This window comes from Pseudophryne corroboree, chromosome 7 (assembly GCF_028390025.1).
Source record: "Pseudophryne corroboree isolate aPseCor3 chromosome 7, aPseCor3.hap2, whole genome shotgun sequence".
NCBI classification, from domain to species: Eukaryota; Metazoa; Chordata; class Amphibia; order Anura; family Myobatrachidae; genus Pseudophryne; species Pseudophryne corroboree.
In genome coordinates this window covers 424,280,466-424,568,823 of record NC_086450.1, presented here as the reverse complement: position 1 = coordinate 424,568,823, position 288,358 = coordinate 424,280,466, and the positions used below count along the sequence as shown (strand labels likewise).

The following is a 288,358-nucleotide window of genomic DNA, read 5'->3' as shown; positions in this document are numbered from 1 at the left end:
CAGAAAACAATAAAACTAAGAAAACTCCTAGGAGCTCCCCTAGCTGTGACCGGCTCCTCCGGGCACATTTTCTAAACTGAGTCTGGTAGGAGGGGCATAGAGGGAGGAGCCGGCCCACACTATTAAACTCTTAAAGTGCTCATGGCTCCTAGTGGACCCGTCTATACCCCATGGTACTAAATCAGAGGTTCTCAAACTCGGTCCTCGGGGGCACACACAGTGCATGTTTTGCAGGTCTCCTCACAGAATCGCAAGTGAAATAATTAGCTCCACCGGTGGACCTTTTAAAATGTGTCAGTGAGTAATTAATACACCTGTGCACCTGCTGGGTTACCAGCAAAACATGCACTGTGTGTGCCCCAGAGGACCGAGTTTGAGAACCTCTGTACTAAATGGAACCCCAGCATCCTCTAGGTACTACGTAAGAGAAATACAGTTACCCTCCCCCTCCCCTCACCCCCAGTGTAATATACAGACGCCCTTCCCCTCCTCACCCCCAGTGTAATATAGTCACCCTCCCCTCACCCATTGTTTAATATAGTCACTCTCCTCCTGCCCGCACCCACAGTATAACACCCAAAGTATAATATACGGTCACCCCCCCTCACCCACAGTATAATATAGTCACTTCCTCCCTCACCCACAGTATAATTTAGTCACTCCCCCCATCCCTCACCTACGGGGTAATATACAGGCACTCTCTCCTTCCCTCACCCACTGTGTATTAGTCACTCTCCCCTCCCCTCACCCAGTGTAATATACAGTCACTCTGCCCCTCCCATCACCCACGGTGTAATATAGTCACTCTCCCCCTCACCCACAGTATAATATACAGTCACTCTCACTCTCCCGCAGTGTAATATACATTCACTTTTCCTCACCCAGAGTATAATATAGTCACTCTTCCTCCTCCCCTCACCCACAGTATAATATAGGCGCCTTCCACCTCCCTCACCCACAGTGTAATATACAGTCACCCTCCGCCTCCCCTCACCCGCAATGTAATATACAGTCGCCCTACCCACGGTATAATATACAGTCTCTCCCGCTTCCCCACCCACAGTGTAATATAGTCACCCTCACCCGCAGTGTAATATAGTCACCTTCCCCCTTGCCTCAGCCATAGTGTAATAGTAAGATTTTACTTACCGGTAAATATATTTCTCGTAGTCCGTAGTGGATGCTGGGGACTCCGTAAGGACCATAGGGGGGGGAGGGTAGACGGGCTCCGCAGGAGACAGGGCTCTCTAAGAAAGAATTAGGAGTACTGGTGTGCACTGGCTCCTCCCTCTATGTCCCTCCTCCAGACCTCAGTTAAGGAAACTGTGCCCGGAAGAGCTGACAGTACAAGGAAAGGATTTTGGAATCCAGGGTAAGACTCATACCAGCCACACCAATCACACCGTATAACTCGTGATAAACTTACCCAGTTAACAGTATGAACAACAACATAGCATCAGACAAACCTGATGCAACCATAACATAACCCTAATGTAAGCAATAACTTTATACAAGTATTGCAGAAGAAGTCCGCACTTGGGACGGGCGCCCAGCATCCACTACGGACTACGAGAAATAGATTTACCGGTAAGTAAAATCTTATTTTCTCTAACGTCCTAGTGGATGCTGGGGACTCCGTAAGGACCATGGGGATTATACCAAAGCTCCCAAATGGGCGGGAGAGTGCGGATGACTCTGCAGCACCGAATGAGCAAACACAAGGTCCTCCTCAGCCAGGGTATCAAACTTGTAGAACTTTGCAAAGGTGTTTGAACCCGACCAAGTAGCTGCTCGGCAAAGCTGTAATGCCGAGACCCCTCGGGCAGCCGCCCAAGAAGAACCCACCTTCCTAGTGGAATGGGCCTTTACTGATTTTGGATGCGGCAATCCAGCCGCAGAATGAGCCTGCTGAATCGTGTTACAGATCCAGCGAGCAATAGTTTGCTTTGAAGCAGGAGCACCCAGCTTGTTGGATGCATACAGGATAAACAGCGAGTCAGTTTTCCTGACTCCAGCCGTTCTGGCTACATAAATCTTCAAAGCCCTGACTACATCTAGTAACTTGGAATCCTACAAGTCACGAGTAGCCGCAGGCACCACAATAGGTTGGTTCAAATGAAAGGATGACACCACCTTCGGCAGAAATTGCGGACGAGTCCGTAATTCTGCCCTGTCCATATGGAAAACCAGATAGGGGCTTTTACATGACAAAGCCGCCAATTCTGACACACGCCTAACCGAAGCTAAGGCCAATAGCATGACCACTTTCCACATGAGATATTTTAACTCCACGGTCTTAAGTGGCTCAAACCAGTGAGATTTCAGGAAACTCAACACCACGTTAAGATCCCAAGGTGCCACTGGTGGCACAAAAGGAGGCTGAATATGCAGCACTCCCTTTACAAACGACTGAACTTCAGGAAGAGAAGCCAGTTCCTTTTGAAAGAAAATCGATAGGGCCGAAATCTGGACCTTAATTTTAAGCCCATAGACACTCCCGCCTGTAGGAAGTGAAGGAAACGGCCCAACTGGAATTCCTCTGTAGGGGCCTTCCTGGCCTCACACCAAGCAACATATTTTCGCCATATACGGTGATAATGTTTTGCTGTCACGTTCTTCCTAGCCTTTATCAGCGTAGGAATAACCTCATCCGGAATGCCTTTCTCCGCTAGGATCCGGCGTTCAACCACCATGCCGTCAAACGCAGCCGCGGTAAGTCTTGGAACAGACAGGGCCCCTGTTGCAACAGATCCTGTCTGAGAGGCAGAGGCCATGGGTCCTCTGTGAGCATTTCTTGCAGTTCCGGGTACCAAGTCCTTCTTGGCCAATCCGGAACAATGAGTATTGTTCTCACTCCTCTTTTTCTTACGATTCTCAACACCTTGGGTATGAGAGGAAGAGGAGGAAACACATAGACCGACTGGAACACCCACGGTGTTACTAGCGCATCCACAGCTATCGCCTGAGGGTCTCTTGACCTGGCGCAATACTTTTGTAGCTTTTTGTTGAGGCGGGATGCCATCATGTCCACCTGTGGCAGTTCCCATCGATTTGTAATCTGTGTGAAGACTTCCTGATGAAGTCCCCACTCTCCCGGGTGGAGGTCGTGCCTGCTGAGGAAGTCTGCTTCCCAGTTGTCCACTCCCGGAATGAACACTGCTGACAGTGTTTGCACGTGATTCTCCGCCCAACGAAGAATCCTGGTGGCTTCTGCCATCGCCACCCTGCTTCTTGTGCCGCCCTGGCGGTTTACATGAGCCACTGCGGTGATGTTGTCTGATTGAATCAGCACCGGTTGGTTGCGAAGTAGAGGCTCCGCTTGACTCAGGGCGTTGTATATGGCCCTTAGTTCCAGGATATTGATGTGCAGACAAGCCTCCTGACTTGACCACAGCCCTTGGAAGTTTCTTCCCTGAGTGACTGCCCCCCACCCTCGGAGGCTTGCATCCGTGGTCACCAGGACCCAGTCCTGTATGCCGAACCTGCGGCCCTCGAGAAGGTGAGCACTCTGCAGCCACCACAGAAGAGACACCCTGGCCCTGAGGGATAGGGTGACCCGCCGATGCATCTGAAGATGCGATCCGGACCACTTGTCCAACAGATCCCACTGAAAGTTCCTCGCATGGAACCTGCCAAAGGGAATGGCTTCGTATGACGCCACCATCTTTCCCAGGACTCGCGTGCATTGATGCACCGACACCTGTTTTGGTTTTAAGAGGTCTCTGACCAGAGGCACGAGCTCCTGGGCCTTCTCCTCCGGGAGAAACACCTTCTTCTGCTCTGTGTCCAGAATCATGCCCAGGAAGAGCAGTCTCGTCGTAGGAATCAGCTGCGACTTTGGAATATTCAGAATCCAGCCGTGCTGTTGTAACACCTCCCGAGAGTGTGCTACGCTGATCAGCAACTGCTCTCTGGACTTCGCCTTTATGAGGAGATCGTCCAAGTATGGGATAATTGTGACTCCTTGCTTTCACAGGAGCACCATCATTTCCGCCATTACCTTGGTAAATATTCTCTGTGCCGTGGACAGACCAAACGGCAACGTCTGGAATTGGTAATGACAGTCCTGTACCACAAGTCTGAGGTACTCCTGATGAGGTGGATAAATGGGGACATGCAGGTAAGCATCCTTTATGTCCAGAGACACCATAAAATCCCCCTCTTCCAGGCTTGCGATGACCGCTCTCAGCGATTCCATCTTGAACTTGAACCTTTTCAGGTAAATGTTCAGGGATTTTAAATTCAATATGGGTCTGACCGAACCGTCCGGCTTCGGTACCACAAACATTGTGGAATAGTAACCCCGTCCCTATTGAAGGAGGGGAACCTTTACCACCACCTGCTGGAGATATAATTTGTGAATTGCCGCTAACACTACTTCCCTTTCTATGGGGGAAGCTGGCAGGGCCGATTTGAGGTAACGGTGAGGGGGCATCACTTCGAATTCCAGCTTGTATCCCTGAGACACAATCTGTATAGCCCAGGGATCCACCTGTGAGCAAACCCACTGGTGGCTGAAATTTCGGAGACGCGCCCCCACCGCTCCTGGCTCCACCTGTGGAGCCCCAGCGTCATGCGGTGGATTTTGTGGAAGCCGGGGAGGACTTCTGTTCCTGGGAACTAGCTGTATTGTGCAGCTTCTTTCCTCTACCCCTGCCTCTGGCAAGAAAAGACGCACCTCGGACTTTCTTGCCTCTGTGCGATCGAAAGGACTGCATTTGGTAATACGGTGCTTTCTTAGGTTGTGAGGGAATATATGGCAAAAAATTTGACTTCCCAGCCGTAGCTGTGGAAACTAGGTCCGAGAGACCGTCCCCAAACAATTCCTCACCCTTATAAGGTAAAACCTCCATGTGCTTTTTTGAGTCGGCATCACCTGTCCATTGCCAAGTCCACAGGACCCTTCTGGCAGAAATTGACATTGCATTTATTCTAGAGCCCAGTAGGCAAATGTCTCTCTGGGCATCCCTCATATATAGGACAGCGTCTTTTATATGCCCCAGGGTCAGTAATATAGTATCCTTGTCCAAGGTATCAAGTTCCTCAGACAGAGTATCTGTTCATGCTGCTACAGCACTATACATCCAGGCCGACCCAATTGCCGGCCTCAGTAAGGCACCTGAATGTGTATAAACGGACTTCAGGATACCTTCCTGCTTCCTATCCGCAGGATCTTTTAGGGAGGCCGTATCCTGTGACGGCAGGGCCACCTTCTTAGATAAGCATGTCAAAGCTTTGTCTACCCTAGGGGAGGATTCCCAGCGTAACCTATCCGTTGGCGGGAAAGGATACGCCATAAGTAACCGTTTGGAAATCTGCACTTTCCTATCAGGAGAATCCCAAGCTTTTTCACATAACTCATTTAACTCATGTGAAGGGGGAAAAGTCACTTCTTGCCTTTTTTCCCAAAACATATAAACCCTCTTGTCAGGGACCGGGTTTACCTCTGAAATGTGCAATACATCCTTCATTGCTATAATCATGTAGCGGATGGCTTTAGCCATTTTAGGCTGCAACTTTGCATCATCGCCATCGACACTGGAGTCAGAATCCGTGTCGATATCTGTGTCAACAATCTGGGATAGTGGGCGCTTCTGGGACCCTGACGGCCTCTGCGCTGTAGGATCAGGCATGGGTTGAGACCCTGACTGTCCCAAGGCTTCAGCTTTATCCAACCTTTTATGCAAGGAGTTTACATTATCATTTAACACCTTCCACATATCCATCCAATCCGGTGTCGGCGGCGACCCCACATTCATCTGCACCTGCTCTGCTCCCACATAGCCTTCCTCGTCAAACATGTCGACACAATCGTACCGACACACCACAAACACAGGGGATGCTCTATTTGAGGACAGAACCCCCACAAGGCCCTTTGGAGAGACAGAGAGAGAGTATGCCAGCACACACCCCAGCGCTATATAACCCAGGAATTACACAGTAACTTAGTGTTTACCCAGTAGCTGCTGTATTTTTGATTTTGCGCTAAATTTATGTGCCCCCCCTCTCTTTTTACCCTCTTTCTACCGTGATTCTGCAGGGGAGAGCCTGGGGAGCTTCCTCTCAGCGGAGCTGTGGAGAGAAAATGGCGCTGGTGAGTGCAGAGGAAGATGCCCCGCCCCCTCAGCGGCGGGCTTCTGTCCCGCGATTTTGTGTAAAATAATGGCGGGGGCTCATGCATATATACAGTGCCCAGCTGTATATATGCTCTATTTTGCCAGGAGGTACTCAATTGCTGCCCAGGGCACCCCCCCCTGCGCCCTGCACCCTACAGTGACCGGAGTGTGCGGGTTTAATGTGGGAGCAATGGCGCACAGCTGCAGTGCTGTGCGTTACCTCATATGAAGACAGGAGTCTTCTGCCGCCGATTTTGAAGTCTTCTTGCTTCTCTCGCCGGCTTCTGTCTTCTGGCTCTGCGAGGGGTACGGCGGCGCGGCTCCGGGATCGGACGACCAACGGTGAGTTCCTGTGTTCGATCCCTCTGGAGCTAATGGTGTCCGGTAGCCTAAGAAGCACAACCTATCCGCAGTTAGTAGGTTTGCTTCTCTCCCCTCAGTCCCACGTAGCAGAAAGTCTGTTGCCAGCAGATCTCTCTGAAAATAAAAAATAAGAATTTACTTACCGATAATTCTATTTCTCATAGTCCGTAGTGGATGCTGGGAACTCCGTAAGGACCATGGGGAATAGCGGCTCCGCAGGAGACTGGGCACAAAAGTAAAAGCTTTAGGACTAGCTGGTGTGCACTGGCTCCTCCCCCTATGACCCTCCTCCAAGCCTCAGTTAGGATACTGTGCCCGGACGAGCGTACATAATAAGGAAGGATCTTGAATCCCGGGTAAGACTCATACCAGCCACACCAATCACACCGTACAACTTGTGATCTGAACCCAGTTAACAGCATGATAAACGTAGGAGCCTCTGAAAAGATGGCTCACAACAATAAACAACCCGATTTTTGTAACAATAACTATATACAAGTATTGCAGACAATCCGCACTTGGGATGGGCGCCCAGCATCCACTACGGACTATGAGAAATAGAATTATCGGTAAGTAAATTCTTATTTTCTCTGACGTCCTAGTGGATGCTGGGAACTCCGTAAGGACCATGGGGATTATACCAAAGCTCCCAAACGGGCGGGAGAGTGCGGATGACTCTGCAGCACCGAATGAGAGAACTCCAGGTCCTCCTCAGCCAGGGTATCGAATTTGTAAAATTTAGCAAACGTGTTTGCCCCTGACCAAGTAGCTGCTCGGCAAAGTTGTAAAGCCGAGACCCCTCGGGCAGCCGCCCAAGATGAGCCCACTTTCCTTGTGGAATGGGCTTTTACAGATTTTGGCTGTGGCAGGCCTGCCACAGAATGTGCAAGCTGAATTGTACTACAAATCCAACGAGCAATCGTCTGCTTAGAAGCAGGAGCACCCAGCTTGTTGGGTGCATACAGGATAAACAGCGAGTCAGATTTTCTGACTCCAGCCGTCCTGGAAACAAATATTTTCAGGGCCCTGACTACGTCCAGCAACTTGGAGTCCTCCAAGTCCCTAGTAGCCGCAGGTACCACAATAGGCTGGTTCATGTGAAACGCTGAAACCACCTTTGGGAGAAATTGAGGGCGAGTCCTCAGTTCTGCCCTGTCTGAATGAAAAATTAGGTAAGGGCTTTTATATGATAAAGCCGCCAATTCTGAGACACGCCTGGCTGAAGCCAGGGCTAACAGCATGACCATTTTCCATGTGAGATATTTCAATTCCACAGTGGTGAGTGGTTCAAACCAATGTGATTTTAGGAGACTCAACACTACATTGAGATCCCAAGGTGCCACTGGAGGCACAAAAGGAGGCTGTATATGCAGTACCCCTTTGACAAACGTCTGAACTTCAGGCACTGAAGCCAGTTATTTTTGGAAGAAGATTGACAGGGCCGAAATTTGAACCTTAATGGACCCTAATTTTAGGCCCATAGATAGTCCTGTTTGCAGGAAATGCAAGAAACGACCCAGTTGAAATTCCTCTGTAGGGGCCTTCTTGGCCTCACACCACGCAACATATTTCCGCCAAATGCGGTGATAATGTTTTGCGGTTACATCCTTTCTGGCCTTGACCAGGGTAGGGATGACTTCATCTGGAATGCCTTTTTCCTTCAGGATCCGGCGTTCAACCTCCATGCCGTCAAACGCAGCCGCGGTAAGTCTTGGAACAGACAAGGTCCCTGCTGGAGCAGGTCCTTTCTGAGAGGTAGAGGCCACGGGTCCTCCGTGAGCATCTCTTGAAGTTCCGGGTACCAAGTCCTTCTTGGCCAATCCGGAGCCACGAGTATAGTTCTTACTCCTCTCCTTCTTATGATTCTCAGTACTTTGGGTATGAGAGGCAGAGGAGGGAACACATACACTGACTGGTACACCCACGGTGTTACCAGAGCGTCCACCGCTATTGCCTGAGGGTCCCTTGACCTGGCGCAATATCTGTCTAGTTTCTTGTTGAGACGAGACGCCATCATGTCCACCTTTGGTTTTTCCCAACGGTTTACAATCACGTGGAAGACTTCTGGGTGAAGTCCCCACTCCCCCGGGTGGAGGTCGTGTCTGCTGAGGAAGTCTGCTTCCCAGTTGTCCACTCCCGGAATGAACACCGCTGACAGTGCTGTCACATGATTTTCCGCCCAGCGAAGAATTCTTGCAGCTTCTGCCATTGCCCTCCTGCTTCTTGTGCCGCCCTGTCTGTTTACGTGGGCGACTGCCGTGATGTTGTCCGATTGAATCAAAACCGACTGACCCTGAAGCAGAGGCCTTGCTTGACTTAGGGCATTGTAAATTGCCCTTAGTTCCAGGATATTTATGTGAAGAGACGTTTCCATGCTTGACCACAAGCCCTGGAAATTTCTTCCCTGTGTGACTGCTCCCCAGCCTCTCAGGCTGGCATCCGTGGTCACCAGAATCCAGTCCTGAATGCCGAATCTGCGGCCCTCTAGAAGATGAGCACTCTGCAACCACCACAGGAGAGACACCCTTGTCCTTGGAGATAGGGTTATCCGCTGATGCATCTGAAGATGCGATCCGGACCATTTGTCCAGCAGATCCCACTGAAACGTTCTTGCATGGAATCTTCCGAATGGAATCGCTTCAGAAGAAGCCACCATCTTTCCCAGGACCCTTGTGCATTGATGCACTGACACTTGTCCTGGTTTCAGGAGGTTCCTGACTAGCTCGGATAACTCCCTGGCCTTCTCCTCTGGGAGAAACACCTTTTTCTGGACTGTGTCCAGAATCATCCCTAGGAACAGTAGAAGTGTTGTTGGAATCAGCTGCGATTTTGGAATATTTAGAATCCACCCGTGCTGACGTAGCACCACCTGAGATAGTGCTACTCCGACCTCTAACTGTTCCCTGGACCTTGCCCTTATCAGGAGATCGTCCAAGTAAGGGATAATTAAGACGCCGTTTCTTCGAAGAAGAATCATCATTTCGGCCATTACCTTGGTAAAGACCCGTGGTGCCGTGGACAATCCAAACGGCAGCGTCTGAAACTGATAATGACAGTTCTGTACCACAAACCTGAGGTACCCTTGGTGAGAAGGGTAGATTGGGACATGGAGATAAGCATCTTTGATGTCCAGAGACACCATATAGTCCCCTTCTTCCAGGTTCGCTATCACTGCTCTGAGTGATTCCATCTTGAATTTGAACCTTTTTATGTAAGTGTTCAATGATTTCAGATTTAAAATCGGTCTCACCGAGCCGTCCGGCTTCGGTACCACAAACAGCGTGGAATAATACCTTTTTCCCTGCTGTAGGAGGGGTACCTTGATTATCACCTGCTGGGAATATAGCTTGTGAATAGCTTCCAAAACTGCCTCCCTGTCGGAGGGAGACGTTGGTAGAGCAGACTTCAGGAACCGGCGAGGGGGAGACGTCTCGAATTCCAATTTGTACCCCTGTGATACTACCTGCAGGATCCAGGGGTCCACTTGCGAGTGAGCCCACTGCGCGTTGAAATTTTTGAGACGGGCCCCCACCGTGCCTGAGTCCGCTTGTAAAGCCCCAGCGTCATGCTGAAGACTTGGCAGAAGCGGGGGAGGGCTTCTGATCCTGGGAAGAGGCTGCTTGCTGCAGTCTTTTTCCCCTTCCTCTGCCCCGGGGCAGAAATGAGTGGCCTTTTGCCCGCTTGCCCTTATGGGAACGAAAGGACTGAGTTTGAAAAGACGGTGTCTTTTTCTGCTGAGAGGTGACCTGGGGTAAAAAGGTGGATTTTCCAGCCGTCGCCGTGGCCACCAGGTCTGATAGACCGACCCCAAATAACTCCTCCCCTTTATACGGCAAAACTTCCATATGCCGTTTTGAATCCGCATCACCTGACCACTGTCGTGTCCATAAACTTCTTCTGGCAGAAATGGACAACGCACTTACTCTTGATGCCAGGGTGCAAATATCCCTCTGTGCATCTCGCATATATAGTAATGCATCCTTTAAATGCTCTATAGTCAACAATATACTGTCCCTATCCAGGGTATCAATATTTTCAGTCAGGGAATCCGACCAAGCCACTCCAGCGCTGCACATCCAGGCTGAGGCGATTGCTGGTCGTAGTATAACACCAGTATGTGTGTATATACCTTTTAGGATATTTTCCAGCTTTCTATCAGCTGGTTCTTTGAGGGCGGCCGTATCAGGAGACGGTAACGCCACTTGTTTTGATAAGCGTGTGAGCGCCTTATCTACCCTAGGGGGTGTTTCCCAACGCGCCCTAACCTCTGGCGGGAAAGGGTATAATGCCAATAATTTATTAGAAATCAGCAGTTTTTTATCGGGGGAAACCCACGCTTTGTCACACACCTCATTTAATTCATCTGATTCAGGAAAAACTATGGGTAGTTTTTTCACACCCCACATAATACCCTTTTTTGTGGTACTTGTAGTATCAGAAATGTTCAAAGCCTCCTTCATTGCCGTGATCATGTAACGTGTGGCCCTACTGGACATTACGTTTGTCTCGTCACCGTCGACACTGGAGTCAGTATCCGTGTCTGGGTCTGTGTCGACCATCTGAGGTAACGGGCGCTTTAGAGCCCCTGACGGTGTTTGAGACGCCTGGACAGGCACTAACTGATTTGCCGGCTGTCTCATGTCGTCAACAGTTTTTTGCAAAGTGCTGACACTGTCACGTAATTCCTTCCATACGACCATCCAGTCAGGTGTCGACTCCCTAGGGGGTGACATCACTATTACAGGCAATTGCTCCGCCTCCACATCATTTTCCTCCTCATACATGTCGACACAATCGTACCGACACACAGCACACACACAGGGAATGGTCTGATAGAGGACAGGACCCCACGAGCCCTTTGGGGAGACAGAGGGAGAGTTTGCCAGCACACACCAGAGCGCTATATATATGCAGGGATAACCTTATATAAGTGTTTCTCCCTTCTATAGCTGCTGTATATGTATTTTCTGCCAATTAGAGCCCCCCCTCTCTTGTTTTACCCTGATTCTGTAGCAGGACTGCAGGGGAGAGTCAGGGAGCCGTCCTTCCAGCGGAGCTGTGAGGGAAAATGGCGCTTGTGTGCTGAGGAGATAGGCTCCGCCCCCTTTTCGGCTGCCTTTTCTCCCGCTTTTTTTAGGAAAACTGGCAGGGGTTAAATGCATCCATATAGCCCAGGAGCTATATGTGATGCATTTCTTTAGCCATATAAGGTTTAAAACATGTTTTATTGCGTCTCAGGGCGCTCCCCCCCAGCGCCCTGCACCCTCAGTGACCGGAGTGTGAAGTGTGCTGAGAGCAATGGCGCACAGCTGCAGTGCTGTGCGCTACCTTATTGAAGACAGGAACGTCTTCTGCCGCCGATTTTTCCGGACCTCTTCGCTCTTCTGGCTCTGTAAGGGGGCCGGCGGCGCGGCTCCGGGACCCATCCAGGCTGAACCTGTGATCGTCCCTCTGGAGCTAATGTCCAGTAGCCAAGAAGCCCAATCCACTCTGCATTCAAGTGAGTTCGCTTCTTCTCCCCTTAGTCCCACGATGCAGTGAGCCTGTTGCCAGCAGGTCTCACTGAAAATAAAAAAACCTATTTAAAACTTTTACTCTAAGCAGCTCTGGAGAGCTACCTAGCATGCACCCTTCTCGGCCGGGCACAAAAATCTAACTGAGGCTTGGAGGAGGGTCATAGGGGGAGGAGCCAGTGCACACCAGCTAGTCTTAAAGCTTTTACTTTTGTGCCCAGTCTCCTGCGGAGCCGCTATTCCCCATGGTCCTTACGGAGTTCCCAGCATCCACTAGGACGTCAGAGAAAATCCTAATAAAATACTTTCTTATTAGCAAGCTCAGGAGAGCTCACTAAAGTGCACCCAGCTCTGTCCGGGCACAGATTCTAATCTGAGGTCTGGAGGAGGGGCATAGAGGGAGGAGTTAGTGCACACCAGTAGTCCTAATTCTTTCTTAGAGTGTCCTGTCTCCTGCGGAGCCTGTCTACCATACCCCCATCCCCCCCCATGGTCCTTACGGAGTCCCCAGCATCCACTAGGACGTTAGAGAAATACAGTTACTCCCCCCCTCCCCTCACCCACAGTGTAATATACGGATGCCCTTCCCCTCCTCTCCCCCAGTGTAATATAGTCACCCTCCCCTCACACATTGTAGTAAATCTCCCCCTGTCCGCACCTACAGTATAACACCCAAAGTATAATATACAGTCACCCCCCACACAGTGTTATATACAGTCACTCTCCCCACCCTCAGCCAGTGTAATATCCAGTCACCCCCCTCCTCCCTCACCCACAGTGTAATATAGTCACTCTCCTCCCCTCAGGACACAGTTCCCGCCATTTCACGCCTTTTCCCTTCAGGCTCTCGCTCCTGTCATGGTCCCCGCGGTGCACTGGAAGCTGTGCGGCCTGGCCGCCATAGCCGTCACGCTGAGCCTGGAGGGGCTGTTCCTGTTCCTGAGACGGAGGCGGCCGCTGCGGGAGGTGCTGTTCTTCCCGGCCCCGGTCACCTGCACGGAGCAGCTGCTGAGCCCCGGGATGCGCTGCCCCTGCCCACTGTCCCACACCGACAGCGCCCTGGCCCGCCTCATGAGGCGGCTCCTGGGGGCTCGGCGCACCCTGGAGCTCTGTGTCTTCACTTTCTCCTGCCCCCCTCTGGCCCGGGCCGTGCTGCTGCTCCACCGCCGGGGTGTCCGCGTCCGAGTCATCACCGACAGCGACTACATGGCTGCAGCCGGCTCCCAGATCGGGGCCCTGCGTCAGGCCGGTGAGGAGTCCGTGTGCGGGCTGGTAGCTGAGGGGTATCAGGGTACGGATATGAACCAAGAGTATAGGAGGGATTGATCTGGAGGGGGGTGATGCTGCATACCTCCCAACATGACCCTCTTCAGGAGGGACACAGTGCTCTTAATTTATGATTACCATCACCTGTGCTGAAATACCTTTCTTATCCATTTACCTGTTCAAAACAGGTGATGGCAATCATAAATTAAGGAAAAGTCTAGAAGCAGAGCATTGTGTCCCTCCTGGAGTGGGTCATGTTGGGAGGTATGATGCTGGCATTTGAGGTGAAGGGGTGTAGGAGGCTCTGGGTTGGGACTTGTTAGAGGAGTGTGGTCTGAGGGAGGAGATGGTTAAGGGGAGTGTGACCTGGACAGGAGAGTTGGTTGAAGGGGGTGACCTGGACGGGGGAGTTGGTTGAGGCGTGGGGTTGACCTGGACGAGGGAGTTGGTTGAGGGGGGATGGGGTGTATGACCTGGACGGGGGAGTTGGTTTGTTTAAGAGGTGTACAGCCCAGTTTGTTCTTGGGTTGGAAGCATTGGTTTGACATTGATAGGACTCTATGGCTCTGGAGTTGAAGGGGTGGTCATGGTGTCTGGGATGAGTTGGTGGTTCAGAGGGTAAGGAACAAAATCTAGTGTGGAAGTCGTTGAGTTGGTTTGGGGTGTCTGAAGCTGCCGGGCCTGTTTATGGGTTGGTGCTGATTTTAGGGGGTCCTGGGGGATGGGGGGTAGGAGACTGGGGGATGGGTCTAGTATTGGGCTCTTCAGAAGCTCTTCTTGAGTTACTGGCTGGTGTGGCATCGTGGGGAGTCAGCATGTCTGCAGCTGAGTTGGAGGGTCCACTGGATCTGGAACTGAGTTTGTGGTCATCAACATCTGAATCAAGTATCAGATGTAGGGTTTGTCCGGAGCTGAGTTTAAGTGGTTATTGTGCTGAGTTGGGGTGGTTGGATGGTTAAGATGGAGAGTAGTATTTACTACTAAAACTCAGTATGGGAGGAAGGGGAGATGTGGTATAGTGTCGCAGTCCAGTATTTCTCATACGTCCTAGAGGATGCTGGGGACACTTCAAGAACCATGGGGTATAGACGGGATCCGCAGGAGACATGGGCACTTTAAGACTTTGAAAGGGGTGTGAACTGGCTCCTCCCTCTGTGCCCCTCCTCCAGACTTCAATTTAGAATCTGTGCCCAAGCAGACTGGATGCACACTGAGGAGCTCTACTGAGTTTCTCGGAAAAAGACTCTGTTAGGTTTTTTATGTTCAGGGAGCACTGCTGGCAACAGTCTCCCTGCATCGTAGGACTTGGAGAGAAGTCAGACCTACTTCTAGTGAGTTTAAAGGCTCTGCTTCTTGGCTACAGGACACCATTAGCTCCTGAGGGTTTGGAACACTAGGTACGCCTAGGGGTTCACTCCCAGTGCCCGCCGTCACCCCCCTTGCAGAGCCAGAAGTCAGAAGACAGGTGAGTAGAAGAAGAAAAGAAGATTTCAGTGACGGCTTCTGAGGTACCGCACAGCGATCGCGCTGCGCACCATGCTCCCACACACAGCGGCACTGTAGGGTGCAGGGGGGGCGCCCTGGGCAGCATAAAAATCCTCTGTATAGGCTGGCAAAGTCATATTGGTGTGCCTTGGCACTAAATTTGTACCCCCGCCAGCGGTGTTATTTTAAAAAAAGAGGGCTGAAGCGCGCCGTGCAGGGGGCGGGGCTTAGCCCTCACAGCTTTCCTCTGCGCCATTTGCTCTCCGGAGCTGCAGAGATGCTGGTCCTTCCTCACCACTGCTATTGACAAGTAACAGGGTGCAAAGCGAGGGGGGGCACGGCAAGTTTGGTGCATAATTAAGTGTTTAAAAAGCGCTGCAGGGTCTGAGGCATTATATAGTAAAGTTTCAGAACCGGCGCTGGGTTGTGAGCTGGCAAACTCCCTCTGTGTTTCTCTGACAGGCTTTACTGTGGGTCTGTCCCCCTTTTGGCCCAGTGTGTCTGTGGGTGTCGGTACAGGTGTGACGGCATGTCTGAGGCAGAGTGCTTTTCCCAGGAGGAGACTGTGTTAGGGGCAGAAACGGCTGTGGGAGTGACCCTGTCGGCACCGCCGACTCCTGACTTGGTAAATGTGTTGAATGCTTTGAATGCTAATGTGGCTCTTATTAATAAGAGATTAGATAAATCTGAGTATCAGAACCAGGTATGGAAAAAGTCTGTGAAAGATGTGTTATCACAGGTCCAGACCCCCTCGGGGTCACATAAACGTTCGTTTGCTCAGTTAGCAGACACAGATACCGACACGGACACTGACTCCAATGTCGACTATAGTGATACCAGATTAGACCAAAAATTGGCAAAGAGCATTCAGTAGTTGATTGTGGCAATAAAAGACGTGTTGCATATATCCGAGGACCCTGCTGTTCCTGATACTAGGGTCTGTATGTACAAGGGAAAGAAACCTGAGGTAACGTTTACTCCCTGTCATGAACTGAATACCCTCTTTGAGAAAATGTGGGAAAATCTTGACAAAAAGTTTCTGATTCCCAAAAGGATTCAGGTGGCATATCCGTTCCCATCTGGGGATAGAGAAAAGTGGGAGTCATCCCCAATTGTGGACAAGGCTCTATCACGGTTTTCTAAAAAGGTGGCTTTACCGTCTCCTGACACGGCAGCCCTTATGGATCCTGCGGATCGTAGACCGGAAAATGCGTTAAAATCCATTTACGTCACCACAGGTACACTGCTCAGACCAACCATCGCATCTGCGTGGGTGAGTAGTGCTATCGAAAAGTGGGCAGAGAACTTGTCATCTGATATAGATACCCTAGATAGGGATAGCATCCTGTTAACTCTGGGTTATATCAAGGACGCTGCGGCCTACCTAAAGGAGGCGGCGAGAGATATAGGCAGTTTGGGATCAAAAGCCAATGCCATGGCGATTTCAGCTAGGAGGGCATTGTGGATTCATCAATGGAATGCTGATGCTGACTCTAAGAAAGCTATGGAGTCTCTCCCATATAAAGGTAGTTTCTTGTTTGGTGAGGGTCTCACTGATTTGGTATCTACGGCTACCACGGGTAAGTCGTCATTTTTGCCTTATGTTCCTCCACAACAAAAGAAAGCTCACCACTTTCAGGTGCAGTCCTTTCGGCCAAATAAATACAAAAAAGGCCGAGGTTATTCCTTCCTTCCTAATAGGGGAAGAGGAAATGGTAAAAGATCTGCGGCCGTGGCAGGTTCCCAGGAGCAGAAGTCCTCCCCGGCTTCTGCCAAATCCACCGCATGACGCTGGGGCTCCTCTGCAGGAGTCCGCACCGGTGGGGGCACGTCTTAAGCTCTTCAGTCAATTCTGGGCTCGTTCGGCCCTGGACCCATGGGTTTTAGAAATAGTGTCCAAGGGGTACAAACTGGAGTTTCAAGACGTTCCCCCTCACCGATTTTTCAAATCGTCCTTACCAGCTTCTCTTCTGGACAGGAAGGTTGTATGCGGTGCAATACAAAATTTGTGTCTAAATCAAGTCATTATCAGGGTTTCCCCGTCACAACAGGGAGAAGGTTTCTATTCAAGCCTGTTTGTGGTCCCGAAACCGGATGGCTCGGTCAGACCAATTCTGAACCTAAAGTCCCTCAATCTTTACCTAAGAAAATTCAAATTCAAGATGGAATCTCTCCGAGCAGTGTTCTCCAGTCTGGAGGAAGGGGATTTCATGGTGTCGGTCGACATAAAGGATGCCTACTTACAGGTCCCCATATATCCTCCGCATCAGGTTTACCTGAGGTTTGCTTTTCAGGATTGTCATTACCAATTTCAGACGTTGCCGTTTGGTCTGTCCACGGCTCCGAGGATTTTCACCAAGGTAATGGCGGAAATGATGGTTCTCCTTCGAAAACAAGGATTCACAATTATCCCTTGCTTGGACGATCTCCTGATAAAGGCGAGATCCAAAGACAAGCTGGAGCAGGACATTGCGCTCTCCCTGACAGTTCTGCAGCAACAGGGTTGGCTCCTAAACTTGCCGAAGTCACAGTTGAATCCGATGAAACGGCTGTCGTTTTTGGGAATGATTCTGGACACGGAATTACAGAGAGTTTTTCTTCCAGAAGGGAAGGCTCTGGAAATTCAGAGTTTGGTCAAACAAATTCTCAAACCAGCGAGAGTATAAATCCATCAATGCACTCGATTGCTGGGGAAGATGGTGGCGGCCTACGAGGCCATTCAATTTGGCAGATTCCATGCCAGAGTGTTTCAGTGGGACCTATTGGACAAGTGGTCCGGATCCCATCTGCACATACACCGGAAAATAATCCTGTCTTCCAAGACCAGAATCTCACTCCTGTGGTGGCTGCACAGCTCTCACCTCCCAGAGTGACGCAGGTTCGGGATCCAGGACTGGAACCTAGTAACCACAGATCCGAGGCTGGGGAGCAGTCACACAGGGGGAAACCTTCCAGGGAAAATGGTCAAGCCACAAAGTTTGTTTACACATAAACGTTCTGGGGTTAAGGGCCATTTACAACGGCCTTCTTCAAGCGGAACGTCTTCTTTGCAACCTGCCCGTCCTAAAACAGTCGGACAACATAACAGCAGTAGCGCACATAAACCGCCAGGGCAGCAATGGCAGAGGCCGCAAAAAATCTCCGCTGGGCGGGAAGACATACAAGCGCTCTGTCAGCAATCTTCATTCCAGGATAAAGACAACTGGGAAGCAGACTTCCTCAGCAGACCCGATCTCCATCCAGGAGAGTGGGGTCTTCATCAAGAGGTCTTCACAGTAGGGGACAAGTCTTTGGGGAATTCCTCAAATAGACATGAAGGCGTCTCGCCTCAACAAGAAACTTTCAGAGATATTGTTCCAGGTCGAGGGACCCTCAAGCAATAGCAGTGGACGCACTGGTGACACCATGGGTGTTTCAGTCAGTGTACGTGTTCCCTCCGCTTCCACTTATTCCAAAGGTGCTAAAGATCATAAGAACAAAGGTTCAGGCGATCCTCATTGTTCCGGACTGGCCAAGGAGGGCTTGGTATCCAGATCTTCAGGAATTACTCATAAGAGATCCCTGGCCTCTTCCTCTAAGAGAGGATCTGTTACAGCAGAGGCCGTGCGTATATCACGACTTACCGCGGCTACGTTTGGCGGTTGAACGCCGGATCCTAGCCCGAAAGGGTGTTCCCAGTGAAGTAATTCCCACACTTCTTCAGGCTAGAAAAGGAGTAACGTCTAAACATTATCACCGTATTTGGAGAAAATGTGTCTTGGTGTGAATCCAAGAAGGCTCCTACGGAAGAATTTCAGCTAGGCCGTTTCCTCCATTTCCTGCAAGCAGGTGTGGATACGGGCCTAAAGTTAGGCTCGATTAAAGTACAAATTTCGGCCTTATCGGTCTTCATTCAAAAACAATTGGCCTCCCTTCCAGAAGTTCAGACTTTCGTGAAAGGAGTTTTGCACATCCAACCTCCATTTGTGCCCCCAGTGGCACCATGGGATCTTACTGTGGTGTTGCATTTCCTTCAGTCACATTGGTTTGAACCTTTACAGAAGGTAGAGTTGAAATTGCTCACTTGGAAAGTGGTCATGCTATTGGCCTTAGCATCTGCAAGGCGGGTGTCTGAGTTAGCGGCTTTGTCTCACGAGTCCTTATTTAATCTTCCATGATAGAGCGGAGTTAAGGACTCGTCAACAATTTCTGCCGAAGGTGGTTTCATCGTTCCACATGAACCAGCCTATTGTGGTACCGGTGGCTACTGACGCCTTCGCAAAGTCAAAATCTCTGGATGTTGTCAGGGCCTTAAAGATTTATGTCGCCAGAACGACTCAACTTAGGAAAACGGAAGCTCTGTTTGTCCTGTATGCTGCCAACAAGATTGGGACGCCTGCTTCCAAGCAGACTATAGTGCGCTGGATCTGTAATACGATTCAGCATGCTCATTCTACGGCTGGATTGCCGTTACCGAAATCAGTGAAGGCCCACTCTACCAGAAAGGTGGGCTCATCCTGGGCGGCTGCCCGAGGGGTCTCGGCATTACAACTCTGCCGAGCAACTACTTGGTCGGGTTCAAACACTTTTGCAAAATTCTACAAGTTTGATACCCTGGCTGATGAGGACCTCATGTTTGGTCAATCGGTGCTGCAGAGTCATCGGCGAACTCCCGCCCGTTCTAGAGCTTTGGTATAACCCGATGGTTCTTGAAGTGTCCCCAGCATCCTCTAGGACGTATGAGAAAATAGGATTTTAATACCTACCGGTACATCCTTTTCTCTTAGTTTGTAGAGGATGCTGGGCGCTCATCCCTGTGCGGACTCTATCTGCAGTTGTTAGTTATGTTTTCACATGGGTTGTGTTACGTTATGGTCAGCCTGTTGCTGACGTTGTTCATGCCGTTGACTGGAGTTTTCTGTTAAATGCCATGCTGGACGGCGTGTTTGAGGTGTGAGCTGGTATATGTCCCACCTTAGTTAACAATAAATCCTTTCCTCGAAATGTCCATCTCCCTGGGCACAGTTCCTATAACTGGAGTCTGGAGGAGGGGCATAGAGGGAGGAGCCAGTTCACACTCCTTTCAAAGTCTTAAAGTGCCCATGTCTGCTGCAGATCCCGTCTATACCCCATGGTTCTTGAAGTGTCCCCAGCATCCTCTACGGACTAAGAAAAGGATTTACCGGTAGGTATTAAAATCCTATTTTTAAGGGGGGTATGGACATCCAGGTAGTCATATAATCTAGGATAACTGAGGAGGAATATGCAGTCTCCAACCACTGGATGTGTATCCTTGGTACATCTTAGGGAGCTTTACTTGTGCCTGTGGTATGTTTGTCTTGAACTATAGTTTCAGGTTGGTGAATGCACCTTAACTAGAATTGCCAGTACTGCACATGCAAGCGCTTAGACGGCATCCTCTGCAGAACATTAAGACATGCTGCGTCAGTGTCTGCTCAGCATTCACTCTAAAAACTTGTGTGCGTGGTCATCACTTTCTTCAAAGACCCTTGTTGGTTAATCTGCTTCCAGCTCTTACCAAGCACTCCACAAGTGCAAGTAAAGAGCCCATGTGTATTTGCCCTTCTGTGAATGAATGAGCATTCCTTTTCTTACCAGGTATTGAGGTTCGTCACAGTCAAGCCTCTGGATTCATGCATCACAAGTTTGTGGTACTAGACAAGGAGCTTGTCATCACCGGCTCCATGAACTGGACAATGCAGGCCATCCAGACAAACAGAGAGAACCTTCTCATCACAGATGATAGTGTGTGCGTGAGGGCGTACTCGGGGGAGTTTGAGCATCTCTGGGAAGAGTATGATCCCGCTACCTATGAGTTCTTTCCAGAGAAAGACTAGAAGTAAACCTCCGATCTCCCCGTGCCTTGCTTATGCTACAGGGACCTGTACAGAGAACAAGGAACCTGATTGTAAAACAGTTTTCTTTGTTAGTTGGTTTCTGTTACCTTCAAACAGGCGCACACAAAGGAGATACCAGCACAATACATTGTATCTCAGACCACGCATCTGTAATAGACCATTTGATCTATTTTTATATGTTAATCTGATATTTATTTATCTTTGATTATAAGAATTACATGTTGTATTTTAGGGTAAAGCCAGTGTTTTATTGACAGCAGTCTCCACGTGCTCCTTTCTGATTCCGTTTCTCATCAGGATTAGGGGCGGAATGGATGGGGCGGAAAGAACTGGATGGTTGCACCTCAAACACATTGGAATATGCATCTTCAAAAACAAAGGCCACCCATTACATTTTGGGCTAATTGAATCCACCCCTATGTCTTAAACTGTAATCTTTGGGGGGGGGGGAGTGAGAAATGGGTGAGACAGGAGTATTATTTATTATTATCCTTTATTTATATGGCGCTACAAGAACTCCGCAGCGCCCAATTACAGAGTACATATGCACATAATCAAAACAGGAAAACAGTGACTTACAGTTAAAGACCATATAGGACAAGTACAGGGTAACTAAGCATAACTACACCAGTAAATGACAGAAGTTCCAAGGTTGCCAAAAAACTGCGGGATTTGGGCAGTTGAGGATTATTAAAGTAAGAAAAGGATAAGCACATGAGGGAAGAGGGTCCTACTGGTGAGAGCTTACATTCTAAGGGGAGGTGTAGACAGACAGGGGTGACACAGATGGGGTACATAGAGAGCGTGAAACAGAGGGTTAGGATGAGATTTGGCTGGATTTGGTAAAGAAGTAGGTCTTAAGAGCCCGTTTGAAGTTTTGTGGAGAGTCTGAGGGGGAGAGGTAAAGAATTCCAGAGAAAATGAGCAGCACGTGAAAAATCTTGGAGATAGGAGTGGGAGGAAGTAATCAGACAACAGGAGAGTTGGTGTGCATTAGCAGAGCGAAGAGGTATTGATTTGTTATTGACTACATCAGTTCTATGTTTTGATAGTCACTGACAATACCCCATCCCCTGGTGGCTGGCCAATGTAAACATTTCAGTGATTGGATACTGCAATTCCTTTAGGCATCGACGACCAGTATCTGTTTTATGATGGGCTTAGAGCGTGCTGATTGCTAATTCAACCATTGGATGAGAGACCCTGAAAAATGGCCTGGCTAGACATCTTATATTGCTGAAATGTGAAGATGTTTACAATATATAAAAACAAAAGGTTATTGCTGGATTGATAGGTCTTAATTTAAAAGCAAACAAACCAGTTCTCTGTTTTATATGACAATTACCAGACAAGACAAAAATATTAAGTCAAGTAGTATGTCTTAATTGCTGGTGAGAATAGGGTTTATTGTCCTGTGTGTAGATTGCAGTGTGCATTCAACTTAGCCAACTGTGGGTTTTCCATTGTTTGGTAGTTAACCTCATTGGTATGAAACCATCGCTGGGTGTACCATCGATTATTGCACCCACTGATGGTTATCATTGCTCTATTACTCACGAGGCCAATTAGAGTTGGGGGTGGGGCAATGCTCAGTGTCCCAGCAGCAGGGAGCAAAAAAAACCAAACATTGCAGGGCTATGTTCCATCGAGGGCAAAACCCTCATCCTTCGGTGGATGGCCATATGTGCTAAGACAGGACAGTAGATATACTGACATTTATCAAAATTATTTTTACTAAAATAATGTGAAAAAGGGCCTTTTCACATTATTTAATATCACCAGCATTTACTTACAGGCAATTGGAGAATTCCAGAATCCTCCTCCAAGCCCTTAAATTAACATTTTTTTGTAACCAGATCGCATATCCTGTACTTGTAATGAGAAATGCGATCTGCCTGAATTTACTGGAATTTTACTTTTAAATACCTGAGAGAGCCATGTGATAATAACTATCTTTAGATAGCATTATCCAGGCTTCCCACCAATTCCACTACCTCTGCACAATCTTCGCTGGCAGTGAAGGCTGAGCTCAGATCTGGTCCCTTTTTTTTTTTTTTTTTGTAACTATTCTTCTAAAGTTGATCGCATAACAGTTGTAAGAAATAATAGGATTTTAATTACCTACCGGTAAATCCTTTTCTCGTAGTCCGTAGAGGATGCTGTGGTCCACATTAGTACCATGGGGGGTATAGATGGGTCCACTAGGAGCCACTGGCACTTTAAGAGTTTGAGAGTGTGGGCTGGCTCCTCCCTCTATGCCCCTCCTACCAGACTCAGTATAGGAACTGTGCCCGAGGAGACAGACAACTTCGAGAGAAGGATTTTACAGATAGTGGCGAGATTCACACCAGCTCACACATACAAGGGAAACCAAGCTAACCAGATTGAAAATTCAGCAACGGCTGAACAAGAATACTTAAAGTAACAAACACTACTTACCAAGAACCAAGCAGTACTGAACTAAGTAACCACTGCAGGATCACGAAGCACTGGCCAGCATCCTCTACGGACTACGAGAAAAGGATTTACCGGTAGGTAACTATTTTCTCTAACGTCCTAGTGGATGCTGGGACTCCGTCAGGACCATGGGGAATAGCGGGCTCCGCAGGAGACAGGGCACATCTAAAAAAGCTTTTAGGTCACATGGTGCGTACTGGCTCCTCCCCCCATGACCCTCCTCCAAGCCTCAGTTAGGTTTTTGTGCCCGTCCGAGAGGGTGCAATCTAGGTGGCTCTCCTAAAGAGCTGTTTAGAAAAGTTTTTTTTTAGGTTTCAATCTCAGTGATTCCTGCTGGCAACAGGATCACTGCATCGAGGGACTTAGGGGAGAGATTTCCAACTCACCTGCGTGCAGGATGGATTGGAGTCTTAGGCTACTGGACACTTAGCTCCAGAGGGAGTCGGAACACAGGTCAGCCTGGGGTTCGTCCCGGAGCCGCGCCGCCGATCCCCCTTACAGACGCTGAAGAGACGGCAGAACGGAGGTCCGGAAAGCAGGCGGCAGAAGACTCCTCAGTCTTCTTGAAGGTAGCGCACAGCACGGCAGCTGTGCGCCATTGTTGTCACACGGCTCACTGACTCAGTCACGGAGGGTGCAGGGCGCTGCTGGGGGCGCCCTGGGCAGCAATATAATTACCTTTAGTGGCAAAATAAATCATCACATATAGCCATTAAGGCTATATGTATGTATTTTAACCCAGGCCAGTTTCTTAAAAACCGGGGAAAAGCCCGCCGAAAAAGGGGCGGAGCTTATTCTCCTCAGCACTCAGCGCCATTTTCCTGCTCAGCTCCGCTGGTGAGGAAGGCTCCCAGGTCTCTCCCCTGCACTGCACTACAGAAACAGGGTAACAAAGAGAAGGGGGGCATAAATTGGCGATATTTATATATTAAGAGCGCATATATAGTAAACAACACCTTCTAGGGTTGTTTATATACATTTATAGCGCTTTTGGTGTGTGCTGGCAAACTCTCCCTCTGTCTCCCCAAAGGGCTAGGGGGTCCTGTCTTCGATTAGAGCATTCCCTGTGTGGCTGCTGTGTGTCGGTACGTGTGTGTCGACATGTATGAGGACGATGTTGGTGTGGAGGCAGAGCAATTGCCGATGATGGTAATGTCACCCCCTAGGGAGTCGACACCGGAATGGATGGCTTTAGTTATGGAATTACGTGATAATGTCAGCACATTACAAAAGTCAGTTGACGAAATAAGACGCCCGGCAAACCAGTTAGTACCGGTTCAGGCGTCTCAGACACCGTCAGGGGCTGTAAAACGTCCTTTACCTCAGTCAGTCGACACGGGTACCGACACAGATGAATCTAGTGTCGACGGTGAAGAAACAAACGTATTTTCCAATAGGGCCACACGTTATATGATCACGGCAATGAAGGAGGCTTTGCAGATCTCTGATACTGCTGGTACCTCAAAAAGGGGTATTATGTGGGGGGTGAAAAAACTACCTGTATTTTTTCCAGAATCAGAGGAATTGAATGACGTGTGTGATGAAGCGTGGGTTAACCCCGATAGAAAACTGCTAATTTCCAAGAAGTTATTGGCATTATACCCTTTCCCACCAGAGGTTAGGGCGCGCTGGGAAACACCCCCTAGGGTGGATAAGGCGCTCACACGTTTATCAAAGCAAGTGGCGTTGCCGTCTCCTGATACGGCCGCCCTCAAGGATCCAGCAGATAGGAGGCTGGAAACTACACTGAAGAGTATATACACACATACTGGTGTTATACTGCGACCGGCAATAGCCTCAGCCTGGATGTGCAGTGCTGGGGTAGTGTGGTTGGATTCTCTGACTGAAAATATTGATACCCTGGATAGGGACAGTATTTTATTGACTCTAGAGCAATTAAAGGATGCTTTCCTTTATATGCGAGATGCTCAGAGGGATGTTTGTACTCTAGCATCAAGAGTAAGCGCGATGTCCATATCTGCCAGAAGAAGTTTATGGACGCGACAGTGGTCAGGTGATGCGGATTCCAAGAGGCATATGGAAGTATTGCCATATAAAGGAGAGGAATTGTTTGGGGTCGGTCTTTCGGACCTGGTGGCCACGGCAACTGCCGGCAAATCCACTTTTTTACCTCAGACCCCCTCCCAACAGAAAAAGACACCGTCTTTTCAGCCGCAGTCCTTTCGCTCCTATAAAAAGCGACCAAAAGGACAGTCTTATCTGCCGCGAGGCAGAGGAAAGGGTAAGAAAGGGCAGCAAGCAGCCCCTGCCCAGGAACAGAAGCCCGCCCCGGCTTCTACAAAGCCATCAGCATGACGCTGGGGCTTTACAAGCGGACTCAGGAACGGTGGGGGGTCGACTCAAGATTTTCAGCAATCAATGGGTTCACTCACAAGTGGACCCGTGGGTCCTGCAGATAGTATCTCAGGGTTACATGCTGGAGTCCGAAAGGTCTCCCCCTCGCCGGTTCCTAAAGTCTGCTTTACCAACGTCTCCCTCAGAAAGGACGTCGGTTTTGGAAGCCATTCACAAGCTGTATTCTCAGCAGGTGATAGTCAAGGTACCCCTCCTACAACAGGGAAAGGGGTATTATTCCACACTATTTGTGGTACCGAAACCGGACGGTTCGGTAAGGCCTATTCTAAATCTGAAATCCTTGAACCTGTACATAAAGAAATTCAAGTTCAAGATGGAGTCACTCAGAGCAGTGATAGCGAATCTGGAAGAAGGAGACTTCATGGTGTCCTTGGACATAAAAGATGCTTATCTACATGTCCCGATTTACCCCTCACACCAAGGGTATCTCAGGTTCGTGATACAAGACTGTCATTATCAGTTTCAAACGCTGCCGTTTGGGTTGTCCACGGCCCCTCGGGTCTTTACCAAGGTAATGACCGAAATGATGGTTCTTCTACGAAGAAAAGGCGTATTAATTATCCCTTACTTGGACGATCTCCTGATAAGGGCAAAGTCCAGAGAACAGCTGGAAGTCGGTGTAGCGCTAACACAAGTAGTGCTTCAGCAACACGGGTGGATTCTAAATCTTCCAAAATCTCAATTGACCCCGACAACACATCTGCTGTTCCTGGGCATGATTCTGGACACGGTTCAGAAAAAGGTATTTCTCCCGGAAGAGAAAGCAAGGGAGTTATCCGAACTTGTCAAGAACCTCCTAAAACCAGGAACTGTGTCAGTACATCAATGCACAAGAGTCCTGGGAAAGATGGTGGCTTCGTACGAAGCGATTCCATTCGGCAGATTCCATGCACGAACATTTCAGTGGGATCTGCTGGACAAATGGTCCGGATCGCATCTGCACATGCATCAGCGGATAACACTGTCACCGAGAACAAGGTTGTCTCTCCTGTGGTGGTTGCAGACTGCCCATCTGTTAGAGGGCCGCAGATTCGGCATACAGGACTGGGTCCTGGTGACTACGGATGCCAGCCTACGAGGTTGGGGAGCAGTCACAAAGGGAAGAAACTTCCAGGGCGTGTGGTCAAACCTGGAGACGTCTCTTCACATAAATATACTGGAGCTAAGAGCGATCTACAATGCTCTAAGCCTGGCAAAATCGCTGCTTCAGGGTCAGCCGGTGTTGATCCAGTCCGACAACATCACGGCAGTCGCCCACGTAAACCGACAAGGCGGCACGAGAAGCAGGAGTGCAATGGCAGAAGCTGCAAGGATTCTGCGCTGGGCGGAGAATCATGTCGTAGCACTGTCAGCAGTGTTCATCCCGGGAGTGGACAACTGGGAAGCAGATTTCCTCAGCAGACACGACCTTCACCCGGGAGAGTGGGGACTTCATCCAGAAGTTTTCCACATGATTGTGAACCGTTGGGAAAAACCAAAGGTGGACATGATGGCGTCTCGCCTCAACAAAAAATTGGACAGGTATTGCGCCAGGTCAAGAGACCCTCAGGCAATAGCTGTGGACGCTCTGGTAACACCGTGGGTGTACCAGTCAGTGTATGTGTTCCCTCCTCTGCCTCTCATACCAAAGGTACTGAGAATTATACGGAAAAGAGGAGTAAGAACAATACTGGTAGCTCCGGACTGGCCAAGAAGAACTTGGTATCCGGAACTTCAAGAGATGCTCACGGAGGATCCGTGGCCTCTACCTCTAAGAAGGGATCTGCTTCAGCAGGGACCTTGTATGTTCCAAGACTTACCGCGGCTGCGTTTGACGGCATGGCGGTTGAACGCCGGATTCTAAAAGAGAAGGGCATTCCTGAGGAAGTTATTCCTACTTTAATTAAAGCCAGGAAAGAAGTGACCGCACAACATTATCACCGCATTTGGAGAAAATATGTTGCGTGGTGTGAGGCCAAGAAGGCTCCAACGGAAGAATTTCAATTGGGTCGATTCTTACATTTCCTGCAAGCAGGATTGTCTATGGGCCTCAAATTGGGGTCCATTAAAGTTCAAATTTTGGCCTTATCAATTTTCTTCCAGAAGGAATTGGCGTCAGTGCCTGAAGTACAAACTTTTGTCAAAGGTGTACTACATATACAACCCCCAATAGTGCCTCCAGTGGCACCGTGGGATTTGAACGTGGTTCTAAATTTTCTCAAATCTCATTGGTTTGAGCCTTTAAAGTCGGTAGATTTAAAATACCTTACATGGAAGGTAACCATGCTGTTGGCCCTGGCTTCAGCCAGGAGAGTTTCGGAGTTGGCAGCTTTGTCATACAAAAGCCCATATCTGATATTCCATTCGGACAGGGCAGAATTGAGGACACGTCCTCAATTTCTCCCTAAGGTGGTTTCGGCATTTCACTTGAACCAGCCTATTGTGGTGCCTGCGGCTACTAGCGACTTGGAGGACTCCAAGTTACTGGACGTTGTCAGAGCATTAAAAATATATATTTCAAGGACAGCTGGAGTCAGAAAATCTGACTCGTTGTTTACATTGTATGCACCCAACAAGTTGGGTGCTCCTGCGTCTAAACAGACGATTGCACGTTGGATATGTAGTACAATCCAACTTGCACATTCTGTGGCAGGCCTGCCACAGCCTAAATCTGTAAAGGCCCATTCCACAAGGAAAGTGGGCTCATCCTGGGCGGCTGCCCGAGGAGTCTCGGCATTACAACTTTGCCGAGCAGCTACGTGGTCAGGGGAGAACACGTTTGTAAAATTTTACAAATTTGATACTCTGGCTAAAGAGGACCTGGAGTTCTCTCATTCGGTGCTGCAGAGTCATCCGCACTCTCCCGCCCGTTTGGGAGCTTTGGTATAATCCCCATGGTCCTGACGGAGTCCCAGCATCCACTAGGACGTTAGAGAAAATAAGAATTTACTTACCGATAATTCTATTTCTCATAGTCCGTAGTGGATGCTGGGCGCCCATCCCAAGTGCGGATTGTCTGCAATGCTTGTACATAGTTATTGTTACAAAAATCGGGTTATTACTGTTGTTGTGAGCCATCTGTTCAGAGGCTACTTCGTTTGTGTTATCATACTGTTAACTGGGTTCAGATCACAAGTTGTACGGTGTGATTGGTGTGGCTGGTATGAGTCTTACCCGGGATTCAAGATCCTTCCTTATTGTGTACGCTCGTCCGGGCACAGTACCTAACTGAGGCTTGGAGGAGGGTCATGGGGGGAGGAGCCAGTACGCACCATGTGACCTAAAAGCTTTTTTAGATGTGCCCTGTCTCCTGCGGAGCCCGCTATTCCCCATGGTCCTGACGGAGTCCCAGCATCCACTACGGACTATGAGAAATAGAATTATCGGTAAGTAAATTCTTATTTTCTCTTACATCCTAGAGGATGCTGGGGTCCACATTAGTACCATAGGGATGTACCAGAGCTCCCAAAATGGGAGGGAGAGCGCGGAGGCTCCTGCAGAACTGATTGACCAAACTTCAGGTACAAGTATCGAACTTGTAGAACTTAGCAAACGTGTTCGACCCAGACCAAGTAGCCGCTCGGCAAAGCTGTAAAGCCGAGACACCCCGGGCAGCCGTCCAGGAAGAACCCACCTTAGGAGTAGAGTGGGCCTTTACCGATGTAGGACACGGCAATCCTGCTGTAGAATATGCATGCTGGACAGTGAACCTGATCCAGCGAGAGATAGTCTGCTTAGAAGCAGGACCCCCAAGTTTCTTGGGATCATACAGGACAAACAAAGAGTCCGATTTTCTGTGACTAGCAGTCTTCATATAGATTTTCAGAGCCCTTACAACATCCAAGGACTTTTACGAAATTGAGTCAGTAGCAACTGGCACCACTATAGGTTGGTTGATATGAAATGCCGACACAACCTTCGGAAGGAACTGCTGACGTGTCCGGAGCTCAGCTCTATCTTCATGGAAGATCAAGTAGGGGCTCTTACAAGACAAAGCCCCTAACTCCGACACACATCTAGCAGAAGCTAAGGCCAACAAAGTGACAGCCTTCCACGTGAGAAACTTGACCTCAACCTCCGGGAGAGGTTCGAACCAATCCGATTGGAGGAACTGTAACACCATGTTAAGATCCCAGGGCACCGTAGGTGGCACAAAGGGAGGCTGGATGTGCAGAACCCCTTTCAAAAAAGTCTGAACCTCAGGGAGGGAAGCCAACTGTTTCTGGAAGAAAATGGATAGGGACAAAATCTGGACATTTACGGATCCCAACCGCAGGCCCATATCCACACCTGCTTGCAGGAAGAGGAGAAACCGTCCCAGTTGAAACTCCACCGTAGGAAACTTCTTGGACTCACACCAAGATACATACTTTTTCCAAATGCGATGGTCATGTTTAGACTATCAGGGTAGGAATAACCTTGTTCGGAATGCCCTTCCGAGCTAAGATTTGGCGTTCAACCTCCATGCCGTCAAACGTAGCCACGGTAAGTCTTGATAAGCGAACAGCTTATCAAGACTTACCGAGTCCCCTTCAAGAGGAAGGGGACTCGGCTCTTCCTACAGTAGATCCGCGTACCAAGCCCTTCTTGGCCAGTCCGGAGCAATGAGGATTGCATGAACTCCTGTTCTTATGAGCTTTAAAATTCTTGGAATTACTGGAGGAAACATGTACACCAACTGGAACAGCCACGGATTTACCAGGGCGTCCACTACCTGCTGGTCTCTTGACCTGGAACATTACCTCCGAAGTTTTTTGTTGTTGAGGCGGGAGGCCATCATGTCTATTTGAGGAACCCCCCAAAGATTTGTCACCTCTGTGAACACCTCTGGGTGGAGGCCCCACTCTCCAGGATGGAGCTCGTGTCTGATGAGGAAATCCGCTTCCCAGTTGTCCACTCCCAGAATGAAGATTGCTGACAGCGCCACCGCGTGCTTTTCCGCCCAGAGGATGATTTTTGTTACCTCTGACGTTGCAGCTCTGCTCTTCGTTCTGCCTTGTCGGTTTATGTAGGCCACTGTCGTCACATTATCTGACTGAACCTGAATGGCCTCATCTTTCAGAAGATGCGCCGCTTGCAGAAGACCATTGTACATGGCTCTTAGTACCAATGTTTATTGGAAGACCGGATTCCAAGCTTGACCACCTTCCTTGGAAGGTTTCCCCTTGAGTGACTGCGCCCCAGCCGCAGAGACTTGCATCAGTGGTTAGAAGGATCCAGTCCTGAATCCCGAACCTGCGGCCCTCCAGAAGGTGAGGCATTTGTAGCCACCAGAGGAGTGAAATCCTTGCTTTCGGTGACAGACGTATCCTCAGGTGCATATGTAGATGAGAACCCGACCACTTGTCTAGGAGATCCAATTGGAAGGATCAAGCATGAAACCTTCCAAACTGCAGAGCCTTTTAAGATGCAACCATCTTCCCCAGAATACGAATGCACTGATGAATCGATACCCGGGCTGGCTCAGGACATCCCGGACCATGGATTGTATGACCAACGCTTTCTCCACCGGTAGAAACACCCTCTGCGCTTCCATGTCGAGGATCATACCCAGGAAAGACAATCTCCTTTTCGGCTCCAAATGTGACTTTGGAAGGTTCAGGATCCAACCATGGACCCTGAGCAGATGAGTCGTGAGAGCAATGGACTGCAACAGCTTCTCCCTGGACGACGCCTTTATCAGCAGATTGTCCAGGTATGGAATTATGTTCACTCCCTGTCTGCGGAGAACCATCATCTCTGCTATCACCTTGGTGAACACCCTCGGTGCCGTGGAGAGACCGAATGGCAGTGCCTGAAACTGGTAGACTGTCTAACAGTGCAAATCTGAGATGAGCCTGGTGTGGAGGCCAAATTGGAATGTGGAGATACGCATCCTTGATATCTAAGGATACCAGAAACTCCCCCTCCTCTAGACCTGAGATCACCGCTCTCAGAAACTCCATTTTGAATTTGAACTCCCTTAGCTAAGGGTTCAACGATTTCAAGTTCAAAATTGGTCTGACCAAACCATCCAGTTTTGGTACCACAAAATGGTTTAAATAGTAACCCACATTGTGCATATGAGGTGGAACTGGGACAATGACCTCTGACCAGTTCTGTCTGTCAGTAAAGCTTGCAAGCCTGAATTTGAAGAATCGGTGAGGTGGGGTTTCTTGAAACTCCAGCCTGTACACCTGGCACACAATATTCTGTACCCAGGGATCCAGGCCGGACAACACCCAGACGTGGCTGAAACGTCTGAGTCTCTCCCCCACCAGCCCGTCCTCCAGGCTGCGTAGTCCACAGTCATGCTGAGGATTTTGAGGTACCAGAAGCAGGCTTCTGGACCTGGGAGCCTGTGGGTGCAGGCTTTTTGGATTTTGCCCGCCCACCTCTAAAGAAGGTGGTAGGAGGCTTGGACTTTTTTGTCTTAGCGGTCCGAAAGGACTGCGATGCCGATGAAGAAAAAGGTTTCTTCGTAGAAGGCGCAGCTGAGGGAAGAAAAGGTGACTTACCCGTGGTTGTCGTGGAAATCCACGCATCCAATGCTTCCCCAAATAGAGCCAGACCTGTGTAGGGTAGGTTCTCCATACTTCTGCTGGATTCCGCGTCTGCAGACCATTGGCGTAGCCAGAGTCCCCTGCGAGCTGAGACAGACATGGAAGATATCCTTTGAATATGAAAGATAAAACATAAACAGTGCTAATAATAAACCAAGCAATTTTTATATATAGCTAGTATTAAACAATGACATATAAATTGTAAAACAACAAATAGCACATATGGGGGTATTTTTTAAAAGCATTTTAGAGACTGAATAGTCAATGTCCCATGCACTGGTGATGGATCTATCACAGTATATTTCGGCTTCTTTCTAAAGAGTTCAATGTCAAGGGCTATTACCAGCTGTTGAGTTCCAGACGTCGGGTCCTATGGCAGTGGCTCCTTGGTGATGTTTAGGATTCCATGCACTATTAATTAGGGTCCCAAGTATGCTGCTGGTACTCCGTATGATCACAGCTTTGCGGTTCTGTAGCAATGGCTCCACGTTCGCAACAGGACTCCATGCACTGATGGTGTAACTTACAGTCCGCAGAAAATGGAAATAATAGCTCTTTACGATGGCCGAAAGTGAAATGTCCATCAACTCCAAAGTGCTCCTTGCAAGTGGGACAAGTGATCTGTTTGCAGTTTCAGTAAACACCTGACGCGTTTTGCAGCTCCAGGCTGCTTTATCAAAGGAAGATATCCTTGCGGTCAGTGTACCCAAGTCCTTCATGGATTCCACCATGAATCCTGCATGTTACGTAAAAATAATTAAATGTCACTTCTATACAGTGAATTCAAATCCTCTACTAATGTGCCTGACCACTTTACTATAGCTTTAGAGATGCATGCGCAGGCAATAGTAGGCCTCAACGCCACCCCTGAAGCAGTGTATATGGATTTGAGCGTAGTGTCAATCTTACGATCTGCCGGTTCTTTTAACGTCCGGAAACAGACGCGTCAACTATGGGTGGGTTTTCCCACTTTTTGCTATCTTCCTCAGGGAAGGGAAAAGCAACCAGAACCCTTTTTGGGATCTGGAATTTTTTCTCCGGGTTTTCCCAGGATTTTTCAAATAAAGCGTTTAATTCTTTAGATGCAGGGAAGGTTAGCGAGGCTTTCTTATTGTCTGTGAAGTAAGCCTCCTCAACCTGCTCAGGTGTTGTCAGTAATATTCAACACATCTCTAATGGCCTCAAGCATAAGCTGCACCCCTTTTGCAAGGGATGCTGCCACCCTCAGCACATCCCCGTCAACGTCTGCCGTGTCAGTGTCGGTATCCGTGTCATCTTGCATAATCTGAGCAAGTGCACATTTCTGTGGGTATATGCTAGGGGATTTGGAAGGAATAGGGACAGAACCTGACCAAACTGCCATAGATTTCTTTAAAACCTGAGTTTCAGTCTCAGTATGAGCTACCCTAGTAGAGATCTGAGAGATCATGGCCCTCATTCCGAGTTGTTCGCTCACTAGCTACTTTTAGCAGAAATGCAAACACAAAGCTGCCACCCTCTGGGAGTGTATCTTAGCATAGCAGATCTGCTAACGAAAGATTAGCAATTCTGCTATTAAGTATGTCCTTGTAGTTTCTGAGTAGCTCCAGACCTACTCCTAGATTGCGATCACCTCAGTCCGTTTAGTTCCTGGTTTGACGTCACAAACACGCCCAGCGTCTGGCCAGTCACTCCCCCGTTTCTCCAGCCACTCCTGCGTTTTCTGCTGGCACGCCTGCATTTTTTAGCATACTCCCAGAAAACGCTCAGTTACCACCCAGAAACACCCACTTCCTGTCAATCATTCTCCGATCAACAGAGCGACTGAAAAGCTTGTTCGCCCGTGAGTAAAATAGCATAGTTTTGTGTAAAATTACTTAGTGCGTGCGCCCTACGGTGCATGCGCAGAACTGCCGGATTTGCAATTCTGCTAAAAATAGCAGCGAGCGCACAACTCGGTATGACCACCAATATCCTTTATAGAGGTTAACCACTCAGGCTCATTAATAGGGATCTGAGATAAGACATTACATTCCTGTGCACATGGAATGGATTCCTCCTGAGAGGAAATGTCCTCTGCAGCATAAGACACAGAGTCCCTAGACATGGCTATGTGAGACAACAAACACACACACACACACGGAAATGTCAGACACAGTTTCCCCCCCAAGTATGCCACAGAGATTGGAGCCAACCCCCACACAGTGCTTTCCTAGGTAGATACAATACCACTACCTGGCGTTTACTGTGTACCTTAATAGACTACACAGTATTTATACAGCCTCCCCCCCCCCCCCTCCCCTTCTACAACCCCCTGGTACCGCACAGGATAGTTGGAGTTGCTTAGAGGGACAGCCCTCCCTGTCAGCGTCTCTGTAGAGGATCTGCAGGCAGGGAAATGGCGCTGAACGCTGCTTGGTCTGCTCTGAGAAGCTCCGCTCCTTAACATGGCGCTGCTTCCCGCTCTTCAGTTTTTTATACTGGCCTGAGGATTGTTGCTGGCAGTGTAAACAAGGTCCCTGACAGGCTTGCGACCAGTGTAGGGTATAGGCGCTGGCTCAGGGCGCCCCTCACAGCGCTGCACTGTGTACTGCTGAGCCTCCGGAGCGCAGTTAATACTGTTGCCACCATCCTCACACCGGCTCCCCGCTTGCCAGGGGGGCCGGTGACTCACTCGCCACAGGAATCTTCTGGCTGTGTAATGGGGTGGCGGCATGCTGCGGGAGTGAGCGGTCGCCTGGGGCGGCTAACGAGCATCACCCTCGGGAGCTCAGTGTCCTGTCAGCGGAGATAGTGGCTCAGACCCCTTAGGGTGGACACTACTCCCCCCCTTAGTCCCATGAAGCAGGGAGGCTGTTGCCAGCAGCCTCCCTGTGCCTAAATAACTCTTAGAATTAAAATTAAACTAAAGAAGCTCTAGGAGCCCCCCTAGCTGTGACCGGCTTCTCCGGGCACATTTTCTACACTGAGTCTGGTAGGAGGGGCATAGAGGGAGGAGCCAGCCCACACTCAAACTCTTAAAGTGCCAGTGGCTCCTAGTGGTCCTGTTTATACCCACCATGGTACTAATGTGGACCCCAGCATCCTCTACGGACTACGAGAAAAGGATTTACCGGTAGGGAGGGAATTCAATTATCCCCAAAAGGAGAATCCAAATCCCTGGGAAGTGCAGTGGTTTCACGGCCATGATCATGAAAACACATGGATCTGGGAACTTATCCCCCCTCAGTATTATTAAATGTGAATATTTTGTTCTTTTACAGCTTGAGATGGTTAACTGATAAACTTATACGCTCACCTGTGGGCCTATACTGATCAGGAGACATCTTGGCAGTGTAGCCCGATTTATGGTTTCAGCTACTGCTGTTTGGTAGAGCATTGGTGTACCTGCACAGAGATGAACACTCCAGCAGGACTTCCAGCGGTCTCCTTCCATCACGGTCTGTTATGAATGTGCCATGAGCAAGTCCTTGTAAGACAATTGTCAGATAAACCCTTGAAGTAACACTGGCATTATGTAAGGCTGGGTCTGAAAGGGAGACTGTGGAGCTGCTGTAATGATCTTTTCGTGTGTCCAACCAAAGCATAGTGGTGTCGTTCATTGCTCATGTGCCAGATACTAACGTAGAAACAAAATCAGTGGAGGCCAATGAGCTGGACAGCCCTGCTGTAGTTGAAGCCGTTAATAAAATTAAAGAAAAGACTAATTAAAACTGACCCCTAATCTTATGTAATAAAAGGCTAACTGCTCCTCACCTCTGTTATTTGCACCGGTGACCACTGGAGGCCGCCACACAGACCAAATGAAAGTGATCATGCAGGGATATGTTAAAGTCTGCTGCTAATTACGTAAAAACACTGATCTGACTGATTCACACTTGCTGAATATGGAGAGAGGGTGCTGGAGAGAGAGAGTGGGGGGTAGGGGTAGGTTTTTGGTGTGCCTGTTTATAACAACCTTTCATATTCAAAATTGACTGGATTTTCTCTCCTTTTGTTTTATTCCCACTTACGGTTACATTAATCTTACGATGCTCCACACCTCTGTGGTGCCACCAGAAGCCACTGGAGGGACAAGGACACACACCATATACAGCCCGTATATACACACTGAACCCTCATACCCCTCCATATAGTACCCCCTATATACAAGGCACAGCCCTCTGCCATATCCTGCATACTCTGCACCCCCTCCGCCATATACTGTGCTGCAACCCCAGGTTGCTTGCTATCCTAGGATTTGGCAGCAAGTAGCAACAGTAACCAGGAAATGGATGAAGAGACCACCAGACGGTCCCGCAGCACCAGGGACACTTGTGGCTACTTACCGGCGGGCGGAGAGGGTGAATCAGTCCAGCAGGAAGGGGTGAGATCTTGTGTGGGGTGAGCAGTGCATTGACTGGGAGGAGGGGTTGGTGCTGGGGCTGCAGATAATGTGAGTGAGGAGGCAGATAATTGGCTCAACTGCCCTATATATACTGCGTGCCGCTGGAGGGGCGGGGTCTTGTGCTCACCCATACCAAGCCATGCTCAGTCCCCACCGGCCAGCTGCTGGTGGCCTCTACCCCTAGCTGTGCGGGTCTGGTGCGCTTACATGGCAGTACTGGTGTATATTGTGCAGCATCATTATAGCCTGCCCATTACAAATACACAGTATGTATATAATAAAATATAAAAGGCTAACATTACACCGTCGGCATGACAGAGCCCTGACTCCCAGCAGCAGGACTTCCAGAAACGCGGCAGCTCCTGTGTGAGTAGCGATCATCTCCCTCCCTATAATCCGGACCTGTTGGCCGTCATATTGAGGGGCTTTTAACTAGTAACTAAATAAAGTGGGATGAGCCAACCATGCACCATGCATTTAAATGACAAGAAAGTGGATACTTGGGTGGGGTGGTATTCAGTATGCCGACTGCTGGGATCCCGACACCCAGCATACCGACAACTATTCTTCCTCTTGGGGGTCCACGACCCCCCTGGAGGGAGAATAAATAGCGTTTGTGCTCGCCCAGTGGTCAGGATCCTGGCGCCGCTATGCTGGCCACCAGCATACCATACTACACCCACTTGGATTAAAATTTTCATTTTCTGCAGCGGGGTACACGGTGTTCCACAGGGAAAACAACGGGATCTTGATCCAGAGGCACCATCAGGCAAAGCTTTGACTGTTCCAGGATGCATTGGGGCCTCCTATATAACCCCACCTCCAGTCACTGAGAGCCCAGTTTCGAGTGGTGCCTGCAGGCAGCAGGTCACCTAACAGGCGGGCTGCACTGGGCAGGCTTAAAAAAGCTTAGAAGACTTCAAGGACCGCAGCACTGTTATGTCAGGGTGACAGTCAGTGCTGTGTCTCAGTCACGTCCCAAGCAGCATAACATACTCCCGCGGCTCAGATCCCGGGTATTTGCATCGGAGACACTCCGGCTTAGGCACACGGTCGCAGACGCTCTCCTGGTTCGCGTGGCTGCTACGAAGGGAGGAGGTAAGAGCGTCCCCCAGGTGGGACCCGCCCCCAAATCGCGTTCCTGCTTGCAGTCTAAGGAGACGGACTGCGATGCTAACGTGGACACTGTCACTGAGCAGGGACCCCACTATATCCGCCAGAGCGTAGGTGTACAGGTCTGGTATACTAGCACCCCTATTGGTAAGGCTCCATAGTACTGGCGGTGAGGTCCAGCACAGGCAAGTCGGCGCTTACCTGTAGCCCCGGCCCAGGGTGCCATCTCCTCGCGGATTTTCCACCCTGGAGCTGCCTCACACTTCCCTTAGTTCCTGACAGAGACGCTGGGCGACATCTGAGCATAGCTGCTGCTGGGATTGCAGGGCAAGGTCTCCCCTGTAAAGCCGCCTCTACACAACTCTGAGACTTTACAGACACTTGAGTATTCTACAGGTCTTCTTACAGACAGCGCTAGATAAGAGTGTACCTACTCCTGACTATATTGTACGAGTATTCTGATATAGACCTCCGGTCTAGGACCACAATGTTTGTTTGTATATATATATATATATATATATATATATAATTAGTCCAGTGCAGTTTTATTGTGCTTATAATAATCTCTCCATTGCCTGTGACTGTGTGTGCCTGTATGGTTTCACTCTCATGTGTATCCCATCTAAGGTAGCTATCACTATTTCTCTAACGTCCTAGTGGATGCTGGGGACTCCGTCAGGACCATGGGGATTAGCGGCTCCGCAGGAGACAGGGCACAAAAAGTAAGCTTTTAGGATCACATGGTGTGTACTGGCTCCTCCCCCTATGACCCTCCTCCAAGCCTCAGTTAGGTTTTTGTGCCCGTCCGAGCAGGGTGCAATCTAGGTGGCTCTCTTAAAGAGTTGCTTAGAAAAAGTTTTTAGGTTCTTTATTTTCAGTGAGTCCTGCTGGCAACAGGCTCACTGCTACGAGGGACTTAGGGGAGAGAAGTGAACTCACCTGCGTGCAGGATGGATTGGCTTCTTAGGCTACTGGACACCATTAGCTCCAGAGGGAGTCGGAACACAGGTCTCGCCCTGGGGTTCGTCCCGGAGCCGCGCCGCCGACCCCCCTTGCAGATGCTGAAGATTGAAGAGGTCCGGAACCAGGCGGCAGAAGACTTTCAGTCTTCATCAGGTAGCGCACAGCACTGCAGCTGTGCGCCATTGTTGTCAGCACACTTCACACAGCGGTCACGGAGGGTGCAGGGCGCGGGGGGGGGGGGCGCCCTGGGCGGCAATGTATAATACCTGTATGGCGAAAAATACATCACATATAGCCCTTGAGGCTATATGGATGTATTTAACCCCTGCCAGATATCACAAACTCCGGAGAAGAAGCCCGCCGAAAAGGGGGCGGGGCCTATTCTCCTCAGCACACAGCGCCATTTTCCCTCACAGAAATGCTGGTGGGAAGGCTCCCATGCTCTCCCCTGCACTGCACTACAGAAACAGGGTTAAAACAGAGAGGGGGGGCACTGATTTGGCGATATGAATATATATTAAATGCTATAAGGGAGGAACACTTATATAAAGGTTGTCCCTGTATAATTATAGCGTTTTGGTGTGTGCTGGCAAACTCTCCCTCTGTCTCCCCAAAGGGCTAGTGGATCCTGTCCTCTATCAGAGCATTCCCTATGTGTGTGCTGTATGTCGGTACGTGTGTGTCGACATGTATGAGGAAAATGTTGGTGAGGAGGCGGAGCAAATTGCCTGTAATGGTGATGTCACTCTCTAGGGAGTCGACACCGGAATGGATGGCTTATTTATGGAATTACGTGATAATGTCAACACGCTGCAAGCCGGTTGACGACATGAGACGGCCGGCGATCAAATTAGTACCTGTCCAGGCGTCTCAAACACCGTCAGGGGCTGTAAAACGCCCATTTACCTCAGTCGGTCGACACAGACCCAGACACGGACACTGATTTCAGTGTCGACGGTGAAGAAACAAACGTATTTTCCTTTAGGGCCACACGTTAAGGGCAATGAAGGAGGTGTTACATATTTCTGATACTACAAGTACCACAAAAAAGGGTATTATGTGGGGTGTGAAAAAACTACCTGTAGTTTTTCCTGAATCAGATAAATTAAATGAAGTGTGTGATGATGCGTGGGTTTCCCCCGATAGAAAATTATTGGCGGTATACCCTTTCCCGCCAGAAGTTAGGGCGCGTTGGGAAACACCCCTTAGGGTGGATAAGGCGCTCACATGCTTATCAGAACAAGTGGCGGTACCATCTACAGATAGGGCCGTACTTAAGGAGCCAGCTGTTAGGAGGCTGGAAAATATCCTAAAAAGTATACACACACATGCTGGTGTTATACTGCGACCAGCGATCGCCTCAGCCTGGATGTGCAGAGCTGAGGTGGCTTGGTCGGATTCCCTGACTAAAAATATTGATACCCTTGACAGGGACAGTATTTTATTGACTATAGAGCATTTAAAGGATGCATTTCTATATATGCGAGATGCGCAGAGGGATATTTGCACTCTGGCATCAAGAGTAAATGCGATGTCCATATCTGCAAGAAGATGTTTATGGACACGACAGTGGTCAGGTGATGCAGATTCCAAACGGCACAAAGATGTATTGCCGTATAAAGGGGAGGAGTTATTTGGGGTCGGTCCATGGGACCTGGTGGCCACGGCAACTGCTGGAAAATCCACCGTTTTTTACCCTAAGTCACATCTCTGCAGAAAAAGACACCGTCTTTTCAGCCTCAGTCCTTTCGTCCCTATAAGAGTCATATCTGCCCAGGGATAGAGGAAAGGGAAGAAGACTGCAGCAGGCAGCCCATTCCCAGGAACAGAAGCCCTCCACCGCTTCTACCAAGTTCTCAGCATGACGCTAGGACCGTACAGGACCCCTGGATCCTACAAGTAGTATCCAAGGGGTACAGATTGGAATGTCGAGACGTTTCCCCCTCGCAGGTTCCTGTAGTCTGCTGTACCAATGTCTCCCTCCGACAGGGAGGCAGTATTGAAAACAATTCACAAGCTGTATTCCCAGCAGGTGATAATAAAATTACCCCTCCTACAACAGGGAAAGGGGTATTATTCCACACTATATTGTGGTACTGAAGCCAGAAGGCTAGGTGAGACCTATTCTAAATCTGAAATATTTGAACACTTACAAAGGTTCAAATCCAGATGGAGTCACTCAGAGCAGTGATAGCGAACCGGGAAGAAGGGGACTATATGGTGTCCCGGGACATCAGGGATGCTTACCTCCATGTCCCAAAATTTGCCTTTCTCACCAAGGGTATCTCAGGTTCGTGGTACAGAACTGTCACTATCAGTTTCAGACGATGCCGTTGGATTGTCCAAGGCATCCCGGGTCCTTACCAAGGTAATGACCGAAATGAGGATTCGTCTTCAAAGAAAATGGACGACCTCCTGATAAGAACAAGGTCCAGAGAACAGTTGGAGGTCGGAGTAGCACTATCTCAAGTAGTTCTACGACAACACGGGTGGATTCTAAATATTCCAAAACCGCAATTGTTCCGACGACACGTCTGCTGGTCCTAGGGATGATTCTGGACACAGTCCAGAAAAAGGTGTTTCTCCCAGAGGAGAAAGCCAGGGAGTTATCCGAGCTAATCGGGATCCTCCTAAAACCAGGAAAAGTGTCAGTGCATCATTGCACAAGAGTCCTGGTAAAAATGGTGGCTTATTACGAAGCGATTCCATTCGGCAGATTTCACGCAAGAACTTTTCAGTGGGATCTGCTGGACAAATGGTCCGGATCGCATCTTCAGATGCATCAGCGGATAACCCTATATCAAAGGACAAGGGTGTCTCTCCTGTGGTGATTACAGAGTGCTCATCTTCTAGAGGGCCGTAGATTCGGCATTCAGGATTGGATGCTGGTGACCACGGAGGCCAGCCTGAGAGGCTGGGGAGCAGTCACACAGGGAAAAAATTTCCAGGGAGTGTGATCAAGTCTGGAGAATTCTCTCCACATAAATATACTGGAGCTAAGAGCAAATTTATAATGCTCTAAACTTAGCAAGACCTCTGCTTCAAGGTCAGCCGGTATTGATCCAGTGGGATAACATCACGGCAGTCGCCCACGTAAACAGAAAGGGCGGCACAAGAAGCAGGAGGGCAGTGGCAAAACTGCAAGGATTTTTCGCTAGGCGGAAAATCATGTGATAGCACTGTCAGCAGTGTTCATTCCGGGAGTGGACGACTGGGAAGCAGACTTCCTCAGCAGGCACGACCTCCACCCGGGAGAGTGGGAACTTCATAGGGAAGTTTTCCGCATGATTGTGAACCGTTGGGAAAGACCAAAGGTGGACATGATGGCGTCCCGCCCGAACAAAAAACGGGACAGGTATTGCGCCAGGTCACGAGACCTTCAGGCGATAGCTGTGGCTGTCCTGGTAACACCGTGGGTGTAACAGTCGGTGTATGTGTTCCCTCCTCTGCTTCTCATAACCAAGGTATTGAGAATTATAAGACGTAGAGGAGTAAGAACTATACTCGTGGCTCCGGATTGGCCAAGAGGGACTTGGTACCCGGAACTTCAAGAGATGCTCATAGAGGACTAATGGCCTCAGGAGCTAAGAAGGGACTTGCTTCAGCAAGTACCATGTCTGTTCCAAGACTTACCGCGGCTGCGTTTGACGGCATGGCGGTTGAACGCCGGATTCTAAGGGAAAAGGCATTCCGGAAGAGGTCATACCTACCCTGGTCAAAGCCAGGAAGGAGGTGACCGCACAACGTTATCACCACATGTGGTGAAAATATGTTGCGTGGGTGAGGCCAGGAAGGCCCCACGAAGAAATTTCAACTAGGTCGATTTCTGCACTTCCTGAAAACAGGAGTGTCTATGAGCCTCAAATTGGGGTCCATTAAGGTTCAAGTTTCGGCCCTGTAGATTTTCTTCCAGAAAGAATTGGCTTCAGTTCCTGAAGTCCAGACATTTGTCAAGGGAGTATTGCATATACAGCCCCTTTTGTGCCTCCAGTGGCACCGTGGGATCTCAAAGTAGTGTTGGGATTCCTCAAATCCTATTGGTTTGAACCGCTCAAATCTGTGGATTTGAAATATCTCACATGGAAAGTGACCATGCTGTTGGCCCTGGCCTCGGCCAGGCGATTGTCAAAATTGGCGGCTTTGTCTTACAAAAGCCCTTATTTGATTTTCCATTCGGACGGGGCAGAACTGGGACTCGTCCCCAGTTTCTTCCTAAGGTGGTGTCAGCGTTTCACCTGAAACAACCTATTGTGGTGCCTGCGGCTACTAGGGACTTGGAGGACTCCAAAGTTGCTAGACGTTGTCAGGGCCCTGAAAATATATATATATATATTATATATATATATAATTCCAGGACGGCTGGAGTCAGAAAGTCTGACTTGCTGTTTATATTGTATGCACCCAAAAAGCTGGGTGCTCCTGCTTCTAAGCAGACTATTGCTCGTTGGATTTGTAGTACAATTCAACTGGCACATTCTGTGGCAGGCCTGCCACAGCCAAAATCTGTAAATGCCCATTCCACAAGGAATGTGGGCTCATCTTGGGCGGCTGCCCGAGGGGTCTCGGCTTTACAACTTTGCCGAGCAGCTACGTGGTCAGGCGGGAACACGTTTGTAAAATTCTACAAATTTGATACCCTGGCTGAGGAGGACCTGGAGTTCTCTCATTCGGTGCTGCAGAGTCATCCGCACTCTCCCGCCCGTTTGGGAGCTTTGGTATAATCCCCATGGTCCTGACGGAGTCCCCAGCATCCACTAGGACGTTAGAGAAAATAAGATTTTACTTACCGATAAATCTATTTCTCATAGTCCGTAGTGGATGCTGGGCGCCCATCCCAAGTGCGGATTGTCTGCATTACTTGTACATAATTATTGTTACAAAAATCGGGTTATTATTGTTGTGGGCCATCTTTTCAGAGGCTCCTTCGTTGTTATCATACTGTTAACTGGGTTCAAATCACAGGTTGTACGGTGTGATTGGTGTGGCTGGTATGAGTCTTACCCGGGATTCAAGATCCTTCCTTATTGTGTACGCTCGTCCGGGCACAGTACCTAACTGAGGCTTGGAGGAGGGTCATAGGGGGAGGAGCCAGTACACACCATGTGATCCTAAAAGCTTACTTTTTGTGCCCTGTCTCCTGCGGAGCCGCTAATCCCCATGGTCCTGACGGAGTCCCCAGCATCCACTACGGACTATGAGAAATAGATTTATCGGTAAGTAAAATCTTATTATTCTGCACCCGAGGGGACTAGGTGCGTCAGGGTCCTATAATATAGTGTACACAGAACTGTGTTACAGTTACGTAAACCGGGATTTCGTTCACAAGTTTGTGTACTCTTACGCTGGTTGTGTACTCTGGCTTCATCATACTAATAGACATTGTGATAAAGCAACAATCAGGCTAACAATAAGGGCAGTTAAACTCTGGAGGATCCTGTAAATTGCAAGGTATGCTCCAGAGGTTTACCTGAGGGGGAAGTGTTGTGTGATGGTCTGTGTTCTAAATGTCATACACCTCCCAGTCAGGCTGCAGCTCCTGTAACTACGATGGAGCCACCCTGGGCTATGTTCACTACCCTCCTGGGGATTCTGGTGAACCATTTAGCCCCCCAAAAGGACGACATGAAAATGGTCGAGATAAAAAAGGTAGACACCATGATTTTTGCAGTTTGTGTGGATAGTTTTGTCATCTGGGACCCCCAATTGTAGAAAGACATACGCTCGCCACACTTCGGGCTCGGTGGCTCGCCACAAGGTTTATAACCAACTCTATGCCGACATGGATAGAGAAGGTATGAAATAGTCCAAAAACATGTTAAATTTAAAAACAAAACAAAACATTTGTCTATCTTTTATATGTCGACCATTTTCACATCGACCTTTTGTACTGTCGACCTTTTTCATGTCGACCTAATGTATGTCTAACATATGGTGACTATCTATTGCCTGTCTAACTAGACACTATCAACCAGATACGGCCCTGGCGGCTGCTATTAAGCAGATCCTACAAATCACTGAGGATCAGGATTCCACTACAGTGGCCAAGAAAACTGATATGTTTAAACAATAGATGGTTAAAACTGTATTACCCCATTCTGATCATCTTGTGGACACCAGGAGGGAACCCTGGTCTACCCCAGGTAAGAAATTCCAGCTCCCTAAACGGGCTTTGGATCGATATCCTCTCTCTGCAGAGTTGGATTCTCACGTCACCTGTCTCGTGGTGTCGTCTACTCTGCCTGTCACCACTCACCTCCCTGAAGGAACCGACAGATAAGCGTGTGGAGGGATGCCTGAAATTGAGGCGTGAGTTCAGGTGTTAGATGAGCTGCCAGAGGGTATTTCCGACAATGCCAGACAATACCTGTCTCCAGGGCCGGTTCTTGCCCTTGTGGCGCCCCGGGCAAAAGATAGGGGCGTGGCTTAATACGAGTGCGTGGTCAGTCACGCCCCCATTTGTAGCGCCGCTGAAAGGAAAAAAAAAAAAAATTATACTATACGCCGCTCCTGATTCCAGATCTGCAGACCTCCGCCAGCGCCGCTCTTCTCCTCGGATCTATGACGTCTCTCCCATAGCACAGCATAGGCACTAGAGGTCAATTATGACCCCTAGCGTCTGTGCCACAATGCTGTGCGGTGCGCGATGACGTCACCGCACAGCAAAGGTCCTCTCCATGAAGGGAAACTAGACGCTTAGCGTCTGATTCCCTTCACAGCGGGAGGACCAGAGCCATGAAGGGAAACTAGACGCGTAGCGTCTGGTTCCCTTCTCACAGCAGGGGGGGGGGGGGGGCACACTGCACAGTGGCGGATCTTGCCATGGTGCGGCGCCCTCCGGATGGCGGCGGCGCCCCGGGCAAAAGTCCTGCAAGATCCGCTGCTGCCTGTCTTACACCTGCACCGCAGCCTATTACATTCAGAAGGTGTCCTCTGAGGTGGGGGGTGCTGGCAGCCAAAGCATCATCCACATCTGTCCTGGCTCGCCACATACTGTCCTGGCTCATCACACACATACTTAACAGGTCGTAGATTTGGACTCCAAGAAAACCTTGGATGTACTCCTCGTCACTGGGGATAATTTATTTGGAGAGGACCTGAATAAAATAGTAATAGTGTCTGAAGTAGTAGCTGCTAAGACTGCTTATCTTCCTACTAATCCTTCTACACAGAAGGCGAAGACTACCGCTTTTCGTTCCTTTCGACCTCAAAAGGAAAGCCAAGGGTCAGTCTTACCCCAGACAATCTCGTGCTCCCAAGACAAAAACAGTCCTGGGCAGCCCATCAGCCTGCTTCGAAACAAGCTAAGCCTGCTGCATGACGGGGCGGGCCTCCCCGCGGGGGACCCCAGGGTGGGAGGCCGACTTCTACAGTTCACCCAGGTCTGGTTAAAGACCACTTCAGATGCTTGGGTAGTGGAAGTTATCTCTCATGGGTACGCTGTCTCCTGCAATACGGTACTCCCTTCGGATCCGTTGAAGGCGCAGGCTCTACAAACGGTGGTAGGCTCCCTCCTGAGTACAGGAGTGGTTGTGCCGTTACCTCAGTCCCAGCGTGGCAGAGGCTATTATTCGACCCTGTTTCTGATGCAGAAACCCAATGGGTCTTTTCGGCCTATACTCAACCTCAAGTGACTGAACAAATTTGTGAAGGTAGCCAAGTTTTGTATGGAAACATTGTGCTCTATTGTGCTGGCAATGGAACCCGGAGATTACATGGTATCTCTGGATATACAAGATGCTTATCTGCATATTCCTATTGCCATATCGCATCAGCAGTTCCTGCGGTTTGCTATTGGCGACAGTCACTACCAATTCCAGGCTCTACCATTTGGACTAGCCACGGCTCCTCACCAAGGTTATGGCCGTGATGAAGGCGCATCTCTATCGCCAGGGAGTCAGAATCCTGCCGAACTTGGACGACCTGCTGATTCTAGCGAGTTCCCACGATGTCCTCCTCAGTCATCTACAATTGATGGTGAGTTGCTTACAAGCACACGGATGGCCGATCAATTGGAAGAAGTCCTCGCTGGTCCCAGGTCAGAGCATGGTGCACTTAGGGGCGCTTCTACACACACACAGAGACTGTTCCTGTCTCCAGACAAGGTCCTGAAAATCCAGGACATAAGACACTTCATCAGTCACCCCAGAGTGTCTACTCACTCGGCGATGCAAGTACTTGCCCTAATGGTGTCGACGTTCGACATGGTTCATTCCCACCCTCTGCAATGATTAATTCTTACCAAGTGGGACGGCCAGCCTCATCAGATCAGATCCCAAATGATCTTGTTTACTCCGGAGGTTCGTTTGTCGCTGACCTGGTGGCTCCAGGACCAGCAATTGAGCAGGGGCCGTTCCTTCTGGATTCCCGACTGGATCCTGATGACGGATGCCAGTCTGAGGGGATGGGGAGCGCTGTTGAAGCAACACTCTTTTCAGGGTCGGTGGACCAAGGAAGAATCACTCCTTCCAATAAACATCCTAGAGCTGAGGACAGTGTTCAATGCATTATCACTTGCCCTGCTTCTGGTACAGAACAGAACGGTTCAAGTGCGGTCAGATAACGCCACGACAGTGACATACATAAACCATCAAGGCGGCACTCGAAGCCGCATGGCTATGAAGGAAGTGTCAAAAATCCTTTGTTGGGCAGAACGCCATCTGCCAAGTGTATCAGCAGTGTTCATTCCGCGTGTCCTGAACTGGGAAGCAAGACTACCTCAGTCGCCAGGACGTGCACGCCGGAGAGTAGAGTCTTCATCCGGAAGTCTTTCAACTCCTAGTGGACAGGTGGGGTCTACCGGACGTAGACGTCATGGCGTCTCGACACAATCACAAGGTTCTGGTCTTCGGATCAAGGACAAGGGATCCTCAAGCAGCGTTCGTGGACGCAGTAGCAATTCCATGGAACTTTCGGCTGCCTTATGTGTTCCCTCCAATGTCACTCCTGCCCAGGGTTCTACGGAAGTTCAAACAGGAAGGAGGAATGCTGCTTCTAGTTGCTCCAGCGTGGCCCAGAAGGCGTTGGTTCTCAGACCTGCAGGGCCTATCGATGGGGCATCCACTTCTACTTCCTCAACGACCAGAACTCCTTGTGCAGGGCCCTTGTCTCTACCCAGACCTGGTCAGACTGGCTTTGACGGCGTGGCTCTTGAAGCATCACTCCTGAGAGCCAAAGGCTTTTCAGAGGCGGTTATCCAAACGATGTTGAAAGCCCGCAAACCAGCCTCTGCCCAGATTTATTACAGGGTTTGGAATTCTTACTTCACCTGGTGTGCTGAGAATTATGTCCATGAATTCAGAACTTCCAGAATACTGGCTTTTCTGCAGAGGCCTGGATTTAGGTCTTCGTCTGGCCTCCCTCAAGGTTCACATATCGGACTTGTCGGTTTGGTTTCAGAGAAAAATTGCCTCTATACCTGATGGTCAGACGTTCATTCAGGGTGTTATTCGGATTCAGCCTTCCTATGTCCCTCCTGTGGCTCCATGGGATTTGTCTGTTGTGCTGCATGCTCTGCAAGAGTCTCCATTTGAACCTCTTGAATCGGTGGACCTTAAATGGCTCACAGCCAAGGTCCTGTTCTTGCTGGCTATTGCCTCTGCAAGATGGGTGTCGGACTTAGGTGCTTTGTCCTGTCATCCACCCTTTCTCAAATTCCACCGGGATCGGGCAGTTATACGAACTCGCCCAGGTTATTTGCCTATGGTGGTGTCATCTTTTTTTTTCACCTTAACCAAGAGATTGTGGTTCCGGCCTTTGTCTCTTCGGATTTGTCTCCCAAAGAGCGTTCTTTGGATGTGGTTAGGGCTCTCCGTATCTATGTGGAGAGGACTGCCTCTGTCAGGTCAGATGCCCTTTTTGGGCTGTTCGGTTTTCACAAACGTGGCTGACCTGCGAATTAGCAAACCTTGGCCAGATGGATTAGAATTGTGATTGCACAAGCTTATTCGCACGCTGGACTCCCAGCTCCTGCTGCAGTTAAAGCCCATTCTACTCGGTCTGTTGGACCTTCTTGGGCGGCCTGCTGTGGCGCGTCCCCAGAACAATTGTGCAAGGCGGCTACGTGGTCCTCAGTGAACACGTTAATTAGGTTCTAATGCCTTTGATAATAGGATTTTGGTACTTACCAGGTAAATCCTTTTCTTTGAATCCATAGGGGGCACTGGAGTACTCTTGGGATATGGACGGGCTTCCGTAGGAACAGCACTGAATATTTAAATTTAGAACACTTCACCCCTCCATATCCCCGAGTACCTCGGTGTTTTTTACTGAGCCGAACAGGAACTATAGAGAGGTTTGGAGTATTACATATAACATAACGGACAATAACGAAGTTAACACATAACGTTACTGACAACTAAACAGTTGACATCCTAACCAGCACTTGATAATTTGAACCAGTCGGTGAGAGTGTGTTACCATAAGATCCTCAGAACTCACCACAACTAGGTAAAACTGCTCTGGGTGGGCGTCCAGTGCCCCCTATGGATTCAAAGAAAAGGATTTACCTGGGAAGTACCAAAATCCTATTTTCTTTATCATCCACTAGGGGTCACTGGAGTACTCTTGGGACGTACCAAAGCTTCCCCCGTGGGCGGGAGAGCTGTTTGGCACCTGTAACACTAGGCGGCCAAAGCTAGATGCTGATGCCGCAAACGTATCAAACTTGTAAAAGCACACAAACGTGTGCACTGAAGACCATGTAGCCGCACGGCAAAGCTGCGTCGTAGAAGCTCCCCGACCAGCTGCCCATGAAGTTCCCACAGAACGTGTGGAATGAGCGGTTACTGATGTAGGCGGTTGTAACCTAGCATGAAGGTAAGCCTGACGTATGGTCAGTTTTATCCATCTGGATAAGGTTTGTTTAGACGCTGGCCAACCCATCTTGGCAGCACCATAGAGAACAAACAACGTATCCGTCTTACGAACTGACAACGTTCGGGATACATAAACGCGTAATGCGCGTACCACATCCAGAGTTCCAGAATGTGCCGTCAACACAGGAACTACTATTGGTTGATTGATGTGAAAAGATGACACTACCTTTGGTAAAAAAGCGGGATTCGTCCGAAGTTCCGCTCTGTCATCATGAAACACCAGATACGGTGACTTGCATGACAAGGCACCCAAATCCGAAACACGCCTTGCCGAAGCTAAGGCTAGAAGAAAAATTGTTTTCCAAGTGAGAAACTTTATATCCACTTGCTGTAAGGGTTCAAAATATGAAGACTGTAAGAACTCTAAAACCAGATTCAAGTCCCATGGCGCTGTAGGTGGAATGAATGGAGGCTGTACTCTGAGGACACCTTGGAGAAAAGTGCGTATAGACGGCAATAGAGCCAATCGTCTTTGAAAGTAAATTGACAAAGCAGATACCTGCACCTTTAGTGTAGATAAACGCAGTCCTCCATCTAACCCTGTTTGTAGAAACAACAAAAGGCGGGATAACTTGAAAGATGATGTCGGAAACTTCCGAGCTTCACACCAACCTATATAGGCACGCCATATTCTGTAATAATGAGCTGCCGTAACCGGCTTCCTAGCTCGTAACATGGTTGTTATAACCGAATCTGGAATGCCCTCTCTTCTTAAGAGGGCGGTCTCAACAGCCACCCCGTCAAACGCAGCCGCGCTAAATCGGGGTAAAGGAACGGACCCTGTTGTAACAGGTCTGGACGTAGTGGGAGCGGCCAAGGATCGTCTGCGAGTAGTCCTCGGAGATCCGAGAACCAAGCTCTCCGAGGCCAATGAGGCGCCACTAGTATGACTGTGACAGACTCTCTTTTGATCCGTTTTAGCACCAAAGGGAGCAACGGAAACGGTGGAAACAGATACACAAGACTGTACGGCCACGCGACAGTGAGAGCGTCCACCGCTACTGCCTTTGGATCTCTTGTTCTGGACACATACTGGAACGTTTGGTGATTGTGTCGAGACGCCATCAGGTCCACCTGAGGATAACCCCATCGCTGAACCAACATGTGAAACACTTCTGGATTTAATGCCCATTTGCCTGGATGAAAATCCCGACGACTGAGATAATCCGCTTCCCAGTTGTCCACTCCCGGAATGAACACGGCCGACAATATCACCTGGTGGCATTCCGCCCAATTGAGGATTCGAGCTACTTCCCGCATTGCCATGCGGCTTCTCGTTCCTCCTTGTTTGTTGATGTATGCGACCGCCGTCGCATTGTCTGACTGCACTTGGACAGGCTGAGAGCGAAGCATGTGCACTGCTTGTCGTAGCGCATTGTAAATTGCGCGGAGTTCCAGGACATTTATAGACAGCAATTTTTCGTGATCCGCCCAGAGACCCTGGAGCTGACAATTTTGAATTACCGCTCCCCAACCTCTGAGACTGGCGTCCGTAGTTAGAATTATCCAATTCCAGCCTCCGAACCGTCTTCCTGCGGTTAAATTGTGTTCCTTGAGCCACCAGAGCAGAGATACTCTTGCCCTTGGCGACAACCTCACTCTGTGGTGAATCTGCAGATGCGAGCCCGACCACTGGGCGAGCACATTCAGTTGAAATGGACGCGAGTGAAATCTTCCGAACTGAAGCGCTTCGAAAGCTGCCACCATTGTGCCTAAGAGGCGAATGCACAAGTGTACCGACACTGTGCGTGGCTTGAGCACTAATTGTACTAGATGGCGTAGAATTTGTACTTTCTGCTGTGGTAGGTAAATTCTTTGATTGACCGTATCGAGAATCATACCTAGGAATTGAAGGCGTTGAGACGGAATTAGATGTGATTTCTTGAAGTTGACAATCCAACCGTGGTGAACCAGTACATCGTATGTTAGCAGCGCATGTTGGAGAAGTATCTGTTGAGACGGAGCTTTGATGAGCTTTGATAGCTGAGATGAGCTATCATCACAGACATCACTTTGGTCTGTCATCAGCGCCTCGGGTATTCACCAAACGGTAGAGCCTGAAACTGGTAATGGTTCTGGCGTATTGCAAACCGTAAGAATTTCTGATGAGGCTGCCAAATTGGAATGTGTAAGTACGCATCCTTGAGATCTAGCGCAATCATAAATTCCTTTGGCTCTAAACCCGCAATCACCGAACGCAGAGACTCCATTTTGAATCTGTAGTAAGTTACGTACTGATTGAGACCCTTTAAGTTCAATATTGGTCTGACTGAGCCATCCGGCTTCGGTACCACAAACAGACTTGAATAATAACCCTGACCCTGTTGGTGTACAGGGACCGGAATCAAAACTGCCGAATCCAGTAGGGACTGAATGGCAATTTGCAGAACCGTCCTCTTGTCGTCCGACAGAGGCAATCCTGTCTTGAAAAACCGCAGAGGCGGAAGACAGTCGAACTCTATTTTGTAACCTTTCAACACTATACCTCTATACCTCGTTTGACCTCTGCCTCCGCATGATAAGCACGCAGCCAGAGTGCTCTTCGTGCCGTAACTAGCGACGATGAAATACGAGAAGTGAGCTGACAGACGTCAGTAGACGCTGTACAGAGATACTCTACAGCCTCAATCATTTGATTTACAAGAAGTATCAGGTTTTCGTCATGTAAAGCAGATTTGAGTTCTGTAAGCCATATTATGAGCGCCTTAAGTGACCCAAATGCCAACCAATCCAGGTCTCAGCATCACACCTGCTGCTACATACATGGATTTTAGCATAGTTTCTATCTTGCGATCTGAAGGATCTTTAAGCGTAGTAGCTGCTGGCACTGGTATGGTTAATTTCTTGGTAAGCTTTGACACTGAAGAATCAACTATTGGTGGATTCTCCCATGTACATGTTACCGAGTCTGGAAACGGGTAACTAGACTTAAATCTGCGAGGTATAGAAAACAGTTTATCTGGATTCTGTCGTGTTTCTACTAACATCTGATTAAGAGATTCCGACACAGGAAAACTTATTGGAGTTTTTTGTCGTTTAGTAAATACGACCTGATCATTTGTGAGAGGCTCCTCAGTTTCAGTAAACTTCAAAGACTGACGTACCGCTCTGATGAGATCATCAATGCCGGAACTGTTAAAATCCTCGCCATCTGACTCCACTTCGCCCTCCTCACCCTCATCTTGTTCCGTGAGATCTGGCATGGAATCGTCAGAATGCAACATAGCAGAAACTGGAAAATCATAAGACATATGAAATTTATCCCGTTTACCCAAAATGGATTTGGACCTTACGCAAGGCTGAGACGCCTCCGGTAGTTCTGGCGGTCTCACCCTAGACTCAGATCTTGCCGTTTCCCGCTCCTGACGAGCGGCGGTCAATTCTGATTGTAACCTATCTAGTACATTTACTAACATACCCCACGGAGGGTCCGGTGAGGACATTGGTTGTAAAACTGGAGCCGAAATGGTATTCTGAACCGAATCCACAAAACATACTGTACATGTGGTAGATCCATCCGGTAACACACTGCTACAGACTTTGCAATTATGCTTTTTAGTTTTTGCTGGTGCCTTACTCTTTATGGCGACAGACAATACAATACACAAAAAACAGACACTTGCACGACTCAGTAAAATAGTAGCAAGGTGTCTCTGTATATATATCTGGCCGAGTGCAGTACACGTGGCCAGTACTATGAAATGTGATCCCAAATTCCCACTAACACCCCTGCGCCTCCGGTGGAGTAGAGATGTAGTACTGGAACGTTCTGGAATCACAGCAGGAAGACACAGGAAGCATGGTTACAATGGCTGCCATGCTTATACATATAATCACAGTGCAGTTTCATACTGATATTATTAACAGCCTCCCTGCCAGTATAAACATCATTATATATCTATATAAATGTGCTCTATACTACCAACAGCCTGTTGCTGCTGTCCCTTCTCCCCCACCCTTCGCATCTGCTCCATAACGTGCAGTGCGGGCCGGGCAGCGGGCACCCCGGGATCCTGGGAGCGCGTGTCAGCGCTATGATTACCGGGCAGCAGCGGATCAAGCGGCGGCCGGAGCAGCGGGAGAAGCGGCGGGCGGACCAGACTTTAGAGACGCGGGTAGCAGTTGGTTGTAAGAAGCGCCGGAGCAGCGTTATGAGACCCGGCGGCCGGCGCAGCGGGCGGACCCGACTTCAGAGACGCGGTTAGCAGTTGTTGTAAGACAGCGGGCGGCTATGTTACCCGGCGTCCGGTGTTACCCGGCGGCCGGAGCAGCCGCGGCCGCCGCTGTCATGCCGGAAAGAAACCAGCGCCTTCCCCACACCTTCGGGGCGGCAGTGGAAGCTGACCGCCCCGTTCTCCCCCCTCACATACCTGCACTTCTGTGATGAGGCTCCGACGGGGCTTCTTAGTAAGCGCCGGCCAGCCTGCAGGATGTGTGCGTGTGGCTGTGAGGGAGCTCTTTCAGAGAGGCCCGACACGCCCCTGCTGCTATCAGCAGCTGCACTATCCCTGACCCTGCCTTTTGGAAGGGGGAAAGGGATGTATAAAATAGAGAAATATAAAAATAAAATTCAAAATAATTGTAACTCTTAGCCACCGAGCTGTTACTACTTCGAGCACAGAAAAAACACTGAGGTACTCGGGGATATGGAGGGGTGGCGTGTTCTAAATTTAAATATTCAGTGCTGTTCCTACGGAAGCCTGTCCATATCCCAAGAGTACTCCAGTGACCCCTAGTGGATGATAAAGAAACTTCCTTTGGACGCCGAGTTCTATTACCCGCTAGGGCGCGTCCCCTCCCTTAAGGAACTGCTTTAGGACATCCCCGATGTTTTCCCTGTGGAACACAGTGTACCCCGCTGCAGAAAAGGAAAGTTATGGTAGACTTACCATGGTTAACTCTTTCTGCGAGGTACACTGGGTTCCACAGGACGTCCACCCTGACGTACCTAGCTTCTTTGGGTTGTATGGCATTAGCCGCTGGTACCTTCTCCTGTCTTGAGATTGTGGTTATATGTGACTAACATCTGCCTTCTCTTTTACCTGCTCCTGCATTGGACTGGTCAACGAAACTGAGCTCTCAGTGCCTGGAGGCGGGGTTATAGAGGAGGCCCCAATGTATCCGGAGACAGTCAAAGCTTTGCCTGATGGTGCTTCTGGATCAAGATCCCGCTCTACACCCCAATGTTTTCCCTGTGGAACCCAGTGTACTTCGCAGAAAGAGAGTTAACCATTGTAAGGCTACCATAACAGGGATGTACCCTTACTTTCCCATGGAAGTGTGGATTAGGGGTTTACTGACACCTGCAAAGATGAAGGGCAGGACGTTAACAGATTTAGACCATACCTGATGACCACATGTAGGGGCGCCATTGTGTTCCGTGGCTCATGTTTGTGACACAGCTACTCACATACTGTTTCCCATACAAGCTGGCTGTAGATTCTCATACTGTAGAGCAGGGATAAGGAACCCTCCAGCTATTGTTGTACTACACATACCAGCATGCTTTGCTACAGTTTTGCTATTTGGCCATGCTGAAACTGTTGCAGGGCATGCTAGGATGTGTAATTAAACAGCTGGAGGGCTGAAGGTTCCCCATCCCTGCTATAGAGCATAGGTCTTCAACCTGCGGCCCTCCAGCTGTTGTGGAACTACATATCCCAGCATGCCCTGCCACAATTTTGCTATTAAGGCATCTTAAAACTGAGGCAGAGTATGGTGGGATTTGTAGTTCTGCAGCAGCTGGAGGGACACAGGTTGAAGACTCATGCTATAGAGTAAGTTCTCTTGGATTTAGTACCCTTATGCTGGATAGTGTGGGTAAGATGATGATGCTTACTCTTTGCCTTGCTGAGTATGCTGGCACTTGTAGTTCAGATGCACTACAGATCACTGAAGTCTGTTCCAGGCCATGTTTTAGGGTTGGAGCATAAATAGAATATTTTGTCTAGCACTGTAGGTGTCCTTACACTGTGTGTATTTGGGCCTGACTGATGCAATAATTGGCGCTCAGATCAGACAGATAACTAGCTAATTGGTCTGTCCATCTGACAGTGAGAGTTCTATCTCACACTATGGCCAGCATAAACCAGGGCACCCATATATCCTGCCTAGGTGGCTTTAGATATACCTGTTGCCCAGGCAGTGACTGCCGCCAAACTGAGATAAACCAGTAATCAGCTCGCTGAATGCATTTCTTACCCTACAGGGGTCAGAGAGAGGCAGAAAGCCTGAGGTTTACTTCAGCTCTACCTACGGTCCTAGAATATAAGTGCAGACTCACACTGAGGCCCAATGCTTTTCCCTATCAGATACCCCTGCTGTATGATGCTGTTAGTCTGTAGTAGGAGTAGGTCTGTGGTAATGTGTGACCCACTATTCACTACAACCGCCACAAGCCTTATGCAGATTCCTGGACTCTCAGGATTTGTTGGCAGTAGCTGCCTCCAGTGGGGAAAGAATAAATCATTGTATTTGTGAATAGAAGGCACTGAGCTTAATTCAGCGATGGACACGGATCACGCGCGGCTGCGATTTCTCAACGGATTCTCAAGTGCGACATACACATGCCAGTGTAAGCATGCCCCTTGTGTACTTCCATGCAATGGTTGGGTGATATCTTCTCTGTAATGCTATATTTAAACTTGGGCCTCATTCATAGTTGAAAGCAAACCCATTAGTTTGCATATAACTCCGATGGTGGGAGAAATGCGCATGTGCAGAATGGGTCCTGTATCGTTGCACGCAGTGCCCCCTAAGCCGCAGTCTGATTGATGGGCTGCGGTGCTGGGAAGCATTCCCAAAAATGGGAACGTCCTCCACAGCGCCTGCGTCTTCTGACACAGATTTACTAACCCCGGAAGTCTGACAGCCCGACAACCATCAGCAGATGGCTGATGTTCATGCATGTGATCCGATGCTGCATCCTCCGACACAACATGCAGGAGGCATCTATTTACACACGACGCCTGCTGCGCCAGTTCCATATTTTAGCACAGTAGCTGCGTCTGTGCTACTGCAGCAATCTCTGAATCAGAATAGGCAACAGACTAATGTAACATTGGGGGTCATTCAGACCCGATTGCTGCTGTGTGTTTTGCACAGCAGCGATCAGGTCTGTACTGCGCCGGCGCCACAGTGCACCAGCGCATGCCAGACAGCAGACGGCTGTCTCAGCCCTGCGATCGCCTCTGCCTGATTGACAGTCAGAGGCGGCTGCTGGGTGGGCCGGCGGCGTTTGGCCGCCGTTCTAGGGGTGTGGTCCGGCCAACGCAGGCGTGCCCGGACCGTGCAGGGGGGGGCGGCCCGTGACGTCACACGCAGCCGCTGCGACCCTCACAGCGACGAGTAGCTCCCCCAGTGCGCAGGAGCTGCGTTGGTAGGGAGCTACTCTTCCAGTACAAAAGCATCGCCGCTGTGCGATGCTTTTGCACTTGTGCGACAGGGTAGGGCCTGACATGCGGGGCGGACTAGCCCAGTGCTGGGCGTCCCCACACATGTCGGTGTGACTTATCGGGTCTGAATTAGGCCCATTGTCTTTTACAGGGGCTAGTCTTCATTACTCATAGTTCTGCTAAAGAGGGTCTCTTTCCCATAACGCTAACATGACCCCTTCCACCAGGTGCAATATACTTTTCCCTTGAATTATGTTAAATGATGTAGTAAAATGTTAGTAGCACGGAACACTGTAGAAATAAAGCATGTTGTACTGGGTGGAAGGACTGCTCTGGCCAAACCATGCAAATATCTGCACACACCACTAATTTCAGGGATATTACTGCACATCCTTTCCCCGCAGGCATCCAAATACTAGAACCACCAAATGAAAATCTTTAGCGAGATCTGGATTGTTTGCTTTTCCTGTATCTATTTGTTATTGGTCCTCCTAGATAGGAAGGGCTGAGGAGTGGGCTCCGCCATACTGGAGCCTGCACTGGTTTATACTTGAGTTGCCCACAGCATTTCCATACTTCACTGTCAGTGTATGCAGCACTGCGCCCACTCAGCCTGACAGCAAAACTGATGAAGCATTTATTTCCCATTTATTCATTCAGCATCCACAGCCATCAAGAGTCCAGGGAACAGCATATAAAGGGTGGTGCAAAAATAGTTTATTACGATATAGTTTATGTAAAGTTAAGTAATTATATTTACAAAATAAAAATGATCAGCTACATCCACAGGAACCTAGCGAGTTGCACGCATCAGGCGGGAGGAAATAACGTGACCGTAGTGAGTTGCAAAGAACAGGCAAATCATAAAGGACTTATGTATCACCACGAGGAGGAGAAAACGAAAGCGGAAAGCATTCATATATGTGATACGGAGAGACAAGAACATCAATAAGCCATAAACCCTGCAGCCTGGATGGAACTGCACCACCCAGCACTGAAGGGCTTAGTGCACCATGTGAGGCAGCAAGGGGGTCATAAAAATAATGATAAAAAGAAAAGGAAAAAACGTTATTCAAGAATGACAAAGCGATGAACATCCAGACAAGATTTACATCTCTCGGGTATCCCTGTCTTTTCTGGAGTATTTCTTGCATATTTTACTGGGCTGTCCAGTGAGAGCCCCCTAAGGGAAGCATGTGGTGTTGCCGAGGCAGATGGCATGAGTAACGAGGGTTTGGGAAAACTATGGCAAGACTACAAGTCCAAACACCCCCTGCCAAAGCTTGGCCTGGCATGCTTAGACTTGTAGTTGTCCACGGCTTACCTACCACTGGTCTAAGTGCTACAAATGTCGTTGACTGTTGGTGCTGGAGACTTCACATCCATCACGGGCCCTTCTGCGGGGCCAACTTCACTATTAGTTCTAGAACCACAACTATACTGTGTTTGTTGATAAAATATTTGGTAAGGGTAAAAAAAAAAAAACTTGAGTGAAGTTTAACATAAATTGTGAATACACCAAACAGATAACTGGGGTCTGTTTCTTAAACCTTCCTCGTGCCTCCGTCCTTACAGACCCTGGTCAGGATTATGTAGTGTGAATTCCACAATTAGCTAGGCCAGTTTTAAAAACACTGGCTGGACATGTTCTAGGGTGGAACTGTGCCCAGGGATCACGGCGGCACCTGCACCCCTTGTCGCCCAGAGCCCTCTGGAATGCAGAGCTTGCGCAGCAGAGTTTAAACAGTCATAAAACCGAAAGCTGGATTATGTTACAGAAAAAAGTGCATTATTTACATATTACACAACATATCTCAAAACGAATGCAATGAGCTGCAGAACCCACAGGCGACAGAGGACTCTTAATTTCGGCAGCTTTGGACTGGTCCCCACTGAAAAGAGGCAAAGGGTTACTGCGGATAGGAGCTGGGAAAGGGCTCAGTCAGGGAATGCTGAATACTGGTCAGAGGCAGGCTGTACAAGCCTCTACAATGTATATTTATATATATTACACAGGGACAGAAAAATGCAGGACTCGCCTATCCGTGAGATCCTAAAATTATAGGAAACTTACAGGGACAATTAACGCCAAATGTTACACTCAAGCCACAAGTTTTAAAGAAGGAAAAAAAAAATTAAACATCTGGGTTTAGAGAACAAGATTAAAAACACAAGTCGGACACAAAACTCACTATTCTCGGGAATTAAGAAATATGTACAAAGTGTGTTCTGAATACTATACAGGTTTTAAATGATCTGGCGTTTAAAACAGAGGATTTGGGCCGGACCTACACGTGCACTTGACGCTACCTTTGCTGGGGTTCCACAGTGCACCCTCGGCTGGAGAAGAATGTGAACCACAAACACACAAAAAAATAAAAAATTCTAAAACACATTACAATCATATACACACACTAACATGTGACAGAACTTAAACCCACTCTCACTCACTCCCAAAAAAAAAATAATTCAAACATTGCACAAATATGTGTGTGTAAACTACGTACATAGAGAGAGAAGCAATCCTTAAAGGTCATGGTTTCGCTGTGAAATTTCCTCAGCATGTACTAAGACTTGTGAATCATCTCACTGTACTGAGAAGCAGAGCAGTGCGATCTAAACAATGCACCAGTTTTATATGAAACGCACAATTCCTCTCCCATTGGTCGTTCCAGCTGTAATCTAACACAATCACTTATGCTCAACAGGCCAGTCACTCAGGATATGCCTCAACATACCACAGATGTGTCAGGCACACCTGTGATAGGCACAATGCGGCCTGTTACCTGACCACGGAGACCTGGAACGGCATAATGGGGCAGATGTATTAACCTGGAGAAGACATAAGGAAGTGATAAACCAGTGATCAGTGCAAGGTGATAAATGCTCCAGCCAATCAGCTCCAATATGTAAATTAACAGTTAGGAACTGATTGGCTGGTGTGTTTATCATCTTGTACTGATCACTGGTTTATCACTTCCTTATGCCTTCTCTAGGTTAATACATCTGCCTCAATGTTCTGTGACGCTCACTAAATACGTTGCCTTAGCTTTCCAAGGTGTTTATTTCCACAGCAGTAGGACACAACGCTTCTCATCTGGGATGGACCAATGGAATAACTGACTGATTATAGAAATACATGACAGAATGGCAACTTTTACTAAACACAACAACTTTTCTTTAAACTGCTTTTTTGCAGGGGGGCCACGTACAAACCAATAGTGTTTAAGTCATACAAAATGGGAAAATGCAAATCTCTGCAAAAAATAATCTTTCACGTCAACGAACAGTCTGGGAAACGGTCAACAGTTCTTAACAAAGTCATGCTCTGTAATAATGAACATCATCCAGATCACTATACGCACTTACGTAACACATTTGGTTTTATAAAACTGCTCAATTAAAAATAAGATCTGCTGCAGTATAAGGGATGAAGGTACTATGGATTGCTGTAAAAGCCCGCAAATAAACACTAAACAGCCGCGATTCCGCAGGGAAGTTATTTGTATGATACTAGGCATATCGTGGTGTACCTGAACCAGATAGCCAATGAATAAGGTCAAATAAATGTCTTAAAAAGGTAAAAGTCATGTGAAGATGGGAAAACGTTTGTTTGTACACACCCTCATTCAACTTTTACTTAAACATGCATTTCAGTACTGTCTCTATAGCATCAGAGGGGTGGACATTATCCTTCGATATGTCAGAGAGCTTCCTCCGGGCTCACTCGGTACCAGTTGCAGAGCACAGCGATGCAAAGTACCATCTAATGATTGGAATACAGGCCTAAAAGGAGGAGAAAGGAAGGGACAGCAACATTTTAGTGCAAACTGCAGGTGGCCGCATGCAAGCCAATAAATGGGAGTCTACTACAAAGTTCCGAAGAATGGAGGCCCGGCGGCACAGTAAGCAAGTAACCCTGCAATTAAATGACCGTTTATCTAAGTTACAGCAGAGCCAGCAGTTTTTTCCCTTTGACTGAACCAATATTAAAGTTTGTGACATCACTGAGGCGTCCTTCATCTCACTATACGGCAACTTCCGCTCTGCTTAGGAACGGAACCAATGTAAGGGAATAGGGATGCTCTCTAAGCTTGTTTTTTTCTATTATCTTTTCAATGTTCTTAGACTTTGGCTGTCTCTATGTAAGGTAAAGAGAGGGGGATCCATTAAAGGGGACCGATGGGACTAAACCTAATGCAAGCTCTATTACCCAGACAGGCTTATATAGTTTTCCCCAGATTGACCTGCAGTGTTATTTAAATATCTCTTCCCGTCAGCCATCTCCTTTCTGTCACCGCACCCATCAGCGGACATACTGTAACCAGACTTCACGTGACTGTTACACACAAGCAACATGCAATTACCCTACATTAGCACAAGCCGTACCTGCTCCTCAGACACTCCACGGGCTGAAAGACCCGGAATTCCCTTCATACGGAGGACAGTGAACCCATAGAGTGCCGGAGGAGACCATCGTACTGTCTTAGGATGCTGTAGAGACCAGGACGAAATGCATGACATTAGATCCTTTAAGTTGTCTCTCAGCCCTCAAACAAGTTCGCCACCAAAAACGAAATACTTAAAACGTTCGGAAAACAAACGTCAGCCATGCACGACACATACATAACAAAAAACACAACTTACTTTTCCGTTACAAGTCATTGTTGGACACCAGAAGCAGGTCCATGACATCACGACAACATAACACAACCAGCAGCATATCACTTGCCAAGTCTTTCCAAGAGTACCACCTAGTGGCACATGTCGGAACTTTACGAACTGTACTTAACGCTTACCTAGATACACTGTCTTCTCACACTGACCACTTATCTAACTACCAGAGGCTTATACACAGTGGAAGCTGCCATCACTAGAAAAAGGGGACACTTTTTGGTTTGTTAATGAAATGGATAGGCTGCATCCTCATGAATGATGCCTCAGTTTTGTCACTGGTTCCTTGTGTATGGATAGGCTGCATACACAAGGAATATTGGTTCAGTCCACAAAATGGCTGCCAGCACTGAATAGAGGGAAGTGCATTTCATGACAGAAAAAAGTGGAATAACCTCAAAGGCAGAAAATTGTCCCCCAAATCACTAGTCACTTCCACATAGCATGATGCACGTAATGGGGTTCCCTGTGAGAATCACTTTCTGAACCCCACATAAAAAGGTTTTTATTTCCTTTTTCGGGAGAACCAGACCCCTGAGTGGCCAGGAAGGAGTGCCCCACAGATCTCATCCATACATATTGCTAAATTGACAGTTATGGTAATTTCCAAATTTTGTTTCACTTTACATTGGCAGCATCATAAATCCTAAAATGGGTCATTAGAGACTGCTGGGATAAAAAAATAAAAAAAATAAAGTCTTGTTTGACAACAAACACCTCCTGTACAGCCAGTCAGGATCATTAGCACTGAAGTGCTTTGAGACTGTCTCCAATTAGCAGTGAGGGGGCCATTCTGCATTCATCAACATGCAGCCTGTAAATTCAGCAGAAACCGGTGACGTTCCTGAGGCCTCAACGGTGTCACCAGTCCCTTAGGGAATTAATAGGCTGCATACTAAGGCAGCTGACAAAATGGCTGCCGTCACTGTGTAAAGGTGACAACTCTCCTTTAAACTAAAACAAAAAGGTACAGGCTGAGGAGTAGACCACAACTACAGCGTCAGAGTTAAGATTGTCCTCAAATCTGAGTATTTTATGAGGATTCCACAGCGAAACTAAGGAGCCCAACAAGGCAGCCTAACAACCGCATAAGTTATACAATGGTAAATAAAGAAGATCGCCTAGGGAGCATACCCTTTATTTTGTGTGTAAGATATACATACATATATATATATATATATATATATACACACACACACACGCGTGTATATATATATATATATATATATATATATATATACACACACACACACTTGTCCCAAATAAATATATATATATATATATATATATATATATATATATACACACACACACATACACTTATTGGAGACTTCTTGACTCTCTCTACTTTCACATACTTTGCACACACACGCTCAAACACACACATATATAAATAACTGCACACATTAGCAGAGATCGAGGGACTCCTAAACGCCCATCACTTGTGGTATTTACTACCCACGCAGGCAGTCCTGTCACATTCGCTTGTCTGTGGTTCATTTCTTCTCCGGTGGCCTGTAGACAGCGCCGTGCTGACCTGTCCACCACGCACTGGAGTCAGCATACGGCCTAGGGTCCAACATTTCCACACCTGATAGCTTATTGGTCGGCAGCGGTGCCTTAATACTGACAATTGTGAATGAGAGTTAAAGCTCTGACAAGATGGAGGAGGCGAGTAAATGTGCCCTTTCCTCGAGTGAGGGGGGAGGGAGAGAGAATGAGCTGGAAAGGTATCCACAGGAATGAACCATTTCAACACCTGAATGGTCTGCCACATGACATGCAGAGAGCTGCAGGTCAGAGTCCCCTGATGCCGAAGGGGTCGGGGCGGCGGTGCACCTCTGCTCCACGTTCTAGGGACACACAGCAGAAATTGTGAGACGTTAGTGTTTCTTATAGTCCTGGGATTCAAAGATTTTGAGGCGCTCCTGGACTGTCAGCCCCTCCTTCAGGCTCTGCGTGGAGAGAGAGAGACAGGCGTATCATGTAAGATGAGGACATGGTAACAGGAGATGGGTGCGAGGGTAAACGACACATTGAGAGAGATTAGTGCTGCATGCTGAAAAAAAAGACGGGAGGTGTCGGGGTGGGTGAGTCACATGACAGATGGAAGTGAGGAATTGTGGGAGTGATTACAAATACCACGCATGGATAAAGGGACCACAATGCAGGGTTACGGGAGAATTAGATGGATTTTTTATTTATTTATGGTATCAAGCGGTTGCGCAATTTATTATTTCACTAGAAAAATGTTAGCCATGGCTATTTAGTGTTTTGTTCTGAACCTTCTCTCCCCTAATCTATAGGGAGTTAGTAACCTTAAATGTAAAAACATAATCCTCCCCGATTCAAGTCACTCTGCAGCTGCAGTCAGCAAGTTTAAGAAAGTAACCAAAGTCTATAGATAAATGCTCGCAGCTTATAAAGCGCTGAGTGTGTCAATTTACACTTGGCAACAAAAAGAGAACTTATTACTGTTTCGGTCTAAATCTGACGATAAAATGATGACATATTGCTCAAATAGAACCACAGGTGAAGGATGAATAAAATTACTTTCAACAGTTGATCCACTTTACTATATAAAATAATGTATATTCAGCTCTCCAACAAAACTCGTTATACAATAAAAGTTTGGTTTGTTGGAGCGTTAAATGGACATTACTGGGTCTATTCATGAAGCAGTGAAAAGAGTAGAGAAGCGAGCCTGTTGAGAAGTTGCCCATGGCAACCAATCAGCTTCTCCGTACAATTGTATAATATGCAAATTATAAATGTTACTTCAATGCTGATTGGTTGCCATGGGCAACTTCTTCACTGGCTCACTTCTCCACCCTTTTCACTGCTTCATGAATAGACCCCTAAGTGCATAAAGTTGTTGCCTTTTTACTATTACTTGCCATTTTATGTTGGTGGATTGAAATGCCGATTTATCACAGTGTTTGAATGTAACAGAACTCTTTTAGTAGTGGGAGTAATTATATGCATCCTCCACCTGTTATAAGCTCTTTTTATGTTCCTAAGTGTAAACGGACAAACTCAGCACTTTACAGTTGCTATTAGTTAGCTCGTATTATCTATACAATTAATAGAACGCACTCACAGGTGGCTATACTATCTGCTCATTAACCTGTATACTATTTAAGTAGGGACATCCAAATAACTACCTACTGATTGCATCTGGGAATATTTATCTATACTCGTCAAGTGTACGCAACTTTCTTTTAGTCGTTAGCCTGTCCAGCAGAGTAGCGCAGCCCCGACGGACGTATAACAGAGAATAAGCTCTGTCCCTGAGCCCTTGGTGAAGTGGGCAATATTCTAATGAGCTTCTGCTTTATCAGACATCCTTCCCTTTATCAAGTGCTGGGAACATCGATGGCCAAATATTACGCACCTGCTCCATCCAAAATACTGCAGGCAAGGAGCAGAAAACAAGAGCGCATATATTTTTTCTAGTGAAATAAATGGTCCTTTATACTTAGGTTTAATTTTACCTGCGCCTGGTGCGAAGCACAAAACGTGGTGATGTTTTAGGACAGATAAGACTATGGGAGTGAAGACATCAGACTCAGACTAATCTAGGACAGGACACCACATCACAAAAGCAGATTCTGGTTCAACCTGATGAGAACTAATTGCTTTATCGCCCCCTGCAGGCTCCGTTTATTAAGTAACACTCATGTTGCTGCTTGGATGGTTCAGTGGGCATATGAAGCATGCATGCCAGTTTAAGTGTTCGCTGCAACTCTGATTATAGGGTTTAAAGTTTAACATCACCCATAAAACTGGAACTAGCCTAAGCTTGCTATATAGCGTTGCCACAGGCAGAGCATTCTGGGAAAGCTAGCAATCGATCATCTCCTGGATGTTGCTGAATTCACTAAGGTGCGGTGTTTGGTAAGCTGTGCCACGTGGAAGCACGTGCTGTAAGAGGAACTGGCCGGGACGGCCGCGGCACTCGGAACGGAGAGAAAGTTTTGCATGCACAGTTCGCTGGCCTTGTTGTTACCTACATGTCAGGGAACCTGGTACGTGGAACTTTTCAGTTATCCCATGAGACCTGCTCAATAACGGACTGCCAGGGACAAAGGGACACACAGACACAGACAGACAGAGAGAGCGCATGAATCCTGTGTCACAGTGCTCGAACCCGCTCCCCCATCACTTGCCCAAATAACACAACACCAGGGGGACAGGTCTGTGGTGCCATGTAGGGATTGTCCCAAATCTCCTGCATGGACATAGGATAACACTGCCGGTGGTGGGGGATCAATAACATATACTTACTAACAGGCAGACCTTTATGATCTATACGGGGTGACCAACTAGGGAGATAAAAATCACAGGGCAGGGAAAGGGGTGGGGGTTCAAAATTACAAACATGTTCATTTAAATGGACAGCTCTTACATAAGGAGGGGACTGCCATTTTTTTTTAAACAGACCAGTATTGGCATCTATTCTGGGCAGAAATACGCTAAAAAAAAAAAAAAATGGTGGCACTGAAATCCAGCCTACCTTCGACCTGATGTTCCGTAGCTGTCTGTTGATGCTGGACCTGTCATTCTTTAGGAAATCCGGGTTACTCTTGGATTTCATGATATCTGTGGAAAGAGGCAGCACCTCACCACTTTAGTTTCTGCCACAATCCCCCAGTATAAACGCATTATTGGTGCCCAGCAGCTGTTATGCTGAGCATAGAATGGACTGGACACTCACCGTATCCGGAGACGGACGCATTCTCTGGGGATTTGTCCCCCAAAATCTCGGTGGCTGCTTTCAGCTGCTCCTTTAGCCGGGTGATATCACACTCTGCCTTGGCCTTCACGTTGCTCAGCTCGGTGTAAATATCTTTGTATTTATCGCTGGCGTATTTCTTTTCCTGGGGGTGGGGTGGGGTGGGGGTGGGGGAAGAGCAGATAGAACTTCAAAGCAGGGCGGTTACATCAAATATCACATGACTAGGAGCTGCAATGCCGGGGGAAGGGTATCTGTCAGGATCAACGTGTCCCTATACAGATTCATGATAGGAAGATACAGGCAACCGCAGCATCTATTACAGGGCGTCACTTAGGAAATCCTAGGAAGTGGCATATACAGTACTTACAATTAAAAGAAATATATACATTTTCATTAGACTGAACCATTCAACTTGTTCAGTTTTAAGCAACTAAAAAGTGTCAATGATACAAATAAAAATTTAGGGTGCGCTCAGGTGGATCACGAGTGAACTAGCGGGTGTGGCCATAATGGAGGCACGCAAAGGTGCATCATGTGTGAGCTATCAGGGGTGGCCATAATGGAGGCACGCACAGGTGCCTCACGAGTGAGCTAGCGGGCATGGTCATATTGGAGGTTCTCTCAGGTGCACCATGAGTGAGCTAGCGGGCGTGGCCATAATGGTGCCCAGTATCCTTACCCTCAGCGCCGTCTGCAACTCATCCTTCAGGGAGCTGATCTCTTGCTTCTGATACTGGATCTCAGACTCTTTTACACGTAGAAGTACCTGTAGAAGAGAATCAGCAACAGTCTTTAGAATGTAAGCTCTCACGAGCAGGGCCCTCTTCCCTCATGTGCTTATCCTTTCTTACTTTAATAATCTTCAACTGCACCAAATCCATCAGTCTTCTGCCACCTGATACTTATTCCAGTGTCATCTGCTGATGTAACTATGTTTATTTACCCTGTACTTGTCCTATACTGTCATCAACTGTAAGTTGCTGTTTTCCTGTTTGATTGTTTATGTACTCTATAATTGGGCGCTGCGGAACCCTTGTGGCGCCATATAAATAAAGGATAATAATAATAATAATAATACAGTGATATTGTAATACTGAATATTAGCTCATATGGAAGATCCCACTTCACTTTCACCAAATACACACCAAGGCCTCGTCCACAAAGACGTTCTTACAAAAGGCACACCCTTCCCATGCAACGTCCCCCTCCTAAAAAACACATACTATGCGCCGAGACTTGTTTGCTATATTTTCTCTAAAATTGTTACCAGAAGTAGTTCTTTACCTCTAATTCATACGAGTCCTTCCCATGGGTGAGTGGAGACACATCTCCTCCATCTCCTGTTACCAGAGTTCGTAGCCGCGTTATCTCGGTGGCCAGGCGATTATTTAACTCCTGGAGCACATTATAACGATTGTGAGAAATCAAAGCATCAGAAGACATCAGTGAGCTTATAAAACAGGTGGAAGTGGCTACACTCCATGTCCAACAAGGTACCTGGTTGTGTGCATTAAGCTCCTGGTTCTCTCGCTGACACTGGCGCAAAGCTTGGCGCTCTGCCTCTAGAGCTTGAGCAAGGTGGGCATTCTCCAGACACTTCTGAGAATACTGCTCGGAGAGGACCTCCAGCTCCCTTTGTATAGACTGCAGCTCCTCCCTGCAGAAGAACAAGAAGGACATCATGGACTGCAGTGATAATCTGTCCCATTACCAAACTGCCCTTGTTTCATACTCATAATACAGAAAGGCCAGCATTATAGCCCCACACAGATACCGGATGCAGAGGGTCAATGACTACGGTCAGGTGAGAACTCACAGATACTGCCTCCGCAAAGACTCCACATCCGCGTTGACGCTACTGATTTGCGAGCGCTGGGATTTCTCCAGCTCTCTCTCCAGCTCCTCACGGTGTGCATTCTTCATTGCTTCAATGGCTGCAGGAAAGGCAAAATGGCAAATTAGCCTCAGGAAACAGAACACCCATTGTACCACACACAAAGGAAGCGGAATACACAGTATCTGTTTCTTAGTAAGCCAAATGCCAGAAATAACTGATCTATTCGGGTAAAAGACTCAGGGTCAACAGAGTCTAGGTCGATACCCATTAGGTCGACACTAGAAATAGGTCGACACGAACAAGGTCAACGTGAGTTTTTCATGTTTTTGTGGTCTCTCTCAGTAAAGTGACCAGGAACCTCAATTAGTGAACCGTGTCCTCTTGCGTGGCTCGCGAGCTTCGTTCCCAATCGTAGTCCACGTGGATCGTAAAGTATGAAAAAGATCAAAAAATATATGTGAAAAACTCATGTCGACCTAATGGTTGTGTCGACCGAGTCAATGTCGACCCAGAGTGTGGATACCGATCTATTCATCAGAAGAAGCAGGAAGGATGGTGGTTCTCTATTGTAAAAGTGCTGTATTGATAGCAAGTCTCCCAAGGTAATAGAAATGATCTGTCCAGACTGCAAATTGGTGAGCTGGATTCCTATACAGAGGCCGGGTCAGTGGTGTCATACAATGCTCTGCTATTTAACCGTTTTGTCCTACATACGAAATCGCTTTAAACCAGTGTTCTAAAGGTTGGGGATGTGGCATCAGATATCTGGAATGGAACTGAAAGGAATGTCTCAATCCATTATTTAACAGGACATACAGTGGGGATTGAAAGTTTGGGCACCGCAGGCAAAAATTCATTTTAATGTGCAAAAAGAAGCCAAGGAAAGATGGAAAAATCTCCAAAAGGCATCAAATTACAGATCGGACATTTTTATAACATGTCAAAAAAAGTTTGATTTTATTTCCATCATTTACACTTTCAAAAGAACAGAAAACAAAAAATGGCGTCTGCAAAAGTTTGGGCACCCTGCAGAGTTAATACCTTGTACTGCCCCCTTTGGACAGCTGAGACCTGGCAGTGTCATGGATTGTTCTCAATCATCGTCTGGAAAGACCAGGTGATGTCAATCTCAAAGATTTTAAAAGCCCAGACTCATCTGACCTTGCTCCAACAATCAGCACCATTGGTTCCCCTAAGCAGTTGTGTAGAACAATAAAACTGAGAATAGTCGACGCTCACAAAGCAGGAGAAGGCTATAAGAAGATAGCAAAGCGTTATCAGATGCCCATATCCTCTGTTCGGAATGTAATTAAGAAATGGCAGTCATCAGGAACAGTGGAAGTTAAAGCAAGATCTGGAAGACCAAGAAAAATATCAGACAGAACAGCTCGCAGGATTGTGAGAAAAGCAAGTCAAAATCCACATTTGACTGCACGATCCCTCCAGGAAGATCTGGCAGACACTGGAGTTGTGGTACACTATTCCACTATAAAGAGATACTTGTACAAATATGGTCTTCATGGAAGAGTCATCAGAAGAAAACCTCTTGTACGTCCTCACCACAAAAATCAGCGTTTGAAGTTTGCAAATGAACATACAGACAAGCCTGATGCATTTTGGAATAAAGTTCTGTGGACCGATGAGGTTAAAATCAAACTTTTTGGCCTGCATGAGCAAAGGTACGTTTGGAGAAGGAAGGGCACAGAATTTAATGAAAAGAACCTCTGTCCAACTGTTAAGCATGGGGGTGGATCAATCATGCTTTGGGGTTGTATTGCAGCCAGTGGCACAGGGAACATTTCACGAGTAGAAGGAAAAATGGATTCAACAAGATTCCAGCAAATTTTGGACGCTAACTTGATGCCATCTGTGAAAAAGCTGAAGTTAAAGAGAGGCTGGCTTCTACAAATGGATAATGATACTAAACACACCTCAAAATCCACGGTGGATTACATCAAGAGGCGTAAACTGAAGGTTTTGCCATGGCCTTCACAATCTCCTGACCTCAACATAATTGAAAATCTATGGATAGACCTTAAAAGAGCAGTGCGTCACAGACAGCCCAGGAATCTCCAAGAACTGGAAGACTTTTGTAAGGAAGAATGTGCGAAGATACCTCAAACAAGAATTGAAAGACTCTTGGCTGGCTACAAAAAGCGTTTACAAGCTGTGATACTTGCCAAAGGGGGCAGTACAAGGTATTAACTCTGCAGGGTGCCCAAACTTTTGCAGACGCCATTTTTTGTTTTCTGTTCTTTTGAAAGTGTCAATTATGGAAATAAAATCAAACTTTTTTTTGACATGTTATAAGAATGTCTAATCTGTAATTTGATGCCTTTTGGAGATTTTTCCATCTTTCCTTGGCTTCTTTTTGCACATTAAAATGAATTTTTGCCTGGGGTGCCCAAACTTTCAATCCCCACTGTAGATACAGGATACAACACATGGATTCAAAAGAGTAAATGTGACTATTGTTACATGAAAAAGAAAACAACCTTAATGAGAAAACATTTACTCTGAACGCTGGTGATTGTACAGAGTCAGCCCTGGGACCACAGTGTCTGGATCAGGGCAGCTGGGATAGAGGCTGAGGAGCACAGCCAAGAGTGATGGGTATTAATCAACTGTTGATGCAGTCGCTATGGCGAGAGCCATTATGGGCAATCATAAACAATGGTTTGAGTGGATCTAGAGCAATTCAAATGTATAAAGCAGGAAAGAGCTAAGAAGCCCACACCACATATTATCATTTAAAAACTTTAAGACCAGCTACCCAAAATCTTTGCAGGTCCGGCAACTCACCCGCTTTACTACCAACAGTGCTATGGGGAATCTGGGGCAGATGTATTAAGCCTGGAGAAGTGATTAAGCAGTGATAATTGCAAGGTGATAACGCACCAGCCAATCAGCTCCAATATGTGAAGTTATAGCTAGGAGCTGATTGGCTGGTGTGTTATCACCTTGCACTTATCACTGCTTTATCACTTCTCCAGGCTTAATACATCTACCCCAATGTCAGGTAACGCTGAACACTTGTAGAAGGCCAATCAGGAGCAATATCAAGACACAAATAAAACATAAGACAGGATCCATCAGTAAAGCAGATATGGCCATACAGAATAACTGCGTGTGATCCGTGTACCTGAGATGGTGGCTGCAGTCTCCTCTTCCAGCAGGCGGTCCTTCTCCTCTCTCAGTTTCTCCAGCTCTCTATGATGCTGTCTTTGAAGATCTTCAATTTTCTTTTGATGGGTATCTTCCATAGCAGCAAACCCGCGCTCACAGGTCGCCTGTATGTGAAAGAGCCTGTTAGCACAACACAACAACACCTGGAACGGAGACAGCAGAGCTAAGGACAGCTGAAAGCGAGGCGACCGATACAAGGCGGAGTCTCTAGGGAGGCTAATGTCAGGATGGCCCTCAAAAGAGTTAACACGCTATTGGGAAACTAAAAAGCAGCATAAACTAGAGAGTGAAAATCTTCAGAGGTTTTAGTGGAGAGAAAAGATTCAGTAGAAGAATAATTAGGAGCGCAAGTAGATTTCCCGAAAAGGTCACTTACTTTCCAGCTAATTAGGGGAAGGAAAGGACTATACTGCAGAACACAAGGGGGTGATGGTGACAGACCTAACCCGGGAAGTGTTCTTGCTATGAGACGGATTATGTGATAATGGGAAGGGTGTGGCCCACCGTCTCATGCGTTCACTGTTCCCGGCAGTGAAACCTATCTAATGTTTCATTAACGTGATGGTGCTCTTGGATAAAGGCTCAAACAGCCGACCTAATTATTCCTATAAATTAACCTTTTAAAAGGCCAGGAAAAGCTAAAAACACCATTTGCCTGGTAAGTGGGCCAGACTCGGAGGCAGATCTAAGTAGGCAATATTATAAGGCGGCCTAGTTAATCCCACACGTACTGTAGCAGAAGCTCCGAGGGAGAGATGCATTATTACGTGAACCTCTTCAGCCTTTACATGATCTCACCAATTACTAGTCTTATAGGCATTCAGAATTTAGACCTTTGTATCTTGCTGAATATAAAATGTTTTTTTTTTTTAACATTTTTATATGAGTTAGCCCAGTGGAATATATCAGACGTGATAACGCCATACAATATATAGGATTCCCCTAAAAGTGGCGATTGGGGGTGGGGTGGGGGGTGTAGCATAAATTGTTGGGTTCCACGTTCAACAAAAACCTGTTTAAAGCAAAAAGGATAGTGCCACACGTGGCTTCCATGCCTAGCATGACCCACTAAGCTCCAGTACCATCTAACAAGGTAAGAAATCCAAGGCAAGTTAACGTGTCCTGAAACGGTCCACGTATATATACGTGGGACTTTAATGCAGAGTGTTAGGCTAGTGGACATGCCCCATAACGCCCAATGTGTTGATTACACCAACAGGTACTGAAACGTAACCCTCTTATTCACAGATGTGAAAGCTGCCTGATGGCTTTTATTATAACTCGTGCTTTAGGCTTACCAGTGATTTACTGATGTTGCATACTGCTCCTTCTGCCAGGTTAAAGCATACAACAAAAGCTGCACAAATAAAGTTGGAAAAGATGACAATGCACTGTATACTCTTGTGCAGGGAATATAACACCTGTTGGTGTGGCTGGCGTTAGAAAGGAACATTATATATAGGGAGCATTGTATGTCTGTTAGCTAGGATAATGCCATCTAGAATTACAGAACTGCCAACAACATACTGTAGGGTGGTTTATAGAGTGTTCATATCTGACCAGCTTTAGGTGCCAGGCACTCTGTCAAACACGCCCAGACAAGGAACCAAAAATACTGATATAGCTATAGACACTGGCGTTTCAAGTTCACCGGAACAGGTTCATACATTATTTGTTAACTCTTTCCTCTATCGCCTCTAAAATCTTGGATTCCTCAGAATCCAGTTTTGCCATGATCCGATTACATGGATGTTCATAAAAATGATCCCCATCATGTGCAGAGCACAAGCCATTTTACTACAGCAGTTTTAAGCAGGGGTACAGCCAATGACTTCAAATGGACGAGACCTACAGATGTTTCCTCGTACAGTACATCTAGCCTCAATCAGACATGCAGTGCGAGATGCCAGGCATCGCAATGAGCCGACAGGTCCCGTGCAACTCTGCTAACGTCAGGCGGCTTTTTTTTGCTGAAAATGCATCTACTGTAAGTCGCAACGTGTTCCATCTAAGAAGCACCAGGAGACTCTGTGCGGGTTAATCTGACGTGCCACACTTGTATATCTGTGTTCGACAGAGGGGCTAATTCAGACCTGATCGTTAATGTGCGTTTTCGCACAGTGGGCGATCAGGTCTGAACTGCCACAGTGTGCCGGCACATGCCAGAGATGCGATCGGCATCTCTGCCCAGCGACAGCCTCTGCCTGATTGACAGGCAGAGGCGTTCGCTGGGCGGGAGGAGGCGGGCCTCCGTTTTGGGGCGTGGTACAGGCCGGACCGTGGCGGCTGTGCCCCGGAGAGCGACGGGTAGCTCCCTGCCAGCACGCAGGAGCTGCGCTGGTGGGGAGCTACTCTTCATGTACAAAAGAAACACCGCCATGCAATGCTTTTGTACCTGCGCAGCTACGATCAAGTCTGAATTAGACCCAGAGTCTGTATATGAAGCACAACAGAACTTGGTATGGAGGGAAGCAGCGGCTACTCCATCGTAGCATTTTAAATGGAGATTAAGAGTCGCACACAGATATACAAGTGTCGTATATCATATTAATTAGCACAGTCTTCTATCCAAGACGTATTTTTGGGCAAAAAAAGACGCCCGACGCTAGCAGAGTCCTCTGGGACATGGCGTGCAGGGAGGGGCTGTTTGGTGTGAGAGCAGCAACGATGTATGAGGACACATCTGTAGAACACAGGACTGTAGGCACTGTGTGGATGGTTCTGGTGAAGGCCTCATGTACACCACGGTTGTGTTTTCATACGTTGAGTAATATGTACATGTACTAAAGCTCTATTTATTTCGACTTACAAATATTGTTCTTTCCTATCTGCATCTGAAAATTAAATTCCATCATATTTAGCTCATCAGTAGCCAGACCCCTATAGGAGAGCACCCTATCCACCAGAGAGCGTTCTAGCTCAATATTAGGTGGCACTTTTAATATATAGAGAAAGTTACTATTTTAGGCAATCTGATCCGATGTTCATTAGTGGCTACCGACATAGGAAGAGGCCAAGTTTGAGCTGTATGGAGCCATGCCTTTAATTCTCCAGCTATAAGTAACGCCATTGCTAGAAATCCTTGATAAACCTTACAAATGACAGAGCCCATACAATATATTCCATGACCCATATTTTCTGAATCCCAGCTACCACAAAGCAGCCGGTGGCTGGAGAATATTTTGGTGTTAATACTATGAGCAGATTGCCCTTCAGGTCTAACTAGCTTTTCTGTAGCAGCACCTATGTTGTGGGCACAGACCATCGACTCGTCAGCAAACTTCGTGGTTTGTGTAGGCGAAACCTTAATGCACCAGGGAAAATTTTCCAGGTGACAAATATCTCACATTACGACGTGTACCTGAAACTGCAGCCTGATACTAGCTTTTCATCCCAAATTAGAATTCATCAATTGGGGATTAGTGACCCAAAATAGGGTCCTATGTTGTTAATGTTATGTCCTTATCAGTGGCCTTTAGTTAGGAGGGGCTGTAACCTAAAATTATTTACTTAATTGTGGCTAACAAACAGTACAACTATTGTATAGGATGCAAGCTTGAACACAACTTGAATACAGGGACATACTGTAGGAGACCTGGAGAGGTGGACAAACCGCCTTAATAAAATGAATGGCAAGGTCAGAAGTGCCTTAATGGTAACCTAGGCACGGTCTACAGTCAGTGGTGGCTCTGACCTTTATTAAGAAGGGGGCTGTCTGGGCAGCAGTTAAGGTGCAGTTGCAGATGGCCTGGGACTGGTATGGATTGCACATTTAAAAAAGAAAGAAAAAAAAGCATGCGCACAGAACCTGGCTTCAAGGGACTGCATTGGCTGCAGTCCCTAGAAAACAGATAAGGCTGACAGAACAGCAGGGGAATTCAACTCTTTCACCTGGGACTGCCTGGATGGAGTGTGATTAGCTAAGAGCACTTCAATGGGAAATCCCAAACTAGCCAGTGTACTTGGGGAGAGGGGGGATTTAACTGGATAAAACCAGCCATCTACAATATATTCAGGCTCAATAGAAAGATTTGACTTATTACATTTTTGTACCAAGGACCATAAAGACAACATAAGGGGGTTGTCAACGGAGTACAAGTGAGAAAAAAATAGGGGGGAGGATAAAGAGTATTTCACCAGCAAGGCTTCTTTACAGTGATGATGGTCACACTGCAGAATTCCTTACCACACGAGGAGGCAATGAAAAAAAATTCTCGACAGAACATTTAAAAAAAAAAAAAATATATATAAAAATGGATGCCACACTTACTAGAAAATAAGATTTTACTTACCGATAAATCTATTTCTCATAGTCCGTAGTGGATGCTGGGGACTCCGTCAGGACCATGGGGAATAGCGGCTCCGCAGGAGACAGGGCACAAAAGCAAGCTTTTAGGATCACATGGTGTGTACTGGCTCCTCCCCCTATGACCCTCCTCCAAGCCTCAGTTAGGTACTGTGCCCGGACGAGCGTACACAATAAGGAAGGATCTTGAATCCCGGGTAAGACTCATACCAGCCACACCAATCACACCGTACAACTTGTGATCTGAACCCAGTTAACAGTATGATAACAAAGAAGTAGCCTCTAAAAAAAGATGGCTCACAACAATAATAACCCGATTTTTGTAACAATAACTATGTACAAGTAATGCAGACAATCCGCACTTGGGATGGGCGCCCAGCATCCACTACGGACTATGAGAAATAGATTTATCGGTAAGTAAAATCTTATTTTCTCTAACGTCCTAGTGGATGCTGGGGACTCCGTCAGGACCATGGGGATTATACCAAAGCTCCCAAACGGGCGGGAGAGTGCGGATGACTCTGCAGCACCGAATGAGAGAACTCCAGGTCCTCCTCAGCCAGGGTATCAAATTTGTAGAATTTTACAAACGTGTTCCCCCCTGACCACGTAGCTGCTCGGCAAAGTTGTAAAGCCGAGACCCCTCGGGCAGCCGCCCAAGATGAGCCCACCTTCCTTGTGGAATGGGCATTTACAGATTTTGGCTGTGGCAGGCCTGCCACAGAATGTGCAAGCTGAATTGTACTACAAATCCAACGAGCAATAGTCTGCTTAGAAGCAGGAGCACCCAGCTTTTTGGGTGCATACAATATAAACAGCAAGTCAGACTTTCTGACTCCAGCCGTCCTGGAATTATATATATATATATATATTTTCAGGGCCCTGACAACGTCTAGCAACTTGGAGTCCTCCAAGTCCCTAGTAGCCGCAGGCACCACAATAGGTTGTTTCAGGTGAAACGCTGACACCACCTTAGGAAGAAACTGGGGACGAATCCGCAGTTCTGCCCTGTCCGAATGGAAAATCAAATATGGGCTTTTGTAAGACAAAGCCGCCAATTCTAACACTCGCCTGGCCGAGGCCAGGGCCAACAGCATGGTCACTTTCCATGTGAGATATTTCAAATCCACAGATTTGAGCGGTTCAAACCAATATGATTTGAGGAATCCCAACACTACGTTGAGATCCCACGGTGCCACTGGAGGCACAAAAGGGGCTGTATATGCAATACTCCCTTGACAAATGTCTGGACTTCAGGAACTGAAGCCAATTCTTTCTGGAAGAAAATCTACAGGGCCGAAACTTGAACCTTAATGGACCCCAATTTGAGGCTCATAGACACTCCTGTTTGCAGGAAGTGCAGAAATCGACCTAGTTGAAATTTCTTCGTGGGGCCTTCCTGGCCTCACCCACGCAACATATTTTCACCACATGTGGTGATAACGTTGTGCGGTCACCTCCTTCCTGGCTTTGACCAGGGTAGGTATGACCTCTTCCGGAATGCCTTTTCCCTTAGGATCCGGCGTTCAACCGCCATGCCGTCAAACGCAGCCGCGGTAAGTCTTGGAACAGACATGGTACTTGCTGAAGCAAGTCCCTTCTTAGCTCCCGAGGCCATTAGTCCTCTGTGAGCATCTCTTGAAATTCCGGGTACCAAGTCCCTCTTGGCCAATCCGGAGCCACGAGTATAGTTCTTACTCCTCTACGTCTTATAATTCTCAATACCTTGGTTATGAGAAGCAGAGGAGGGAACACATACACCGACTGTTACACCCGCGGTGTTACCAGGACATCCACAGCTATCGCCTGAAGGTCTCGTGACCTGGCGCAATACCTGTCCCGTTTTTTGTTCGGGCGGGATGCCATCATGTCCACCTTTGGTCTTTCCCAACGGTTCACAATCATGCGGAAAACTTCCCGATGAAGTTCCCACTCTCCCGGGTGGAGGTCGTGCCTGCTGAGGAAGTCTGCTTCCCAGTCGTCCACTCCCGGAATGAACACTGCTGACAGTGCTATCACATGATTTTCCGCCTAGCGAAAAATCCTTGCAGTTTTGCCACTGCCCTCCTGCTTCTTGTGCCGCCCTTTCTGTTTACGTGGGCGACTGCCGTGATGTTATCCCACTGGATCAATACCGGCTGACCTTGAAGCAGAGGTCTTGCTAAGTTTAGAGCATTATAAATTTGCTCTTAGCTCCAGTATATTTATGTGGAGAGAATTCTCCAGACTTGATCACACTCCCTGGAAATTTTTTCCCTGTGTGACTGCTCTCCAGCCTCTCAGGCTGGCCTCCGTGGTCACCAGCACCCAATCCTGAATGCCGAATCTGCGGCCCTCTAGAAGATGAGCACTCTGTAATCACCACAGGAGAGACACCCTTGTCCTTGGATATAGGGTTATCCGCTGATGCATCTGAAGATGCGATCCGGACCATTTGTCCAGCAGATCCCACTGAAGAGTTCTTGCGTGAAATCTGCCGAATGGAATCGCTTCGTAATAAGCCACCATTTTTACCAGGACTCTTGTGCAATGATGCACTGACACTTTTCCTGGTTTTAGGAGGATCCCGATTAGCTCGGATAACTCCCTGGCTTTCTCCTCTGGGAGAAACACCTTTTTCTGGACTGTGTCCAGAATCATCCCTAGGACCAGCAGACGTGTCGTCGGAACAACTGCGGTTTTGGAATATTTAGAATCCACCCGTGTTGTCGTAGAACTACTTGAGATAGTGCTACTCCGACCTCCAACTGTTCTCTGGACCTTGTTCTTATCAGGAAGTCGTCCATTTTCTTTGAAGACGAATCCTCATTTCGGTCATTACCTTGGTAAGGACCCGGGGTGCCTTGGACAATCCAACGGCATCGTCTGAAACTGATAGTGACAGTTCTGTACCACGAACCTGAGGTACCCTCGGTGAGAAAGGCAAATTTTTTGGGACATGGAGGTAAGCATCCCTGATGTCCCGGGACACCATATAGTCCCCTTCTTCCCGGTTCGCTATCACTGCTCTGAGTGACTCCATCTGGATTTGAACTTTTGTAAGTGTTCAAATATTTCAGATTTAGAATAGGTCTCACCTAGCCTTCTGGCTTCAGTACCACCATATAGTGTGGAATAATACCCCTTTCCTTGTTGTAGGAGGGGTACTTTGATTATCACCTGCTGGGAATACAGCTTGTGAATTGTTTTCAATACTGCCTCCCTGTCGGAGGGAGACATTGGTACAGCAGACTACAGGAACCTGCGAGGGGGAAACGTCTCGACATTCCAATCTGTACCCCTTGGATACTACTTGTAGGATCCAGGGGTCCTGTACGGTCCCAGCGTCATGCTGAGAACTTGGTAGAAGCGTTGGAGGGCTTCTGTTCCTGGGAATGGGCTGCCTGCTGCAGTCTTCTTCCCTTTCCTCTATCCCTGGGCAGATATGACTCTTATAGGGACGAAAGGACTGAGGCTGAAAAGACGGTGTCTTTTTCTGCAGAGATGTGACTTAGGGTAAAAAACGGTGGATTTTCCAGCAGTTGCCGTGACCACCAGGTCCCATGGACCGACCCCAAATAACTCCTCCCCTTTATACGGCAATACATCTTTGTGCCGTTTGGAATCTGCATCACCTGACCACTGTCGTGTCCATAAACATCTTCTTGCAGATATGGACATCGCATTTACTCTTGATGCCAGAGTGCAAATATCCCTCTGCGCATCTCGCATATATAGAAATGCATCCTTTAAATGCTCTATAGTCAATAAAATACTGTCCCTGTCAAGGGTATCAATATTTTTAGTCAGGGAATCCGACCAAGCCACCTCAGCTCTGCACATCCAGGCTGAGGCGATCGCTTGTCGCAGTATAACACCAGCATGTGTGTGTATACTTTTTAGGATATTTTCCAGCCTCCTATCAGCTGGCTCCTTAAGTACGGCCCTATCTGTAGATGGTACCGCCACTTGTTCTGATAAGCATGTGAGCGCCTTATCCACCCTAAGGGGTGTTTCCCAACGCGCCCTAACTTCTGGCGGGAAAGGGTATACCGCCAATAATTTTCTATCGGGGGAAACCCACGCATCATCACACACTTCATTTAATTTATCTGATTCAGGAAAAACTACAGGTAGTTTTTTCACATCCCACATAATACCCTTTTTTGTGGTACTTGTAGTATCAGAAATATGTAACACCTCCTTCATTGCCCTTAACGTGTGGCCCTAAAGGAAAATACGTTTGTTTCTTCACCGTCGACACTGAAATCAGTGTCCGTGTCTGGGTCTGTGTCGACCGACTGAGGTAAATGGGCGTTTTACAGCCCCTGACAGTGTTTGAGACGCCTGGGTAGGTACTAATTTGTTCGCCGGCCGTCTCATGTCGTCAACCGGCTTGCAGCGTGTTGACATTATCACGTAATTCCATAAATAAGCCATCCATTCCGGTGTCGACTCCCTAGAGAGTGACATCACCATTACAGGCAATTTGCTCCGCCTCCTCACCAACATTTTCCTCATACATGTCGACACACACATAGGGAATGCTCTGATAGAGGACAGGACCCACTAGCCCTTTGGGGAGACAGAGGGAGAGTTTGCCAGCACACACCAAAACGCTATAATTATATAGGGACAACCTTTATATAAGTGTTCCTCCCTTATAGCATTTAATATATATTCATATCGCCAAATCAGTGCCCCCCCTCTCTGTTTTAACCCTGTTTCTGTAGTGCAGTGCAGTGCAGGGGAGAGCATGGGAGCCTTCCCACCAGCATTTCTGTGAGGGAAAATGGCGCTGTGTGCTGAGGAGAATAGGCCCCGCCCCCTTTTCGGCGGGCTTCTTCTCCGGAGTTTGTGATATCTGGCAGGGGTTAAATACATCCATATAGCCTCAAGGGCTATATGTGATGTATTTTTCGCCATACAGGTATTATACATTGCTGCCCAGGGCGCCCCCCCCCAGGCGCCCTGCACCCTCCGTGACCGCTGTGTGAAGTGTGCTGACAACAATGGCGCACAGCTGCAGTGCTGTGCGCTACCTGATGAAGACTGAAAGTCTTCTGCCGCCTGGTTCCGGACCTCTTCAATCTTCAGCATCTGCAAGGGGGGTCGGCGGCGCGGCTCCGGGACGAACCCCAGGGCGAGACCTGTGTTCCGACTCCCTCTGGAGCTAATGGTGTCCAGTAGCCTAAGAAGCCAATCCACCCTGCACGCAGGTGAGTTCACTTCTCTCCCCTAAGTCCCTCGATGCAGTGAGCCTGTTGCCAGCAGGACTCACTGAAAATAAAGAACCTAAAAACTTTTTCTAAGCAACTCTTTAAGAGAGCCACCTAGATTGCACCCTGCTCGGACGGGCACAAAAACCTAACTGAGGCTTGGAGGAGGGTCATAGGGGGAGGAGCCAGTACACACCATGTGATCCTAAAAGCTTGCTTTTGTGCCCTGTCTCCTGCGGAGCCGCTATTCCCCATGGTCCTGACGGAGTCCCCAGCATCCACTAGGACGTTAGAGAAATGGTATTTGCAGCGATAATAAGTAGAGGACATAATGGGCAGATAGATCCGGAAATGAATCCAAAATGGTCATTTTTAGGGGTTAGAAGATAAATCATATTTTTCCCCCATGCAACGCCAAATTGCCACAGTCACACTGGGGGAGTTTATTTGGTCTCCCTCTGGATATATGCAGTTAGAACTTCAAACTAGCTGAACTATGTGTGCCTCAGCCTTGTCCAAACGTTGCAGGTAGCTATTGATGTTATGCCTGTATGCAGACTTTGAGAAACCTCAGGCTCTTAGCATTTTTATCATACTCTGCCACTAGTAATGGTGGAGTATAGGAGATGATATCTCATATGATAATATCTGGGCCACGACACAGTGATACTGTAAGGTACTCGCTATCAGTCTCCAAGCACGCCTTCCCCTCCTAGATCCCGACCTGATCTCAAATCCAAACACCCCCCCCTTCCTCTGAACTTCCACTCCTCCCAATCTATAACCCAAGACTTTTCCTGCATGCTCTCCTCCTCTGGAACTCACTCACCCGTCCTATCAGACTGTCCACAAGCCTGCATAGATTCAATTGTGCCCTGAAAATACCACTATTTATTAAAATCTACCAGCCTTCTTCAGACTCTTAGCTCACACTCCCTGACCACCCTCCAGATCTCCACCCTCTTGGTTCTCACACTGCACTACCCTTGTCCCCTGTGCTGCAACACTCACAGTCAGCCACTCTGACCATTCCGGTCTGCTCTTCCCAGGGCACTGGATCACTCAGCACTACAGTAAATTACCTCACTGTTCGATATTTCCTGTACTGTTATTATTACTATGCCTGTAGTCAGGGCCGGGTGCTAGGGTGTTCGGCGCAGCCCCCCCCCCCCCCTGCAAACTATAAATTTGCACCCTCCCACACTTTACAAAGGGACAGCACATATAATTCCCCCTGTAGCTGTGACGCTTACACACACAATGCTCCCTGTAGTAATGCCACTTACACACGTAATGCCCCCTGTAGCGGTGACGCTTACACACAACGCTCCCTGTAGCAGTGACACACACATAACACTCCCTGTACCAGTGACGCTTACACACGTAACGCCCCCCGTACCAGTCACGCTTACACACGTAACGCCCCCAGTAGTAGTGACGCTTGCACACGTAAAGCCCCCTGTAGTAGTGACGCTTGCACACGTAAAGCCCCCTGTAGTAGTGACGCTTGCACACGTAACGCCCCCTGTAGTAGTGACGCTTGCACACGTAACGCCCCCTGTAGTAGTGACGCTTGCACACGTAACGCCCCCTGTAGTAGTGACGCTTGCACACGTAACGCCCCCTGTAGTAGTGACGCTTGCACACGTAACGCCCCCTGTAGTGACGCTTGCACACGTAACGCCCCCTGTACCAGTGATGCTTGCAAGCGTAACGCCCCCTATACCAGTGACGCTTACACACGTAACGCTCCCTGTAGCAGTGATGCTTGCACGCGTAAAGCCTCCCGTAGCAGTAACGGTTATACAAGACGCCCTGTAGCAGTGACGCTTACACACATTATGCAGCACATTCACACACACGGTACATTACACACATACAGATACTGTATACATACACACACACACATATACACACTTTCACTCACTCTTTCCAGCCACTTACATAAGGAAGTCTGGCACTCATTCTCCTGTGTTGCAGGCTGCAGCCTGGCCCCGTGTAGCTCTGCCCCCTTTTCCTGTGTAGCTCCGCCCCCTTTAGGTCCGCACACTGCACTCTGAGTCTGTGACAGGGGAGGGGAGAGGAGGCTTCATGCTGCCAGCGCCGCTGCCTGTGGTAGACTGTGACAAGCGCAGCAGCCGGCAGCAGCAGGGACATTTGCACAGCACAGGGATACTGAGCAGGGAGAGCGCCTCTCCTTCCTGGCGCCTCCCTGCACTGCATCCCTTTGCTGAGCGGTTAGCGCCGGGCCTGCCTGTAGTATGTTTGTAACTAGCCAGAACTTTTTGCAAGGTAACCTCCAAGCTACATGTACCTCAAAGGTTATTCTTTCCTAGAACTAAAACTCACATTTGAAAGTCCTGCTTAAAGGCTGATTGTAAAGAAAGATAAAGATGAAAGTGTCAGTTTGGTGTAGATGTCACCTCTGTTACTACAAGGGTTAGGAGTAGCAAGACATGACTATGCAACAGTAAAAGTAGACATATTTTACTATGACAGGACCTTCAGGTTCTCAAAGTCGGCCTGGTATTTCTCCTTTATGGAGGACATGTTGTCTTGAGGCTGTTTCTGCTCAAGCTCTTCTCTCATCATGTCCATCTGTGTCTCCAATTCCAGAATCCGACCTCTCAGGACATTCATGGCGTCAGTCTCGCCAGCCAAGCCTTGCTCTGCTATAGCGTGTGCTGCAGAGTTCACCGGTGATGGTGTGTATGCGTGTTCTCTCTGGTAGCTGTCAAGCGTGTCCTGAAGTTGTTGTATGCTCTGTGTATATCGATCCTCCAACTCCCGGATTTCATTCCTGTGGGTTTTCCGAATTTCTTGTATCTGGTCTTGGAACTGTGCTTCTAAATGTTGGATTTGTTCTTTGTGAACCTTCTCTTTTTTTTCCATCGCCTTTTCCGAGGCATGGAGTTTAGTTACCACCTCTACCTGGGCTTTCAAAACATTCTCCCTCTCTACCCACCTCTCCATCAGGTTCTGGATCTCCTGCTTATAACTGCTGTCAAGCTGGGACATTGTCTCTTTGAACTTTGCCTCCGATTCCCTAAGAAACCTTTTGGCATCTTCTGATTGGGTAGTTACAGCCTCGGCTGCTGCCCTCTCCCTTTCCAAAACCTCTGCAATCTCGCTCTGTTTTTTCTGTAATGATTCCTGGTATTCTTGATGCACCTTGGCCAGAGCCTTGGAGTGAGTCAGGCACAGAGCGTCCCTGCTCCTTTGTTCCTCTCGCTCAGATTCGAGCCGTGCTTTAGAGGTAACATAGCACAGCTGAGCCTGCATAACTGCGTCCTGTACAAGTAATGGTGGGAAGTTACAAGACTGAACACAACTAAAAAGCTGTTGACTAGTCTGCAGGAGGCCATGAACAGCTTCTCCAAAATCTGCATGTGGCATGGACTTTAAGGCAGAAGAAATTCTCTTAAGCTCATCTGCATTTTCCCTTAAATGCACAGAAAGTTTTTCCAGGAATGAGAGGTTAGTAGTCATAGAAGTGGTCTGTTCTGAGGCAATGTCATAGTGGGGTCTTAACTCCTGAGATCCAGATGTTTCTTGAATCCCTATACACATTTCATCTAGGCCAAGTTTTGCTACCTTAAGTTCATCTTCAAGAGTCCTTATGCGCTGACAGTAAGTCTTTGCCTTTTGAATAACCAAGTCAAGCTCAGCTTTGAGTATGGTAGTAACTGCTAAGGTTTGAAGAAGCTCTGAATGGGAATGAAGGCTTAATTCGGACTCCTCAGGAGCCACCTCCCCTTTACCCCAACCAATAGTGTTTCCAAGTTGAGCAACCCTGTCCCAAAAGTCTCTCTCTAGCTTGACTTTTCTCGTAAACATATCTACCAGAAAGTCATCGGTAGATCCTTCAGTATAGAAATCAGCCTCCTGCACACTCAGACCAGCCTCAGGAACTGTGTGTTTTAAGCGCTCTGCCATTCGGTACATTAAGTTTGCTTGGAAGTGTATTTTTTCTGCAAGCCCTTGGAGTGGCTCTTGGTGAACCCGCATCAAACTTTCCACAGGGGAAACCTCATCGCCAGAGCAGTCGATATCTGAACCCTGGACATCTGATTGCGCACACTCTAGCAGAATCTGTTGCAAATAATGAATTGTGTTTTCTAAAGCAGTCTTGATACTGGACAAGGTGTTCGAGTTGAGCTGTATGTCATCTATATTATGTAATTCTTTTAGCATATCACTACATGCCTTTAAGCAGCAAAAAGTTTCTTTTTTAGCAGTTTCTGGGTGGCACCGTAACAGCTCCAGCTTCTCTTTCTCCACCTCTTCTATCTGCTGAGCCATAGAACTGGCTTGAGTTATAGCAGCCAGGAGCTGCTCTCTGAGACTGGCCTCTGTCGTTGCCCACCGGTTGTGAAGATCCATCACACTCTCCTGATGGCTGCTTTTCTCATTTTCCAGCTTTAGCAATATATCTTTCAGCTTCTCCTCTGTTACATATAGCTTGGTCTCCAAAGAATGTATAATGGATACACAGTTTTCCATGTCAATAGCCCCAGAAATCTGGTAGGGCGTAATAACCTCAGCTGACATACTTTCTTCAGAAACTGACTGCTCGTGACTTGTGTCAAAGGAAACGCTGGTTGTCCAGGTCTTCTCTGTATCATCACTGTGAGTGTATTTCTGACACTGAATGCTGGAAAATCGTATCCTTTGTCTTTTAGCTCCTGTGTCCTGTTCTTTTTCTACAGTGGCTGAACAAGTGCATATGTCTCCAGTGTTTAATGCAGATTGCAGCTCACCATGCCCAACTTCCAAAACTTCACCAAACACATCCCCACACTCAACCTGATGACCCTGCTCCAACTTTGCAATTCTACATTTTGCAGTTTCTAATTGACTATAAACAGTTTCAATTTTTTTTGTTTGGGATTCAGAACCTAAGCTGAACATGCTTTTTAAGGCTTCTTCCTTAGCTTTTAGCTTCATCTCAGTCTCTTCCAAACTGCTCCCCAGAGCCGACATCTTAATAATTGCTTCATTAATATCTTGGTCTTTCTTTTCCATAACTCTCCTATGAGTCTCACAGACCCTCTTCAATTCCTCATCTTTTGCTCTCAGAGACTCCTGGACCTCCAGAAGCTCCTCTGTTGATTTCTCTAATGAGCTTCTCAACTGGCTATACTCCATCTCTCGCACCTCAAGCTGGTTTTGTAAATTGGAGATGTCAGAGTCTGAAATAGCCATTTGATGGGCCATTTCTTGACATGTTAATTTAAGCTGGTCCCGCTCCTTCTCCAGCTCTTTGATGTATCCTTCCAGCTCATGAATCTTAGAGTCCCTCCCTGTCAGCTGCTCCTGCAGGTGATAAACTAAAATGCTGGCCTCAGCATTGGCATTCAACTTCTCTTTCTGCAAAACCTCCATCAGTTGGTCCTTTTCTTGTAACTTATCTTCATACTTTTGAAGTCTGTCTTCAGTTTCCTTCAGGCTAAGGATTAAGAGCTGCTTCTCCTTTTCATAGCTTCCAACCAGCTCTGAGTAATTTATTTGAACCCTCTCCTCTGTTAATGCACGAGCTTGCTCGCTGGCATCCAACTGAGCTTGCAGGCTCACAAGCTTGTCATGCAGCCTCTCTTTCTCCTTTTGATAGTCCTTCTGCAGAGCTTGTTCTATTTCAAGCTCTCGAATTTCCTGCCTCTTCTCCAAAAGCAAAGACTCTACTTCCTTCAGCTTTTGCTGGCTGACCTTAAGCTGGGAACCTAGAGCTACTTCACTGGTACTCCACTCGTCCAACATTTCTTTGGCCCTCTCCTTTTCCTGCTCCAAATCTCCCCTTAGTTTGGTCAGAGCCTGCTCTTTAATGGAGAGCTCAGTGGATGCACTGCTCAGACGGGCCTGCAGGCTTAGTATCTCTGCTTCATGATGTCTGATGGAGTCCTTGGCTTCTCCGTAACTGTATTTGAGGCTCTGTATTTGTTGATTTAGCATTTCCTGATGTTTGCTCTGGATCTCCAGTTCACTTTGAAGGGACTCATTGACTTTATGGAGTCTTTGCCCAACATCCGAAGAGGGATCTGCCAATTCAGTCTTAAAAAAATTGATTAAACACTTATATTAGTAACACTGTCATCTGACAATGCTGAGTGTCACACCTCTGGTCAGAATGGACCACAACAAAACTTCTTGCCTCATTTTTTTTTCTTTTGGAGTTACCTAAGCCTTTAGATAGAGGCATTATTATTATTTTGAGGCTGAATCAAATCGGCTGGTAATTTTGTGCATGGGCATAAATAAAAAGAAAAACACATGGAAGATTGTAAAAGGGGATTGAAAAAATGATTTTTGAAAACTAACGACAAGTGACAAAGAGCAAAATAAAGTAAAATAAAAAAAAGGTTGAACTGGCAAAGAGTAAAGAAGACGCGTCATTGATCAATATTGTTTTTCAAAACAAAACAATTTTTTTTTAATAGCAAAAATCAAAAATTGGGATAAGGTTAAGGGAAGGGAGTGTCCTAGAGCATGCAAAAGGGAGGAAAATCATCAACACAAAAGGTCATTTTCATTAGATTTTTGTTTCAAGCAATTTCTCCTAATTTTCAAAAAGACTACTTTAAAAACACAACACACAAAAAAATAAAAAAAGCAACATAATAAAACAGAAGGAATGGAGGGGAAAAAAAATAAAAATAAAAAAAGGCATAAAATTTCATTTTAGAGCTGCATGCATGCAAATAAAGAGGTTACACTGAGCGCATAGGCACACAAATACCATGGGAGGCGAGAGGCAGGAGGTACAGCCAGAAGTCGGAGAATTTAGCCTGTCCTGCTGAACCTTTTAACGCTGGTAGGAAAAGCCCACAGATGTGACACTCAGTGAAATATTAGATGTACACCATGCTAAAAATGACAGCATGCAATAAAAGCAACCAAAGTGTGTTAGCAAGAAGACCCATTCACCCTAATTATACAAATGCAAAAGGAGTTGAATTCAAAGCATTTAGGTTTGTGGCTTTTGAAATGGGAATATAAAAGAGTGAGGCATGCGCGTGAAATGTGTTTAGTGGAGACACTCTAAACATCCTACTACTACTAAGAGCCTACATGTTCGAGAGTACCCCCCAAATGGACTATATGTGACGCAGTGACATTCAGCTTGCCGTAACTTTTTGAAAGATACAAAGTTATAAACCTGCAACAAAGTACAACATTTGCTGCTATACTGAAAAAGGAAAGATTCAGTTATTTTCTGCATACTGTAGCATCGGATCTTGGGGACTTTTTTCTTTATTTTTTTACATGTATACTAAAATGAAAAGCAGCAAGCTGAATGCTGCTGTAAAGAGGGGTCGGAAAGGGCATGCAGATAAATGTAGTACAGACTAACACTACATACAGAACATGCTCACTGCCATGAGAGAGGAGTGTAGCAGTGGACAGGTTTATTCTGCAAGAAGGAAGCGTTAAAGGTACCTGTAACACGTATCCGTCCCTGGCACTGTGTTGCTGATTCAAAGCTTCTTTCAGCCGTTGCTGCAGCGCCAGGTTTTCGGCCAAGAGGTCAGACACTTCCTTCTGGCTCTGCTCAAGCTGAGCCATGGTGGGACAACAAAAAATACAGACTGTGAGACCATGTTACTAGAAGATTATATGCAGCAACACCTATTTCTGGGTTATGGGACTGAAGTTTGGACATTGCAGATTTTTTTTTTTTTACCTGCTTCTCCAAGAGGGAAGTTATGTCCTCTGCTGGGTGTTTGGGAGAGGTACTCGACAAAGGCAAGGGAGAAATGGGTATCTGTCTCTCCTCCCTCAGAGGGGTAGTTTCCACTTGTTGCCAGCGCTGCTCAATCTCCACTTGAACATTTGGCCTGGTGTCAATGGAATTAGATGACGCCGGTCCCTTGTCCACCTCCATGCGGGATGCTTCATCTCCTGCAGACTCCTCCAAAGAGTCCGAGTTTTCAAACCGTTTCCTGCGTTCTTCTCTCCTGCGAGCCCGTTCTCTTTCCAGCTCCCCTAGATCAGACTTGGAGTCGGTGGCATCGTAAGATATGGTCTTCATGGCCTCAGCTGCCTGTGCCCTTTCCTGTACCAGTGCTTGCTGAATGGGGCGGAACTCGGCCCAGTCAAAGGTTTTTGAACGCCCTTCTCTCCGGCGCTCCCGGGCCCGGCTCCTCTTCTGCTCCCCGTCCGCATCGGAGTGCTCAGAGTCCTGTTTTTCGCTTGGCATGGAGCTGGAGACGAATGAGGACGGAGTTTTGCTCTTCTCCTCAGGTAGAGAGCTGGTTAACACAAACAAAAACACATGGTAAGTACATACGTTTTACTAAACCACAAACATCGTGCCACCAACTCAGGAAGCCTCAAGCATGAGGACAGTGCAAGGTAGGAATAGCAGGCTGCTAAGGTTACCAGGTCTACAACAGAATATATATATATATATATATATATATATATACATATACATATACATATACATATAGGAGAGGATGACGCAGGAACAACCCAAAGGAGGGAACAGAAGGTTAATAAATAACTCACAATAAAAGGTGCAAGAAGAAAGAAAAAGAGATAGGACCACAGAACAGATCAGGTGTGGGAAATGCACAACACAGTATCTAAAATGATATCCCTGAAAGTAAATTCTCTTAAAATGGAGATTATTAAGCAGTGTTCCCATATTATTTCAAGAAGAACCAGGGAGGAAACAACTAGTCTCGCTGCACGCCACATTTACATAGCTCGTAGCATTTGACTGTCTAGAATAAAAGAAATACAAAAATAATTTTCCATATAAAAAATATAACTAGTGAATTTCCCAATAACCCCCCCCCTCCCTTCCCAAGGGCTGCCAATCGTCTGTAAGTGAAAGTGAAGCAAGAAGATAGGAGGCGGAAGGTACTGAACCTTCGCTGTCCTTCCCCTAAAACCTTTTCCAACAAATTTAAAAAAAGAAGAAAAAAAACACAGCAAAATATAAGAATTTACTCACTGGTAATTCTATTTCTCGTAGTCCGTAGTGGATGCTGGGTACTCCGTAAGGACCATGGGGAATAGACGGGCTCCGCAGGAGACTGGGCACAACTAAGAAAGATTTAGGACTACCTGGTGTGCACTGGCTCCTCCCTCTATGCCCCTCCTCCAGACCTCAGTTAGGGAAACTGTGCCCGGAAGAGCTGACACTACAAGGAAAGGATTTGGAATCCCGGGTAAGACTCATACCAGCCACACCAATCACACCGTACAACTCGTGATAACTATACCCAGTTAACAGTATGAATAACAACTGAGCCTCACTGAACAGATGGCTCATAACAATAACCCTTTAGTTAAGCAATAACTATATACAAGTATTGCAGACAATCCCCACTTGGGACGGGCTCCCAGCATCCACTACGGACTACGAGAAATAGAATTACCGGTGAGTAAATTCTTATTTTCTCTGACGTCATAGTGGATGCTGGGGACTCCGTAAGGACCATGGGGATTATACCAAAGCTCCCAAACGGGCGGAAGAGTGCGGATGACTCTGCAGCACCGAATGAGCAAACTCAAGGTCCTCCTCAGCCAGGGTATCAAACTTGTAGAATTTTGCAAACGTGTTTGATCCCGACCAGGTAGCAGCTCGGCAAAGTTGTAAAGCCGAGGCCCCTCGGGCAGCCGCCCAAGAAGAGCCCACCTTCCTCGTGGAATGGGCTTTGACTGATTTAGGATGCGGCAGTCCAGCCGCAGAATGTGCAAGTTGAATCGTGCAACAGATCCAGCGAGCAATAATCTGCTTAGAAGCAGGAGCACCCAGCTTGTTGGGTGCATGCAGGATAAACAGCGAGTCAGTTTTTCTGACTCTAGCCGTCCTGGAAACATAGATTTTCAGGGCCCGGACTACGTCCAGCAACTTGGAAGCCTCCAAGTCCCGAGTAGCCGCAGGCACCACAATAGGTTGGTTCAAATGAAACGCTGATACCACCTTAGGGAGAAATTGGGGACAAGTCCTCAATTCTGCCCTGTCCATATGGAAGATCAGATAGGGGCTTTTACATGACAAAGCCGCCAATTCTGACACACGCCTGGCCGAAGCCAAGGCTAACAGCATGACCACTTTCCACGTGAGATATTTTAGTTCCACGGTTTTAAGTGGCTCAAACCAATGTGACTTAAGGAAATCCAACACCACGTTGAGATCCCAAGGTGCCACTGGAGGCACAAAAGGGGGCTGAATATGCAGCACTCCTTTAACAAATGTCTGAACTTCAGGCAGTGAAGCCAGTTCTTTCTGAAAGAAAATAGACAGGGCCGAAATCTGGACTTTAATGGATCCCAATTTTAGGCCCATAGTCACTCCTGACTGTAGGAAGTGCAGAAAACGACCCAGCTGAAATTCCTCTGTAGGGGCCTTCCTGGCCTCACACCACGCAACATATTTTCGCCATATGCGGTGATAATGGTTTGCGGTCACCTCCTTCCTAGCTTTAATCAGCGTAGGGATGACTTCCTCCGGAATGCCCTTTTCCTTCAGGATCCGGCGTTCAACCGCCATGCCGTCAAATGCAGCCGCGGTAAGTCTTTGAACAGACAGGGTCCCTGCTGCAGCAGGTCCTGTCTGAGCGGCAGAGGCCATGGGTCCTCTGAGATCATTTCTTGAAGTTCTGGGTACCAAGCTCTTCTTGGCCAATCCGGAACCACAAGTATAGTTCTTAGTCCTCTCCTTCTTATTATTCTCAGTACCTTGGGTATGAGAGGCAGAGGAGGGAACACATAAACCGACTGGTACACCCACGGTGTCACTAGAGCGTCCACAGCTATCGCCTGAGGGTCCCTTGACCTGGCGCAATATCTTTTTAGCTTTTTGTTGAGGCGGTACGCCATCATGTCCACCTGTGGCCGTTCCCAGCGATTTACAATCAGCTTTAAGACTTCTGGATGAAGTCCCCTCTCCCGGGTGGAGGTCGTGCCTGCTGAGGAAGTCTGCTTCCCAGTTGTCCACTCCCGGAATGAACACTGCTGACAGTGCTATCACGTGATTTTCCGCCCATCGGAGAATCCTTGTGGCTTCTGCCATCGCCATCCTGCTTCTCGTGCCGCCCTGACGGTTTACATGGGCGACCGCCGTGATGTTGTCTGACTGGATCAGCACCGGCTGGTGTTGAAGCAGGGGTCTTGTCTGACTTAGGGCATTGTAAATGGCCCTTAGTTCCAGAATATTTATGTGTAGGGAAGTCTCCTGACTCGTCCATAGTCCTTGGAAGTTTCTTCCCTGTGTGACTGCCCCCCAACCTCGAAGGCTGGCATCCGTGGTCACCAGGACCCAGTCCTGTATGCCGAATCTGCGGCCCTCTAGAAGATGAGCACTCTGCAGCCCCCACAACAGCGACACCCTGGTCCTTGGAGACAGGGTTATCAGCCGATGCATCTGAAGATGCGATCCGGACCACTTGTCCAACAGATCCCACTGAAAGATCCTTGCATGGAACCTTTCCGAAAGGAATTGCTTCGTAAGAAGCCACCATCTTTCCCAGGACTCGCGTGCAGTGGTGCACATACACCTGTTTTGGTTTTAGGAGGTCTCTGACTAGAGATGACAACTCCTTGGCATTCTCCTCCGGGAGAAACACTTTTTTCTGTTCCGTGTCCAGAACCATCCCCAGGAACAGTAGACGCGTTGTAGGAACCAGCTGCGACTTTGGAAAATTCAGGATCCAGCCGTGCTGTTGTCGCACTTCCCGAGCTAGTGCTACTCCGATCAACAACTGTTCCCTGGACCTCGCCTTTATAAGGAGATCGTCCAAGTACGGGATAATTAAAACTCCCTTTTTTCGAAGGAGTATCATCATTTCGGCCATTACCTTGGTAAAAACCCTCGGTGCCGTGGACAGACCAAACAGCAACGTCTGGAATTGGTAATAACAGTCCTGTACCACAAATTTGAGGTACTCCTGGTGAGGAGGGTAAATGGGGACATGCAGGTAAGCATCCTTGATGTCCAGTGATACCATGTAATCCCCCTCGTCCAGGCTTGCAATCACCGCCCTGAGCGATTCCATCTTGAACTTGAACCTTCTTATATAAGTGTTCAAGGATTTTAAATTTAAAATGGGTCTTACCGAACCGTCCGGTACCACAAACATTGTGGAATAGTAACCCCGTCCTTGTTGAAGGAGGGGTACCTTGACTATCACCTGCTGCGAATACAGCTTGTGAATTGCCTCCAGCACTGCCTCCCTGTCCGGGGGAGCTGTTGGCAAGGCAGATTTGAGGAAACGGCGAGGGTGAGACGTCTCGAATTCCAGCTTGTACCCCTGAGATACTACTTGTAGAATCCAGGGATCCACCCGTGAGCGAGCCCACTGGTCGCTGAAGTTCTTGAGACGGGCCCCCACCGTACCTGGCTCCGCCTGTGGAGCCCCAGCATCATGCGGTGAACTTAGAGGAAGCGGGGGAGGGCTTTTGTTCCTGGGAACTGGCTGTATGCTGCAGCTTTTTTCCTCTACCTCTGACTCTGGGCAGAAAGGACGCGCCTTTAACCCGCTTGCCTTTCTGGGGCCGAAAGGACTGTACCTGATAATACGGTGCTTTCTTTGGCTGTGAGGGAACATGGGGTAAAAATGCGGACTTCCCAGCTGTCGCTGTGGAAACGAGGTCCGAGAGACCATCCCCAAACAACTCCTCACCCTTGTAAGGCAAAACTTCCATGTGCCTTTTAGAATCTGCATCTCCTGTCCACTGCCGAGTCCACAATCCTCTCCTGGCAGAAATGGACATTGCGTTTATTTTAGATGCCAGCCGGCAAATATCCCTCTGTGCATCTCTCATGTATAAGACAGCGTCTTTAATATGCTCTACGGTTAGCAATATAGTGTCCCTATCTAGGGTATCAATGTTTTCCGACAGGGAATCTGACCACGCAGCTGCAGCACTGCACATCCATGCTGAAGCAATAGCCGGTCTCAGTATAATTCCTGAGTGTGTATATACAGACTTCAGGATAGCCTCCTGCTTTCTATCCGCAGGCTCCTTTAGGGCGGCCGTGTCCGGAGACGGTAGTGCCACCTTTTTTGACAGACGTGTGAGCGCTTTATCCACCCTAGGGGATGTCTCTCAACGTGACCTGTCCTCTGGCGGGAAAGGGTACGCCATTAGTAACTTTTTAGAAATTACCAGTTTCTTATCGGGGGAAGCCCACGCTTCTTCACACACTTCATTTAATTCATCAGATGGGGAAAAAACCACTGGTAGCTTTTTCTCCCCAAACATAATACCCTTTTTTGTGGTACCTGGGGTAATATCAGAAATGTGCAATAAATTTTTCATTGCCGTAATCATATAACGAGTGGCTCTATTGGAATGTACACTAGTCTCATCGTCGTCGACACTGGAGTCAGTATCCGTGTCGACATCTGTCTGCCATCTGAGGTAGTGGGCGTTTTAGAGCCCCTGATGGCTTTTGAGACGCCTGGGCAGGCACGAGCTGAGCAGCCGGCTGTCCCACATCTGCTATGTCATCAAACCTTTTATGTAAGGAGTTGACACTGTCGCGTAATTCCTTCCACATGTCCATCCATTCAGGTGTCGACCCCGCAGGGGGTGACATCACATTTATCGGCACCTGCTCCGCCTCCACATAAGCCTCCTCATCAAACATGTCGACACAGCCGTACCGACACACCGCACACACACACAGGGAATGCTCTGACTGAGGACAGAACCCCACAAAGTCCTTTGGGGAGACAGAGAGAGAGTATGCCAGCACACACCAGAGCGCTATATAATGCAGGGATACACACTACACACAGTGATTTTTCCCCTATAGCTGCTATAATACACAATTTGCGCCTAAATTTAGTGCCCCCCCCTCTCTTTTTTACCCTATTGAGCCTGGAAACTGCAGGGGAGAGCCTGGGGAGCGTCCTTCCAGCGGAGCTGTGAGAGGAAATTGCGCCAGTGTGCTGAGGGAGATAGCCCCGCCCCCTTCACGGCGGACTTCTCCCGCTTTTTTCAGGATATTTTTGGCAGGGGATTTTACACATATATAGTCTTACTGACTATATTATGTGTTTTTTTGCCAAGCTAAGGTATTTTTATTGCAGCCCAGGGTGCTTCCCCCCCCCCCCCCCCCCAGCACCCTGCACCCATCAGTGACCGGAGTGTGTGGTGTGCATGGGGAGCAATGGCGCACAGCTGCAGTGCTGTGCGCTACCTTAATGAAGACCGGAGTCTTCAGCCGCCGATTTTCTGGACGTTCTTCTTGCTTCTGGCTCTGCAAGGGGGACGGCGGCGCGGCTCCGGGACCGGACGACCGAGGCTGGGCCTGTGTTCGATCCCTCTGGAGCTAATGGTGTCCAGTAGCCTAAGAAGCCCAAGCTAGCTGCAAGCAGGTAGGTTCGCTTCTTCTCCCCTCAGTCCCTCGAAGCAGTGAGTCTGTTGCCAGCAGATCTCACTGAAAATAAAAAACCTAAATATACTTTCTTTTCTAAGAGCTCAGGAGAGCCCCTAGTGTGCAACCAGCTCGGCCGGGCACAAAATTCTAACTGAGGTCTGGAGGAGGGGCATAGAGGGAGGAGCCAGTGCACACCAGGTAGTCCTAAATCTTTCTTAGTTGTGCCCAGTCTCCTGCGGAGCCGCTGTTCCCCATGGTCCTTACGGAGTCCCCAGCATCCACTAGGACGTCAGAGAAAAAGGGAGCGCATGTCTAGTGGAGCCACTTACTATAAACAGTGCAAGACAGTCTAGTGGCACAGTGGTTAACATTGCAGTCCTACAGCACTGCAACCAAAACAAACCAGTACATTGCGTGTGTGTAGCTTGTGGGTTAGAGTGGGTTAGAGTGGTGTCTTGCCAAGGTTCCAACTGTACTGGGAAGTTGACTAGCTTCTGCTACAAGCCTATTATGTCTGTGTATCCATATGATAAAGCCTTCAGACTGTCAGCACCACAGGGATAAAGCAGTTTCTGTAAAGTGCTGCTTAACATGTAGGTGTTATACTAAAGACTAGGGGGGTAATTCTGAGTTGATCACAGCAGAAACTTTGTTAGCAGTTAGGCAAAACCATGTGCACTGCAGGGGGGACAGATATAACATGTGCAGAGAGAGTTACATTTGGGTGGGTTATATTGTTTCTGTGCAGGGTAAATACTGGCTGCTCTATTTTTACACTGCAATTTAAATTTCAGATTGAACTCACCACACCCAAATCTACCTCTCTCTGCACATGTTATATCTGCCTCCCCTGCAGTGCACATGGTTTTGCCCAACTGCTAAAAAATGTCCTGCTGCGATCAACTTGGAATTACCCCCTAAATGTGAGTCTGGATTACCGTTAATGCACCAAGTGGGGGGATGATTTTCTACCAAACCACAAAACTACTACTGCTATGGCAGAACATCTATTCTATATTACCACCTGCAATATTGCTTTATTCCATACATTCCGCAACCTAATCTCCCACATGGGAAACGCACTCTCTCTGCCAGCAGCAATGTTACATCTCCTGCCTGTCCAGCACACACAGCTCTACTTGTAACAGCCCGCACAATCTTAAATGATTCCAAAAGATCTTACCTAAAGATTTGCAATGTCTCAGTTGTATTATGGACAGACCAAAAACATACACAGTCAGGTCACATTATTATGACCACCAGCTAATAGCCAGAGTAACCGCCGCGTGCAGCACGGACAGCAGCTAGACGGGCTGACCTGCTGTTTTAGACACACGTCTGGTGGCCCCCAGGTTCATTTTGACAGGGAGCTGTTCCACTGTAGCGTGTCGGTCGGCCCTCACGCACCTTTGTAGCGGACGTTCACCTCTCACGCCAATGGCATGTGGTGCTCTGCAGTTTCCACGTTGGTTATTCGCAATGGTGCCATATGTCCAGTCACGCTACACCGTCACCGCAGCAGCACACCAACAGTTCACACACTGCGCTGTGTCATAAATACCGCCACCCTTGGCCCGAAAGCCGATAATCATCCCTTTTTGCAACTCTGATAAATCGCCCTATTTACCCATGACAGCAACGAGTGACTGGGTGCACACCTAATACACCCACCAAGCTAGTGCACGACACGTGACGTACTTCATGGGCTACGCGCTGCCGACATCAAATGTAGTAGGTGGTCATAGTAATGTGACTCGATCGTGTACCTACAACACATCCTGTGACTCCCGTATATCATCTTCATGAAAGAAAACCAGTGGCCAATCAGAATAGTTCTATTTACCCCATCAGTGGTATGCTTGGAAAATTTCAGGGACCAGCTGCGCTGTGCAGACTGGCTACCCCGGAAATTTTCCGGGCATGCCACTGCTCTCCCTCCCTTCACCTTACATTCTGCTCGGCTGGCCTGGTGGATGACGCGATTGCGTTGTGATGTCATGACGCGATCACGTCATTCCGTAAAACTCCGCCAGCCGAGCGGAGTACAAGGGAGAGGGGGGGGGGGGGGGGGGGGGGGGGGAGGAGGAAGAGGAGAGAATGTCAGTGCTGGCGGGCTAGTGCCCGCCAGCAAATGCTGCCCGGGGGGATGGCCATCAATGGGTTATCAATCGATGGTCACCATCGATGGAGTAAAGCCATCTGCAATGGATCCATCAATGGTTTTACCCATCGATGGTCATCAATGATTTACAGTACACATGCGGGCGGAACGGGGGGGGGGTGGCTTAGTGGGTGTCAGGGGGCGGAGCTAAGCTCCCTGCCCTGACACTTTTAGTAGGAAAATAAAAAAAATCAATTCAGTAGCACTGAACCATTGATGGCGGGAGACCATCTGGTTCTCCCCCACCGATGGTAAAAGTATTCGACATCAATCATAGACCATCGATGATTTTGAATCATCAATGGTTGATGGCCATCCCTAGCTACCCGTGGGAATGAGCATGGATCCAAGAGCATAAAACCCCTGACAAAGAGCATGACACAGCGTGTGAAACCCCTGGCAACGCGCAGGTAAATAAAAAATAAAATAAAAAACCTGCCCTGGGAGGTGTGACTAAATTCCAAAAGCCCACCACTGAAGGGGTTAGTCCAGAGAAGTAGCTGACCACTCTTCAGCTCCACACAACCAATCAGAACAGTGAGGCTCTCTCTGGTGACCACAATACTTCTGAATTAAAGACTATGGCATTATTAGTTTAGCTGCAGTCACCGCATTTTGCATTTAGGACTATAAATCCTCCTACAGTGGCATCATGGATTAACCTCTCCGACCTGTATAGGTGGGTGACTTACTCTTCAACCATGAAGATGGACTTTAGACAAGGTCTTAATATTTTTGTTACCGTCAGTTGGCTCACTTTGATCCTATCATTGCTTTGATACATGGGATGGACGCCTTGACGCCCAGAACGCTAGGGGTCACTGGGGGTTATAACCAGCCCAGGTTTATCAACTTGCCCAATAACATTGTCAGGGTGTGGGGGTAGTCCGGGCGCTGCAATATCAAAGAACTGCATGAGAACAGATGCTATATGGTAGAGTGCATGGTCTGTGTTAAAGATGAAGCATCACGCCACAAGGATTCAGGAAAACTAGACATTTCTTATTAAAGGTTCTGGGAGTTGTGCTACAGATATGCAATATTACCAATAGTAAAATGGGTGAAGTGTTTTTGATATGATATAATCACTCTTGAGCCAGCAGAATGAAAATATGAGGGGGAAAAGGATATGTACCGTGGGGGGCGTATAAACCATAGAAACATAGAATTTGTCAGCAGATAAGAACCACTTGGCCCATCTAGTCTGCCCCTTTTTTTTAATATTATTTTTATCTCTAACCTTATTTGATCCTTATTTCTTTGTAAGGATATCCTTATGTCTATCCCATGCATGTTTAAATTGCTCTACTGTCTTAGCCTCTACCACCTCTGATGGGAGGCTATTCCACTTGTCCACTACCCTTTCTGTGAAATAATTTTTCCGCAAATTTCCCCTGAACCTCCCCCCCTCCAGTCTCAGTGCATGTCCTCGTGTCCTATTGCTTCTCTTCATTTGGAGAATGTTTCCCTCCTGGACTTTGTTAAAACCCTTGATATATTTGAAAGTTTCTATCATGTCCCCCCTTTCCCTTCTCTGCTCCAAACTATACATATTGAGATTTCTTAGTCTTTCTGGGTATGTTTTGTGATGTAGGCCATGCACCATTTTAGTTGCCCTCCTTTGTACAGTTTCTAATGTATTAATATTCTTTTGAAGATATGGCCTCCAGAACTGAATGCAGTATTCTAGATGAGGCCGTACCAATGACCTATACAGTGGCATTATTACTTCTTTCTTTCTGCTGCTGATTCCTCTCCCAATGCAGCCAAGCATCTGACTAGCCTTCCTCATTGCCTTGTTACATTGCTTACCTGCCTTTAAGTCATCTGAAATAGTGACTCCTAGATCCCTTTCCTCCTCAGTAGTTTCCAGTATAGTGCCATTAATACTGTATTTAGCTTTAGGATTTTTGAGACCCAAGTGCATGATTTTGCATTTTTTGGCATTAAACTGTAATTGCCAACGTCTGTGTCGAGATTTAATCCCTCCTCCTGTAGGCGAAGGCAGTCACAAGGAGATTGCTCCCTCGCTAGCCTGTATTGGTCTCATCTGCACTAAAGTTACTAGAATTTAGGCATAAAGTAGAGGTCAGCCATGCTGCCTGTACTAAGCGAAGGCCTTACATATGCCAAAGGGGTAAGGGGTGCAGAATTGAGAGAATACATGTAATTGAATGCAACCGTAACATACACACATTGGAGACAGACATTTTGAGGCTAAACCTAAAGTTCAATGTAGCCTCAGTCTGCTGACATTATTTAGACAGACGAGCCTCATGACTAGGTATGCTAAAGTAATAGGCTGCATCCTCCTGAATAGTGGTTGAGACTTCAAAATGGCTGCCTCCACTGAGTGCAGGCAACAAGTGCACTTCACAGGTTAAACAGAGTGCAATGAAAAATGTCCATGATGCTCTGCATGGTTATAGCTCTACACGGCACATGCTTCCTAGGCACCTCTACGCATAGCACCTACGCCAACTAAAAATGGCGCTGGAATGGAAGCCTTGAAAATAAAATAAAAACATACTTCATGCATGTCTGTCAGTGACAGGCAAGTAGCCAAACCCTGCTTCAGCGTCCCCAGTTAAGTCAGCCAATATGACTCTGATGCCTGCACTGGGTGCCAGTGTGACAAAGGCAGATCATTGCCATGCCATGATGTAATGGCATCGCATACAGGCAGCAAGCACGTATCTAGGCCCACCCCGTTGGGTATTTTACAGTTCGACAACAGTGTCTTTTCATCTCCCTAAAACCACATCACTGGAGGCGACCATTTTGTGGGCTTAACCACTATCCATGAAAGCATGGCCTAACAAGAAGTCAGTGCAATGTGACTCAAGAGTTTCGGTTCACACCACAAAATGGCTGCCTCGGCCGTGTAGGTGACAGATGCACTTGGAAAAAAAGCTCACTGGAAAGAAGCCCTGAGACATCAGAAGCAAAGCATGCAGTGTACCACAACGAATACAAACCACAAGACGTTAATACAGGAGAGAACACAGCTTTCCAACCTGGGCTTCAGCACAGATAGTTTCAGAGAGAAGCTTTTCCTGGGGTTTGCATGGAAATTAAAGAGATGGCGGAATGAGAACAGGAAGAAGGGCGGGAAGGAGGAGACAGGATCTGGGACATGGAAGAAGCGGGTACTTTATAAAAGGAAGAAATATATATAGAGAGTGTGTGTGAACGAGATGGTGATCCCCAGGTCTGTGACAGGGGCATATTACAAGCGGGCCTCACCTCGTGACGTCAGGGGCTGTGTTGGGTCGTACGTGTTTCATAATGGTCTGTATCCAGTTCCTCCGAATCCCAGAGGTCATTGCTGACAGGGTAAACTCCCCTTCTTTTGTCTGAACAAAGTAGAGGTCTCATTAGAACGACCTACTCTTTACTAACCTACTAACCATCTCTTTACATGTTTCTCACGGAATGGATTAAAGTGTACCCCTTGGTTGCACGGTGGAGGCAGCCAATGTCAGACTACAGCCAGGAAACCAGTGACATTACTGAAGCTTTTCACGTGTCAGTGTTCTCACTAGTAACTGTCAGGGCACTATGGTGCTGCCTCTCTCTCTGTGCAAGTGATGGGATCACTTTACATCAGCTCCTAACAACATTCCCAAAGGAGATGTCTCCGTACGACCACCATGTGTATGAGGCGTGGACCTGATTCAATTACTCACACATTGTACCTCGCACCATGTAGGCGTAACGGCAGGAAAATGTGTGATGTTGATGCCACCATAAGAGATAGATATACGCATGTACATACATATATATATATATATATATATACACACACACACACACACACACACACACACACAGACAAACATCACTGCGCAATGTGTGGCTGCACAACGCTTTTCATTGAATCAGCCCTTTTAAAACCAGTCTAGTGTGTCTAGCATTAGATTGCATGTATACGATAAAATTATACCGCAACCTGCATATTCCAACACTCCCATATACAACGCAGCAGGGTCATGGCAATAACAACCCCTGTGACAAGCTGGAGATGAGGCACAACATAAGTTGCAGAGGAAACATTTACTTTTAGTCTTCCCTATGTGATACATCTGTATATGAAGGATAAAGTCACATGCACACAGGGTAAGCATACACTACACAGCTCAGTTGGTAATAATTTAAGTGCACTGCATTATTACAGTGCATTGGGTTTAACTTTCGGAACGGCTGTCAAGTGGGAGGAGTTATGGAAAAGTACAGCCCCCAAGCCCGCCCGCCTCCTCCTTAAAATTTCAGTCTTACACCTAAATCACTTCCACTCAACTCCTTCCCTAAACGTGAAACCTACAAACTATCACCATGCTCTACAAAGGTAAAGGATGTCTTACATGGATCTGGAATCCATAATTTCTCTGGACTGGAAACTCTGTGACGTCATAGCAGGTGGAAAGATCGATTTCCCCATCAAGGTCTGCGGCCTGGGCAGCCAGAGAGAAAGGAAAGACTTCAAGCAACTGGATGGGAGAACGGGACTGAGAGCAGACTCTGCCAAGTGTTCACTCACCTCTTCTGCCACAGAGTCTCGGTAATATCTCAAATTCTGGTCTGTCAGCACAAACCAATGCTTCTTCCACTAGAAGACATAAAACAAATCAGGGATTACTCTTATTGTTCTAGAGAGAACTGAATGTTAGGTCCATTCCAGCTCGCCATCCCCAAGGGGTAGCAAGATGAAATCATGACATCACGCCACTTAGCAGAAACACTTGAACAGCGCCCGGCGTGTGCGATCGATCGCGGACGGGAGGGGGACATTTGAATTCCACCCATATTGTGTCGTTGTCTGTTTCTTTGTCCCTTCCACCAAATAACTGGCAGTCTGTAATTTCACTTATACCAGACTGCACACTCAGAAACCCCTCCCACAAAACCGCAGGATAACTTGTGCATATGTTAATCTCAAAGTGCTGGGCCAACAAAATAAAAATAAAAAATTGGACATCAAGTGCTGCATGCCTTGGCCAGCAGGTGGCAATGCAGCAACTTTCACGGATTCACAGAGTGAACATAGAATAGTCCACATGGCTAAAGAGCCAGGAGGGCTTTTTGTATAGTCTGCCATTCAAAGTTGGTGATCGATCCCCTGCTGGTGACTGCACAAGTTGGAAGAAAGGGACTTCGCTCCTTGGATGGTAAAGTACAGCCCTTTACTATCCAGGGAGGCAATATAATAAGTCAGTGCGGTAACTAGACATTTTGGTGCTATGTGCAAGAAACCGCCCCCCCACGTCATGTTTTGAATTTACGGATTGTAACACTGGAGGGGACCAGAATCTGGAAGCGTGGCTGCCCCTGCAGTAGCAGCGCCAATAACGGCACTCAAAACTTCATAAATGCAAAAAGCATCAATGTTTCAGAGCACCTGCAATTTTATTGCTTGTATGGTACGGACGATGAGGCATGCCCTTATTATGGAGATATATGGATTGATTTTTTTATTTATGAGCAAGTGCCAGCAGAGTAATTGGATTATTATACACACATATATATAATATATATAGGGCACAACAAGTATATACATTTAATAAACATCTAAGCTATAATCATTCAACAACTAGCAGGAGTGCCTAACTAAAGTCTCATACAGTAGGTAATTCACTACTCTCCGTGTAAGATCTGGTCTTCCAGATGGCTGCAGACACTGACTGCTGCATTCTCCTCTCCAGAGCAGGCCCTAACTAATTTGATGCCCTAGGCAAGATTTTAGCTGGTGCCCCCTAGCACCACCGCTAGTTCCGTCTCTGACGCAGAACTGCTCTCCCAGCACAGTACAAATCACACAGCAGAACAGGTTACAGCAGCAGCCAGCAACAACCATCACCTCTCACACATAGCAACCCTCATTTTGATGCCACTGCCAGCAAGAGCATTGGCACCTCCATATTTTAAATAGCTACAGTGTGCGCTGAAGGCGCGTCCCAAAAAAAAAAAAGAGGAATGTTTTTGCCGGGACAGGACACACAATAGTACCTCCAATTCAAATTACACCACACTGTAATGCAACCTTATTTACATTACATTACACGATAGTACCCCTTATTCATATTATGTCACACAGTAGTGTCTATTATTCACAATTCACAATATATTGCCCCTTATCACTGACACCTCTATACCCCACACTACATCACTAATCCCTCTATACCCTACACTACATCCCTGAACCCTCTATACCCCACACTACATCACTAATCCCTCTATACCCCACACTACATCACTAATCCCTCTATACCCCACACTACATCACTAATCCCTCTATACCCTACACTACATCCCTGACCCCTCTAGACCCACCACTACATCCCTGACCCCTCTAGACTCACCACAACATCCCTGACCCCTCTAGACCCACCACTACATCACTAATCCCTCTATACCCTACACTACATCCCTGACACCTCTATACCCCACACTACATCACTAATCCCTCTATACCCCACACTACATCACTAATCCCTCTATACCCTACACTACATCCCTGACACCTCTATACCCCACACTACATCACTAATCCCTCTATACCCCACACTACATCACTAATCCCTCTATACCCTACACTACATCCCTGACACCTCTATACCCCACACTACATCACTAATCCCTCTATACCCCACACTACATCACTAATCCCTCTATACCCTACACTACATCCCTGACACCTCTATACCCCACACTACATCACTAATCCCTCTATACCCCACACTACATCACTAAACCCTCTATACCCTACACTACATCCCTGACCCCTCTAGACCCACCACTACATCCCTGACCCCTCTAGACCCACCACTACATCCCTGACCCCTCTAGACCCTACACTACATCCCTGACCCCTCTATACCCTACACTACATCCCTGACCCCTCTATACCCTACACTACATCCCTGACCCCTCTAGACCCTGCACTAGCATCCCTGACCCCTCCAGACCCTGCACCAGCATCCCTGACCCCTCTACACCCTACACTACATCTCTGACCCCTCCAGAACCTGCACCAGCATCCCTGACCCCTCTAGACCCTAAACTAAATCCCTGACCCCTCTAGACCCTACACTACATCCCTGACCCCTCTACGCCCTACACTACATCCCTGACCCCTCTACGCCCTACACTACATCCCTGACCCCTCTACGCCCTACACTACATCCCTGACCCCTCTACGCCCTACACTACATCCCTGACCCCTCTACGCCCTACACTACATCCCTGACCCCTCTACGCCCTACACTACATCCCTGACCCCTCTACGCCCTACACTACATCCCTGACCCCTCTAGACCCTGCACTAACATCCCTGACCCCTCCAGACCCTGCACTAACATCCCTGACCCCTCTATACCCTATACTACATCTCTGACCCCTCCAGAACCTGCACTAACATCCCTGACCCCTCTATACCCTATACGTTATCACTGACCCCTCTACACCCTATACTACATCACTGACCCCTGTATACCATACACTACATCCCTGACCCTATACGTTATCACTGACCCTTTTACACCCTACACTACATCACTGACCCCTGTATACACCTTACACTACTGTTTATTATTTAAGTTATTTACATAGTGCATGCATATTAATGCAGCACTTTACAGAGAATATTCCATGTATTCACATCAGTACCTGCTGAATGGGGTCCTATATATCACATACATGGAAAAATGGGGGGGAAGGGGTATGCAGGGTGCTGGCTCAGTATCATCAGGGTGCAGCATGGGCACCAGCAGTGTAATGATTACTGTAGCCAGCAATACTTCGGGCAGATGAGATTACCCCCAACACTGACATTGTGGGAAGGCTGGGTGGGGATTTGTTGGAAGCTGATCTCATGATCTGATTCTAATAGTACAAATTAGCACAAGCAGGTAGCAGGATAACACTCAGATACAGGAACCATGGGAGTCGGGACCCCCTCCTCCGCACAAACTGTGCAATTCAGAGTCATACTGATGCATGGAGCCCCTGTTCCCTCCTCTCCATCCTGGTTATCTCGCCTCCCGCAAGCTCGCAACACACTACTTACATACACTACACGTTGCAGGAGGAAGAAAGAGAAGGAACCACCGCTGCTGCCGCCACCAGAAACAATACCCAATGTGATTACACACAGGCTCTGCTGAGCTGGGCACAGTCTTGGGCTACCCACAACCCCGCGGTGAATGGCCTATTTTACATACTGATGGGAAACTCCACCTCCGACATATCTGGATGCACAGTTCAGATCGGGGGGAGGCGAAAGACTGGATGAATGTCTGAGGGGAGGCGGAGGCGCGGGACGAACCATGGGACGTAGGAGAGAAAGCAGCACAGCCTCGTACAGGAGGTATGCAGTGGAGACTGAGGGGCTGGGCTAATTGCAGCGTCACAGAGAATCTGCCTCCCTGCCTGTCACGCATTTTATCTGTGGCTGCCCACCCGCCAGGTGCTCCCGTTCTGCGTGTTACCATGCCCAGCAAACCGCCTATGCCTAGGCCCGGCTCTGCTCCTCTCCGAGTCCTGGCTTCAGACACAGCGCTCACCGCCTTCCCTAGCTCCTTCCCTGCAGTCAGTGTGGCTGCGGTGGCGCTGGCTTTTAAATCTATCCTCATTAGATTGCCGCCACCAACAGCACAGCACTCAGGCACTGACAGTACTAAGACGGTTGTCAGTGGCTGCCAGCGGGTGCAGGCTGCAGCGCTGCAGATAGGCTGCTGTTAGTGGAAGCGCTGTGGCCGGAGAGGGGGCACTGCCGCTATAAGCAGTGGTCAGCGTCGCAGCCCTGCGGGTTCTGCCGGCAGTCCTGCGCCCACAGTGCTTTTGTGCTGTGTGCCAGGCACCGCTACGGCCCTGTAATAAGCCTATATAAAATCTATCACTGACCTGTTAAAGAGCACTGCACTCAACCTTAGGTATGTCACTGGTGGTGCAGCTGGTGCACTGCACTGGGGTCACTAGACACTAAGGGGCCCGGTGGTGTCTGGACCAGCAGGTTTTCCCTGGCCTGAGTCGCCTGACCATTTATACAGGAGGGTCAACCGACCAGTGGGGAGCCTGTGGTATGACCTTGTGACGTCGGACCCAGGGGCAGTCACAGGTATTGGGAAGAATGACCTGAGAATAGTACTATAGTGCAGAATGCAGTGTGCTTCCACCATCCGTGCTGTGCAGCTGGTGGGAGGAGACTGCAGGACCCCGGGAGAGATGCGGGCAGCACCGTGCGGCTCTATGCCTGGCGAGGCTGGCCCTTACTATGGTGATGCGGCATGCATCTCCTGCACCCACTAAGGCAGACTGTAGGCTTCTCCTCATGTCACCCACTGCCTCCCCTTGTCACCCTCTGCCTTGCCTCTCCCTTGCTGTAATGTGTTGCACTACTAGCATATTATGAACAGAGGCGGAGGAGGGGGGACCCAAAATATATTTTTGCAACTGGGCCTACCATTTGCAAGTTGTGTCACACCAACACACAAATAAGGCCCCGCGCAGATTTTACACTTACGAGCAGGGCCTTCCTACCTCTATGTCTGCCTGTTATTAACCAGTTTTATTTTCTATTACTGTTATTTCAACTGTAAAGCGCAACGGAATATGCAGCGCTATATAAGAAGCTGTTAATGAATGAATTAATTAATTAAGGGTTCAGCTTTGCGTGGATCAGGGAAGCAGCATCACTTTGTTACATTTTCCCCTGAGCCGTACATACTGTATATGGGTCCCACAAATCACCTCTCCGTAACTTTAATAGACCATCTCAGCAAGACTAATTCAGTTATGGTGGTTGGTCAAAATGCGCAGGAAAAATAGGATTTTCATTTTAATTACCTACCGGTAAATCCTTTTCTCGTAGTCCGTAGAGGATGCTGAGGTCCATATTAGTACCATGGAGTATAGACTGGTCCACCAGGAGCCATTGGCACTTAAAATCCTATTTTCTCTTACGTCCTAGAGGATGCTGGGGTCCATATTAGTACCATGGGGATGTACCAAAGCTCCCAGAACGGGAGGGAGAGCGCGGAGACTCCTGCAAAACTGCTTGACCAAACTTGAGGTCATCAGAGGCCAAAGTATCGAACTTGTAAAACTTAGCAAACGTGTTTGACCCAGACCAAGTAGCTGCTCGGCAAAGCTGTATAGCCGAGACACCCCGGGCAGCCGTCCAGGAAGGGCCCACCTTACGAGTAGAGTGGGCCATAACAGATTTTGGACACGGCAATCCTGCCGTAGAATAAGCATGCTGGATGGTGAACCTGATCCAGCGTGAAATCGACTGCTTAGAAGCAGGACACCCAATTTTCTTGGGATCAGAGAGGACAAACAAAGTCAGATTTTTTATGACGAGCCATCTTCTTCACATAAATCTTCAAAGTCCTCACAAGATCCAAGGCCTTTGAAGCAATTGAGGAGTCAGTAGCCACTGGCACCACAATAAGTTGGTTGATATGAAAAGCTGACACAACCTTAGGAAGGAACTGCGGACGAGTCCTGAGTTCCGCCCTATCTTCATGGAAGACCAGATAGGGACTTTTACAGGACAAAACCCCCAATTCCGACACGCGTCGAGCAGAAGCTAAGGCCAACAAAGTGACCGCCTTCCACGTGAGAAATTTGATTTCAGCCTCCTGTAGAGGCTCAAACCAATCCGATTGCAGGAACTGTAATACCACATCAAGATCCCAGGGTGCCGCTGGCGCCACAAAGGGAGGCTGGATGTGCAGAACCCCTTTCAAAAAGGTCTGAACCTCAGGGAGGACAGCCAATTGTTTTTGGAAGAAAATGGATAAAGCTGAGATCTGGACCTTGGTGTAGACCAATCTCAGGCCCATATCCACACCTGCTTGCAGGAAAAGGAGAAAACGTCCAAGTTGAAACTCCACTGCAGGAAATTTCTTGGATTCACACCAAGACACACATTTTTTCCAAATTCGATGGTAATGTTTAGACGTTACCCCCCTTCCTAGCCTGTATCAGGGTAGGAATAACCTCGCTTGGAATACCCTTCCGATCTAAGATCTGGCGCTCAACCGCCATGCCGTCAAATGTAGCCGTGGTAAGTCTTGATAAGCGAACGGCCCCTGCAGTAGAAGATCCTCTCGAAGAGGTAGGGACCTTGGATCTTCCAGCAGTAGATCCAGCAGATCCGCATACCAAGCCCTCCTTGGCCAGTCCGGAGCAATGAGGATTGCCAGAACCTTTGTTCTTTTTATATCTTTGTAGAACTTTGGAAATAGAGGAAGTGGAGGGAACACATACACTGACGTGAACACCCACGGTGCTACTAGTGTGTTCCCCGCCACTGCCTGTGGGTCTCTCGACCTGGAACAGTACCTCCGCAGCTTCTTGTTGAGGCGGGAGGCCATCATGTCTATGCGAGGAACCCCCCACCAACCGGTTACCTCCTCGAACACCTCCGGGTGGAGGCCCCACTCTCCTGGATGGTGATCGTGTCTGCTGAGGAAATCCGATTTCTAAGTTGTCTACTCCCGGAATGAAGATTGCTGACATCATTTCTGCCCAGAGGAGGATTCTTGTCACCTCTGATATTGCAGCCCTGCTCTTCGTTCTGCCTTGTCGGCTTATGTAGGCCACTGTGGTTACGTTGTCCAACTGCACCTGAACAGCCCGATCCTGCAGAAGGTGTGCTGCTTGAAGAAGGCCGTTGCTCCAGGATGTTTAGAGGGAAAAGGGATTCTTAACTTGACCACCTTTCTATGCTAAAAAGGTACATTTTAAGAATAGGGACAGCAAGCATTCCGAATGTCGGGGCGTTTGATGCATCCTAATGTAGGTGAGATCCCGACCACTGGTCCACGAGATCCAGCTGAAAGGATCGAGCATGAAATCTTCCGTACTGCAGAGCCTCGTAGGAGGCAACCATCTTCTCCAGAAGGCGGATGCACTGATGAACTGATACCCTGGCAGGCTTCAAGACATCCCGGACCATTGTTTGAATCACCAACGCTTTCTCCACCGGTAGAAACACCCTCTGCACCTCCGTGTCAAGGATCATCCCCAGGAAAGACAGCCTCCTCGTCGGCTCCAAATGAGACTTTGAAGGTTCAGGATCCTACCGTGCTCCTTGAGCAGACGCGTCGTGAGAGCAATGGATCTTAACAACTTCTCTCTGGACGATGCCTTGATCAGCAGATCGTCCAGATACGGAATTATGTTCACCCTCTGCTTGCGGAGGAGAACCATCATCTCTGCCATCACCTTGGTGAAGACTCTCTGTGCCGTGGAGAGACCGAACGGCAGTGCCTAAAACGGATAGTGATCGTCTAATAGTGCACACCTGAGATAGGCCTGATGCGGTGACCAAATGGGAATGTGGAGGCACGCATCCTTGATGTCCAGAGACACCAGGAACTCCCCCTCCGTCAGTCCTGAGATAACTGCTCTCAGAGACTCCATCTTGAATTTGAAGTCCCTGAGATAAGGGTTCAAAGACTTCAAGTTCAAAATTGGTCTCACCGAACCATCCGGCTTCGGTACCACAAAAAGGTTTGAATAGTAACCTTTGTTCAACTGATGAGGCGGAACTGGAACAATGACCTCGGACACTACCAATTTTCGGATAGCGTCCACAAAAATCACTCTATCTGCCGGCAAAGCTGGCAAGCCTGATTTGAAGAAACGGTGAGGTGGGAGAGTCTGAAACTACAGCCTGTACGCCCTGGACACTATATCTTGTATCCAAGGGTCCAGGCCAGATGACACCCAGACGTGGCTGAAATGCCGGAGTCTAGCTCCCACCTGACCTACCTCCAAGCTGTGCGGTCCACCGTCATGCTGAGCACTTTGAGGCACCAGAAGCAGGCTTCTGGTCCTGTGACCCTGCGGGAGCAGGCTTTTTGGCTTTGGCACGACCACCTCTAAAGAAGATGTGAGAAGGCTTGTTCTTTCTAGGCCTCGCGGGCCGAAAGGACTGTGACGTGGTGGGAGTAAAAGGCTTCTTCGTAACCGGTGCAGCTGAGGGGAGAAAAGGAGACTTACCCGCGGTAGCCGTAGCAATCCACGCATCCAGTGCCTCCCCAAACAGAGCCTGTCCTGTATAGGGTAGGCTCTCCACACTTTTTCTGGATTCCGCGTCCGCAGACCACTGGCGCAGCCAGAGACCCCTGCGAGCCGAGACGGACATGGAGAAGATCCCCGCAGCCATGGAACCCAGATCCTTCATGGATTCTACCAGGAACCATGCAGAATCCTGTATGTTACGTAAAAACAAATCAACGTCACTTTTATCCATCGTAGTCAAGTCCTCCTGCAGAGTGATTGACCACTTGGCTATAGCTTTAGAAATCCATGCACAGGCAATAGTAGGCCGCAGTATAGCCCCTGAAGCAGTGTATATGGATTTGAGCGTAGCATCCACTTTGCGATCTGCCGGGTCCTTCAATGCGGTAGATCCCGGGACTGGTAAGACCACCTGTTTTGACAGCCTGGAGACAGAGGCATCAACTATAGGCGGAGACTCCCATTTTTTTCTATCGTCTTCCGGGAAGGGAAAAGCAACCAAGACCCTTTTAGGGATCTGGAATTTTTTCTCCGGGTTGTCCCAGGCTTTTTCAAATATAGCATTTCATTCCTTAGATGCCGGGAAGGTGAGAGAGGCTTTCTTACTGTCCGTGAAAAAGGCCTCCTCAACCTGCTCAGGAGGTGTGTCAGAATATGTAACACATCCCGCATGGCCTCAATCATCAACTGCACCTCCTTAGCAAGTGATGCCGACCCCCTCGACACATCCCCATCACCGTCTGCTGTGTCAGAATCGGTATCCGTGTCACCCTGCATAATTTGGGTAAGAGCACGTTTGTGAGAATGTACCGCAGGGGGCCCCAAGGAAGCAGTATCAGACCATACTGCCATAGATGATTGCAATACCTGAGTTGCAAGCTCAATCCTTTCAGAAATCTGAGAAATAGCCCCCCTAAGAGAGGCTAACCACTCCGGTTCTCTAGCTGGGATCTGCGCTACAGCTCAGTGCAATCCTGATTACATGGGATGGGATCTTCCTGAGAAGATAAATCCTCTGCAGCATATGAGACAACAGTCTCTAGACATGTTTGCTTGTACACCCCACATACACACAGGGTACAGTGCAGACAGAGTCTCCCCCCCCCCCCCCCCCCCCCCCCCAAGAATGGCAGAGAGACACAGAGATTGGAGCCAACCTACACACAGCGCTATATAGGTATAGGGAGACCCTTAAACCAGCGCTAACTGTGTCCCTTAATAGGTGACACAGTCTTACACAGCCTCCCCTCCCTTCTACAACCCCCTGGTACCGTACAGATAGCTGGAGGTGCTCTGGAGGGACTGCTCTTCCACTGGCTGTGTGTCTGCAGACAGGAAAATGGCGCTGAACACTGCTGGGTCCGCTCTGAGGAGAAGCTCCGCCCCTTAATGGCACTGTCTTCCCGCTCTTCCAAGATTATAGTGGCTGAGATCCGCAGACCCCGACTGGCTTTCTGGTCAGTGTAGGGTTAAGGCGCCGGCTCTGGGCGCCCCTCACAGCACCGCACCTAAGTACCGCTGAGCCCCCGGAGCGGATGCCGCCATCCTCACACCGATCCCCCACTTGCTAGGAAGGGGGGGGGGGGGGGGGGGGTCGGTGACTCACTCGCCACAAACTTCAGCTCTGCAAGGGGGTGGTGGCATGCTGCTGGGGTGAGCGTTCCCCTGCGGCGGGGAGCGATCTATCCCCTCTGGAGTTCAGTGTCCAGTCAGCGGAGACAGTGGCTCAGACCCCGCAGGGCGGACACTGCCCTTGATGCAGGGAGGCTGTTGCCAGCAGCCTCCCTGTAAAATAAAAAACTCTAAAATAAACTTTTACTAAGAAAGCTCTGTAGAGCTCCCCTAGCTGTGACCGGCTCCTCCGGGCAGGTTTTCTAAACGGAGTCTGGTAGGAGGGGCATAGAGGGAGGAGCCAGCCCACACTGTTAAACTCTTAAAGTGCCAATGGCTCCTGGTGGACCCATCTATACCCCATGGTACTAATATGGACCCCAGCATCCTCTAGAACGTAACAGAAACTATCTCCGTGGCCGGCGTTTACTGGACTAGAGAGGTCAGAGGTTTTTTTGGGTTGATTGTATGGTGCCTCTCCTTTATGGTCCATGGAAATGTGTGGTCTATAGAGGCACTATTTTCTAACTAAGTCACGTGTGCAGGGACACCTCGGATTCTCATACATGCCTCCTTAGAGTCCAGACTGGCAGTGCTCTGAAGGAGACAATGCTGGGAGAGAGGAGCACCTCCATTGTTTAGTCACTTCCTGAATACAGAGAAGAGTTCACACCAGGATTTTACCTTACAGTGTTGCTGAACAAGGAAGCACTGAGCTAGCAAATCCAGGAGGAGGTCCACCCCCTCACAGGAATAGAGCCGTGCCTGTGCTACCAGCTCCCAGCCAAATGCTAAATCTATCTCGGAGTGTCTGCTAAAGCTGTAACAGTATCCTGAGTATTTCTCTTCCTCACCAGCTCCCAGTATCCTGCAGTCCCAGGGGGGCCGCAGCTGGCAGCTGTAATAAGGTCATGATGTAACCGGCCCCCTCCCCTCCCTGCCTCTGCTTGCACACACAGTGTCTGCATAACTTCCAGCTCACATCACAACAAGCGCAACCTCAGGCTCCCTGTTCCTCACAGAGCACGCTGTCTGTTTACTGTATGCACTTACGCAGCCACACAGGGAGAATACAATATTATGCAGGGTACACGACCCCTGTCTGGCAGGAAGAGCCGCCGTCACAGGGAGGACTGCACACCTGCTGCCACAGGGGATGGAAAGTGGTGTCCAGGTAGCATGTCATTCACCAGCCATATGAGAACATGATCTGAGTATAATAACGCTATGGGCATTTCTAAAGCTATTAAGTCTCTTATTTTATATTAAAGGCTCTAAGCAGACTGTGGAATTTTATATAGGTGTAGGGAGAATTGCAATGCAGACTCCCCAACCCTCAGGGATGACAATAATATGCAGTGCTCATTGATCAGATACGTGCTGTAACCTTGATTAAAGGCAAGGTTCCACCTGGGTCTGATCAATGAACACCACATATTATTGTCATTACTGTGGGGGGATGTCTGCACTGCAATTCCCCCTAATATGCCATGCATCCTCACAATTAGCACTATTAATGCCCTTCTCCTGTAACAAGACAAAATTGGTCCAAAGTGTGAACAGAGATGGGTAAAAACGGTTACGCCTGGGTTTATCATATGTACTCAATTTTTCTGCAGGCGAAACGCGTAAACTTTTCTGTCCGAATGTAAGAGTAGATGAAGATTATGTAGAACAGGTTACAAACGTTCCCTTAACTCTAATCAGCAATTAACCAACCCTCCTGCCCGTCTCACCCAACTGCAGTGAATTTAGTGGGGATGCACCTGGGGATAGTTCTAGAATGTACAGTATACGTTCTGACCACACTACCCTTCCTTCCCAAGAGTCGCAACGAATTGTTTCATACGGCTACAGAATCTTTGTATAACAATGACTGTCTTAAACGTGCTAACTGGCTAAAAGTTTTTAATATTAGGTAGATCATAATGTTTTACAGTTCCCCATTTATCAATTGCTACATCAGGAGTCTAACTGCAAGTCTCAGTTTGTGGTGCCTCCTTCAGGCCTACCGGCATGCTGGAACTAGTAGTACATTGCCCGCCTCTGCACTATGGGGATCATTCTGACCCGTTCACTCGCTGCTGTTTGTCGCAGCCGAGCGAACAGGTCTCTACTGCGCATGCGCCGGCGCACTACAGCGCCGGCGCATGCGCAGTAGAGACCTGTATACTGGAGCTGGTGAGGAAGAGAAATACTCAGGATACTGTTACAGCTTCAGCAGACACTCCGAGATAGATTTAGCATTGGCTACCGGCATGCTGGAACTAGTAGTACATTGCCCGCCTCTGCACTATGGGGATCATTCTGACCCGTTCGCTCGCTGCTGTTTGTCGCAGCCGAGCGAACAGGTCTCTACTGCGCATGCGCCGGCGCTGTAGTGCGCCGGCGCATAACAGACGGCCAAAGGCCGTAGCAGGGCTGCGATCGCCTCTGCCTGATCGACAGGCAGAGGCGGTCGCCGGGCGGGAGGGGGCGGAATGGCAGCGTTAAGCCGCTGTTTTGTGGGAGCGGTCCAGCCAACGCAGGTGTGGCCGGACCGAGCGGGGGACGGGCCGCAGCGGCTGGGTGACGTCACACGCATCGAGCTGGGGAGCAATGAGCAGCTCCCGGCCAGCGCGCTGAAGCTGCGCTGGCCGGGAGCTCCTCTTGAAGTGCAAAGGCATCGCCGCTGGGGGGGGGGGGGTGGCACCGACATGCGGGGCGGACTAACCCTGTGCTGGGCGTCCCACCGCATGTCAGTGTGAATGATCGTAGCTGTGCTAAATTTAGCACAACTACGATCAACTCGGAATGACCCCCTATGTTACTAAGCATATTACACAACGGACGATTTTTAAATTGCAAAAATTTGGTATTGCAAATGAACAAAAAGCATCACACTGGCATCGGTGAGAGACAGCAGCTCATGAAATGCCACATGAGGCTGGAACTGCATCTTAACCAGCCCGTGTCACTGCTTGCACCCAATCCAAATAAGTGGTCACTAAAAAACATGTATCCTAATAAAGCGTGCACCATAAATATAGAGATTGAGAATTATAACGAGGGTTGCCAGAACATCCCCTTAATAAGTGACACATTAATTACACAGGTTCTGTAGTTGATTAAAAGAGGGTGAAAAAGGACAACGTCAGCCAGCTACAGAAACTGTGTAATGCATGTATGTCCCTTATTAAAGGGATGATCTGGAAACCATTGGTGTAACCAGCATTGGAACAGGTGTTTGCTACTTTGTAAAAACATGACTCACCTGCCCATCCTGGTACTGTTTGGTCAACCAGCCTTTCTTGAAATTCAAAAGGTCGGGCTGCGGATAGAATGAGAATATAATGAGCATACAAAACACAGAGCATTACCCATAAGCCCTTGAGGTTCAGTTCTGTTTGAGGGTTATGTTCATTTAACGCTACAACAACAAGAGAAGCAATTCTTTCATTAATGTCAGCTGTTCATTCATGTTCAATAGTATCCACCAACATAAATATATTTGCATCACATAAGACTGTACTCCTAGAAAATAAATACATAGATGCGTCAGTAATTCTGTTTCTGGGCAGGTTTATGGATCTTCTTTACTGCTAAAATGCAACAGTGGGGTCGCAGCCCTGGGTCAAGGTGGAAAGAGGAGGAGGGGCAAGGCCTCTCCACAACGACTGAGCAGACAAACCTTCTTTCCGTCATCCAGCTTCATTGCTGGAGTCTGCTCACGTACTCATCTGTCCGTACAAGTGTCACAGCAGCCTCTTATACACTGGACCCGGTCACATGACTGAGGCACCAGAATAACTCCTGCTCCCAAATATACAGAAATACACTAAGGATCGTTGGGGGGCGGGGGTGCTGTCAATTCCAAAATAATTTCTCCTCTCCATCCGTTAACCCTCACAACATTATCGTATCGACTCAGGTTTATGATTTAAATAGAGACGAGCCCAAATGCATAGACATTTCCAAGGGCGCCTGTGTGCACAGCATGCTGGCTATTTGTGAGGCAGGGACTGAGCTAGACATGCCACACATATCTCTACATTAAGTAAGAAGCCCATCGTCAGACAAAGAGACCCAACTACTCCGTGCTCCTTCCACTAACACGGACATTCCATATGACAGATGGGTGGACAACTGTGACCATATTTTATGGAGAAGAGGAGACAATGGAGTGAGTGCAGGCAGGGGAACGTCTGTTAGTGGGACGAGGCTTGGGTCACGTGACACTCGCTGTCTCACCGTCATTGAAGACTCTGTGGATCGGCGATCCAGGGATTTCGCCCTTCGGTATTGTGACATAGGGGAGACGGATACATCTGGAATAGAGGCCATCCCCGCCTCATCCTGTAACGAGAGAGAGAGCCAGAGAGGTAAGAGGGCGGCTTAACGGAGTGGAATGGAGCAAGAGACTGATTGTGAGCGTAACACAATGCCTTCGCAATTCCAGGCGCCAACAATGATTGTAAGCCCTATGCGACTAATTGCACACTCATTTGATTGCATTGCCTCCAGCACTCCGGACAATAGAGTTAGTAATGGTACTTACACCTAACCCCATGTAGGAGCAAGAAAACCAAAAAGCCTGTTGGAAATGGTGCTCACGGTGCAACATAATGACAGGTTGCTACTGACAATTAGAAGGATGTGCAATACTTTCAGAAACGAAAATTAGGAGTAGAATATTGCTGTGCTCCAATTTCCACCTAACCCCATGATTGTCGCAGCAACTCTGGCTACACTACCACGGCGAGCTTCTCTTACACGCATGCCCGCTGGCATAAACCCAATCAGGTCCTACCCACACCTCTCCATGGTTTCACAATGCTCTACTCTGTATGGAGAAAGGCAAAGTAACATTTTCTCTGCATCACATTAAGGAGCTACATCTCCAAACAGAACCCTGTCATGTGATATGGGAGAACATCTCCCCTCCACTCCCATGTGTCGTCTTCATCATTGTATCCGCTATGTTGTCATTTTCTAGTTGGAGAACTAGTGGTCAGTCGCTGTGGAATTACAGCACGTCACCATCAGGGAGGTAGGGAAGGCCAGCGGGCAACCAGCCCATCGCAATTATCAAAAATCAGAAAGTTGCAAATATCCTAATAGAACGCCACGCAACGTGCTCCGTCCTGCAAACGTAGCGGAGAAACGGAGGGATCGCGATAAGTAGGTGCTGAAACACAGGCGCTCATTTGTTTCTGCTTATAAATCACAGGCATCGCCACCACCCACAAGGAGAGAGGCTTTTCTTAACTAAGGGTAAAACACTATTAGAGGTCTGTCTGCCCTCACCACAAATTAATCTAAAAATGTCTTTACCCGTTTCCTAGGATAGGTGCGCTTCTCGCTGCGGCCCTGCCGGGCCTCACTGCTGGGAGCTGCCGAAGAGCTAGTCTCCATGTGTTCCGCCTTCTCAATATCCAGAGCTTCAAACTTCTCGATGACCAGCGAGCGCCTGAGACACAGAATGTGGGAGGGGCTAAGACCATAGACACATGAACAGAGAAAATATACATCAGGCAGAAGAGAACTTCAAAAATGAAAAACATAGATCCCCGCTCCTACAGGTCACCATTCCCAGAGAGCAAGCGTATTAATGCAATGCAACGCCAACAAATAAAACATGATCAGGTACCCTTCCCGGCTGTCTCAGCCAATTCACAGACCAGGATAATGCCAATTGTCTGAGTGGTATAAGCCTTATTCTGGCTTCCTTCAGAGGACATATAGAGCAGATGCAAGGGATATATGGCAGTGATTTTTAGCCTGATCCAGTGGCTACATCTGCAAGACGCATGTTGCCAGAGTTGCAGGTGCAATATCATGCAAATGCTACTTTCAGCCTTCCCCTTGTGTACTGGCATGCTCCTGAGCGTGCAAGCCTCAAGATGGACACTTGTAGCGTCCGTGCATGCCGTAACACAGTCAGTGGTTCTAGACTGTCCACCATCGGCGCATCATCGCGTGCACCATCGACACTTGCACACTTGCACCTGATCCAGGCTCTGTGGAAGCAGCTGTGCATCTGGGAACGCAGCAGCTTTCACCTACAATCCCGTAACACGCCCATGAGACCAGTTTCTTTTTTTCATGTCAGGCCATAGCCCAGTAACGCCCATTGCTTAACTGCTCAATTCTGATAACATGCACTGTAGGGCATTTTTACATTTTCTGTGCATGGGCAAAAGCAAATAATCGCTCAACTAAGTGAACACTGAAATAGCGTGCGGTTTGCATGTGCCCGTAAACCCGGCCCTGACTGAGCTCAGCGTGGTACCTTCTGGATGGGTCTGCACATTATTATAACCGAACTTCATGTTTTGGCCTGCCCTGGAATGTCTTCCTGCGTGAATAAACTAAACCAACTAACCGCAGGTAAAACAATGTTAAAGAGCTAGTGTGCATTTCCCCTGTGTTGATGACAAGCTGTTTTATTGGTTGGTGTTGCTAGCATTTTAAAAACCCCATATAAATGTTCATCCATCACCTTTATATGGTATTTGCGGTAGCAATAAAAAAACACTTTATGAGGCATATCGGTTGTTTAACTGTATGTTAATAGTTCTCACAAATATTATAAGTCAACATCATATAGTGCACATAAACACAAAGCTCAGCTGGTACTGAATAAACATAAGCATGGTAAAACAACTAGCTTTACTGAGAAGAGAAACAGACTAGTCATTTCAGCAGCAACAAACAGGGTGCAAGGGGCTCTCCCAGCTCCCACATAGCCAGCTCTGTAATAGAAATCCATTCAATCAGTTAAAGGTCACTTGTGAGGGGTGTGACTTGAAGGACCAATCACAAGCCGCAAACACTTAACAGCAGTTCGTGATTGGTTGTACCTGGCTCACACCCCTCCCACAGTGTTTGGCTGGGACAAGGAGAGAAATTGAGGAGCCTCAGGAAAGACAACTGCTAGGCGCAGCCCCCGGTGCTCCTGCCAGGAGAGCCCCTGGGCTACTATGGCTGCCTCCAGTATAGATATGGCAGGAATATGGCAGCCTTTACTACAGCCCTGTACAATACAGTCTGCTCCCAATAAAACTCAACAGACGAAAAAGACAAAAGTGCAAAGTTGTAACTTCAAACAACATTATCTAAGGTCAGCTGAGGGGTGTTTTCAATTTAGGATTTAGGGAAACACTTCAAAGGAGGACTTTTTGAAGAAAAAGATAAACGGTGAACGTGTTTAAGTTTATAGAAAGCAACGTTGAACTCTTTGAAGGAGAGATCTGTTCCGACAACGATTCGGTCATCCGTACTTAACGAGCCCCCCAACTTATGACTATTTTTGCAAAGAGCGGAGAACTCCATAAAGAAATGTGTGACTTTTTCAGCCCAGTGCCAAGTCCATAGCGGATATAACTGTACAGTACCCCCCCCCCCCTTCCCCTAAGTGATCAGCAGTTATACACACTTATGCAGCAGGAGATTTTTGGCAGTTGTTCCGAGTTAACAAGATCACAAGGTAGTTCAATCAAGCATCTGTCTCTTCTCTGCAAACGTTTTGATCTTGCACAGTTATGAGCCATTAAATCCACGTCTGCTCCTGGGCTCCGGAGCCGCTTATTAAACAATCGCAAATTCCCTGCGGGGAAAAAGCTGTGCTTACCGAAATACTGGGCAGACTGTCGCACAATATGGGCGTCATGGAGCAATCTATATTGGCATCTAATGGAAAAAGGATTCTGTGGTATGAAGAGAGACCACCTACGTTGCGTCCCCCTCCCCGCCCTCACACCCCAGGTCTTCGCTCCTGCAGTTTGGCAATAGTAGGTGGCACCAAATTCCATCATCATTACAGAGACCCAGAGCCCTGGAATTTGTCTGGTCCCAGGAGTTTGTGGAAATAGTACCTATGAATGGTTTGGGGCTGTGGCCCTGCAACCGGTGAACCAAATCTTCTATCCTATGGTGTGAACCAGCAACTGCAATACGCATTTCAGCATCCACAATTCAGCAGAAGCTGGAAACAAAGTTTCTGAGAGCAAGATTACGTTTAATTATAACAAATAAAAAATAAGTGTAATGATATTGTCAGGAAACATCTAACAGCCCAAAAAGTTGTCATGGGCAGCACTGGCGAACTGTGGGCCACAAGTAAAAGTTGGATACATGCTAAACTGCAGTCACTTATCCAAGCAGCCATTGGTTCTCATCATATTACAGTCAAAAAGCAGTGCGGTCAGCTGACGTGCGTACTCATTCACAGATTGGCTGCTGGCTTTTTGCTGCACTTGACCAAAAGTATTGTCAATTTAATCATGCTCTTATATTTTGAAAGGTCAATCTTGGTTGTATTTGGTCTAGAACCCCCACACTGGCTTCTGCGATCACCAAATTTATTTAAGGTAAATTTCTATACGGCATGAAGCCGTTCATTACGGATTATTCTTCAGCTTTAAGAAGAGCATTAAAGTTACAAAACAGTTCATTTTTGTCTTTTCATTCTTAATTGAATGTACTTTGAAGTATATATCAAAAATATCTAAACAGCAATTGTTCTTTGACTATAAAATTATCCAATGTCATTTAATAACACAAAGCAAACATACATTTACTGTTACCATAGCAACCAATGTGTACGACTTCCATCAAGCTAGAACAATGCTTATCTAGAGGTACCAATAATTTGAATTTGCCTGGATATTTGGCACATATCTAACCCCAAAACAAATAGGAGGACATTATGGCCAGACGGAGATCAACTGGATCATAACAGGCACTACACCCCAGGAACAACTACGATTTGTCCAACATGGCCAAACTGTGTGCCGCCATATTGGGAAAGAATCATGCCAATGCGCGACGCCAGCTCAAACTTGGCCAGCATTAGTCAAACTAAATGGGGAAAGGCAATCATGTAACAGGTTGCTATGGGTTACAGCAAATGTACTATTTGTACCATGGCGTTACATAAACCTATTACCACAGGTTAAGTTTCAAGTAGCTATGTGAAACAACACTTTTTATTGCCAGTAACAGTGTACCGGCCTCCTAGGTGGCCAAAGGTGTTACACATCAGAGGGAGTCAGCAGAAGAGACAGCAGATTTTCGGAGGGAAAGAAAAAAAACAAAAACAAAAAAAAACCACTTGTTTTTCCTAGGACAGAAAGTCACATCTCTTGTCTCATACACTCGGACACTAAGACGAGATGGCAGGGAAGCGGGCTCAGAAAAGATGGCCACCTCGCACAGCAGCACAGCAGGAGGAGGAGGTGAAGAGCAACAAGACCTGGAAACAGAATAAGGCCTGGAAAATGAGTGTACTAAACCAGGAAAATAAGGGGGAAAAACAAAAATCAATAAATCACAAAATTATCAGTGAAATCATCAAAGGTTTCATCGTAAATAAATCAAAACACATCTAACGAGTATTATTGGCGGAGATTGTCATTAGTGTGGACGCTGTCATTACATTAGATGGCAACAGCCGATTTATATCACCTGTCTTGCTGAGAGACGTCAGACCAGGGGATAGGGTGTATGCCCAGTTGCAGTGAAGGCAGCCATTTTGTGGGCAGAGGATTCATCAGCCTATCAATTCACTAGGAACCAATGAGGCACTCTTTGTCTTATGCCTCAAAGTCGTCACTAGTCCCTACTGAACTAGTAGGCCAACTACTGGTATGGTCTTCCAAAGGGGCTGCCTTCGCTGTGTGATGGGGCCCATTAAAGTCTAAGGCAGAAGATGCAATCTTTTCCGTGCCAGGCAAACAACATTACAGGGCGACTGATGTTTGGCATCCGTGGTCACAAATCATGATGGGTAACAAATCAGATCCCTGCATCATTTTGATTGGCGAGTAATTGAGCACCGTCATAACACTGACAGATTGTACAGACACACTTAATCAATGTTTTCCTCAGAAGCTCAGGTACACTGAGTGCATTCAGCAACTGCGCTGAAAGTTAGATGTCTGAGTAAGACGTATATGACTGTGTGTGGGGAGGACGGGCTTTGGCTGATTCAGTCAGGCTACTGCTGCTAGTCTGTTACTTCAATACTTAAGAATAGATTGCAGCAGTGTCTTGGAGAAATAATACCTCAGGGCAGTTTAGCAAATGTTTACTGAAGTATTTTCGTACATTTATTTTACTTTTAAACTCTAACCTTCTGGCACGGAAAAGACACAGAAGAGAAAACGTTAATAAAGCAGATGGTATGAAGATACTGTACAGAGCAGGGGATGTGCAACGCAAATTCCTTCCCCCAGAACACTCCCAAGAGTTTGTGCTCCCATGCTGAAGCTAAGGGAAACATATAATTGATGCTTTAGAACTGTATTATGTTCATTCTATCAGTTAAGTGCTTTGAGCACTACTGGAGAGAGAGCGCTATATAAATAAATATAGTATTCTTATTATAATTAACAAACTTTGGTAAGCTGTGGTTCTTCAGCAGTTACAGAGCTACAACTATGGGCATGCTGGGTTCATTTGGTGCACAACTGCTGGCGGGCCAATGGCTGCTTCATTTTGCTCAAAGTCAGTGGTTCCCAAACAATGTCCTCGGACCCCTAACAGCTCACATTTTCCAAGTCAACTAGCCCAGGTGTATTCATTACTCACCGACACATTTTAAAAGATCCACAGGTGGAGCTAATTATGGGGCAGATGTATTAACCTGGAGAAGGCATAAAGAAGTGATAAACCAGTGATATGTGCAAGGTGATAAACGCACCAGCCAATCAGCTCCAATATGTAAACTAACAGTTAGGAGCTGATTGGCTGGTGCGTTTATCACCTTGCACATATCACTGGTTTATCACTTCCTTATGCCTTCTCCAGGTTAATACATCTGCCCCTATGTCCCTTGTAATTCTGTAAGGAGACCATAACATGTGAACTGTTGGGGGTCCTTGAGGACCCAGTTTGGGAATCACTGCTCTATGTCATACTCCCCCCCAGCCATAACACTACACACTGACCCAGACAAACTGTGACCTTGTTGTGACAGATCCCCCACCACACCCTCTTTCCATGTGATAGACATTATCAGCTACTGAAGGACACTGCTATGTCCTAATTAACTTGGCTCAGACACACACGGTGTCTGTCAATTGGGAAACAATGGTGGCAGCATTCAAGTCGCTGCTTGTCACGTAATCTGTGCGGGTCAGCTATTAGGGACAAATCGCACTTCCTCTTCTACTAGAAAATCAGGATTCCAAGCCCGGACATGAGGGAAAGTGGTAATTACACACACAGTGGGTTGGTGACAGACAGGGAAAGGTGCAGTTTATATAACCAAGCGTTTTTTTTAAAGCGCGTGGGCCTGATTTAGAGTTGTACGCAATGCTGATAATTCTAGAGTTCAGCGATTATCAGGGAACAGTGCAAACGTCACGGTAGCACCGCACACTCGCCAAGGTACCTCAGTGATGTCGCTCACAGTGTGGAGAAGTAAGCCAGTGGAGCTACCACAGAGTTCACTCAGATGGGTGATGAACTTAGTATGCAGCTGCTAAGATTTGCAATGCCAGCTGTGGGTGTCTCAATACAAATCCCGCCGGCTGTGACATTGGCATATATACGCACAGTATCTGCGGACACATTTGCAGCTGTGATTGCATTAGCGTACATAACGGAATCAGGCCCTGTATCACAATATTACTGGCGCACCCTAGTGGTAGGGCATACTCTAAGGACATCACTGAACAATATTACCATTTAGTGGCAGAGCTAGGCAGAGAATGGGGCAAGGACATGGGATGATTCCTAAAGCTGTTTTAGCGGTTTCACAGGTACCCCATCAAAACACAGATTAGTAAATTGTAGTAAAAGCAGCGGTAACACTTATTAGGTGTGAAGCAGTGCACCAGTCACCAAAGCTGAATTAGCAACAGGTATAGGTATAGACATGCAGAATACCAAGTGAGAGATGCTCCAAAGTGATGAAATCTCTTTACTGGACTGGTTAGTGGGTTAGGTGTTAATCTCGACAGATGGGACTGGTTAGTTAGGCGTACATAGCTCCAGATGGGACTGGTTAGTTAGGCGCACATAGCTCCAGATGGGACTGGTTAGTTAGGCGTACATAGCTCCAGATGGGACTGGTTAGTTAGGCGTACATAGCTCCAGATGGGACTGGTTAGTTAGACGTACATAGCTCCAGATGGGACTGGTTAGTTAGACGTACATAGCTCCAGATGGGACTGGTTAGTTAGACGTACATAGCTCCAGATGGGACTGGTTAGTTAGGCGCACATAGCTCCAGATGGGACTGGTTAGTTAGACGTACATAGCTCCAGATGGGACTGGTTAGTTAAACGTACATAGCTCCAGATGGGACTGGTTAGTTAGACGTACATAGCTCCAGATGGGACTGGTTAGTTAGACGTACATAGCTCCAGATGGGACTGGTTAGTTAGATGTACATAGCTCCAGATGGGACTGGTTAGTTAGACGTACATAGCTCCAGATGGGACTGGTTAGTTAGGCGAACATAGCTCCAGATGGGACTGGTTAGTTAGACGTACATAGCTCAAGATGGGACTGGTTAGTTAGACGTACATAGCTCCAGATGGGACTGGTTAGTTAGATGTACATAGCTCCAGATGGGACTGGTTAGTTAGACGTACATAGCTCCAGATGGGACTGGTTAGTTAGGCGAACATAGCTCCAGATGGGACTGGTTAGTTAGACGTACATAGCTCAAGATGGGACTGGTTAGTTAGGCGTACATAGCTCCAGATGGGACTGGTTAGTTAGGCGAACATAGCTCCAGATGGGACTGGTTAGTTAGGCATACATAGCTCCAGATGGGACTGGTTAGTTAGGCGTACAGATGAGACTGGTTAGTTAGGCGTACATAGCTCCAGATGGGACTGGTTAGTTAGGCGTACAGATGAGACTGGTTAGTTAGGCGTACATAGCTCCAGATGGGACTGGTTAGTTAGATGTACATAGCTCCAGATGGGACTGGTTAGTTAGACGTACATAGCTCCAGATGGGACTGGTTAGTTAGACGTACATAGCTCCAGATGGGACTGGTTAGTTAGTCGTACATAGCTCCAGATGGGACTGGTTAGTTAGTCGTACATAGCTCCAGATGGGACTGGTTAGTTAGTCGTACATAGCTCCAGATGGGACTGGTTAGTTAGTCGTACATAGCTCCAGATGGGACTGGTTAGTTAGTCGTACATAGCTCCAGAGGGGACTGGTTAGTTAGGCGTACATAGCTCCAGATGGGACTGGTTAGTTAGGCGTACATAGCTTCAGAGGGGACTGGTTAGTTAGTCGTACATAGCTTCAGAGGGGACTGGTTAGTTAGTCGTACATAGCTCCAGATGGGACTGGTTAGTTAGATGTACATAGCTCCAGATGGGACTGGTTAGTTAGGCGTACAGATGGGATTGGTTAGTACAAACAGTCTGTGCTCATGGAAGGCAGTGGAGAGTGATGTCATGCAGTTATGTGTAACTTCCAAGGACATTCTTATCCACCAGGCAGAATCTGCAGGTACACATGTACTAGACTCCTCATCAGCAAGTCAGGTGGCGTATACACACTTATTTAACCATAGGCCTGTATGGAGCTATTAATTTACATCTACAAAACAAATGCACCTATTATATAAAGCCCCATTGTCTAATTTCCTTTCTGATTATGTCCTGCCGTTGCTGGAAGACACATCTGGCACAGAAATCCACATATGCTGTATTACATCAGTAATAAATGACATGGTTAGCACAAGTGACACTTCCTGCGTTCTGTTGGCCACACAAGCTGGGGTACAGTCTGGGTTATTGGGCCCAAAACTGCAGTGCTCCGTGGCACCAAAACCAAGAGAATGCCTGATCATAATCCAATGCAAGATCCATTAGCAGACAAGCTGGTCTAGGTCAGTGACCGACCGGCCTGTACATGCAGCCATCGCACTCAACCGGGAGCAGGCAGACGAGATGTAGCTGCTCGGCTCGCACACCAGACAGTCACTACACTGCATCTCTCCACTGCTGTTCTTGGGCCCAGCATGTGTGGCCAGCTAAAGGCTGGAGAGCCATTGGTTGCCTAGCTCTGCATCTTTATACCCTTCTTTTATGTACTCCGCCCCTACAGAGAGGGTGTGATCACCTTCTGGTCTGCGCTGAGCAAGAAGTCTAGCACTGTCCTCATGGAAGGGGGGTGGGAGGGGAGTACATAGAGAGGGAAGGTTGCCCAGAAGTATACAACTCTCTATGGGAAAACAAACAGTACTTTCTCATTACGGGACAAAACATACAGAGTATATACAGGTACCGACATGCGGCACTCTCAGGACAACTAGCTGCACAATAACAAACAGGACCAGCAGTCCTATGGTATTTCCAGCAACAATTCAGTTGCCCTTTTTTGCGTCAATATGTGTGTGTGTGTATGTATATATATATATATATATATATATATATATATATATATATACACACATACATACACACACATATATATATATATATATATATATACACACACATACATATTTTAAAGTTAAAGGTTTAATAATAGCAGTAGTTATGTCACGTTTCATTCCAGCCCTACAGCGGCTCCCGCCCCCCGAACGGCTGATATTTGCAGTAAGATTATTCAGAATAAATCCGTATGGAGAACTCACCTTCTCTGCTGTCCAAACAGACGTGCCACTTCATCCCTCCCTGGGCTCCGTGCCCGAGTTTTCTGTTCCAGCCGCCTCCGCTCTACCTGGAAGACTTCTCGGTGTGTGATTCTGCGGGCTCGGGGAACATCGGCTAGGACGGCATACTCCCGGCTGGCGATGTAAAGAGTGCCGGGTGGGGCTCTCTCAGTCTGCTGTGCTTCCTGCTGCTGGCAGTGGCCGTTACCTGGGGGAGGAAAGGGGTCTTGTTCCTGGTCGAGTGCATTGAAGACACTATACCTGCTGGGTGCGTCAGGGATGGAAGGCGAGGGTGGGGCTTGTGGGGGCTGCTCCTCTGTCTTTAAGTCTTTAGTCTTCTCTAATGAGAAATAGCCGCTTTCCACTCGAGTCTTGCGCCCGCCGTCAACGCGATCTCCATTCACCATGGTACTATCTGGAAGGCAACAGTACAGGATGCTTGTTACATTAAAAAAAACAAAAACAAACAAAAACAAAGGGAGGCAGAGGTCTAATTGCTGACTGGAGTATGTCTAGATCAGGTTTTTATGAAGGTGTCATTTCACCTTAGACAATCCCAATTGCAAGGCTCAATGCCACACTGCAGGATGTCAGGGTAATAAAGCATCAATTATTTTTGGCCACTAATCAAAGAATTGTGAGCAATAAGCAGTATTTTGCCTACCAGAACACCTGGAAGTACACGCAGCCACGTAAAGCGCCAATGGGAGCTTGTGGCTAATTGACTCTGTCCCTATAAGTAGCGACCTCCACTATACATGTAAAACCTACTGAATTTCCATTAGTGCCAACAGAACATTTACACTATGGGCATTCTTTAGAGGAAGAATGAGAATTCCGCTCCATTCCAATGACAAGCAACACATTACCTTCTCATCCTCCATACAGTATTGCCCACACACCGAATGGTCACCCATGCCAAAGGTGGCGACATGCAAGCCCCACATGACTTATCTGGGGGTGGAGGGATGATCATTACCCGAAAGTGGATAACTCCTTCAACAGTGGGTCCTGGCTCAAAAATAGACTCTTCATCATTTTAATCAGCAAACCAATTGTGTACCGTCAACAAAAATGATATAGTGTTTTTACAACTTCAATTTATTTATAACCAATACTTCGAGTGCATAAAGTTACTAAAACAGTTATACTTTTTATTTAAAGCAAAACTAGTTCAGAACCTCTGACCTAGATAACCCGTAGTGCACGTCCCTACTTTACCTCTCATATTAAACATACCGACTTTGCTGTCCGGCATGGGCTCACGCGGGGAGGAGGGCATTTGAACCGGGCTCTGGTTAGGACTGCTGCCGCTGCTACTGCTACTCTGCCCGTCTTTGACCTTAGCCTCCTCCTGCCAGAGAGTGGATTTGGTGGCTGGAACCTTTTCTGCATTGGGGATACCGGTGCTGGTTGCTGCCATTTTGGCTGGTCCAGGTTCCTGATATGCAGAGTGGAGAGGAGGAGAGGATGACAAACAATGAGCGGAACAGAGACAGATCATTGCACAGTGCAGCTAATATGTAGAATAGGCTGCAAGTCTAACATTTAAGGGCATCCTACATAAACTGGAACCATTAAAATGCAGAAACAATTATGCTATGGAAACGTGTGCGCGCACTGTCTACATATGTAATCACTCACTAGTAGGTGCATATGTAGCCAGGATATTAGGAACCTCTGCGTGGGAAAAGGAGATTTATGGTAGACTTACCATTGTTAAATCTCTTTCTGCGAGGTACACTGGATTCCACAGGGAATAACATCGGGGTGTAGAGTTGGATCTTGATCCGAGGCACCAACAGGCTAAAAACTTTGACTGTACCCAGGATGCACTGCACCGCCTCCTCTACATAACCGCTCCTCCGTGCACAGGAGCTCAGTTTTGTTAACCAGTCCAATGCAGTAGCAGGTAAAGAGATGGTAGATGTTAGTCACATAGAACCACATTCTCATGACAGTAGAAGGGACCAGCGGCTAATGCCATACAAACCCAAGAAAGCTAAGTGCGTCAGGGTGGGCGCCCTGTGGAATCCAGTGTACATCGCAGAAAGAGATTTAACTATGGTAAGTTCTTACCATAAATCTCCTTTTCTGCAGCAGGGTACACTGGTATTCCACGAGGAATAAAGTTGGGGATGTCCTAAAGCAGTTCCTCATGGGAGGGGACGCACTGTAGCGGACACAAGAACCCTGCGTCCAAAGGAAGCATCCTGGGAGGCAGAAGTATCTAAGGCATAGAACCTGATGAACGTGTTCACTGAGGACCACGTAGCCGCCTTGCATAATTGTTCTGCGGATGTGCCACGGGGGGGAGGCGCCCAAGAAGGTCCAATAGACCGAGTAGAATGGGCCTTGATAGCAGCAGGAGCTGGTAGACCAGCCTGCGTATAAGCTTGTGCAATCACCTTTCTAATCCATCTGGTCAAAGTTTGCTTTTTCGCAGGCCAGCCATGTTTGTGAAAACCAAACAGTACAAAGAGGGAATCAGACCTCCGGAAAGAGGCAGTCCTCTCCACATAGATACAGAGAGCCCGTACCACATCCAAAGACCTCTCTTTGGAAGACAAACCAAGAGAGATAAAGGCCGGAACCACAATCTCTTGGTTAAAGTGAAAAGATGACACCACCTTAGGCAGATAACCAGGGCGAATACGGAGAACTGCCCGGTCACGATGAAATATCAGGAAGGCCGGACAGGACAGGACAAAGCGCCTAGGTCCGACACTCTTCTAGCAGAGGCAATAGCCAACAGGAACAGGACCTTAATAGTAAGCCATTTCAGGTCTACCGAATCAAGAGGCTCAAAGGGAGACCCTTGCAGTGCATTAAGGACAACAGACAGATCCCATGGAGCCACAGGAGGGACATAGGGATGTTGTATCCACAAGACACCCTGAGTGAAGGTATGAACGCCAGGAATAGATGCACGTTTCCTCTGAAACCACACTGACAAGGCAGAAATATACGTTATGGTAAGAACTTACCGTTGATAATGGTATTTCTCCAAAGTCCACAGGTGACACAGGATAACAATGGGATATGATGGAGCAACAGCGGATTAGCAACAAACGATCAAAAGCTTTCTGGCCTCCCACGATGCAACGGGCCCGTCCATACATCCCGCCCACTGGATCAGGCAAATCAGTTGTATTCCAAAGCACAAGGTAGGAGCATCATGTAGAGCCCTAATCAGGCGAGAAAAACACACATGCACACCGTTCCATACAAGAAGGAAGAGGTTAGTGAGTAGAAAGATCCTCAAAACAGGTGCGTCAGGGTGGGATCCCTGTGGAACCGGCCATAACGTATACATTTCTCCAGCAGGGTCCACAGGTTATCCACAGGATAACAATGGGATTTCCCAAAGCAATTTAGTGGTGGGGACGCTCCTGATTGGACAGGAGAACCTTACACCCAAATTCAGCGTCATGACAGGCAAAAGTATCCAAGGCATAATGTCTAATAAATGTGTTAATGGATGACCATGTGGTTGCCTTACATATCTGTTCTGCTGAAGCACCATGTTGTGCTGCCCAAGAAGGACCTACCTTACGAGTAGAGTGAGCAGAGACATTAGCCGGAACAGGGAGATCAGCTAGAGAATATGCTTCTGAAATAGTCATTCGAAGCCATCTTGCCAGCGTCTGTTTAGTAGCATGCCATCCTCTCTTGTGAAATCCGTAGAGAATGAAGAGAGAATCTGTCTTTCTGATGGCACTGGTACGATCCACGTAGATCCTTATTGCCCGGACTACGTCCAGCGACGCATCTCCCGCAGAAAGTCCAGATACCTGAAAAGCCGGGACTACAATTTCTTCATTAAGGTGGAAATTAGACACCACCTTTGGAAGATACCCATACCTAGTTCTGAGAACTGCTTTATCTGGATAAAAAAATCAGAAATGGGGAACGACATGACAGCGCTCCTAAATCTGATACTCTTCTAGCTGATGACATAGTCAGTAGAAAGAGTACTTTTGCTGTCAACCATTTAAGATCCACCTTGTTAAGTGGTTCAAATGGGGCAACTTGAAGGGCTTTCAGGACTAAACATAAGTCCCACGGTACTGTAGGTGGAACAAAGGGAGGCTGAATGCGTAGCATTCCCTGGGAAAAACGTACGCACATCCTGTATATTGGCAATTTTATTTTGGAACCATATAGTCAATGCCGATACCTGCACTCTCAAGGAAGCCACCTTCAAACCCTTATCCATTCCTGCCTGAAGGAATGCGAGGACCCTGGAAACGCTATACGATTTTGGGTCCATACCTTCTTCACTGCACCAATGAATATAGGCCTGCCATATTCGGTGATAAATACGAGCTGAGGAGGGTTTCCTTGCTCTGAGCATTGTTTGAATTACCTGTTTAGAGAATCCTCTTGACTTTAGGATAGAGGTTTCAAGAGCCACGCCGTCAAAGACAGTCGATCCAGTTGTCTGTGATAACAGGGACCCTGTATCAGTAGATTTGGACGATGAGAAAGCAGAAGTGGAGTGTCCGTCGACATTCTCTGCAGATCTGTGTACCAATGCTTTCTGGGCCAAGCCGGAGCTATAAGAATCACGGCACCCTTTGCTTGCTTTATTTTCCTCACCACCCTGGGTAACAGGGTGATCGGAGGAAACAGATAAGCCAGATGAAAGTCCCATTTCACCGACAAGGCGTCCACAAAGATCGCTCCGGGATCCTTTGTTCTTGACCTGTATACAGGCACTTTGTTGTTCAGACGGGATGCCATGAGATCTCTCTCTGGCAACACCCATTTGTCTACTAGAGTCTGAAAGACCTCCGGGTGTAGGGCCCATTCGCTTGCTTGAATGGTGTGTCGAATGAGAAAGTCCGCTTCCCAGTTTAGGACTCCGGGAACGAACACTGCGGACAAGGCTGGAAGATGGAGTTCTGCCCACTTTAGTATGCGACTTACCTCCTTCATTGCTTTTTGGCTGTGAGTTCCTCCCTGATGGTTGAGGTACTGTCCGAGCGGATCTGGACTGGTTTTTCCTGAAGAATGTCCTTTGCCTGAATCCGTGCCATGTATATGGCCCGAAGTTCTAACAGGTTTATCGGCAGGCAACTTTCTTCTCTGGTCCATTGTCCTGGAACCATAATATTCCGGACACTGCTCCCCAGCCCGGAAGACTAGCATCTGTTGTCAGGATCTCCCAATCTGATATCCAAAAGGGTCTCCCTTTGTCTAGATGGGATGTCTATAGCCACCAGGCTAATGACTTCCTTACCTTTACTGGAAGTACCATCGTCTGTTTCTTTATTGTCTGATGTACTCCATTCCATCTGGCCAGAATCAGACGCTGCAGAGGCCTCGAGTGGAATTGTGCATACTCCACCATGTCGAATGTTGACACCATCAACACCATCACTCGCATAGCTGCGTGAATGGATAACCTCTGACTGTGTAACAAGTCCTGAATCTTTGACTGTACCTTGGATATCTTGTTCCGAGGTAAGAATACTCTCTGCAGACCTGAATCCAGTACAGCCCCCAAGTGAGTCATCCGTTGTGACGGAACCAGAGACGATTTTGCCCAATTTATGAGCCACCCGTGCCTCTGCAGACACGTTATTGTCTGTTGGAGATGGCAGAGGAGCAATCCATGTGATTGTGCCAGGATTAAAAGGTCGTCGAGTTATGGAAAAAGTCTTATCCCATGCTTGCGGAGATAAGCTGCCATAACCACCATAATCTTGGTAAATACTCTCGGGGCTGTGGCTAACCTAAAAGGTAGGGCCTGAAACTGGAAATGCTGCTGGAGGATAGCGAACTTGAGATAACACTGATGGGACAGTGCTATAGGAACATGTAGGTAAGCATCCTGAATATCCAGGGATACCATATAATCCCCTGGCTCCATGGCCAAAACTATGGAGCGTAATGTCTCCATGTGGAACCTCGGTACCCAAATATATTTGTTTAGCATTTTGAGACTGAGAATGGGCTGAAATTACCCATTTGGCTTCTGAACCAAAAATAGGTTAAAAAAAAACCCTGTCCCCGTTTTGCAGGGGGTACTGGAATAACTACTCCTGACTGAAGCAATTTCTGTACTACTTCTTGCAAAGCCCTGGCCTTTGTCTCTACCCGAGACGGACTGGTGCAGAAGAACCTTCGAGGAGGATGCTTCTTGAAGGGAAACGCATAACCTAGAGAAACCGCTTCTTGCACCCAGGCATCTGTTGTAGACTGCCGCCAGATCTGTGCAAACTGAAGAAGTCGCCCCCCTACCCAGGAGGAGGCCCGCACCATCAGGCTGATGGCTTATCTTCTGGTTTGGAAACTGGCCCTCTGGTAGCCCAATGCTTTTTTGACTTACCAAACTTATTGTATTGGGGCTGTTTACGATCACTTTTTCCCTTTGGTTTTCCTTGAGACCGAAAGGGTCGGAAAACTGGACCCCTAGATTTGGGGTTGTATGTGGAAGGAAACTTGACCTTCTTGGAGTCTGCTTCTGCCTCCAGAATATTTGTCAATTCCTTACTAAACAAAATATTTCCAGAAAAATGCAAAGATTCCAAAACCTTCTTAGATTCTGAATCGGCTTTCAACGTACGCAACCAAACTGCTCTGCGAGCAGCTATTGTTGAGGCTGATGCACTAGAAGCAATATGACCCATATCTAATGCCGCTTCTTCCAAGAATACTGCAGCCTGTTTAATATGGGCTATATAGGATTTTTGCTCTCTAGAAGCTGATGACAAATCACCTTCCAATGCATCAGCCCAGGCAGCCACTGCCTTTGCTATCCAAGCTGACGCCATGGCCGGCCTTATGACTGCTCCAGACAGGGAAAATATGGTTTTTAGAAAACCATCCACTCTCCTATCCGTGACATCATTTAAAGATGTTGACGGCAAAGGCAATATAGATTTTCGCACTAATTGAATCAAATGCGTATCTACTTTAGGAGCCACCTCCCTTTTTGAACAGTCCCGGCTGGAAAAGGATAATTTGAATCCCATTTTTTGGGAATTCTATATTTTTTGTTAGGTGTTACCAAAGACTCTTCCATGATTTCTGTCAGCTGGTCTGACCCTGGAAACTCAGTCTTAACTGTTTTGGGATGTTTAAACACAGGTTCCTTGGTTTTTAACACAGGCTCTGCTGAATCTTCTAAGGACAGAATGGCCTTCATTGCACTAATTAATTCAGCTACATCTATTGAGCTGAGACCTTCTTCCTCCTCTTCATATGTTGAGGTAGAGTAACCTGAGCTTTCATCTTCCGATGAATTGTCATGTGTAGCCTGTGAAGGTGAAGATTTACTTACCATCGGTCTATCAGCTTGTTTCATTTGAGAAGCTGCTGGGGGAATTGATATACCGTAGGTAGGGAGTTGCATGTATGGGTACCCTATACCTGGTACCAAAGCTGTAGGAATTATCTGTTCAGCTATACTGGACAAAGTCTGTGCAAACATAGCCCAAGGTGGATCCATCTGTACCTGATGTTGTACAGGGAACTGCCTTGTGTTCTGCTAAAAAGCAAAACAATTTACACACAAACTATCCTGAACCAGATCCTGAGACGATAATACAGTTTTGCAAGACAAACATGATATGAGTGTTGCTGTAAGTGTACCTTCGTCAACTTAGCCGCTCTTAGACATGATAATCAGCACTTTCACAGTGTACTACACAAATTGTGACTGTAATCACTTTAACCTTCTTAAAGTGATATCAATCTGACCCTACCTATACAGCAGCATTGAGGATCAGAAGAAACAACTGACAAACATATATAAAAGTCAGCAATCACACTAGCAGTCAGTCACATGTTATATATTAGTCATATGAGCACATCAACTACAAACACTTTTTAAAGTATGTAGGCGAACATTTACTGAATCCTGTATAAACAGATCTAACGTATTCAGATGCAATGCGAAGAAAAGCACAGTAAATGTACACAGACTCATATGCAATAGGCACTTAACTTAACTATTCGTACTTGACAAAGTAGATAGAAATTTAGTGCTGTATAGCCCGTACTCAGTAGAGTGGGATACAGGGAGACTCACCTCGCTTCCAGTGATCGATCAATACGTTAGCGAACGCTGAGTGGATCCAGACGCTACTAGTGTACACTGCCGCTCCAGGAACCTGTAGCGGACACGGACGCTCAGTGAACACAGACGCTCCGGTCTCATGGTAACGTTCAGTGAACACAGACGCAGTGGTCACACAGCCGCCTATGCGGTGACCGGATCTCTTGTGGTAGCGCTTAGTGAACACTGACGCAGCGGCCTATGCTGCGACAGAGTCCCCTCTGGTAGCGTCTGAGACGGAAGCGAGGAATCAGTTCATGGCGGGAGACTCGGCGGAAACTGGTCATGAACCGGGGGGAGGGGTGACCAGGAGAGCGTCTGATTCCCCACCGCTGACATCAACCCTAGGGATTGCGGCCTCATGCTATTCCTGGTGCCTCTGATCCCTAAGGCCTAGCGCTGGAGCACCCGTGGTGGCGGCGCGTCAGCTACTGTTTGATAGTCTCCTCCCAAAAACAGTGCGGCTGTGTCCGTATTCTATCTACTAAGCGGAACCGATGCCTTACCTTCCCTCCGGCCACAGCCTGGTAACATCTGATGGACCTGCTAGTATATCCGACACAGACGCCCACCGAAACAGCACTGTACTCGTAGGTAAGCATTGTTGCGACCCGGCGGAGAGTTGTTGGAGCGACTCTTTCCAATATGCATACAAGACGCTGTTTAGAAAGATCACTCAAAAAATAGTAAGACTATAAAAATAAAATAAGAAAGCTTGGGGCTGCTAAGGAAACAGCAGCCATCTGTCCATGGTCTGGCTCCTGCCGCACCAAACAAAAAACTGATTTGCCTGAGCCAGTGGGCGGGATATATGGACGGGCCCGTTGCATCCTGGGAGGCCAGATAGCTTTTGATCGTTTGGTGCCAATCCGCTGTCGCTCCATCATATCCCATTGTTATCTTGTGGATAACCTGTGGACCCTGCCGGAGAAATATGAACCTTGAGGGAGGCCAGACGAAAGCCTAAGTCCAGGCCTTGTTGCAGAAAAGCCAGAAGCCATGGGGTTCTGAACTTGTAAACATCGTAGTTCTTAGCAGCACACCAGGTGAAGTAAGAGTTCCAGACCCTGTAGTACATCCGAGCCGAAACCGGTTTACGGGCCTTCAACATAGTTTGGATGACCGCCTCAGAGAAACCTTTTGCCCTCAGGAGTGACACTTCTAGAGCCACGCCGTCAAAGCAAGTCTGGCCAGATCTGGGTAGACACAAGTGCCCTGAACGAGGAGGTCTGGGCGTTGAGGAAGTAGTAGAGGACGTTCCATCGATAGACCCTGCAGGTCTAAGAACCAATGCCATCTGGGCCACGCTGGAGCGATTAGAAGTAGCATTCCTCCCTCTTGCTTGAACTTCCGCAGAACCCTGGGCAGGAGTGACACCAGAGGAAACACATATGGCAGTCAAAATTTCCATGGTATTGCCAGTGCTTCCACGAATGCTGCATGAGGATTCCTTGTCCGTGATCCGAAGACCGGAACTTTGTGATTGTGTCGAGACGCCATCAGGTCTACGTCTGGCAGGCCCCACCTGTCCACTAGTACTTGAAACACCTCCGGATGAAGGCTACACTCTCCGACGTGTACGTCTTGATGACTGAGGAAATCCGCTTCCCAGTTAAGGACATCCGGAATGAACACTGCTGAAATTGCTGGCAGATGGCGTTCCGCCCAATGAAGAATTCTGGACACTTCCATCATTGCTTTTCGGCTTCGAGTGCCGCCTTGACTATTAATGTACGCCACCGCGGTGATGTTGTCCGACTGTACTTGAACAGGCCTGTTCCTTAACAGAGGCAGGGCTAGTGTCAAGGCATTGAACACTGCCCACAGTTCCAGAATGCTGATGGGGAGGAGAGACTACTCCTTGGTCCAGCGACCCTGGAGAGTGTGTTGCTCGAACACCGTGCCCCATCCCCGCAGACTGGCGTCCGTCGTCAGGAGGACCCAGTGGGGAATCCAGAAGGGACGGCCCCTGCTCAACTGTTGATCCTGGAGCCACCAGGACAGGGATAAGCGGACCTCCGGAGTCAGGACCATCATTTGATACCTGAGCCACTGAGGCAGACCGTCCCACTTGGATAGGATTAACCGTTGGAGAGGGCGAGAATGGAATTGAGCATACTCCACCATATCGAAAGTCGACACCATCAGGCGTAGTACTTGCATCGCCGAGTGAATAGACATTTTTTGGGCGAGAGAGGAAGTAACTGATCCTGTCCTGAAGCCTCAGGACCTTCTCTGGAGACCGAAACAGCCTCTGTGCGTATCCAGCAGGGCCCCCAGGTGCACCATGCGCCGCATAGGGACCAGGGAGGACTTTTTCAAATTGATCAGCAATCTGTGGGCTGTGAGGAATTGCACCGTCAGCTGGAGATGACTCAGGAGGACATCTTGGGAGCTTGCCAGGATCAGCAGGTCGTCCAGATACGGCAGGATCCTGATTCCGTTGACGGAGATGAGCTGTCTTCACGGCCATGACCTTGGTGAAAATCCGAGGGGCCGTAGTCAGTCCAAACGGCAGAGCCCTGAATGGATAATGGAGGTTGAACTTGCCAATAGCAAACTGCAGATATTGCTGATGCGAAATGGCAATAGGTATATGCAGGTAAGCATCCTGTATATCCAGAGATACCATGTAGTCCCCAGGTTCCATGGCCAGTACAATGGGGCGCAGTGTTTCTATACGGAACTTGGAAACTCTCACAAACTTGTTCAGTGACTTGAGGTCGAGAATAGGCCGGAAAGACCCACTGGGTTTTGGTACTAGAAACAGGGTTGAGTAGTAGCCCCTCCCTGTTTGGGAGATAGCCACCGGCACCACCACTCCTGTCTCCAGGAGGGATTGGATAACCAAGTGTAGAGCTTGCGCCTTCAACGGGTCCGATGGGCTGACCGTTGCGCAGAACTGGCAAGGAAGACGGCTCTTGAAAGAGACCGCGTACCCGTGAGAGACAACTTCCTGCACCCACGCGTCTGAAGTGGTCCTTAACCAGACCTGGGTGAACTGTAGGAGTCGGCAGCCCACCCTGGGGTCCCCCAGGGGAAGGCCCGCCCCGTCATGCTGCAGGCTTGTCCTGTTTGGATGCAGGCTGACGGGCAGCCCAGGATTGTTTAGATTTGGGCTTACCGGTCTTGAAAGTACGAGGCTTGTTCGAGTACCCCTGACCATCTGATTTACCTGAGGTCCAAAAGGAACGAAAAGTAGTACTTTTAGCTTTCGGAGCAGAAGGAGTAGTATTAGGAAAGCACGAAGTCTTAGCAGAGGCCAAGTCAGTCACAATCTTATTAACATCTTCTCCTTAAAAGGGAGCACCTCCAGAGTCTTCTTGGAATCTAGGTCCTCCTACCAGGACCGCAACCACAGAATCCGGTGAGCCGAAATAGACGTAGACGCTTTGGATGCCAGAATACCTGCCTCAGAGGACGCTTCTTCAATATAATGGGAGGCGGTGGTAATATGAGACAGACACTGTTTGGCAATGTCAGAAATATCCTGAGGTAGCTCTTCCTCCAGTACCTGGACCCACGCATCAATAGCTTTTGCAACCCAGGAGGCCGCAATAGTGGGCCTGTGAATTGCCCCAGTTAAAGAATAAATACACTTCAGGCATTCCTCCACACGCTTATATGTCGGCTCCTTCAGAGAGGTGACAGTGGTAACAGGCAGAGGAGAGGAAACCACGATCCGTGAGACGTGCGAGTCGACCGGCGGTGGAGTTTTCCACATGTTAGTTAACTCCGCAGGGATAGAAAAATGTGCCAATATCTTCTTGGAGAGGGCAAACTTCTTTCCTGGGGAGACCCAAGCCTCTTGATGTATGTCAATTAAAAAGGTCAGAGTGCGGAAGAACGACCTTTGCCACCTTCTGACGCTTGAATTTATCTGGCTTTTTAGATGCAGTAGTGCACAGGTTCTCAAACTCGGTCCTCAGGACCCCACACGGTCCATGTTTTGCAGGTCACCTGTAGATTTTTAAAATGTGACAGTTGGTGATACACAGTGTAAGCTGCTGGGTGACATGAAAAATGTGAACCGTGTGGGGTCCCGAGGACCGAGTTTGAGAACCACTGCAGTAGTGGGATCAGCTTCATCATCAATCTGGAGAACCATTTTGATAGCTTCCACTAATTCAGGGACATCAACCTAACATAGAAACATAGAAACATAGAATTTGACGGCAGATAAGAACCACTTGGCCCATCTAGTCTGCCCCTTTTTTTTTTTTATCCTTTAGGTAATCTCAACCCTTTTTGAACCTTAATTCTTTGTAAGGATATTCATATGCCTATCCCAAGCATGTTTAAATTGCTCTACAGTCTTAGCCTCTACCATCTCTGATGGGAGACTATTACACTTATCCACTACCCTTTCTGTGAAGTAATTTTTCCTTACATTTCCCCTGAACCTCCCCCCCTCCAGTCTCAGTGTATGTCCTCGAGTTCTAATACTTCTCTTCCTTTGAAGAATGTTTCCCTACTGAACTTTAAGACCCTTGATATATTTGAAAGTTTCTATCATGTCTCCCCTTTCCCTTCTCTCCTCCAAACTATACATGTTAAGATCTTTTAGCCTTTCCAGGTACGTTTTGTGATGTAGGCCATGCACCATTTTAGTTGCCCTTCTTTGTACACTCTCTAATGTATTTATATCCTTCTGGAGATATGGTCTCCAGAACTGGACACAGTATTCCAGATGGGGCCGCACCAATGACCTATACAGTGGCATTATCACTTCTTTTTTTCCTGCTACTGAAATAGTGACTCCTAAATCCCTTTCCTCCTCAGTAGTTTCCATTATAGTACCCTTGATACTATATTTAGCCTTTGGGTTTTTGAGACCCAAGTGCATGATTTTGCATTTTTTAGCATTAAACTGTAGTTGCCACGTTCTTGACCATTTCTCAAGCTTAGCTAGGTCATCAATCATTTGTTTTACCCCTCCCGGTGTGTCTACCCTGTTGCATATCTTTGTATCATCTGCAAAAAGGCATACCTTCCCTTCAATACCATCTGCAATGTCACCAACAAAGATATTAAAGAGAACTGGACCAAGTACTGTTATGATTCCAGCACTCTGGTCTGAGGAGATCTTATTGCGAGGACCGGAGCACTGGAACGTAATGCTGGGGAAGGGAGCGGGAATGGAAAATAGCCCCTGGCGCCCTAACTCCGTTGTCTCGCCCGTGCTGTCAGAAATCCCCTGCGAGACTATGGTTGCTTGAGCCCATGGCAGCCGCGTTTGACCTGAGGTACATGCTCCCCATCAGAGTCCACTGAGTCAGAATCAGTCGGATCAGTATAGGCCCCACCTTCATCAGAAGTATCTGAAACATGAGTGGATTGACAGGAGGAAATCACACGCTTAGAGGGCCCCTTAGCCCCAGAGGGCTGAGGTGTAGACTTCTGTTTAACGAAGGATTTATTCAAAACCTGTATTTGGTTAGATAGTGTGTCCGCCCAAGGCGGATTAGCTACAGGGACAATTTGTGGCTGCAATGACACAGGCAGTCCAACAGGGGGCGCAAGACATGTTACCAAAGTATTTAACATACAAGAAAAGGCGGCCCGCGGTGACTCTTGGTTGGCCACGGGGGCCACAGGTGGAGTGGGAGATGTAAGGGACCCAGAACCCACATCCCCAGCAACAGGTTCCCCTCCCGGTAAATCTGTGGGAGCAGCACTGCCTGATGCAGGAGCGTCCACGGAATTTCCGTCCTGTGTGGCAGACATTATGAGGAATGCAGCCGTGGGGCACACAGTACAATATAGCCAAACAATAGTAATACCGTAATCCCCTGATTTATTTGCTAATAAAAGCAGGACACAGAGAAATGAATCTGTATGGGGTGACTGAAATACACTGACATGTATAGACTGTGTAGCACTATATATGTATATTTATAGACAAATAAATGTGGACCCTGACATACTTATCCTCACAGGGTTCAGAATATAGTGTTAGCAAGGGTGTGATACACTTGAAAAAGAGAGCGCACACAGTAGCTATATGGCACACTCAGTCACAAACACAATGCAGGAATAATGTACACAATAATACTGCACTGGACAGGCAATTTACATACAATAGCAGATACGTATATGCAGAGAGATATAACAATGCAGAGCAGTACTGGATGTATCTCACAGAATAATTGTAACACCTCTTCTGTCAGTAACACACTTATTTCTTAACTAACACAGTCAAATGACATGTAGAATGAATACTCAAGTGTCCTGTATAAGCATAGAGCTAGAACAGGTGGCTATACAGAGGAGACAGCACCCAGCAATCCCACAGAGAGCAGCCCTTCAGCTAAAATGACACCAGGTCTCAGCAGGGAGTGAGGGGAAAGTGAAAGCAGCTCCAGGGCGGGAACATCTGCAGTAGATGGCGCCGGAGCTGGGGGGAGGGGCTACAGGCAGCGCTCTATCCCCACAATGCTGGACTTCACCACTAGTAACTTAAGCAGCCTAAAATAAATGCCTGTGCTCCGTTTACTGCCCTGGTGGATATAGTGGGGTCCCTGAGCAGTACAGTGTCCACGCCAGCCGCGCGATCCGTCTCCCATGGGCCGCGTGCGAATCGTGATTTGTACCCGGCGGGTCCCCCTGGGGGACCCTCTTACCTCCTTCCTGCAGCCACGCAATCCTGGAGATGAGCAGCGGCAGTGTGCCAAAATACCGGTGAGTCTCCGCTGTAAGTACCCGGGAACCAGGCCGCGGGAGTATATAGCGCCACAAAGGGGAGGTGATGGAGCCGCAGCACGGCATGTCTCCCAGACATAGAAGTGCTGCGGCTCAGTAGCATAGTAAAAGCTTTCTTAATTTCTTCAAAGTCTTCAAGGCTGCCTATGGCAGCCCCCTCTGTTAGTGACCTGCACTGCAGGCACCAACTTTAAAACTGAGATCCTGTGCACGGAGGAGGGGTGAAATAGAGGAGTCGGTGCAGTGCATCTTGGGAACAGTCAACGTTTTTAGCCTTATGATGCCTCGGCTCAAGATCCAACTCTACACCCCGATGTTATTCCCTGTGGAATACCAGTGTACCCCACTGCAGAAAGTTATAATTTCAATCTCTTTGGTAACTAATACAATAAGAACTGTATTAATAATCCCTCCAACTAAAATAAAAACAAATAGGAAAAACACACGACAATCTCAGTAATCAGGGAAATGCTATCCCATACTTATACTGGTTCTCCAGCCTCTGAACGCTACACGAATTTAGACGCTAGTCAAAGCTTTTTGGCTCAATATCGTTTTCCTTCAAGCTAAAGGGTAAATTACCAGGTTTATAAACCAGGTGTATTTCCATTTTACTTTACTGTAAATTACATAACTGAAACGGCTGCCTGCTGCTCAATCAAAAGAAACAAGATTTCCCATCCGTTAATGTGAGTGAGAAATGGCCATAGACTCCAATGACACAAGAGCCTCTCGCGCCCTAATGACCCACGAATGGTACAACTCTGTTACATACAGTAAAACTACACACCATAGCTTTTTATTTTTTTTATCAAGCCAGCTCCAACGCTTGTACTTGTCAGAGCTAGAAAACACACAGGCTCACTGGATGCAGTATGAATGCAGGGAGCAGCCATGCTGTTGTAGCCCACTTTCAATTCTGAGACTACAGTGTTTCAGAGGTAGACTTAAACACTGGAAGTCATCCCTCAGTCTGTCCCCCATGTTGGCACACTTCACTGTCCCTTCTGTGGCACAAGCCTCCAGAGACATGTAACCGAACTGGCGCCTAAGCTGTGGGATCCCACGCAGCACCAGGGAGTCAGATGGGGTGAGTCAGAGAACCAGCTGCCTTTTACCATGTATAGTAAGAGCATGAGACCCTTCTCTGACATCACTGGCTGCCGGTGGGGGATGTTGGAATTCCACTGCATTTCCCCATTCTCCCACTCACGTTATCAGGGAGAACTGAGGGGCCCAGGTCCTTGTGTGATACCTCGCACTTCATTATCTGGCAGCACTGACTGCACTGGCCTGTGAGGTTCACACTACGGACTCTCTGCACCCACTCAGGTGCGGGAAAAAGATACAAAACTTTTCTAAAAATGCAGCATCACTAAGAGATCGCTTACCTGCGGCGTGGGGGGTTCCACTTTCCTCTTCTTTTTCTGATTCTGCTTGTTGGTCTTGGGGTACACGATCAACATCTCCAGCCACCTGAAAGACACAAAGGTAGCACACTTTAGAGTAATAGCCCTGAAACACTGCGTTACCCCCTAGCCTCACTTCAGCCTCCAAGACAATGGCCTATCCAATGGTTTTATAAAATAGCCAGTAGCACTTTATCAGTCAATAACGCGTGCAACAGGATTGGCTTCCTGTATGCTCATTCCCACCCCTGTTGCGTTGGGAAAAGTAAATTAGGAATGCCTGTGCACACATCACAACTAATGCCAAGAGCCAACAGATTCTAAGTAACATTTAATCAAACCAATAGTAACGTGATCAAAACTGAAGCAAAAAAGGTTACAGATATCGGGGCAGATGTATTAAAGGGCCGTATTCATGGCCCGATATGGGGAGAGATGTGTGCTGAGCGAACCGCTCAGCACACATCTCTCCCCCCCGCTCAGCACAGCTGGGTGAAATGAGCGACTTGCTAGATTGGCCTGCATGCAGGCTCAATCTAGCACCAGCGATAGGGATGCACGGGGCTGCGCATCGCTATCGCTGTGGGGGTACACACGGAGAGATCGCTGCTTAAAATCTAAGCAATCTAGTCAGATTGCTTAGATTTTAAGCAGCGACCGCTCCGTGAGTACCCCCCTTAAGCCTGGAGAAGTGGTAAAGCAGTGATAAGTGGAAGGTGATAACGCACTAGCCAATCAGCTCCTAACTGTCATAATGATTGGCTGGTGCGTTATCACCTTGTGCTCATCACTGCTTTATCACTTCTCCAGGTTTAATACATCTGCCTAATTGTTTCCAAAAACATTTTGCTTATCTTGATTCCTGATCTCACAGAACTCCTTAACCTAAAACACAATAAGGCTTTGGCTGGGGTAACTCCCGCGCTTTAGAATGTATTGCTGCTAGAAAGACTCAGGAAATTCTAGGAAATGCGGTTATTCCTCTGCTAGGGGAAACGCTGCTTTGACGCATTAAGAGATCATTACTGCCTGTGGTTGGCAGGCTACAGTGGACCTGAATTGTAGCACATTACCTCTCTGCTAGGCAATACACCTACATGTAGCGTTTGGGAGACGGTGAAGCTTCGATAAGTGTGTCATCAATAGCGCTCCCACAGACATTACTGACAGGAAATAAAATCAGGAACCTGAAACATAAAATGCTGCTTCTAAAATTCAGACTTGTCGCCAGTCTTATGTAGAATGTCAAGTGGTTAAGATCACAGCTGCATAAGAAAGAGGCTCAGGAGCTTATCAGGGCTGCATTGAGATACTGGCCAGAGATACTGCATTTCTACTGCATTTCTCCTACACACTGCCTGTCAATAACTTCACTGGAAAGGATTGAAGTCATAATAAACATACATCCGCACAGAAGAGGCACCCAAACATGTACATTATAAGGTCGCATTGTACAAGGTCCAAAAACTGGGAAGGAGTCATCTTGTAGACACTGCCAATGACGACAGTTAGAAAGTGGACAGCATAATGCTGACTAATTAATACTAATTAAAGCATCTTAAAAGGTGTTGCCAGTATACCTTTAAGCACAATAATTAACAATCATTTGTAAAAGCTATACTGCAGATACGGTATAAATGCTTTCCTTGTCGGCACAGCTGACCAATCCCCAAAACAACTGCTATGTAGACACAATCAACTCTATCATCAAATAAATTGTGGCTGCATAGCTTGTCCTGATTGTGGACTGTGGGGTCTATTCATGAAGCAGTGAAAAGTGTGGAGAAGTGAGCCAGTGGAGAAGTTGCCCATGGCAACCAATCAGATGCTCTGTATAATTTTACAGTATGCAAAGTATAAATGTTACGTCAATGCTGATTGGTTGCCATGGGCAACTTCTCCACTCTTTTCACTGCTTCATGAATAGACCCCTGTGTGCTGTATATGGTCAGCTTGAGGATATAACTTGTGCTGTATATGGTCAGCTTGAGGATATAACTTATGCTTAATATATACTCTACCTTATACCCTCCTTACCCCTTACTTATTCAAAAGCAGCACTAGGCACAGTATGGGTATTACAAATATGGTGAGGGAATACATACCAATGACCGGCGGACAGGATGCCGGCTGTCAATATCCCAACAGCTGCATCCTGTCCGCTAGAATGCCGACAGCGGGGCGAGTGCTAAGAGTCCCCTTTTGGGGAGATATTTCACTGTGGATTCAATAATGATGGATAATGCTGCTGTGGAATGACGTCTGCTGATAGAACGGTCACACCATGGCACAGATGACAGTAGATACTTCCATGTAGCAATTAAGTTCTAGTGGACTTTCTTGTATATGTAATGTTTCCTTTCCACTTAGCTGGATGACTTCAAAGAGCCAGTGGTACTGAAACCATCATTGGGCGTCTGGTGTGGTGCAATATAACTACATGCTAATACAGCTTATCGCTTGCACAAAAGCCTGTTAATGAGACGGTCAGTGGTTTGGAGTATTTTACACTCGGCAAAACAGATGATTCATAGAAACCATTAAATGCACGCAGATGGTGACAGATGCAGGTTTTCCACATTAAATACAATTTCTATTGGATAGAAATATTCTACACACTCCACAGAGTCAGCAAGAGAAGTGCGTTACAGAAGATTTACATGGGAACATCTGACCATGGAGAGAGAGCTCTGAAGAGTTTATACACAGAGCGATGAAGCATTTCAAATACAAACACACAGAGAAAAAGGAGACAAGGAGAGAGGGAGGTGCAGGGTGGGTTCTAGGGAGTGGGTTGAGGAACTGGGTCCTGGGACAGGAGAGAGAGAGAGAGAGAGAGAGAGAGAGAGAGAGAGAGAGAGAGAGAGAGATATGTTAAAGAAGAACAGTTTTCTACTGAGAGTGACACTGGCCGTGGTGAGGAAAATATTTGCTGTGAATTAGAGCAGAAGGAAGAGGACAGTACACAGAATAATACAGAGAAATGTATATTGTACATACACAGTATAATACAGAGAAGTGTATATTGTACATACACAGTATAATACAGAGAGGTGTATATAAGCAGAAGGAAGAGGACAGTACACAGTATAATACAGAGAAATGTATATTGTACATACACAGTATAATACAGAGAAATGTATATTGTACATACACAGTATAATACAGAGAAGTGTATATAAGCAGAAGGAAGAGGACAGTACATGCACAGTATAATACAGAGAAATGTATATTGTACATACACAGTATAATACAGAGAAATGTATATAAGCAGAAGGAAGAGGACAGTACATACACAGTATAATACAGAGAAGTGTATATTGTACATACACAGTATAATACAGAGAAGTGTATATAAGCAGAAGGAAGAGGACAGTACATACACAGTATAATACAGAGAAGTGTATATTGTACATACACAGTATAATACAGAGAAGTGTATATAAGCAGAAGGAAGAGGACAGTACATGCACAGTATAATACAGAGAAATGTATATTGTACATACACAGTATAATACAGAGAAATGTATATAAGCAGAAGGAAGAGGGCAGTACATACACAATATAATACAGAGAGAGGTGTATATAAGCAGAAGGAAGAGGACAGTACATACACAGTACAATACAGAGAGAGGTGTATATAAGCAGAAGGAAGAGGGCAGTACATACACAATATAATACAGAGAGGTGTGTATAAGCAGAAGGAAGAGGACAGTACATACACAATACAATACAGAGAGAGGTGTATATAAGCAGAAGGAAGAGGACAGTACATACACAATATAATACAGAGAGAGGTGTATATAAGCAGAAGGAAGAGGACAGTACATACACAATATAATACAGAGAGGTGTATATAAGCAGAAGGAAGAGGACAGTACATACACAATATAATACAGAGAGAGGTGTATATAAGCAGAAGGAAGAGGACAGTACATACACAATATAATACAGAGAGAGGTGTATATAAGCAGAAGGAAGAGGACAGTACATACACAATATAATACAGAGAGAGGTGTATATAAGCAGAAGGAAGAGGACAGTACATACACAATATAATACAAAGAGAGGTGTATATAAGCAGAAGGAAGAGGGCAGTACATACACAATATAATACAGAGAGAGGTGTATATAAGCAGAAGGAAGAGGGCAGTACATACACAGTACAATACAGAGAGAGGTGTATATAAGCAGAAAGAAGAGGGCAGTACATACACAATATAATACAGAGAGAGGTGTATATAAGCAGAAGGAAGAGGACAGTACATACACAATACAATACAGAGAGAGGTGTATATAAGCAGAAGGAAGAGGGCAGTACATACACAATATAATACAGAGAGGTGTATATAAGCAGAAGGAAGAGGACAGTACATACACAGTACAATACAGAGAGAGGTGTATATAAGCAGAAGGAAGAGGGCAGTACATACACAATATAATACAGAGAGAGGTGTATATAAGCAGAAGGAAGAGGACAGTACATACACAATACAATACAGAGAGAGGTGTATATAAGCAGAAGGAAGAGGGCAGTACATACACAATATAATACAGAGAGGTGTGTATAAGCAGAAGGAAGAGGGCAGTACATACACAATACAATACAGAGAGAGGTGTATATAAGCAGAAGGAAGAGGACAGTACATACACAATACAATACAGAGAGAGGTGTATATAAAGCAGAAGGAAGAGGACAGTACATACACAGTACAATACAGAGAGAGGTGTATATAAGCAGAAGGAAGAGGGCAGTACATACACAATATAATACAGAGAGGTGTGTATAAGCAGAAGGAAGAGGACAGTACATACACAATATAATACAGAGAGGTGTATATAAGCAGAAGGAAGAGGACAGTACATACACAATATAATACAGAGAGGTGTATATAAGCAGAAGGAAGAGGGCAGTACATACACAATATAATACAGAGAGAGGTGTATATAAGCAGAAGGAAGAGGGCAGTACATACACAATATAATACAGAGAGAGGTGTATATAAGCAGAAGGAAGAGGACAGTACATACACAGTACAATACAGAGAGAGGCGTATATAAGCAGAAGGAAGAGGACAGTACATACACAATATAATACAGAGAGAGGTGTATATAAGCAGAAGGAAGAGGACAGTACATACACAATATAATACAGAGAGAGGTGTATATAAGCAGAAGGAAGAGGACAGTACATACACAATATAATACAGAGAGAAGTGTATATAAGCAGAAGGAAGAGGACAGTACATACACAATATAATACAGAGAGAGGTGTATATAAGCAGAAGGAAGAGGACAGTACATACACAATATAATACAGAAAGGTATATAAGCAGAAGGAAGAGGACAGTACATACACTATAATACAGAGAGAGGTGTATATAAGCAGAAGGAAGAGGGCAGTACATACACAATATAATACAGAGAGGTGTGTATAAGCAGAAGGAAGAGGACAGTACATACACAGTACAATACAGAGAGAGGTGTATATAAGCAGAAGGAAGAGGGCAGTACATACACAATATAATACAGAGAGGTGTGTATAAGCAGAAGGAAGAGGACAGTACATACACAATATAATACAGAGAGAGGTGTATATGTAGCACAAGGAAGAGGACAGTACGTGCACAGTATAGTACAGAGAGAGGTGTATATAAGCAGAAGGAAGAGAACAGTACAATACAGAGAGGAGGTGTATATATAGCACAAGGAAGAGGACAGTACGTGTAATACAGAGAGAGAGGTGTATATATAGCACAAAGGAAGAGGACAGTACATACGCAGTACATATAATAGAGAGAGAGGTGTATATATAGCACAAGGAGGAGGACAGTACGTGTAATACAGAGAGAGAGAGGTGTATATATAGCACAAAGGAAGAGGACAGTACATACGCAGTACGTATAATACAGAGAGAGGTGTATATATAGCACAAGGAAGAGGACAGTACATACGAAGTACGTATAATAGAGAGGTGTATATAAGCAGAAGGAAGAGGACAGTACATACACAGTACAATACAGAGAGGTGTATATATAGTACAAGGAAGAGGACAGTACATACGCAGTACGCATAATACAGATAGAGGTGTATATAAGCAGAAGGAAGACGAGATCACATATACAGTATTATACAGATACATACACAGTATTATATAGAGGTGTATATAAGCAGAAGGAAGAGGGCAGAACATACACAGTACAATACAGAGAGAGGTGTGTATATAGTACAAGGAAGAGGACAGTACATACGCAGTACGCATAATACAGAGAGAGGTGTATATAAGCAGAAGGAAGACGAGATCACATATACAGTATTATACAGATACATACACAGTATTATATAGAGGTGTATCTTGGATGATGCTGCCAGAGAGCAGATTAATATCTCCGCGGGTATCTCCCTAGAACAAAGTATCAGGCACAATGCCCCCTTTGTTGCCAGCAGACGCACACAGCTTGGGCCAGACCCAGCACACCTGCACTAGGGACAGAGGAGCCTTGATCACGCTCCATCCATACAAACGTATCACCAGCCTTATGTTGTCTAAGAGGAAACATTCTAAATTACTCAAATCTATAGGCCCAATTCATATGTACGCAACTGCTAATGTTAGCAAGTCAGGCTACCGCCCATATAAGATGGCAGACGCCCAGCGGAGCTATCGCCAACTCATTCGCAACTGCGCACACATATTCAGCCTACACACAAGAACGAGGACACGCCTGCGTTTTCGCTGCCACTCCCCATTACCGCCCCCAAACGGTCCCTCCCTGTCAATCACTCTACAGTAAAAGTTTCACGATCGCAAAAGCACCCCGACACATGCACAGTGCGATCGCTGCGCGCGCCGTCTGAAGATAATCTCTCACTTGCGAGGACATCGGCGACTGCGAACCACCATGGATTAGGCCCTATATTTATAAACACTAGTGAAAACAAAAAAGGGTCCGTTGCTCATAGCAATATCACCAGGTGTTTAATTTCACTAGAACACTACACATAGAATTGGACTCCCTGCTATGGGCAGACACCGCCATTCTGCCTTCAACACAAATACCACCCCCCCTTCATTATTTTTTACAAAATATAGATTAGAACAATGGTCTGCGAAATACAGCCCACTACTCCAAAACCTATGCAAGGCCCACTCCCAGCTGCACTGCCTTAGTACTCCATAGCTTAGATGTAAGGGTCTAGATCCTAAGGGCCTAATTCAGACCAGATCGCAGCAGCAACATTTTTCTCTAATGTGCAAAACCATGTGCACTGCAGGGAGGGGGGGCAGATATAACATGTGCAGAGAAAGTTAGATTTGGGTGTGGTGTGTTCAAACTGAAAACTAAACTGCAGAGTAAAAATACAGCAGACAGTATTTACTCTGCACGGAAACAAAATAACCCACCCAAATCTAACTCTCTCTGCACACGTTATATCTGCCTCCCCTGCAGTGCACATGGTTTTGCCCATTAGAGAAAGATTTTGCTGCTGCCATCAGGTCTGAATTAGGCCCTAGGTACGACAGCCAGCCCGGCTGGACATATCTGCCTTACAGCCACTCAGAGCAGAGTCAGAACATGGGGAAGAACCTGAAGACGACGCATGCGGTGAGTGGTGTGGAGGACAGTTGCAAGTAGGAGTCCCATCAAACACATTCTGACTTTGGAGATCAGACTGTCAGAAGGCCCTGAGGTGAGTAGTGGGGTGGTCTGAGCCCGAGTTGGAGCACTGTGTGGCATAATGTAAACTGGGGGAACCGAGTGCCATAAATTGGGGATTTCTTTTTGTCATGTGTGTTTGCCCTTTGCTGAGCTGTACCTGTGGTCATTCTGGTCATTCCTGGTCTGCTTCCCTGCAGTTCCCCTGGGTTTTGCAGAATGTCCCTCTTGTGCGTAGTCTTACCTCCTCTTTTTCCTTGTTTGAGCTTGACCTGTTTTTATGTCCATTTATTCCACCAATTTTATTAATCGTTTTTTTATATTTTATAGGCTGTCCTTGATACTTCCCTAAAACGGAGCTTAGCCTATGTGCGTGAGGTATACCATTGTGCATATGTATAGCTTCACTTTCTGACCAAGAGCGCAGCAGAATCACATGACACTCTGCATCAGCCACTCCAATGTACCACTCACCCATTAATTATCTCCTTGTTCTCTGCTCTGATGAAATGTTCTTCTGGGGTCAGGATGCAGAGGGAGAACTTCTGGCCAGTGCGACTTTCCCCATCGATGACGTCTGTGCACTGGTTCATGTTTATAGTCCCCTGTGGAAGGGTGGTGGGCTGCCAGGACAATGAAAAAAAAAAGCATCATAATTAGAACATAGAAAGGGTGCTAAACATGGCAGATGACATTAAAGTCCTACACAGCGGGTAAAATAGAGCAACGCCCATGGAACATTTATATAATGCATGGGAGCATCCTATAGACCAGGAAACACATGGTACTACCATATTCTGTGGATGAGTGAGTGACACTTAGCTGTGCTGGGGAGAGCATCTGGGTAGTTACAGTCATGTGAATGCATTTTACAACACACACGGAGACTATACACTAACACGGACAGTATATATGTAGCTGGACTGACAATCATATCATCATAAGGACTCGCATTTTTATTCTATTTATGCAAAATAAAGCAGAATCCACTTGTGAAGCACAGCGTAATATGTTGTCCTTATGTAAGTAAATGTTATTAATAACAGCAGAGAAAAGTTTATACAGAGCAGCAGGAAAACATGAGGAATGGGATTGCTTTAGAAGTATCTGAAAAAGATCAGACTCTCCTGCTGTTTGGTGACAACGTGACCCTTCAGGTAAAGGGCTCAGTTTTACACCCCGTATCAGCAGCAGCAGCTTTACAGTGGCAGCCTCCCATCCATGACAGCAGCTCCATCCCCTATCTGTAGGCACAAAGCCGCCTCATGACACTATCCTCCATGCGTCCCTTACTATCCGCACTCATTCTACTCTAATGGAAAGGATTACAGCAGAGGAGCAGTGTGGTCAGTCGGTAAATGCTCTCATATGGAGATTCTGGCACATGGTAAATGCAGCAATGTCTGCCATGCCAGATACTAATCCCATAACTATGAATTGGATCACTAATTGGTACGGCTGTGCTTTCAAGGCTACACAATGCTATATCAGCTTAACTGGGAAATATCCATGACTCAAATCGGGGTGTGTCTTTTTATGTCCGGTGATGCTATATTCAGGTGGGCAGCACTGTTCCTGGTCTGTTATAGCTTTCCTGATCCTTGCTACATGGGCGCAGCCATGCTGTTTCCAGGTCAGGTGAACACACCTCCCAACCAGATTCTGCTGCTGTGGTCACATGATCCCCGCTTCCAAATGCAGCTAAGAGATCACTATTTAAACCTGTACATGTGGCTCAACTCTTGTCAGAACTTATTTCCTAAATGCCTGTTCCCTCTGACTCCAGTCACTCTTTGTGATTACCTGCACTCAGCCACTCTATCTCCAGCCTGTGCCAGCGCGCCTTTTGCCAGTATCACTACCACCTGTCTGCGTTTAGCGCATGCAGTATTCAGTCTGAGACAGTTTTCCTGTTATCAGCCTGTGTCTAGTACCGCTGCAGCTGCTGGTGCCAGTACTCCTGTTACAGTTTGTATCCAGTACCTCTCCTATTACCAGCAGCCAGCGCTCCTGGCGTGGCCAGTGTCTAGCGCTCCTGACAATAGGAGGCCACAAACTGCTCAGCATCCCCAGCCTGTGTCACAAAGTACTTATCTACCCTAATAATGGCCTCCCGTATCACACAGAGCCTGTCTCGCTACACTCCTGTTCCTGGCGTTGTCCACCACTGGTTGATAACAGGAGCAAAAACACAACATTTTAGCAAAACTTCTCACAAAGAGAATAGAAAATGTCTGTCTATGTACCTTGCTCCCCTTGTTCTACGCTATGCAGTTTACACAACACGTACACGGGCCTGACTGCTGACAGGACAATAAGGTGTAGTCTCGGTCACAAGTGTCTGCAGCTGAAATTCTATAAAGGTGATTACACGTTTTTATACACTAGCATCTAAACTCACCTCACTCACAAACAATGAAAAGACCCCCCACCACCCTGAAAAACATCCAAACCCGAACTATGCGCTTGTGTTTAAACGTTGCACGTATCACCTGACAATGGAACGCTTCTCACAGGTCCTGCTGTTATAGAGTAGAAACCCCAAACATTGGGAAATAAAAAATGAATGGGGAAATGGGGAGTGTGGCTTCACCACAATGCCAGTCAACATACTTTCACTAGTGTTAAATACAAGAACAGTTGGATCCCTCTATCATAAAATGATGGGAGAATAGCAGAGTCAGGATGTGTCATGGTCTTACAGAAGCATAAAGGAAGTAAATCTCTTAAGTGCGTTATTAGGCTATGGAGTTATCTTTGGCTTAGGCAGCCTGAGTCAAGCTCATTACAAGACTAGAGCGGCACAGACTGCTGTGCAAGGTCTCCTGGTAGAGGCACAGTGGGCTGGCACAGCGATGGCAGCTTGGGCAGGATGTGCTCCAGCTCCCCCCAAACATTTCCCAGTAACCCTCCATTTGGGTATCCGGTCTCTAGATCGACCACACTTAGGTCAACCACTATTGGTCGACGTGGTTTATAGGTCAACATGGTCACTAGGTCGACAAAAGTTTTTCATATTTTTTGTACTTTTTCATACTTTACGATCTACGTGGACTACGATTGGGAACAGTAACCTTCCACGGTGCACTAATTGGGGTTCCCGGTCACTTTACTAAGAAGACAACACCAGATTTTTTTTTAAAACTCATGTCAACCTTGTTCACGTCGACCTAATGACTGTTGACCTATGTTTTTGACCCTATGAGCCACACCCCTTAATTTGCTGTATGACTGGATCATACAGCCCACCAAGCACTTGCAGTACAGCTGGATGACTAGGCAATATGTAGCACTTATCATTGTGCACCAAATGCCTATATGATTACGGTTTGCGAGCAGGGCCCTCTTACCTATCCGTCTGTCCGTTCATACCCATCCTTGTTTTATTACTGTGGTCCTAACTGCAAAGTGCAACAGACTATGCTGCCAATGATGAAGATAATTACTGGATACTTATTACAGGGTACTCATCGCATCCCAGGTGGGGTGACAGAAATCATAGTCCGGGGCAGCACATAGAACACCTATAACTGACCGCGCTGCACAGTTATTCTGCATCGTTTTCCGAGAAATGGAGGAGTCTGCGTTTCACACACACACCGCACACATCTAGACAAACAGGTTTCGTCATGAGCTGCACCAGATGCTACAAGTTTGGGTCATGCATGGAAGGAGCTACGGACAACAGGACATTCTCCTTGTGTTGCTGTGACACAACACTTCCTGCTAGGAAAGGTCATTTGTAGGGAAACTGCAGTGTGCACGACCTCGCTGCAGGCCGGCCAGGTCTCTGTCACATAGCCACAGGCCTCACATATAGACCGACTAGGACTGGACTGGAGTCCCACACACTGAACAAAAACGCTCACTCCGTGTGGGCTCAGGAGGGAGGGGGGGGGGGGGGACGAAAAAATGGCAAGATGGGAGGGGGTGCGCCTCTGGAGTGGGTGAATAAAGCTCATTATTGTAATCCAGCTCGCAGGCCTTTGAGAGCAGGAGATGAAAGCCTGCGGAGGGATTCCTGGTTACATGACATTGTTGGCTGAGGGAGCTTTGTCTTACAGTGAAGTCTATAAAGCTGGCATGACTTAGCACACTGAAGGCATTAGTGAAAGTGTCCCCCTCTCCAGCCCCCTGCACCCACAAACAGAAAATGTGCGGTCGTCACATAGCATGTCAGCGGAAGCCTCTCTTTCCCTGTAATCATAACCGTCTTACCAATATTAAAACGTCTCAATAACGGAACGCAGAATTATTTTTTAACATCTTCCATGACTAGCAATATAAAGAAAATACATATTCCGTAAAACCAGACATCAGCATTTATGAATACGTAATGTGGCGGGATAATGTTTCGGACAGACTCCATATTATATTACCACAAAATTACAGTATCATTATGGACGACATCAGGAATAATAAACAGGCATTTCATCAAGGCCTGGTCAAAGTGGGATTCTCCACTTTATTAAAGCAGTTCACAAAATCCCCTCACTTCCCAATATTAGCGCTTTGTTGGGTGCCTAGCCTTGCCTCACCCCCCGAAACCTCCGCATTAGCAGCATTTATCAGTACTTCCACACTCAGACTGTGGCTCAGATTTATCAAGCCTTGGAGATCGATAAATAGAACGGTGATAAAGTACCAACCAATCAGCACCTAACTGTCAATTTTCAAACACAGACCGTGACATGGCAGGAGATGATTGGTTGGTACTTTATCACCGTGCAATTATCACTCCAAGGCTTGATAAATCTGGGCCTACATGCGGGCTGCTTCTGGCGTCACTCCGTCACCTCCAAAGTGGCAGCAGAACAGCGATAAAGGAGACATGGAGAGGTCACCGCTACGTACAGCGGTCAGTGTGCTGATGGAGTAAATACTGGGGGTTCACTTATATCACAGGTTTACTCACTATTATATAGTACTATAACTTTAGGACGGTTCATATCCCCTCTCTTTAGGAAGCACAAGACACAAAGCCTTTTTTTTCCTATTATTAGAAGAATGAAAGGGTGTGAAAAAGGGAGAGCGGTAACAAGGGTTGCGTAAGGAGAAGAATATAGGAGAGGGGGTTGAAGAAGAGTCATTTTAACGTTAGAGGAAGAGTCAGCAGAAGAGACCAGGAGGGCACCAGTCAGACTGTGTGTAGCTAATCCGAAAGTAACATGACAAATGGAAGATTTAGGAAGTGGTAACAGTTGGATGATCCCAAGGAGATACTCTCGAAGGCCTGGCTAAAATTGTGCCTGCCATTAGAAAATATGTAACCATCAGGCCATATGCACAGACTGGTTATTGCTCAACGATCAGTCGTACAGATGTGTCCTCATGGGTGGTCTTCTGTTTGCCGGCGGTCGGGCTCCCGGCGCTCAGTATACCGGCGCCGGGAGCCCGACAGCCGGAATACCGACAATTATTTTCCCTCGCGGGGGTCCACGACCCCCATAGAGGGAGAATAAAATAGTGTGGCGCGCGTAGCGCGCCACCGTGCCCGTAGCATGGCGAGCGCAGCGAGCCCGCAAGGGGCTCATTTGCGCTCGCCAAGCTGTCGGTAAGCCGGCGGTCGGGCTCCCGGCGCCGGGATGCTGGTCGCCGGGAGCCCGACCGCCGGCCAGCCGTAGTGAACCCGTCCTCATACATACAGTCTCAATACGCCATGCAGCGCGACATGTCTGGCTAACGTCTATTTTTTTTGCTGGCAATGGCCCAAATGTATTAAGCCTTAACAAGAGATGAAGGGGGTCATTCCGACCCATTCGCACGCTGCTGGTTGTCGCAGCGGTGTGAACGGGTCAGTTCTGCGCCTGTGCGACGGCTGCAATGCGCACGCGCGTCGTTGCCCAGCGAGAAGAACGAAGAAAGCGATCGCAAGAAGGTTGACAGCGGGAAGGCGTTACGGGACATCAACTCACAGTTTTCTAGGAGTGGCAAGTCCAACGCAGGCATGTCCAGGCGTTTGGAGGGCGGATGTCTGACGTCAATTCCGGGACCTGGATCGATCGCACAGGGTAAAGTAACTTTTACACTGGTCTAGCTCTACACAAAAAAACTTTTTTTGCATAGCAGGGGTGCACAAGAGTTCGCAGCCTTGCTATGCAAAAAAAAACCTCCCCCATAGGTGGCGGCGAGTTGATCGCACGGGCAGCGAAAAGTTGCTACGTGCGATCCACTCGGAATGACCCCCAAAGTGGAGAATGATAAAGAGAGATAAAGTACCAGCCAATCAGCTCCTGTCATGTCACAGGCTGGGTTTGAAAAATGACACTTAGTTGGCTGGTACTTTATCTCTTGTTAAGGCTTATACATTTGGGCCCATGTATCTTAGTCGCAACGCATGAGGAAACTGCTGGTTAATTGATATACGACACTTGTATATTGAGTGTGACAGATTCTGTATAGGGAGCAGAACAGAACTTGTACTCCAGCTGCTACATTGTAGCAATTCATATACACATTCAGAGACTCGGTGACACACAGATATACAGTACTGTACAAAAGTTTTAGGCAGGTGTAAAAAATGCTGCTAAGAATGCTTTAAAAAAATAGAATTGTTAATAGTTTATTTTTATCAATTAACAAAAGGCAAAGTGAATGAACAGAAGAGAAATCTAAATCAAAATTTGGCGAGACCATGCCTCAAAGACAGCACCAATTGTTCTAGGTACACCTGCACACAGTTTTTAAAGGAATTCGCCAAGGAGGCTGTTCCAAACATCTTGGAGAACTAACCACATATCTTATGTAGATGTAAGCTTCCACAAATCCTTCTGTCTCTTCATTCATGTAATCCCAGACTCGATGATATTGAGTTCAGGGCTCTGTGTTGGCCATATCATTACTTCCAGGACTCCTTGTTCTTCTTTACACTGAAGATAGCTCTTAATGACATTGGCTGTACGTTTGGGGTCATTGTCCTGCTGAAGAATAAATATGGAGCCAAATCAGACGCCTCGCTGATGGTACTGTATGATGGATACAAACCTGCCTGTATTTCTCAGCATTGAGGACACCATTAATCCTGACCAATTCCCCAACTCCCATTTGCTGAAACGCAGTCCCAAACTTGCAAGGAACCTCCACCATGCTTCACTGCTGTCTGCAGACACTCATTATTGTACCATTCTCCAGCCCTTCGGCGAACAAACTGCCTTCTGTTACAGCCAAATATTTCATCTTTTGACTCATCAATCCAGAACACCTGCTGCCATTTTCTGCACCCTAGTTTCTATATTTTTGTGCATTGTTGAGTCATTTGGCCTTGTTTCCACATCGGAGGTATGGCCTTTTGGGCTGCAATTCTTCTATGAAATCCACTACTAGCCAGACTTCTCCGAATAGCAAATGGGTGTACCTGGGTCCCATTGGTTTCTGCCAGTTCTGAGATGTTGCCATTGCTGGATACTTCCAATTTCGGAAGGGAAGTAAGCATGATGTGACTCATCTGATGCACTGTTTCCTTGGTCAACCACTGCGTCTACGGCGGTCCTCAGTGTTGCCCGTTTCTTAGTGCTTCTTCAAAAGAGCTTGAAAAGCACATCTTGAAACCCCAGTCTGCTTTGAAATCTTTGCCTTGTGTCTTGTTGCTGTGCTCAATCTTGCCATGGTGAATGCCATGACAGTGATTAGGAACCTCTGGCACTCCAGCTGTTGAACTACACATCCCAGCATGCCCTGCTACAGTTTTGCTATTTAGCCATGCTAAAACTGTAGAAGGACAACAGCTAGAGTGCCAAAGGTTCCCCATCACTGCTCTATGACATGAAACAGTCTTCCACAACCTCACTTTTGTAGCAGAGTTTAGCTGTTCCTCATCCAGTTTTAAGCCTCCTAAACAGCTGTTTCTGTTTCAATTAATGGGGCCGATTCAATTCTTTTGGGCATCTAAAAATCCAATCTACACGGGACTGTTTAGACGCCCAAACAATTGTCACTATTAAAAATGTATTTGGGTGCCCATGCAAATCGTGAATGTTTCGCCCAAACAGAGCGGGTTTAGCCATCTAAACCTGTCTAAACTCCCTGCTTTGGGCATTCAAACTCCAGTTGGATGCCCAAAGTGCCCAGTTCAACAAAAAAAAATTCTCGCACCACAGGATGCGGTGAGAAAAAATGTGCCCTCCGCGGCTGGGCGTCCAAACAGCAAAAAGCTGAATTTCTGCCGCAGGGCAAATCTAGTGGCGGCCACAGAAGGAAACCTTTCATCGTCCCCAATAACTGTGTTTCAATCTACATATGAAAATGATGATCATTATCACTTATTTGCTATGAGTGGTTAATTATTATTATCAGGTGGTTAACACCTGACTAGAATCCTACAAAATCCCTGACTTTATGCAAGTGTACCTAGAAGAATTCATGCTGTTTTGAAGGCAAAGAGTGGTCACATCAAATATTGATTTGATTTATATTTCTCCCCTGTTTATTCACTTTGTATTTTGTTATTTGATTAAAATAAAACTATTACTACTTCAATTTTGAAAAACATTCTTACTTTGCAACATTTTTTCCCACACCTGCCTAAAATTTTTGCACAGCATTGTACAAGTGTCACATATCAAATTAATCATCAGTGTCTCTCTGTGCGTCCAAGTCGCACTGCGTTGAGACTAAGATACATTTTCGGGGAAAAAAAAGACACTCAATGTTAGAAGATTCTCACGTATCCTGTTGTTCCAAGAGGGGCTGTTTGGTGTGACTGCAGCAAAGACGTATGAGGACATATCTGCAAGTTGACGTGACACGTCACAAAAAGCAGCGCCCCGTGGTTCACAGGAATATCTGTGGACTAGTACAGACATTTGTCACCCTAGTGTTCCTTCAGGCTTAGTGAGGTGTAAAATCCAAGTCTAACTCTTATATTACCATGGAAATTACACCGTGGTAAGAAAACACACGCAAGCTTCACTAGGTAACAGGGCGGACAAACCTGCTGATCAATGTGGCAAAGCCCCACGTATGGGGTGGCCTCACTACCAGAGACAGGAGCTGATGACAGACTGGAGGGTGCGAGAGTTCAGCATCAGCTCCCGGGCCGCCTCTAGCAGAATTGAGATTTCTGGAAAAACAAAACAGCATTTCCTCTAATCCAGACATGTACTGTATACGTAATGTATATCCAGTCTAACACGCAGGACCCACAACCATTCCCTTTAACAATGGAGTATGATTTAACCCTCCAGTGCACTCACAACATATTCAACCTCTCTACTGGGAGAGAACTGTGACAGCATGAAGGCCATTGATTGACCTAGATGGCTACGGTTGTAAGGGTAGTGACATAGCAGAGAGCACACAGGCAACCTGTTCTGAAGGGGTCTCAGCTAAAATACAAAGAAAGTATTGTAGAATGTGGACAAGAAATGCAGGTGGTGACACCTGCTTACTGCAGGTCAGGAATTAGAGGTATTTTCACCTCAACGGGCTGTTGAGGTTCTCGCCCAAGGAGCCTGTCTGAGTTTGCATAAAGGCGTCAGAAAGTAAATAAGCCACTGACATGATGCGACCACGGTTCAATGAGAAACAGGCATGACTGTCCCGGGGAAAGTCACTAGAGACACTGATACAGTACGGCAAAGGTCAGGAGAGGTCTAGTGCCATACACAATTCACCCGACCGTACCCAAACCTTTAAATGTACCAGGGAGCAGAGGCGCCCATGCATCTTTGCACATTGTAGGAGTCATGCCAGGAAAGGGTTAATGCTTTTTTTTTTTTTTTTTTACTCCATTAAAGGGGAAAAGAAAGAAAGAAAAAAAAACCCCAAAACAAAATGCCTAGGGAGGAGGGTGTAATTGGAGCACGACCTTATACCCAAAATAACTAATCTGTCTGTTTCAAGCACACACAAAAAAGTTAGATTCCACCAGCATAGCGGGGTCTGTCTGTGTCCTTATATGGTTATTATGTGAGAGAGGACTTAGCCGGCAGACACGGCTCTCTACTCAGTGACAGACTGACTCTAGCAATCAGCCATCGCCGGCAGTGGAAATCACAAGTTCGCCCATTTAACCTTGGCAAGTGCACTGTTGGGCGCTGCTCATTTGGACCGATTTCTGATGCCTCGGGCGGCAAAATGTTCAGTTATGTCTGCCCGCTATTGCCAAGTAACCTAAAACAAAACGTTAACCCTTTTTATGCTTGAGAACATACACACGGAATAGCAAGAGGTACAGTATAGAGAGCCTGACTCACCACACAAAACCCCTCAAAAATGGGTTCATCATATCCCCTTTTACAAAGGGTCACTACCATATTTCAGAACATAAACTGTCCCATTGCGCATTCCTAGGTCAGCTTGTGCATAATGTAAAGGGCTTGTCCACCTTCATGCACATTTAAACTTGCTTGGCTCGTACATTACCCTCCTGCAACATTACTAACTACGTTGGCTTTCTTCTCTGCTTTTCAGCCACGTGATTAGTTATCAGGCAGAGCTATTTTATTTCTGTGTCCTGGAATACCACACAGCTGTACACTGGATACGACGGAATACAGGACAGATCTTTGTTTCGCATTTCAAGACAGCAGACACCACCTGATGATGTAAATACCTGGCTAAAATGCACAGAAAATACGTAGAAAGATGAAGGGAAGCATTTAGTAAAAGTTGAAGGTGCGCCTATACACCAGCTAATAAATTATCTATATAAATATAATTAGATATTGCTATAACAAAATTACTGCTCCAATATAAAATAGGGGGGCAGTGGAGAAAGGCAGCAGAGGAATCATTGGTACCACAGCCCAGCACAAAAGGGGCTATTCCTCACTGCAAAGCTTCAAAATGTCTGTCTGGGGGGGGAGATTTTTGGTATTGCAAAGAAAGCCATCTTTACACAAGACCAATATCAGCAACATACAACAGAGGCTGTCATTTTCTCATCCAAACCAATCCATTCACTGGGACCTAGTCACACAATTCCTCCAATGCCGTCACTAGTGGATAAATAAATTGTATTCTCATGAATATTGATTTAGCCCATAGAAAGTCCGCCTCTACTGTGAATAAAGGGCCTGGTATACTACTTATATTTTGGCCATTTTATTACCACACAGATATTGATCTCTCATCAGCCAGCCTGTTAAAGGGCAGTAAATCAGGCAGCTACATGGTGTCAGTGTGTAGCAGATGAATGGAGCAGTGTGTACAGGTCGGATCAGTGACACACAGGTATGTGCTGGGGGGGGGGACGTGAGGAGAGATGTCAGCACTGGTTCTGCTTCCGACATGCCAGAAAAAAACATTTTCTAGTGTGTTCACACACTGAAATATGTGCAGGGCAGGAACAATACAGTCATATTCCTGACCCTCGTACAAGAGGTTCCCACATTACACAGCTTAGATCTCAGCACAATGCAACATTCATAACGCTAATCTCTGTACAGAGGCTGCCTGCTGCCACAGACCTGTGTCTCATTGTACATGGCTGAATTTCTCTAACAGACCTGGTTATATACGGCGGAAATCGCCACCGATGCTTCCTCGGCCGATGACGGAAACTAGCCACCATCAGGTGTATTTTCACAGTGTGTTTCAGTAAATTGTGCCTGCGTAGTAACCCAGAGTAACCACCTGTTACAGGGATAAGATGGACTGGATGCAAGCTGAAAAAATGCCAGTGTCCCGCCATCAATTTATGGTGATCAGTCACCAACATTTTGTTTATATAAACATTTCTTGTGAGATAGTCCCTGAGCACTACAATCCCCAGCATGACATACGTAGGTAACTTTTTCCTGAATTTAGCATTTTATTCGCATTCTAGTGATAAACAAAAGGTGCTTTTAGTGTATGAGGCACTCACGAATAGTCACAAAGGAATGCGTATAAAGTCGCAGATTAAGCGCAACACGTGGTCAGTATCATGCCATTTACCCAGGTGTCCAGGATACCCATGCATTGTCCTTTTGTGGCATTCGTGATACGAATAGGACGCATACGTTGTATAGAGCGCGGCATGACTTCTTCGCAAAGTCAGTAGTGCGCCAAACGAGGCTACGAGGCGCGATGTGCAGATATGGGTAGGAAGACATCTGTATGGACTAATCTCTAGAGATCCCATTTACTGTCTTCAGCAAACGTTATGGATCCGCCGAGTACAAGCACAGGCAACCCATGGCCTCAAGGTGGTCCTAGAGCAGAGGTTCCCCAACGCGGTCCTAAAGGCACCCCAACGTTCCAGGTTTTTAATGTATCCATGCTTGGCCACAGGTGACTTAATTAGCACTTCAGTCAATTTCATTTAACCATCTGTGCTGAGCCATGGATGTACCTAAATCCTGGACTGTTGGGGTGCCTTGAGGACCGCATTTGGAAGCCTCTGTCCTAGAGTATGTTCTGAGCGTCAGCAGAGGGATCAGTCCCTCCCCATTCCCTCACACCGAAACCTTTTTGGCGCTACACCCTCTCCAAAGCGTGGCCTGCATACCCAGTGAAGCCTAGGCCTCTGGTGAGTGACCCTGTCACAGGTAGGTCGGCTCACAGACGAATAACAGTACAAAGTCCTGAAGCATCTCCAGAATCTAAATCATCAACCTGCCCTGGGAAATAGCGTCAAAATAGGAAGGACTGGGGAAGGTAGTAACATTTCTATTACCCATTTATGGGGGGGGAATTCAATTGTTTTATTGCGCCCGATCTCCAGTCTAAAGTGACGGGAGATCGCGGGGCGATATGCAATTGCCCGTGCTGATCGCACCCATTAAAGGCGGGTTTAGGCATGCGATGCACCTAAACCCGACTAAACTAATGGGCGTGGGAAGACCCTCCGGGGGTAGTGAACTGAAATGAACTTCTCGCGCCCTTCAGCAGCAACATTTGAATAGCTGCCGGTGGGCACTCACGGGTGCTGGGACCCATTTGAATCCGACCCTATGACTTCTGTACATGTCTGTATATGCTAGAACGGTGGTGGCACTGACAATTATTATTATTATTTTTTTTTTGGGGGGGGGGGTGTTTAATGTTGAACGTCTGGCACCACAAGAGAAAAACATTGCCTACCTCCAAGTCTAATAAACGGATTCACATTTAAAGAGGTTTGAATATTGTGTCGCTCCCCCTATACATGGCTGATTCTGAACACCCTGCTAGACAGGACTAGGCCGTGTGTTGCTGCTGAACTACAAATCCTAGCATGCACGGCCAGCTGTGAAGCATTATCCGGCTGAGTGTGGGGGATGGAGGGTAGGCATGGTGGAATCTGCAAGGTGAATAGTTTAAGCTGTGGCTGATAGAAAGCAGAGAAAGGTTAGAGACGTGCCTGCTTTTACTAGGCATGCAAAGCTCAGAGCAAACGCCTGGCTGCAGCCTGTAAAAGTGGTGTGTATGTATTTCACCCGTTTTATAGCAGGGTTGCAACAGACCAGGGGAAAAATACCGGTCACTCTGGAGCTACCAACGCTGTCTCTCACAGTGCATAAGGCTTCATTCACCACACATATTACCTGTTACAAGGACAAAAACTCCACATCTGGTCAGAAAACGATGGGACACAGGACACAGACTGTCTCAGCTCACTAGGAGTCAACGGGCTCACTGAGGCACTGGCTCATCTCGTCTGCACACGTCCATTTGCCTTTTAGTTTTTGTATTATTTTATGAACGGTTTCTAAATCAGCACCTTGGTTACCGTGTGCATTTTCAAATATTTTACCATGTGACCGGTCTTCTTTCCATTAGCAAGTAGAAGCAGCAACACCAAGAAAAAATAAAATCACTGTGGCTGGCTATAAGAAGCTGTTTGGTGATTACCTTTATTGCTTGGTTTCCTTTGCGGACTGCTATATATCATTGCTATTTCTGCAAGATTTCTATGTCATCAAGTGGATACTATAGCAACCACAGTCACGTGATGTAGTGAGCAGAGGGGCTCTGGAATAGCCATCTGAGCTCAGTTACTGGTGCTCTCCCCTCCCCCTTCTGCTATCACAAGACATGCTGAAGGCTATAAGCGTGTGCCAGGCAGCCATACTTGTTCCCTCTGGAAAGATTTACAACTGATATATAATAAGAATTTACTCACCGGTAATTCTATTTCTCGTAGTCCGTAGTGGATGCTGGGAACTCCGTAAGGACCATGGGGAATAGACGGGCTCCGCAGGAGACTGGACACTCTAAAAGAAAGATTATGTACTATCTGGTGTGCACTGGCTCCTCCCTCTATGCCCCTCCTCCAGACCTCAGTTAGGGAAACTGTGCCCGGAAGAGCTGACACAACAAAGGAAAGGATTTGGAATCCAGGGTAAGACTTATACCAGCCACACCAATCACACTGTACAACTTGTGATAACCATACCCAGTTAACAGTATGAACAACAACTGAGCCTCCTTTTACGGATGGCTCATAACAATAACCCTTTAGTGAAGCAATAACTATATACATGTATTGCAGAGAGTCCGCACTTGGGACGGGCGCCCAGCATCCACTACGGACTACGAGAAATAGAATTACCGGTGAGTAAATTCTTATTTTCTCTGACGTCCTAGTGGATGCTGGGAACTCCGTAAGGACCATGGGGATTATACCAAAGCTCCCAAACGGGCGGGAGAGTGCGGATGACTCTGCAGCACCGAATGAGCAAACTCAAGGTCCTCCTCAGCCAGGGTATCAAACTTGTAGAATTTAGCAAATGTGTTTGAACCCGACCAAGTAGCAGCTCGGCAAAGCTGTAAAGCCGAAACCCCTCGGGCAGCCGCCCAAGAAGAGCCCACCTTCCTTGTGGAATGGGCTTTAACTGATTTAGGATGCGGCAGTCCAGCCGCAGCATGTGCCAGCTGAATCGTGCAACAGATCCAGCGAGCAATAGTTTGCTTTGAAGCAGGAGCACCCAGCTTATTGGGTGCATGCAGGATAAATAGCGAGTCAGTTTTCCTGACTCCAGCCGTCCTGGAAACATAAATTTTCAAAGCCCGGACTACGTCCAGCAACTTGGAATCCTCCAAGTCCTGAGTAGCCGCAGGCACCACAATAGGTTGGTTCAAATGAAACGCTGATACCACCTTTGGGAGAAATTGGGGACGAGTCCTCAATTCTGCCCTGTCCATATGGAAGATCAGATACGGGCTTTTACATGACAAAGCCGCCAATTCTGACACACGCCTAGCTGAAGCCAAGGCCAACAGTGTCACATCCTTCCTAGCTTTTATCAGCGTAGGAATCACTTCATCTGGAATGCCCTTTTCCGTTAGGATCCGGCGTTCGACCGCCATGCCGTCAAACGCAGCCGCGGTAAGTCTTGGAACAGACAGGGCCCCTGCTGTAACAGGTCCCGTCTGAGAGGCAGAGGCCATGGGTCCTCTGAGATCATTTCTTGTAGTTCTGGGTACCAAGTTCTTCTTGGCCAATCCGGAACGATGAGTATAGTTCTTACTCCTCTTTTTCTTACTATCCTCAGTACCTTGGGTATGAGAGGAAGAGGAGGGAACACATAAACCGACTGGTACACCCACGGTGTCACTAGTGCGTACACAGCTATCGCCTGAGGGTCCCTTGACCTGGCGCAATATTTTTTTAGCTTTTTGTTGAGGCGGGACGCCATCATGTCCACCCGTGGCAGTTCCCAGCGATTTACAATCTGTATGAAGACTTCTTGATGAAGTCCCCACTCTCCCGGGTGGAGGTCGTGCCTGCTGAGGAAGTCTGCTTCCCAGTTGTCCACTCCCGGAATGAACACTGCTGACAGTGCTAGCACGTGATTCTCCGCCCATCGAAGAATCCTTGTGGCTTCTGCCATTGCCATCCTGCTTCTCGTGCCGCCCTGGCGGTTTACATGGGAGACCGCCGTGATGTTGTCTGACTGAATCAGTACTGGGTGGTTTTGAAGCAGGGGCTCTGCTTGACTCAGGGCGTTGTAAATGGCCCTTAGTTCCAGTATATTTATGTGTAGTGAAGTCTCCAGACTTGACCACTGTCCTTGGAAGTTTCTTCCCTGAGTGACTGCCCCCCATCCTCGGAGGCTTGCATCCGTGGTCACCAGGACCCAGTCCTGTATGCCGAACCTGCGGCCCTCGAGAAGATGAGCACTCTGCAGCCACCACAGCAGAGACACCCTGGCCCTTGGGGACAGGGTGATCAACCGATGCATCTGAAGATGCGATCCGGACCACTTGTCCAACAGATCCCACTGAAAGATCCTTGCATGGAACCTGCCGAAGGGAATTGCTTCGTAAGAAGCCACCATCTTTCCCAGGACTCGCGTGCAGTGATGCACCGACACCTGTTTTGGTTTCAGGAGGTCCCTGACCAGAGATGACAATTCCTGGGCCTTCTCCACCGGGAGAAACACCTTCTTCTGTTCTGTGTCCAGAATCATGCCCAGGAAAAGCAGACGCGTCGCAGGAATCAGCTGCGACTTTGGGATATTCAGAATCCAGCCGTGCTGTTGCAACACTTCCTGAGAGAGTGCTACGCTGACCAACAACTGCTCTCTGGACCTCGCCTTTATGAGGAGATCGTCCAAGTACGGGATAATTATAACTCCCTTCTTCCGAAGGAGTATCATAATTTCGGCCATTACCTTGGTAAATATTCTCGGTGCCGTGGAGAGACCAAACGGTAACGTCTGGAATTGGTAATGACAGTCCTGTACCACAAACCTGAGGTATTCCTGGTGAGGTGGGTAAATGGGGACATGCAAGTAAGCATCCTTGATGTCCAGCGACACCATAAAATCCCCCTCTTCCAGGCTTGCAATAACCGCCCTGAGCGATTCCATTTTGAACTTGAACTTCTTTATATAAGTGTTCAAGGATTTTAAATTCAGAATGGGTCTCACCGAACCGTCCGGTTTCGGTACCACAAACATTGTGGAATAGTAACCCCTTCCCTGTTGAAGGAGTGGGACCTTGATTATCACCTGCTGGAGGCACAGCTTGTGAATTGCCGCCAGAACTACCTCCCTTTCCCTGGGAGTAGCTGGCAAGGCTGATTTGAGGTAACGGCGAGGGGGAGTCGCCTCGAACTCCAGCTTGTATCCCTGAGATACAATTTGTACAGCCCAGAGATCCACTTGTGAGCGAACCCACTGGTTGCTGAAGTTTCGGAGACGCGCCCCCACCGCACCTGGCTCCGCCTGTGGAGCCCCAACGTCATGCGGTGGACTTAGTGGAAGCAGGGGAGGATTTTTGTTCCTGTGAACTGGCTGCCTGGTGCAGCTTCTTTCCTCTACCCTTGCCTCTGGCCAGAAAGGATGCTCCTCTGACCCGCTTGCCTTTCTGAGGCCGAAAGGACTGCACTTGATAATACGGTACTTTCTTAGGCTGTGAGGGAACCTGAGGTAAAAAAGTCGACTTCCCAGCAGTTGCTGTGGATACGAGGTCCGAGAGACCGTCCCCAAACAATTCCTCACCCTTATAAGGCAAAACCTCCATGTGTTTTTTAGAATCAGCATCACCTGTCCACTGCCGAGTCCATAATACTCTCCTGGCAGAAATGGACATTGCATTAATTCTATATGCCAGCAGGCAAATGACCCTCTGGGCATCCCGCATATATAAGACGACGTCTTTTATATGTTCGAGGGTTAGCAAAACAGTATCCCTGTCGAGGGTATCAATGTTGTCTGACAGGGTATCAGTCCATGCTGCTGCAGCACTACACATCCAGGCTGAAGCAATAGCAGGTCTCAGTATAGTACCAGAGTGTGTATACACTGACTTCAGGATAGCTTCCTGCTTTCTATCCGCAGGCTCCTTTAGGGCGGCCGTATCCTGAGACGGCAGTGCCACCCTTTTAGATAAGCGTGTTAGCGCCTTGTCCACCCTAGGGGATGTTTCCCAACGTAACCTATCCGTTGGCGGGAAAGGGTACGCCATCAGTAACCTCTTAGAAATCACTAGTTTCTTATCAGGGGAACTCCACGCTTCTTCACACAAATCATTTAATTCATCAGATGGTGGAAAAGTCACTGGCTGCTTTTTCTCCCCAAACATAATACCCCTCTTGGTGGTAACCGGGTTAATATCAGAAATGTGCAATACATCTTTCATTGCAGTAATCATGCATCGGATGGCTTTTATAGACTGTACATCTGTCTCATCCTCATCTACACTGGAGTCAGACTCCGTGTCGACATCTGTGTCTACCATCTGAGCTAGCGGGCGTTTATGAGCCCCTGACGGCTTCTGAGTCGCCTGGGCAGGCGCGGGCTGAGACTCCGGCTGTCCCAAGGCTGCTGCATCATCGAACCTTTTATGTAAGGAGTTGACACTGTCGGTTAAGACCTTCCACATATCCATCCAATCAGGTGTCGGCCCCGTCGGGGGCGACACCACACTTATCTGTCCCTGCTCCGCCTCCACGTAACCCTCCTCATCAAACATTGCGACACAGCCATACCGACACACCGCACACACACAGGGAATGCTCAGACTGAGGACAGGACCCCACAAAGTCCTTTGGGGAGACAGAGAGAGAGTATGCCAGCACACACCACAGCGCTATATAACACAGGGATTTACACTATAAAAAGTGATTTACCCAATAGCTGCTTAAATATCTTATTTGCGCCTAAATTTATGTGCCCCCCCTCTCTTTTTTACCCTTCTTGTATCAGGATACTGCAGGGGAGAGCCTGGGGAGCTGCTTCCAGCGGAGCTGTGAAGGGAAAATGGCGCTGGTGTGCTGAGGAAGAAGGCCCCGCCCCCTCAGCGGCGGGCTTCTGTCCTGCGTTTTATGTAACTTAATGGCGTGGTTTTTTACACATATACAGTTTTCAGACTGTATTATGTGTATTTTAAGTGTCAAAAGGTATTATAATTGCTGCCCAGGGCGCCCCCCCCCCAGCACCCTGCACCCTACAGTGACCGGAGTGTGTGGTGTGCTGTGGGAGCAACGGCGCACAGCTGCGGTGCTGTGCGCTACCTTAATGAAGACAGGAGTCTTCTGCCGCCGATTTCATCGCTTCTCTTCTGTCTTCTGGCTCTGCAAGGGGGACGGCGGCGCGGTTCCGGGAACGGACGATCGAGGTCAGGCCCCGTGTTCGAACCCTCTGGAGCTAATGGTGTCCAGTAGCCTAAGAAGCACAAGCTAGCTGCAAGCAGGTAGGTTTGCTTCTCTCCCCTCAGTCCCACGTAGCAGTGAGTTTGTTGCCAGCAGATCTCACTGAAAATAAAAAACCTAACAAATACTTTCTTTTCTAGCAAGCTCAGGAGAGCCCACTAGGAGCACCCAGCTCTGGCTGGGCACATATTCTAACTGAGGCCTGGAGGAGGGGCATAGAGGGAGGAGCCAGTGCACACCAGATATAGTACCTAATCTTTCTATTAGAGTGCCCAGTCTCCTGCGGAGCCCGTCTATTCCCCATGGTCCTTACAGAGTTCCCAGCATCCACTAGGACGTCAGAGAAATAAATATATATATATATATATATAAATACCAGGAAGATGAGCCGCACTCACAGACTAATAAATGGTATAAACCTCCGGCGTTAGACCAATAAGTCACATAGCCTGGAACAGTTTCCAACGTTTCATGTCTTTATGACATTTTTTCAAGGATACAAACATACAATGAAAAATGTTACACTTTTAAACACTCACCCGAGTTCGTGCGCTGGCTGCCGTCCCGCTCCGTGAAGAGGCGTGATGACGTCATTAACATGCGACTAGCGCTGACGTCCCGTCTCTAGGCAACGGAGACGTCTTGCTGATAGTGCTACCATCACCATGACTACAGACAATACATAAAAACACACGTAAAAGGTATCATCACACTGCAATGAGACCGTGCAGCTAAATTCATCTATTTAGATACAATATATCTGCAATAATGCTGAACTGACTGCATAAGAAATATGTATATTAAAGAAGCAAATAATTACTGAAGGCTGAAAAACAAAATGGATTAAATAAAACAATTAAAGGAACATTGTTCATTAAGTCCTGACGGGTGCAAAGTTTGTAATTTGTATATCCACATTGATTCCTTCTGTAATAATAGACGTCCCCTGTCGCCCCCTCTGTTGTTGGGGGGTACATGGTCTATCATTTTGTATTTAAGACTTGCCAGATTGTGTCTAAAGTTCTTAAAATGTCTGGCCACCGGTTGATCTTGATCCGTACCTTCAAGGGCTTGTCTAATGGCTGTTCTATGCATTGCCATGCGCTCTTTGAATTGTCTGATCGTTTTACCGATGTATAATAGTCCACAAGGACATTTGATGTAGTATATAACATACTTTGATGAACAGGTTAAAGGATATCTTATTTTGTATGATTTGCCTGACCTAGAGTGTGAGAATGTATCCCCTATGTCGAGATAGTTACATGTAGTACACCCGAGGCAGCGGTAGTTGCCCGGTTTTCTAGATAGAAAATGTTCCAATGGTGGGCCCTTTAATTTTAATACATCATTGTGTACTACATAGTTCTTTATGTTCTTACCCCGTCGCTGGCCAATCATCAACCGTTTATTCTGGAGGGCTGGTAATTCTTGTTCTGTATTCACCAGAGGCCATAGTCGTTTGGCAGCTGAATTAATCTCTCCGCTGGCCGTGGAGAAATCTGTGACCCAAATAATTGAATCCTGATGATCAGAACCAGGTTTTTCTTCCAAAGATTTAGTCCTGGACATGGACAACACTTGAAGCATAGTTTTCTTAAGAGATATAGGATTATATCCCCTAGCAATAAATTTATTCATCATCAAGTTGAGTTGTGTTTTGAGATCTTGAGGATCACTGCAAATTCTAAGGGCACGCATAAACTGCGAAAATGGCAACCCTTGTTTCAAAGACCATGGATGGTGACTTTCAGCTCTCAAAAGTGTGTTACGGTCAGTAGGTTTATGGAATACTGTTGTGTTAAGATGTCCATCCAGTATTGTAATGGAGACGTCTAGAAAGTGGATAGTGCAGTTACTGATCGTATATGTAAACTTAATGCTCTCATCTGCTTGATTGATGGATAGCATCATCGAGGAGAACTGTTCTTTGCTTCCCGTCCATATAACAAAAATGTCATCTATGTATCTGTGAAAGCTGTGTATGGGTACTCCAAATTCAGGGTTTGAAAAAAACAAATCTTGCTCTAAAGCAAACATAAAAGCATTTGCGTAGCTGGGTGCTACGCATGAACCCATCGCACAGCCAAGTCTTTGAATATAGAATCTCCCATCGTATTGAAAATAATTCCTAGTCAAAGTCAGTTCAAGAAGGGACATGAAGAAATCTAAATCAGGACCATTGTATGTTGAGTTGTTGGTGAGAAGCCTCCTAGTGGCAGCCAATCCTCTGTCATGCGGAATGCTGGTATAGAGGCTTATTACATCAATAGTGGCCATCCACCAGTGAGACTCTACCTGAGAGATATTCAATAATTTTAATAAAAAGGATGTAGTGTCTTTCAGATGTGTTTTTTCTTTCTGAATTACAGGCTGCAAGTAAGAGTCAAGGAATTTTGAAATTCCATAAAACAAAGAGTCCCGGGCGGAGATGATTGGCCTGCCCGGCGGGTTACTCGCATCTTTGTGTAATTTGGGTATAGTATAGATCAACGGAATCCTAGGAAAATCAACAGTGAGCGAGTTTTGTATTTTTTGTGTAATGATATTATTCACAACTGCGTCAGAGAGAAGAGTGTCAAGTTCCTTCTTAAAAATCAGAGTAGGGTCGGCATCCAATAGCCCATAAACCCTTGTATCGTTTAGCTGTCTTTCAATTTCTGATTTATATTGAGAAAGATCCTGAATGGTAATGCCCCCGCCTTTATCGGCTGGGCGAATGATGATATCAGAATAGGCACTTAAATTTTTAAGGGCAATTTTCTCACCCTTGGTCAAATTGCTGTGAATAGGGTGCTTCACCTCAATGCAATTATCCATAGACTTTCCCAGCTGTGAGGTAAAACATCTAATAGCTGGATTGTTTGATATAGGATCAAACGTTGAGGGTTTCTTGATGCCTAATTTCTGTATGCGTGGCGGCTGTGTAACACCAAAATGTTCTTTAAGACGAAGTTGTCTGTTAAGATGGTAAAGGTCCACTTTATTTTTAAATTCATTGGGGTGATTGGTGGGCACAAAAGATAAGCCTTTGTTAAGCACAGATATTTCATCTGATGTAAATTCTCTTGATGACAAATTAAATACTACGTTTTCTTCTTGTATTTGCGCTTTCCTTTGCCTTGCCCACTCTCCTCCACGTCTGGTCCGAGATCTTCCACCGAGCTGGCTTTCGCTCGGGTAGTCACCCCTAAAGGGAGTTTTTTCTTCAATTGGGATTTTGGCCGCGCCCCAGTCGACTCTCCTTCACTTGTAGTGGCTCCACCACTGGAGATGTCCGTATCTGATCGATCTTGATTCCTAGATCTATTAGGATATCTCTTCCTTTGGGGATAATGTGGTTTTTGATTCACCCATGTATACACCCGTTGCTCTTCGTAGTCTTTATCGACTGTGATTCGTTTCTTTTTCTTAAAGGCAACCAGATCTGCTTTATATTTGGAAATCTGTTCAGACAGCTTGTCCATCCATTTGTTTTCAGAATCACTCTGAAGCTTCTCAAGATGGAGATTTTCAAAGGACTGTCTTTTAGATTGATAATTCTTTAGCTCCCTCCCTGCCTCCTCCACAACTAGGAGAATGAGGTCATAGGAGCATTTGTTTAATATTGCCGCCCACCGACGACAAAAGTCGACATTAAAGCGTCCAATGGTGGGGATGTTCCTGATTCGGAAGCCTCTAGGAATCCTTTTGTCTCTATAATAGTCCGATAGACTAACTCCATGGAGATAGTAATCAATCTCCTTCTGGTGCAGATGCAGTAATTGTAGATATAGTTGTTGGGTGGATTCCAGGTCACCCCCTGCTTTGACCATATTATCCTTAAACAGGATGGCATCAGCTTCTGGTTCTGAGAAACTCAAAACCGCATCAGGTACTAAGGTTACCCTGGAAAATCCTTCCACACTGGCCTCAGCTGTAGGTAGAGACATCTTGCGTGTGATTTAAAAACAATGTGGTTGCTTAATCTCAGCAACCCACACAAAAACCTTTGAAAGTGTCCGCAAATGTACTGAAAAACAAGGGGGTGCCTTGACCAGAAGACGACGTTCTGATATATAATCCAGGTAATTGTCCGGCACTCCAATACCTCAAACAGCTGCTATGGTGCCCGCTCTGTGTGATGAACAAATACCAGGAAGATGAGCCGCACTCACAGACTAATAAATGGTATAAACCTCCGGCGTTAGACCAATAAGTCACATAGCCTGGAACAGTTTCCAACGTTTCATGTCTTTATGACATTTTTTCAAGGATACAAACATACAATGAAAAATGTTACACTTTTAAACACTCACCCGAGTTCGTGCGCTGGCTGCCGTCCCGCTCCGTGAAGAGGCGTGATGACGTCATTAACATGCGACTAGCGCTGACGTCCCGTCTCTAGGCAACGGAGACGTCTTGCTGATAGTGCTACCATCACCATGACTACAGACAATACATAAAAACACACGTAAAAGGTATCATCACACTGCAATGAGACCGTGCAGCTAAATTCATCTATTTAGATACAATATATCTGCAATAATGCTGAACTGACTGCATAAGAAATATGTATATTAAAGAAGCAAATAATTACTGAAGGCTGAAAAACAAAATGGATTAAATAAAACAATTAAAGGAACATTGTTCATTAAGTCCTGACGGGTGCAAAGTTTGTAATTTGTATATCCACATTGATTCCTTCTGTAATAATAGACGTCCCCTGTCGCCCCCTCTGTTGTTGGGGGGTACATGGTCTATCATTTTGTATTTAAGACTTGCCAGATTGTGTCTAAAGTTCTTAAAATGTCTGGCCACCGGTTGATCTTGATCCGTACCTTCAAGGGCTTGTCTAATGGCTGTTCTATGCATTGCCATGCGCTCTTTGAATTGTCTGATCGTTTTACCGATGTATAATAGTCCACAAGGACATTTGATGTAGTATATAACATACTTTGATGAACAGGTGCGATGGGTTCATGCGTAGCACCCAGCTACGCAAATGCTTTTATGTTTGCTTTAGAGCAAGATTTGTTTTTTTCAAACCCTGAATTTGGAGTACCCATACACAGCTTTCACAGATACATAGATGACATTTTTGTTATATGGACGGGAAGCAAAGAACAGTTCTCCTCGATGATGCTATCCATCAATCAAGCAGATGAGAGCATTAAGTTTACATATACGATCAGTAACTGCACTATCCACTTTCTAGACGTCTCCATTACAATACTGGATGGACATCTTAACACAACAGTATTCCATAAACCTACTGACCGTAACACACTTTTGAGAGCTGAAAGTCACCATCCATGGTCTTTGAAACAAGGGTTGCCATTTTCGCAGTTTATGCGTGCCCTTAGAATTTGCAGTGATCCTCAAGATCTCAAAACACAACTCAACTTGATGATGAATAAATTTATTGCTAGGGGATATAATCCTATATCTCTTAAGAAAACTATGCTTCAAGTGTTGTCCATGTCCAGGACTAAATCTTTGGAAGAAAAACCTGGTTCTGATCATCAGGATTCAATTATTTGGGTCACAGATTTCTCCACGGCCAGCGGAGAGATTAATTCAGCTGCCAAACGACTATGGCCTCTGGTGAATACAGAACAAGAATTACCAGCCCTCCAGAATAAACGGTTGATGATTGGCCAGCGACGGGGTAAGAACATAAAGAACTATGTAGTACACAATGATGTATTAAAATTAAAGGGCCCACCATTGGAACATTTTCTATCTAGAAAACCGGGCAACTACCGCTGCCTCGGGTGTACTACATGTAACTATCTCGACATAGGGGATACATTCTCACACCCTAGGTCAGGCAAATCATACAAAATAAGATATCCTTTAACCTGTTCATCAAAGTATGTTATATACTACATCAAATGTCCTTGTGGACTATTATACATCGGTAAAACGATCAGACAATTCAAAGAGCGCATGGCAATGCATAGAACAGCCATTAGACAAGCCCTTGAAGGTACGGATCAAGATCAACCGGTGGCCAGACATTTTAAGAACTTTAGACACAATCTGGCAAGTCTTAAATACAAAATGATAGACCATGTACCCCCCAACAACAGAGGGGGCGACAGGGGACGTCTATTATTACAGAAGGAATCAATGTGGATATACAAATTACAAACTTTGCACCCGTCAGGACTTAATGAACAATGTTCCTTTAATTGTTTTATTTAATCCATTTTGTTTTTCAGCCTTCAGTAATTATTTGCTTCTTTAATATACATATTTCTTATGCAGTCAGTTCAGCATTATTGCAGATATATTGTATCTAAATAGATGAATTTAGCTGCACGGTCTCATTGCAGTGTGATGATACCTTTTACGTGTGTTTTTATGTATTGTCTGTAGTCATGGTGATGGTAGCACTATCAGCAAGACGTCTCCGTTGCCTAGAGACGGGACGTCAGCGCTAGTCGCATGTTAATGACGTCATCACGCCTCTTCACGGAGCGGGACGGCAGCCAGCGCACGAACTCGGGTGAGTGTTTAAAAGTGTAACATTTTTCATTGTATGTTTGTATCCTTGAAAAAATGTCATAAAGACATGAAACGTTGGAAACTGTTCCAGGCTATGTGACTTATTGGTCTAACGCCGGAGGTTTATACCATTTATTAGTCTGTGAGTGCGGCTCATCTTCCTGGTATTTGTTCATCACACAGAGCGGGCACCATAGCAGCTGTTTGAGGTATTGGAGTGCCGGACAATTACCTGGATTATATATATATATATATATATATATATATATATATATATATATATATATATATATATATATATATATATATATATATAACACATATAATCTGCTTTTTAATGGAGTAAGAGCTGGGTAACTAACACGACGTGAGATACCCATCATTATTAATATTAGGACAGCAAAATGCTTTCTAAAACAATGAAACATCCAGCTACTTTCCACATGCACACAGTGCAGGTCACTTCTGCAGCAGGTTGTAATCATTAATCTGAATTTGTGGGTGTGGGATGGGCGGGGAAAAATGTCATTGCGGAGGGACAATGCTCCATAAAGTTGGCTCTGGACTTGCCATCACAGGATACTCACATAATTATGTTCCACAGCCTATAAATAAAACACAGAGGGCTAAAAATAGCACAAAAATCATAGTTTAAGCAGTACAGGACAGCTACAACATATTGGCATAGTGTATGTATATAAATAAACCACGTGCATTAAGCATTCACAAAATCATACATCGTTTATACTGTATTTAAGAGTTACTATACCTGGATGTGCAGGTATTCAGGTTGGGGAAATAAGCTACTACTAACGCAGGAGGATACACTACGGGGTAACCAGCAAGCAGATTTATGCAGCAGCTGGAAGGGTGGTGCCCTGTCCTGCTTAGATATAGACATGATTTACAGTAGATGTATCAGGGTGCAGCCTATCCGGTCATCTGGATAACTGTGTAACTACATAATGCTGTTTCACCCTACTAGAGGCTCCACAGTGACAGACAGCAATTTCCCATCAGCATACCACACGCTACATAGAGACTAAAACAACAGGGGGAGCTCTGCTCCCTACAGCATGCAAATGAGACATTACAATAATAATATAAATATATATATATATATATATATATATACATACATATACATATACACACACACACACACACACACACACACACACACACACACACACACAGTGGGGCAAAAAAAGTATTTGGAAAGCCACAGATTGTGCAATTTGACCCACTTATAAAAGGTGAGATGTCTGTGATTTCCATCATAGGTACACTTCAACTGTGAGAGACAGAATCTTAAATGTAAAAACCAGGAAATCACACTGTATGATTTTTAAACAATTTACTTGTATATTCTTGTGGAAAATAAATATTTGGACACCTACCAAGCAGCAAGATTTCTGGCTCTCACGGACCTGTTACTTATTCTTTAAGAAGCTCTTCTATCCTCCACTCGTTACCTGTATTAATGGCACCTGTTTGAACTGGTTATCTGTATAAAAGACATCTGTCCACACCCTCAAACAGTCAGGCTGCTACCTCTCCACCATGGCCAAGACCAGAGAGCTGTCTAAGGACACCAGGGACAAAATTGTAGAGCTGCTCAAGGCTGGGATGAGCTACTCGACAATAGGCAAGCAGCTTAGTAAGAAGAGATCAACTGTTGGTGCAATTATTAAAAAAATTAAAAAATACAAGATCACTGACAATCTCCCTCGACCTGGGGCTCCATGCAAGATCTCACCTTGTGGGGTATCAATGATCTTGAGAACGGTGAGGAATCAGACCAGAGCTACACGGGGAGACCTGGTCAATCACCTCAAGAGCTGGGACCACAGTCACAAAGGTTACTGTTAGTAACACACTACGTCGTCATGGATTGAAATCCTGCAGCGCCCGAAAGGTCCCCCTGCTTAAGCCAGCACATGTCAAGGCCCGTCTAAAGTTTGCCAATGACCATCTGGATGATCCAGAGGAGGATTGGGAGAATGTAATGTGGTCAGATGAGAGCAAAATTGAACTTTTTGGTATAAACTCCACTCGCCATGTTTGGAGGGAGAAGAATGATGAATGGCATCCCAAGAACACCATAGCCACTATGAAGCATGGGGGTGGAAACATCATGCTTTGGGGCTGCTTTTCTGCAAAGGGGACAGGACGAGTGATCCGTATTAAGGAGAGGATGAATGGGGCCATGTATCGTGAGATTTTAGGCAAAAACCTCCTTCCCTCAGTAAGAGCATTGAAGATGGAACGTGGCTGGGTCTTCCAGCATGACAATGACCCCAAACACAACGCCCGGGCAACTAAGGAGTGGATCCGTAAGAAGCATTTCAAGGTCCTGGCCTAGCCAGTCTCCAGACCTCAACCCAATAGAAAATCTGTGGATGGAGTTGAAAGTCCGTGTTACCCGGCGACAGCCCAAAAATTTGTCAGATCTGCAGAAGATCTGCATGGAAGAGTGGGCCAAAATACCTACTACAGTGTGTGCAAACCTGGTGAAGAACTACAGGAAACGTTTGACCTCTGTAATTGCCAACCGAGGTTATATTACAAAGTATTGAGTTCAACTTTTTGATTGTCCAAATATTTATTTTCCGCAAGAATATAAAAATAAATTGTTTAAAAATCATACAATGTGATTTCCTGTTTTTTTCCTTCAGATTCTGTCTCTCACAGTTGAAGTGTACCTATGATGGAAATTACAGACCTCTCATCTTTTTAAGTGGGTCAACTTGCACAATCGGTGGCTGTCCAAATACTTTTTTGCCCCACTGTATATATAATTTCATTTTTTCGAAAGAGTGTAAGATTTTCCAAAACCTTGTTACATCTGCTGTCAAGTTGAACACTAGCTATTGTCCTCTTCTATCAGACATGTTTGGCGGTGTCCTTCACTGAGGATTACTCATAGGAAAGTACACTATGTGCAGCAGAGTATCTTCCTCCTCAGTTACAATAGTGGGGGGTGGGGGGAGAGACGTATCAAGCCTTCTAAAAAGGGGGGAGATCAGCGTCTACCTACCATTTCATAGAATGTACGCTATCTAGAAGATGATTAGTTGCTATGGGGAACATCTCCACTCTTTAGACAGTTTGATACATTTCCCCCAGTATCTAAAATGTCTTCAGTAAGCTCCTTCAACTTGTACACAGAACTAACATCTTAAGTATGTAAGACAATGTGCATTATTTGTACTTATTGGGTCATTAAGTGCTGCTCACAAACACAAACATGGCGAGCACTAGTACATGAATCTGTGGAATAGGAGGATGCACGGCGAGCACTAGTACATGAATCTGTGGAATAGGAGGATGCACGGCGAGCACTAGTACATGCATCTGTGGAATAGGAGGATGCACGGCGAGCACTAGTACATGAATCTGTGGAATAGGAGGATGCACGACGAGCACTAGTACATGAATCTGTGGAATAGGGGGATGCACGGCGAACACTAGTACACGAATCTGTGGAATAGGAGGATGCACGGCGAGCACTAGTACATGAATCTGTGGAATAGGAGGATGCACGGCGAGCACTAGTATCTTAATCTGTGGAATAGGAGGATGCACGGCGAGCACTAGTATCTTAATCTGTGGAATAGGAGGATGCACGGCGAGCACTAGTACCTTAATCTGTGGAATAGGAGGATGCATGGTGAGCACTAGTACATGCATCTGTGGAATAGGAGGATGCACGACGAGCACTAGTACATGAATCTGTGGAATAGGAGGATGCACGGCGAGCACTAGTACATGAATCTGTGGAATAGGGGGATGCACGGCGAGCACTAGTACATGAATCTGTGGAATAGGGGGATGCACGGCGAGCACTAGTACATGCATCTGTGGAATAGGAGGATGCATGGTGAGCACTAGTACATGAATCTGTGGAATAGGAGGATGCACGGCGAGCACTAGTACATGAATCTGTGGAATAAGGGGATGCACGGCGAGCACTAGTACATGCATCTGTGGAATAGGAGGATGCACGGCGAGCACTAGTATCTTAATCTGTGGAATAGGAGGATGCACAGCGAGCACTAGTACCTTAATCTGTGGAATAGGAGGATGCATGGTGAGCACTAGTACATGCATCTGTGGAATAGGAGGATGCACGACGAGCACTAGTACATGAATCTGTGGAATAGGAGGATGCATGGTGAGCACTAGTACATGAATCTGTGGAATAGGAGGATGCACGGCGAGCACTAGAACCTTAATCTGTGGAATAGGGGGATGCACGGCGAGCACTAGTACATGAATCTGTGGAATAGGAGGATGCACGGCGAGCACTAGTACATGAATCTGTGGAATAGGAGGATGCACGGCGAGCACTAGTACATGAATCTGTGGAATAGGAGGATGCACGGCGAGCACTAGTACATGAATCTGTGGAATAGGGGGATGCACGGCGAGCACTAGTACATGAATCTGTGGAATAGGGGGATGCACGGCGAGCACTAGTACATGAATCTGTGGAATAGGGGGATGCACGGCGAGCACTAGTACATGCATCTGTGGAATAGGGGGATGCACGGCGAGCACTAGTACATGCATCTGTGGAATAGGAGGATGCACGGCGAGCACTAGTACATGCATCTGTGGAATAGGAGGATGCACGGCGAGCACTAGTACATGAATCTGTGGAATAGGAGGATGCACGACGAGCACTAGTACATGAATCTATGGAATAGGAGGATGCACGACGAGCACTAGTACCTTAATCTGTGGAATAGGAGGATGCATGGTGAGCACTAGTTCCTTAATCTGTGGAATAAGAGGATGCACGGTGAGCACTAGCTCTCCCCCCCCCCCCCCCCAGATGCATCTACTACGAGGAAGCTCTGATCCGTCTAGATACAATTTGACAACAATGAAACACACATAATACGGACGCTACTCAGTCGAAAAAACAAGCACCAGTCACCATGTCCGGTTGGCAGCGTAACACAACACCAACACTGGAATAATAAGCAGGTATAAGGGAAGACCAGCAGAGGGCATTTGGTCAGCATCCTTTCATACAAGAGTGCTGGCTAATCAGAGACCGGATTACCATCCAGCTCCCATGGAAGTGTGCCCACAGGAGGCGCGTTGTAAAACTCTGCAGAAGATAAGTTTGGCTGCATACCCAGAAAAAAAACCTTCAGAGCACAGTATATGCTATTGTGGAACTATACTTTCCAGCATGCCCTCTCATCCTCTCACACTCTGGCAGGTAATTCTAACACACACTGCCAAAATCTACTGTAGGACTTACATGTGACATGGGTTATGTATCTTTTCTAGAATATCTACAAGACATTTTTCTACAGAATGTCAGAAATACTAAACATACTCTACAAGTGGTTAATAAAAAAAAAAGAAAAGAAAAAAAAAAAGAGAACAAGACTTCGGCAACATCTCACATTATAATCAAGGAGTGACAAATGCTGGCCAGATCCAGGTGTTAGCATCCATCTCTCCTGCTCCCGTTGTGCAATTCTGCTGCCATTTCATAATTCTGGAACCATGCAGGGGGCAGGAGTATTCCGAGAAACGCTACCACTGAGATAATGCAGGACTGCTGGGTAACACAATCTACCTGGCACTCTTATTGCTAATCAAAGCAGAATGCATAGACTGCCAGCCCTGGTGGGTTCTACATACCGGACGCCAGTGAGGCCAGAATATCAGATTTACTTCGTGTCTTGCAAAACAAGTTTCCGTGACAAGCGCAAGCATGTGAGTAACAAGGTTCCCTCCAGGGGAGTACCTGGAGACCACTGGCCCCATAGTAAATCCGTGATGCCCCTCCTACCCCACCTCCCAAAAGTCACACTGATCCGATGTGAGCTGCACTACTCTAAGACATCCAAGTTCATTATCGTTTTACAATTTAGACAAAGGAACCTGAACATACGCATTACATATATAGTATATATTTTACACCAAGTAGATCTCATAAGAACAGATAGATAATAAAAGCATGAATACAGAAGGATGCAGGGAAGTATCTGATATATATATATATAGATATATATATTATATATTTTTTCCTTCTGGGTCCTACAATGCCTAGAATTATGCCCAGGACTCTTTAAAAGGCTGACAAAGCCTAAAATATATGAAGTTCTGTTGTGACATGCGGACACATGTATACTAATGACACTCATGATATAGAATGTAAGCTCTCACGAGCAGGGTCCTCTTCCCTCATGTGCCTTTATGTCTCTTACATAACCTATCTTCTTTTCAATACTTCCTTTGATGGCACCAAATCCCTCGGTTTTCTGCCCCTGATACTTATGGTCAGTGCTGTTTACTGACGCAGCTATGTTTATATACCCTGTACTTGTTCTATATTGTATTGAATTGTAAGTCACTGTCTTCGTGTTTTGCTTATTTGTTTACTCTGTAATTGGGCGCTGCGGATCCCATGTGGTGCCATATAAATAAAGGATGATAATAATAAGAATTTACTCACCGGTAATTCTATTTCTCGTAGTCCGTAGTGGATGCTGGGACTCCGTAAGGACCATGGGGAATAGCGGCTCCGCAGGAGACTGGGCACAACTATAAAGAAAGCTTTAGGTCTAACTGGTGTGCACTGGCTCCTCCCACTATGACCCTCCTCCAGACTTCAGTTAGGATACTGTGCCCGGAAGAGCTGACACAACAAGGAAGGATTTTGAATCCCGGGTAAGACTCATACCAGCCACACCAATCACACCGTATAACTCGTGATACAATACCCAGTTAACAGTATGATAACAACTGAGCCTCTCAACAGATGGCTCAACAATAACCCTTTAGTTAAGCAATAACTATATACAAGTATTGCAGACAATCCGCACTTGGGATGGGCGCCCAGCATCCACTACGGACTACGAGAAATAGAATTACCGGTGAGTAAATTCTTATTTTCTCTGACGTCCTAAGTGGATGCTGGGACTCCGTAAGGACCATGGGGATTATACCAAAGCTCCCAAACGGCCGGGAGAGTGCGGATGACTCTGCAGCACCGAATGGGCAAACTCTAGGTCCTCCTCAGCCAGGGTGTCAAACTTGTAGAATTTAGCAAACGTGTTTGACCCCGACCAAGTAGCTGCTCGGCAAAGTTGAAGAGCCGAGACCCCTCGGGCAGCCGCCCAAGAAGAAGAGCCCACCTTCCTCGTGGAATGGGCTTTCACTGATTTAGGATGCGGCAGTCCAGCCGCAGAAAGTGCAAGCTGAATCGTACTACAGATCCAGCGAGCAATAGTCTGCTTTGAAGCAGGTGCACCCAACTTGTTGGGCGCATACAGGATAAATAGCGAGTCAGTCTTTCTGACTCCAGCTGTCCTGGAAACATATATTTTCAGGGCCCTGACTACGTCCAACAACTTGGAAGCCTCCAAGTCTTTTGTAGCCGCAGGCACCACGATAGGTTGGTTCAGATGAAACGCTGATACCACTTTAGGGAGAAACTGGGGACGAGTCCTCAATTCTGCCCTATCCATATGGAAAATCAGATAAGGGCTTTTACATGACAAAGCCGCCAATTCTGATACACGCCTGGCCGAAGCCAAGGCCAACAACATGACCACTTTCCACGTGAGATATTTCAAATCCACGGTTTTAAGTGGCTCAAACCAATGTGACTTTAGGAAATCCAACACCACGTTGAGATCCCAAGGTGCCACTGGAGGCACAAAAGGGGGCTGAATATGCAGCACTCCCTTAACAAAAGTTTGAACTTCAGGCAGTGAAGCCAGTTCTCTCTGGAAGAAAATCGATAGAGCCGAAATCTGGACCTTAATGGAACCCAATTTTAGGCCCATAGTCACCCCTGACTGTAGAAAGTGCAGGAAACGGCCCAGCTGAAATTCCTCCGTTGGGGCCTTCCTGGCCTCACACCACGCAACATATTTTCGCCATATGCGGTGATAATGGTTTGCGGTTACTTCTTTCCTAGCTTTAATCAGCGTAGGAATGACTTCCTCCGGAATGCCCTTTTCCTTCAGGATCCGGTGTTCAACCGCCATGCCGTCAAACGCAGCCGCGGAAGTCTTGGAACAGACAGGGCCCCTGCTGCAGCAGGTCCTGTCTGAGCGGCAGAGGCCATGGGTCCTCTGAGATCATTTCTTGAAGTTCCGGGTACCAAGCTCTTCTTGGCCAATCCGGAACAATGAGTATAGTTCTTACTCCTCTTCTCCTTATTATCCTCAGTACCTTTGGTATGAGAGGAAGAGGAGGGAACACATAAACCGACCGGTACACCCACGGTGTCACTAGAGCGTCCACAGCTATCGCCTGCGGGTCTCTTAACCTGGCGCAATATTTTTCTAGCTTATTGTTTAGGCGGGACGCCATCATGTCCACCTGTGGCATTTCCCAACGGTTTACAATCAGTTGAAAGACTTCTGGATGAAGTCCCCACTCTCCCGGGTGGAGGTCGTGCCTGCTGAGGAAGTCTGCATCCCAGTTGTCCACTCCCGGAATGAACACTGCTGACAGTGCTAACACGTGATTTTCCGCCCATCGGAGAATCCTTGTGGCTTCTGCCATCGCCGTCCTGCTTCTCGTGCCGCCCTGTTGGATTACATGGGCGACCGCCGTGATGTTGTCTGACTGGATCAGTACCGGCTGGTTTTGAAGCAGGGGTTTTGCCTGACTTAGGGCATTGTAAATGGCCCTTAGTTCCAGAATATTTATGTGCAGGGAAGTCTCCTGACTTGACCATAGTCCTTGGAAGTTTCTTCCCTGTGTGACTGCTCCCCAGCCTCGAAGGCTGGCATCCGTGGTCACCAGGACCCAGTCCTGTATGCCGAATCTGCGGCCCTCTTGAAGATGAGCACTCTGCAGCCACCACAGCAGAGACACCCTTGTCCTTGGAGACAGGGTTATCAGACGATGCATCTGAAGATTTATTATTATTATTTATTACCAGTTATTTATATAGCGCACACATATTCCGCAGCGCTTTCCAGAGAATATTTGGCCATTCACATCAGTCCCTGCCCCAGTGGAGCTTACAATCTATATTCCCTACCACATGTACACGCAAACACATTCATGCTAGGGTTAATTTTGTTGGGATCCAATTAACCTACCAGTATATATTTTTGGATTGTGGGAGGAAACCGGAGTACCCGGAGGAAACCCACGCAAGTACGGGGAGAATATACAAACTCCACACAGTTGGGCCATGGTGGGAATCGAACCCATGACCTCAGTGCTGTGAGGCAGTAATGCTAACCATTACACCATCCGTACTGCCCAAGATGCGATCCGGACCACTTGTCCAACAGGTCCCACTGAAAGGTTCTTGCATGAAACCTGCCGAATGGAATCGCTTCGTAGGAAGCTACCATTTTTCCCAGGATCCGCGTGCAGTGATGCACCGACACCTGTTTTGGTTTTAGGAGGCCTCTGACTAGAGATGACAGCTCCTTGGCCTTCTCCTCCGGGAGAAACACTTTTCTCTGTTCTGTGTCCAGAACCATCCCCAAGAACAGTAGACGTGTCGTAGGGACCAGCTGTGACTTTGGAATATTTAGAATCCAGCCGTGCTGTTGTAGCACTTCCCGAGATAGTGCTACCCCGACCAACAACTGCTCTCTGGACCTCGCCTTTATCAGTAGATCGTCCAAGTATGGGATAATTAAAACTCCCTTCTTTCGAAGGAGTATCATCATTTCGGCCATTACCTTGGTAAAGACCCTCGGAGCCGTGGATAGACCGAACGGCAACGTCTGGAATTGGTAATGACAATCCTGTACCACAAATCTGAGGTACTCCTGGTGAGGATGGTAAATGGGGACATGCAGGTAAGCATCCTTGATGTCCAGTGATACCATGTAATCTCCCTCGTCCAGGCTTGCAATAACCGCCCTGAGCGATTCCATCTTGAACTTGAATTTTTTTATATATGTGTTCAAGGATTTCAAATTTCAAATGGGTCTCACCGAACCGTCCGGTTTCGGTACCACAAACATTGTGGAATAGTAACCCCTTCCTTGTTGAAGTAGGGGCACCTTTACTATCACTTGTTGTGAATACAGCTTGTGAATTGCCTGTAACACTGCCTCCCTGCCTGAGGGAGTGGTTGGCAAGGCAGATTTGAGGAAACGGCGGGGGGGAGACGTCTCGAATTCCAGCTTGTACCCCTGAGATACTACTTGAAGGATCCAGGGATCCACCCGTGAGCGAGCCCACTGATTGCTGAAATATTTGAGATGGGCCCCCACCGTACCTGGCTCCGCCTGTGAAGCCCCAGCGTCATGCTGTGGACTTAGAGGAAGCGGGGGAGGACTTTTGCTCCTGGGAACTGGCTGTATGTTGCAGCTTCTTTCCCCTACCTCTGCCTCTGGGCAGAAAGGACGCGCCTTTAACCCGCTTGCCCCTATTGGGCCGAAAGGACTGTACCTGATAATACGGTGCTTTCTTTGGTTGTGAGGGAACATGGGGTAAAAATGTAGACTTCCCAGCTGTTGCTGTGGAAACGAGGTCCGAGAGACCATCCCCGAACAACTCCTCACCCTTATAAGGCAGAACTTCCATGTGTCGTTTGGAATCTGCATCTCCTGTCCACTGCCGAGTCCATAACCCTCTCCTGGCAGAAATGGACATTGTACTAATTTTGGATGCCAGCCGGCAAATATCCCTCTGTGCATCCCTCATGTATAAAAGTGCGTCTTTTATATGCTCTACGTTTAGCAATATAGTGTCCCTGTCTAGGGTATCTATTTTCTGACAGGGAATCTGACCACGCCGCAGCAGCACTGCACATCCAAGCTGAAGCAATAGCCGGTCTCAGTATAACACCTGTGTGTGTATATATAGATTTCAGGATAGCCTCCTGCTTTCTATCAGCAGATTCCTTCAGGGCGGCCGTATCCGGAGACGGTAGTGCCACCTTCTTTGACAAGCATGTGAGCGCTTTATCCACCCTAGGGGATGTTTCCCAGCGTGACCTATCCTCTGGCGGGAAAGGGTACGCCATTAGTAACCTCTTAGAAATTACCAGCTTTTTATCAGGGGAAGCCCACGCTTCTTCACACACTTCATTTAACTCTTCAGATGGAGGAAAAGCTACTGGTAGTTTTTTCTCTCCAAACACAATACCCTTTTTTGTGGTACCGGGGGTAACATCAGAAATGTGCAACACATTTTTCATTGCCTCAATCATGTAACGTGTGGCCCTACTGGAAGTTACATTAGTCTCATCGTCGTCGACACTGGAGTCAGTATCCGTGTCGACATCTGTGTCTGTCATCTGAGGTAGCGGGCGTTTTAGAGCCCCTGATGACTTTTGAGACGCCTGGGCAGGCACAGGCTGAGAAGCCGGCTGTCCCACATTAGGTATGTCGTCAAACCTTTTATGCAAGGAGTCGACACTGTCGCGTAATTCCTTCCACAGCACCATCCACTCAGGTGTCGACCCCGCAGGGGGTGACATCACGTTTACAGGCATTTGCTCCGGCTCCACATAAGCCTCCTCATCAAACATGTCGACACAGCCGTACCGACACACCGCAAACACACAGGGAATGCTCTGGCAGAGGACAGGACCCCACAAAGCCCTTTGGGGAGACAGAGAGAGTATGCCAGCACACATCAGAGCGCTATATAACACAGGGATCCCACTATAAATGAGTGTGTTCCCTTATAGCTGCTTTTTTATATATCATATATATATATATATATCTATACTGCGCCTAAATTTAGTGCCCCCCCCCTCTCTTTTTTACCCTTCTGTAGTGTTCAGACTGCAGGGGAGAGCCAGGGAGCTTCCTTCCAGCGGAGCTGTGAGGGAAAAATGGCGCCAGTGTGCTGAGGGAGATGGCCCCACCCCTTTTTCGGCTGACTTTCTCCCGCTTTTTCTGTAATACTGGCAGGGGTAATTTTACATCTATATAGCCTCTAGGACTATATATGATGTAGATTTGCCAGCCAAGGTGTCCTATATTGCCCTCAGGGCGCCCCCCCCCCAGCGCCCTGCACCCATCAGTGACCGGAGTGTGAGGTGTACATGAGGAGCAATGGCGCACAGCTGCAGTGCTGTACGCTACCTTGGTGAAGACCGAAGTCTTCTGCCGCCGATTTTCCGGACCTCTTCGTTGCTTCTGGCTCTGTAAGGGGGACGGCGGCGCGGCTCCGGGAACGAACACCAAGGTCGGGTCCTGCGGTCGATCCCTCTGGAGCTAATGGTGTCCAGTAGCCTAAGAAGCCCAAGCTACCACCAGTTAGGTAGGTTCGCTTCTTCTCCCCTTAGTCCCTCGCTGCAGTGAGTCTGTTGCCAGCAGATCTCACTGTAAAATAAAAAACCTAAATATACTTTCTTTCTAGGAGCTCAGGAGAGCCCCTAGTGTGCATCCAGCTCAGCCGGGCACAAGATTCTAACTGAAGTCTGGAGGAGGGTCATAGTGGGAGGAGCCAGTGCACACCAGTTAGACCTAAAGCTTTCTTTATAGTTGTGCCCAGTCTCCTGCGGAGCCGCTATTCCCCATGGTCCTTACGGAGTCCCAGCATCCACTTAGGACGTCAGAGAAAATAAGTTATATATGAGTGGATGCTCTCTATTACACTATATTCCTCAGTGCTTGAGCAGTGTAAGCTTGCGAGCAGGGCCTTCCTACCTCTATGTCTGTCTGTTTTTACCCAGTTTTGTTCTTTTACTGTTGTTCTAATTGTAAAGTGCAACGGAATATACTGCGCTATATAAGAAACTGTTAATAAATAAATAAATAAATAAATAAATAGTGTCCTGCATAACCCCATAGAAAGATAATAAGAATTTACTTACCGATAATTCTATTTCTCGGAGTCCGTAGTGGATGCTGGGGTTCCTGAAAGGACCATGGGGAATAGCGGCTCCGCAGGAGACAGGGCACAAAAAGTAAAGCTTTTCCAGATCAGGTGGTGTGCACTGGCTCCTCCCCCTATGACCCTCCTCCAGACTCCAGTTAGGTACTGTGCCCGGACGAGCGTACACAATAAGGGAGGATTTTGAATCCCGGGTAAGACTCATACCAGCCACACCAATCACACCGTACAACTTGTGATCTAAACCCAGTTAACAGTATGATAACAAAAGGAGCCTCTGAAAGACGGCTTCCTACAACAATAACCCGATTTTTGTAACAATAACTATGTACAAGTATTGCAGAATAATCCGCACTTGGGATGGGCGCCCAGCATCCACTACGGACTCCGAGAAATAGAATTATCGGTAAGTAAATTCTTATTTTCTCTATCGTCCTAGTGGATGCTGGGGTTCCTGAAAGGACCATGGGGATTATACCAAAGCTCCCAAACGGGCGGGAGAGTGCGGATGACTCTGCAGCACCGAATGAGAGAACTCCAGGTCCTCTTTTGCCAGGGTATCAAATTTGTAAAATTTTACAAACGTGTTCTCCCCCGACCACGTAGCTGCTCGGCAGAGTTGTAATGCCGAGACCCCTCGGGCAGCCGCCCAAGATGAGCCCACCTTCCTTGTGGAATGGGCATTTACATATTTTTTTTCTTTGGCAAGCCTGCCACAGAATGTGCAAGCTGAATTGTACTACAAATCCAACGAGCAATAGTCTGCTTAGAAGCAGGAGCACCCAGCTTGTTGGGTGCATACAGGATAAACAGCAAGTCAGATTTCCTGACTCCAGCCGACCTGGAAACTATATTTTCAGGGCCCTGACAACATCTAGCAACTTGGAGTCCTCCAAGTCCCTAGTAGCCGCAGGCACCACAATAAGCTGGTTCAGGTGAAACGCTGACACCACCTTAGGGAGAAAACTGGGGACGAGTCCACAGCTTTGCTCTGTCCGAATGGACAATCAGATATGGCTTTGTGAGATAAAGCCGCCAATTCTGACACTCGCCTGGCCGAGGCCAGGACCAACAGCATGGTCACTTTCCATGTGAGATATATCAAATCCACAGATTTGAGTTGTTTAAAACAATGTGATTTTAGGAATCCCAAACTACGTTGAGATCGCCCAGTGCCACTGGAGACATCAAAAAGGGGTTGTATATGCAGTACTCCCTTAACAACTTCTGGACTTCAGGAACTGAAGCCAATTTCTTTCTGGAAGAAAATCGACCGGTCGAAATTTGAACCTTAATGGACCCCAATTTGAGACCCATATACACTCCTGCTTGCAGGAAATGTAGGAATTAACCTAGTTGAAATTCTTCCGTGGAGCCTTCCCGGCCTCACACCATGGAACATATTTTCACCTAAGCGGTGATAATGTTGTGCGGTCACCTCCTTCCTGGCTCTGACCAGGGTAGGGATGACCTCTTCCGGAATGCCTTTTTCCCTTAGGATCCGGCATTCACCCGCCCTGGCGTCAACGCAGCTGCGGTAAGTCATGGAACAGACATGATTCTTGCTGAATCAAGATCCTTTCTAGTATCTCTTGAAGTTCCGGGTACCAAGTTCTTCTTGGCCCAAACCGGAACCACGAGTATAGTTCTTACTCCTCTCCTTCCTATCATTCTCCATACACTGGGTATGAAAGGCAGAGGAGGGAACACATACACCGACTGGTACACCCACGGTGTTACCAGAGCGTCCCAGCTATTGCCTGAGGGTCTCTAGACCTGGCGCTTCATGTGGGACGCCATCATAACCACCTTTGGTCTTTCCCAACGGTTTACAAACATGTGGAAACTTCCAGATGAAGTTCCCACTTTTCCGGGTGGAATTCATTTATGCTGAGGAAATCTTCCTAGTTTTCCACTCCCGGAATGAACACTGCTGACAGTGTTATCACATGATCTTTCGCCCAGCGAAGAATCCTTGCTGTCATTGCCCTCCTGCTTCTTGTGCCGCCCCGTCTGTTTACGTGGGCGACTGCCATGATGATGTCCTACTGGATCAGCACCGGTTGACTTTGAAGCAGAGGTCTTCCTAGGCTCAGAGCATCGTAAATTGCCCTTAGCTCCAGTATATTCATGTGGAGAGAAATCTCCATACTTGACCACACTTCCTTGGAAATTTCTTCCTTGTGTGACTGTTCCCCAGCCTCTCAGGCTGGCATCCGTGGTCACCAGAACACAGTCCTGAATGCTGAATGTGCTGCCCTCTAGAAGATGAGCACTCTGCAGTCCCCACAGAAGAGACACCCTTGTCCTTGGAGACAGGGTTATCCGCTGATGCATCTGAAGATGCGATCCGGACCATTCGTCCAGCAAATCCCCCTGAAAAGTTTTTGCGTGAGATCTGCCGAATGGAATCGCTTCGTAAGAAGCCACCATTTTTCCCAGGACTCCTGTGCATTGATGCACTGATACTTGGCCTGGATTTAGGAGGTTTCTGACTAGGTCGGATAACTCCCTGGCTTTCCCCTCCAGGAGAAATACCTCTTTCTGGACTATGCCCAGAATCATTCCTAGGAACAGCAGACGTATCATCGGAAAACAGCTGCGATTTTTGGAATATTTAGAATCCACTCGTGCTGTCGTAGAACTACTTTAGATAGTTCTTTTCCGACCTCCAACTGTTCTCTGGAAACTTGTCCCTTTCAGGATATCGTCCAAGTAAGGGATAATTTAGATGCCTTTCTTCTTTTAAGAATCATCTTTTCGGCCATTACCTTGGTAAAGGCCCGGGGTGCCGTGGATAATTCAACGGCAGCATCTGAAACTGATATTGACAGTTCTGTATCACGAACCAGAGGTACCCTTGTTGAGAAGGGCAAATTTGGACATGGAGGTAATCCTTGATGTCCAGGGACACCATATAGTCCCCTTTTTTCCGGTTCTCTATCACTGCTCTGAGTGACTCCATCTTAATTTGAACCTTTTTATGTAAGTGTTCAAAGATTTCAGATTTAGACTATGTCTCACCAAGCCGTCTGGCTTCAGTACCACAATATAGTGTGGAGGACTAATACCCTTTTCCTTGTTGTAGGAGGGGTACTTTGATTATCACCTGCTGGAAATACAGCTTGTGAATTTTTTCCCCAATACTGTCTCCTTGTCGGAGGGAGCCGTTGGTAAAGCAGGCTTCAGGAACCTGTGAGGAACAAATGTCTCGACTCTCCAATCTGTACCCCTGGGATAATACATGTATGATCTAGGGGTCAACTTGCGAGTGATCCCACTGCGCGCTGAGACTCTTGAGACTACCCCCCCACTGGTGGAGGGCTTCTTTTCCTGGGAAGGGGCTGCCTGCTGCAGTCTACTTCCCTTTCCTCTATGTCTGGGCAGCTATGACTGGCCTTTTGCCCGCTTGCCCACATGGGAACGGAAGGATTGAGGCTGAAAAGACAGTGTCTTTTTCTGCTGAGATGTAACTTGGGGTAAAAAAGTTGGATTTCCCAACTGTGGCCGTGGCCCCCAGGTCCGACGGACCGATCCCAAATAACTCCTTCCCTTTATACGGCAATACTTCCATGTGCCGTATGGGATCTGTATCACCTGACCACTGTCGTGTCCATGACATCTTCTGGGAGATATGGACAACGCACTTATCTTGATGCCAGAGTGCAAATATCCCTCTGTGTATCTCGCATACATATATATAGAATGCATCCTATTAAATGCTCTATATCAATAAAATATTTTTAGTCAGGGAATTCGACCAAGCCAACCCAGCACTGCATCTCCAGGCTGATGGCGATCGCTGGTCGCAGTATAACCACCGTCTGTGTGTATATACTTTTTAGGATATTTTTCCAGCTGCCTATCAGCTGGCTCCTTGAGGGCGGCCGTATTTGGAGACGGTAACGCCACTTGATAAGCGTGTGAGCGCCTTATCCACCCTAATGGGTGTTGCCCAACGCGCCCTAACTTCTGGCGGGAAAAGGTATAACGCCAATATTTGCTATCGGGGTAAACCCACGCATCATCACACACTTCATTTTATTTTATCTGATTCAGGAAAAACTACAGGTAGTTTTTTCACTTCCACATAATACCCTTTTTTGTGGTACTTGTAGTATCAGAAATATGTAACAGCTCCTTCATTGCCCTTAACGTGTGGCCCTAATGAGGAATACGTTTGTTTATTCACCGTCGACACTGGATTCAGTGTCCGTGTCTGTGTCGACCGACTGAGGTAAATGGGCGTTTTTTATAAAAAAAAACCTGACGGTGTTTCTGAGACGCCTGGACCGTTACTAATTGTTTGTCGGCCGTCTCATGTCGTCAACCGACCTTGCAGCGTGTTGACATTCTCACGTAATTCCCTAAATAAGCCATCCATTCCGGTGTCGACTCCCTAGAGAGTGACATCACCATTACAGGCAATTTCTCCGCCTCCTCCAGCATCGTCCTCATACATGTCGACACACACGTACCGACACACAGCACACACACCTGGAATGCTCTGACAGAGGACAGGACCCCACTAGCCCTTTGGAGAGACAGAGGGAGAGTTTGCCAGCACACACCAAAAAACGCTATAATTACATAGGGACAACCTTATATAAGTGTTTCTCCCTAATAGCATCTTTATATATATATTTATATCGCCAATTTGTGCCCCCCCTCTCTGTTTAAACCCTGTTTCTGTAGTGCAGTGCAGGGGAGAGCCTGGGAGCCTTCTCTCCAGCCTTTCTGTGAGAGAAAAAATGGCGCTGTGTGCTGAGGAGATAGGCCCCGCCCCTTTTACGGCGGGCTCGTCTCCCGCTCTTTAGTGAAGTTTGGCAGGGGTTAAATATCTCCATATAGCCTCTGGGGGCTATATGTGAGGTATTTTTAGCCAGTATATAGGTTTACATTTGCCTCCCAGGGCGCCCCCCCCCAGCGCCCTGCACCCTCAGTGACAGCGTGTGAAGTGTGCTGAGAGGAAAATGGCGCACAGCTGCAGTGCTGTGCGCTACCTTTAGAAGACTGTCAGAGTCTTCAGCCGCCGATTCTGGACCTCTTCTAACTTCAGCATCTGCAAGGGGGCCGGCGGCGCGGCTCCGGTGACCATCCAGGCTGTACCTGTGATCGTCCCTCTGGAGCTAATGTCCAGTAGCCAAGAAGCCAATCCATCCTGCACGCAGGTGAGTTCACTTCTTCTCCCCTCAGTCCCTCGTTGCAGTGATCCTGTTGCCAGCAGGACTCACTGTAAAATAAAAAACCTAAGCTAAACTTTCTCTAAGCAGCTCTTTAGGAGAGCCACCTAGATTGCACCCTTCTCGGCCGGGCACAAAAATCTAACTGGAGTCTGGAGGAGGGTCATAGGGGGAGGAGCCAGTGCACACCACCTGATCTGGAAAAGCTTTACTTTTTGTGCCCTGTCTCCTGCGGAGCCGCTATTCCCCATGGTCCTTTCAGGAACCCCAGCATCCACTAGGACGATAGAGAAAGTCTAGCTGTGTGATGCTGGACACACACTGAATTAAGTAGGCGACGATCCGACCAATGGGTACAAGGGGATGACCAATCTCAATGATCACTTTGTGCTTCCATACACGGAATGATGCAGACGACGATCCGACCAATGGGTACAAGGGGATGACCAATCTCAATGATCACGTTGTGCTTCCATACACGGAATGATGCAGACGACGATCCGACCAATGGGTACAAGGGGATGACCAATCTCAATGATCACTTTGTGCTTCTATAAACTGGACAATGCTTTAGCAAGCAGATAAGTGCAGTGGAACCAAACCGACTGTCTCAAACGTGTTGGAAAACCAACAATCACAAACAGCAGCGTTCATCGTTCAGCATACAGTGGCGGTTTGTTCTGCAGAGCTGCACACATAACGTCAACTGGAGGACACCAACAGACCCATGGGGTCAATTCCCTGTGGAGTATACCCTAGCTGGAACGAAACATAGGACCCCACTGATGCAAGGCCACAAAGCTTACAATCCCCCAGTTCCAACACAATCTCTCATCCCATTAGGTACATTGAGGGGCAAAAGAAACTAACAGCCCAGACCATAGGTTCTTTCTGTCAATAACCTACCTGTCCCTTTTGCCCCTCAGACAACAGAGCTCACACTGAGCCAAGTAGAGAGCCCTCTAACCAAATGTCAGAGTCAGAATTACAATCTCAGCACCTAATTTGCCAGAAGCACCAATTGCAATGTATGTTTACAATACACCTGGGTAGCTAGTTACAGATCTGCTCAGAGAATCTGTACCATAGACAGCTACATCATTAATCCTCAGGGCAGTAGAAGCCATCCAGCTAATAAAATAATAGCATACACACACACACACACGGCGACAATGCGGGGCTTATGGCTGAAAAAAGTTGTTTTTTTTTGTACAGGAATTGATAAAGAGTAAGAATCTGTAAAAGCGTTATAACCTTGGCAGCAAATAATGCAGCCTTTTAGGTCAGAACTTTCCTACCGTGTTCACAGTAATTTTATATATAGTGTTTTTCACCCATAGGACTACATCATGAACATAATACAGAGGTTTGGATTTGCTCAAAATACAGAAAACAAAAAACATAATACAAAGGGTGTGGGAGTCATTTTCAGTCATACTGCCCACAAAGGTACCAGGTGAGGCAGCCGTCTTGTGCGCACTACACTGCGCGGAATAGGTAATGCCTGGAAGAGAGGACACCTAACAGGGGAGATTACAGAATAATAAAGCCAGGTAGACAATCCTTAGAAAATCATCAGATCCATGCACTGTTCATCATACACACAAGACCAGGTGAGGCAGCCATCTTGGGCCCAGTACATAGGTTACAATGGACAGGATGAGCAATAATTCCTTGAAGTATAAACACACAGTGCGGAATTACGGGGGGGAAACAACAGAAAATAGGGAAGCGGCCATCTTGGGGGAATCCAGTGTCACCCGAGTGAGAGCTTTGAGTTCATTTACAGATCCAGCAACTCTGAAATCATCTGAACGCCACATCCTCTCCCTGTAGCGATGGTGTCACACAGTAAACTCTGCACTAGATGTTACTGAGCCGGAGGTCCTCTGCTCCACCACCCCTCCCAGCTGGGAAACGAGCAGAAATAACGGATCAATTAGGCACATTGCCAGTGGTGAGGGGGGAAAAAATATAAAAGAAATTAGGGAGGGGAAAAAAAAATCCAAATATAGGAATGCTTGAGAATAGTGCCCCAGGCGCAGGCTTCCCACAGACTGCGGGGGACCAGGGGGGGGGGGGGGGGGGCCACAAGGTTGAAGGCCTTACTGGCGGGTAACTTCCCACATTAGACACTAATAAAAATGATAATAAAAGAGAACAGACAGGACCATAGACTTTGTACTAAGCCGGATACAGAGTACCAGCACTTGGGGAGAGAATGACGGGAAAAGCGTGTTTATAGGCAGAATGTCCAGCGACAGATGTCATTATCCACCAACTTGCTGGACAAAAACACAATCCTACACAAATTTATACAGAAAAGAATTGAAATGCTGTCCAAAAGGTCAGGTTCCATAGCAAAGATGTATGCAGCAGGCAGCACACACCTGGGCAGTATAATATAACCATAATGAGTGTCTAATAAGATGACCCAACATATAACAGCCCATATGCAGCGCGAGGAGCTGCTACTACTGCCGCGGATGGACTACATCTCCCATGATGCACAGCAATCCTCAGGTGTGACGAGACTGTCCAATCGGATCTCAAGCACAAATTAGCTGCTAGTCACTGACGGCTCCCTCACACACTCCCTTTATTTATTATTATTTTTAATAACCAGCAGTTTAAGACAATTGAGTTTATGGGGGACTGTAGAAGCCAGAGAGCATCTCAATAATGCAGGAGGCGCTTGTAATTAAAAGCCACAACTTAACAAGATTAAAAAATAACGCCACAATATTGATGATTCACAGTTGCTCACATCCAGGAAAACATCATAATCTGTGTGACTGTTATAATGAAGATTGGTTTAGTAGCCTCTCTGCCGCCTCAACAACAAGAGGTTTAAACGCCATTGTGTGTCTCAAGCTATACTACAAGTACAGGGTACATCTGCATTAATGGACTAAGGGGGTGATTCAGATCCGATTGCTGCTGTGCGTTTTCCCACAGCGGGCGATCAGGTCCAAGCTGTGCATGCACCGCAATGCAAATGCGTGTTGGACAACAACAACGGGCATCGCAGGTCAGTGACGGGATGGTGCGAGAAATCCGATCGCACAGGTGTTCACAATGTGATTGACAGGAAGAGGGTGTGTGTGGGTGGCAACTGAGCGTTTACAGGAAGTGTCCGGAAAAACGCAGACGTGCCCAAGCGTTTTCAGGGAGGGTGTCTGATGTCAGCTCCGGCCCCGATCAGCCTGTTCTCATCGCACTGGAGGAGTAAGTCCTGGGCTGCGCAGAGACTGCACACAGTCTATTTTCACAGCTCGGTGTACACATGCGATCGCACACTTGCACGGCGAATATACACTCCCCCTGAAGGCGGCGACTATCTGATCACAGGACAGCAGAATTAGCAGCCCAGCGATCAGATCTGAATTACCTCTCAAGTACACATGGCTGTGGAGTCCAGTGCACGTAACACATGGGGCGCTGCTAAGACAACACCGCTCGAGGACTAAATGCTGCCCACTTTCTATACCCCACTCCAATGGCGGTAGAATGGGTTGTTCCCAAGGTGGTGATAGGTCAGGATGACACAGAAAACATCTGGGTTTTACACTAGGGGATACATTTACTAAAGCTTCTAAAAGTGAAGAGGTGATTTTGCCCATAGCAACCAGAGTCTCTCGATCATTTCCAAATATGCAATAAAGAAATGATAAATATTATTGGTTGCTATGGGCAACATCACCTCTGTTCACTTTTAGAAGCTTTAGTAAATTTACCCCTCATACACTCTTAGGTACATCTCCGCAGGGCAGATGGGAGCCTAGGCATGCAGACAGAGACGGCCTCCACAAAAGCCCATGACAAAGTCTATCCTCCCTCCACTTTCATAACATTTAACTGGCCTGTTTTGGGCTACAATACCGTGCGGTTTAGCCTATGTATACAACACGTGGCACTTTTGTGTTCACAATCTGTTCGGCACTCGGTGACCCTTGATGTCCATTCTCCCCTGAAATGCAAAATGAATCCATCACTAACTATAGGATGAGACCCAATTTCTACCAGTCCTCTAATAATGCGCCCTCAATGCTGCGGGTTACACACCCATAATGCGAAATCTGTTCTCAGAACTCTTATCATAAACCATAATGCAAAGCAATCACACCTCTGGGAGCATCAGGGTGACAAAGCAAACAGAATGATGAGTCTCGGACAGTGGGACATGGCCATTTATAGATAATGACCCTTGTAGAAGCAATAGAGATGGGGACTACAATTGGGAACTGTTACTTTTAAGTTGCTACTTTTGTCCCCAATGACTGATCTCAGTCTTCCAAGAAAAGTTACATCCATCCTGTGGCTACCAAATGCCTTCTATGTGGCACGACTAGACCAATAACCCAAGATTTTAATTGCCTTGCCTGCTGCTGTGATGCTTACACCGGTAAAGTCCCCAATCATACAGCACTACAAGAAACTGGGGGGCAGATGTATTAAACCTGGAGAAGTGATAAAGAAGTGATAAGTGGAAGACGATAACGCACCAACCAATCCAACGGTCATTTTTCAAACCCGTAATGATTGGCTGGTGCGTTATCACTTTACACTTATCACTGCTTTATCACTTCTCCAGGCTTAATACATCTGCTCCTGGGTGTTGCAGTATGTCTGAGGGCAGCTGAAACGGTTTTCCAACAGAGGGGAAGCATGACCGGCTCAGCCACCAGGTCAGTAATCCATGTTTTACAGCTAGAACAAGCTAGCTGGGCTCTCAGGACGACTTTGCCCATAACAGGAGAGCTCTCGCATTTTAACAAATCAGATTTGCAGCAATTTGCCCAAGAATGGCTGGGAAGTTCTTCAAAGAGGCGTTTCTCAAGGCTTTGCGGGGAGCGAATTTCCACTGTAATTACACACAGCAGCTACCGCTGGAGTCTCACACTCCCAGACGCAGGCGAAGAACAGCTGTTTCTGCTACCAGGACCAGATGGAGGTGAAGAAATGACATCAGTCTTTAACTCCCTCACTCCACGCTGCTGCCAGTTCTGCACAGGCACGTTGCTGACACACGGAGGAAGTATGTGCACAAACACAACTAATTGGGTTTAGTCCAGGGATGGGGAACCTTCAGCTGTTGTTGAACTACATATCCCAGCATGTCCTGCAACAGTTTTAGCATGGCCAAATAGCAGAATTGTAGCAAGGCATGCTGGTATGTGTAGTTCAACAACAGCTGGAGGGCCAAAGCTTCCCCACCCCTGGTTTAGTCCCTCCCTTGATTTCAAAGAATTGATTGATTTTTAATGCATGCTATATGTAGATCCCATGCACCTGAGGGGGGACGAGTGTCAGACAAATATTTGTAGGCAGTGAGCAAGTTGCAAAACCGCTGTGGCCAATTAAACTGCATGTGCTGGGGTGAGATGTACAAATTAGCGGAACACGTAAATAAAATGGCATGACTGTATGCATATATTGTGCACCATGCAACGCGATGCGTGGGTACGCCAGTCGGCCATCGCGTCGCATATTCTTATGTGCTGCACTTAAAAAAAAACACATGCGATCGATACATTTTAACACATGCGATATATCTCACTGCGATGTGCACCCGCAGGGAGGGCGCTCCCTCTAGGCGGTGACGTGCCCATCACGTGATTACCTTGCAATCTATCCTGCGACACCCCTGGAGTAGGCCCTAATTGTGCCAGAGTTTCCTGTTAGAGCAAACATCATAATGACATTATATATATAGTAGGATAACAAAACATAACTTTTCTTAATAAGTACTTAATACATTAGATCCGTATATAATTTAGAGAGGTTTGAGCAGAATTTAGCACCTACTGTGCAATGTAAATGAATAAGAGCAGCTCTTCTTAAATTGTTTTATTTTTATATAAAACGTGTGTTCATTTAATGATTCTGGGGGCTCCCCCCTCCCCACCCCACACTTCCTGCAGACATAAACTGTCCATGAGAAGCAACTGAAAACAGAGCTTACTACAACTTCTCTTCTCCCAGGAGGCGCAGGCTGGGGTCGGTGGGAGAGAAGGATGAGTTGTAGGGTGCAGAGACGTCAGATTCCTGTGCTCAACTCCATCTGCTTCCAATTACTCCAGTTCAATGTTCTGATGCTCAAACATTGCAGCAACCTCTGGCTGGTGTCCGTCCATTGCCTGTATCCTTAAAAGGCACCAGCAGCCTAGTCTAATCGTGGCAGGGTAGCCCTAGAGTGGCACAGTGCTTATAGCCATATATACACATCTCTAATTCCAAGAACTTACAGGCCTAGGAAAGTAACCGCTCTCACGATGGACAGCAAAAGGAATCATTACCTGATTCAGTGGCAGCGAGGGTGAATAGCGCAGCGTTACCTCTGCTCTAGATGCGTTTGAAGAGTGCAGACTATACGGAGAGACAATTCTGCTACACAAAGAACAGAATGCTCAAATATCTTTTTTTGTCTTTTCTATTTTGTATATAAGATCTTTATATAAACATTTAAATGAGGCTATGTAAATAAGCCAGAACCTTACAAAGAGGGATAGACTTTGATACACATATGGCAGCAAGCAGTGAGCAACCTCTAAGCCAAGGTGTGCTACTCTTTAATTGGGACATTTTAAATGGCAGAATCTGTGTTCGAGGTTCTCAGATTGTCAGATATAAAATATAATGTACGACAAAATGCTTCTTTTGGGCCCTAAACGATAGCACATGTGTAACAAAATTATAAACTGAATCAATCAAATGAGCAATATATCCCTTTTAAGCAATCTCACCCTTAACTAACCACAACTAGTCTGCAAGACACCGCTAGCTTTTACATCATCATTTCTCTATTCAGAAAGTTACTCTGGAACTTTAAAAAAAACAACAACAAAAAACACAACAGGTTAATACATAAAAAAGGAGCGCGGCTGAATCGACACTACTATATATAGTCAGGTTTCCCTATAGATCTGATACAGGATAACTAAAGGCGGTGCCAGACTGAATTAATAAATAGAGCAGTTCTTCTACAGTTAAATTGGCAGGTCGCACAGTCTCTGCTGCATGCCAAACGCTCTGACACATCTGTACCAGAGGCATACTAGCAACTGTACAGTAATGGGAGCCAACCTGCTACTGCAGTCTCTGTTGTGGGGGCAAAGGAAAGCAAAGGGCTTCCTAAAGCAGCAGAAAGTTTGCCTAATTAAATACGGATGGTGTAATGGTTAGCATTACTGCCTCACAGCACTGAGGTCATGGGTTCGATTCCCACCATGGCCCCACCTGTGTGGAGTCTGTATAGTCTCCCCGTACCTGTGTGGGTTTCCTCTGGGTACTCCGGTTTCCTCCCAAATTCCAAAAGTATACTGGTAGGTTAACTGGCTCCCAACAAAATTAACCCTAGAATGAATGTGTGTGTGTGTACATTTCGTAGGGAATATAGGATTGTAAGCTCCACTGGGGCAGGGACTGAAGTGAATGGCCAAATATTCCCTGTAAAGCGCTGCAGAACATGTGTGCGCTATATAAATAACAAATAAATAAGATCAAACCTGCCGTCACCTGTTTACTGAAGGTGAACTCAGTGCAGTATATGCTAATTATGGCTGTAGGAGAAAATATAATTTTATAAAAAATAAAAAAAAATGTTTTAGAACCAGTCTAAAATAACACGTTATAGGTTACTGACTATAGGGAACACTGCACAACGTCCTATGAGAAGTAGGATTATAATAAGTGGGTTCTTCCTTTACTGCAGGGATATGATCCAACAGAAGCTTTAACGGCAGGTCCATTATACCTACAGCAGAGCCTGCACACTCCCTGCAGGAATCATTAACACTAGTGGACAAACATAACACATACTGTAGGTCGCTCACTAGTAGAGCTTAACCCCTTATGCGCGTGTCATTTCCTCCGTCCAACATTGCCCAGAATACCCTGCACAGCTGAAGCAGATAGCTATGCAATCTGCTCATGGGAAAATTAATTAATGCCGCAACACAGGTGGCAAATACGCCTGGATCCTAAGCCACGACATACGAAACTAAAATTAAAGGAAGATCAATCCTGAGCCATAACATAAGCCTTTTCCAGTCATCATTATAATTGCCAAACATCTAATCTTCTGTGTTTAAGAACCTATCTTTATTAACCAAAAAATAAATTAAAAAGTCTTAAAGTAGTCCTGCTAAACTGCTACATACAGATGTATCCACATTTATCTTGACGGTTAATAGGATTAACTGCTGTAATGACTTAATCCCCTGCTGTATTGTTCTCTGTATTGTATTGCAGTTGAGAACAATAGCTGAAGGGTTTATGCTAATAAGTAATTTTGTGACTAGGCACAGAAAACTACTCAAGATAACGGTGGATACATCTGTGCATGAAAACTGCTGGACAGTGCTAATAACAGAAAGACTATGTAATTACTACTTATCCTCTAGAATAGGAGTATTCAATATGCAGCCGTCCAGCTCCACATCCCGGCTGCAAACACAGTTATATGATATTATGTCACAATCAGCGCCATTTAGTATGCGGATAACCCCCATAATGACTTGCTAAACACAAATGTAAATACCTAACAGGTGTTTGTCAATGCAAAAATCAATGGTGCAACAGAAGAGCCTCTGTATTTACCAAGATAATTTTATCCACTGGAAAATGGTTCAGTGAGAGACTCTACGGGGTGGGGGGGGAGAATTCAATTGTTTGAAAAGTCGGTTGGATGTCTGTTTTTTCTTGTCTATCAGATAGGAAAAAACAGACACCCAACTGACTTTTCAAACATTTGAATTCCCCCCCTTATGTATAACTTACTGTAGAAGCCTGATCAGTGCACAATATGCATTCGCCGATGGAGAGCTGCATAATGGTGCAAACTGGCCAACGGTATCGCGCAGTTTTCCCTTGCACTACTTTTTTAATGAAAATTAATTGGGGGGCATTCAATTCAATGTGGAGTCCGACCCAGGCACCACCGCGATGCCTGACTGCGCACATATCAGGCATGTGAGGTTGGTAGTGCCAACCTCACATGCTTTCCTCTTGTACCTCTATGGGTTGCGGGAAAAAAAAAAAAATCGCAACGCTGGCCAATGTCAGAGGATTGAATTCCACCAATGACATACAGTATTACCCAATACACAGATTTCATTCTCAGAAAGGCCTAAAAGTCATTCAAAGTGAATAAATACTATACTACACAATATCAGCATGAGTAACATATGTGGGGTGGGGGGAGACCCTCTCTTTATAAAACCTAAAACATTTTTCTTGGGAACACACAAATATTAAATATAAAACCTAAAATCAAGAAAAAGATTTAGAAGTGTATATATATATATATATATATATATATATATATATGTATACACACACATACACACACTGTGTATATATATATATATATATATATATATATATATATATATACACATATACATACACACATACATTCATACATGCATACACTGTATCTCACTTCTCTGGGACAGCTCTGAGAATGCAAATGTCTGAGCAGGGGGGTGTTCCAAAAAGTCTATGTCACGTGACGGTGGTGGCTACAATATCCATCTATCTGTGAACTTCATTACCATGCATATAGAGAAGATGCACCTTACTGCCGGGATATCATTGTGCTTTGTAACAGAGATTATTCAATGAGGACAATATGAATTTTATTACTTAAAGAGACATGAGTTCTATCATCCTGCTTTGCACACATAACGATAAGCTTCTGTGTTGTTGATACTACATGTATTGTAAATGCAAGGCCTAGAAGATTAGTAGAAAGCTTTCCTCCCAGCAAAGAAGCATCTGACTCAATCCTGTGTCTAATGCCTGACGGCTGAGGAGACGAGCCAAAATATCTACACTTTATTTTCCCCCACTTTAATTATTTCTTGTGCGGTCGACACATTTTATGGAGGAGGGGGGGGGGGGTTTGGCGCCTACAGACATAAGCAGCCGTTCAGGTGGAACATGGGACAGAGGAATGCACATTACACATCAGGTCCGGCACGTAGGGACACGTTTCTGCGCTTAGCTACCACCATCTCTGCTCCAGACAATAAAAGTGTCTTAACCCCCTGTTTCCTGGTGCAGAACCTGCACACGTGTCCTGGCTTTTTTTAGGGTATGCTTTAAAGTTCCAAAATAACAGATGGAGCTGGCGGGCATTGAATCACTGAAAGGCCGGAGGTATATAGATTTATTGGCATGTGCCAGAGACGGGGAGAATGAGCGGGCGCCGTGTCTTTAGTGGAATGTGGTTTGCATTTGCAGTGGAGAGTAAAACATTAATGAATTCCACTTTCTTTCCGCAGCAGCTAATGGGCTTGCTATTGGGTTTTCTCTAACGTCCTAAGTGGATGCTGGGGACTCCGTAAGGACCAAGGGGATAGCGGCTCCGCAGGAGACTGGGCACATCTAAAGAAAGCTTTAGGACTATCTGGTGTGCACTGGCTCCTCCCCTATGACCCTCCTCCAAGCCTCAGTTAGATCTCTGTGCCCGAACGAGAAGGGTGCACACTAGGGGCTCTCCTGAGCTACTTAGTGAAAGATTTAGATTAGGTTTTTTATTTTCAGAGAGACCTGCTGGCAACAGGCTCACTGCATCGAGGGACTAAGGGGAGAAGAAGCGAACTCACCTGCGTGCAGAGTGGATTGGGCTTCTTAGGCTACTGGACATTAGCTCCAGAGGGACGATCACAGGCCCAGCTTGGATGGGTCCCAGAGCCGCGCCGCCGGCCCCCTTACAGAGCCAGAAGGCAGAAGAGGTCCGGAAAATCGGCGGCAGAAGACGTCCTGTCTTCAACAAGGTAGCGCACAGCACTGCAGCTGTGCGCCATTGCTCTCAGCACACTTCGGTCACTGAGGGTGCAGGGCGCTGGGGGGGGCGCCCTGAGTCACAATAAAAACACCTTGGATGGCAAAAAAAATGCATCACATATAGCTCCTGGGCTATATGGATGCATTTAACCCCTGCCAGAATCCATAAAAAAGCAGGAGAAAAGTCAGCGAAAAAGGGGCGGAGCCTATCTCCTCAGCACACTGGCGCCATTTTCCCTCACAGCTCCGTTGGAGGGAAGCTCCCTGTCTCTCCCCTGCAGTCACTACACTACAGAAAGGGTTAAAAAAAAGAGAGGGGGGCACTAATTAGGCGCAGTATTAACTATACAGCAGCTATAAGGGGAAAAACACTTATATAAGGTTATCCCTGTATATATATAGCGCTCTGGTGTGTGCTGGCAAACTCTCCCTCTGTCTCCCCAAAGGGCTAGTGGGGTCCTGTCCTCTATCAGAGCATTCCCTGTGTGTGTGCTGTATGTCGGTACTTTTGTGTCGACATGTATGAGGAGAAAAATGATGTGGAGACGGAGCAGATTGCCTGTAATAGTGATGTCACCCCCTAGGGGGTCGACACCTGAGTGGATGAACTGTTGGAAGGAATTACGTGACAGTGTCAGCTCTGTATAAAAGACAGTGGTTGACATGAGACAGCCGGCTACTCAGCTTGTGCCTGTCCAGACGTCTCATAGGCCGTCAGGGGCTCTAAAGCGCCCGTTACCTCAGATGGCAGATATAGACGCCGACACGGATACTGACTCCAGTGTCGACGGTGAAGAGACGAATGTGACTTCCAGTAGGGCCACACGTTACATGATTGAGGCAATGAAAAATGTTTTACACATTTCTGATACTACGAGTACCACCAAAAAAGGGGTATTATGTTCGGTGAGGAAAAACTACCTGTAGTTTTCCTGAATCTGAGAAATTAAATGAGGTGTGTGATGATGCGTGGGTTTCCCCCGATAACAACGGATAATTTCTAAAATGTTATTGGCATTATATCCTTTCCCGCCAGAGGTTAGGGTGCGTTGGGAAACACCCCCTAGGGGGGATAAAGCGCTCACACGCTTGTAAGGGCTCTACCTTCGCCTGAGATGGCCGCCCTTAAGGATCCTGCTGATAGAAAGCAGGAGGGTATCCTAAAAGGTATTTACACACATACTGGTGTTATACTGCGACCAGCAATCGCCTCAGCCTGGATGTGCAGTGCTGGGTTGGCGTGGTCGGATTCCCTGACTGAAAATATTGATACCCTAGATAGGGACAGTATATTTTTGCCTATAGAGCATTTAAAAGATGCATTTTTATATATGCGTGATGCACAGCGGAATATTTGCCGACTGGCATCAAGTCTAAGCGCGTTGTCCATTTCTACCAGTAGAGGGTTATGGACACGTCAGTGGTCAGGTGATGCGTATTCCAAACGGCATTTGGAAGTATTGCTTTATTAAGGGAGGAGTTATTTGGGGTCGGTTCTTTCAGACCTGGTGGCCACGGCAACAGCTGGGAATTCCACGTTTATACCCCAGGTCGCCTCTCAACATGAGAAGACGCCGTATTATCAGGCGCAGTCTTTTCGTGGACAAGCGGGCAAAAGGTTCCTCATTTCTGCCCCGTGACAGAGGGAGAGGAAAAAGGCTGCAGAAATCAGCCAGTTCCCAGGAACAGAAACCCTCTCCCGCCTCTGCCAAGCCCTCAGTATACGCTGGGGCTTTACAAGCAGAATCAGGCACGGTGGGGGGCCCGTCTCAATGAATTTCAGCGCGCAGTGGGCTCACTCGCAAGTAGACCCCTGGATCCTTCAGGTGATATCTCAGGGGTACAAATTAGAATTCGAGACGTCTCCCCCTCGCCGTTTCCTAAAGTCGGCTTTACCGATGTCTCCTTCTGACAGGGAGACAGTTTTGGAAGCCATTCACAAGCTGTATTCCCAGCAGGTGATAATCAAGATACCCCTCCTGCAACAGGGAACGGGGTATTATTCCACACTGTTGTGGTACCGAAGCCGGACGGCTCGGTGAGACCGATTCTAAATCTAAAATCTTTGAACACTTACGTACAGAGGTTCAAATTCAAGATTGAGTCACTCAGAGCAGTGATTGCGAACCTGGAAGAAGGGGACTACATGATGTCTCGGGACATCAAGGATGCTTACCTTCATGTCAAAATTTACCCTTCTCACCAAGGGTACCTCAGGTTTATGGTACAGAACTGTCACTATCAGTTCAGACGCTGCCGTATGGATGGTACACGGCACCCCGGGTCTTTACCAAGGTAATGGCCGAAATGATGATATTCCTTCGAAGGAAGTGAATTTTAGTTATCCCTTCCTTGGACAATTCCCTGATAAGGGTAAGATCCAGGGAACAGTTGGAGGTCGGTGTAGCACTATCTCAGGTAGTGTTGCGGCAGCACGATTGGATTCTCAATATTCCAAAATCGCACCTGGTTCCGACGACGTGTCTTCTGTTCCTAGGGATGATCCTGGACACAGTCCAGAAAAAGGTGTTTCTCCCGGAGGAGAAAGCCAGGGAGTTATCCGAGCTAGTCAGGAACCTCCTAAAACCGAGCCAAGTCTCAGTGCATCAATGCACAAGGGTTCTGGGTAAAATGGTGGCTTCCTACGAAGCAATCCCATTCGGCAGATTCCACGCAAGAACTTTCCAGTGGGACCTGCTGGACAAATGGTCCGGATCGCATCTTCAGATGCATCAGCGGATAACCCTGTCACCAAGGACAAGGGTGTCCCTCCTGTGGTGGTTGCAGAGTGCTCATCTTCTAGAGGGCCGCAGATTAGGCATTCAGGACTGGGTCCTGGTGACCACTGATGCCAGCCTGCGAGGCTGGGGAGCAGTCACACAGGGAAGGAATATCCAGGGCTTATGGTCAAGCCTGGAGACATCACTTCACATAAATATCCTGAAGCTAAGGGACATTTACAATGCTCTAAGCTTAGCAAGACCTCTGCTTCAAGGTCAGCCGGTGTTGATCCAGTCGGACAACATCACGGCAGTCACCCACGTAAACAGACAGGGTGGCACAAGAAGCAGGAGGGCAATGGCAGAAGCTGCAAGGATTCTTCGCTGGGCGGAAAATCATGTGATAGCACTGTCAGCAGTATTCATTCCGGGAGTGGACAACTGGGAAGCAGACTTCCTCAGCACGACCTCCACCCGGGAGAGTGGGGACTTCACCCAGAAGTCTTCCACATGATTAAAAACTCGACAGGTATTGCGCCAGGTCCAGGGACCCTCAGGCAATAAGCTGTAGACGCTCTGGTAACACCGTGGGTGTACCAGTCAGGGTATGTGTTCCCTCCTCTGCCTCTCATACCCAAGGTACTGAGATTGATAAGATGGAGAGGAGTAAGCACTATATTCGTGGTTCCGGATTGGCCAAGAAGGACTTGGTAACCGGAACTTCAAGAGATGCTCACGGAGGATCCGTGGCCTCTACCTCTAAGAAGGGACCTGCTCCAGCAAGGACCCTGTCTGTTCCAAGACTTACCGCGGCTGCGTTTGACGGCATGGCGGTTGAACGCCGGATCCTGAAGGAAAAAAGGCATTCCGGATGAAGTCATCCCTATCCTGATCAAAGCCAGGAAGGATGTAACCGCAAAAACATTATCACCGCAATTGGCGAAAATATGTTGCGTGGTGCGAGGCCAGTAAGGCCTGACGGAGGAAATTCATCTGGGTCGATTCCTACATTTCCTGCAAACAGGAGTGTCTATGGGCCTGAAATTGGGGTCCATTAAGGTTCAAATTTCGGCCCTGTCAATTTTCTTCCAAAAAGAACTAGCTTCAGTCCCTGAAGTTCAGACGTTTGTAAAAGGGGTACTGCATATACAGCCTCCTTTTGTGCCTCCAGTGGCACTTTGGGATCTCAATGTAGTTTTGGGTTCCAAAAGTCACATTGGTTTGAACCACTTAAATCTGTAGAGTTAAAATATCTCACATGGAAAGTGGTCATGCTGTTGGCCCTGGCCTGGGCCAGGCGCGTGTCAGAATTGGCGGCTTTATCCTGAAAAAGCCCTTATCTGATTTTCCATTCGGACAGGGCGGAATTGAGGACTCGTCCTCAGTTTCTCCCCAAGGTGGTTTCAGCGTCTCACCTGAACCAACCTATTGGTGGTGCCTGCGGCTACTAGGGACTTGGAGGCCTCCAAGTTGCTAGACGTTGTCAGTGCCCTGAAAATATATGTTTCCAGGACGGCTGGAGTCAGGAAATCTGACTCGCTGTTTATCCTGTGTGCACCCAACAAGCTGGGTGCTCCTGCTTCTAAGCAGACTATTGCTCGTTGGATTTGTAGTACAATTCAGCTTGCACATTCTGTGGCAGGCCTGCCACAGCCAAAAATCTGTAAATGCCCACTCCACAAGGAAGGTGGGCTCATCTTGGGCGGCTGCCCGAGGGGTCTCGGCTTTACAACTTTGCCGAGCAGCTACTTGGTCAGGAGCAAATACGTTTGTAAAATTCTACAAAATTGATATCCTGGCTGAGGAGGACCTGGAGTTCTCTCATTTGGTGCTGCAGAGTCATCCGCACTCTCCCGCCCGTTTGGGAGCTTTGGTATAATCCCCATGGTCCTTACGGAGTCCCCAGCATCCACTTAGGACGTTAGAGAAAATAAGAATTTACTTACTGATAATTCTATTTCTCATAGTCCGTAGTGGATGCTGGGCGCCCATCCCAAGTGCGGATTGTCTGCAATACTTGTACATAGTTATTGTTACAAAAATCGGGTTATTATTGTTGTGAGCCATCTTTCAGAGGCTCCTCTGTTATCATGCTGTTAACTGGGTTCAGATCACAGGTTATACGGTGTGATTGGTGTGGCTGGTATGAGTCTTACCCGGGATTCAAAATCCTTCCTTATTGTGTACGCTCGTCCGGGCACAGTATCCTAACTGAGGCTTGGAGGAGGGTCATAGGGGAGGAGCCAGTGCACACCAGATAGTCCTAAAGCTTTCTTTACATGTGCCCAGTCTCCTGCGGAGCCGCTATCCCCTTGGTCCTTACGGAGTCCCCAGCATCCACTACGGACTATGAGAAATAGAATTATCGGTAAGTAAATTCTTATTTTAGTAGCAACAAATAACAACCTGGAGATTACATACTGTGGATACTTGCAAATAGGTGAGAGGCACCTTATAGAGCCTCAGTGAACGCTGGACGTTTTAGTTCCCCAGCAATTAACAGTCCGCGGCGCACTCAAAGGGGTGCTTCAATTGTTGGACAAGAATCGAGCTACCAGGCGAAGTGACCAGGAGCTATTCAATTAATATGCGTGGCGCACACTTTTTTTGCTCCCTGAATGCATGGGATAAAAGGCGTCTCCTGTGCTGGGCGTGCTGCAGTTATGGTGCGCCCGGGACTCTTGGCCAGCCATGGTTCCTGATGTGGAAGTAAATAATCTGCGATCAGCGCAGCCCCCGGGGTCTGGTCCCAAAATCAAACTGAATAGCTCCAAGGCGCTTTAGATGGGAGCTAAATGCAGACAAACAATTGAATCGTCACCAAAGAACACAGATTTAGGGACACGCTGCTTTTGGGCTCCATGCATGTCTGATAAACATATCTGTATGTGAAACTGTTGAGTCTGGGCCTCTGTGTTTTATCCTAGGGCAAAACGGAAAGGCAGACACATGTCACAACATATAGAAGTTTTAAACCGTTAAAACATTTTTCACCCTTTTCCCAGCACAGGAAACAAATCTCTTGAAAAGGAGTAAAAAATAGGTTGGTGAAATTCTAAGTGTGTATACGGGAGGGGGAGACCAGGACTTAGCCAATTAATGTATTAGGAACTAGTTACGCCACAAATACATGGAATAGTTCAGCAAGGAGCATCTATTTAATTTGACATAAATTAGTGACAGAGAGTAGGTTTCACAGTGCACCCTCCCTCCAAATGGTACATTATTATGATATGTCACTTATTCAGCACAAAACCCGGTAGCTTCCCGGTGACTAAAATAAGTCTACTCCCTTCACTCATATCGGTTTTGCCTTGAAGTTATTGTTTGGCGACGCAGTAAGCCGTCACTTGTCCAGGATTAGGGAAAAAGTCTTAGGTTAGAGAGCTACATTTAGGAGGTGATCATAGTTTCGTACCACTCAGTAGCCGCAAAGACAAATGGCAAATTCACTACAACACAATAGCCTTACAGGAAATACCACAAAAAGCACGTAGCAAGTGGCACAACCTCCTTGAGATAAAAATGTATACAGTTTCACACACGCAGCTTAAAACAGCAAACCTGATACTCCACCTTCTATAGTCAGTTTACACAGTAAATACGTTCTCTACATACCACGAATAATATAGAGGATCTCAGAAATCTCAAAACACTCCACTGTATACTTACTGTACCTTGTGCTAATATACCATTATAGAACACGTGCCTGGCTGCAACCAGGAGATAAGAGACGGCTAACGGTAAAATCACTGCTAAGACCAGGAATGGTCGGAGAAAGAACATCTTACCATTTCGTCCAGGGCGTAGCGCAGCAGGCCGTGCTCGTAGAGGATGAAAAACCTCCGCTGCCACTTCTGTGGAAACACCAGAAGACAATGTTAAGACTGACTATATAAATGGATTATCCTACAAGAAATTTTGACAGCTTGGACAAACAAATAACAGCAACACGTGTGGACACTAATCCAACCACCCATATGGCCGAGTGCTGGACAACATGCCCCAGAATGCCAATATTTCTCATTAAGCGTAAGAGGCTCTTGGTGCCTGAGATGACTATCTATTTACAAAGCATTAGATGGAGATAAAGTGGACGGAGATCAAGTACCAGCCAATCAGCTCCTAACTGTCACGTTACATGCGGTGTTTGAAAAATGACAGATGGGAGCTGATTGGCTGGTACTTTATCACCGATCACTTTATCTCCATCCAAGGCTTAGTAAATAGACCCCTAATAGCGTCACAATATGGTTGTTTTCTGCTCAGCCGTACTGGAAATGTAGCTGTAATGTCTGCCATCAAGACGGCTAAAAGAACGGAGGGGTCCTATATCTGGGACCCCACCAGTTCGGGTTATCATTGACTCCTCTCGATCTTTGATTTAGAACATCATTGCAGCTGATACACTACAGCGGGAAACATCATGAACAATCTTCAGAAGCACCAAGAGCTGAGCATCAATTAAAAGTAGCTCACAGCAAGGTACATTAGTGACCAGCATTACCGGGTCCTTGGGTATCCAACGAGTACTTTGGGGGGAGGGGGGGGGGCCGCACAGTGCGAAGTCATGCAGAGGCCGCCATTAATAATGTAGAAAACACTACAGACAAACAGAGCTGCCTCTAATTTCACCATCTCCACTGCTCTTGTCTTGAGGTTGAACAGATCAGCAGAGAGAGAGAGAGAGAACCAGACACTGCACATGTTGATACCAAAGCAGCAGCCCCCTTGGCAGGGATCAGCACCGTACCGTACATCACCTGAGTGCTACTCCGTGTCATGGACTAGGAAACATGTAAACCATTAAAAAAACCACACAGGTTCACCAATATAGGAAAAAAGAACTGAATGCCATTTACCAACACCTATAATTTAAAGGACAGTAAACATTGAGGAGAAAAAAAAAAAAAAAAGAACTTTGTAAATGTTAAATGATATAATAGCTGAAATATGTACATAAAAGTAGCCCTGAGCTGACAGAATGCAACTCTGGGGACCATTTATAGGAACTGACGGCAGCTGCAGCGCTCATAATCCAGGGATACAGCCAGCCAGATCGCTGCCATATATTTATAAATAACTGATACCCCCCCACACACACCATCTCAACTGAAGCACCACTTAGTGCTCCTTTCCTGAGCTACGGACTTCTATCAGTGAAAGCAGCAACCTGCAGCACCACTACAGTACAAACTGCAGGCCTGGCGTGCACAATACTTCCTCCGCTTCCTATACACTGTCCATGCTAGCACATCTTCCACAGTAAGTCACCAGCACTTAAGGTTTATAATCCAATTACTTTGTAACTCGAAGCCAAAGTCTACAGTGCCGTCCTTTTTGCTTGACGTTGATAAGGAGTGGGGGAAAAATAAAGTAAATTAGTATTTGTTTATTTTTTATCCATCACTTGCAGCAGGGCAGCTATTTTGTGGGCGGAACCAACTTCCAGACTTGAGGCCTATCAGTGTCTCAGTAGTCATTAGCTCCTTGTGTACTGATTGGCTGAATGTCAGTCCTACCAAGAAAATGACAGCCTCCGCTTTGTATAGGCATCTTTAACGGCCCAGAAAAAGTGTGTGCATAAAGTTGCAGCATTTTGAAAAAAGAAAACTTTTTTTTTTTAAAGACCATTTTTGCTTTTAAAAAGAAACAAATTCCCTACAGTGATGAGTTAACTCTTGATATGCCAGCAAGTCCATAGCTGCCTGTACTACCGCCACACAATGGGACGGGCGAGTGTGTGTGTGTCACCAGCCTGGGTGAAGCCCCACACAGCCCTCTGGATGCCCATTTAAGGAAGCATTACCCAGGAGGCAAATTCTGCTCCAATAAACTCAGGCCTGGGGTTTCTACTGCAGTGGGGCGGGAAGATCACCTACTCAGATTAGAGACAGCTCATTTCTCTCGCAGATCAAAACATAGCCTGACCCTCAATCTGTCATGGGAGAAAGTTAAAACCAGATGGATTCCCGCAATTACGCACACTGCTCACGTCTCATGGGGATTGGCATCAATCACGTGGGAATAATCGGTTGAGAGTTTTCTTTTTAACTGAACATCATATGTATTATTTAAAAAAATATCTGTTGCAATGACAAAAAACTTTTTAAAGGAATTTCTACATCAAAAAGACTAGTGGGGGGGGGGCAGATCATATGAAGTTGAGGGTTTTGCTGATGCCTATTAATATTCAGTAGGTTAAAAAAAATAAAAACTGAATCCTAAACTGGCCAACTTGGAGAGATCCTGTCACACAACAATAGAACCTACAGATGTGTCCTCATACAGCTTTGCTGCAGTCAAGCCAAACAGCCCCTCTTGGCTTGCCAGGTCGAACGAGAATCTTCTAGTGTCAGGCGTCTTTTTGGCTTCTTTTTGCCGAAAAATAAGAATTTACTTACCGATAATTCTATTTCTCGTAGTCCGTAGTGGATGCTGGGGACTCCGTCAGGACCATGGGGATTAGCGGCTCCGCAGGAGACAGGGCACAAAAATAAAGCTTTAGGATCAAGTGGTGTGTACTGGCTCCTCCCCCTATGACCCTCCTCCAAGCCTCAGTTAGGATACTGTGCCCGGACGAGCGTACACAATAAGGAAGGATCTTGAATCCCGGGTAAGACTCATACCAGCCACACCAATCACACTGTACAACCTGTGATCGGAACCCAGTTAACAGTATGATAAAACGTAGAAGCCTCTGAACAGACGGCTCACAACAATGACAACCCGATTTTTTTGTAACAATAACTATGTACAAGCATTGCAGACAATCCGCACTTGGGATGGGCGCCCAGCATCCACTACGGACTACGAGAAATAGAATTATCGGTAAGTAAATTCTTATTTTCTCTAACGTCCTAAGTGGATGCTGGGGACTCCGTCAGGACCATGGGGATTATACCAAAGCTCCCAAACGGGCGGGAGAGTGCGGATGACTCTGCAGCACCGAATGAGAGAACTCCAGGTCCTCCTCAGTCAGGGTGTGACCCTGACCAAGTATCAGCTCGGCAAAGTTGTAAAGCCGAGAGCCCTCGGGCAGCCGCCCAAGATGAGCCCACCTTCCTTGTGAAATGGGCATTTACATATTTTGGCTGTGGCAGGCCTGCCACAGAATGTGCAAGCTGAATTGTATTACACATCCAACTAGCAATCGTCTGCTTAGAAGCAAGAGCACCCAGTTTGTTGGGTGCATACAGGATAACAGCCAGTCAGTTTTCCTGACTCCAGTCGTCCTGGAAACTATATTTTCAGGGCCCTGACAACATCTAGCAACTTGGAGTCCTCCAAGTCCCTAGTAGCCGCAGGTACCACAATAAGCTGATTCAGGTGAAACACTGACACCACCTTAGGGAGAAACTGGGGACGAGTCCGCAGCTCTGCCCTGTCCGAATGGACAATCAGATATGGGCTTTTGTGAGACAACGCCGCCAATTCTGACACTCGCCTGGCCGAGGCCAGGGCCAACCGCATGGTCACTTTCCCTGTGAGATATTTCAAATCCACAGATTTGAGCGGTTTAAACCAATGTGATTTGAGGAATCCCAGAACTACGTTGAGATCCCACAGTGCCACTGGAGGCATAAAAGGGGGTTGTATATGCAGTACTCCCTTGACAAACTTCTGGACTTCAGGAACTGAAGCCAATTCTTTCTGGAAGAAAATCGACAGGGCCGAAATTTGAACCTTAATGGACCCCAATTTGAGGCCCATAGACATTCCTGTTTGCAGGAAATGCAGGAACGACCGAGTTGAAATTTCTTCGTGGGGCCTTCCTGGCCTCACACCACGCAACATATTTTCGCCACATGTGGTGATAATGTTGTGCGGTCACCTCCTTCCTGGCTTTGACCAGGGTAGGAATGACCTCTTCCGGAATGCCTTTTTTCCCTTAGGATCCGGCGTTCAACCGCCATGCCGTCAAACGCAGCCGCGGTAAGTCTTGGAACAGACATGGTACTTGCTGAAGCAAGTCCCTTCTTAGCGGCAGAGGCCATGAGTCCTCTGTGAGCATCTCTTGAAGTTCCGGGTACCAAGTCCTTCTTGGCCAATCCGGAGCCACGAGTATAGTTCTTACTCCTCTACGTCTTATAATTCTCAATACCTTGGGTGTGAGAAGCAGAGGAGTTAAGACATACACCGACTGGTACACCCACGGTGTTACCAGAACGTCCACAGCTATTGCCTGAGGGTCTTTTGACCTGGCGCAATACTTGTCCAGTTTTTTGTTCAGGCGGGACGCCATAATGTCCACCTTTGGTCTTTCCCAACGGTTCACAATCATGTGGAAGACTTCCCGATGAAGTCCCCACTCTCCCGGGTGGAGGTTGTGCTGAGGAAGTCTGCTTCCCAGTTGTCCACTCCCGGAATGAACACTGCTGACAGTGCTATCACATGATTTTCCGCCCAGCGAAAAATCCTTGCAGTTTCTGCCATTGCCCTCCTGCTTCTTGTGCCGCCCTGTCTGTTTACGTGGGCGACTGCCGTGATGTTGTCCCACTGGATCAATACCGGCTGACCTTGAAGCAGAGGTCTTGCTAAGCTTAGAGCATTGTAAATTGCCCTTAGCTCCAGTATATTTATGTGGAGAAAAGTCTCCAGACTTGATCACACTCCCTGGAAATTTTTTCCCTGTGTGACTGCTCCCCAGCCTCTCAGGCTGGCCTCCGTGGTCACCAGCATCCAATCCTGAATGCCGAATCTGCGGCCCTCTAGAAGATGAGCACCCTGTAACCACCACAGGAGAGACACCCTTGTCCTTGGAGATAGGGTTATCCGCTGATGCATCTGAAGATGCGATCCGGACCATTTGTCCAGCAGATCCCACTGAAAAGTTCTTGCGTGGAATCTGCCGAATGGAATCGCTTCGTAATAAGCCACCATTTTTTTTTATTTTTTTTTTCCAGGACTCTTGTGCAATGATGCACTGACACTTTTCCTGGTTTTAGGAGGTTCCTGACTAGCTCGGATAACTCCCTGGCTTTCTCCTCCGGGAGAAACACCTTTTTCTGGACTGTGTCCAGAACCATCCCTAGGAACAGCAGACGTGTCGTCGGAAACGGCTGCGATTTTTGATATTTAAAATCCACCCGTGCTGTCGTAGAACTACTTGAGATAGTGCTACTCCGACTTCCAACTGTTCTCTGGACCTTGCCCTTATCAGGAGATCGTCCAAGTAAGGGATAATTAAGACGCCTTTTCTTTGAAGAAGAGTCATCATTTCGGCCATTACTTTGGTAAAGACCCGGGGTGCCGTGGACAATCCAAACGGCAGCGTCTGAAACTGATCGTGACAGTTCCGTACCACGAACCTGAGGTACCCTTGGTGAGAAGAGCAATTTTGGGACATGGAGGTAAGCATCCTTGATGTCCAGGGACACCCTATTGGTTCGCTATCACTGCTCTGAGTGACTCCATCTTGATTTGAACCTTTGTATGTAAGTGTTCAAAGATTTCCCATTTAGAATAGGTCTCACCGAGCCGTCCGGCTTCAGTACCACAATATAGTGTGGAATAATACCCCTTTCCTTGTTGTAGGAGGGGTACTTTGATTATCACCTGCTGGGAATACAGCTTGTGAATTGTTTCCAATACTGCCTCCCTGTCGGAGGAAGACCTTGGTAAAACAGACATCAGGAGCCTGCGAGGGGGAGACGTCTCGAATTTCCAATCTGTACCCCTGGGATACTACTTGTAGGATCCAGGGGTCCACTTGCGAGTGAGCCCACTACGCGCTGAAAATCTTGAGACGACCCCCTACCGCACCTGAGTCCGCTTGTACGGCCCCAGCGTCATGCTGAGGACTTAGTAGAAGCGGTGGAGGGCTCTGTTCCTGGGAATGGGCTGCCTGCTGCAGTCTTCTTCCCTTTCCTCTATCCCTGGGCAGATATGACTGGCCTTTTGCCCGCCTGCCCTTATGGGGACGAAAGGACTGAGGCTGAAAAGACGGTGTCTTTTTCTGCTGAGATGTGACTTGGGGTAAAAAAGATGGATTTTCCAGCTGTTGCCGTGGCCACCAGGTCCGATGGACCGACCCCAAATAACTCCTCCCCTTTATACGGCAATACTTCCATGTGCCGTTTGGAATCTGCATCACCTGACCACTGTCGTGTCCATAAACATCTTCTGGCAGATATGGACATCGCACTTACTCTTGATGCCAGAGTGCAAATATCCCTCTGTGCATCTCGCATATATAGAAATGCATCTTTTAAATGCTCTATAGTCAATAAAATACTGTCCCTGTCAGGGTATCAATATTTTCAGTCAGGGAATCCGACCAATCCACCCCAGCGCTGCACATCCAGGTTGAGGCGATCGCTGGTCGCAGTATAACACCAGTACCTTTTTAGGATATTTTCCAGCCTCTCAGCTGGCTCCTTGAGGGCGGCCCTATCTGGAGACGGTACCGCCACTTGTTTTGATAAGCGTGTGAGCGCCTTATCCACCCTAAAGGGTGTTTTCTGTCGGGAAAAGGTATACCGCCAATAATTTTCTATCGGGGGAAACCCACTCATCATCACACACTTCATTTAATTTATCTGATTCAGGAAAAACTACAGGTAGTTTTTTCACACCCCACATAATACCCTTCTTTGTGGTACTTGTAGTATCAGAAATATGTAACACCTCCTTCATTGCCCTTAACATGTAACGTGTGGCCCTAAAGGAAAATACGTTTGTTTCTTCACCGTCGACACTGGAGTCAGTGTCCGTGTCTGTGTCGACCGACTGAGGTAAATGAGCGTTTTACAGCCCCTGACGGTGTTTGAGACGCCTGGACAGGTACTAATTTGTTTGCCGGCCGTCTCATGTCGTCAACCGACCTTGCAGCGTGTTGACATTATCACGTAATTCCTTAAATAAGCCATCCATTCCGGTGTCGACTCCCTAGAGAGTGACATCACCATTTCAGGCAATTGCTCCGCCTCCTCACCAACATCGTCCTCATACATGTCGACACACACGTACCGACACACAGCACACACACAGGGAATGCTCTGATAGAGGACAGGACCCCACTAGCCCTTTGGGGAGACAGAGGGAGAGTTTGCCAGCACACACCAAAAACGCTATAATTATACAGGGACAACCTTTATATAAGTGTTTTTCCCTTATAGCATTTTAATATATATATACATATCGCCAAATAAGTGCCCCCCCTCTCTGTTTTAACCCTGTTTCTGTAGTGCAGTGCAGGGGAGAGCCTGGGAGCTTTCCCACCAGCATTTCTGTGAGGGAAAATGGCGCTGTGTGCTGAGGAGAATAGGCCCCGCCCCCTTTTCGGCGGGCTTCTTCTCCCGTTTTTCTGAGACCTGGCAGGGGTTAAATACATCCATATAGCCTCAAGGGCTATATGTGATGTATTTTTAGCCATAAAAAAGGTATTATACATTGCTGCCCAGGGCGCCCCCCTCAGCGCCCTGCACCCTCAGTGACCGCTGTGTGAAGTGTGCTGACAACAATGGCGCACAGCTGCAGTGCTGTGCGCTACCTCATGAAGACTGAAAAGTCTTCTGCCGCCTGTTTCTGGACCTCTTCAATCTTCGGCATCTGCAAGGGGGGTCGGCGGCACGGCTCCGGGACGAACCCCAGGGTGAGACCTGTGTTCCGACTCCCTCTGGAGCTAATGGTGTCCAGTAGCCTAAGAAGCCAATCCATCCTGCACGCAGGTGAGTTCACTTCCCTCCCCTAAGTCCCTCGATGCAGTGAGCCTGTTGCCAGCAGGACTCACTGAAAATAAGAAACCTAAAAACTTTTTCTAAGCAGCTCTTTAGGAGAGCCACCTAGATTGCACCCTGCTCGGACGGGCACAAAAACCTAACTGAGGCTTGGAGGAGGGTCATAGGGGGAGGAGCCAGTACACACCACCTGATCCTAAAGCTTTATTTTTGTGCCCTGTCTCCTGCGGAGCCGCTAATCCCCATGGTCCTGACGGAGTCCCCAGCATCCACTTAGGACGTTAGAGAAATGTGTCTTAGTTTCAACGTGACTAGGACGCACAAGAAGACTATCATTTAATTTCATATACGACACTTGTGCAGTACTATCTGTGCGGCTGAGTCTCTGAATCTGTACATGAAGTGCTACAATGTAGTAGCAGCTGTCTTCCAATACAAGCTCCAGATTGTCACACACAATATACAAGTATCATATCAATTAATCAGCACAGTCTCCTTGTGCATCCTAGCCGCATTGAGTTGCGAATAAAGGGCCCTACACACTAGCAGATAACATTGCACGATATGAACGTTCTCGTTCATTAATAAACGAGAACTCGTTCATATTGTGCAGTGTGTAGGCACCAACGATGAACGATGCGCGGCCCCGCACTCGTTCATCATTGGTGCCCCGTTGCTTATGAACGCAGGCCAATATGGACGAGACTCCATATTAGCATGTATTGCTATCGCGCCGGGTGGAGTGAAGAAACTTCCCTCCCCCTCGCCGCCGGGTCGCCCGTATCGGAGGTCGGGCAGCTTGGCGGCGGGTCGCCTAGCCTGTAGGGCCCTTAAGCATTTTTGACAAATAAAAAAAAAAAAAAGACACCCAATGTGAGCCGTACTGCATGGGACCTGGCAGCTCACTCACGCCAGGCATCTCACGTTGCATGACGTATTGAGGCTAGGTGTAGGAGGACGCATCTATATGACTAATGCTATAGAGACCCAGCCTATAACACAGTTAGTTGATCAATTAACACCCACACAGTATGACAAAGACGCAACTGGATTTTTAGGATTCAGCAATTGTAGAACTGCAATGATGTGGCCATCTCACCATTTTGCCAACACAGATACCCCCAAGCCCCTCCCCCGTGTGGGGTGAGACATAGCTGGGCTCAGCCTACTGAGGCTGTAAGACAGCTCTGGGTTATAGCAACCTACAAATTGGGGTTTTTGCACAGCAGAAGCAACAAAACGTAAAGTTGGGTACACACTGGAGTGGGCGACCATTCATGCAAACAATAGGATGAATGCCTTGGAGAACAAATTGAGTGTACACACTGGAACAAGTTTAAGGGAGGGCGGAATGATCATGTTCAGTCCTTCACTAGCTTGTACAAGGTCTGATGTGCAGACCATCAGACCTAGCAACCGCGGGAGCGCGCAATCACCCATACACACTGAACAATGTAGGCAATTTATCATTACAAAATAGCAAATCAGCCTGACATTGCTCCAGTGTGCACCCAGCTTAAGCAAAAAAGGCAATATTGGGGAGTATTCAATTAGGGCCATTTTTTTCAACCAGTTGAAAAAAAAAACTGCACTTTGCCCATTATTTGGTAGAAAAATCTGCATGAGCGAAAACACGTGGATTGGCGAATTCGCCACCGATCCACGTGTTCTGTTGAATTTGCAGGCGTTTAACAGTTTTTGGGTCCGTTTCGCCCATGCAGATTTGACAAAAAAAAAAAAAAACAACATATGGCATAGCTTGCCATTTCCATTTTTTTGATTCACTAAAGCTTCACTTTAGTTTATCAGTCCTCCATGTGCCGCCTGGTTCTTACAAATTGAGAGTGGTCAAATGCTAACCCCTCTCTATGGGACCACATACACCTGTATAGCTCTACAAGGAAGGCACCGTGGCAGATGCATTATATAAGGGGAGTGCCGACCAATCCAGGACTTAGATAGATAGATAGATAGATAGATAGATAGATAGATAGATAGATAGATAGATAGATAGAAGTAAAGCAGAGCCTTTAACAAAGACGAACAACATCCTCATTGTCTCATTGTTGTGTTTACTGTTGCACAACAACAAAAATGATCCCTGTGTAGGATTGTATTTTTACTGCTCGTCTAGGCAGCATCTTTTAATAAACCCCAGTCAGGAGGCAGAAGTTTCTCATATTCCCCGTGCTATTTTAAGGGAATGACAACAGCTAGAAAGTGTCAGGAGATTGTTAAAGATAAACTAAAGAAGAAAAAAAAACAAGAAACGTACTATTTAACCGACTGCGTTCCGCTGGGAAAGTAGGCAGGATGCGCATATATGGTAAGGGCTTGTACTCCATTCTAGCTGGAAACAATGAGTCTTTAGAAGAGTTATGTAGGTTTGGCTCCTGTATTTGTTTGAGGCTGCCTAATCCTCGAATTATTGCGTTTTACATTGGTTAGACTTCTATATTTAATCTGTTATTAAATGATGAGGTCAGAGACAGGAAATACACAAGTCTAATTGAGATGGGATACTACTCTAACCGGAGTCTCCGATAGGAAACGCTGAAGCCCATCAGAAACCGGGGAATGGAGTTGGGGGTGAGGGGAATTAACCCATGCACAATTGATAACAGATGTTTGCTAGCAAAACATTCTCACACTCCATTCATAAAAAAAAAAAAATCCACAGAGACAAAGAGGGGGGGGGGGGGGGGGGGGGGGGTTTGGCGGATACATAGAGCTTGTTTCTCATTTCCTATGTATCTTACAACCTGAAGAACACAAAGCAGTCTTCGGCAACAGATGAATAGCGCCGGGAATTAGCTCCCGACGCTATTCAATTCAGCTAAAGTTAAGTTGGTGAATGCCCGTTCTCGCCGGCTTAACAGGTAGTTTTGTCGGGAGAACGCGCATTCTCCGACTTAACTGCCCGCGGCGATGCCGATTCCCGACAGAATCAGCCTCGCGGCAGCACTTTTGTCGGTTTTCTTCTCACCCCCCGGGGGTGAAAGAATACTTCCCGACAATTGCGGGTAACTAGTAGCTGAATTGAATAGCGTCGGGAGCTAATTCCCGGCGCTATTCATCTGTTGCTGAATTGAATCGACCCCATAGAGTGGGAATAGAACCAACGGCAAGCGCAGCAAGCCACCGAGCCCGCTGCGTGGCGACCACAGCGAGCCCGCAATGAGCTCTGTTGCGCTCGACCCACCCAACGGCAGCTGCTGCCAGGATCCCTCCGTCAGTATGCTGACTACCGGGATCCCAGGCACAGCAATGCGTTACCAACCCCCTTGAAAATATACCTAATGTATGGTGGATTGGTCCGTAAGCAAATTTCCATAGGTTATTACAGACATATGTTAAGCAGAGGCCAAAATCAACAACCAGCAGAATTCATCCTGCCAACTACTGCAGTGGAGGAGCCCTGGCACACACAGTATTTTTTTTTTTTTTTGCAAACCACATGAATATCCAAAGCCACTGACAGAAAGTAATTAGATCTAGCATAAGATAGCACACAGTCTCCACTTAATCCTTACCCATGCTGCACCGTCTACGGTAATAAACTCAAACCCATCTGTACAGCGGGTGAGGGGAGAGCCACTCATGAGACACAGATGAAAAAACACAGTGTCTGTTGGCACCCAGCCACACGTCCATTATATCATCAGGCTTATAGATTTATAATGCATTTATATGGACAGATTAAAACATAGGCAGACTGCACTCCCCCAGTAGACCCTTCATGCCCCTGTCCGACACTGGGCTGCAGCAATGCCATGACAGGGGGGTGGCAGATAAAGCAAGCATTCTAGTGGTTTAAAAAGATGACAACTGCAAATGTACCTCTTTCCAATGATAAATGATTAAAACAAACAAGATTTTGATACTTAAACATGCAGTCTTAATATACGGGGTAGGAAGACAAACACCAACTTCACCAACATTAATTTGCAGCCAATAGCAAAGACTATTTCTAATTCTTACCCGGGATCGGTGCATGGGGTTGTCAAAGTCCGTGCCCTCTGGTGCCAGCAATAACCATCCCCCGTAAATGGGCTTGGCCTGTAACAGAACCAAAACAGTGTTATTAAAAAATAAACAAAAAGGTCAAACAAAAAAAAAAAAATTATATATATATATATATATATATATATATATATATATATATATATATATATATATATATATATATATATATATATATATATATATATATAAAAAAAAAAAACACACAATTATCAAAAAAAGATATGAACATATTATTTGAAGGGGGGGGGGGGAGGAGGTGGTGGTGGTGGTGGTGGGGGGGGGGGGGTTTGATAATGCATAGCAGTTTCTGCCCAGTAGACTTATTAAAAACACCTGGTCAGTCCCTGCGATCTGTATGTGATCTTGCCGCACGGGATGCCGAATGTCAGTATACCGACATCGGCATCCTGGGTGCTAGAATGCCGGCAGAGGGGCGAGCATACCCTGTCCTTAACCTGAAGTGGCATTTATTAGTGTCTCCCATAGTAAGTCCTCAAACCCCTCACAATCCAGTTATGAAGGATATCCATGCTTGAGCATAGGTGACCTAATCAGCAGCAGTTATTTTGAATGAACAAATCTGTGCTCGAGCATGGATATCCTTAAAACCAGGGTTGTTGGGGGCTTTGACGGCCAAGTCTGAATATCTTGTAAACAGCTGCCGAACTGCAAATGTTAATAAAATGTCAAATATCTCGCGTTCTCTCAATGTATGAAAAGTTTTACATTTGTGTCTGTTATAAGTTGCTCACTGTATTTAGGTAAACTGCTATGCATAGTTTTAGCAGCCCTCTGACACAAGAAGGCTGAATATGCAGTCAGAGCAGTTGCCTGCAGACAGTCTGGGGGGTGGCGGATTTCACCTGTATACACACATTGCATCGCACAGTGCTCTGCTCAATGTTCACTGCGTCTGTCTGTGTCTGCGCTGGATCAGAGGCGACAGAAGCACCTTAACATGGACCAGCTGGTGACAGGCAGAGAAAGGCCAGCGGGAAGTCCTGGGGTTCCGTTTATATGTTACAGGAAGATCTGCCACAATGATCCTAAGCAGCAGCTCACAGAGGAACCAGGTCTTCACAGCCTGCACGAGGTGCGTCCACACCCTCACTATACATCGGGGTGTACAGCGGGGACTTTGCAGGGCACCTGCTCCCACGGCAAACGTTACACCACAGAGATTGCGCCTCTGATCCATCACTCACGCTCTGCTTTGCTTAGAAAATGTATGACTATATAAGGGATATGCGCTGGAAGCACACTTTATAAACAGTTTACTTATACAGGGCCCGACTCCGGGGCTGAGCCGGACTGGAAGACTATTGCTGACAACACACAGACCCCCGTGCGTTGGCCCGTTCTCAGATTAGGCACCTTTTCTGGGATTTAAATCTTTACATTTTATCTCTCTGCGCCCACTGGAGGATTACCAGAAATCTCCACTCATCGCATGATGACCAAAATGTATATAGTCACAGAACAGGAGAGGCATATGGCAAATACAAGCCGTCACTCAGCACACTGTGTGACGGGAATAAGAACACCTCATCAGAACTCCCGAAATCCATTCTATACTGGCTGACCCAATACACACAGGTGGTATTTACAACAGGCGCATCTGGCTATTACTTTCTTCTTTAAGGCATTTCCAAACATGTTGTTCATGGTGATAGGAGTCATTCGCAGACATTTGGCGCTGGTTCAGACGCAGACAACAAGTTATTTATATGGGAATATAAACTTATACAGTGCCCGCGGTTGGCTTTTTCCAGCGCTGTCTGTATTTTACACTGAGAAATGCACCCTGCCGTTAGTTGGTGCGCCCCACTGATGTCAGGATAAAAGCAGACATTAGAGGAGGGAACGAGTTGTCATTGGAAGAGCATTTTCTCATACCCCTTCCTGTACTATTTGCACAACACAATGCCCGATCAGTTGATCTGCAGATATATCGTGCAGTGTGTACCCACCATTAGGATAGGGGTAGATGTATGAAACAGTGAAAAAGTGGAGAAGTGAGCCAGCTTTGAAGTGACAATTGTCGAGTGAATTCAGATTATAGGTAGCATCTGACTGGTCTGCTTCCTACATTTATCCCCTTATTATTTAGAATTATTACAGTTATTTATATGCATATTACACTGTGCTTTACAGCTGGGAACACACCATTAATAAGATTAATAACAAACAGAGAAAGAGGTGAGAGGGCCCTGCTCGCAAGCTTACAGTCTACAGAACATCTAATACATCGAAAATAACAAATAAGCCTTTACTCCTGTGTACAGTACGTGGACATAAAACAGACTTAGTGGCCCGATTTTGCGTTGCACACTAGTCGTCGACAATTATACCTGCACGGCGTGCATGGAACCTAATGCAAATATTTGCGTATGCAGCGTTACATGACTATGCAATCGCACAGCCCCTATCCATCAGCTTATGGAAGCAGCAGTCATCATCAGCACACACTTGCACCAGCCATATACCTGCTGCAGTAGACTCTGCACAGCCCAGGACTCCAGCTGCAAAGTGACTGACAATCAGGGAGCGTCTGTGGGCAGTAACGGGGGAAGTCTAAGAGGGCTCAATATGAATCTTATGTCTGCGTCTTTGTACGCGAGCGGTGGTTCTCAGACGGGATCGCAGCTGCAAATGGGCATCCAACATAGCAATTCAATTGTTTTTGGGCACCCATTAGTTATAACGCTAGTTGCGCCCAAAAGCGCAGAGTTTAACTGCGTAAAGCGGGGATAGGAGAATAAATACTCCCTGGAACAACGGAACTAATCCTCGCATGACTGTCTGCCACCGGGAGAAAAGACCAATAGACCACCAGGGACAGTTTGCCGACACTTCATGTCAACATATCGGGTAGACAGGATGAATGTAGAGATGGTCAATGTCGACATGAGCCTGACGACATTCTCATGTTGATCTGATGACTGTCAACAAGTCACACCCCACCCACTGTGCCTTATTAGATAACTAAAATTGGTTTCAAGATTCATCCAGTGAAGCTGTGTGCCACAAAAGGGATTATTAAATTAAGTTGGGAATGCTAACCACTGTGCAAGCAAAACACCAGGACTTCTTGCTTGTTCAAATACATATTCCTGATCACATGACAGATTTCCTTGTTATACCCTTAGTTCCTGAGATGACCATTAGCACAAGAAGTAATAATTCCACACTGTGTCACAGTGTCACAGTCAAGGGTTCATCTCCTTTCCCCCATCAGATAGCGCTGTGTGTGTTTACAAGGAGTTGTTATGGCGAGGAGGAAATGAAGCAAGAATTTGGCACTGCAGAAGGCAAGAGACTAAACTAATGAGTCTATAGAATATGTTCCAGATAAGAGGCATCCTTGAAGGCATTGCAGTTCTCCTCTTCTCTGCCTCCCTAACCTGTCTGGTATGGCTTTACAATGGGAACTCTCCAGGATACATGTGGGTGTTTCGGAGTGCCCCCCCCCCCCACCAATTTGTGGCGTGCAGAAAAGGGCAAAATAAAGCCGATAGATGGGAGACAGAGCAGTGTTTTCCAAGTAACAAAATGACTATTATGGCAGATAATGAATGCAGAGCCCCATACGTGCGCTGACCTTACAGCGCAGTGGGGGAGGAGAGAACGGTGGCCAGAGGTACTGACAGCGAAGAGAGGAGGATCTGGATAGGTCAAAAAGAGACAAATGGTAACAAAGAAACAAAGTAACAACAAGCATCATAACCTCACACCATGACTAGTATATAAGTGCCCCAACACAACCTCTAAAGTGTACTGGATACCGGTGGCCGCAATCCTTGGCCTGAATCATATTCAGTCAGTCATACTGTACTAGTGACATCACTGAGGTGCACCAAAATGATATATGCAAACAATTTAGGGGCTTGCTGCAGCTTGAGAGAAATCTGGGGGGCCTGCGTTATGAATTAGCCTGTATAAGGTCCTGACTGGCTTCTGGGTGTTCATTTCAACAGTCATACACAAAAACTATAATATGCAGGCAACGCCATCCTCCGTTTGGCACCCAGGTCAGGCTGGGAAGCGCCACCTCTCTGTCCCCTCCCCCGCTCTCTCTAGTACCACTACACTTCACCAGAACATCTCCTCGCTGCACGGTGTGGCTCCAGGCCTGTCGGCTACTCAGTGCGGCACTGGAGAGAGCAGAGCGTCTCTTATGGCATTAGGGACTGTAAAGCAGATACAGCCAACCATGTTTACCCTATGGATCTGCGCCCTGGGTAGCGGCCCTACATGCACTGGTACAGCCCTGCAAGCAGGGGAATAAAGGTTGCAGATAAGAACAGAAGGTCCTGAAACTATAATGCTCGATTTCATCCAATTTCGAGCATTCGGGCCGATACATCTGGTGAAATCGGGCATTTTGGATGTGTTTCCGATCCGATGTGCGTTCCCGCGAGGGTCGGATCGGCTCCCCTAGATTGTTAGTGCTGCACTCGTGATAGGTCTGTTCCCACAGGCATATATCGCATGCAAAATGTACCAAATCGTATGGAATCGTATGGAACCACTACCGGGAAGCTCCCAGGAGAGGTCAAGGAAAATCGCCTCTGACTTCAGCCTCAGGACATATCGTTGTAGTGTATGGGGCCCTTAACAGTCAGGTTTGTCAATGTAAACATTTGTACTCTATTTATATGACATAAAAAATAAGAATTTACTTACCGATAATTCTATTTCTCATAGTCCGTAGTGGATGCTGGGCGCCCATCCCAAGTGCGGATTGTCTGCAATACTTGTATATAGTTATTGTTACGTCCTAGTGGATGCTGGGAACTCCGTAAGGACCATGGGGATTATACCAAAGCTCCCAAACGGGCGGGAGAGTGCGGATGACTCTGCAGCACCGAATGAGAGAACTCCAGGTCCTCCTCAGCCAGGGTATCAAATTTGTAGAATTTAGCAAACGTGTTTGCCCCTGACCAAGTAGCTGCTCGGCAAAGTTGTAAAGCCGAGACCCCTCGGGCAGCCGCCCAAGATGAGCCCACTTGTGGAATGGGCTTTTACAGATTTTGGCTGTGGCAGGCCTGCCACAGAATGTGCAAGCTGAATTGTACTACAAATCCAACGAGCAATCGTCTGCTTAGAAGCAGGAGCACCCAGCTTGTTGGGTGCATACAGGATAAACAGCGAGTCAGATTTTCTGACTCCAGCCGTCCTGGAAACATATTTTCAGGGCCCTGACTACGTCCAGCAACTTGGAGTCCTCCAAGTCCCTAGTAGCCGCAGGCACCACAATAGGCTGGTTCATGTGAAATGCTGAAACCACCTTAGGGAGAAATTGAGGGCGAGTCCTCAGTTCTGCCCTGTCTGAATGAAAAATTAGGTAAGGGCTTTTATACGACAAAGCCGCCAATTCGGAGACACGCCTGGCTGAAGCCAGGGCTAACAGCATGACCACTTTCCATGTGAGATATTTCAATTCCACAGTGGTGAGTGGTTCAAACCAATGTGATTTTAGGAGACTCAACACTACATTGAGATCCCAAGGTGCCACTGGAGGCACAAAAGGAGGCTGTATATGCAGTACCCCTTTGACAAACGTCTGAACTTCAGGCACTGAAGCCAGTTCTTTTTGGAAGAAGATCGACAGGGCCGAAATTTGAACCTTAATGGACCCTAATTTTAGGCCCATAGATATTCCTGTTTGCAGGAAATGCAGGAAACGACCCAGTTGAAATTCCTCTGTAGGGGCCTTCTTGGCCTCACACCACGCAACATATTTTCGCCAAATGCGGTGATAATGTTTTGCGGTTACATCCTTCCTGGCCTTGACCAGGGTAGGGATGACTTCATCTGGAATGCCTTTTTCCTTCAGGATCCGGCGTTCAACCTCCATGCCGTCAAACGCAGCCGCGGTAAGTCTTGGAACAGACAAGGTCCCTGCTGGAGCAGGTCCTTCCTTAGAGGTAGAGGCCACGGGTCCTCCGTGAGCATCTCTTGAAGTTCCGGGTACCAAGTCCTTCTTGGCCAATCCGGAGCCACGAGTATAGTTCTTACTCCTCTCCGTCTTATAATTCTCAATACCTTGGGTATGAGAGGCAGAGGAGGGAACACATACACTGACTGGTACACCCACGGTGTTACCAGAGCGTCCACAGCTATTGCCTGAGGGTACCTTGACCTGGCGCAATACCTGTCTAGTTTTACTCTAAGCAGCTCTGGAGAGCTACCTAGCATGCACCCTTCTCGGCCGGGCACAAAAATCTAACTGAGGCTTGGAGGAGGGTCATAGGGGGAGGAGCCAGTGCACACCAGCTAGTCAGAAAGCTTTTACTTTTGTGCCCAGTCTCCTGCGGAGCCGCTATTCCCCATGGTCCTTACGGAGTTCCCAGCATCCACTAGGACGTCAGAGAAACCTGTATTATGAGGAATATTAATGTACGCTGGGAGTGACTGGCTCACTAATTTAACACCTGCCGACCCCTCCCTTCCTCAAGTTAAGCCTCCTTTGATGCAAGTGTGACTAGTTGCAGCATTGCTGCCCATAAAAGGGTCTATCAACATTAATCAGTACGCTCTGTATCTAGTCCTATTGTGGAGGGGAACCGCTCAGCACTAGGCACCGCACTAATGGGGGAAGAGGTTGCATCTGTGCATTGGAAACAATTCTATATACACAGCAAGTCTGTTGTCACAGGTAGCTTGACCGTAGCACGGCTCCAGCTAGAAAAAGGTACAGCACCCAAAGTCCGTATCTGTACCAGCACTGACATGCGGAAGCACAGGCGGGACTCTGCATGCAGTATTTTCTGATCACAGTCACCCAGGAGCAGCTGAGTGCTATCAAAGCGCCACACTTCTAGCTTCAAAAGAGGTAGCATGCTAAAGCCCCATGGGTCAGATGTACCGAGAGAAAGAGAAAGAAAAGTACCAGCTAATCCGCTGCTAAAGCCCCATACACACTAGACTAGAAAGTAAAAGATCTCGCTCAGAAGGAACAATATGAGCGAGATCTTTCACAATCTTGTCCAACGTGTACACTCAATGTTGTTAACGATGCGCGCTCCCGCACATCGTTAACGACCCCCTCCCTCATCTGAACATGTACAGACAAGGGACGTCCTCGTCAATGACAGCCGGTGTCGTTCCCCCGCCGTCGCTCCCTTACCCGCTGGCATCGGAAAGTGTGTATGCACTTGCCGAAGACGGCACCCCACCGCTGCCAATATCGGTGGGTGCTCGGCTGGTGTGCACTGGGCTTAACTGTCATTTTCTAACAGACTGTAACATGACAGTTAGGAGCTGATTGGCTAGTAGTAGTAGCACATCAGATCCCGCGTGACCTCTCACACCCATAGAGCGAGAGAAATAAATCACTCAATAACAAACTTCTCTGGAGGGTGATCACCTACACACAGTGGAGAACAAGTATTCTGTAAGATACATAGCACAGCATTTCCTGCCACAGTTTTGCTATTAGTGAATGGTAAAACTATGGCAGGGCATTCTGGGATGTATAGTGTCACAACAGCTGGAGAGCCAAAGATTGGCCCGGGCGACATCTTCATGCTGCTGCCAATCCCATATTTTCCTTTAGACAGGAAGTGTGTTACTGTATTTTCCTTTAGACAGGAAGTGTGTCCCGCAGGTTGAACTTCTCATCCTCAGATCATACATGCAAACATATTATCCGTCGTAATCGCAGGCACATGGTACCATGTTTTATGCACATACAATGGATTGTTCGATCAGCGTCATTTGAGTGTATGCTTTTTGTCAGGCATACGATGGATCGTGATACGATCCATCGTATGGGGGCACACAACGGGTCACAAAATCGTATGCACATCGTGTGTCCTCAAAAAAACAAATCGTGTCCAAGAGCTTCCGAGGCGTTCGAGGGAAATCGTGAGTTGATTCGCATTGGATGCTGGTCGTCCTAATGTATGGGCAGCATAACGTTCAGTTTATAGACTGCTTTAAGGGTGCCTTTAAGTTGCAGTTTTTAATGTGTTTTATTGTAAACATAGTACCCGGATAACGCAACTAACGTGGACTGTTTACTGTAAGAGCAGGGCGGCATTTCCCGCTGTTCCTTTCTGTCTTGCCGTCCTGATGATGGCAGCTGTCTGGCCGCATATAGGAAGGTACAATGTTCAGGAGGAAAACAAACATTGGAAATCCCTGGGTGCTTTGTGTGATGGACGGAGACAGCCTGGTATCTTCCTCACGCACATGTCCAGGAATCTGGGCCAGTAATCGCCTCTGCAACATATCCCAGCACACGGATTCATTTCACTTGGATAAACAGACCATAAACAGCTGTAGTGTATCTGGGGTTGACCTAATGTGTGGAACAAGTTTTGTACGCATGTTGTAAGAGGTATTTCCTTCCACTGCGCAGATTAGGAGGCAAAAATCAATGTACAATCAATCTCTTTGCCAGGAGTTGCTGTCATGGAAGATCATGACCTGACCAGTAGAACAATGATGCTGTACACAACTTGCTCTGTGCGTTACACACTGAAGAACGTTTAAAGTGGACCCGTCGCTACCACATAACAGTCATTAAAACACAAGTATTCTTTCAAATCTGCTTTGCACATAAATATAGTGATAACAATACACTATGTCACTAGCAGATTACAGAAATGGTGTGATGATTTAAGATCACCTGAATGCCAACAGCAGCACAGAGTATATCAGGACAAGAGTGATATGTCCATGAGAACAAGGATGTACTGGACAGTGGCAGTGACAAGATGTGAGGAGCGGAAGGAAAGTAGTAGGAAGCCGCAGACCAAGATAGTGGAAGGAATAGGGTCCCCCAGCAGCACATAGTATATCAGGATATGAGTGAAGTGTTACTGAAGTTACAGGAGTAATTCCAGAGGACTGGAAAAGACCGAACGTAGTCCCACTGCACAAAAGTGGAAGCAAGGAATAGGCAAACAACTACAGACCAGTGAGTCTTACAACAATAATGGGGAAAACACTCTTAAAAGAAAGAGTTGTAGATTATCTCAAATCCATCAATTTACAGAATCCCAAACAGCATGGATTCACTGGGGGGAGATCATGTCAAACAAATCTTATTGACTTTTTCAACTGTGTGACTAAAGCAGGCATTCCCAACCACGGTCCTCGAGGCACACCAACAGTGAAGGTTTTAGTGATATCCAGGCTTCGGCACAGATTACGTAATTAGTAGCTCAGTTATTTTGATTTAACCATCTGTGCTGCAGCCTGGATATCACTAAAACGTGCACTGTTGGTGTGCCTTGAGGACCGTGGTTGGGAATGCCTGGACTAAAGTGATGGATCAAGGTGGAGCCGTGAATATAGCTTATCTAGACTTTAGTAAGGCTTTTGACTCTGCTCCAGATCGCAGACTGCTAAAAAAAAAAAAAAACTTAATGCTAAAAACAAGACAATAGATCAAAGGCAACACATAGGAAAGATTGAACCGATAAGTCCACTAATTCACAGATAGTATGTCCTCGTCTGATTCACATTTTCCTCCAGAGGTGGTTCATGTGAATAAAATTAAAATAAAATAAAATAAAAAATCGACAAAAAATGTGTAGTACTGTCTTTGTTTTGTTTTGTTTTTATTCACTTGAACCACCTCTGGAGGAAAACGTGAACGTTGGATCTTTCCTATGTGTTGCCTTTGATCTATTGTCTTTTTTAGCTTTTAGTATATTATTTAACCGATTTGGGCAGGTCTTTTGGCAATCTGATTGGGCGTACACTTGTAAAAAAAAATTTGCCTAGAATCCTCACTAACCTCTCCCTTTTTCCATACTAAATAATCTTGAAAGCTTGGGACTGGATACGAAAATTATTGAATGGATAAGATCTTGGTTGTAGGATAGAAAACAGAGAGTTGTGGTAAATGGAGTGCAATCTATGGAGGGAAATGTTACCAGTGGAGTACCCCAGGGATCTGTACTTGGACCAGTGCTTTTTAAGATCTTTATTGGTGACATTGCAAATGGCATTAAAGGAATAGTATGCCTTTTTGCAGATGACACAAAGGTATGCAACAGGGTAGACACACCAAGTGGGGTAAAACAAATGACTTGAGGATCTAGGTAGACTAGAGGAATGGTCAAGAGTGTGGCAACTACAGTTTAATGCAAAAAAAAAAAAACAGCAAAATCATGCACTTAGCTCTCAAAAATCCAAAGGCTAAATATAGTATTAATGGCACTAGACTGGAAACTACTGAGGAGGAAAGGGATCTAGGAGTCACTATTTCAGGTGACTTAAAGGCAGGTAATCAAAGTAACAAAGCAATGAGGAAGGTTAGTCAGATGCTTGGCTACATTGGGAGAGAAATCAGCAGCAGAAAGAAAGAAGTAATAATGTCACTGTATAGGTCACTGGTACGGCCTCAGCTAGAATACTGCGTTCAATTCTTGAGGCCATATCTTCAAAAGGATATTAATACATTAGAGACTGTACAAAGAAGGGCAACTAAAATGGTGCAGGGACTAAATCACAAAACATACCCAGAAAGACTAAAAAAAAACCTCAATTTGTATAGTTTGGAGCAGAGACGTGAAGGGGGGGACACGATAAAACCCTTGATATATTTGAAAGTTTCTAACAAAGACCAGGAGGGAAACACTCTACAAATGAAGAGAAGCAATAGGACACAAGGACATGCACTGAGACTGGAGGGAGGTAAAGTAGGTTCAGGGGAAATTTGAGGAAAAATTACTTCACAGAAAGGGTAGTGGACAAGTGGAATAGTCTCCCATCAGAGGTGGTAGAGGCTAAGACAGTAGAGCAATTTAAATATGCATGGGATAGACATAAGGATAAACTTGCAAAGAAATAAGGCTCAAATAAGGTTTGAGATACAAATATGGTAAAAAATAAAAAAGGGGGTCAGACTAGATGGGCCAAGTGGTTCTTATCTGCCGTTAAATACTATGATTCTATGAGTACAAGGCTGCATGTGAAATGGGCAGTGACCCGATGTCATGTGGGGAATGGAGGCATCAGAAAGCCACTAACTGAGCGTTATATAATGGAAGGAGCAGGGTCCCCCAGTTACACAAAGTATATCTGAAGATGAGTGATGCGTCAGTAAGGACAGAGGGCTGCATGTAAAAGGGGCAGTGTCATTATGTAAAAAGGAGAATGAAGGCAGCAGAAATAGCCAAAGACTGACAGTTATATAGTGGAAATAGCAGGTTTCTCCCAACAGCACATAGTGTGTTAGGAGATGATTGATGGGTTATTGAATACAGGGACTGCATGTGACAGGGGAAATGACCTGACGTGGGGAGGGGACTAGAGGCAGCAGGAAGACACATACTGAGTGTTATATAGTGGAAGGAGCAGGGTCCCCAGCAGCACAGTGGTAAGGTGACTCATGACCCGATATAAAGATTCTTGTGTCAGACCTATATACAGAATACCATTCATACATTCAACATTGATCATAGCACCATATTCACATCCTGCAAAAAATGGATTGTCATCTGCAGTACGAGCAAAAAAACAACAACACATTGGGGGTAATTCTGAGTTGATCGCAGCAGGAACTTTGTTAGCAGTTGGGCAAAACCATGTGCACTGCAGGGGGGGTCAGATATAACATGTGCAGAGAGAGTTAGATTTGGGTGGGTTATTCTGTTTCTGTGCAGGGTAAATACTGGCTGCTTTATTTTTACACTGCAATTTAGATTGCAGATTGAACACACCCACCCAAATCTAACTCTCTCTGCACATGTTATATCTGCCTCCCCTGCAGTGCACATGGTTTTGCCCAACTGCTAACAAAGTTCCTGCTGCGATCAACTCAGAATTACCCCCATTGTCACAATCTTATCCCATTACACATGTGCACAATTACCTTTTGAAACAGACATCGTTTTTCCTATAACCCATATTAAAGTGCAGGAAGTAAAAGAAGGGCCGTTAAATTAGGCTCTCTCCTTTACATGCCGCTGCCCCTGACAAATATTCTCTAATAAAACCTTAGTTTGTCCATATCACAATAAACTGTTCTACACTTCCCCTCACAGTTTGCTCAGCCCATAATGCACTGCTTTAAGTCTGCACACGACACTGTGACTGCCATATATAGGAATGAACTGATTGCCTCAGATAGCAATTGGTTTGATAACAGTCATTGTACAATCCAGATACGCTTTTCCAGTGTTACGAACTACGCGCGATTCAACATTGAATTAAACCAATTTATCTGCATCCTGAAAGCCAATCACCATATTCCACACTGCACAACGCAGATGATGAATCTGCAAAGTGTCTGCTGTCTCTACACAGTATGTGGAGTTGGAGGACATGAATAACTTAAGCGGAGACAATTAGCTAAGACAAGGGAACTGTGTGCTTTTGCTTACTGTCTCCTGACAACGAATACTCACAGGGAGAGAGTTTGCTCCTAGTGAATACACTAATGCTCTATGTCCCTCGGTGAGAAATCACAGTTCACCACCCCTTTCACGGAAAATGAAAACTTATTTCCTAAAGCTGCTGTTTGTGCCACGTTCATTTACCAGTTCTCTGCCATTGTCCACTTCCAAAATGATGTCAATCACACGCCAAGCACAGCTCTCTCCTCCTGTGAAGCGTCGAGTTGTTTTGTCCTGTCCGCTTCCCATCGGATGTCGTTCCGTCCTAACCACCGTCATATGATCCCTCGTGAGTACACAGGGCTGGCTGGAGATTGTAGCAGAGCACCGGTGTTTACTACACAACTCATTCACAACTCGCACATTCATATAATTCACCAAGTTCAAACAGGGATGATCAATAAATGGGATTAGTGGAAGGGAAGGCCAAGATATACTAATGGCAGGTAAGGTGAATCACCTAATATGACAGCTGGATAGTGCTACACGAGGGACAAGGTTGACTGTAAAACCAGTTAGTACAAGTCATTTTACAGTAAAAGGTAAGAGAGCTGTCACCGGAAACCGATTATCCAGGAAGCTTCATAAACCAGAAAGGAAAAAATGCTAAACGATATTTTACGGACATGATCACCAAATCTTCTAACACTCAGCGTGAGGGGAGGGCCAGGTAATTCTACATAGAATTAGCGTGAGGGGAGGCGGCTCATCGTGGAACCATGATTCCAACGCAGCTGGGTAGGAAACACCGTACCGGTACTGCTTATATACATGCACTCAAATTGCAGTATGCTTTAACCTGCTCACACAGTCATCTTGTTTGGTGGCAGGCCCATTTTAACATTCTTTTATTTACATTTGTCAGGTTAACTAAAGGGTAAGGTAGGTACCTGGGTTTAAAGTGCATGTGTTACCTACAAAGGAAAATAATGCCGCTTGTCCATTTACTATGAGCCACAGTCTCACGAATATTAATTATGCTACATAATTTTTGGTCATCAAGGGCAACGGTGAGGTCAGTGACTGCTGGTACAATGGGGTAAATTTACTAAGATGGGAGTTCTATTTAAGATGGGATGTTGTCCATAGCAACCAACCAGATTCTACTTCTCATTTATCTAGCACCTTCTAGAAGATAATACATGGAATCTGATTGGTTGTTGTGGGCAATATCCCATCTTAAATAGAACTCCCATCTTAGTAAATTTACCCAAATGTGTTTACTGGAGTATTCATTCAGACCAACAACTGGCTGCTTCCACTGAGTGAAATAAAAACGGAAGACGCAAAATGGATCACGGATGTACCCTGGAATCCTCACCTTACTGTATACGTCTCAGTCAAGTCATACCTTCTATTCTAGACATTTTCAACATTCTGACTTTAACAGCTCCACGTATAATCACTTCTATCCCCCAACAAACCCCAGGTAAAGACATCCCTCCGCAGTAACACTCTCCTCCTATGCTCAGCCTGTGTCATCTGGCTCACCCATCTTACTTGGGGCTCCCAGTATTTTCACCCCATACTCATTAAAGCACAGTAAAATAGTTATATGGATTTACATGTATTAAAATGTAAAAAGAAACGGGTAAGCAGTCCAAACTAAAGATTGAGGGTGGCACAATTTGTTAAACGAGGCCGTTGCAACCTTTTAGTCTGTAGTGACGTAAAATAGTAGCCAGTTGCTCAGCACCCGGCTGACTGCAACTTGGAACCAGCATCAGAGGAGTTAAACATTAAAAGGCACTTAACCCATTGCGGCTGAACTTTTTTTTTTTTTTTAAACCGCCCAGAGTGGAGATGAGAGCCAACATTCCCTAAGTGAGTCACTTGGCAGGGAACCATCAAAGCACTGAGATTACGGGTTACATCACCAGAGTGGATTACGGTGTTATGTCACAGGCCGGGGCCCACACAGGAACCCGGAGAAGTTTTGAGGAGACAGTCAACGCACGGCTCTGCAGCCCACTCCTCTCCCCTCCTGCGTATATATTCCAGGGTTTACAATGTGCAAAATTGCAAAAGAGTCTCCTACACAACTTTTCAACTCCAAAAAAGGGAAAGCAGAGACTGCTATCTAAATATACAGACATATTGGATCTATGGGACTCCTTTAAATAGGTTTAGGGCTTATACACGAGCCCCAGTGACATTCGTGGGAATTAACAGTGCGTTGTTCTACACTGTGCAGAATTTCCTGGTCTTCATTATGGATAATAATGCACAGGATTAATTGTGCAGCTCTGTATAGTATGTCATGTTTTGTAGCAGCTCAATGACACCTTCTGTACACAGTGTGCAGATTCCGTATGGTCTTCTAATCCTGCAAAGCATAGCGAGACGCTCTTGCTTACTGTGTGCATTAACTAGATATGTATACAATAACAGGACTGCTCAGCCCCTTTTCTTTAACCACAAAACATAGATCTGATACATACATTTAATTCCAAATATATATATATATATATATATATATATATATATATATATATATATATATATATATATATATATATAATAAGATTTTACTTACCGATAAATCTATTTCTCGTAGTCCATGCTGGGACTCCGTCAGGACCATGGGGGAATAGCGGCTCCGCAGGAGACAGGGCACAAAATTTAAAAGTTTGACCACTAGGTGGTGTGTACTGGCTCCTCCCCCCATGACCCTCCTCCAAGCCTCAGTTAGGATACTGTGCCCGGACGAGCGTACACAATAAGGAAGGATTTTGAATCCCGGGTAAGACTCACACCAGCCACACCAATCACACCGTACAACTTGTGATCTGAACCCAGTTAACAGTATGACAAACGTAGGAGCCTCTGAACAGACGGCTCACAACAATAACAACCCGATTTTTTTGTAACAATAACTATGTACAAGTATTGCAGACAATCCGCACTTGGGATGGGCGCCCAGCATCCACTACGGACTACGAGAAATAGATTTATCGGTAAGTAAAATCTTATTTTCTCTGACGTCCTAGTGGATGCTGGGGTTCCTGAAAGGACCATGGGGATTATACCAAAGCTCCCAAACGGGCGGGAGAGTGCGGATGACTCTGCAGCACCGAATGAGAGAACTCCAGGTCCTCCTTAGCCAGGGTATCAAATTTGTAGAATTTTACAAACGTGTTCTCCCCTGACCACGTAGCTGCTCGGCAGAGTTGTAATGCCGAGACCCCTCGGGCAGCCGCCCAAGATGAGCCCACCTTCCTTGTGGAATGGGCCTTGACAGATTTACGCTGTGGCAGGCCTGCCACAGAATGTGCAAGTTGAATTGTGCTACAAATCCAACGAGCAATCGTCTGCTTAGAAGCAGGAGCACCCAGCTTGTTGGGTGCATACAGTAAAAACAGCGAGTCAGATTTTCTGACTCCAGCCGTCCTTGAAATATATATTTTCAATGCTCTGACAACGTCCAGCAACTTGGAATCCTCCAAATCGCTAGTAGCCGCAGGCACCACAATAGGCTGGTTCAGGTGAAACGCTGAAACCACCTTAGGCAGAAAGTGAGGACGCGTCCGCAGTTCTGCCCTGTCCGAATGGAAAATCAGATATGGGCTTTTATACGATAAAGCCGCCAATTCTGACACTCTCCTGGCTGAAGCCAGGGCCAGTAGCATGGTTACTTTCCATGTAAGATATTTCAAATCCACCAATTTGAGTGGCTCAAACCAATGGGATTTGAGAAAATCCAAAACTACATTAAGATCCCACGGTGCCACTGGGGGCACAACCGGGGGCTGTATATGTAGTACTCCTTTTACAAAAGTCTGGACTTCAGGAACTGAAGCCAATTCTTTCTGGAAGAAAATCGACAGGGCCGAAATTTGAACCTTAATGGACCCTAATTTGAGGCCCATAGACAATCCTGTTTGCAGGAAATGTAGGAATCGACCCAGTTGAAATTCCTCCGTCGGGGCCTTCCTGGCCTCACACCACGCAACATATTTTCTCCAAATGCGGTGATAATGTTGTGCAGTCACCTCCTTCCTGGCTTTTACCAGGGTAGGGATGACCTCTTCCGGAATGCCTTTTTCCCTTAGGATTCGGCGTTCAACCGCCATGCCGTCAAACGCAGCCGCGGTAAGTCTTGGAATAGACACGGTCCCTGCTGAAGCAGGTCCCGTCTTAGAGGTAGAGGCCACGGATCTTCCGTGAGCATCTCCTGAAGTTCCGGGTACCAAGTTCTTCTTGGCCAATCCGGAGCCACGAGTATCGTTCTTACTCCCCTTTGCCGTATAATTCTCAGTACTTTTGGTATGAGAGGCAGAGGAGGAAACACATACACTGACTGGTACACCCATGGTGTTACCAGAGCGTCTACAGCTATTGCCTGAGGGTCTCTTGACCTGGCGTAATACCTGTCCAGTTTTTTGTTGAGGCGGGACGCCATCATGTCCACCATTGGTCTTTCCCAATGGACCACAATCATGTGGAAGACTTCTGGATGAAGTCCCCACTCTCCCGGGTGCAGATCGACCATAGCAGAGACACTCTTGTCCTTGTGGACAATTTTATCCGCTGATGCATCTGCAGATGCGATCCGGACCATTTGTCCAGCAGATCCCACTGAAAAGTTCGTGCATGGAATCTGCCGAATGGAATCGCTTCGTAAGAAGCTACCATTTTTCCCAGGACTCTTGTGCATTGATGCACAGATACTTTTCCTGGTTTTAGGAGGTTCCTGACTAGATCGGATAACTCCCTGGCTTTCTCCTCCGGAAGAAATACCTTTATCTGAACAGTGTCCAGAATCATCCCTAGGAACAACAGACGTGTCGTCGGGATCAGTTGGGATTTTGGAAAATTCAGAATCCACCCGTGTTGTTGGAGCACTACTTGGGTTAGTGCTACTCCGACCTCCAGCTGTTCTCTGGACCTTGCCCTTATCAGGAGATCGTCCAAGTAAGGGATAATTAAGACGCCTTCTCTTCGAAGAAGGATCATCATTTCGGCCATTACCTTGGTAAAGACCCGGGGTGCCGTGGACAATCCAAACGGCAGCGTCTGAAACGGATGATGACAGTTTTGGACCACGAACCTGAGGTACCCTTGGTGTGAAGGACAAATTGGAACATGAAGGTAAGCATCCTTGATGTCCAAGGACACCATAAAATCCCCTTCTTCCAGACTCGCTATCACTGCTCTGAGTGACTCCATCTTGAACTTGAATTTTTGTATGTACAGGTTCAGAGATTTTAGATTTAGAATCGGTCTTACCGAGCCGTCCGGCTTCGGTACCACAAATAGCGTGGAGTAATACCCCTGTCCCTGTTGTAGGAGGGGTACCTTGACTATCACCTGCTGAGAATACAGCTTGTGAATGGCATCCAATACCGTCGCCCTGTCGGAGGGAGACGTTGGCAAAGCAGACTTTAGGAAACGGCGAGGAGGGGACTTCTCGAATTCCAACCTGTAACCCTGAGATACTACCTGCAGGATCCAGGGGTCCACCTGCGAGTGAGCCCACTGTGCGCTGAAATGTTTGAGGCGACCCCCCACCGCCCCTGAGTCTGCTTGTAAGGTCCCAGCGTCATGCTGACGCCTTTGTAGAAGCCGGGGAGGGCTTCTGCTCCTGGGAAGGAGCTGCTTGTTGCAGTCTCTTACCCTTTCCTTTGCCTCGGGGCAAATAGGAATGTCCTTTTGCTCGTTTGTTCTTATAGGAACGAAAGGACTGCGGCTGAAAAGCCTGCGGCTTTTTCTGCTGGGAGGTGACCTGGGGTAAAAAGGTGGATTTTCCGGCCGTTGCCGTGGCCACCAGATCCGATAGACCGACCCCAAATAATTCCTCCCCCTTATACGGCAATACTTCCATATGTCGTTTGGAATCCGCATCACCTGACCACTGGCGCGTCCATAAACTTCTTCTGGCAGATATGGACATCGCACTTACTCTTGATGCCAGAGTGCAAATATCTCTCTGTGCATCTCGCATATAAAGAAATGCATCCTTTAACTGCTCTATAGTCAGTAAAATACTGTCCCTATCCAGGGTATCAATATTTTCAGACAGTGACTCCGACCAAGCCACGCCAGCACTGCACATCCAGGCTGAGGCGATTGCTGGTCTCAGTATAACACCCGTATGTGTGTATATACTTTTTAATGTATTCTCCAGCCTCCTATCAGCTGGATCCTTGAGGGCGGCCGTATCAGGAGACGGTAACGCCACTTGCTTTGATAAGCGTGTGAGCGCCTTATCCACCCTAGGAGGTGTTTCCCAGCGCGCCCTAACCTCTGGCGGGAAAGGGTATAATGCCAATAACTTCTTTGAAATTAGCAGTTTTCTATCTGGGGTAACCCACTCTTCATCACACACTTCATTCAGTTCCTCTGATTCAGGAAAAACTATCGGTAGTTTTTTCACACCCCACATAATACCCCTTTTTGTGGTACTTGCAGTATCAGAGATATGCAAAGCCTCCTTCATTGCCGTGATCATATAACGTGTGGCCCTACTGGAAAATACGTTTGTTTCTTCACCGTCGACACTGGATTCAGTGTCAGTGTCTGGGTCTGTGTCGACCGACTGAGGTAAAGGGCGTTTTACAGCCCCTGACGGTGTCTGAGACGCCTGGACAGGTACTAACTGGTTTGCCGGCTGTCTCATGTCGTCAACCGACTTTTGTAGCGTGCTGACACTATCCCGTAATTCCATAAACAAAGCCATCCATTCTGGTGTCGACTCCCTAGGGGATGACATCACCATTACAGGCAATTGCTCCGCCTCCACGCCAACATCGTCCTCATACATGTCGACACACACGTACCGACACACAGCAGACACACAGGGAATGCTCTGATAGAAGACAGGACCCCACTAGCCCTTTGGGGAGACAGAGGGAGAGTTTGCCAGCACACACCCAAGCGCTATAAATATATATAGGGACAACCTTAATAAGTGTGTTCCCTTTATAGCAGCTCAAATATTATAAAATATCGCCAATAAGAGCCCCCCCCCTCTCTGTTTTTACCCTGTTTCTGTAGTGCAGTGCAGGGGAGAGTCCTGGGAGTCTTCCTCGCAGCGGAGCTGGGCAGGAAAATGGCGCTGTGTGCTGAGGAGAATAGGCCCCGCCCCCTTTTCGGCGGGCTTCTTCTCCCGGTTTTTTTGGAACCTGGCAGGGGTTAAATACATCCATATAGCCCCAGGGGCTATATGTGATATATTTTAGCCAGAATAGGTATATTACATTGCTGCCCAGGGCGCCCCCCCCCAGCGCCCTGCACCCTCAGTGACCGCTGGTGTGAAGTGTGCGGAGAGCAATGGCGCACAGCTGCAGTGCTGTGCGCTACCTCATGAAGACTGAGACGTCTTCTGCCGCCGGTTTCTGGACCTCTTCTCTATTCGGCATCTGCAAGGGGGTCGGCGGCACGGCTCCGGTGACCCATCCAGGCTGTACCTGTGATCGTCCCTCTGGAGCTAGTGTCCAGTAGCCTAAGAAGCAAATCCATCCTGCACGCAGGTGAGTTCACTTCTTCTCCCCTAAGTCCCTCGTTGCAGTGAGCCTGTTGCCAGCAGGACTCACTGAAAATAAAAAACCTAACAAACTTTTTCTAAGCAGCTCTTTAGGAGAGCCACCTAGATTGCACCCTGCTCGGACAGGCACAAAAACCTAACTGAGGCTTGGAGGAGGGTCATGGGGGGAGGAGCCAGTACACACCACCTAGTGGTCAAACTTTTAAATTTTGTGCCCTGTCTCCTGCGGAGCCGCTATTCCCCCATGGTCCTGACGGAGTCCCAGCATCCACTAGGACGTCAGAGAAAAAAAAAAAAAAATTATATATATATATATATAACAAAGCCTAGAACATACTGCTCTACTTGTTCTGCCCCCCAAGCAATTTGCCATCCTTTCCCCCACCAATGCAAAGCCCAGCTCCCTCTCCTCATCCATGCTGGGATATGTAGTTCTACAACAACTGGAAAACCACAGGACTCTTACGCCTATTTCAAATACTAGTACTGATGTCAGGCGCTATCAACAGTTATAAATAGTGTATAAATAAATAGATAATTCTCTTACAGCTCATACAATTTAAATAGCCGCAAACAAGGTGAAATGGCCTGTGGAAATGGCCAACACAATCACACCTGATTGAAACCAGGTGTAGCAAAAATAATTCTAGTTAACCTCTTGCGCTATTGAATTAAAGGTAACATGACTTGAAGACACTTAATTAATGATTGAAATAGATTTAATATCCATAAAATAAATTATAAACATAAAAATGAATAGTTAAGTATGCGCATACACATAAAAGCATCCACTAGGACGTCAGAGAAAAAAAAAATATATATATATATATATATATATATATATATAACAAAGCCTAGAACATACTGCTCTACTTGTTCTGCCCCCCAAGCAATTTGCCATCCTTTCCCCCACCAATGCAAAGCCCAGCTCCCTCTCCTCATCCATGCTGGGATATGTAGTTCTACAACAACTGGAAAACCACAGGACTCTTACGCCTATTTCAAATAGCCCCAAAGTAAACGCAAAATACTACAATACATAAACGCTGTGCATCCTCCCACATAACACAAAGTAACAGCATCAACAGAGGCGTTCCCAAAATAATTGCCAAGATCAAAGGCGAGTAACGAGATTCCGCAGGAAAAAGGAAAGAAAAACAAGCGGATCGTGTAAGAAGATTCCATTGAAATTAAGGTCTATATCCTGGTTGTTAACCCTCAAGCTGTTGACTCTAACAAAGCCTTAAAGACGCATGTATTTATTTATTTATTTTTAGCTCCAATTTAAGCAGCCACACCACATAGATAGAACCTGCCCGCAGAGCCCATCAGCTCATCCAGTCATGGCTGATTTTCTGACCACTACCGTGTATATATAGTTCTTTTTCTACTACGATTAGGGACCTTATTCAGTAAGGATTGCATGCTGGAGGCCGCCCAACGCAGGGCAAGGCCGCCCAGCATGCCATCAGTCTCCCCCCACCCCCTCCTTTGCCACGCTGAAATTGCGGTCACACCGCAATTTCAGCGTGATCGCTAAAAACAAGGTATCCTCCTACCGGCGCAGCCTGGCTGTGCTCGCAAGAGGCCCGCCGCCATTTTTCTGATCACAGCGGCTGTGTGTGACGGCACGCAGCCGCCTCAATCACACCATGCCCCCGTTCACGCTGCCACACCCGTTTTTAAGCCACGCCCCCGCAACACTCCATCTTGGAAATGGAGTGTTGCCACCACCGCACCCCCACCCTGCGCAAACGCCTCTGCCTGTAATCAGGCAGAGGCACCCGCTGAAAATACAGCTGCATGCGCAGGACGGGCACTGAGCATGCGTCTGCATACTCAGTCGTTTTTGCAGTTTCGATCGCGTATTGCGATTCAGCCTGCATGAAGGCCTATGTCTGGATTGTACTTTTGGATGTACTTTATGCCCTGCAATGCTTGTTAATAAATCATTTAGAATATCACACGTTTTCAATAAAAAGGTGACGTATAAGTCACCAAAGTTTTACAGAGGTGTGCAGGTGTGAGATAAGGGGCGGCAGCTGTTACCACAATAGTGTTCATCCTGCACCTTATCAGCGAGGAGGGCACAATGTTATTTTGAAGGCCAAGACGTGATGCATCGCTACAGCGATATATCACGTATTAAAGTTTGCCACTAAAAATTTAAATATGCCCTCCTCACTGATTCGTTGCAAGAGTGAACACTAACAATATGATGTAACTTATTATACAGAAAAGGGGTGCAATCCTAGTGCAATGTACCTGTACTGGCAAAGGTAGAACTTGTGTGAAATTCATTTCTCTGACGTCCTAGTGGATGCTGGGACTCCGTAAGGACCATGGGGAATAGCGGCTCCGCAGGAGACAGGGCACAAAATAAAAGTTTAAGGATCAGGTGGTGTGCACTGGCTCCTCCCCCTATGACCCTCCTCCAAGCCTCAGTTAGATTTTTGTGCCCGGCCGAGAAGGGTGCAATCTAGGTGGCTCTCCTGAGCTGCTTAGAATAAAAGTTTAGTTTAGGTTTTTTTATTTTCAGTGAGTCCTGCTGGCAACAGGCTCACTGCATCGTGGGACTAAGGGGAGAAGAAGCGAACTCACCTGAGTGCAGAGTGGATTGGGCTTCTTAGGCTACTGGACATTAGCTCCAGAGGGACGATCACAGGTACAGCCTGGATGGGTCACCGGAGCCGCGCCGCCGTCCCCCTTACAGAGCCAGAAGAGACGAAGAGGTCCGGTGAAATCGGCGGCAGAAGACATCCTGTCTTCAGACTAAGGTAGCGCACAGCACCGCAGCTGTGCGCCATTGCTCTCAGCACACTTCACACTCCGGTCACTGAGGGTGCAGGGCGCTGGGGGGGAGCGCCCTGAGACGCAATATAACAGTATATACCTTAGGTGGCAAAAAGAATACATCACATATAGCTCCTGGGCTATATGGATGTATTTTAACCCCTGCCATTTTTACACAAAAAAGCGGGAGATAAGGACGTCGTGAAGGGGCGGAGCCTATCTCCTCAGCACACAAGCGCCATTTTCCCTCACAGCTCCGCTGGAAGGACGGCTCCCTGACTCTCCCCTGCAGTCCTGCTTCAGAATCAGGGTAAAAAAGAGAAGGGGGGGCATTTTTGGCAGCAAATAACGATAATAACAGCAGCTATAAGGGAATAACACTTATATAAGGTTATCCCTGTATATATATAGCGCTGGGTGTGTGCTGGCAGACTCTCCCTCTGTCTCTCCAAAGGGCTAAGTGGGGTCCTGTCCTCTATCAGAACATTCCCGGTGTGTGTGCTGTGTGTCGGTACGCGTGTGTCGACATGTATGAGGAGGAAAATGATGTGGAGGCGGAGCAGTTGCCTGTGTTGGTGATGTCACCCCCTAGGGAGTCGACACCTGACTGGATGATTGTATTTAAACAATTAAGTGATAATGTCAGCAATTTGCAAAAAACTGTTGACGACATGAGACAGCCGGCAAATCAATTAGTGCCTGTCCAGGCGTCTCAGACACCGTCAGGGGCGCTAAAACGCCCGTTACCTCAGTGGGTCGACACAGACCCTGACACAGATACTGAGTCTAGTGTCGACGGTGACGAGACAAACGTAATGTCCAGTAGGGACACACGTTACATGATCACGGCAATGAAAGAGGCATTGAACCTTTCTGACACTACAAGTACCACAAAGAAGGGTATTATGTGGGGTGTGAAAAAACTACCAATAGTTTTTCCTGAGTCAGAGGAAATAAATGAGGTGTGTGATAAAGCGTGGGTTTCCCCCGATAAAAAACAGCTAATTTCTAATAAATTATTAGCATTATATCCCTTCCCGCCAGAGGTTAGGGCGCGTTGGGAAACACCCCCTAGGGTAGATAAGGCGCTCACACGTTTATCTAAACAAGTAGCGTTACCGTCTCCTGATACGGCCACCCTCAAAGAACCAGCTGATAGAAGGCTGGAAAATATCCTAAAAAGTATATAAACACATACTGGTGTTATACTGCGACCAGCAATCGCCTCAGCCTGGATGTGCAGTGCTGGAGTCGCATGGTCGGATTCCCTGACTGAGAATATTGATACCCTGGATAGGGACAATATTTTGTTAACTATAGAACATTTAAAGGATGCATTGCTATATATGCGTGATGCACAGAGGGATATTTGCACCCTGGCATCAAGAGTAAGTGCTATGTCCATCTCTGCCAGAAGAGCGTTATGGACGCGACAGTGGTCAGGGGATGCGGATTCCAAACGGCACATGGAAGTATTGCCGTATAAAGGGGAGGAGTTATTTGGGGCTGGTCTATCGGACCTGGTGGCCACGGCAACGGCTGGGAAATCCACCTTTTTACCCCAGGTCACTTCACATCAGCAGAAAAAGACACCGTCTTTTCAAACTCAGTCCTTTCGTTCCCATAAGTACAAGCGAGCAAAAGGCCACTCCTTTCTGCCCCGGGGCAGAGGAAGAGAAAAAAGACTGCACCGTGCAGCCGCTTCCCAGGAGCAGAAGCCCTCCCCTGCTTCTGCCAAGTCTTCAGCATGACGCTGGGGCTTTACAAGCAGACTCAGATATGGTGGGGGCCCGTCTCAAGAATTTCAACGCGCAGTGGGCTCACTCGCAAGTGGATCCCTGGATTCTACAGGTAGTATCGCAGGGGTACAAACTGGAATTCGAGGCGTTTCCCCCTCGTCGGTTCCTGAAGTCTGCTTTACCAAAGTCTCCCTCCGACAGGGAGGCAGTTTTGGAAGCCATTCACAAGCTGTATTCCCAGCAGGTGATAATCAAGGTACCCCTCCTGCAACAGGGAAAGGGGTATTATTCCACGCTGTTTGTGGTACCGAAGCCGGACGGCTCGGTGAGACCAATTTTAAATCTGAAATCCTTGAACACTTACATAAAAAGGAGTCACTCAGAGCAGTGATAGCGAACCTGGAAGAAGGGGACTATATGGTGTCTCTGGACATCAAAGATGCTTATCTCCACGTCCCAATATACCCTTCTCACCAAGGGTACCTCAGGTTTGTAGTACAAAACTGTCATTATCAGTTTCAGACGCTGCCGTTTGGATTGTCCACGGCACCTCGGGTCTTTACCAAGGTAATGGCCGAAATGATGATTCTTCTACGAAGAAAAGGCATTTTAATTATCCCTTACTTGGACGATCTCCTGATAAGGGCAAGATCCAGGGAACAGTTAGAAGTCGGAGTAGCACTATCTCAGGTAGTGTTACGTCAGCACGGGTGGATTCTAAATATTCCAAAATCGCAGCTGATTAAAACGACACGTCTACTGTTCCTAGGAATGATTCTGGACACAGTCCAGAAGAAGGTGTTTCTCCCGGAGGAGAAGGCCAGGGAGTTATCCGAGCTAGTCAGGAACCTCCTAAAACCAGGCCAGGTCTCAGTGCATCAGTGCACGAGGGTCCTGGGAAAAATGGTGGCTTCCTACGAAGCGATTCCATTCGGAAGATTCCATGCAAGAACGTTTCAGTGGGATCTACTGGACAAATGGTCCGGATCGCATCTGCAGATGCATCAGCGGATAACCCTGTCGCCAAGGACAAGGGTGTCTCTCCTGTGGTGGCTGCAGAGTGCTCATCTACTAGAGGGCCGCAGATTTGGCATTCAGGATTGGATCCTGGTAACCACGGATGCCAGCCTGAGAGGCTGGGGAGCAGTCACACAGGGAAGGAATTTCCAGGGCTTGTGGTCAAGCATGGAAACATCTCTTCATATAAACATTCTGGAACTAAGGGCCATTTACAATGCCCTAAGTCAAGCAAAACCTCTGCTTCAGGGTCAGGCGGTGTTGATCCAATCGGACAACATCATGTCAGTCGCCCACGTAAACAGACAGGGCGGCACGAGAAGCAGGAGGGCAATGGCAGAAGCTGCAAGGATTCTTCGCTGGGCGGAAAATCATGTGATAGCACTGTCAGCAGTGTTCATTCCGGGAGTGGACAACTGGGAAGCAGACTTCCTCAGCAGACACGACCTTCACCCGGGAGAGTGGGGACTTCACCCAGAAGTCTTCCACCTGATTGTAAACCGTTGGGAAAAACCAAAGGTGGACATGATGGCGTCACGTCTAAACAAAAAACTGGACAGATATTGCGCCAGGTCAAGGGACCCTCAGGCAATAGCAGTGGACGCTCTGGTAACGCCGTGGGTGTACCAGTCAGTGTATGTGTTCCCTCCTCTGCCTCTCATACCAAAAGTACTGAGAATCATAAGAAGGAGAGGAGTAAGAACTATACTCGTGGTTCCGGATTGGCCAAGAAGGACTTGGTACCCGGAACTTCAAGAGATGCTCACGGACGAACCGTGGCCTCTACCTCTAAGAAAGGACCTGCTACTGCAGGGGCCTTGTCTGTTCCAAGACTTACCGCGGCTGCGTTTGACGGCATGGCGGTTGAACGCCGGATCCTGAGGGAAAAAGGCATTCCAGAAGAAGTCATCCCTACTCTGGTCAAAGCCAGGAAGGACGTAACCGCAAAACATTATCACCGCATTTGGCGTAAATATGTTGCGTGGTGTGAGGCCAAGAAGGCCCCTACAGAGGAATTTCAACTGGGTCGTTTCCTTCATTTTCTGCAAACAGGACTGTCTATGGGCCTAAAATTAGGGTCCATTAAGGTTCAAATTTCGGCCCTGTCGATTTTCTTCCAGAAAGAACTGGCTTCAGTACCTGAAGTTCAGACATTTGTAAAAGGGGTGCTGCACATACAGCCTCCTTTTGTGCCTCCAGTGGCACCTTGGGATCTCAATGTGGTGTTGAGTTTTCTAAAGTCACATTGGTTTGAACCACTTTCCACTGTGGACTTAAAATATCTCACATGGAAGGTGTCGATGCTGTTAGCCTTGGCTTCAGCCAGGCGTGTGTCAGAATTGGCGGCTTTATCATATAAAAGCCCTTACTTAATTTTTCATTCTGACAGGGCGGAATTGAGGACTCGTCCTCAATTTCTACCTAAGGTGGTTTCTGCATTTCACATGAACCAACCTATTGTGGTACCTGCGGCTACCAGGGACTTAGAGGACTCTAAGTTGCTTGACGTTGTCAGGGCCTTGAAAATATATGTTTCCAGGACGGCTGGAGTCAGAAAATCTGACTCGCTGTTTATCCTGTATGCACCCAACAAGCTGGGTGCTCCTGCTTCAAAGCAGACGATTGCTCGTTGGATTTGTAGTACAATTCAGCTTGCACATTCTGTGGCAGGATTGCCACAGCCAAAATCAGTAAAAGCCCATTCCACAAGGAAAGTGGGCTCATCTTGGGCGGCTGCCCGAGGGGTCTCGGCTTTACAACTTTGCCGAGCAGCTACTTGGTCAGGGGCAAACACATTTGCTAAATTCTACAAATTTGATACCCTGGCTGAGGAGGACCTGGAGTTCTCTCATTCGGTGCTGCAGAGTCATCCGCACTCTCCCGCCCGTTTGGGAGCTTTGGTATAATCCCCATGGTCCTTACGGAGTTCCCAGCATCCACTAGGACGTCAGAGAAAAATAAGATTTTACTTACCGATAAATCTATTTCTCGGAGTCCGTAGTGGATGCTGGGGTTCCTGAAAGGACCATGGGGAATAGCGGCTCCGCAGGAGACAGGGCACAAAAAGTAAAGCTTTCCGATCAGGTGGTGTGCACTGGCTCCTCCCCCTATGACCCTCCTCCAGACTCCAGTTAGGTACTGTGCCCGGACGAGCGTACACAATAAGGGAGGATTTTGAATCCCGGGTAAGACTCATACCAGCCACACCAATCACACCGTACAACTTGTGATCTAAACCCAGTTAACAGTATGATAACAGCGGAGCCTCTGAAAGATGGCTTCCTTTAACAATAACCCGAATTAGTTAACAATAACTATGTACAACTTATGCAGATAATCCGCACTTGGGATGGGCGCCCAGCATCCACTACGGACTCCGAGAAATAGATTTATCGGTAAGTAAAATCTTATTTTCTCTATCGTCCTAGTGGATGCTGGGGTTCCTGAAAGGACCATGGGGATTATACCAAAGCTCCCAAACGGGCGGGAGAGTGCGGATGACTCTGCAGCACCGAATGAGAGAACTCCAGGTCCTCCTTAGCCAGAGTATCAAATTTGTAAAATTTTACAAACGTGTTCTCCCCTGACCACGTAGCTGCTCGGCAAAGTTGTAATGCCGAGACCCCTCGGGCAGCCGCCCAAGATGAGCCCACCTTCCTTGTGGAGTGGGCCTTTACAGATTTAGGCTGTGGCAAGCCTGCCACAGAATGTGCAAGTTGGATTGTGCTACAGATCCAACGAGCAATCGTCTGCTTAGACGCAGGAGCACCCATCTTGTTGGGTGCATACAATATAAACAACGAGTCAGATTTTCTGACTCCAGCTGTCCTTGCAATATATATTTTTAATGCTCTGACAACGTCCAGTAACTTGGAGTCCTCCAAGTCACTTGTAGCCGCAGGCACTACAATAGGCTGGTTCAGATGAAATGCTGACACCACCTTAGGGAGAAAATGCGGACGAGTTCGCAGTTCTGCCCTGTCCGAATGGAAAATCAGATATGGGCTTTTGTAAGATAAAGCTGCCAATTCTGACACTCTCCTGGCAGAAGCCAGGGCTAGAAGCATGGTCACTTTCCATGTGAGATATTTCAAATCCACCTTTTTTAGTGGTTCAAACCAATGAGATTTTAGGAAGTCCAAAACCACATTTAGATCCCACGGTGCCACTGGAGGCACCACAGGAGGCTGTATATGCAGCACTCCCTTAACAAAGGTCTGGACTTCAGGGACTGAAGCCAATTCTTTTTGAAAGAAAATCGACAGGGCCGAAATTTGAACCTTAATAGATCCCAATTTGAGACCCATTGACAATCCTGATTGCAGGAAATGTAGGAATCGACCCAGTTGAAATTCCTCCGTCGGAGCACTCCGATCTTCGCACCACGCAACATATTTTCGCCAAATTCGGTGATAATGTTGCACGGTTACTTCCTTCCTTGCTTTAATCAAAGTAGGAATGACTTCTTCCGGCATGCCTCTTTCCTTTAGGATCCGGCGTTCAACCGCCATGCCGTCAAACGCAGCCGCGGTAAGTCTTGAAACAGACAGGGACCCTGCTGAAGCAAGTCCCTCCTTAGAGGTAGAGGCCACGGATCTTCCGTGATCATCTCTTGAAGTTCCGGGTACCAAGTCCTCCTTGGCCAATCCGGAACCACTAGTATCGTTCTTACGCCTCTTTGCCGTATAATTCTCAATACTTTTGGTATGAGAGGCAGAGGAGGAAACACATACACCGACTGGTACACCCAAGGCGTTACCAGCGCGTCCACAGCTATTGCCTGCGGATCTCTTGACCTGGCGCAATACCTGTCCAGTTTTTTGTTGAGGCGAGACGCCATCATGTCCACCATTGGTCTTTCCCAACGGGTTACCAGCATGTGGAAGACTTCTGGATGAAGTCCCCACTCTCCCGGGTGAAGATCGTGTCTGCTGAGGAAGTCTGCTTCCCAGTTGTCCACTCCCGGGATGAACACTGCTGACAGTGCTATCACATGATTCTCTGCCCAGCGAAGAATCCTTGCAGCTTCTGCCATTGCCCTCCTGCTTCTTGTGCCGCCCTGTCTGTTCACATGGGCGACTGCCGTGATGTTGTCCGACTGGATCAATACCGGTTTTCCCTGAAGCAGAGGTTCTGCCTGGTTTAGAGCATTGTATATTGCTCTTAGTTCCAGAATGTTTATGTGAAGAGACGTTTCCAGGCTCGTCCATACTCCCTGGAAGTTTCTTCCTTGTGTGACTGCTCCCCAGCCTCTCAGGCTGGCGTCCGTGGTCACCAGGATCCAATCCTGTATGCCGAATCTGCGGCCCTCCAATAGATGAGCACTCTGCAACCACCACAGAAGAGACACCCTTGTCCTTGGAGACAGGGTTATCCGTAGGTGCATCTGAAGATGCGACCCTGACCATTTGTCCAACAGATCCCTTTGGAAAATTCTTGCGTGGAATCTGCCGAATGGAATCGCTTCGTAAGAAGCCACCATTTTTCCCAGGACTCTTGTGCATTGATGTACAGACACCTTTCCTGGTTTTAGGAGGTTCCTGACAAGCTCGGATAACTCCTTGGCTTTTTCCTCCGGGAGAAAAACCTTTTTCTGAACCGTGTCCAGAATCATCCCTAGGAACAGCAGACGAGTTGTCGGCATTAACTGGGATTTTGGAATATTCAGAATCCACCCGTGCTGTTTTAGCACTTCTTGAGACAGTGCTAATCCCATCTCTAGCTGTTCTCTGGACCTCGCCCTTATTAGGAGATCGTCCAAGTATGGGATAATTAATACGCCTTTTCTTCGAAGAAGAATCATCATCTCGGCCATTACCTTTGTAAAGATCCGAGGTGCCGTGGACAATCCGAACGGCAGCGTCTGAAACTGATAGTGACAGTTTTGTACAACGAACCTGAGGTACCCCTGGTGTGAGGGGTAAATTGGAACGTGGAGATACGCATCCTTGATGTCCAAGGATACCATAAAGTTCCCCTCTTCCAGGTTCGCTATCACTGCTCTGAGTGACTCCATTTTGAACTTGAACTTCTTTATGTACAGGTTCAAGGACTTCAGATTTAGAATAGGCCTTACCGAGCCATCCGGCTTCGGTACCACAAAAAGAGTGGAATAATACCCCTTCCCTTGTTGCAGAAGAGGTACCTTGACTATCACCTGCTGAGAGTACAGCTTGTGAATGGCTTCCAACACCGTCTCCCTTTCGGAGGGGGACGTTGGTAAAGCAGACCTCAGGAAACGGCGAGGTGGATCTGTCTCTAATTCCAACCTGTATCCCTGAGATATTATCTGCAGGATCCAGGGATCTACTTGCGAGTGAGCCCACTGCGCGCTGTAATTTTTGAGACGACCGCCCACCGTCCCCGAGTCCGCTTGAGAAGCCCCAGCGTCATGCTGAGGCTTTTGTAGAAGCCGGGGAGGGCTTCTGATCCTGGGAAGGAGCTGCGTGTTGCTGTCTCTTCCCTCGACCTTTGCCTCGTGGCAAATATGAATAGCCCTTTGCTCTCTTATTTTTAAAGGAACGAAAGGGCTGCGGTTGAAAAGTCGGTGCCTTTTTCTGTTGGGGAGTGACTTGAGGTAGAAAGGTGGATTTCCCGGCTGTAGCCGTGGCCACCAAATCTGATAGACCGACTCCAAATAACTCCTCCCCCTTATACGGCAAAACTTCCATATGCCGTTTTGAATCCGCATCGCCTGTCCACTGTCGCGTCCATAAAGCTCTTCTGGCCGAAATGGACATAGCACTTACCCGTGATGCCAGTGTGCATATATCCCTCTGTGCATCACGCATATAAAGAAATGCATCCTTTATTTGTTCTAACGACAGTAGAATATTGTCCCTGTCCAGGGTATCAATATTTTCAATCAGGGATTCTGACCAAACTACCCCCGCACTGCCCATCCAGGCAGTTGCTACAGCTGGTCGTAGTATAACACCTGCATGTGTGTATATACTTTTTTGGATATTTTCCATCCTCCTATCTGATGGATCTTTAAGTGCGGCCGTCTCAGGAGAGGGTAACGCCACTTGTTTAGATAAGCGTGTTAGCGCCTTGTCCACCCTAGGAGGTGTTTCCCAGCGCTCCCAAACCTCTGGCGGGAAAGGGTATAATGCCAATAATTTCTTTGAAATTATCAGCTTTTTATCAGGGGCAACCCACGCTTCATTACACACGTCATTTAGTTCTTCTGATTCAGGAAAAAATAAGAATTTACTTACCGATAATTCTATTTCTCGGAGTCCGTAGTGGATGCTGGGGTTCCTGAAAGGACCATGGGGAATAGCGGCTCCGCAGGAGACAGGGCACAAAAAAGTAAAGCTTTACTAGGTCAGGTGGTGTGCACTGGCTCCTCCCCCTATGACCCTCCTCCAGACTCCAGTTAGGTACTGTGCCCGGACGAGCATACACAATAAGGGAGGCATTTTGAATCCCGGGTAAGACTCATACCAGCCACACCAATCACACCGTACAACTTGTGATCTAAACCCAGTTAACAGTATGACAACAGAAAGGGCCTCTTAGAGATGGCTCCTTAACAATAACCCGAATTAGTTAACAATAACTATGTACAAGTATTGCAGATAATCCGCACTTGGGATGGGCGCCCAGCATCCACTACGGACTCCGAGAAATAGAATTATCGGTAAGTAAATTCTTATTTTCTCTATCGTCCTAAGTGGATGCTGGGGTTCCTGAAAGGACCATGGGGATTATACCAAAGCTCCCAAACGGGCGGGAGAGTGCGGATGACTCTGCAGCACCGAATGAGAGAACTCCAGGTCCTCCTTTGCCAGGGTATCAAATTTGTAAAATTTTACAAACGTGTTCTCCCCCGACCACGTAGCTGCTCGGCAGAGTTGTAATGCCGAGACCCCTCGGGCAGCCGCCCAAGATGAGCCCACCTTCCTTGTGGAGTGGGCTTTTACAGTTTTAGGCTGTGGCAGGCCTGCCACAGAATGTGCAAGTTGAATTGTGTTACAAATCCAACGAGCAATCGACTGCTTAGAAGCAGGTGCGCCCAACTTGTTGGGTGCATACAATATAAACAGCGAGTCAGATTTTCTGACTCCAGCCGTCCTTGCAATGTATATTTTTAAGGCTCTGACAACGTCCAACAACTTGGAGTCCTCCAAGTCGCTAGTGGCCGCAGGCACCACAATAGGTTGGTTCAGATGAAATGCTGATACCACTTTAGGGAGAAAATGCGGACGAGTCCGCAGTTCTGCCCTATCCGAATGGAAGATTAGATAAGGACTTTTATAAGATAAAGCCGCCAATTCAGATACTCTCCTGGCAGAGGCCAGGGCTAGTAACATAGTCACTTTCAATGTGAGATATTTCAAATCCACCTTTTTCAATGGTTCAAACCAATGGGATTTGAGGAAATCTAAAACTACATTTAGATCCCACGGTGCCACCGGAGGCACCACAGGAGGCTGTATATGCAGTACTCCCTTGACAAAAGTCTGGACCTCAGGGACAGAGGCCAATTCTTTTTGGAAGAATATTGACAGGGCCGAAATTTGAACCTTAATGGATCCCAATTTGAGACCCATAGATAATCCTGATTGCAGGAAATGTAGGAAACGACCCAGTTGGAATTCCTCCGTCGGAACCCTCCGATCCTCGCACCACGCTACATATTTTCGCCAAATGCGGTGATAATGTTTCACGGTGACTTCCTTCCGTGCCTTAATCAAGGTAGGAATGACTTCTTCTGGAATGCCTTTCCCTTTTAGGATCTGGCGTTCAACCGCCATGCCGTCAAACGCAGCCGCGGTAAGTCTTGAAAAAGACAGGGACCCTGCTGTAGCAGGTCCCTTCTCAGAGGTAGAGGCCACGGTTCGTCCGTGAGCATCTCTTGAAGTTCCGGATACCAAGTCCTTCTCGGCCAATCCGGAACCACTAGTATTGTTCTTACTCTTCTTTGCCGTATGATCTTCAATACCTTTGGTATGAGCGGCAGAGGAGGAAACACATACACTGACTGGTACACCCAAGGAGTTACCAGTGCGTCCACAGCTATTGCCTGTGGATCTCTTGACCTGGCGCAATATTTGTCCAGTTTCTTGTTGAGGCGAGACGCCATCATGTCTACAATTGGTCTTTCCCAACGGTCTATTAACATGTTGAAGACTTCTGGATGTAGACCCCACTCTCCCGGATGAAGATCGTGTCTGCTGAGGAAGTCTGCTTCCCAGTTGTCCACGCCCGGGATGAACACTGCTGACAGTGCTATCACGTGATTCTCCGCCCAGCGAAGAATCTTGGCAGCTTCTGCCATTGCACTCCTGCTTCTTGTGCCGCCCTGCCTGTTTACATGGGCGACCGCCGTGATGTTGTCCGACTGAATCAACACCGGCTTTCCTTGCAGGAGAAGTTCCGCCTGGCTTAGAGCATTGTAGATTGCTCTTAGTTCCAGAATGTTTATGTGAAGAGACTTTTCCAGACTCGTCCATACTCCCTGGAAGTTTCTTCCTTGTGTGACTGCTCCCCAGCCTCTCAGGCTGGCGTCCGTGGTCACCAGGATCCAATCCTGAATGCCGAATCTGCGGCCTTCTAATAGGTGAGCCTTCTGCAACCACCACAGAAGTGACACCCTTGTCTTTGGTGACAGGGTTATTCGCAGGTGCATCTGCAGATGCGACCCTGACCATTTGTCCAACAGATCCCTTTGGAATATTCTTGCATGGAATCTGCCGAATGTAATTGCTTCGTAAGAAGCCACCATTTTTCCCAGGACTCTTGTGCATTGATGTACTGACACTTTTCCTGGTTTTAGGAGGTTCCTGACCAGATCGGATAACTCCTTGGCTTTTTCCTCTGGAAGGAAAACCTTTTTCTGAACCGTGTCCAGAATCATTCCTAGGAACAGCAGACGAGTTGTCGGGATTAAATGGGATTTTGGAATATTCAGAATCCACCCGTGTTGTCTTAGCACCTCTTGAGATAGTGCTAAAGCTGTCTCCAGCTGTTCTCTGGACCTTGCCCTTATTAGGAGATCGTCCAAGTATGGGATAACTAATACGCCTTTTCTTCGAAGAAGAATCATCATCTCGGCCATTACCTTGGTAAAGACCCGAGGCGCCGTGGACAATCCGAACGGCAGCGTCTGAAACTGATAGTGACAGTTTTGAACAATGAACCTGAGGTACCCCTGGTGTGCGGGGTAAATCGGAACGTGTAGATACGCATCCTTGATGTCCAAGGATACCATAAAGTCCCCTTCTTCCAGGTTCGCTATCACTGCTCTGAGTGACTCCATCTTGAACTTGAACTTTTTTATGTAGAGGTTCAAGGACTTCAGATTTAGAATAGGCCTTACCGAGCCATCCGGCTTCGGTACCACAAATAGAGTGGAATAATACCCCTTTCCTTGTTGTAATAGGGGTACTTTGACTATCACCTGCTGGGCGTACAGCTTGTGAATGGCTTCCAACACCCTCTCCCTTTCGGAAGAGACGGTTGGTAAGGCAGACTTCAGGAAACGATGAGGAGGATCCGTCTCTAATTCCAACCTGTACCCCTGAGATATTATCTGCAGGATCCAGGGGTCTACCTGCGAGTGAGCCCACTGCGCGCTGTAATTTTTGAGACGGCCCCCCACTGTCCCCGAGTCCGCTTGAGAGGCCCCAGCGTCATGCTGAGGTTTTTGCAGGAGCCGGGGAGGGCTTCTGTTCCTGGGAAGGAGCTGCCTGTTGGTGTCTCTTCCCTCTTCCTCTGCCTCGTGGCAGGTACGACAAGCCCTTTGCTCTCTTATTTTTGTAGGAGCGAAAAGGCTGCGGTTGAAAGGTCGGTGCCTTTCTCTGTTGGGGAGTGACTTGAGGTAAAAAAATTGGATTTCCCGGCAGTAGCCGTGGCCACCAAGTCTGATAGACCAACTCCAAATAACTCCTCCCCTTTATACGGCAAAACCTCCATGTGACGTTTTGAATCCGCATCGCCTGTCCACTGTCGTGTCCATAAGGCTCTTCTGGCTGAAATGGACATAGCACTCACCCGAGATGCCAGTGTGCAAATATCCCTCTGTGCATCACGCATATAGATAAATGCATCCTTTATTTGTTCTAACGACAGTAAAACATTGTCCCTATCTAGGGTATCAATATTTTCAATCAGGGATTCTGACCAAACTACTCCAGCACTGCACATCCAGGCAGTTGCTATAGCTGGTCGTAGTATAACACCTGCATGTGTGTATATATTCTTTTGAATAACTTCCATCTTTCTATCTGATGGATCCTTAAGTGCGGCCGTCTCAGGAGAGGGTAACGCCACTTGTTTGGATAAGCGTGTGAGCGCCTTGTCCACCTTAGGGGGTGTTTCCCAGCGCGCCCTAACCTCTGGCGGGAAAGGGTATAATGCCAATAACTTTTTTTTTTGAAATTATCAACTTTTTATCAGGAGCAACCCACGCTTCATCACACACGTCATTTAATTCTTCTGATTCAGGAAAAACTGTTTGTAGTTTTTTCACACCATACATAATACCCTGTTTTACGGTATCTGTAGTATCAGCTAAATGTAACGTCTCCTTCATTGCCAAAATCATATAACGTGTGGCCCTACTGGAAAATACGTTTGAATTTCTACCGTCGTCACTGGAATCAGTGCCCGTGTCTGGGTCTGTGTCGACCGACTGAGGCAAAGGGCGTTTTACAGCCCCTGACGGTGTTTGAGGCGCCTGGACAGGCATTAATTGATTGTCCGGCCGCCTCATGTCCTCAACTGACTGTTTAAGGGAAGATAAACCATCACGTAATTCCACAAATAAAGGCATCCATTCTGGTGTCGACCCCCTGGGGGGTGACATCTGCATATTTGGCAATTGCTCCGCCTCCACACCAATATCGTCCTCATACATGTCGACACCACGTACCGACACACACCGCAAACTCACAGGGAATGCTCTAATGAAGACAGGACCCACTAGCCCTTTTGGGGAGACAGAGGGAGAGTCTGCCAGCACACACCACAAAGCGCTATATATACAAGGGATATCCTTATATTAAGTGCTCCCTTATAGCTGCTTTAATATATATATATATAGCCATTAATGTGCCCCCCCTCTCTGTTTTACCCTGTTTCTGTAGTGCAGTGCAGGGGAGAGACCTGGGAGCCGTTCTGACCAGCGGAGCTGTGACAGAAAATGGCGCCGTGTGCTGAGGAGATAGGCCCCGCCCCTTTTTCGGCGGGTTCTTCTCCCGCTATTTTTCCAGTCAGGCAGGGGTTAAATATCTCCATATAGCCCCTATGGGCTATATGTGAGGTATTTTTAGCCTTGTATAAGGTTTATATTTGCCTCTCAGAGCGCCCCCCCCCAGCGCTCTGCACCCTCAGTGACTGCCCAGTGAAGTGTGCTGAGAGGAAAATGGCGCACAGCTGCAGTGCTGTGCGCTACCTTATGAAGACTGAGGAGTCTTCAGCCGCCGGTTTCCGGACCTCTTCATGCTTCAGCATCTGCAAGGGGGTCGGCGGCGCGGCTCCGGGACCGGACTCCACGGCTGGGCCTGTGTTCGATCCCTCTGGAGCTAATGGTGTCCAGTAGCCAAGCAGCAAATCCACTCTGCATGCAGGTGAGTTTACTACTTTCCCCCTAAGTCCCACGTTGCAGTGATCCTGTTGCCAGCAGGACTCACTGTAAAGAAAAAAAACCTAAACTAAACTTTCTCTAAGCAGCTCTTTAGGAGAGCCACCTAGATTGCACCCTTCTCGTTCGGGCACAAAATCTAACTGGAGTCTGGAGGAGGGTCATAGGGGGAGGAGCCAGTGCACACCACCTGACCTAGTAAAGCTTTACTTTTTTGTGCCCTGTCTCCTGCGGAGCCGCTATTCCCCATGGTCCTTTCAGGAACCCCAGCATCCACTTAGGACGATAGAGAAACTATAGGTAGTTTTTTCATACCCCACATAATACCCTGTTTAGTGGTACCTGTAGTATCAGCTAAATGTAACGCCTCCTTCATTGCCAAAATCATATAACGTGTGGCCCTACTGGAAAATACGGTTGATTCGTCACCGTCACCACTGGAGTCATCGCCTGTGTCTGGGTCTGTGTCGACCGACTGAGGCAAAGGGCGTTTCACAGCCCCTGACGGTGTTTGAGTCGCCTGGACAGGCACTAATTGATTGTCCGGCCGTCTCATGTCGTCAAACGACTGCTTTAGCGTGTTGACACTATCCCGTAGTTCCATAAATAAAGGCATCCATTCTGGTGTCGACCCCCTAGGAGGTGACATCCCCATATTTGGCAATTGCTCCGCCTCCACACCAATATCGTCCTCATACATGTCGACACACACGTACCGACACACAGCAGACACACAGGGAATGCTCCTAATGAAGACAGGACCCACTAGCCCTTTGGGGAGACAGAGGGAGAGTTTGCCAGCACACACCAAAAGCGCTATATATATATCAGGGATAGCCTTATAATAAGTGCTCCCCTATAGCTGCTTTGTTATATAAAAATATCGCCATAAATTTGCCCCCCCTCTCTGTTTTACCCTGTTTCTGTAGTGCAGTGCAGGGGAGAGACCTGGGAGCCGTCCTGACCAGCGGAGCTGTGAGAGGAAATGGCGCCGTGTGCTGAGGAGATAGGCCCCGCCCCTTTTCCGGCGGGCTCGTCTCCCGCTATTTTGAGAAATCAGGCAGGGGTTAAATATCTCCATATAGCCTCTAGGGCTATATGTGAGGTATTTTTAGCCTTTATAGGTACTCATTTTGCCTCCCAGGGCGCCCCCCTCCCAGCGCCCTGCACCCTCAGTGACTGCCGTGTGAAGTGTGCTGAGAGGAAAATGGCGCACAGCTGCAGTGCTGTGCGCTACCTTTAGAAGACTGCAGGAGTCTTCAGCCGCCGATTCTGGACCTCTTCTGTCTTCAGCATCTGCAAGGGGGCCGGCGGCGCGGCTCCGGTGACCATCCAGGCTGTACCTGTGATCGTCCCTCTGGAGCTTGATGTCCAGTAGCCAAGAAGCCAATCCATCCTGCACGCAGGTGAGTTGACTCCTTCTCCCCTCAGTCCCTCGCTGCAGTGATCCTGTTGCCAGCAGGAATCACTGTAACATAAAAAACCTAGCTAAACTTTCTCTAAGCAGCTCTTTAGGAGAGCCACCTAGATTGCACCCTTCTCGGCCGGGCACAAAAATCTAACTGGAGTCTGGAGGAGGGTCATAGGGGGAGGAGCCAGTGCACACCACCTGATCGGAAAGCTTTACTTTTTGTGCCCTGTCTCCTGCGGAGCCGCTATTCCCCATGGTCCTTTCAGGAACCCCAGCATCCACTAGGACGATAGAGAAATAAGATTTTACTTACCGATAAATCTATTTCTCGTAGTCCGTAGTGGATGCTGGGCGCCCATCCCTAGTGCGGATTGTCTGCAATACTTGTATATAGTTATTGTTACAAAAATTCGGGTTATTATTGTTGTGAGCCATCTTTTCAGAGGCTCCTTTGCGTTTATCATACTGTTAACTGGGTTCAGATCACGAGTTGTACGGTGTGATTGGTGTGGCTGGTATGAGTCTTACCCGGGATTCAATATCCTTCCTTATTATGTACGCTCGTCCGGGCACAGTATCCTAACTGAGGCTTGGAGGAGGGTCATAGGGGAGGAGCCAGTGCACACCACCTGATCCTTAAGCTTTTATTTTGTGCCCTGTCTCCTGCGGAGCCGCTATTCCCCATGGTCCTTACGGAGTCCCAGCATCCACTACGGACTACGAGAAATAGATTTATCGGTAAGTAAAATCTTATTTTTTAAAGGTGGAAACCCATCCTTACTGATGCCAATAGTCAGTGAGTGGACAGGTGGCACATTCATGAATATCCGTCACATGCCGTATGCATGGATATATGTATGTACATACATATTGATATTAAAACAGAGCACTCAACAATTATAAAATGTGCCTGGTAGAAGGGAAGCCGTTCCCAAAATGCATTGCAGCAGAGACAGGAGTGCTACCTGTATACATAGAAAGGAGCAGATCCAGATTCCAGTGAAAAGGAGAAGCCTCGAGACCGGTTCCGGAGCCAGGTTCTCCTATATTTACATCAGATGAGTCCAATTTTCAGGAAGAATCTGGTAATCCTCCAATTGTATTATTCTATGATACAGTTTATTTTTATAAAATAAAAGTAACTTTTTTGCACTATATTTTCTGTATGCTTTTGTCTCAATTCAGTGACGGTTGAATAGTGCCAGGAATTAGCTCCCGGCGCTATTTAATACAGTGCAGTGTTAAGTCAGAGAATGCGGGTTCTCCCGGACTAAACAGGGTGTTTTGTCGGGAGAATGGGCATTCTCCGACTTAAGTGCCCAGCGCGATGCTGTTTTTGCCACGCTTCGGGCAGAAATCAGCGTTGTGCCGGCATTTTTGTCACATTTCTGCTCGCACCCTCTGGGTGTCAGCTGGCGCTGTATTGAAGAGTGCTTGGAGCTAATTCCCAGCGCTATTCAACTGTCACTGGATTGAATCGTACCCCATTTATTCCAAGTACAAAACTCACTCTGTGAAATTGGGAGACTGGTGAAGGAAGCAGAGAAATACAGAAAGTTTAAAGGGAAGTACTTTTTGGCATTATATATCCCCTATAGGAAGTGCATACTTTACATTTAAAGCCACAGCGCACCTCTGGGTCTATTTTCTTTTCTTGCCAATTATAAAAGCTACCAGGACGGTTTATAAGAACATTGTGTAATTTATGCACGTCTATAACACGGCCATCATGGCCTGAAAGTAGATTATAGACTGTAAATGTATGAAATACCAATACACACACACACAAAGGAAAGGGTGTGAGAGAGCAATGCTTCTCTGGTGCTTATTACAGGACCCTAGGCACTGCATTCAGGTGTGAGAATCCAGAAGGAGACTTGTGGGGGCCTGCAGTCTGTGTGCGCGCATTATACCCCAGGAAAGAACTGTCAGTCTGGACTAGCCCCCCTGGTGTTACAGCTGCACTCTTCCTGCAGGAACAGCCACTCTGGTGTTAGAGCTGCACTCTTCCTGCAGGTATACTCACCCTGGTGTTACAGCTGCACTCTTCCTGCAGGAACAGCCCCCCTGGTGTTACAGCTGCACTCTTCCTGCAGGAACAGCCCCCCTGGTGTTACAGCTGCACTCTTCCTGCAGGAACAGCCCCCCTGGTGTTACAGCTGCACTCTTCCTGCAGGAACAGCCCCCCTGGTGTTACAGCTGCACTCTTCCTGCAGGAACAGCCCCCCTGGTGTTACAGCTGCACTCTTCCTGCAGGTACGGTCAATCTAGTGGGTTACAACTGCATTCTTCCTGCAGGTACGGTCAACCTAGTGGGCTACAGCTGCATTCGTCCTACAGATACAGTCATCCGGGTATTACAGCTGCTTACACCTGTAGTTATCCTGGTGTTACAGATGCACTCTTCCTGTCATCCGGGTGTTATTGCTGCTTTACAGCTGCACTCTTCCTGCAGGTAGAGCCCCCCTGGTGTTACAGCTGCACTCTTCCTGCAGGTACAGCCACCCTGGTGTTACAGCTGCACTCTTCCTGCAGGTACAGCCACCCTGGTGTTACAGCTGCACTCTTCCTGCAGGTACAGCCACCCTGGTGTGTTACAGTTGCTTACGCCAGCACTTTTTCTGCAGGTATGGTACACTAGTGGGTTATGCAGGTACAGTCACACTAGTGGGTTACAGCTGCTTACACCTGCACTCTTCCAGTAGGTACAGTCACCTTAGTGGTTTACAACTGCTTACACCTGCACTCTTCCTGCAGGTTCGGTCACCCTGGTGGGTTACAGCTGCTTACACCTGCACTCTTCCTGCAGGGACGGTCACCCTGGTGGGTTACAGCTGCTTGCACCTGCACTCTTCCTGCAGGGACGGTCACCCTGGTGGGTTACAGCTGCTTGCACCTGCACTCTTCCTGCAGGTACGGTCCCCCTGGTGGGTTACAGCTGCTTACACCTGCACTCTTCGTGCAGGGACGGTCACCCTGGTGGGTTACAGCTGCTTACACCTGCACTCTTCCTGCAGGGACGGTCACCCTGGTGGGTTACAGCTGCTTACACCTGCATTTTCCCAGCCAAACAGATGTACCATCCAGAAGCTGTTTTACTATCAATGGGAGACACTATTTCCCTGTCACACAAAAGTATAACACCACAACATCACTGCATTCCATTGTCAAGGTAAATGGCGTCTAAACACATCACACCACCCGTATTTAAATCTGCATTTTTCTCTGGGGAAAAAAAAACAAATAAAGAATGTTATGGTGACCCTATTATTAAGGGTAAAGGGACTTTGTTTATTACCCCACAGCAACAAGCAAACATCTTGTGTGAGCAAATCGCTGCACGTACGCCGATGACCGGTGACCACTAACAGCAGAAACACCTGACCAAAATAAATGATTTAAATAGAAATAAAATCAACATTGAAGACTAATATAACTATTATTTACATCAAGGAATTGAAACAACATTAAATAATAATAAATATTTCTCTTACTTTGTCCTATAAAATATATTATACATTTTCATTTAAAAAACTTGCACTTTCCTAAAAAGAAAACAAGCAGACAATATTTTTTCCCAACTAAACATATGTTGGAAAAGGTCTGTATGATAAAACCCTGAAATGACTTTGGCTTTTTAATACTGTGTACGTGGCCTGTTAAACAGCTAGCACAGGTGTTTTGCACCCGCATTCAAGATGCGCATCAGTAATGGGCCCTAAACATTGGCCGAGGTGCCGCCGAGCTGCCCAATGGCCATCGGACGACCCGGCTGCGAGGGGGTGGTGAGGGGGAGGGGGGGGGGGGGGGGGGGAGTTTCTTCACGCCCCCCTGCATGCCAATATGGATGATATTGTCCATGTTGGCCTGCAGGTATGAACGAGCAGGCACCAACGATGAACGAGTGCAGGGCCGCGCATCGTTGGTGCCTACACATTGACCAATATGAACGAGTTCTCGTTCATTAATGAACGAGAACGTTCATATCGCTCAGTTATATCTTCAAGTGTGTAGGGCCTATAAGAATGTGAACTTCTATGCTTTCATTATTCCCATTGTTGCTGTGTGTATTTATTTGTATTTTCCAATGTAGCATCCTCAGCTAAACAAATAAATTAATTAACACGCTTGTGCAGGAGTTTCAAGGTGCATACACACTTGCCGATAAAATTAACGTCGTCGCTCATTTTCACCCTTCCTAAGCATCGTCGCTCACTTCCTCGGCAAGTGTGAATGCCCGTGACAGCGACCGATGCGCTGCCTCGCGGGTCGTTAACGACCCTCGCTGTCGGCCGTGCATGCATGCTCAATCTGGACTGTCGTCCAAGAGCTGCCTGCACGGTCCGGCCGCGGCATGACGTCACTGAGCGATATGAGCGTCATATCGCTCAGCGTGCATGTCCAGCCGCCGACTGCCCGGCCCGGGAGGGAGAAACACTAGACGACGACGCTCATAGAGCACATCGTCTATTTTGTACCCACCTTCAGATACAACTGAAAGCAAAGGGATTGAAAACATTTCAAGAACATGAATGTGAACCCCTAATTAAAGGGGACATTTACAAAGCAGTGATAAGAGTGGAGAAGTGAACCAGTGGAGAAGTTGCCCATGGCAACCAATCAGCACTGAAGTAACGTCTAATGTTTGCATACTGCAAAATGATATAGAGCTGCTGATTGGTTGATGGGGCAACTTCTCCACTAGCTCACTTCTTTGCTCTTATCACTGCTTAGTAAATGTCCCCTTAAGATCCTATGCTATCTAAGGATTTTATCCCCTTTCTCCCACTGCTGCCACCCCCTCCCTAAAGCCAACGGCATTTTATGCAAATGAGGCAAAGGAAACCGGTTACGCCGGCACTGAAGTCGCCTTAAGAGAGAAGAGGCTACTGTCACTGTAGTTCTGGGAAAATATGAATTTGGTACATTGGAAAGAAAAAGCTAGTCGAAAGATTTCAATGAAGTCAACTAAACAATATGTCATTTTAGTTATTAAATGTTACTGCTTGCAGAAAATAAATACAGAGTAAAAGGGGCGCTCTTTGCTTGAACCACGATGCCAGGACAGGAGACTGGTACTGAACGTGACGTCTACCTGGATAGCTGCAGCCACTGATTGTGGCATGTGAACAATCAGAGCACAACTCCAGCCAGACAGTGGCAGAGTGTTATCCAGCAGTAGTATGTAACCCAAGGTAGATCCCAGTGAGACGCTACATGTGTGCCTACTAACATAGCAACGTCAAAGAGGGCATTGTTTTTTTTCGGAAGCAGACACCAGAAAATAAAACACGAATGCCAAGAGAACATCCCTGAAGATATATGGCAACCGCCTTCAAGCAACTCATTTATTTCCTGTGTAAACAAAGCTAATCTGGCTATCAGGGAAAGCTGGCATAGCACAATTCACAATACAAGGACACTTTACAAATGTCTGATATTAAAACACACTGGCCTTGCTATTGCTGTAACGCCCAACGTTCAACAGCGACCGTGCCAGAACAGGAGGCACCCACAGACAAAGTGGGCATTTGCTCATGGGATTGGAGATCAGTCCAGCTGCTGTTACTCCCCTTCCTACATACAGGGACAGGCAAGTGGAAATGTTGAGGAATCTTCCCAACACACTTCTAGTCTCCACGGCAGCTCCTGAGCTCCGGAATTCTGCTTGGAGTACAGCACATCCAGGAAATATGCAATTTCCACTGCTAAGTGCTACCCATAAACCCTGAGAGAGTCGCTGGCCCAACGGAACGCTGGCCGATTAACCCTTCCACTACAAACAGGAGGGCGGCCGAGCCCGCATGGAAGGTGCAAAACAAAACGGGCCTACCCCAAAGGCCCACATGAAATAAATGTACTGGATTTTACCATCTTCATCCCAGCAGCCAGAATACTAAACATACGCCAACAATGCTTGCTGTAATAATAATAGATTATACTAATATTATATATAAAGGAAACCATTCAATCATAATATATACAGCAGCAATGAAAGTGTGTTTTAATAATCCAGGGCCCGTCTCTCGCTGTGGACATATATCGGGGTACACAAATGTTATAAGGAATGAATACATTGGTAATGTTCCAGGCTATATGTAAAATGTTTCTAGTACGAGATAAGGTTTCCCATGCTGGCCGCTGATAGGAGGAGCTCTCACCCACAGTAACCTGCCAGATCATAAATGTTTAATACAACTAGGTACACATTTGCAGATGGAAGTGAAAGAGCGAATACAGAATAGGGCTGATCTGAATGTACCAGATGGTATTACCAGGGCACCTGTAACACTGGGTACAGGTGGGTGGCTGGGGCCATAAGTGCAACCAGTGTGGGTAAGAAAAGCCATGTAACGATGCATACAACCGAGTACAGCCAGTCATGGTTAGGAGATTCTATCACACCCCATACCTAAACCTAGGTAGAGCCAGTGAGAGGAGGGTAAGGATGTTTCTCTCCCTGCACCCCAATACAGAGAGTAAGCGAGAGAAGGGAATGTTACCCCCACAGCTACACCCCAATTGAGAGAGGACAGCATGTCACCCCATATTTGCACCCCAACGGAGAGAGTGAGCATGGAAGGCATGCCACCTCAACAGAGAGTGAGGGAGAGGAGAACATAACACCACATGTCTACTCCCTAATACAGTCAGTGAGGAAGGCATGTCACCCCATATCTACAGCCCAATAGAGAGTGAGCGAGAGGAGAGCATGTCTCCTCTATGACTACATACACCCCTATATCTATACCCCAACTGAGAGAGGCCCAGATGCATCATCGTTTGGAAACTGATAAATTGGAGAGTGAAAAGTACCAGCCAATCAGCTCCTAACTTCCATGTCACAGGCTGTATTTGAAAAAATGACAGTTAGGAGCTGATTGGCTGGCACTTTCTCACTCTCCATTTTATCACTTTCTAAGCGATGATGCATCTAGCTCAGAGGGAGAAAGGGCATATCACCCCCATATCTACACCCCAATAAAGATAGTGAAGGGGAGGGGGACATGTGTGTCCCCCCATATCTACACCCCAATACAGGCAGTGAAGGGGGGAGGGGAATGTCACCCCCTATAACTACACCCCGATACAGAGTGCAGGAGAACATGTCACTCCACCCCATATCTACACCCCAATGCAGACAGTGAAGGAGAGGGGGACACGTCACCCCCATATCTACAACCCAATACAGATAGTGAAAGGGAGAGGGGACACGTCACCCCCTCCCCTCATATCTACTCCCCAATACAGATAGTGAAGGGGAGAGGGGACATGTCACCCCCTCCCCCCCTCCCATATCTACTCCCCAATACAGACAGTGAAGGGGAGACATGTCACCCCCCCCCCCTTCCCTCCCATATCTACTCCCCAATACAGACAGTGAAGGGGAGGGGGGACATGTCACCCCCCCCCCCCCCCCCATATCTACTCCCCAATACAGATAGTGAAGGGGAGGGGAACATGTCACCCCCTCCCATATCTGCTCCCCAATACAGACAGTGAAGGGGGGACATGTCACCCCCTCCCATATCTACTCCCCAATACAGATAGTGAAGGGGAGGGGGGGGACATGTCACCCCCTCCCCCCCTCCCATATCTACTCCCCAATACAGATAGTGAATGAGAGGGGGGGACATGTCACCCCATCCCCCCCATATCTACACCCCAATGCAGACAGTGAAGGGGTATGTCACCCCCTATCTACAATCCGATGCAGAGTGAGGGGGGAGGGAGCATGTCACCACATATCTGGACATGTACAGTGCACTATAGATAGCAGCCGCTGGGGGGCGCCCAGGAGCCCGGGGGCCCCTGGCAGCTCTCTCACCTGGTTGAGGTCCTCGTCGGACAGGAGATGGGACTCCCGGGGCTTGAAGCAGTTCTGACATTTGCTCTTGTTGAAGATATTGGCCTGGAACTTCTTACACGGGTTCTCCTTCGCCGACATGGTGGGGGCGGGGATGTCGCGGCGCAGTGCGGGCGGTGAGAGGATCTAGGGGCCCTCCCCCATCGCTCGGGCCACACTCACATCCCGGAGCGGAGCTGCTCCGATGATCCCGGCCGGTTCCCCGATCTGCTCTCCGCCGCTTACTGAGACATTGGAACGAGCCGGGCGAGAGGCACCGGGCGGGGCCAACGGGAAACTGACGGACGGTGGGCACAGCCAATCAGCGCACAGCGCGCCCTCCCCCATCCCCTGTTCCCGCAGGATAACAAAAGAAAGCCGAGCTTCGGCTGCTAGCGAGGATGGCTGTCACCGGGGGCGGGGTCACAGCGCAGGTTAGCTAGACGCGCAGCATTCCCCAGGGACCCTGTGACAGCTGCTGGGGAGGGGCCTGTGCTGCTCTGTATACACTGTATCATGTCTATGTGTGTATATACACTGCCCACTACGCTATGTATACACTGCACTATGCATCACGCCTGTGTGTATATACCCTGCACACTGCACTATGCATCATACCTGTGTGTATATACACTGCACTATGCATCATACCTGTGTGTATATTCCCTGCACACTGCACTATGCATCATGCCTGTGTGTATATACCCTGCACACTGCACTATGCATCATGCCTATGTGTGTATATACCCTGCACTATGCATCATGCGTATGTGTGTATATAGTATACACTGCACTATGCATCATGCCTGTGTGTATACACCCTGTATATACCCTGCACATTGCACTATGCATCACGCCTGTGTGTATATAGTATACCCTGCACACTGCACTATGCATCATGCCTGTGTGTATATACCCTGCACATTGCACTATGCATTACGCCTGTGTGTATATAGTATACCCTGCACACCACTATGCATCATGCCTGTGTGTATATACCCTGCACATTGCACTATGCATCACGCCTGTGTGTATATACCCCGCACACTGCACTATGCATCACGCCCAGAGGTGGATTGGCCATAGGGCTTACAGGGAAGATCCCCGGTGGGCCGACGCACCCGTGGGGCCTGTTTTGTTTGAGGACATAATTTGCATATATGAAAATTACTTTGCCACTTAGCCTGTGATTGCAGATGATCTAGTGTATGCTCTGTCTGCCTGCTTGGCTGATATATAAGATTGAGTGAATAGTGATTGGGATACAGTTGGTGTAATAGGCAAGAAAATATATCTTTCTAAAGAATTATATAGTTTCCTAAATTCTAAAGGTGTATCATATAATGTGCTCATAATATTTCATTTTATTTCCTTTTAACTTCCCCCTTGATGCTAGACATGCCCACTATCTGGAAAGTCTCTGGTGCTGCCCACGTGGGGCCACTAATACAAATTTTTCCAGGGCCACTTTTTGTTCCCAATCCGCCCCTGATCACGCCTGTGAGTATATACCCCGCACACTGCACTATGCATCACGCCTGTGTGTATATACCCCGCACACTGCACTATGCATCATGCTTGTGTGTATATACCCTGCACACTGCACTATGCATCACGCCTGTGTGTATATACAGTGCACACTGCACTATGCATCACGCCTGTGTGTATATACCCCGCACACTGCACTATGCATCACGCCTGTGAGTATATACCCCGCACACTGCACTATGCATCACGCCTGTGTGTATATACAGTGCACACTGCACTATGCATCACGCCTGTGTGTATATACCCCGCACACTGCACTATGCATCATGCTTGTGTGTATATACCCTGCACACTGCACTATGCATCATGCCCAGGGCCGGACTGGCCACCTGGCACTTCTGGCACATGCCAGAAGGGCCGATGGCCAGGTGGGCCGATTTATTCATCCATTTCGAGTCCGTCTGCAGCACCGCCTCCTTGGCGCTGTGCTGAGCGGACGCGTCATTTGCATAGTGACATCATGACGCGGCTGCGTCATGACGCGACTGAGCGGCAAGTACGAGTGGTGCGAGCAGGGGGAGCTGAGGGCACAGTGAGACCCCATATGCGAGTCCTGCAGCACCACGTCCTGGGCGGGACGGAGCGGGCGGAGTTTCATGTGTGGTCATGACGCGACCGAGACGGCCAGAGTATGAGACATGCGGGCAGGGGGGGAGCTGAGTGGGTGGAGTTCCATGTTAAGTCGCGTTGGGTATGAACTGAAAGGCGCGCGCGGGCAGGGAGCTGAGTAGCAGGTGCAATGCTCAGATGAAAGTGTCTGCCTGCCTGTGCTCGTGCATCCTGCTCACCATGTGCACCGGCTCCTGCCTCCTCCACTCGCCTGCCACAAGCATCCAGTCTGCCTGCCTGAGCCCCTGTCCCTGGATCCCGGCAGCAGCACAGCAGACAGACATCTGCAGCATCAGCACTGCAGGGAGAGTGCTGCCCCCCAGCTCTGTCTGTCCTCTCTGCGCTCTCTCTCTCTATATATCCTCACCCCCTCTCTCTTCCTCTCTCTGTTCTTTCTCTCCCCCTCCGTCCCCCCCCGCCCTTCACTACTGTGGCATAATTTGATTTAGGGTACTATTGTGTGGTCACACCCCTACCTAGTGAGACCAAACCCTATTTTTTTCGATGCGCTCCTACGGCGCTCACTCTCCCCGCCTAGTGTATGGACAGGGACACCAATGCTCTTTATCTACTCAGGGCACAAAAATGTATACTTACAGCTCTGCTTTGGTATGCAAAGATGTGTCCTCCTCTGTGGTCAAGCCCGCTGGCGTAACTACTGCCCCCGCAGACCCCGCCGTGGCGTGTAATGGGGATTGCGGTGTGTGGCATAATGTATCACGGACATTGCGGTGTGTGGCATAATGTGTCACAGGCATTACGGTGTGTGGTATATTCAGGGCTGGTTCCGGGGCTTCTTGCGCCCCGGGCGGCATTAGGGGGCGTGGCTTCATACAGGGGGCGTGGTCAGTTACGCACCCTGTACTGTAGTAGGATGTGCGGTGCGCGATGACGTCCTCTCCACGAAGGAAAACTAGATGCTAAGCGTCTAGTTCCCTTCGTGGAGAGCACCTTTGCTGTGCGGTTCACGATGATGTCAACGCGCACCGCACATCATTACAGTAAAGGTCCTCTCCACGAAGGGAAACTAGACACGTAGCGTCTAGTTTCCCTTCACAACGGGCAGCCGACGAAGGGAAACTAGACGCGTAGCGTCTAGTTTCCCTTCACAGCGGGCAGCAGGGGGCACAGCAGCATCGGATCTTGCCATGGTGTGGCGCCCTCCGCATGGCGCCGGCACCCTCCGGAAGGCGGCGCCCCGGGCAAAAGTCCTGCTTGCCTGTGGCAAGATCCGCTACTGGGTATACTATATCACGGGCATTGTGGTATGTGGTATAATGTCTCAGGGTCATTGCAGTGTGTGGCATAATGTATAACGGGCATTGCGGTGTGTGGCATAATGTGTCACAGGCATTGCAGTGTGTGGCATAATGTATAACGGGCATTGCGGTGTGTGGCATAATGTGTCACAGGCATTACAGTGTGTGGCATAATGTATAACGGGCATTGCGATGCGTGGCGTAATCATGGCATATGTCACAGGCATTATGGTGTGAGGTATAATGTGTCGGGGGCATTATGGTGTGTGGCATATTGTGTCGGGGGCATTATGGTGTGTGGCATATTGTGTCGGGGGCATTATGGTGTGTGGCATAATGTCTAAGGGCCATTTGCAGTATGTGGCATAATGTATACTGGGCATTACTATAAGGCGGAAAAATTACAAATAATATAAGGGGCATGAATCAGGATTATTTTTTTTTCCTGTGGTGGCCAACGTCTGGGCGTGCAGGTTTCAAAACTGGGGTTTAAGGTAGTCTTTCCCTGCAATACTACACGCCTTTATGCAAAGCCACACCCATTTCAGCAAGGGCACGCCCCTTTTTTGCAGCGCGCGCAAATTCATCACTTTTCTAATAGCACTTGTGTGGGGGGCGGAATGCATTCCCTTTTCTTTTTGTGTGATCTACACCAATGAAGTCTCCGCTTTACATAACAGAACCAACCAAATGTCTGACTTTGGCACATGATGGAATCCCCTGCAAGATGAGCTTTGTTCTGTGTATTTTAATAGAGAACGATGTACGCTTGTATGTTGTTATATTAATTATATTTGTAAGAGCATAGACTAAGTAGGAGGAGTCAGGAATAGTAAGGGGAGGAGTCAGATGCTGACACCGAGGTGGGCCTGTCTGCTTAAAAAATGCCAGGGCCTATTTTTAGTCCCAGTCCGGCCCTGATTCATGCCTGTGTGTATATACCTTGCACACTGCACTATGCATTATGCCTGTGTGTGTATACTCTGCACACTGCACTGTGCATCATGCCTGTGTGTATATACCCCGCACACTGCACTATGCATCACGCCTGTGTGTATATACCCCGCACACTGCACTATGCATCATACCTGTGTGTATATACCCTGCACACTGCACTATGCATCATGCCTGTGTGTATATACCCTGCACACTGCACTATGCATCATGCCTATGTGTGTATATACCCTGCACTATGCATCATGCCTATGTGTGTATATAGTATACCCTGCACACTGCACTATGCATCATGCCTGTGTGTATATACCCTGCACACTGCACTATGCATCACGCCTGCGTGTATATACCCTGCACATTGCATTATGCATCACGCCTGTGTGTATATACCCCGCACACTGCACTATGCATCACGCCTGTGAGTATATACCCCGCACACTGCACTATGCATCACGCCTGTGTGTATATACCCCGCACACTGCACTATGCATCACGCCTGTGTGTATATACCGTGCACACTGCACTATGCATCATGCCTGTGTGTATATACCTAATTGCACTATGTATCATGTCTATGTGTGTATTTACACTGCACACTACCCACTGTACTATGTATACCCTGTACACTGCTCTATGTATCATGTCAACTCAATATATGTATATACTGTACGCTACACTGTGTATAATGTGTGTGTATGTGTGTATATATATATATATATATACACACACACGCACACACACACACCCTGTACACTACCCACTATGCTATGTATACCCTGTACACTGCACTATGAATCATGTCTATGTGTATATACACTGTACACTACCCACTATGCTATACATATACTGTACACTACACTATGGATGATGACTGTGTATATATACTGTACGCTACCCACTGCACTATATATGACTGTGTGTATACACTGTACACTAGTTCACTGTGTATCTTGACTATGGGCCGGATGTAATGCAGTGCGAGACGGCTGTAGCTCCAAGACTCGTACATTTTTTTTTACAGAGGCTTTAAAAACGTACAAGTTCTGCCAGAATCTCGGAGCTTCGGCCATCCCGCACTGCATTACATCCATCCCAATGGGTGTATATACACTGTACACTACCCACTGCGCTATGTATGACTATGTGTGTGTATATACAGTACGCTACCCACTATAATATGTATGCTTATGTGCGTACACACTGTACAATACCCACTATACTACTGTATATATGACTATGTATACACTGTACATTACCCACTACACTATGTATGACTGTATGTGTATATATTGTGCACTGCACAAAGAGAACAAAAGATGCAGGTATACTATTCAAACATTACTAATTAGAATTAGAATACAATTTGCAATACATTTTGCAATAAATAGAGGTTTTTAGCATAATCATGGCTAAGTTTATGGGCTTACCCACCACATCCAGGTAACCTCATCGGATAAGTCCCTAACATGCTAAGGCAGAGGTTCTCAAAAGTGGTCCTCAAGGCACCCCAACGGTCCAGGTTTTAAAGTTTAGCGTTGGTTGGCCACAGGTGACTTCATTAGCACCTCAGTCATTTTAATTCAGCTTGGATATACCTAAAACCTGGTCCGTTAGGGTGCCTTTGAGAACCTCTGTTAAGTGCTCCTTCAGTCTAGAGTAGCACCCTTCCCCACCTGTCCCTGATGATTTTAATCCCAGCATTTTCTGACTGCACATTTTACAAGGCACAGTTAAGATAAGACCTATACATTTCTATAGTATGTTAGTAGCAGGGTGATTTTCGGGGTGTGGAGCCCCCTGAATGGCTGTGGCTGGGCTGCTTCAGGGCATCACAGTATAACCCTTATTTTAGCACTGTATAGCACTCTAATTGTTTTCTTTTATACTGTTTATGTTACATTGGGGTGGGTACGAGATCCCAGCGGTCGGAATCCCGTAGGTCAAAATACCAAACCTGGAATCCCGATTGCTCGCCAGGCTGTGGGCTGGATGTCTCTCTTTGCTCGCCACAGGTTCTATTCCCACTCCATGAGTGTCATGGACACCCAGGAGTGGGAGTAGATGTGGCAGCGCTGCCGGCATTCTGGCGCTTGGGATTCCGGCGTCAGTATATTGACCACCGGGATTACAACTACATCCCATTACATTTTTCACACCATTATTTCTCTTACGTCCTAGAGGATGCTGGGGTCCAATTTAGTACCATGGGGTATAGGCGGGTCCTTTGGGAGCCGCTGGCACTTTAAGAGTTTAATAGTGTGGGCTGGCTTCTCCCTCTATGCCCCTCCTACCAGACAGTTTAGAAAATGTGCCTGGAGGAGCCGTTCACAGCTAGGGGAGCTCCTAGGAGTTTTTCTAGTTTTATTATTTTCTTGAGTTAGTTAAGATGGGTACACACTGGCAGATATATCTGCAGTTCAATCGATCTGCAGATATATCTGCAGATGGTGGTTGTTCATACACACAGAAAGATGCGCCAATTTATCTTAAAGATATATCTGCTGTTAAATCTATCTGCAGCTATATATGCAGATGGGGATTGTTCATACACACTGAAAGATGCACTAATATATCTGCAGATATATTGGTCATCTGCTGTGTTGCACAGCAGATGCAATATATCTGTGAAAGACGTCTTTCACAGACATATTGCTTGTACACACCTGCAGATCAGCAAAAGATATATTGGACAACCAACTGATTGGCCAATATATCTGCCAGTGTGTACCCAGCATTAGGTTACGGGAAGGTTGCTGGCTACAGCCTCCCTGCTTCGTGGGACTTGGGGGGGGAATAGGAACCAACATCCTGAAGAGTTAAATGTTCTCTATCTCCGCTGACAGGACACTGAGCTCTTGAGGGTGCTGATCGTTAGCCCACGAGGCGTTCGCTCACTCCCATCCCCTAACAGAGCCAGAAGATTGAAGATGTGGTGAGTACAGCGCCGGCAACCCGGTTAACGGGTCGCCAGCGGGTATGGCGGCATAAGGGTGGGAGCGCAGCTCTGACAGGCTGCGCTCCGGGAAGGCTCAGCAACACACTGTGTAGGCGCTGTGAGGGGCGTCCTGAGCCAGCGCAAATACACCCTACACTGGTCCAGCAGCTAACAGGAGCTAATCCCGCTGCTAGTACTAACAAAACATCAGACCAGTTTAAACATTAGTGTGGGAAGCCGCGCGCCATTACAAGGGGCGAGGCTTCCTCTCAGAGCAGATCCAGCACTCACCAGCGCCATTTTCCCCCTGCAGATCGTAGCAGGGACGTGCAGTCAGGGGAGGCAGGGGAGGCAGTGCCTCCCCTGTCATTAATGAGTAAAATAATACAAAGAAGATACTTATGACACATAAGTATCTTCTTTATTATTTTACTTATCATTAAAGTGTGAATAATTAGTTTGGGAGGCACCGATCGTGGTGCCTCCCGTAGTGATTGGGAAAAGATATGGGAGCGGGGGGCGGGCGCGGGCGGGGCCTAGCAATGGGCAGGAAAAGCCCATTAAAATAACATGGGAAAGCGGCACCATTAGAGGTGCCGCTTTCATACAGGGACGTGCTTTCAACCTATGAAAGCACGCCCCTGTGAGTGAGGCCACAGTGATTGGCCAGCGGATCCGTGTTAGTGTTAGCTGAGTGCCTCCCCAGCCCCTGACCTCACCGCACGTCACTGGATCGTAGGAGACACTGACAGAGAGCACTGCCCTCCACATGCTTCCAGCTATACCTCTGCGGTAACAGGGTTATAGACAGGGGGGAGTGTGATAATACAACTAATTACCCTATTAAGGGTGGTTAGTCAGCGCCAGGCTTTTATCATAATAATTGCCTACAGGGGTGCTGTGTGGTTGTCTCCTTATACTCTGTGTCTCTCTGAAGATACTCTGGGGGAAACTGTGGCTGACATTGTGTGTGTGTGTGTGTGTGTGTGTGTGTGTGTGTGTGTGTGTGTGTGTGTGTGTGTGTGTGTGTATCCCACATTACTATGTCCAAGGACTCTGTGTCTTGTGCTGCAGAGTGTTTATCTTCTCCTGAGGAGTCTATTCCATGTACTCAGGAATGCAATATACTGTCTCAGCCTTCTGAATCCGAACCACCATGGGTGGATTCTTTAAGGGGATGATATCCCAGATTTCAACTAGGATGTTACTAGGATGATTCTGAGAGGGAGACGCAATTTTTGAGAAAATCTGTGGAGGGCTTGCAGGCTTCAACCCCCACGACTTTGTCTAAAAAACCACCTACATACCGACATAACCGTCCACTTGCCCGGATAATGCAAGCTGACACGGATACTGACTCTGATACAGGGGACGGTGATGGGGATATGCAGGGGGGGATGCCTCCCTTGCTAAAGGGGTGCAACTAATGATTGAAGCCATTAGGGATGTTTTACACATTACTGAGAAGGTATCTGAGCAGGAAGAGGAGACTTACTTTACTGTAAATAAGACATCCTCGCTTACCTTCCCTGCTTCTAAGGAGTCAAACTCCTTGTTTGAAAAATCCTGGGAAAACCCAGAGAAAAATTCCAGATCCCTAAAATAATTTTCATTGGTTTTCCATTCCCTGAAGAGGACAGGAAAAAATGGGAAACGCCACCTGTAGTAGACACTTCTGTATCTAGGTTGTCAAAAAAGGTGGTTTTACCTATCCCCAGTTCAACCGCCTTAAAAGAGCTGGCTGACCGCAAGATAGAGACTACGCTCAAATCACTATACACAGTTACAGGCGTGGCCTTAAGGCCCACTATTGCTTGTGCGTGGATTTCTAAAGCCATAGTAAAGTGGTCAGGCACATTACTAGAGGAATTAGATACTATGGACAGGAGTGACATTGACTTGTTTTTACGTCACATACAGGATTCGGCAGGTTTCAGGGTGGAAGCCATGAAGGACATTGGCCTGCTTAATGCAAGGGCTACTTCCATGGGAGTCTCGGCACGCAGAGGACTCTGGCTACGCCAATGGACTGCGGATGCGGACTCCAAGTAGAGCGTGGAAAATCTACCCTTCACAGGTAAGGCCCTGTTTGGGGAAGCACTGGATGCGTGGATATCCATGGGAACTGCGGGTAAGTCAAGCTTTCTTCCCTCCGTAGCTGCACCGGCTAGGAAATCTTATCCTACGCCTACGCTGCAGTCCTTTCGGACTGCAAAATTAAAGAAATCCAAGGGTCCCCCCACCTTCTTTAGAGGAGGTCAGGGAAAATCTAGAAAACCTGCACCGACAGGTTCCCAGGAGCAGAAAACAGGTTCTGCTTCCTCCAAGTCTTCAGCATGACGGTGGACCTCACAGCCTGGGGATCAGGCAGGTGGGAGCGAGACTAAAAGATTTCAGTCACGTCTGGCCGGCGTCGTGCCTAGACCCCTGGGTAAAAGATATTGTTACCCAGGGAAACAGACTGGAATTTCAAGTACTCCCACCTCACATATTCTTCAAATCAGGCTTACCAGCTTCGCTGACAGAGAGTACAGAGAGACAGCAGGAAGCCATTCAGAAATTGGTAAAAACAAATGTCATGGTTCCAGTTCCACCTCACCTAAAAACAGGGGTTATTACTCAAACCTGTTTGTGGTGCCGAAGCCGGACGGTTCGGTAAAGCCAATATTGAACCTAAAGTCCTTGAACCCATATTTACAAGTGTTCAAGTTCAAGATGGAGTCTCTGAGAGTGGTGGTCTCAGGTCTGGAGGAGGGGGATATCCTGGTATCCCTGGATATCAAGGATGCGTACCTTCACATTCCGATCTGGCCACCTCACCAGGATTATCTAAGGTTTGCACTACAGGGCTGTCACTACCAGTTTCAGGCCCTACCATTTGGCCTCTCCACAGCACCGAGGGTGTTCACTAAGGTCATGGCGGAGATGATGCTCCTTCACCGCAAACAGGGAGTGAACATAATTCCATATCTGGATGATCTGCTGATAAAGGCATCTTCCAGGGAGAAGCTGTTGCAGAGTATTGCTCTCTCAACTCGACTACTCCAGGATCATGGGTGGATCCTGAACCTTCCAAAGTCACATTTGGAACCGACAAGGAGACTACCTTTCCTAGGGATGATACTCGACATGGAAGTGCAGCAGGTGTTTCTACCGGTGGAGAAAGCGTTGGTGATCCAATCAATGGTCCAGGATGTCTTGAAACCAGCCTGGGTATCGGTTCATCAGTGCATTTGCCTTCTGGGAAAGATGGTGGCCTCCTACGAGGCTCTACAGTACGGAAGATTCCATGCACGGTTCTTCCAGCTGGATCTCCTGGACAAGTGGTCGGGATCACATCTTCACATGCACCAGTGGATACGCCTGTCGCCAAAAGCCAGGATTTCACTCCTCTAGTGGCTGCAAACTCCTCACTTGCTCGAAGGCCGCAGGTTCGGGATTCAGAACTGGATTCTTCTAACCACGGATGCAAACCTCAGACGTTGGGGAGCAGTCACCCAGGGGGAAAACTTCCAAGGAATGTGGTCAAGTCAGGAATCTGTCCTTCCAATTAACGTTCTGGAACTAAGGGCCATATACAATGGCCTTCTACAAGCGGCACATCTTCTGCAAGATCGGGCCATTCAGGTTCAGTTGGATAGTGTCACGGTGGTGTCTTACATAAACAGGCAGGGTGGAATGAAGAGCAGAGCTGCAATGTCAGAGGTAACGAGAATCCACCTCTGGGCAGAAAAGCACGCACTGGCGCTGGCGGCGATCTTCATTCCGGGAGTGGACAACTGGGAAGCGGTCTTCCCCAGCAGACACGTTCTCCATCCAGTAGATTGGGGACTCCACCCGGAGGTTTTCGCAGAGGTAAAAAGCCGGTGGGGCGTACCTCACATAGACATGATGGTCTCTCACCTCAACAAGAAGCTTCAGATGTACTGTTCCAGGTCAAGAGACCCGAAAGCGGTGGCGGTGGACGCCCTGGTAACTCCGTGGGTGTTCCTCTCTGGGTATGTATTCCCTCCACTTACACTCATCCCAAGAATTCTCAAATTAATCAAAAGAACAAAAGTTCAGGCGATCCTCATTGCTCCAGACTGACCAAGACGGGCTTGGTATGTGAATCTTCTGAAATTACTGCTGGAGGATCTGAGGCCTCTTTCTCTTCGCGAGGACCTTCTACAACAGGGGCCGTTCGCCTATCAAGACTTACCGCTGCTACGTTTGATGGCATGGAGGTTGAACACCAGATCATAGCTAGGAAGGGCATTCCGAACAAGGTCATTCCTACTCTGATCCAAGGGGGTAACGTCTAAACATTACCATCACATTTGGAAAAAGTATGTGTCTTGGTGTGAATCTAAGAAGTTTCCTAAGGTGGAGTTTCAACTGGGACGTTTCCTCCTCTTTCTGTAAGCTGGTGTGGATGTGGGCCTACGCTTGGGCTCCATCAAGGTCCAGATTTCGGCCTTGTCCATTTTCTTCCAGAAACAATTGGCTCCTCTCCCTGAGGTTCAGACTTTCTTGAAAGGAGTTCTGCACATCCAACCACCCTTTGTGCCTCCTACGGCACCTTGGGATCTTAATGTGGTGCTGCAGTTCCTGCAATCGGATTGCAGGAACCTTTACAGGAGGTGGACGTAAAGTTTCTAACTTGGAAGACAGTTACACTGTTAGCATTTGCACCTGCAAGACGTGTGTCTGAATTAGGGGCATTGTCGCACAAGAGCCCCTACTTGATTTTCCATGAAGATAGGGCTGAACTCAGAACACGTCAACAATTTCTTCAAAAGGTTGTGTCGGCTTTTCATTTCAACCAACCTATTGTGGTGCCAGTGGCTACTGACACCTCAATTACCTCAAAGTCTCTGGATGTTGTGCAGGCTTTGAAAATATATGTGAAGAGAACTTCTCGTCACAGGAAGTCGGACGCACTTTTTGTCCTTTATGATCCAAACAAGATTGGGTGTCCTGCTACTAAGCAGATGATTTCTCGCTGGATCAGGCTTACTATCCAGCATGCTTATTCAACAGCAGGTTTGGCTTGTCCAAAATCTGTTCAGGCCCACTCTACACGTAAAGTGGGTTCTTCTTGGGCGGCTGCCCGGGGTGTCTAGGCTCTTCAGCTTTGCTGAGCAACTACTTGGTCAGGGTCGAATACGTTTGCTAAGTTCTACAAGTTCGATACTTTGGCCTCTGAGGACCTAAAGTTTGGTCAATCTGTTCTGCAGGACGTAAGAGAAAACAGGATTTTAATTACCTACCGGTAAATCCTTTTCTCGTAGTCCGTAGAGCAGAGGTTCTCAAACTCGGTCCTCGGGGGCCCACACAGTGCATGTTTTGCAGGTCTCCTCACAGAATCGCAAGTGAAATAATTAGCTCCACCTGTGGACCTTTTAAAATGTGTCAGTGAGTAATTAATACACCTGTGCACCTGCTGGGTTACCTGCAAAACATGCACTGTGTGGGCCCCCGAGGACCGAGTTTGAGAACCTCTGCCGTAGAGGATGCTGGGCGCCCACCCAGTGCTTCGTATTGCTGCATTGTTACTTGGTTACGTTTGTTGGTTCAGCCGTTGCTGACTCGTTCCAAGTTGGTTAGCTTGGCTTTCCTTTTTGTTATGTGTGAGCTGGTGTGAATCTCACCACTATCTGTGTATTTCCTTCTCTCGAAGTATGTCCGTCTTCTCGGGCACAGTTTCTAGACTGAGTCTGGTAGGAGGGGCATAGAGGGAGGAGCCAGCCCACACTCTCAAACTCTTAACGTGCCAGTGGCTCCCAAAGGACCCGTCTATACCCCATGGTACTAAATTGGACCCCAGCATCCTCTACGGACTACGAGAAAAGGATTTACCGGTAGCTAATTAAAATCCTGGTTCTTTTTACCCCTATAACACTCCTAACACATGCAGTAGCTGCTCGGAAGCCAGGAGCAATACACTGGGATGGCGTGCAGACCGTAAGTATATACATTATTAACAATTCTATTGAAGGGTCCACTCCATTATACTACAGACACGGCTGTTTTAAGACACAACATTTTTTATGTTGCTTACTCTTTACAAGAGGTGTTATGTACGATTATCTATATTCACATTACTATTTAAGATTTTGAAAAAAATCCAGTATTTCCCCTATTAGGCAACATCGATTTTTGAAAGGTTAATTCTTTTACAACAGGGATGGGGAACCCATCACTGTTTTACAATGATCTCATATCTGGGTCGAGTCTCTTAAGGACAACACACAGTTGTTCTTCCACCAATGAAATTTGGTATGTACCATTTTTTTCACTACTGTCTAAAGCTATAAATTAATTCAGTTTCCCTGTATTCCCTGTATTAATTGGCCTTAAATAAATATTCTTCCCTATCAGAAGTCTACATTGGTCTAATGTAACAAATGTTCCAATTAAATTATCATATACTCTCCTTATAGAGGGTCTTTGGTATGTACCGTTTTTACTTACCCTTATTTAAGTACTTTTTCTTTACCACATTGGTATTTATTACCTTGTATGTCCATTTTTTTCACCCATTTAAGATTATTGAATTATTGTGATCATTAAATATAATTTATTCGACTCTTTGGTTGTAATAGAACTCAGGAAATTATGGTGTTTAAATGCAATGAGCGCCTCTATTCATTTCTTTTTCTATTGAGATTATGCGTCTACACCAAGGGAATAGGCCAATCGGCCAGTATATCATTCAGTTTCAAACCTACGCCTCTGAACTACAATAGAATGAGGAAGCCTTGGTTTCAGCATTTTGGAGTGGCCTTTCTGACCGTTTGAAGGATGATCTAGCGACTCGAGACTTACCACCAAAACTGGATGATCTCATTTCATTATGTAACAAAGTCGATCTACGATTTCCGGGAGAGGCAGGCCAGAAAGAGCAGGGGCGATCGCTATCGTTTCCGCCCTGTACCTCTGGCACCCCCTCCGCTAGCAGTAGATTATCCTGATGAACCCATGCAGCTGAACCGGGCCCGACTTACTCCTGAGGAGCGCCAGAAACGGCTGCAAGAAAATTTGTGTCTTTACTGTGGGGTACCGGGACACATGGTGGTATCATGCCCACAGTGTCCGGGAAACTCCCGCTCCTAACTGGGCTAGGAGACACCAGGTTAGGAGTCTTGTCTCGGTCTCCAAATTCCTCTGAACCTACTCTACCAGTCACTATTAAACTCTCGCAAGGTACTAAGTCCATTCTCTCTCTTTTAGATACAGGAGCAGCAGAGAATTTCATCACGGCCCATCTGGTTCAGCAGCTTCAGATCCCTGTGTGAGATTTGTCACTGTTCCATTTCGTTATCTGCGGTTGATGGAAGCCGTATTCCTGGTGGAGTAATTTCTCAACTGACTCTTCCTATTTCAGTTGGTATCGGTGCTCTTCATAAAGAGCAATTGGAACTTTTAGTTATACCCAAGGCATCACATGAAATTGTGCTGGGTTACCCTTGGTTTAGTAGGCATAACCCGCATATCGATTGGCGCTCCATGCAAATCTTATCCTGGGGAAGACTTGTTTGACCTCTTGTTTGCCGTGTATCAAACCACTCAATAAAACCCTTGTCATATCATCCCCGCAGATTCCGCCTCAGTACGCTTTCTTCTCCGTCTTCAGTAAACAGGGAGCAGAGATCTTGCCACCCCATAGGAAATGGTACTGTCCTACAGACCTCGAACCAGGGAAAGATACACCCAGAGGTCGGACCTACCCTTTATCAATTCCTGAAACTAAGGCTATGTCCGAGTATATCCGAGAAAACTTGGCCAAGGGGTTAATTCGGTCATCTAAATCACCAGCCGGAGCTGGGTTCTTCATTGTCCAGAAAAAAGATGGGGGGTTAAGACCTTGTATAGATTACCGGGGCCTGAATAACATCACGGTAAAAAATTGTTACCCTCTACCCCTCATTTCCGAATTATTTGATCGAGTCAAGGGAGCGATTATCTTCTCCAAACTAGACCTAAGAGGAGCCTACAATCTGATCAGGATACAAGCAGGCGACGAATGGAAGACAGCGTTCAATACCAGGGATGGTCATTTCGAATATCCCGTCATGCCATTTGGTCTGAGTAACGCCCCTGCCGTATTCCAAAATTTTGCCAATAAAATTTTCCAAGACCTTCTATATCAATCTGTCATGGTCTATCTGGACGACATCTTAATCTTTTCCTCAAACCTTGGAACACATCGACGACACATTCTAGAGGTACTACGTAGACTGTGGGAGAACCATCTGTATTGCAAGCTAGAGAAATGCCTCTTCGAGCAGGTTTCAGTTCCCTTTCTTGGGTATATCATTTCGGGCTCCGGAATACAGATGGATCCGGAGAAAGTACAAGCCATATTGAATTGGTCAAGACCTTCCTCTCTTAAAGTGGTGCAGCATTTTCTAGGGTTCTCTAACTACTATCGGAAATTTATTAGAGGATTCTCCACCTTGATAGCCCCCATCACCGCTCTTACTCGAAAAGGAGCAGACCTGTCTCATTGGTCCCCAGAAGCAGAGTCCGCTTTCCATCTGTTTAAAGAAGCATTCATATCAGCACCAGTATTAAGGCAACCAGATATAAATAAACCCTTTTTTCTCGAAGTGGACGCCTCCTCGGAAGCTGTAGGAGCAGTACTCTCTCAAAGGTACAAAGATCATAAGCTCCATCCTTGTGGTTATTTCTCGAAGAAGTTTCTCCCCACCGAGAAGAACTACACTATCGGGGAGCAGGAGTTCTTGGCGGTCAAGCTGGCCCTAGAGGAATGGCGATACCTCCTGGAAGGAGCTAACTTTCCTATTACCATTTATACAGATCATCGGAACTTAACCTTCCTGAAAGATCTACAATGTCTGAGTCCGCGTCTTGCTCGTTGGACCATGTTCTTCTCCCACTTTTCGTTCATCCTGACTTATCGGCCCGGTTCACAGAATCTAAAAGCGGATGCTCTGTCATGGTCCACTGCTTCTGTTGAATCTGAAGAACCTCCTCAAACACACCCCATCCTAGATGCAAAAGTTTTTGCCTCTACTCATCTACAACCTCCTGCAGGGAAAACTTTTGTCACTCCCCAACTACGGAAGAAACTCATATCTTGGGCTCACACTTCCCGATTTTCAGGTCATCCAGGTGTTCACAAGACAATGGAATTTCTGCAAAGATCCTTTTGGTGGCCATGCTGAAAGCAGATGTGACAGCCTTCATTTCCTCCTCTGTTAAGTGCGCCCAACACAAGGTCTCTCGGCAACCTCCGGCTGGGAAGTTTTTGCCTCTTTCTGTACCCTTTCAACCGTGGTCCCATTTATCAATGCACTTCATAACAGATTTACCATCTTCTAGAGGCTACACTACAATCTGGGTGGTGATAGACGGATTCTCCAAAATGGCCCACTTTGTACCATTGAAGAAATTACCAACAGCGTCTGAATTGGCCCATCATTTCATTTGCGAGATTTTCAGGCTTCACGGTCTTCCTACTAAAATAGTGTCTGATCGAGGGGTGCAATTTGTAGCAGAGTTCTGGAAATCCCTTTGTACAGCCTTACAAATCAAATTGCAGTATTCCACAGCCTATCATCCACAGTCCAACGGTTCCACGGAACGAGTTAATCAAGATTTGGAGACCTTTCTACGCATTCACCTTTTCTCTTCTCAGGATGATTGGGTAGGACATTTACCTTGGGCTGAGTTCGCCCACAACAATACTTACCATTCTTCTACTGAGCTTACGCCCTTCCTCATTGTTTACGGAGCCCATCCTAAAGTTACAGCATTTCAGAGTCTACCGGCACTCGACTTACCAGCAGTGGAGACTTCCCTAAAGCGTTTTTTGAACATTTGGAATCGGGTTCATACCAATCTTCAAAAGGCTTCTCTTCGTTACAAGAAATGGGCTGATAGAAAACGAAGACCAATTCCTAGTCTCAAGGTAGGAGACCAAGTTTGGCTCTCTACAAGGAACTTACGCGTATGAGTACCTTCAATGAAGTTTGCCCCCCGCTTTATAGGTCCTTTTCCAATTGTGGGAATAATTAATCCAGTGGCTTGTAAACTCAAACTACCCCCTTACCTCAAAATTCCCTCTTCTTTCCATGTTTCCTTGCTAAAACCTTTAGTTTTGAACCGATTTCGGAGACTTTTACCACGATCACCTAAAGTACCCACCCAGTGTCACAACTGAGGGCTGGTGAGGGTATCTGGAAGCCTCAGTTGTAGGGGCTGACGGATACTGGAATTTGGGTGGTGTGAGTAAACTCCTAGACATGCGCTAAGACAGTAGCAATGAAATGCCCGAAGGCGTGACCACGACAACTGGAAGTATCTTTCTGGAGTTTTATTAAATAAAAGTCATATAAGGTGCAAAAAGAATAATAAACGTCACAAGTGGTTATTAAAAGCACAACTGGTTGGGACCAGTAATCCGGAGTGTGAGGGAAAGATCTGTATAACGCCTGGGGACCCAAGTGAGGAAATAACGTGATGCTAGGAATAGTGGGTGAAACTGTAAATAATACTGGGGTTTGTGGATAAACAATAAATGAAGCTGGGGTTCGCTGGAAAACTGTAAGTGAAGCTGGGGTTCGCTGAAAAACTGTAAGTGAAGCTGGGGTTTGCTGGAAAACTGTAAGTGAAGCTGGGGTTCGCTGGAAATCTGTAAGTGAAGCTAGGGTTTGCTGGAAAACTGTGAAACACTGAGAAGTGGCTGCTGGGAAGCCGTAGCATGAAATGCTGTTAGTACTGGGTGCAGGCACAATGGAGACAGGTTGCACCATGGGCAATGGACACAGCAAGCTGGAATACGACCGGAGAGGAAATGCACCAGGGAGTCAGGCTAATACAGGGAGAGTCACAGAGAACTGCACACTGGAATTGCTGGAGACAATTGAAGCACTGACAACCTCTAAGTGCTGGGACCAGATATATATAGCAGCAGAATGGCAAGGATTGGTGGACAATTAGACTCCGGCTCTGTCAGCACTGCGGATAGGTGAAACGGGATCATGTGATCCAAGTCCAACATGGCTGCGGCCATAGACGAATGCAGAAGGGGAACTGGGAACTTAGAACCCATGTGTGAGGTAACAATGGCACGCAGCAGCAGAAGTCCACGCGCCCAGCGCGTTCAGCGGCCACAGGGATGGAGGTGGCGGCCGGAGCACACGGAGGACACACATCCAGCGTGGAGCCACGGGCGCGGGAACGACAGCCACGATGGGACTGAGAGCGCTGCACCACCGCGAGTGCAAACACTAAGGAGGCCCACTAAAGCCAGCGCTGCAGGCAACACAAGCTACAGCCCGGCCCTGGCTCGTTGAGCCAACCTCAGGAGGCACCTAACCGGTAAGAAACGGTGTCTAGTTACCCGGATTGTGACACCCAGAGTGGAATAGAGTTTGAGGTTAAAAAGGTACTTGACTCCCAAATTTGTTATGGTCGGTTACAGTACCTATTGGACTGGAAAGGATATGGTCCGGAGGAACGGTCCTGGGAGTACGCGACAGATGTTCATGCCCCAGCATTAGTTCGTAAATTTCATTCTGAGCATCCAGAGAAGCCTAAATTGTGTCCAGGGGCCACGCTAAAGAGTGTGTGTGTGTGTGTGGGGGGGGTAATGTCACGGTGCAGTGGGAAACTGTGCAGGGGAGCCGGCTCTTACCTGTCTGGTCCCTTTGGAGAGGTCCAGCTGGTGGAGGTGCGGGCTGCTGGCGCCGGCAGGGTGCGCTGGGAGGACAGGCAGGGGCACTGGATGGCAGCTCTGCAGATTGGCAGCATGTCCCTCCGGCAGGGGTTAGCGGTGCTGCTGTGGAGCCAGGGCTTCTGTGTACAGGCTGGGCTGTGTTCCCGGTGGCCATCTTGGATGTGGGCAAAAAGCCTGTTTTGCCCACACTTCACCAATTTATCACTTTCCTGTGGCC

General features: G+C 47.2%; 2 protein-coding genes across 11 annotated transcripts; one reads left to right on the top strand and one right to left on the bottom strand.

Moving 5' to 3' along the window:
* The first annotated feature begins 12,574 nt into the window (after positions 1 to 12,574).
* On the top strand, positions 12,575 to 20,855 carry PLD6 (phospholipase D family member 6). Of its 2 annotated transcripts, none has more exons than XM_063932434.1 (2): positions 12,575 to 13,283; positions 20,342 to 20,855. In XM_063932434.1, the coding sequence occupies exons 1-2, from the start codon at positions 12,851 to 12,853 to the stop codon at positions 20,578 to 20,580; spliced, it is 672 nt and encodes a 223-aa protein (XP_063788504.1). In that variant the 5' UTR covers positions 12,575 to 12,850; the 3' UTR covers positions 20,581 to 20,855. The 2 variants fall into 2 exon arrangements, with proteins under 2 accessions (XP_063788504.1, XP_063788505.1); XM_063932435.1 differs by having other exon boundaries at positions 12,584 to 13,241.
* Positions 20,856 to 62,755: 41,900 nt separating this feature from the next.
* Positions 62,756 to 269,508, bottom strand: MPRIP (myosin phosphatase Rho interacting protein). Of its 9 annotated transcripts, none has more exons than XM_063934824.1 (25): positions 269,130 to 269,508; positions 222,859 to 222,936; positions 210,988 to 211,053; positions 150,672 to 150,820; positions 142,522 to 142,606; positions 127,600 to 127,801; positions 126,622 to 126,775; positions 117,060 to 117,219; positions 115,977 to 116,081; positions 115,000 to 115,056; positions 101,644 to 101,712; positions 101,468 to 101,557; positions 100,350 to 100,459; positions 88,283 to 88,850; positions 88,039 to 88,155; positions 83,107 to 86,652; positions 71,057 to 71,204; positions 67,894 to 68,011; positions 67,575 to 67,734; positions 67,362 to 67,472; positions 66,757 to 66,843; positions 66,057 to 66,219; positions 65,856 to 65,941; positions 65,627 to 65,664; positions 62,756 to 63,294 (listed from the first exon to the last, which is right to left on the bottom strand). In XM_063934824.1, exons 1-24 carry the CDS (start codon positions 269,247 to 269,249, stop codon positions 65,641 to 65,643), a joined length of 6,573 nt encoding a protein of 2,190 aa, XP_063790894.1. In that variant the 5' UTR covers positions 269,250 to 269,508; the 3' UTR covers positions 62,756 to 63,294; positions 65,627 to 65,640. The 9 variants fall into 9 exon arrangements, with proteins under 9 accessions (XP_063790894.1, XP_063790891.1, XP_063790892.1 ...); XM_063934823.1 differs by lacking the exon at positions 65,627 to 65,664 and adding an exon at positions 65,353 to 65,414 and having other exon boundaries at positions 63,207 to 63,294; XM_063934821.1 differs by lacking the exon at positions 65,627 to 65,664.
* Positions 269,509 to 288,358: the final 18,850 nt, after the last annotated feature.

What these genes read in the sequence shown, in the direction of transcription:
- PLD6 (XM_063932434.1), top strand. Translation starts at nt 12,851, where the DNA reads ATGGTCCCCGCGGTGCACTGGAAGCTGTGCGGCCTGGCCGCCATAGCC. An exon ending in GGTAGCTGAGGGGTATCAGG is followed by an intron (nt 13,284 to 20,341) that starts GTACGGATATGA and finishes TTTTCTTACCAG; the next exon opens with GTATTGAGGTTCGTCACAGT.
- MPRIP (XM_063934821.1), bottom strand. Translation starts at nt 269,249, where the DNA reads ATGTCGGCGAAGGAGAACCCGTGTAAGAAGTTCCAGGCCAATATCTTC. An exon ending in ATCCCTGACGCACCCAGCAG is followed by an intron (nt 117,220 to 126,621) that starts GTATAGTGTCTT and finishes CTATGGTCTTAG; the next exon opens with CCCCTCCCACATTCTGTGTC. An exon ending in TCTTTGCGGAGGCAGTATCT is followed by an intron (nt 67,735 to 67,893) that starts GTGAGTTCTCAC and finishes GTTCTTCTGCAG; the next exon opens with GGAGGAGCTGCAGTCTATAC.